General features: G+C 44.3%; 2 protein-coding genes and 1 long non-coding RNA gene across 6 annotated transcripts; 1 reads left to right on the plus strand and 2 right to left on the minus strand.

Moving 5' to 3' along the window:
• Positions 1 to 11770: 11770 nt before the first annotated feature.
• Positions 11771 to 24148, minus strand: LOC308582068. The gene is made up of 3 exons (XR_014005468.1): positions 24081 to 24148; positions 16615 to 16866; positions 11771 to 15637 (listed from the first exon to the last, which is right to left on the minus strand). It is a non-coding gene; the product is annotated as an uncharacterized lncRNA (long non-coding RNA).
• SLC39A10 (solute carrier family 39 member 10) lies at positions 19880 to 77655 on the plus strand. 4 transcript variants are annotated; one of them, XM_081213030.1, is made up of 11 exons: positions 19880 to 20015; positions 48529 to 49557; positions 51713 to 51920; positions 54740 to 54772; positions 60586 to 60755; positions 61673 to 61888; positions 66026 to 66146; positions 67678 to 68049; positions 70257 to 70337; positions 71801 to 71991; positions 73959 to 77655. In XM_081213030.1, the coding sequence occupies exons 2-11, from the start codon at positions 48538 to 48540 to the stop codon at positions 74115 to 74117; spliced, it is 2571 nt and encodes an 856-aa protein (XP_081069156.1). In that variant the 5' UTR covers positions 19880 to 20015; positions 48529 to 48537; the 3' UTR covers positions 74118 to 77655. The 4 variants fall into 4 exon arrangements, with proteins under 4 accessions (XP_081069156.1, XP_081069155.1, XP_081069158.1 ...); XM_081213029.1 differs by lacking the exon at positions 19880 to 20015 and adding an exon at positions 24071 to 24207; XM_081213031.1 differs by lacking the exon at positions 19880 to 20015 and adding an exon at positions 33973 to 34562.
• On the minus strand, positions 76960 to 237698 carry DNAH7 (dynein axonemal heavy chain 7). Its single transcript, XM_081189234.1, has 64 exons — positions 237560 to 237698; positions 231538 to 231603; positions 230484 to 230592; positions 228481 to 228631; positions 227535 to 227619; positions 225793 to 225973; positions 222219 to 222291; positions 218075 to 218200; positions 214012 to 214131; positions 212867 to 213050; positions 210562 to 210741; positions 209796 to 210071; positions 209095 to 209222; positions 207029 to 207107; positions 205840 to 206064; positions 203575 to 203721; positions 201521 to 202206; positions 198975 to 199161; positions 190439 to 190632; positions 186040 to 186238; positions 181362 to 181502; positions 178952 to 179164; positions 176352 to 176461; positions 172080 to 172248; positions 171712 to 171814; positions 171492 to 171619; positions 169813 to 170025; positions 168319 to 168417; positions 166099 to 166347; positions 164723 to 164872; positions 163504 to 163686; positions 161122 to 161298; positions 159649 to 159780; positions 156394 to 156618; positions 155272 to 155469; positions 151521 to 151676; positions 149070 to 149238; positions 148516 to 148642; positions 147357 to 147576; positions 145552 to 146424; positions 142116 to 142345; positions 140148 to 140478; positions 137025 to 137371; positions 135095 to 135275; positions 130545 to 130730; positions 126825 to 126988; positions 125373 to 125527; positions 123874 to 124064; positions 121413 to 121546; positions 118380 to 118715; positions 115509 to 115635; positions 112773 to 112967; positions 110911 to 111003; positions 101078 to 101254; positions 97212 to 97373; positions 96265 to 96465; positions 93004 to 93165; positions 89828 to 90013; positions 88586 to 88723; positions 86588 to 86818; positions 81294 to 81446; positions 79631 to 79808; positions 78573 to 78676; positions 76960 to 78049 (listed from the first exon to the last, which is right to left on the minus strand). The coding sequence occupies exons 1-64, from the start codon at positions 237572 to 237574 to the stop codon at positions 77843 to 77845; spliced, it is 12015 nt and encodes a 4004-aa protein (XP_081045360.1). The 5' UTR covers positions 237575 to 237698; the 3' UTR covers positions 76960 to 77842.
• Between the last annotated feature and the right edge of the window lie 29928 nt (positions 237699 to 267626).

The following is a 267626-nucleotide window of genomic DNA, read 5'->3' on the forward strand; positions in this document are numbered from 1 at the left end:
GGAGACTGGGGGCTTCCCAGGCACAAGGATGAGTGAATCCACCTCCTGGGAGAATACTACAAATGCTACAACTCTGAACCAGGGTCTTTTTACACTTTAAAAAGGTAAAGGTAAAGGACCTTTGTATGGAATGTATGGAAGTGAGAGCTGGACCATAAAGAAGGCTGATCGCTGAAGAATTGATGCTTTTGAATTATGGTGCTGGAGGAGACTCTTGAGAGTCCCATGGACTGCAAGAAGATCAAACCTATCCATTCTGAAGGAAATCAGCCCTGAGTGCTCACTGGAAGGACAGATCCTGAAGCTGAGACTCCAATACTTTGGCCACCTCATGAGAAGAGAAGACTCCCCGGAAAAGACCCTGATGTAGGGAAAGATGGAGGGCACAAGGAGAAGGGGATGACAGAGGACGAGATGGTTGGATAGTGTTCTCGAAGCTAGCAGCATGAGTTTGACCAAACTGCGGGAGGCAGTGGAAGACAGGAGTGCCTGGCGTGCTCTGGTCCATGGGGTCACGAAGAGTTAGACACGACTAAACAACAACAACAACAAAGTACCCCTGACAGTTGCAGATGACTCTGGGGTTGCGGCGCTGATCTCGCTTTACAGGCTGAGGAAGCTGGCATTTGTCCGCAGGCAGTTTTTCCGGGTTATGTGGCCAGCATGACTAAGCTGCTTCTGGCGCAACGTAACACCGAAACCAGAGCAGTGCATGGAAACGCTGTTTACCTTCCCGCTGGAGTGGTACCTGTTTATCTGCTTGCACTTTTTGGCGTGCTTTAGAACTGCTAGGTTGGCAGGAGCTGGGACAGAGCAACGGGAGCTCACCCCATTGCGGGGATTCGAACCGCCAACCTTCTGATCGGCAAGCCCAAGAGGCTCAGTGCTTTAGACCACAGCGCCACCCGCGTCCCCTTTTACACTTTAGGTGGAGGCAAGGTTGCATACACTCAACAGCCAAATGCACCTGTATTATCCCCAGCTGAAATTTCAGGGTATCTCCAGAAGTTATCTGGAGATGCAGAACGGAAACATGGTCCTTATTTTTCAGGAAGAACTGCAGCCGCTGCACCAATAAAAGGGACGCTTGGTTACAGCCACCACTTTGGTGAACAGATTGCATCGAGAGCATTCTCAGTCTGTGGTACCAACAGATAATTTGGGAGACAGGATGTGACCCTCAGCTGGGAGGCATACCCACCAACCCAAACATTATCCATCTTGCCCTGATATGAATGGTCTTTCATTCACCTTTAAAGCCCTTAACAACCTCAGCTCTGTGTACTAGAAGGAGCATCTCTACCCCCATCATTCAATTCAGACACTGAGGTCCAGGTCCGAGGGCCTTCTGGCAGTTCCCTCATTGCAAGAAGTGGAGGTCCAGGGAACCACGCAAAGGGCCTTCTCAGTAGTGGTGTCTACCCTGTCGAATGCCCCCCTCCCGTCAGATGACAAGGAAATAAACAACTATTTGACATTCAGAAGACATCTGAAGGCCAGCCCTGTATAAAAGGTAAAGGGACCCCTGACCATTAGGTCCAGTCGTGGCCGACTCTGGGGTTGCGACGCTCATCTCGCTTTATTGGCCGAGGGAGCCGGCGTACAGCTTCCGGGTCATGTGGCCAGCATGACTAAGCCGCTTCTGGCAAACCAGAGCAGCGCACGGAAATGCCATTTACCTTCCCGCCGGAGCGGTACCTATTTATCTACTTGCACTTTCACATGCTTTTGAACTGCTAGGTTGGCAGGAGCAGGGACTGAGCAACGGGAGCTCACCCCGTCACGGGGATTCGAACCACCGACCTTCTGATCGGCAAGTCCTAGGCTCTGTGGTTTAACCCACAGTGCCACCCGCGTCCCTCAGCCCTGTATAGGGAAGTCTTTAATGTTTGATGCTTTAATTGCATTTTTAATATTCTGTTGGGAGCCGCCCAAAGTGGCTGGGGCATTAAGATCATCATCATCATCATCATCATCATCATCATATCACTACATTCAGATATTTGGTTCAGGGAGCTTCACTGCCTCATCTAGATCCAGTGAAACAGAGAAGAAAGGGATAGATAAAATGAGCAATATGTTTTCCAATTGCCTCATTCAGATTTGCTAAAATCAGAATCGGCCACCCCATTGTGCCCTTCAAAACCGTGTTCACTCTGGAGGTGATGGTGCAACTAGTGTGCAACGGGGAGGGGACCTTTCAACTGCATGGCATGCCGTTATACAGTGGTACCTCGGGTTAAATACTTAATTCGTTCTGGAGGTCCGTTCTTAACCTGAAACTGTTCTTAACCTGAAGCACCACTTCAGCTAATGGGGCCTCCCGCTGCCGGAGCACGATTTCTGTTCTCATCCTGAAGCAAAGTTCTTAACCTGAAGCACTATTTCTGGGTTAGCAGAGTCTGTAACCTGAAGCGTATGTAACCTGAGGTACCACTGTACAGTGGTGCCTCGCAAGATGAAAAGAATCCATTCTGTGATTCTCTTCGTCTAGCGGTTTTTTCGTCTTGCGAAGCAAGCCCATTGACGGATTAGCGGATTAGCGCTATTAGCGCGATTAGCGGCTTTTAACAGTTTATCGGCTTATCGGATCAGCTGATAAGCGGCTTAGTGGCTTAGAAAAAGGGGGGAAGGGGGGAAAACCTGCAGGAACTCGCAAGACATTTTCGTCTTGCGAAGCAAGCCCATAGGAGATTCGTTTTGCGAAGCACCTCCAAAACGGAAAACTCTTTCGTCTAGCGAGTTTTCCGTCTTGCGAGGCATTCGTCTTGCGGGGCACCACTGTATGTCTTTTTTTAAGTGACTGGCAAGGAGGAATGTGAGCTCCGCTATGCCACCATCTTCACCCGCAGTGATGCATCACAAATAGATTCAAGAAAGGGGGGCTTTTCAGAACATTTTGAAAGGGTCAACATTTCCCTGGTATGTCCATCCCCTTATTTATTTTTGTGCGAGAACCCCATGGCTTATCATTAGTGTCTGGCTCAGTGTGTTTGTGCATATTTCATTTAAGTTACTTTCCCCAGATGTTGAGATCTGCCTCAGCCGCATTGGGAGCTGCGCAACCACATTCTCACAAGTTGCCTCACCATCTGGCCTCCCTCTAAGCCACATCTGTGTGCTGTGCTACTTTTGCCTGATAGGGCTGCCTATGTATAATGTATATATTATTTGCAGGAGCTATGAATGCCTTAATTCAGTACTTACTCAAGCAAAGGCTGGCTGGTGTGGGCCCACAACTGTACTTAAGGTAGCAGTTGGCCTAATGTTTACAATAATAATAAACATTAGTTTTTACACATTGCTCCAGAGCTTTCGGAGTACTTTGCATCCTTCGCTTTGGAAAGCCTTACCCCAGCCCTGTGCGATCAGTATTATTGTCCCCCACGTTGCAGTTTGACTGCTGGGGCTGAGAAATCATGGTTCCCATATGAAACCCAGGCCTATACCGGTTTTTTAAAAAAATGTTTATTAGATTTTGCAGAATGTATAAAACACACCGATGATAAAACAACAACAACACAACATACGTGTAAAGGACAAGACCATGAATCAATCAAAGAAACGCCAGTCAGAAATGAAAATAAAAATAAAAGAGATCATTGGGGGCGGGTTGGGGGGGGTTGGGAGAAAAATAAAGATTTATTAAAGCAGAAAACACCATGGTGACTTTCCGCATTAGAAGCAGTATCTTTGAAAAAAGTAAATATGAGGATAAATTGGTAGACATATAGAGAGCTGTTAACAGAAATTGACAACAAATTAAAATTCAAAGAATTTGAAGAAGTAAGAGAGATGGTAATAGACTGGTTACAAAATTTCCAACTAAATGAAACTTTAAAAAATTATAAAAAGAAAGGATTTCATTATAAAGTGTCAAGATTTCAGAGAGAAATAGTAGAAGGTGGTACAAAACTGCTGTCAAAAACGAAAAAAAGAGATCATTGTTTAGTCAGTTCTGTGCATCAGCATATTCAATATAGTTCTCCATAATTTTCCATTGATACCTACACGCATTTACAGGAGTAAAGTCTCTCTGATCTTCACTGCATTCAAAGCACATGACTTTCCCTCAAATAATTCTGGGAACTATATTTTTTTTTAAAAGATATTTATTGCAAATTTTAAACAAAAAAAAATCACCAAACATATAAAATACCATCACCACGATATAATAAACAAAAGAAAACAAAAAGAAACAAGAAAATAGACATAGAATAGAAAAAAATACAACGAAAACAACTGTCCATAAATCATATTTCCATAACCTTTGGACTTCCTCACATCTACCTTTCCTGCGTTCTCAATAATAAAATTATAAGCAGCAATTTATTACCTTATTTCAGTTCTTATTTTGTAATTCTCAAATATTATGTCCCAGACTTTAAGTATTTTTATCAGATACTGAACTGCTTAGTTTAAACATAATATTACTTCAAATTTCATCATTTTCTTGAACATCACTTATTCTCATATATCTTTCAACTAGGTTGCTGATGCCATGTTATTTTCTATCTTGCATTTTCTTAACATTCATACAGCTTATAATGTTTTTGTAAGTAGTCTTTAAACTTTTTCCAGTCCTCTTCCACTTATTCTGGGAACTCTAGTCTCCCCCCCCCCAAGTTGCAATTCACAGCACCTTTAAACTACAGTTCCCAGAATTATTTGAGGGAGAGTCATGTTTGCTTTAAATGTACTTTAAACATAGGCATAGGAGCCCACTCCTAGGGGCTGAGGGGACTTTGCCCCCCAATAAAATATTTGAGAGGGTTAGGGGCCCCAAAAGTTGATGGACGCATTGCCATTCAAATGGTATGTGTGCCCCATGCCACATGATCGATTATGCAGGGTGGGGCTTATCTGGGCCCCACCACTATTCTGTTCAAGTTGGCACCCCTGAACATAGGGTCTGTACGCAGCCCAAACAAATGAATTGATGGCTGAGATTAGAAGGGCGGGCTTTCTAACTCATATCCTTAGCTGCTGCAGAGGGTGTGTCAGGCAGCAAATGGGAATTTAGTTTACCCAAGGCGAGATCTAGACACATCAACAACAAAAAAGCAGTTCAGTTAAACGCGTTGTAAACTTCATGCAGGGAAATCCCGTTGGCGAAAGAAGGGACTCCACAGCGCCATCTGGTGTCACAGGGTTTTAACTCATATACAGTGGTGCCCTGCAAGACGAATGCCTCGCAAGACGGAAAACTCGCTAGACGAAAGAGTTTTCCGTTTTGGAGGTGCTTCGCAAAACGAATTTCCTATGGGCTTGCTTCCCAAGACGACAATGTCTTGCGAGTTCCTGCTGGGTTTTTTTCCTCCCCCCCCCCTTTTCTAAGCCACTAAGCCACTTATCAGCTGATACGATCAGCAGATAAGCCACTAAAAGCCGCTAATAGCGCTAATAGCGCTAATCCGCTAATCCGTCAATGGGCTTGCTTCACAAGACGAAAAAACCGCTAGACGAAGAGAATCACAGAACGGATTCTTTTCGTCTTGCGAGGCACCACTGTAAAGCGCTTTATCCTTGCAAATGTAGCTGATTCCCCTGTGGGAACTGCAGTGGAATCTTACAGTGGAGCGTTCCTGTTCCATCCAGCTGCCAACAATGTCTTCCAAATATCCTGTTCCTTTTCCCTTTCGACCTGGTTCTCCATTTCCTCTTCCACACAGTCACAAAGCACTCCATGGCCACTAGGCACACTCAGTCCCCGCTGGGGTTGTTTTGAGAGTTTCCTCCCTCCCCTTTAGTGCTGTCACCCCCCCCCCCGCCGCCGCCACCCGCAAAGATACCTCTCTCTTGAGTGTCAAGAGAGTGTGTTATTATGGTTGTGTTAGCAATCACATTCACACCTGAATGTTGGAAAGAGTGTGAAGGATTCCGTCTTGGCCAGTAGGTGGTTATTGATGAGACACGTTATGTCTCAGTCCTGTAAAACAGGAATACAATTCTTTCAATCAGGCTATGTACACATGATCGGGTTAAAACAGAACAAGGCTGTCTTCTCCCTGTCCACCCCTCTGCCACACTACGTTTCAATTCTCATTTAAACATTGTTGTGTGCGTCCAAGAGAGATATTCAGATATTCATTTAGGAAAACATCAGAAGGTTTTCTATTGGGAATAGTACCAGGAAGTCTAAAGGAAGAAGACAAGACATTATATTTATACGCAACAGTAGCCGCAAGGCTATTGATTGCGAAAAATTGGAAACCTTTCAAGTCTCATTTAAACATTGTTGTATGTGTCCAAGAGAGGGTGTGGAAGTCTTCATTTCATGTGCAGGTAAAAGGTAAAGGTAAAGGACCCCTGGACGGTTAAGTCCAGTCAAAGGCGACTATGGGGTTTTGGCGCTCATCTTGCTTTCAGGCCGAGGGAGCCAGCGTTTGTCCACAGACAGCTTTGCGGGTCATGTGGCCAGCATGACTAAACCACTTCTGGCGCAATAGGACACCATGACAGAAACCAGAGTGCACGGAAACGCCATTTACCTTCCCGCCGCAACAGTACCTATTTATCTACTTGCACTGGTGTGCTTTTGAACTGCTAGTTGGCAGGAGCTGGGACAGAGCAACGGGAGCTCACTCCGTCACGGGGATTTGAACCGCCCATCTTCTGATCGGTAAGCCCAAGAGGCTCAGTGGTTTAGACCACAGCACCACCCACGTCCTATTTCATGTGCATTACCTGTTTGGTTTCCCTGCTCCTAGACCACCACTAACAACACCTATTCACAAGGCTGTTGTCTGCACATGCACAACAGCTGGGTCATATGTTAGGATTGCCATATGTCTGGAACTTCCCAGACACAGCCGGTATTCAGCCCTCTAATTAATAATAATAATAATAGTTTATTATTTATGCCCCACCCATCTGGCTGGGTTTCCCTGGCCGATCTGGGAGGCACCCAACACAATAAAAGCACAATAAAACAGTGCTGTCTTCAGATGTCTTCTAAAAGTCAGATAGTTGTTTATTTCCTTGACATCTGATGGAAGGGCGTTCCACAGGGAGGGTGCCACTACCGAGAAGGCCCTCTGCCTGGTTCCCTCTACCCTCACTTCCCGCAGTGAGGGAACCACCAGAAGGCCCTCAGAGCTGGACCTCGGTGTCCAGGCTGAACGATGGGGTGGAGATGCTCCTTCAGGTATACTGGGCTGAGGCCATTTAGGGCTTTAAAGGTCAGCACCAACACTTTGAATTGTGCTCGGAAACGTACAGGGAGCCAATGTAGGTCTTTCAGGACCGGTGTTATATGGTCTCAGCGTTCACTCCCAGTCACAGTCTAGCTGCCGCATTCTGGATTAGTTGCAGCTTCTGGGTCGCCTTCTTAAACAGAGTCCAGGTGGAAATCGCTGAAATATCCAGGAAAATCTGGACGTATGGCTGCCCATGTTGTTAGTGTACTTTGGCACACACACAAAAAACCCTTTGCCCCATAAAGCTCAATATGTATATACAGTACCTCACAGCTCAATGGCAAAGTGAAGTTTTCCATTTGGATGGAAGCTGGTTTGAGAGGAAACGCATCAAACAGCAACAGTTCCCAAGAAACTCCAGGGCAGTCGTGGGCTGTGTGTATAAAAACAGCATAAAAAAAATATAATGTTGGGAGCGCATTGGATGCAGAGTAAATGGCGGTAAAAGCCTCAATGTCAGCAAAAAATAAATAAAAATGGGGGAGAGGGAGAGACGTACGCCTATATTCATTACTCCCCATTTAAAAGCCATCTCTGGAGAATTACAGAGCTGGAGTAGTTAAGGGTGGGAGGATAAAGGCTGGTTAAATACTGGCTGGCTGTTATTGTTTTTAATTCTATGTACAGAACAGGCTGCAAACATCCATTACCCATGTTTGGCCCTAAGGTAGCTTTTTGAAGTGACCTGTAATGTTGTATTGGAGGGATGGAGGGAGGGCAAGCAAATGCCAGTAAAACAACTGGTATTTAGCCCATAGATCCAAAGGGACCATCAAAATGAGGGCAAGAGGAGCAGAGTTGCTCCAAGAGTGAAGTCTCCCTCCCGTGCTACTGCCCTTCCTCCAATTGCTGGATATTCCTGACATGAGATAGAGGTTCTTTGTATTATTCCCTTTTGTTGTTGTTGTTGTTGTTTACTCATTTAGTCATGTCCGACTCTTCGTGACCCCATGGACCAGAGCATGCCAGGCACTCCTGTCTTCCACTGCCTCCTGCAGTTTGGTCAAACTCATGCTGATAGCTTCAAGAACACTGTCCCACCATCTTGTCCTCTGTCGTCCCCTTCTCCTTTCCCAACATCAGGGTTTTTTCCAGGGATTCTTCTCTTCCCATGAGGTGACCAAAGTATTAGAGTCTCAGCTTCAGGATCTGTCCTTCCAGTGAGCACTCAGGGCTGATTTCCTTAAGAATGGAGAGGTTTGATCTTCTTGCAGTTCCTCTCAAGAGTCTCCTCCAGCACCACAATTCAAAAGCATCAATTCTTTGGCAATCTTTATGGTCCAGCTCTCACTTCCATACATCACTACTGGGAAAACCATAGCTTTAACTATACAGACCTTTAGTTATGGTAAATGGGAGCAGGGTGAGGGGAGGACTCTGTCAGCACCGGGAAATTACAACTGAATCACAAATTGGAAATTAAAATAAGGCTGAAGTCCTAAGCGTGCTTACTTGAGAGTTAACTCCATCAAGACAAACAGGACAGAAGCATATTTAAGATGGGAGTGTTGATGTGAACTATAGTGGTACCTTGGTTCTCAAACGCCTTGGTTCCCAAACACCAAAAATCCAGAAGTAAGTGTTCCGGTCTTCGAACGCTTTTCGGAAGCCAAACGTCCGATGCGGTTGTCGGCTATTGTTTCCGGGGCGCCTGCACCAATCAGAAGCCGCGCCTTGGATTTCGAACATTTCGAAAGTCAAACGGACTTCCGGAACGGATTAAGTTTGGCGCTTTTGTTTTTGCTATTTATTTTTGCGATTTTTAAAAAAGATGTTTTTCGGTTAATTTGTTGTTGTGACTGTGTGGAACCCAGTTGAGCTACTGATTGATTGATTGATTGTGTGACTGTGGAAATGGATAAAAGCCCCCCCATCCAAGCAATGACTACCATCAGCGCAGAAAATTTTAATTTTTATCAACTACAATACTGTCTTATTTATTTTATAGTACATTACATTGATTATTGCTTTCATTTTATGGACCAGTGGCCTCGTTGATAGTAAAATCCATGTTAAATTGCTGTTTTAAGGGCTGTTTTCAAAAGTCTGGAACGGATTAATCCATTTTGCATTACTTCCTATGGGAAAGTACACCTTGGTTTTGGAACGCTTTGGTTTTGGAATGGACGTCCGGGAAAGGAATAAGTTTGAGAACCAAGGAACCACTGTATATTGTTCGTTTTTCTTTCAAATATCCAACACCAGGGAGCTCTCTGGGCAACCTCTTGGTTGGGGGGCATGGCAGTGGTGGCTGTGGCCAGACACAAGAGTGGGTGGAGCAATGAATGTAAATTTTAACTTTATTCAGTAGGGTAGTTTCTACACCCCTACCCTTCTCTACTCATTATTCAAACAAGCAAGAGGTGTTATCAGAGTTCAAGGAGGTGTTCCACCTAGATCAAAACACTCAAGGAGGGTAACCGGTAAAGGATGTGGCTTAGGGAGAGTCAAGGGCCAGATTTAGGTCAGATGAGGCCCTAAGCTACTGAAGGTAATGGGGCCCTTTATATGTTCAGCTGTCCTTTGTCAACAACGAATTGTCCCTGTTTTTTGTGTTGAATATATTCTATATGGTAATTTATGGATCTAAAAGGTATCTAAAGCCATTTGAACGTAACAAAATATGCAGAATGTAGGCACCCTATATATAGAAATGAGCAAACCAGTGATATTTTAGGGAGCAGGCTAGCAGGCCTTACATCATGGGAGCCTACACAACACAAAACACGGTTGCTGTGTGTAAGTTTTATTTTATTTGGTTTTTATCTTATATTTTGGAAATGTACATCCAGGTTTTTTTCCCTTTAATTTTTTGAGGGGTCCTCAAGAGAGCGGGGCCCTAAGCTATAGCTTGTTTAGCTTATACGTAAATCTGGGACGTGGGTGGCGCTGTAGGTTAAACCACAGAGCCTAGGACTTGCTGATCAGAAGCTTGGCGGTTCGAATCCCCACAACGGGGTGAGCTCCCATTGCTCGGTCCCAGCTCTTGCCCACCTAGCAGTTCAAAAGCACATCAAAGTGCAAGTAGATAAATAGGTCCTGCTCCAGAGGGAAGGTAAACAGCGTTTCTGTGTGCTGCTCTGGTTCACCAGAGGCGGCTTAGTCATGCTGGCCACAAGACCTGGAAGCTGTACGCCGGCTCCCTTGGCCAGTAAAGCGAGATGAGCGCCGTAACCCCAGAGTCGGCCACGACTGGACCTAATGGTCAGGGGTTCCTTTACCTTTACCTTTAAATCTGGCACTGGGAGAGTCCCAAGACTAGTTAGAGAGGACATCCCTGATGTAATATGTTTGGCCCACCTCCAGAAATGTGCTTCCCCCCCCTTCTGTCTCTTCCCCCCAAATATTTTTACTGGTGCCACCACTGCATTGATTTCCCCATGATCCTTTGCAACGCACTTTCTCAACAAGCAAAGATGACGTCTTCCTTTTTATCCCTTTCTCCGGGACGGCTCCTGTCTACTACCTGAGTGCAGGCAGGAATTTAGCAGCTGAAGAATTTCTGCCTCTCGCACATGCCTGTCAGAGGTACGGAAAGCCCAGCCTGGGAAAATAAAAGTGGCTAACCTACACATGAGTGAGGCAATTTCTGGCTCCAGGTCCTTTGTGAAAACCAGTTCTCGACACATCTATTGCTCAGGAGAAGGTAAATGATCTCATTAGAATGAAAAGACTGTAATCAAGCTAATTATTAAAAAGGTTGCAAGAACCAACGTGTAAGATTCCCAAGGTTACACCCAACCCATGTACGGTATCGATAATTTGAAGGCATGTTCTCAAAATGCAAAGGCGTCACTGCAGCCTCGTATTTGAGAAGAGGGAGTATGGAGATTAGATTCTTGTTTTAAAGAAAAACACTGTTGTTTTTTCAGTAGACTAGCCCAGCACTGAAATTGACCCTGGTTTGGTTTCAAGGCACAGTTTAACAGTATGCTAGGGGGGAAACCCTCATTACATCACAACCTTAGGAATAAGGTTTTCATATATTTGGGTTGTATCCAACTAAGCCATACTCTGAGTAGACCCATTAAAATAAAAGGGCATGACTAATTTGTCCACTGATTTCAATCTGTCTTATCTCAGTTGGATATGTAACCTAATAATTCATTATGGAGTTGGTGTAATTTTGTATCTGTTACTGCTTAGAGCTGAAATTCTAGTCCTAAAACATTTCAAAAATGTCTTCCGTTTTATTATTATATATTTCTATATATTATAGAAAGATGGAGCCAAATTCTTATTGTTTTGGAGTTCATACGAGGTTTTGTTTTACTTGAGTAGTGAAATGAGTGTGCCAATTTACATGTAAAGTGTATGCATTTGCACTAGAATATGCTAAGAGCTCTTGTCTTTTGTTTGGGATGAAAAATCATTCTATGCGATGTCAGTATCTGCAGGTAGGTCCCGGGATTATGTCTTATTCCAGAATATCACCATTGGGTGGCCCTTGTTTGGGATGGATGGTCCTAATTTTGGCTGCCAAATATTCTTCCTAATTTCACATGAGTTCCTTAATAACCTGGAGAACTTTGACCTTGAACCAGCTGCCATAAAATGAGCACATATTCTGCTGAAAATCCAGTCATATTTTTATTTTCATTTCTTGCCTCATTTTGGAAAAAAGGTATTCAGCAGTATTACTGACGAGAAAGCTGTCCAGGTGGAAAAGAGGGCGGGACTTCTGTACTGTACCTTTACTTTTTTTTGTCAAATGATCCTCAAGTACTGCTGCTAGACGATTAAAGGATATAGCGCTTGAAACTGATTCGGAAACTATTATATATTTGTGAACAGCAAAAACAGTAATTGCAAAATCATGGAAGAAAACCAAAGCATTATTCATTCTAGACTGGTTTTAAAAAAATGGAACATTGTGGTACTGTATTAGTGAAGCACACATAATATAAAAGAGAACAGAATCAGCAAGTTTACAGATTTATAGAGAGATGGTTTTTATCATAGCATGGAATGATAAATACCTAAAGAATAGATTTCCATATAATTTGTTTGCATTCTTATAAAATGACATAATAAGATGTTACTTTTGACATATAATTTTTTGTTTTCTCTCCTTTTCCCCCTCTTTCAAAATGCATTATGTTGCAAATGAGCGACTGATGAAAATAATCATTATTTTACAAAAACGGTGGCACAGAAAACAATTTCAGCGAGGTTAGTTTGGCGCAAGAATTTGCACCTGCTGAAATTCCCTCTCCCTCCTACAGTAAATCTTTATCGTTTTGAACCTGAGTCACAACAGAGAACAAAGAAATAAAATAGTAATAATTAAAGTAAAATGAAATGTTCACGATAACAATAAGATCTAGCTGTGCAGGTATTCCGTTGTCTTCCACCAACACCCATTTATATGTGTTTTATATCCTCTCTCCCAAGGATTGGCAGAAATGTGTAACTAAATATATGCACAGCCTAAGACTTGTCCCTTCTGGAGTATGATTAGCTGTAACCAAGGGAAATGGACCAGGTTCTTTTCCATATTTATTTTGTGCACTTGACCTGTAAAATCCCCTAAAGCCGGTAAGACTGTAGAAATAAAAGTCTATTGGTTTGCCGACAAAAGGGTATTGTTATTTCAATTCAAGCTGTGTTGTTGTGCTTTTTAAAATACACCTTTCCCCGAGATTCCAGCTGTCTTGGGTTGTTAAAAGTGTGTGTGTGTGTGTGTGTGTGTGTGTGTGTGTGTGTGTGTGTGTTTTAAAGAAACCTTTATGCTTTTGTATAAAGTACAAACTTGGGAAAGTTTTCTAGGTCACCCATTTGACTTCAGCCTGGACTACAAAAGACTTTGAAAAGAAGCATGTGACTCTCAGGGTGAACTTGAAGCTAAAATGCTCCTGGGGATGTGGGGTGTGTGTGATGCTGAAAGGAAGCTCTCCTCATGATTTGAAGCAATAGCTGTTTTAAAATAGAAAGGGCCACGCAAGAGGTGGCAGCGGTAGTAGCCAAGCTTGTAGAATCGTGTCTCTGCCTCCCTCGTAAATAAAGTGGAGCAAGGCTCAGATTTCAGCATCAAAAGTGTGGTGTGGGTCAAAGCCAGTAGAGGATTCCCACTGGGACTCTTGGGGTGGAAGGCAAGAAACCCCAAGGAAGGAAGCCAGTGACAGGGTTGTTCTTTAGTCATTTAGTCATGTCCGACTCTTCGTGACCCCATGGACCAGAGCACGCCAGGCACTCCTGTCTTCCACTGCCTCCCACAGTTTAGTCAAACTCATGCTGGTAGCTTCGAGAACACTGTCCAACCATCTCGTCCTCTGTCGTTCCCTTCTCCTTGTGCCCTCCAACTTTCCCAACATCAGGGTCTTTTCCATGGAGTCTTCTCTTCTCATGAGGTGGCCAAAGTATTGGAGCCTCAGCTTCAGGATCTGTCCTTCCAGTGAGCACTCAGGGCTGATTTCTTTCAGAATGGAGAGGTTTGATCTTCTTGCAGTCCATGGGACTCTCAAGAGTCTCCTCCAGCACCATAATTCAAAAGCATAAATTCTTTGGCGATCAGCCTTCTTTATGCTCTCACTTCCATACATCACTACTGGGAAAACCATAGCTTTTACTATACGGACCTTTGTTGGCAAGGTGAGGTCTCTGCTTTTTAAGATGCTGTCTAGGTTTGTCATTGCTTCTCTCCCAAGAAGCAGGCGTCTTTTAATTTCGTGGCTGCTGTCCCCTTCATGGATCACTGCCTTGCCGTGGCGAAGGGGCTTGAATAACTCAGAGAAGCTATGAACTATGTCGTGCAGGGCCACCCAAGATGGACAGATCATAGTGGAGAGTTTTGACCAAGCGTGATCCACCTGGAGGAGGAACCGGCAAGCCACTCCAGTATCCCTGCCAAGAAAACTCCATCGACAAAGACAACAGTGACAGGGAGAGCCATCTGATTCCAGTTTCGTCCCCATCCTTTCCCCCACTGAGTTCTACAAGGGCAAAACAGAGACTAAGTCGGAAGGAAGCTGAGAGGCAAAGCCCCACATGGACTGGTGGTAGCAAGCTCCATTTTCTCTCCCGTGGAGTAAACAAAGCTGGGAGGAAGATATCTAGGATGTTGAACGATGTGTGGGACAGTTCGGCCGCCCTCAATAGCACGCCTCTTGTTAAAATCCAACCCCCAGCTCTCTGCTTCATGCATGGATAGGAGAGGCCAGTGGGTCAACAAACATGGCTTCCTCAGCCATGCCTGGTTTGACCCAGAGGCAGCTCAGAATACCATTTGATCTCCCAGTGAGGGAATCCTTCTGACTTGCTGCAAGAAGCAACCCCGTAACGCAATGAGGTAAATTAGGCATAAGAGTCATGGCCGTGGTAAAGTCGACTTTGAGGACAACGTGGAAAGGACAGCGCTGCATACCTGGCTTTCCAACCCCACACATTATTGCCGGTTAAGGAGGGAGGGCGAGGCGGCAGACAGCTCAGCACAGTGCAAGAACAGCGGCGGAGCCAATTTGATGCTTCTGCAGTGCACGAGAACAGGGCCTTCTCTGCGGTGGCTCCCCGTTTGTGGAGTGCTCTCCCCAGGGAGGTACGCCTGGCACCTTCATTGTACAGAACTTGGCGCCCTGGTGCCCTGCGCCACTAGCCTCTATGGGTAAGACGCCCCTGCAAACTATGATCACACTTTTGAGGACATTGCTAACTGGGACACAGTTTTTGATGCCGCAAAGGAAGTGGGTGGAGGGAACCCGATGCTCCACACACCACTGTGCCCAGGTGCTGAAAATTATGTGTTGGATGTGAGCATGGTTTATACTTATCTTGCGCCTTTTGTGTACATCTAGAACAGAGAGCCCAGCTCCGATCCTGTTTGGCTCTGGATGGGTGTAACTTGCCTAACCCCTTAATCTGATCTTGGATACTAAATGGGAGAACTAATACTGCAGCCACAGCCCTCTGGAGGCTGAGGCCTATTGCAGGAGAAGGGTAGTGAGTAACCAACATGTACTGGACAGTTTGCAGGGTTGGTAGGTGTATATTGGTCAGGATACCCTCCCAGTGTGGAAAGCAAAAGCCGTTTGAAGTCCCTATGATGCGAAGCTTACATAAAGAGTGCCTTACCTCCATACATGCCACTTTGGGCTGCTTCGAAGTATAGAGCGTGAACTTACACAATGCCACATAACGTCTGTTCCGCCTTTATGAGTCAATCCTTTATTCTTTTATTTATATGATTCCTTACTCACACTTCAGCAGAAGGTCCTGAGGCACGTTTCAACAATATAATATCCAGTTATAAAAACAGATGAAAAAACGGTTACACTGGAACCTTGGTTGTCAAACACTTCGGAAGCTGAACACTTCGGAAGCTAAACATGAACGCCGACAACCCAGAAGCAAATGCTTCCGTTTTCAACCATGCCTCAGTTGTCGAACGTTTCAGAAGTTGGACGGTCTTCCGGAATGGATTGCGTTCAGCAACCGAAGTTCTCCTATGCAGTGATTTAAACACACACACGTAAAAATATTCCAAACAGAACACTATGAACCAGTGCTTTTTTTCTTTAAAAAATGTTTGGGGGTACTCTCATTTTGACTCAAGAAAACCATTTTATAGTTCAAATCGGAGAAAAGAAATACAGTATATGGACAAAAGTACAAAGATTCACAAAAGGTTTAGGGGTATGCGTACCCCTGCTCCCTCCCAGAAAAAAACACTGCTATAAATGCAGAAAAAGAGGTTGGGTCCCAGGAAACAAAATATTTTAACTTAAGGTTACCAGACGTCCCCTTTTCCCAGGGACAGTCCCCGGATTTACAAATCAGTCCCCATACAAAAGCCATTGAAACTGAAGTGTCCCCGGATTCATTGAAAACAATCTGGTAACCTCAACTGTCAAAGGCCACAGTAGGAAGGTTCCTCGGCACTATATGGCAGAAGCTGTAGAAGAATGACAATAGACGATAGGCCCCACCCTGGGGGTGGGGAGCATCCAATCAGTGGGCCAGATTTGGCTTGGCACAGGTCCCAATTTGGGCCACAAAGGCATTTCCCCTAAGCCACGACCAGCTACCCCACAACTAACATCACATTCCAGGTGCCTGGGAACCTCTGGACTTTTGACAGGTAGGTGGGTCAAACATCTGCCAATCATCTGTCACCGTGATGAAGTTGGTCAACAGTGTGGGGTTCAGGTAAGGATCTGTCCCAAGAGACCAAAAAGGTTCCACACCCCTGCCCTGTGCTAGATACACCTTTGTGAATAAGGAGTTCTCCAGTTTAGGACCTGCCACAAGGAAAGTCCTGGAACTACCGAGTGCTCTGCAATATTAGCTTCCAAGAAGGTTGTAGGAATGCTGATGGTCTTTCAGATATTTGGAGCCGCACCCTCACAATATCCTTTTAGACACCTGCTGGACACATTTGTTCAGGCACTTTCATTTATACCCAGAAATATGAATTACTTACCAATGTTTGTTTCAAAAGGTTTTATTTTATCTTTATGGTTTCAATGTATTTTGGTGTTTTCACAATTGATTTGCGACTTTTAGCTGCCATTTTATTTTTGGTTTTGTTCATACACCAGCCTGGAGAATTCTTTGATCAAGCGCTTTTAAAGTCTTCTAAGTAAATATATAACTGCAGGTGGCCAGAGCAGAGGGAGTCCAAGCGGTTCTTCAAAGCACCACGGATGGTTCTGAGAACCTGAGAAAAAGAAAGCTGGAGAAATAGAGAGTGTTGCTCAGCTGCCTCTTTCTATGCCCAATGGAAATTAGGCTTTCTCTCTCCACCCTCCTCACATGAGAATGTCCAGAGTTTGGCACCTACTCATTTTCAACATGATGAACGGGCCTTTTCTGCAGTGGCTCCCTGTCTGTGGAATGCTCTCATTATACACCTTTAGGCACCAGGCAAAAACGTTCCTGTCTGACTGACATCCAATGCCCTTTAAAAATGTATTGGGGGGTGTTATTGTGTTGCTTTTGTTTTTATTATGTATTTTGTGTTTTTATATTTTGATTTTGCGTTGACCTGTAGGCATAGGACTGTATACCAATTTAATAAATAACAACAACAACATTGCAACCTGTTTGTTCACCTGCCTCTCTCACTCTGGCCCGGAGGTGATGAAAAATCGTACAACATCGGAGCACAAGGAGGAGGTGAAAGACAAGAGCTGCCAGCACCTGCCATTGGCAGCAACCTACTCATAATCTTTAGGGACGCCTGTGGCGCTGTGGGTTAAACCACAGAGCCTAGGACTTGCCGATCATAAGGTCGGCGGTTCGAATCCCCGCAACAGGGTGAGCTCCCGTTGCTCAGTCCCTGCTCCTACCAACCTAGCAGTTCGAAAGCATGTCAAAGTGCAAGTAGATAAATTGGTACCACTCCAGCGGGAAGGTAAACGGCGTTTCCGTGTGCTGCTCTGGTAGGCCAGAAGCAGCTTAGTCATGCTGGCCACATGACCCGGAAGCTGTACGCCGGCTTCCTCGGCCAATAAAGCGAGATGAGCGCCGCAACCCCAAAGTTGGCCACGACTGGACCTAATGGTCAGGGGTCCCTTTACCTTTACTCATAATCTTAAGGTAAAAAAGGTAAAGGACCCCTGGACAGTTAAGTCCAGTCAAAGACAACTATGGGGTTGCAGCACTCATCTCGCTTTCAGACCAAGGGAGCCAGCGTTTGTCCACAGACAGCTTTTCCGGGTCATGTGGCCAGCATGACTAAACCACTTCTGGCGCAACGGGACACCGTGACGGAAACCGGAGCGTGCATGGAAACGCCGTTTACCTTCCCACCGCAACGGTACCTATTTGAAGCGGGTGGTGCTGTGGTCTAAACCACTTTGCCTCTTGGGCTTGCAGTCTTACCACACCGCTAGAAGAGTATACATAGACTCAGCAAGCCATCCATCTTGGCAGAACAGATCACTCCGAGAAGCCTTATCGGTGCAGCCCACCTCTGCACACAACCGCCAGCTGCTGCTCAAATCAGTCAGTGATCCTATATGATGCTTCTTCCAGATAGGAGCACCAACCATGCGGAAAAACAAAGTATATTAGTATCCTGCTTGAAAGACGTTTTGCCACCTGTTTTTTTTTTGTTGTTGTTGTTTAGTCGTTTAGTCGTGTCCGACTCTTCGTGACCCCATGGACCAGAGCACGCCAGGCACTCCTGTCTTCCACTGCCTCCCACAGTTTGGTCAAACTCATGCTGGTAGCTTCAAGAACACTATCCAACCATCTCGTCCTCTGTCGTCCCCTTCTCCTTGTGCCCTCCATCTTTCCCAACATCAGGGTCTTTTCCAGGTAGTCTTCTCTTCTCTTGAGGTGGCCAAAGTATTGGAGTCTCAGCTTCAGGATCTGTCCTTCCAGTGAGCACTCAGGGCTGATTTCCTTCAGAATGGATAGGTAGAGTGTTTTTCTCCTCTTTCTTATCTTTCATACGGCAGTTGCATGAGATTACTACCCGGCAAAGGCTTATTATTCAAAGAAAAGCCTATATAGCACCTGCCGTATACAGTTACCCCAACAGATAGTGGAGGGGGACAACGACGACCCATATCTTGCATGTTTTTAAACTATGTGTACTAAATCTAGCCATATAGGCAAGATACAACTGCTTACGCTCCTTTAGTCAGCGAGATCTAGTCGCATCCTCAAGGTCTCTTAGGCAAGGGTTTGCTAACACCAAGCACACTTTCATCGTTCCTTATCTTCACATTCCTGAAGATTAAGAAGTATTATTATCGCTACCGTTATATTGCTCTTTGCAGCAGCAAGGTTAAGAGCTGACTCGGAATGTGATCCCAGGGCATGGGTGGGAAAATACGGCTTGAATTAAAGGGAGCTGGAGGGGGCCTAGCTTTCTTAGCCGTTTGTGGCAGCCCCTCTAGCTACTATGTTTAGAAGCCTATAGAGTCGAGCTTGATTTGGGTTAAACTAGAAGGCAGGGCTTGTGGGTTTAATTAAGAGCCCCCTTACGTCTTGCCCTGTAACTCAAAACACTGGAGTGAGGGTGGAGAACAAGCTATGAAACTACAGTCGTATCTTGGATCCCAAACACTTTGCGAGTCAAACGTTTCGGCTTCCGAATGCCGCAACCCCGGAAGTGAGTGTTCCAGTTTGGGAACGTTCTCTGGAACCCGAACGTCCAATGTGCCTTCTGATTGGATGCAGGAGATTCCTGCAGCTGATTAGAAGCCACGCCTTGTTTTCCAAATGTTTTGGAAGTCGAATGGACTTCCGGAACAGATTCCATTTGACTTCTGAGGTACAACAGAACAACGCAGAAGAGATGTCTTTCTGAATAAACCCTATCGAAACATCTGTGATCATGGGAACCATTTAATGCGAGTAAAGGGATAAAAGTGCCATGCAAATGATGAACAGTAAAGTTTTTCCCTTCAACTGGTTAATAGTGTTTCAAAAATGAAAGTAATGAATAACGTGTGGTCAAAATCAAGCTCAGAGCATTTTAATAATATGCATAGCTGAGCCTGTTTTCCTTTTTTGACCTACTGGGAATGGAGCCTTTGTGACAGGAGACGGGTTTCTCCCCTGTTCTTATCTCTTGTTGTTGTTCTTGGTGGTTCTGAGTCATGTTATGGCCATCTTGGCTGTGAGTCCTGGAGGACCTGCTCCCTGCCTTGCATACCTTTTCCACCTGGCTTGGGAGGGAAGCGCCTTGACTGACTCCAACCCAAAACTGGAGGCTGCTGAGGAGGCCAGAGACCATCTTGGTTGTGAGTCCTGGATGACCCACTCCCTCTCCTACAGGTGTTCTTCACCTGACCTGGGAAAGCAGGGCCTGACTGACTCCAGCTACAAAAGCTGAGGCTGCTGAGGAAGCCAGAGGTCATCTTTGCTGTAAGTCCTGGGGGAACTATTCCCTGTCTTGCAGGCTTTCCCCAGCTAGCCCTGACTGACTCCAGCTACAAAAGCTGAGGCAGCTGAACAGACTGTTGGGTTGGGGTATTATTTAGAAGGTTCTGTTGCTGTTATTATTGCCCTGGTATGTTTTAAATTGTTTTTAACTGCTTTTAAATTTGTTTTTAAATTTGGGGGTTTCGTTGTTTTTTAAATTGAGGGATAAAAGATATGCCTGGGAAGAGGGGAAAGCAGGGCTGATCACAATTGCAGTGGCTCTGGACAATAGGAGGTATGGGGGTCGGACGGGTAAGGGGCATGCAGCACAGGCAGTTTGTGACTGCCATGTGCCAGCATCTCCTCCAACCTGGAAATTGCAGTTGTCCTATCAGCAACTGCTATTGCTGAATGCTAGGTTGGCTCCCAGTAAGACCTCCTTCATGCATGATCTGATTATGCATGAGAAGACCGATCTGGTATCACTGAGATGTGGGTGGTGAGCAGGGCGGAGTTGGTCTCACCCAGCTGTGACCACCTTTTCCTTCGGTGCAGCATCAGAGTAGACTTGAAGGTCAGGGAGATGAAGTTGCTATAGAGATTCCCTCTCTCTCTCTCTCTTAAGGCTCTCTGTCCAGTTAATGGGGGATCTAGAGTGTGTGTTCCTGGCATTGGGCAAATTAGAGATTCTGCTTGTTTACTGCCTGCCTTGCTGCCCAGCAGCTTCCCTGCCTGAGGTTGTCTCAGATTGCTGGTTCTGGGGGACTTCAACATCCATGCCAAGGGTACTGGCTCTGGGTGCTTCAGGACTTCATGGCTGCCATGGCGACCATGGGGCTATCCCAACATGTCACTGGCCCAATGGCTCAAACAAGAGTGGAGGAAACTCCAGTCAAATGCAATCAGATACTGGCCTGAAGGAGGTGGCAGAATGGACGGGAGCGCACTGTGATTTGTTTGCAAAGCATTTTGAGGATAAAATCGCTTACGCTCACTTGTAAATGAAAGACAAGACATGGAAAGATTGATTTGTTTTTAAGTGTTTTTATTTTTCTGTATTTTTCCTTTTCTTTTTTTCTTTTCTTATTTTTGTAACCTTTTTTGAAACTTTAATAAATATCATTTAAAAAAAAGAATCGCTTACGCTCAAACTCGGCCCTCCAGGTATTTTTGGCCTACAACTCCCATGATCCCTAGCTAGCAGGACCAGTGGTCAGGGATGATGGGAACTCTAGTCTCAAAACATCTGGAGGGCAGAGTTTGACGAAGCCTGATCTAGCTACTACACGTTGAGCAAAAAAAAAAAATCCTGCATTGCAAAGCCGATTGTCCTCGTGGTACAATTCTAATGCATTTCTGATTTTAGTGTGCTATACACACATGCATATGGCCAGTGCTTTTTTTCTTTAAAAATGTGCTTTCTAAAAAAACCACTGTGACAGGAATTGAGGCTGCCATTGGGGGTAGCAAAGGAACTGATGATTCACCGTGCTGGAGAAGAAACTAATTTTTTTAAAAATGATTCACAAAATGTTTGGGGGTATGCATACCCCTGTATACCCCCCATTTAAAAAGCACTGCATGTGGCAGAAGCCCACTAACTATGGGGAAATTACTTCTTTTCCCCAGGATGCACCCCCACAAACCACATGAAGCTATACAGGATAAGGAGAGTAGGAAACTCTTTTCAAAGCAGGAGGGGGAATAAGAAGGAAATATGCACGAAGGATTTTTGGATGAAAGAACATGGGCAGCTTCAGGAGTCGTTGCGGCCTACATAAAATGATATCGGGGGTCACACAGGGCCACCAGGCTGCAGGTTGCCCACCTGTGCTGTCAACTGTCAGAATAAGCATAATACCACCCTATATATATCTTATGCGTACTGTGCTTCTGTGTTTTTATAGTTCAGAGTATGAATAGTTTTTTCCAGTCAGACTGATTCATACATTTGTGAATGCTCAGTCCATGAATCAGTCTGACAGAGTATCTGGATATCCAGCCTTGCAAAATTGATCTTTTAAAAATTAATGCCAATAGCAACCTATAAGCAACATTTTAGGCCCACTAAAGACTCAGTGAACGTCTCGCTTCCTTGCCCGCTTTGAGCAGGAGAAAACCGGGTAGGGTGGGAGCAGACCCCCCAAAATTACAGGGATTGGGGCAGAAGTTGCTCAAGTCTTTCAGATAAAGTCAGGATTCTCACCCATTTTGCTAATTTTATTTCTCTTTATTTACATAATCGCACACAGAGAACTGCTGGAGGTAATATTACTCCACACATTAAACAGGAATATAAAAGGTAGTGCTCTTCTGAATGTGACATAAGAGTGTCAAAGAGCATTCCCACCCCTTAATAAACTTAAGGGCCCATCTCGACTTGCCCACAAAATCCGTATGTTATGTAACCAATTTGTCCCCTAGCAGTCCACACCTCAGCAGGTTATATTCAGATGTGATTCTAATCCGGAGTTACCATTCTCCTCATTTTGCACCATTTGCTTTTTTTGAACTCCACATCAACAACGAACCCACCACCACAGATAAAGCTGGTGGGAGCACTTTTAAAACACAGTGGATGTCGTTTTCAGATTCTACAAAGCTAGGGGGAACTCTGGATTTAGCAGGGAGAAAGTCTGGGACAGAGGCTGTTTCTGGGGACGAGGGTGGGGGACTAAAGGAAGCACAAGGGATGCATATTACAGTGGTACCTCGGGTTAAGTACTTAATTCGTTCCGGAAGTCCGTACTTAACCTGAAACTGTTCTTAACCTGAAGCACCACTTTAGCTAATGGGGCCTCCCGCTGCTGCTGCGCCGCCGGAGCCCGATTTCTGTTCTCATCCTGAAGCAAAGTTCTTAACCTGAAGCACTATTTCTAGGTTAGCGGAGTGTGTAACCTGAAGTGTATGTAACCTGAAGCATATGTAACCCGAGGTACCATTGTATTCCACATTAAGACGAGGTGTGGATGGGTCCCAAGAACTCTTAAATCTGGTTTCTGATTTGATCCCAGACGTCCCGCTTTTCCTTAAGACATTCGTATTTTCACCTGAGAAATGTTGGAGAAGATGGGCTTATGTGGCCCCCAAGCCAACTTTTAGAAGACATCTAAAGGCTGTATAAGGAAAGTTTTTTTTTTAACTTTTAATGTTTTATTGGTTTGTTTATGTTGGGAGCTACCCAGAGTGGCTGGGGCAGAGCAGTCAGATGGGCGGGGTATAAATAATAAAACGTTGTTGATGATGAAATGGGACGTTCCTCTTTTCCTTGGAGGGTTATGAAGGAAGCACAATGTTGCGCACGTTATTCCACATTAAACCGAAGTGTGAACCTTTTCAAATCTCTTCGCAGAGTGGCAGAGCTTGCATAGATAGTATATTTAATTTTTCTATGTGCTTAAGCGTCGATGGCTCTTTTTGGGGAGTGAAAGAAATGCGGGGACGGGGAGAAGGAAGAAATGGGAAGTGATTTAATTCCCAAGGGCAGGAACTCTGGATCTTGGCCGCAGGGTCTTCACTGGTCCGGGCCTTAATCTTTTCCCTCTCCCGCCCTGGGTAAGGACCAATTTCCCCACTCTTTTTTCCTGCTCCACCCTGCAATGGCTTAAACTTCCAAAAACCCGACGCCTTCTCCCCAGGGAGCCACAGGAGGGCCGGGCAACCTTCATTTGCACACCAAAAGCCCTGCAAAAAAAGCAGCGAGGAAAGACAGAAGCTACAACAAATATATATATATATATTTCCCCACCGCCCCACGCACGCCCACTTCCCCTCTGCCCAGGAAGCCGCTGGCCCCCACCACGCATGCGCCGCGGCAACCTTGCCTCCGCTACGCCGCTCGCGTAGGGCAAGCTGCGGCGCCGCATCGGGCGGCGAAAATTGCGTAGCGCGCGCAGGAGGAGGAGGAGGAGGAGGAGGAGGAGGAGAAAGCCGGTTTCGGCGCGGCGCGGGGAGGTCGGCGCCCGGCGTAAGAGGCTTTGGTGAATGGCCGTAAGAGCGCGCGAGGCCGCGGCGGCGGCGGCAGTAGTAGTAAAGTAGTAAAAGCTTGAAAGCCCAAGCCAAGCTCACCCGCAGGAGGAGCAGCAGCAGCAGCAGCACTGCGGAGTGGGAGGAGGAGGCGGCACCCCGCGCGCGCGCCGGCGGTTTTTGGTACCGAGCGGAGAGAGGGAGATGCACACGGCACACTCGAGCTGAGGTAGCTATAAAAACCCCGTCGGTTCGCGTTCCCTCCCCCATAAAGGCCGGCCGGCTCTGAGGCGGCGGCGGCGGCGACATGGCGAGAGGAGCGGGGTGGGTGGGGGGGTAGGTAGGTGGGATCCGCAGCGCGGCGGGGCAGGCCCCTCGCCAGCCTGTGGAGAAAAATGAGGTGGGGTTGGTTTGCCGTTTCCCGCCGCCGCCTCGCTGCCTCCCCACCCCCCAGCACTGTTGCTAAGGGGGCTTGGTGGGCGTCGGAAGGAAACGAGGATAACGTGTGAGGGGATTGTGTTGGCCGGGGGGGGGTCTTTTCCACACAGCCCGCCACCCCCTTCTCATCCTTTTCCCTCAGGTGAAGCGGGTGGGGGGGGTCGCAATGGCGGGGGGGGGGGAGACGAAGCGCCCGTTGGGCCTCTTTGTTGCTGCTGCTGCTGCTTCTTCTAAGCTGCCTCCTCAGGTGTGGCTGAGGAGAAGGCGAAGCAGACAAAAGGCTCTTGCTCCCAAGGCGGCGGCGGTTCTTCGGAAACCGGCATTGGAGGTTCGCCCTTCTCCTTCACCCTGTTTTCCTTTGGGGGGAGGAGGAGAGGGCGCCGCCAGCATCGGTGGGCCTCGTGGCCGCGCCGCCCGCCCCTCTTTTCTCCCTCACATGCTCCAGCTGCAGGGCTTAAGCGATCGGGCCTGGCCCACGTGTTGGTGGTGGGTGCACGGTGCAAGGCCCACGGGTGCTGCTGCTGCTGCTGCCCTCTTTTGTTCTCGGGGCTCATGGTAGGTAATCTCTTTGGCCCACCCCACTGAAAGGTTGGCAAAGCACTGGGGAAAAGAAAAAGAACAAAACAGCAACCCACTGTGGCTGCCCATGGTTTCTTTGCCCTGAAGGTCTTCTTCGTTGCTGTGTTTGGGTTCTCTGCAGCGCACGACTTGCACCTTAGTGTGTCAGTGTCTTTGGTGTTGGGATGCTCGCTGTGGGAACTTAAAAAAACAACAACCTTGTCAGCCCTTTGTTTCTCTTCTCCGAGGTGTGGAGGTTTGAACCCTTCTCAATAAACGATCAAGCTTCTGTTTTGCTTCTGGTTGGGGTCTCTTGCTTGACCTGACCAATCGGGAATTGGTAGACCCAACGAAGTTGGGAAACACAGCATACCCCCAAGAATTTGTTTTTACCAGATTTCAAGGGCAATGGCTTGCTTTCCCATCCCTGAAGTTGTTGCGGTATCTTGCACCCCAATTCTTTTTTAAAAACCACGTTGAAATAAATCGCCATAAGGATATTGCTAAACTGCAACAGCACTGATCGAGAAGAAAGAACTTGGTGGTAGAAAATGAGCCTCAGTAGTTATTATTATTATTATTATTATTATTATTATTATTATTATTATTAGAATTTATATACTGCCCTACACCTGGAGGTCTCAGGGCGGTTCACAGAACAAAATCAAAATATAAAACCACAAAATATGGTGCCCTAACCTGGATGTGATGAAAAGACTAGTGCTACAAAGGACAACTGGTTCCAGTCCTGCTCTAGTGTGTTTAATGTATGGTTAGTTGCAGAAAAATCCTGATTCAAATAGTGCAGTGCAAATAGGCTAACTTCATTTGAGTGCATGTTTGTTCCCAATCCCAGCAAGGGTAGCTCCTTCTCCTTGGGTGAATTGTGGCATCTGTGATCAAGTTGCTGCAGATGGAAAGTAGGCTGTGGCTTGTTTTGGTAGAGCAAAATATTGCAATGACATAACAGGACTGTGGTGTTCAGGGATGCAGCTGACATCTTTTTAATAAACTTAACAAAAGGGGCATACCAACGGTGGCACTTTTCTAAAAAGTGACAATACAATACCATTGATTGCGTATACCAACATGTGCTGTTAAAAACAAAACTCCCCTTGTCAGTATAGCAGCTGCTTGTATGTGTGTGATTTTGAACTATTAATATAGGGAAGAAATTTAAGTAGATCTTTAAAAAAGTATAAAGTGGGGTGTCTTTGTCAAGTCCTGTAATGCTGGCTTCGTTTGATGCTGCTAATATTGCACTTGGCAGCAAAAAAGGACAAAATATCCTCTATGATTTGTTAAATGTACCAGTCAGGGTCAGGAAGAGTTTTTAATAGGTTGCTTTCTGCCTTCTGTAGCTAGGCCTTTTTAGAAATTAGTCCAGCCTTGGTTTTCAGAATTGAGCTACAGATTACGTAGTCTAGATTGTAGGTGGATTGTAGCATAAATCTTACTAGACAAGTAATATTTGATGTACTAATGAATATTGATTTGGAGGGGGAGGGAATGTGAAGTGGGAGTTAAGGTGCTAGTACAAACTGTTCTAATCCCAAAGTATACACTGCCTGATCCTGTGAGTTCTTGGAAGTAAATCTTAATGTAAGTGTTCATTAGATTGTCGGCTAATTGGGCCTTTTCCCAGATAAGTGTAGGATTGCATCCTAAATCGCCCTGTCACTGAACACAGTGAGTTACTTCTAGGTAACCCTGAGTAGGAGCAGGCTGCATAACATTGTACTAAAGAGATTTCTGTAACAGCTTCAGCAAGCTGTTTGCTTAATAAAAGCACATTAACAAACAAATGTGATTTGTGGGCAGTGTTCTACCATCTGGGAATCTTCTGTTCCTTCTTTTTTCATAACTGTTTTTCCCAAATAAAAAGTTTAATTGTGCCTCTGTGTACTGAGTTTACTCTTGACATTTTATGATGTAGGTCTTTGGGCAGACAGTGTTACTACTCTGGACATGAAAGAATAGGTTGAACTGGCTCGGGAAATTTGCATACACCTCTGTACTGCATATTGATTTTTCATGGTTCAGGAGGGCACATACATCTCCCAAAGCAGCTTTGCACATTTTCTAGACTTTATTTTTAGGGAGTTTGGCAATAGTTGCCCTTTTCCTGCCCTTCTTGCCTAACCTTCTTGCCCTTCATTCCTACCATTGCCTTTCTCACTGCTATGGTGTTGAGCACTTGGCTTGTTCCCTCTGCCTCAGAGCACATTGTCCTGACTATTATGGCTAAAAGATGAGGACCCAGAACACATTCATGCAGTACTGATAATGAGTGTACTTAGACCAAGCTTCTAATTCTTAAAGGGTTCCTGGCTCTTTGCCGCTAGAAAAATGATCTAGAGAAATGCACACATAGTTCAGGTTCTTATTGCATAAGCTGTAGTACGGGTGTGGAACTGAACCAGTCAACCAGTTCCTAGATCCCGCTACCTGCCAGCCACAGTGGGCTATTTTGAATGGTGGATGGGGTGTGTCATCCTGCTGATTGCTATGTCATTAGGTGGCCAATTTTTCTTGGGCTTGAAGTTACCACCAGTCTGCTGAAAAGTGTTGCTTTGAAGCTCTGCTTTCTGCTGGGATAAGCTGTGCTGCAGTGTTCCTCCTGGGAAACTCACTCTGTCAATCACTTGACTGCCTGCTGTACCCAGGGCTCAGCTGGTGAATATATTTTGAGGCTCCCAATTATACACTGATGGCCACACTCCTACCTGCCTTTTATACCTAACAGTCACATAAGACATCAGGTGTGGACAGGTGGTCATGGTTTTGGGAAATGGCCTCATGGGTCAAATGGCCTCACTCCTGAGAATATAGGGAAAGCTTAGGTTCAGGTTGCTTGCTACTTTGGTACTGAACCCCAGACCATTATTACTCTTACTAGGTGAGAAGGTAAGTATTGAATCGCAGGCCAGGTTATAGAACAGCTATCGGAGGCACTTACAGGCTTACTATTTTCATCTGGGATTCAGTCCCATACCAGCAGGTTCTGGTTGTACAATAAAAGTTTAATTTGGAGCTCTTGAGCAACAAACCTAGTACTTAAAAAGTGGACTTGTTGTGATAAGGAAAGTGGTGGGGAAGTGTGCTGGAAGTGGGGAATAACATTTGACACAATGTCATGTAACCTCCCTGCAAAAAAAGTCAGAATAAGTGCTCAGTAAATAGCTGGTGTCTAATTTCTCTGCAGGGACGCGGGTGGCGCTGTGGGTAAAACCTCAGCGCCTAGGGCTTGCTGATCGCATGGTCGGCGGTTCGAATCCCCGCGGCGGGGTGAGCTCCCATCTTTCGGTCCCAGCTCCTGCCCACCTAGCAGTTCGAAAGCACCCCTAAGTGCAAGTAGATAAATAGGTACCGCTTTATAGCGGGAAGGTAAACGGTGTTTCCGTGTGCGGCACTGGTGCTGGCTCGCCAGTTGCAGCTTCGTCACGCTGGCCTCTTAAGTGAGATGGGCGCACAACCCTAGAGTCGGACACGACTGGCCCGTACGGGCAGGGGTACCTTTACCTTAATTTCTCTGCAAACTTTGTACAAAAGCAGTCAGGATGAGTGCACAATAAACTGTTCTCCTGGAAGATACCCAGTGTCTGCATATATCAGAAAAGTATATTAAAGATGGGGAAATGCTTCATGTAAAATGCTAACCCCAGTTCTAAGGATCCATACCGTTCTGTGTTTCAGATTTGATAATACTAAAACCAAGGTGGGCGAAATCAACCATTTATTATTTGTACTGTTCCTAATAGCAAGTTTCGTGGCTACTGATTTAGATAATCAGCAAGTCTTCATTTATAATGCAGAAACTTCTGCCTAGATGGCACAGGACCTCTTTGTTTATGGAGCTGTAAAACACCATGTACATTGATGATGTTCATAAAAAATAATGGTGCTCTTACGGCAACAAAGCAGTCATACGGTTTAAAAAGGGGTGGGCCTGAGATCCAAATACTATGGGTCTGGGTTATATCTGTATTCTGGAGAACCTAGGCCCCTTCTTCCACAGCACTTGCAATTCTCATAAAATCAAAGGACATCCTAAAACACTTTAAAATTAAACACAAGGACCTGCAATTATAATGAGAAATTCGGAGAACGTGGTACATGCATGAAAGCTGTTGGGCATATGCATAGAACTTTGGATTCCAGCCACTGTACATAAGTAAATGGCTGTGTCACGGGCCTACATTACAGCTATGTCTTAAGTCAGTTACAGTGGTACCTCGGGTTACAGACTCCACTAACCCAGAAATAGTACCTCGGATTAAGAACTTTGCTTCAGGATGAGAACAGAAATCGTGCTCCGGGGGCACGGCGGCAGCAGGAGGCCCCATTAGCTAAAGTGGTGCTTCAGGTTAAGAACAGCTTCAGGTTAAGAACGGACCTCCGGAATGAATTAAGTACTTATCCCGAGGTACCACTGTCTTTGGAACTGCTTGTTGATTTCTATGGAGTATGATTCCATAAAGAATGGAATATTGCAACTCAGTCTTCCCACAACATGTATTGAACAGAAAATTAACTTGATTTCCCCAATTTTGCCTGAAAGCAGGAATCGAATTACAGTGTTCATAGACAGTGTATTAAAGCAAATTTAAATATGTAAGGAAAAAAATCTGTCAAAGTCAAGCTGCTTCTACATGAAAATTTGAAAATACTGCACTCCAAGGTTCAAAGCCAATTCATACAGCTGTACAGATGAAAAAGTGTTCTGATCCTGCAGTTGCAAAAATAGACTAGGAAGGGGTGGGTGTGGGCGCACACACGCAAAGGTTGATTCTACCAAAAAATAATAATTTGTATACAGTTCTGATTTGTATACAGTTCCTGACCCCATCCCCACGTCTGGAGCACAAAATAAATGGAAAAGCATTGGTCTGTTAATACAGTGCAACTTCATTCAGCTTTTAAAAGTTAACAAGCTATTTCAGAGCATTTGGCCCAAAGCCCTTTGGAACTCTGATGATTTTTTGAAATTAATCCATGATGCATAAAATAACAACTTTTATAAACATGTTTGGAAAGAGAAAGTTTCTATTTGATATTCAACTAGACTATACTCCAAGTAGACCCATTTAAATCAATGGACTTCTGAGTACAACTTGGATTTCACCTTCTGTTTGTTTTAACATTGTAATGGATCATTAACAAAAAGAAAACGGAGCTGATGGGGATTATTGTTTTATTTATTAGGTTTTCATCCTGCCCTTCTTCCCAAAGGAGCCCAGGGATGACTTGATCCCATTTTATCTTATGTATCTTGTTTCCAAATTTATTTATAATAAAAAAGCTAGCAAAAAGAAAAAGCAAGACGTGGACATACACTCTCTGCGCCCCCACTCGTTTCACTCCTCCCACTAGCGCTGGGGGGTGGGGACAACTCTTATTGGCTTAGCATAGTGGTTTATTTCACTACCACCACTTTAAAAAAAAGCCACAATGAATTAAGCCAAAAGAACTTAACTACAGATCATGGCTTGTTTTGAGTGAAACAAATTATAATTCGCTCTGGTTCAAGCATAACACTTAAGTTGAGGATCATGGTTTGTTTTTCTCCAGTGCTAACAGGAAGGAAGCAGGAATGATCAGTTTAGGCATTGAAAACCTATTCATTATGATTTACCACAGGATACTCTAATGCAGCTAGTGTGAGAGGACAGAAACATGATGTCGATTTGGAAGTGATCAGACATCTAGATACAGGACATTCTATACAAGATCTCAAAGTAGCTGTTTTACTACAAAGGAATTTCAGAAATAGACTGGAAAGAGAAGCTGCTGAATTGCAACTCATTACCAAACTTAAAACCATGGAGAGACCTGGTCTGAACAAAGACATTGGATTCTTATCTCATTATACATGACTAAGCCATTTCTCACCTTCTCACCCCTTGCCTTTTCCTGTAAGACCTATTACAGTCATTAAGAGTCGTCAACAGGCTCATCTCAGCTATCTGCCAATCTCCCATTCCCACCACCCTTCTGAGTAATACCCCTCCCCACCTTCTCACTATATAGAAGGATCTGGCAACTTCTGTTTCAGTGTATCTGAAGAAGTGTGCATGCACACGAAAGCTCATACCAAGAACTAACTTAGTTGGTCTTTAAGGTGCTACATCTAGATGTATGTATGATGGATAATAGGCCTTGTGATGAGCAATGACTCGCTTGTATGAAACAGCCATTGTGCTTTAACATCTGCTTGCCTTAAGCACAGTGCTATTCAGTGGCAGGAGTACACATGCTCAGCTTGAATTGGAGTGATGTGCACACATGTTTCAGTCAGTCGTAATGCATCTTAAGCTAAGCAAGAATTTATGACAAGTGAATAATTAAATTAGTTAATAAGTTGTTTTGCCCCACCAAACTGGCTTACTGCAGTTCTTTAATGTCTACCTGTAAGGGAATACACACTGAGTTCAGTGGGACTCAACTCCCAGCTGAGTGCATAGGATTTCAGCCTTGGGTTGCTGATGTCAGTCTAATTTTAACACAGTTGTGTCTCTTTGTTATGCCTGCTGACATTCCTGCTACGTTATGTCTGTACCCATACTAAACGTGCAAGCAAAATGATATGCTACCTTCTGTCTTTATTTTTTTTAAAAATGGAATTGAGGCGGGCTCAGCTTTAGTTGCTATAAATGTGCAATTGAATTGGAAGAAACTGAAATGACGAGCCTTTAGAATGCATATTTAATGGTACAGTGGTACCTCGGGTTAAGAACTTAATTCGTTCTGGAGGTCTGTTCTTAACCTGAAACTGTTCTTAACATCAAGCACCACTTTAGCTAATGGGGCCTCCTGCTGCCGCTGCGCCACTGCTCCACAATTTCTGTTCTCATCCTGAAGCAAAGTTCTTAACCCGAGGTAATATTTCTGGGTTATTGGAGTCCGTAACCTGAAGCGTATGTAACCCGAGGTACCACTGTATTTGAGTGTCATCCCATTTCCTGAAAATTCGCATTGGTTTTTCGTCTTAGAAGCCGAGCCCTTCTATTGCAAATACTTTCATCTTTTAAAAACCTCGAGACTGATGATGCCCTTCAGCACTGAATATGGTGGTTGTGATCACATCTATTTAAGGAGTGCTTGGGAATCTCCGCTGTCCCAAGATTCCTAGTAGCCGATGCTTGTGGCACGCACAAATCAATGGCATGCTTTTATAAGGTTTTGTGTATGTGTGTTTTCCAAGTAGTTTGTTAGTTCAGACAAGCAAGCCCTGCTTAGAACAGGGCTGGCAAAGGCTATGGCAAAAATACCTTGGGCTTGCAGCTGACGTCTCTGAAATACAGATGCCTTGTCTGTTATTGAATATGCTCCTATAGAAACAAGTATATGTTGCTGTTATCTGCTACTACACTACATGTAAGTGCATGTGGCCATTGTTTTGAGATCCGGCGCTGGCTCCCATCAGCCCTGCCAGCGTGACCAATAGTCTGGGATGATGGGATTTGTAGTCCATCATAATCTGGTAGATACCAGGTTGCGGTAGGCTGTTTTAAAGACATATCTTTATAAACAGTAGCCATCTAGAAAACCTACCAAGTTTATTTTTAACATACTTGTATTCAGATTTTTAGTCAAGCTGCATTAAGCATACAAATTCGTTTATGAAAATTGAGTGTTTAAAAATTATTTTGAAAGATTATTGACTTGAAGAGGAAGGAAGGTGAGGATAAAGTAATGTTAGTAGGATGGTGAAAATTGGAGATTAGAAAGGAAGAGCAGGTGCCCAGTATATATTTTGTAATTGCAATCTTCCCCATAATTGCTAAATATTAACAAGCTTGGGCTCCCTAGAAAATTCAAATTCTGCATGAAGTTATTAAATTTCACATACTGAAAACCCCAGAGGATATCCAGAACTTGCAATGAAATCCTGGGTGGTATTAGCTCTGGAGATGGGGGAAATGAGCACTCAGCCATGAAGCTCATCTCGCTACTTCTAAGCATACAGATTTTGGGGGCGAAATATATCCACTTACGCTATCTTCAGGCAAAGACAAGCTATAAAACATAAAACATCCTCCCTGGATGCAATTATGGGGATGTAAGTGAACATTTATAATTTTCATCTCGTTTTCTGCTATGTCAAACATCTCATATTCAACTTTGTATTTTGGATCTTAGCGCGAAGAGGTGGAATGCAGCAAGCTAATGCATTCAGGACCATAATTGTCCTGTGTTAAGCAGTATTTTAGGTAATTACACATTCCAACGTCTTTTAAGGATTTGTGGGGTGCTATGCCAGTTTCTCATTGAAATGTGTAATTTAAATATATCTTATAAGGCGGTTGGCTTGAATCAAAGAAGGAAAAACTTGGCCCCAAAGTTATCCTGTCCTTTTTTCATTTAAGATAAATATTGGACTCCCATATATAGCATTATTAACTAGGAAATGTACTTGATCCTAACTTTGGATTTTTAAAATCTTGATTCTGCCATGGATATGATGCTTTGACTTCCTTAGTCTTGGAACAGGAATAGTGGCACAGGACACAACCTTATATAATGCCATTTTGGTTACATTTCAGTCAGTGTTAGAAACTGAGATATAAAAGCTATTTGCCATATGGCTCCTTAAACCTAGGTTTCAGACGCACTAACAGAATTTTTAGGCACTTTAAAAAAATTACAAAGCTGAAAATGAATTGTGTATATTGTCAGCTCTAAGTAAAATCTGACTTGCGCCATAGTAAGGCAGCAAATAAATAAATAAAACCAGATGGTGGAGATGCCAGGCCCCATCCTGGAGCCCAGGCATCTTCACTTGGCCAATAGCTAGGTGCAAAATGCACCTGGCATCAGGCTAATTTTGAACACTGATTTCAGTGTAACTGAGACATGGGACCTAGGGCTGGGCTGGACTGTGTAGATAGGAGAGGGCTTGATTCTCTCTCTTTTGTATACAATTAGTATTAAGGTTTCTGTTTTACAATTTAAGATACTCATTTTGCATCCTTAAGATATCTGTGACTTCCCTTCTCTTCTTTCCATGGTTCATTTTGCAATATATCGCCAGGTCAAAAATTATGAGACCGATATCACAGTATGGATTTCAAAGCAGTTTTGGATGATACATCAATATATCACCCAGCCCTAGCCTAGACATACCATTGTGGTGACCTAGGTAAGGTGCCATTTGGCGATTTGCTTATATATCAAGAGTTTCTAACCCTGATTGTGGAACATTAATGCCCATAACTTGCTGGGTGGAATACAGCATTATGCTGAGGTGATAGTTGACTTCCGCTAGGGCAGCAGTTTTGTTGAATCCGGCCAGTCGTATAAAATACATGTTCAATGAATTATACTCTTTAATCATAGAAGTGTGAAGTTACATGAGTTCATTGGTTTGTGTGTGGTGACTTCAGGCAAAAAACCCTTCTCCAAGCACATGATATGTTTGAATAATACCGAGAAGAATTTGTGAAGGGGTTCGCATTGTTAAGAATTAAAGTGGACCAATGCTCTTAGTGGGATGAGTTGAGGGAAAACGATAGATAAGTGCATTGATTTATTCAAACTGCTGCATATTCTGTGCAGAATTCAAGTTAGAACTTTTTGCGAAAAACCGTGAGTAAAACATTTCAAAATGTGACAAAACTAAACTGTATTTAGTTTACTTATGGACAAACGTAAACATGTTGCTTTTTCAGGAAGATAATATTGTGGTACATGTAATGCTAATACACAGAAATGTGGTATTTCTTATTTAAAAGTTGCAATAGTCTAATTAGGTAATGGATGTGATCAGAATGCGGTAAATACAGAATGTGTTAATAGAAATATCCTTTTAAATTATATTTTAAAAATTCAAATGGGAAGTGAAAACAGGTTTTGCTTTGTTTATTTCTGTTTTTGTTTATTTCTGTTTTACTACTTTGTCTGCTCACTACTACCAGTTTTAAAAGGAGTTTTAAAATGTAGACATAGAGATGGAGTAACACATAACAAAGTATAATTTATCTTTGATCTAATAAAATTTTTCAAATCCATACGCAAGAATGCAGATTTACAAAATGTATTGGGTTTCAAGAGACACTGCTGTTTATAAAAAAGGCCATCCTCTGTAATACAACAATTTTAAAATATATTTGTATAAGTTTAAGACAGGGTAGATAGAGTTAAGGTTATACGGATTACAATACTATATATGTCTACTAAGTCCCACTGAGTTCACTGGGGCTTACTCCCAGGTAAGTGGGTACAGGATTGCAGCCTTAAATCAGCAGGTGGGGATAGTGGGAATAACGTTTATAACGAGTTACCCGTAGTGTAGTCCATGCATTTCTTGAGCAAATGTGCATACTGGTCTGTTGCTATGACAATTAAAGCAAGTTGGTTTGCAACCAAATGCAGGCATTATACTATCTAGCAACACAATCGATATCTCTGGCTGTGCATCCCAAATGCCTTTTTTACTACACCATTGCATCCGCTTAGAGATGTTTTGTATCTGCCTATAATTTCATGCACTTGAAGGTCAGATACTGTTTTTTGTTTGCATGGAGAATTAGGCTTTCATTGAGTGGATTTGTGAGCTTATTTACATGACTGCCTTGCAGTTTTCAACCAGTGTGCCATGACACCCTGAGGTGCCTTGATTGATGGTCCGGGTGCTGCAGGCCTCTGTCCCTCTTTCCTTCCCTCCTCCTCTGATGCCCTCTCACGTCTCTGCCTCCCAAAGGCTTGCACAGCTGTTTGTTGTAGCAGCCCTGGCTACAAGCTCCCCAGGCGAATGGTGCCTCTGGGGCTGGCCAGGGGGGTGCCCCTGTGGGGCAGTGTCTCTTTGGCACCTCTCTTGGGGGCAGAGGGGCAGCTCAGAGACCAGGGACGGCAGCTGCGGCTGCCCAGTGGACTCCCAAGGAGAGGGGAGAAGAGGTTGAGGGAATACTCCACAAGGGGGAGAGTGTTTGAAAAGAGGTGAGGGGCTTCCTGCTTTGCAGGCAAGGGTTGGCATAACTAAGCTGAGTCCCACAGGGGTGCTTCAGAAAAAAGGTAGTTGGTCAAGGGAGCCGTGGACCCCAAAAAGGTTGAAAAACCTCTGCCTTACTTTCTTTTCTTTTTTTGCACTGTCAGAAAATGCCATTTCTGCACGCAAAGCGGCCTTGCTCTCCTGAACAGACAAATCTGTGTCCATCCCAGTGTGTTTGATTGAGATTCATGAGTTCAGTTTTATGAGAGAAGTGTAGAATTTAACATGTTTATACAAAATCAGGATTCGCACCATTGTTAAAAAGCAACATGTAATGGAACAGCTCTTTAAAACTCCCAATTTTAGCTTTTAAAAGTGCACCAGTTTTTATCTACTCTAGTTTGCAACATCCATACAGGTTTTTGTATGCATTATAAATCTTCAGAGCACTCTCATATTAATAGCAAAATACATCAAATCTTTTATTTTTGCTCTGGTCAAATCTTCTGAATTCATTATTATGGGCTCTTCTGTAATCTCTACCCATTATCTTTCGATTCCAGTCAAACCATCATTCTTTTAAATCTTAAAAGGTTGAAGCTAATTAGCAGCACTAACCAAACTAAGGTGTTGTTGTTTTTTTACTGTTTAAAATGTTGACTTGTTTAAAATATGCTCTTCCATTTCAACTGGCAGTTTGTATTGGGTTCATTATTTAGTTAATTATTATTCTTTGAGTAAAAGAATTTCTATACCGCCTTTCAAGAATAAAATTCCACCCAAGGCAGTTCACATAAAATAGAATAAAAAGGTAAAGGGACCCCTGACCATTAGGTCCAGTCGTGACCGACTCTGGGGTTGCAGCGCTCATCTCGCTTTATTGACCAAGGGAGCCGGTGTACAGCTTCCGGATCATGTGGCCAGCATGACTAAGCCGCTTCTGGTGAACCAGAGCAGCGCACGGAAACACCGTTTACCTTCCCGCCGGAGCGGTACCTATTTATCTACTTGCACTTTGACATGCTTTCGAACTGCTAAGTGGGCAGGAGCAGGGATCAAGCAACGGGTGCTCACCCTGTCGCGGGGATTCGAACTGCCGACCTTCTGATCAGCAAGCCCTAGGCTCTGTGGTTTAACCCACAGCGCCACCTGCGATCCTATAAAATAGAATAGAGAACACCATATTATTAAAATTAGCAATCCAACATCATTCCAGGGATAGTTCAGTCAGTAGACCATGGGTTCAAGTCCCACACTGGACAAAAGATTCCTGCATTGCAGGGGGTTGTACTAGATTACCCTCACGGTCCCTTCCACAAGTCTATGATTCTATGGAAAATACAGTGGTGCCCCGCAAGACGAATGCCTCGCAAGACGGAAAACTCGCTAGACGAAAGAGTTTTCCGTTTTGGAGGTGCTTCGCAAAACGAATCTCCTATGGGCTTGCTTCGCAACACAAAAATGTCTTGTGAGTTCCTGCGGGGTTTTTTTCCTTCCCCCCTTTTTTCTAAGCCGTTTATCCGTTAAGCCGCTAAAAGCCGCTAATAGCGCTAATACTCTAATCCGTCAATGGGCTTGCTTCGCAAGACGAAAAAACCGCTAGACGAAGAGACTCACAGAACGGATTCTTTTCGTCTTGCGAGGCACCACTGTACAGCCTAATACAGTCACCAAGACAAGGGTCGTATAGTCAGATCGGACCCCCAGGAACAGTTAGTTCCTGCAAGACAAAGTAAAAAAAGGTTATTTTATCCCAGCTGGTTATGACATAGCATTCCCTGTATAAATGAATGAATAAGACATGTTGAAGACACAAGATTTACCCACTCTGGAAGAATGGCAGATGAAGCTGATGGACTATATGGAACTGGCAGAAATGACTGGCAGAATCTGAGACCAGGGAGAAGAGTCGGTGGAAGATGATTGGAAGAAATTTAAAGACTATCTACAGAAATATTGTAAAATTAATGAATGTTATGCTTTAAGGGAATATGAAAAATGGGTTGTTAATAGGGAAAAATCTAATGTCACTATTTTAAGACCAAAGATTAGGATAAACAAAGAGGGTAAGGATTTGCTGAGCCAACAAATTGAACTGGAATACAAAAAAGGGAGGTATGAGGAGGTCCGGGAAACAAGCTAAGGAAAATAAGTAATAGAAAAATGGAGTGGTTAATAATCATTTTTATTTTGTATTTTTTTTTCCTTTTTCATTTTGTATTGTAATATTTTTTAAAAATCTTAATAAATATCTTGTAAAAAAAAAGAATAAGACATGTTGAATGTGTAAACAGAAACTTTAGTAATTGGATCTGATTCATTAATGGGACTTCTTCATCTTGAGAAGATAAATGACAAACGTCTTTGGAAATTCTCCAGCCACTTTGCCATGCAACATCTCCCCCCTCACACACACATATTTGATGCGGGGGAAGCTAGTCCTCTTAAGCTTATAGAATTAGCTCCAACAGTTCTTTGGGTCCTGACCTATATTCCTCCTGTGTAACAGCAACTGTAAGTCTTTCAGAGTTGATGACCCTCCTGTAAAAGGGAGAGAGAGAAGCAGCTCACAAAGAGCTCCTGATCTTGTGTTGTTTTCAGTGCAGCTTCAGCTTTCCATGTACTTCTTTAACCTGTAAACACAAAAGAGGTTGGCACGAGTTCAGGCTTTGCTGTTTTAGCGAAAGCGTATTGGAACAGAACCTTTCGTGTTATGAGGAATGCTGTTGCATTTACGCTCGCATCTCATGCAGAGGTCAACTTCCCAAGTTCCCTTTTCTCCTATCTCTGCCTTTACAGTAAGGAACTGACCAAGACACTTCTAAGTGCTGCTTCTGTTCAGCAAGGATATACCGTATTTTTTGCCCCATAGGACGCACCGGCCCATAAGGCGCACCTAGTTTTTTTTGGGGGGGGGAATAAAGGGGGGAAAATATTTTTCCCCCAGGCGCGGGGCTGGGGCGGGGGAAGCCCGAACTTCCCCCGACCCCAGCCCCCAGAACAGACAACTCTCCGCAAGCCGTGGGAGCCCAGCGCCGGGGCTCTCGCTCTCCAGGCTTCAGCGAAAGCCTGCATTCGCCCCATAGGACGCACATACATTTTCCCTTCATTTTTGGAGGGGAAAAAGTGCGTCCTATAGGGCAAAAAATATGGTAATCTGATTTGAGGTCAAGAAGGGCGGTTCTGGAATGTCATTGCCAACATCATCATTAAATTGGCCCCTTGTACCCGGGCTGGTTTTGTGATGGTGTTTTCATGGGTCTGACTCTGCTTCTTATAAGAGCCTTAATGTGCTTAAATGTGTGTTGAGAGACTTTTAGGAAGTGCAGTTGCTTTAGTAACCAGGTCTAGACATTGATAGAGTCAGAAAAGGCTCTGTTTTTAAAAGAAGAACAATGCACCCCCATCTTTCTTGGGAAGACGCCATTATCCAGTCTCTTCTCTGCCCTAATATGATTGATGATAACAGCTCATTTAGTAATACAGTGGCACCTTGGTTGTCAAACATAATCCGTTCCGGGAGTCTGTTCGACTCCCAGAACAGTTCGGAAATGAAGGTACCACTGTATATTGGTTTGTTCTTTTTTCAGTTTTGGAAACCACTTTAAACAATCAAGTACTGGGCTGTTTAACTGAATAGTTTCTTGGTCTGTTTCTTACAGGGAAATTAGAATGGAGGACCCCTTTAATAGGGCAGAATCAGATGTAGATGAACTGGGCAAAGGAATACAGTACTGTGGACTTTGAGATGGGGAGCATGTAAAAATAACAGTGCAGGGCATATTAGAAATGTCGGTGGTTGTGATTTATACCCACAGTTGGAAGACAGCATGCAATCTGTTCTTCTGAAGCAGGGGCTACATATAAAGAGAAGCTGCTCTGGTGGCTTGGATTCCTTAAATGTGCAGATCATGCCAGCTGTAGGGACTGGACCCCTTCAAATGAGAGTGGTGCTGTAAGAGCGATTTAATTTTGGTGAAACAGGTTTGCAGAGTCACTGTAATCACACTTCATGTTCTTTCCGCATGGAGGATATAATGTAGTTGTCGCTCAATCCTCTGTACTCCCATAATAATACGTTCTCTGCATAAGACTAAAGGTCTGTCTAGCCCAGGGGTCAGCAAACTTTTTCAGCAGGGGGCTGGTCCACTGTCCCTCAGACCTTGTGGGGGGCTGGACTATATTTTTTTTTTTTGGGGGGGACGACAAATTCCTATGCCCCACAAATAACCCAGAGATGCATTTTAAATAAAAGCACACTTTCTACTCATGTAAAAACACCAGGCAGGCCCCACAAATAACCCAGAGATGCATTTTAAATAAAAGGTCACATTCTACTCACGTAAAAACATGCTGATTCCCAGACCATCTGCAGGCCATATTTAGAAGGCGATTGGGCTGGATCCAGCCCCTGGGCCTTAGTTTGCCTACCCATGATCTAGCCTGTCACCCTGTTGGCAATAATGGCCAGCAAGATACCCTTGGGCAGTGTTAGAAACTGGGATAGGAGTGCTAGAGCCATATGGCTCCTGGGACCTAGGTCGTGGGTGCCAAAACAAAATATCTAGGCACCTTATTTTTAATTTTATTTTTGCTGCCCTGTTACCAGGCCAGGCAGCCCCACAGCAAAATAAATAAAATAAAACAAAATTGCTGCCAGGCAAATCAGGTGGTCTACAGGGTAGCGCAGCAGCAAAAGAAGCCCTTGGGATTCTTACAAGCATTGCCTGGTGGGGATGATTCTTTTGATGTCTCCAGCATTTGAGGTACAGAGCCTGTGAACATGAAGGTTCCACTTCTAGCTGTTAATGCATTCTTAATTCATAGCTCTATCTTCCATAAGAGAACTATTGCACTCATGTCCTGCTTATGAACTTGCCATAGGCATCTGGCTAGCCACCGTGAGAATGGAATACTGGACCAAATGATTCAGGAGGGCTGTTCTTAATCTTCTTAACTTCTGTCCTTATTTAAAAGCTACTTAAACTACTGTCTACCACATCTATTTTCTGCCAGTGAATTCAGCAAGTTACTCATTGAGTGCAGAAATACTTCCTTCTGTCTGTCACAACCATACCACCAATAAATTTCACTGCTTGACCTTGAGTTAATGGATTTGGCCTCATTTGGATGTAACTTCTCTCCGCTTATTAATCAGGACTTTCTTGTTGCACTGTAATGAAAGACTTTGTTGATTAATTAACCATGGTTTCCTGTTACAACAGGTTCGAAACAAATCAGGATTTCAAACCAAGCTCATAGTGCACTTCCAGATTCTAGTAACCACGGTTTGCCAGTTCAGAGGCAGTATCGCCCAAATATTTGTTAAAAAGAAAACTGATGAACTTGAATGTTACTTCAACGAAACCCACACATGCATGCACATCAAGAGCATTACATTGTATATATTCTTAGCATGATAACATCCCCCCAAAAAACCATTGTTCTGCACAAGGGTGCAACTACCAGAGACCCTTCTCCCTTCAGGATAGATCAGCGGAAAGAATTGCAGACTCATGTTGTGTCTGGCTTGCATTCATGAGAGTCATTTTAAGAATTATTATTCCATAAAAGCCATATGTTGTGTTAGAACTGGTTGTTCAGATTGTTTACAATATTACTCACTCCTGGCAAGTTCCCGTTAACTCTCCATGAAAACCTGCAGTGTCTCCATAATTCATCTTTATTACCTGACAAAACCTTACTTAGCAGACACAGTTTATATAACTTGCAACCTGAAGTCAGCAAAGCATCCCTGGTCTGATGCACAGAAAAGACCTGTTTCTAAAATACACAGGGCAATAACTGAGAGGAAGCAGCTGTCAAATGATAGCCAATGTGCAAACACTTCGTTGCACTTCCACCCTGATAGGCTGCTGCTTTTATGCTGCGCCAAACCATCCTTTCGTTTGCCAGAAACGTTGCTTTGGTTGCATAACAATTTCACTGAGGGCAAATGAGGTTTAGGGACTGTGGTCTAACTCTGAATAGTTTTGGTCGACTTCTGATGTTAGCACGAAACCAAATTTGATTGGCTGCACGATGTCTTCCACTTTTCTAGGGATGAAACTATACATGCTGCATTGAGTTCTGTGGTCTTTTTAGGGACGGCTTTGCTTTTATAGAACTGAGTTCCTGGAGGCTGCAAATTGAAGAGAGGGGAGCATTTACTTTATCCCCCCCCCCCCGCCGCTGCCATTTTCCCACTAAGAATATTCACCACCCAGGTTCTTTTATCTGCAGGGGGAAAGATGAGGATGCCTGTAAGTTTTCTACTGTGAGATAAAAGTAGCTGGGTGTGGGGGGAGGTTGCCAGATGTTTGCCAAATGCACTCCTTTGCAGGTCCGGTGTGCCATATTTTAAATGTTTATTACATGGTGTTTTATTTCTTCTGCCATGGATAAGTTTATGATTGCAGGTGAAACCAACTTTTAAGACTTTGGTGTTGAATGTGATCAAGCCATACCTCTTCCTGTGAGCATTGATTCTGGATGCTAGAAAACGCAGAAGGCAGTCGTAACGTTCTTAGGCCAAGTCACGATCACCACTAACCAGTGTTAGAAACTGAGATATAAAAGCTATTCGCCTATGGCCGCTTAAACCTAGGTTATGGACACAGCAACAGAATGTTCCCCCCCCCCGCTTTTTTTTTTTTACAAGATTAAAAAAGCTCAAAAAGATTTGTGTATAATGTCAGCACACAAAAAATAAAAAATCACAATGTGGTGGTTTCTTACTTTTTTTGCTGCTGTTTTGATTCCCTTGGGTTATTTAAGGTGTCTTTCTTCATGGCCTTTTGAAAAATGGGAGCCATTCCAAAATGAAGGTGTCAAAAATAAAAGGAACACCCCAAATCAATGTATTTTGAGCACATTATTCTGGAGTAACTACCATTTCCCGATTCTGTACTGGCAACTGAAAACAGTTGCACAAGAGAGCAATACCATTTTCTATAACATTTTAAGTAAGTCACTTTCTTGGATAAGTTTGGTGTACTGTAGAATCCTTCTGTCTCCTACCCCCACTGGTACTGCCATCACACCCTGAGTACAAAATAACTCCTGCTAAAATCTTACATTCGTTTTTCATATGGTCTGGTCCTCTGAAGATTGTAAAAAAAACAAACCCCAAAGCCAGGCTCGCCCTGTCTGCCCCCCAAATATTCTTATGTGGGTCCCTTCTCCAGTCTTCAGAGAGTGGCTGCCCTTTGGCCTTGCTGTTTCCAAGCATTTTAAAAATTCCAGATGGCATGACTTAAAAAAAAAAAACCTAAGGTGTACAGCAAACAAAAAAGTAATGTGTGAATATTCCCTATTGCAAGCTTAAAAAAGAAAGAAAGAAAACTGTGAGGAGAGTATCAGAAGCAGGTTTGCGCTATATAGGAATAGGAGAGGAGTGTATGTTTGAGCAGGGAAATCCAGATGTTACTTCTGTAAGACAGGTGTGGGGAACCTTTGGCCCTCCAGATGTTGCCGAACGACAGCTTGAACTGAACTACAACCTTTGCTGGGGCTGAAGGAAATTGTAAGTCAGTAACATCTGGAGAGACCAATGCTCTCCAAACCTGCCTTAAGATAGGCACTTCTGAATTGGTGCAGTTGGGGTTTTTTTGAAGAAGAAGAGAAGAGTTTGGATTTGATATCCCGCCTTTCACTCCCTTTAAGGAGTCTCAAAGTGGCTAGCATTCTCCTTTTCCTCCCTCCCCCACAACAAACACTCTGTGAGGTGAGTGGGGCTGAGAGACTTCAGAGAAGTGTGACTGGCCCAAGGTCACCCAGCAGCTGCATGTGGAGGAGCGGAGACGCGAACCCGGTTCCCCAGATTACGAGTCCACCGCTCTTTACCACTACACCACACTGGCTCTCAACTCAACTAGAAACAAATCAAGAAGAATCGGAAAGTTTGCTTGCATCTTGCTTCTGCATACCTAGAACGCAGCATCTCTTTCCCCCCCAGCAACAGAGACCTGAAAAACAGTGTATTGCTTTTTAGACAACGGGATTGTTGAAATGTTTGGTACCGGTTCTCAGAAATGGTGCTGAACGAGAGGTGAATTTGGTGCATCAAGTGGTAACCGGGACTTGCGTAACAAGCACGATGTCCCCCGAAGAAAAGGTACAATGTGAAATTAGGGATGCATGACTACATTTCCAAGCATGGTCTTAAGTTCGGCTGTATGTGATAGTCACATGAAAGCGATCATGAGCTAGCAGAAAGGATTAGGATCATACTTGAGTCAAGGGTACGATCTCAACAAGGGGAATTCTTGCTAATGTTTAAAGCAATTCAGATGAGGCAGGCACTTCATGTTTTCAGGCTTTGCTGAGGACTTATTGATGTGTGGGACGTGGGTAGCAGCTCTGGGTGAAGCAGACAAGCCTCTGGCACTATAACTGAATGGCTTTACTGGATCGTCTCTTCAGAGTGCTTGTACAGTTAGTGGAAATCTACCTGCCAGGCTCCTTAAGTTCCACTTGCTTAGATTTACTGCTTTGTATTTCAACAGAAGTCTTGCATATCTTGGCCGCTGTGCTGCCTACCTGTCAAAACAGTGAGTGCAGTATTTCTCAAACCTGGGTCCCCAGTAGGACTGGGTGATAACTCTTTTTCAACATAATGATATTTATCACCAGCTAAACATCTTGATAAGGGACGTGGGTGGCTCTGTGGTCTAAACCACAGAGCCTAGGGCTTGCCGATCAGAAGGTCAGCGGTTCAAATCCCCGCGACAGGGTAAGCTCCCGTTGCTCGGTCCCAGCTCCTGCCAACCTAGCAGTTGGAAAACACAACAAGTAGATAAATAGGTACCACTGTGGCGGGAAGGTAAACGGCGTTTCCGTACGCTGCTCTGGTTCACCAGAAGTGGCTTAGACATGCTGGCCACATGACCCGGAAGCTGTACGCCGGCTCCCTCGGCCAGTAAAGCGAGATGAGCACCGCAACCCCAGAGTCGGTCACGACTGGACCTAACAATCAGGGGGGTACCTTTACCTTTAAACATCTTGATGTCTGAAATAAGGATGGAGCTTTGTAGAGGCATGAGCTGGCTTCATGATTTTTCCCAGATTGTGATTTTTGCACACATATATTGCCAGGTCAAAAATCATGAAAGCAATATCATGGATATGGGCTTCAAACCAGTTTTGGACGATATATCGCCCAGCCCTAGTCCACAGCTGTGGTTGGACTATGACTCCCACCATCCCTAGCTAGCAGGACCAATTATTAGGGATGATGGGAGTTGTAGTCTGGCACTAGAGCTGGAGGCCCAAGATTGAGAAACACTGTCCTAATGTCACCATGATGTCAGTGTACCTAGCTTTAAAGCAGGGTGGATTTCATGTAAATCAAATTGATTTAAATCACTAGTCAGTAAGACTTGATTTTTTTTTCTTCAAAAAGGCTCATTCTTGCTGGTATAATCTTAACATTTACAACCAGATGAAGGTTTCATTTTTGGAAAAATAATTTTTCAGAGTGTTTTTTAGTTATATCAAAAATTACTGATTTATTTATACTATTAGAAACGCATAGACAGATAATTACGAAACTATTGTGAGGTTTAATAAGTTAACTTTATATTTGGACAACTTTTCTGCTGTACTTTATTGGAAGGAGAAAAATAATAATTTCCTTAATAACAATTTAAACAATTTATTTAACTAAAACAATAACATTATAGCATATGTATCCATGTTTGTTAACTGATGTGGTTAAACGTTTTGTTGTTTTTAAAAAAACTTAGACTGAGTTTTAGCACACATGAAAAACTTAAAAACAAACCCTTATTTCTTGATGAACAGCCTTTGGACTGTAATGTAACTTAAATAGAAAGCTACCTTTAGAAATATTTTTCCTCCAAAGGCATTTTATTTTAAAAATCCAATTAAAATTTTAAAAATCTGATTTTATTATTATTATTATTATTATTATTATTATTATTATTATTATTATTATTATTAAAAATCATTTATTTTTGTCCACCCTGCTTTAAAGGAAACAAATAAGACTGCACTCTTGATTGTCACCGTGCAGGTTCTTTTGGACCTGGAAGAAGGAGGAATGGGGATAGAACCTGCTTACGCATGCTCCACCGATGTGCATGGGGACTGGGAACGGAACCCCTGCACAAAATTGCCTGCACTTACTTTCTGCTGCAAGTGGTTCCAGCTGCAAACCCCGCTTTCAGCAGGAGTTGGCTGCTCTCAGGAGCTCCTGAACCAGGACTTGGCATTTGGTGGCAAATTTAAAAAGGTGCTGAACGCAAACCCCATTTACCAAAGAACAGTCGGGTGCACACTTCAAGGCTCTTGATTGGCCTTTGGCCTCCCCATACCTGCCATCATATAGTACATGATTTCAGGTGCTGGGCGCATGAGTGAGGCTTGGGGGGAAAGGCCTCGCAGGTCAAATTGGGACTCCTTCTGGGCTCAGGGGGTGGAGGACTCACATGCCATGGCGAATTCACCTTTTGTGTTCTCTGTTTCCACCCATTGACTCAATATCCTCTCCCTTTTCGTTTCATGCGTTACAGTGGATGGGGGACCCAGCTGAGAAGTACAGGCAGGGAAGGCAGCAGTGGCAAGAAAAGGAATACATGTTCCTCCTTCCCCTGCAGTGATCTTCTACTCCTTTGTCTCTGAGTGAAATGTGCTTCAGAAGGAGGATTTCCACCCAGCCCTGTTATCTGATCCTGTACACTCAAGGCAGGCCCAAGTCGTGATGCTAGTATGATATTTGTCTTATGCCATATTCAGAAATAGCCCATTCACATCATTCATGGAAGCTGGGTGGGGAGGTTAAACAGTTACCCAGTCCAGTCCTTACAAGGCAAGAGCTATTATGCATTAAAATGTCCCAGCAGAGCCTGACAAGCAAGTCTGAGGGCTTACGGGGACCTTCTATGGCAGGGAAACCTGGCGCACAAAGAGTTTTTGAGGCTCTCCCCCACCCTGCGTACATTTAATTTGTGCAATTGCTGCAGGCCGGCTGCAAGGCACATACAGTTGCGATGGCGCAAGTTAAACACGTGCAAGTTGCGAGTCGTAATAAATGCACCAGTTGCTTTATTTTCTATAAAAGCAAACAAAATCGACCAATACAATTTATAATGTCGCGTATGAGCATGTTGCACACTGGAGCTTAAAGCAGCCAGTTTGTCTGCAGAAGCTGGAGGTTGAAATCTCCACTGTATCACTTGCTGCTTTCCAGCTAATTCAACCTCGCAAGATTGTTGTGAAGATACCATATTTTTTGGAGCTTCTTAGATGAACAGTTGCATTTATAAATCAGTAGATGGGTGGCATTATGGCTGGCACCCTCCTCTGTTCCTCATGAGCTCCTTGGAATTTCCTTGTGGCTAAATTCCTAGGGTCGTCCAAAAGTTAATATATATTTTTGCATCCATTCTTCGATACGGATTTTTTTTTTTTTTTTTGTCTTCTTATGTCTAAGATAACAAAAGAGACGTAACTGGGGGGGAACCAAACAATTCGCTGTTTGTTCCTGGGGTCTGCCAGAATGGCATTATTTAACACCATGTACAAAACTTGAACCTTTGAACCTTTTCGTAAATGATGCTGTCTTCACTTGAACAAATTCCAGCTTTTACATATTGGCAGCATGGAAACCTCACTGAGGTTAGTGGAACGTCATTCTGAGCTTATAAAAATGGGAGCAGGTAAGTTGTCGATGTGCCTTTTGCTGTCTTGAGTTTTGAAGAAGAGGTCCTCTGAAAACATTCTGTTCAAAATGCTAATTGGGAAAGCCTGTTTTCTGTAGTAAGTATGTACACCTATGCAGTTTATGAGTGTTTCATTGTGAGTATGAGATAGATGGAGGGAGAGGGAGAAAGTATAATTTGCAAGGATCTTAGTTTTGGAGTATTGAAATAATAATGCCACTTCAGGGCTCAGAATTGTGCAGTGTTCTCATGAACGGGCATTTAGCAGAAAAGCTATGACTCACTCTCACTTTTGCTTTCTACTGTAGTCGAAACTGCTTTGATCCTTAGACCTTTTAATTAAATAAAAGGAGAGCTGTGATTTTCTCCTCCTGTAATGAGGGTTTTTATTTGAACCTCCGGTGTGTGTGACATCAAAGAAATGGATGGCTAGCCAATGTACTATAAAGAGACTTCAAATGTTGATTGCTTTACTATAGTTAAAGAGCTTTGATGGCTTAGAGTTTGAACGTACATTTCCAGTTCACTTTTTAGGAATGGCTGTAATAGTCTGTTTTGCCAAAGAAACAATTAAGAGTCCAGTGGCACCTTAAAATACTGAAAAACACACTCTTTTGTGATACCAGTTTTTATGGGTTAGATTCCAGATACCTTTGACAACATAGATGCTAGCCTAGAAAAGCTTATACCTTAACAACCTTACACCTTGTAAAAATCTTCTAAGAAACTCCAAACATAAAGTTAATTGCAAGGCTTTCTTGAGAAGTTTTGCCTACTGCAAATGAATAGGTGGTGGTTTAGAAAGGTAATTGCTGTTTGGTTTGGTTTTGAAGGTTTGTATGGGATCTTGCAGAAACCATGCAGCTCTGAAGTCATTTATTGTCAGAAATACTTCGGGGTCAGATTTAACAGCCAAGTGTTTTCTTTCCTTTTCTTTCAGGAAACAGAAATGAAGGTACACATGCACACACAATTTTGCCTCATTTGCTTGCTAACATTTGTCTTTCATCAATGCCACCATTGCCACGAAGATGGACACGACGAAAGTGCCGAGGTCACAACCGCAGCGTCACAGCCGCATAGCCACAACCACAATGACTATCAGATCTCAGAGAAGGCTGAAGAGAAACAGAAATACTACATTGAAAAACTCTTTGACCGCTACGGCGAAAACGGAACGCTCTCGTTTTTCGGCCTGGAGAAATTGCTGACGAGCCTGGGCCTGGGAGAAGTGAAAGTAGTGGAAATAAATCATGAGGACATTGGCCACAATCATGTTTCTCACTTAGATGCAATAGAAGTACAAGAAGGAAAGCATTCCCATTCCCACCACCACCACCCTCCTCATTCCCATACTCACTCAGAGAACCAGACCACGAACGAAAGGCCTGCCAAAAGAAAGCGGAAATGCGACCCCGAGAAAGAAGCGGCAGAGCCATCTTTAAAATCGGAGAGCAAACACACTCACGACCACAATGACCACAGGCACCACGAGCGCCGGCTCCATCACCTCGGCCGCAACGGTACTCGCCACTCCCATAACGATTCCACCAGCGCCAAGGACCACAGGGGGCCCAGCCACGAACCTTCGACGGAGACCAACATGACTCAAGAGCAGCCCGAGAAGTCGCACAAAGACAACAGGAGGACACGGAAGGAAAGGAAGAAGAGAAGCGGAGCTTCGGTGGAGGCGGCACAGGGCTTTACTCCCAGCCACGAATCCGCCAAGCAGCACGGACACAACCGAGTTCACAAAAACGGCCACGCGCAAGACACGGCCCTCTCGCACGCTCACGAGCGTGATCGTGAGCGTTCGCCGGCCCGCGGGCATCCAGACCCGAATCCCGCCAGTGGAGACGGGCATCGCCGTGGCAGGAAGCACGAGGGGCAGATTGGCATGAGGAAGCGTGCTGTCCTCTCAACACACCCTCACAAGGACCATAATGGAGATGAGCACCACCACGAAGAGGTCAGTGTTAAGCCTGAGAAGGCCTGGGATGCAAAGGAGCACTCAGGCAAAAGAACTAGTGTAGTAGCACCTCAGTTTACATAACCCTCTGGTTACGTAAACGTCACGTTACGAAAGTGGCAAACCCGGAAGTATCGGACCAGGTTTCGGCACGTGCGCAGAAGCGGTCTACTGCCCCGCGTGCATGCGCAGAACAGTGATCCTCGGGTTGCGGAAACCTCGGGATCCAGCCGGACCTCCGGAACAGATCCCGTTCGCAACTGGAGGTACCACTGTATGTCTATGGCTGAGTGTTAGAAGCTCAGATATACATAAACCAGGCGCCAACTAGCTCCTTAAACCAAGGTTACAGTCGCTGAAACGGAATGTCTGGTTACCGTTCTGGGGTGAGATGGCTCTAAAGCCGTGGTTCCCAATGTGGGGCACATGCCCCACAAGGAGGGCAATTAGATTTTTAAGGGGGGCAGTTTGGAAGCTTGTTTAGACCAAGTTAATGGTCTTTTTAGGTTTCTTCCTCATGAATAGGAGTTCACTTTAATAATAATAATAATAATAATAATAATAATAATAATAATAATAATAATAATAATAATATGTCACGGGGGGGGGACCAGAATTTTAGAGATGCTTAGGTGGGCCATGGCTAAAAAAAGGTTGGGAACCACTGCTCTAAAGCCTTGTTTTTCAAATGATGGACTGACCGATTGATTGTCAGTTAAAACATCTGGCTAGTTCAGATGACAACCTTGAGCTAGGTTAAGAGCTTTGAGAAGAAAAGTCACTTGATCCAGGGACAATCCACACATATATTGGCCTATTCCTGCCTTTTTCCCCTTAATGGTGACACGGACCATTCACAACGTAGGGGTGTTCTTCACAACCATGAGCAGGGCAGTGGGGTGGGGTAAGTGAAGACAAGCTGAAGCAATTGACTATAACATTGCTCACTGCTCCTACTTGGTCTGCACAGAAAAAACATTTTGGTTCCCGAAATTCATTCTGATGGTGCAGATATGATATAACCGATAGAATTCTACAGGATGTGTTGTTAGTGTGTGAACACAGTCCAGCTACAATGATCCACAGGTTTGAAAACCAGGTTTGTAAAGACATCATTATTGCCATTATCATTTGTTTATATTCTCCGTCTTTTCCCCAAACTGGGATGCAAAGTGGCTTACACTAATTAAAACAACCCAGATAAAATACAGAAGGCTAAAAACCCATGGCTTCAAATTCCCAGGTTGCAGAAACTTTTCTTCCACCATCGGACCAGGTTTTTCCTGTGTCTTTTTCCAGCTGTAATAATTAGTATTTCATCTTCGGTAGACCCAAACTATATTCCTGCTCCTCTGGGAGGATTTCAAGAAACGCTGTGTCCACATAATTTCCAGTTTAATCTTTAAAATTTTCAACAGATTAACTGAGAAACACCAGGCACAAGTAAATAAAGTAATGGGTACTCATTTAATTAATTGACACATTTACCCCACTCTCCAGCTCCCATATCTATGATAGTAATACAGTTTATGCCCTCGGTCTCAACAATTTAAGGTTGTGTGCACCCCACGCATTTAAAGTACATGGCTTCTCCCAAACAGTTATGGGAACTGTAGTTTTACCCCCTCTACAGAGTTGCAGTTCCCAGAACCCTTAGCAAACTACAGTTAACCCTGATTCTTCAGGAGAGCTAATGATGCTTAAATGTGCTTTGAGTGTATGGTGTGTGGTCAGCCTTTACACACATAATCCAAAAGGAAGAGGGATTGGGAGGAAGGAGAAGAAAGCAAACTGGGGATTTAGCTCTTAGGTACAGATCCAGCTAGAATGGAAAGAGTTTTTAAAAAGAGGAGGAACAAAAAGTTGCTTATTTGTCAGCTGAGCTGATGGGGAGGTCCCTCCGCTCTCTCTTTTCTCTCTGTCTGCTTTGCTCCTCTACTGTTAATGTTCTTCAATAAACTGTATGCCTTTCTTAATACGGCTTTCCCCCTTCTCGCTCCTACCATTGTGCCAAATTCTCCATTTTCTTTTGCACCTTTTTGGAGCGTGTTCTCCTTTAACTCTTTTGTGTTTTGTACAACCCCCTTGCTTCCAAATGGGAACTATCCTGACCAGTGTAAATAATTGCCTTCTTCCCGACTTTCCTTTTTTGCAGTGTTTAAACTTCACTCAGCTGCTAGCGCATTACGGCCTTCATCCCACCTCTCCCATTTCCCCCAGCTTGTTTACATACCTGTGCCCAGCATTGCTGTATCAGATTGACAGGAGACTTTGTATTAAACATTATGAAGATCTGGTGATTGAAGACTTGAATAAAGGAAGAAATGCATCGCTTGGGAACATGGAGAAAACCGGCGCATCGGGTGAGGAGATTCGTGATAAGATTCGTGTCAGAGAAATGGGGAGAACTTGCGTTTTTGCTTTACTATTTCAGCCTTGTTAATGATGTTTCGTGTTGTTAAGTAAAGATCTGATGCAGACCCTTTAGTTAGTAACACACATTGTGACAGCTTTGTTTCACCGTTCTTCTAAGGTCAAGTCAGGCCATTTAAAATACTAGAAGCCACCTCTTTCACACCTGTCTCTGAACAGGCATATGAGTTCCGTAGAATTACTGTTTCCTCCACTTCAGGGCTTCTGCTGAAGCCTCCATTTCTTGCATCCATTGAACTTCTCTGCTTTGAGTAGAGGAAAGACACACCTTTCCTGAGAGAAGGATAGCATCCTAGCCTATTGGGCCGCACAGGCTTCAGGTTTGCAGTACTTCGTGATAATAGATTCAGGCCGGAATCCTGTGCGCCCCAGGACTTCACAGTTTTTGTTGACATTTGTTCACACAGAGCATTCCCTGCTGCAGGCGACCAGCCCATGCGCCTTCAGCCATCTATTAGACAGTACAGTGGTACTTCAGATTGCATACGCTTCATGTTAAAGACTCTGCTAACCCAGAAATAGTGCTTTAGGTTAAGAACTTTGCTTCAGGATGAGAACAGAAATTGTGCTCCGGCGGCGCAGGAGGCCCCATTAGCTAAAGTGGTGCTTCATGTTAAGAACAGTTTCAGGTTAAGTACGGACCTCCGGAACAAATTAAGTACTTAACCTGAGGTACCACTGTATTGTTTTTTTTTAAATCCTTGGTCCGAGGACCATTGCACATGAAACTCTTCTATTTTAAAAGGGTCCCCTGATGCATCTGCTTCCAGACAGACGGCTGTTTGTTCCGCTGTGTCTTTGCCACGCAGATTGGAAGATTTCTTCCACGCCATCGCAAGGCAGTTTTGTTTTGTGCAGACAAAATCCTCTGATCTATTCGCCCGCCACGCTTGAATCACTTCCCACAGAGAGGCAGTTGCCACCTTTAAAATACAGATCCACAATGCATGTTTAAAGCACATTTGGCTCACATTTGAAACACATGATTTTCCCCGGGGAATCCTGCGAACTGTAGTTTGTTAAGGTGCTGGGAGCTGTAGCTCTCTGAGGGGGTGGCCAACTACAGTTCCCAGGATTCTTTGATGAATGTAATGGGCTTTAAACATGTTGGATGTGCTTCAAATTTATGGTGTGGGTCTGCCTGTGCTGCACATTACAGAGTAACAATTTTGTGGGTACCAGCTCTCGTAGAACACACACACACACACACATATATATATACAGTGGTGCCCCGCAAGACGAATGCCTCGCAAGACGGAAAACTCGCTAGACGAAAGAGTTTTCCGTTTTGGAGGTGCTTCACAAAATGAATCTCCTATGGGCTTGCTTCGCAAGACGAAAATGTCTTGCGAGTTCCTGCGGGGTTTTTTTCCTCCCCCCCTTTTTCTAAGCCGCTAAGCCGCTTATCAGCTGATCCGATAAGCTGATAAACCGCTAAAAGCCGCTAATAGCGCTAATCCATCAAGGGGCTTGCTTCGCAAGACGAAAAAACCGCTAGACAAAGAGAATCACAGAACGGATTATTTTCGTCTTGCGAGGCACCACTCTGTGTGTGTGTGTGTGTGTGTGTGTGTGTGTATATATATATATATATATATATATTCAATAGTTACAATACAACACATTTTCAATCAATATATCCCCTCCTCAGACATCTCTCTGATGATGGTGGCATTAAAATGTCCTGTTCTTCTTCAATAAGTGAAAAAGAGAGACCCTATCAGAACGCCTCACATACCATCAGCGACTAATCAAAGGCAACTCCCCCAAAAAGATACCTTGGGCACGATCTGACCTGGTGGGTACCAGCTCTCAGTTGTGGCAATTACTCAGGTTTATCTGAGTTGGCAGCTTTTGCTTCCCTCTACAGAACAAAGTGAGCTAACGGCCTTCAGAAAATAGCTCTTTGGACATAGTCACAGCTGTTTGCATTGACCTCTTCAGGGTGACAATTTTCTGCTCCAGCATAGACTGTAGCTGGGTAGCTACCTGTAGCTGGGTGATGATTCCATAAGTAGGACTTCCAGACGAGGAACCCATGCACAATAGCTGTGCTTAGGTGTTCACCTAAATCGGTGGTGCTTAAATGGGATGGGGGCAGGGGCTGTCCACGCAGCTCAGGCCCCTGTTGTCTTCATGGGCATCGGCTCTGACAGGGTGTTTTTTTGTTTGTTGATATTACCTTCAATGCAAATAGAATGCTCCACATGATGGGGGAACCCTGCTTTTTCAGGGTTACTTACTGTCTGAAGGTTTCTGCTGGCGTTGAAGTGAACACAAGTAAAAGCACCCTGCAGATCTAACTTGTTCAGCATGGGAAAGTCAGGTGGGCCCTAACACACTCAGGTGGTGTTACATTGCATGGATACTCCTGCCCCTATGCCAAAATTCAAACAGATGCCTGAACATGACTAACATTTTAAGAATAGAGCACCTAAAGTTGCCCAGAATTGGCATGTTTTGTTTTCCTACATGCATTTCGTATAGGCTCATAAGCTCAGGGTAGTACCCTATAATTGAGGTCTTCTTAGTGCTTTCTAAAACATTTTTTTTACCAAACCTGTCCATTGGACTAGAATACAAGCTTTTGCAGGCTTCTTTCAAGCAGTAACTTGGTGTTCTGAAATCAGGAAGTCTGCTGAATTAGAATAGGGTGGAGCCAGTTTGTGGAGAGAGAGGCCCGAATAGCTTGAAGGCAAAGACAGCACAGCAGCTTGCATACTTAACATCTCCTCTCCGTTCGCCCTAGCTTCTGAGCAAGAGGAAGTCTCAAGAGCGGCAGGTTAGTATCAGCTAATGTCCGAGTGGAGTAACTTGAACCTGTTTCCCTCTGCCCCCTGCCCCCCACCCCCTTACTCTTCTTGAGCAAAGTGTGTAGCGCATGTCTGGGGAAGATTCAGCCCTCTAAAAAAAAAAATTGGACTCCCAGCAGACCCAACAGCCAGCATGGCCACCTGTCAGGAACAATGGTAGTTGTAATCCTTCAAGATCTGGAAGGCATCAAGTTTCCCAGCTCTGGTGTAGCATGAAAACACAGTCTGGCCTGCAGACAAGGGAGTTGTCAAAGAGTCAGATCTCAAGTCCCAAATTGGGACGATTCATTAAGAGTAGCGATGGAGATATGAGAGAGAAAACAAATACGGAGCATAAACAAACACAGTGGTTTGCTCGCCAAGGATGTTAGCCTAGCCCCACTTACCTGGATTAAACCGCATTGAATTCAGGTAGAGATGGCTAGGGTTGCTCTGTGGGTAATCTGCTCTCCCTAAATAGAATCGTAGAGTTGGAAGGGACCGCAAGGATCTAGTCCAGAGTTTCCAGCTGTTGTTGGACTACAACTCCCATCATCCCTAGCTAGCAGGACCCAGTGGTCAGGAATGATGGGAACTGTAGTCTAAAAACAGCTGGAGACCCAAGTTTGGGAAACCCTGATCTAGTCCAACCCCCTGCAATGCACCCAACCTGAGGCTCGAACCCGTGGCCCTGAGATGAAGGGTCTCATGCTGTACCAACTGAGCTATCCCACAGTAATCTTAAACCTTGCAAAATCAAGGATAATGATGGGCAATAGCTGCCATTTTCACAGTGGAATCGTCCCCTGCTTTTTAACACTGGAATCGGGGGCGGGTTGACATGGATGGTGGATCCCTCCAGTCAAGTATGGCCGTGTCGACCAGGTATACCTCTAGGCAGAATTTTGGGGCTTGTCCGTGTACACAGGGACAAGACTGGCATTTTCCAGTGACTCGGAAAGGTGGAAGTAAAAGGTGTGAACAGGGAAAGATTTCCTGATAGAATCCCATCTCCATGCATGAAGAATGCTTGAAGGTTGGCAGGTAGACCACTGTGGCACATACTTTGAATTTTTTAAAGATACAAGCATTTTATTTTCATTTTTTAAAGATACAAGCATTTTATTTTCAAGCCTCTGTGCACCATTATACATAGCAGAACTGCCAACTACATTCTGTTTCTGGAGCCTAGTGCAATCGCTGTAATCTTAGAATCACTTGAAAGGAATTGCCCTTATTTTGAAAAGAATGCTCTTGCTAATGGTGGCTATTGATTAGGCATTTTGCACTTATTCGCTTAGAAATAAAGCACAAATTAAGTATGTTCTGATGTATGTTAATAATTGTCAGAAATAATGCACTGCCGGTAATTAATTTTAATGGCTGTGGCATCATTAAGAAAGGTTAACTTGTTGTGTATAACTCTCCTTTAGTGGCACAGCTACTATCTCATTAACTTTGTTCAAAGATTCGGCAAATACCGTATACGCTGGATATGGTAGCAAATCATTTGTTTCTCAGGGTAGACGTGTTTTAGCCAGAGTTGACCCTCGTTTAATTGCCCGGAGAGTTCCTGAAAAGACTGCTAAGCATTTTCTGCCAATTAAAATGTTGAAACTGTGTGTAAACCAATCTCCCCACCACCACCCCAGACACACCAAAAGAAACCCCTGTCATCGTGCATACGCCTTAGAACCCAGTTAATTAGAAAGTTTCCACAGATGAGTGCTTCATTTTAAAAGAGGGATTTTCTGCCTAGATAATGAGGGAGGGAACCGATGAATAAGTAATCTTGAAGACCGTCCATGCTTTAAGTGACCTAATTTTGCAAAATTAGCGGCAGACATTTTGGTGTTTTTTGTTTTGTTGAGAGCCCAAATAAAAATTACTCCAGTATGTTGCAGTCCTGAGGAGATGTCTGGAAGCGATCTATTTTGCCACTTGTGAGTTTCAAGCACAATCCTGCATTTGCAAAATGATCTGTCATACAGAATCATAGAATTGTAGAGTTGGGAGGGACCCCAAGGGTCATCTAGTCCAACCCCCTGCAATACAGGAATCTCAGTTAAAGCATCAATGACAGATGGCCATCTAACCCATCGTTCTGCCCAGATACTGAGGTCCAGCGCCGAGGGCCTCCTGGCGGTTCCCTCACTGTGAGAAGCCAAGTTACAGGGAACCAGGCAGAGGGCCTTCTTGGTAGTGGCGCCCGCCCTGTGGAATGCCCTTCCACCAGCTGTCAAAGAGAAAAATAACTACCAGACTTTTAGAAGACATCTGAAGGCAGCCCTGTTTAGGGAAGCTTTTATTTTATTTTATTTTTAAAAAAATATTTATTGAGATTATACAAAAAATTACACATAAAGAAAAAACAAACACAAGCTAACAAACACAAGCTAACAAGAAAGTTGACAAAAAGGCAACCTAGAAAGAAGGAAAAAAAGGAAATAGGAAAAAGAAGAAAAAAAAGATACTTTAAAAAAAGGTAAATCCATTTTTCAGCATCTTTGATCTCATTTGCTTATTTCCTTGACCTCCTCACACCTCCCCTTTTGTATTCCCGTTTTCCAAGTCTTTTCAGCAAATCCTTACCCTCTTTCATTTGACTTTGCTCTATACTTAACCTATTATAACTATACATTTTCATCCGTATAGCTATCTATATTTACCTATTCTTATTAACCTTATTACCAAAACCACTTCTTTTCAGTCCAACATCATTTTAACATTCATTAATTTTGCAGTATTTCTGCAGATAGTCTTTAAATTTCTTCCAATCTTCCTCCACCATTTCTTCTCCCTGGTCTCGGATTTTGCCAGTCATTTCTGCCAATTCCATATAGTCCATCACTGTTTAGGGAAGCTTTTAATGTTTAACAGACCACTGTATTTTAATACTTTGTTGGAAGCCGCCCAGAGTGGCTGGGTGGGCCCAGCCGGATGGGCGGGGTATAAATAATAAATTATTATTATTATTATTATTATTATTATTATTATTATTATTATTATTATTATTATTATTATTATTATCCTCTAATGAAGGAGAGCCCACAGCCTCCCCAAGGAGATGTTTCCACTGTCGAACAGCTCTTCCTGTCAGAAAGTTCTTCCTGATGTTTAGTTGGAATCTCCTTGTAACTTGAAGCCACTGGTTTGAGTCCTGCCCTCCTAAGCAGGGCGAAAACAAGCTTGCGCCATCTTCCGTGTGACAGCCCTTGAGATAATTGAAAGATGACCGTCATACCTCCATCGCAGTCTCCGGCTAAAAACGCTTAACTGTTCTTGAGTTGCTTTCTATTTATTTATTTTAATTGCTAACAAATGAAATAATTGCTGGCACTCGGCTAGTGGTGCATCTTTATTTATGAATACTTACCCTAGCAAGGTAACTCTGAATGTGGAAATGAAGCCAAGCCATTAAGATGGCTTGTAGCTATGGGCAGAAGGGTGAAGTCCTCCCAACACCCCTGTCTTGTTCTGGCCTAGCTTTGCTTGACACAGTGTTTTCTTTGATGCCAACTTCCTCCTTTGCCCCTCTTCCTCCCTTGTCTGCTCTTCCCTTGGTTCTCTTTGCTTCTTCGCTCTGCCACACACACCCCAGTGTTCCTCAGACTCCTGCCTCCTTCACCCTCTTCACACTTCTCCTACCCTTTTCTGTTGCCCACAGTGAATCGTGACCCATTTTCTCCCTTCCGTTGGCAGCTTCTGTCTCTTTCCCAGCCTGTGTGTTTGGCCTAACATCCCTCCTATAAGCTTTCTGGGCATAAGATGCTTCTATTCAAAGATGCTGTATGAAAGATATATTTAAATGCCCCTCTTAATGGCACCCTTATTGAACCAAACGCCCTTCTTAACAACTGCAGAACAGACCTCAGGGGATTCACTTAAGCTGAGGGCGCCAGCTATTCATTTGCCAATGTTTGGGGCCCGAATCCTGGATGCTCCAAGCCAGCCTTCAGCTTGGCTTTTCCCTCCCCATTGTTTCCTATATGAGGCTGAGGGTTCCTTCCCAAAAGTTATAAGCACTCTTATGCCTCTTTTCTCCCCCGCCTGTTCCGCTTTTATGATGTTGCCTCTCCTCCTTGCATCCAGGATGACCTCGCTCACAAACTTGGGTCTCCAATTGTTTTGGGACTGCAATTCCCATCATCCCTGACCTCAGGTCCTGCTAGTTAAGGATGATGGGGTCTGTAGTCCCAAAACAGCTGGAGACCCAAGTTTGGGAAACCCTGGCCTAGATGCATGGCTCTTGTTGATTCCATTACTTTTCTATCACTAGCTGATGTTGGAAAGTGTCGCATAATTCAACGTTGAGCTAGATGCTGTCAGGAGAAGCAGCGCTGCCATATCGGGTCTCTCCCCCCCCCCTTTCCCCTGCAACATGTAAAACTGAATATTCCATCAGGGTGTGCAATTCTCTGACATGCGGATAGCTTGTCACGAGGGATTTTGTGTTTGGTTGTAGGAGGGATTTACCTGCGCCCACTTCCAGCTTCCATTCCATTCTGCAGTGTGTTGGTTGTGTCCAAAGCTAAAGCTCAAACCATTCTCCTCCGCCCCCTGTACTGCCAAAAAAGACTCTTCAGAGGATTGGCAATACCGGGGGCAATACAGGGCCACAGTAGAATACAGTGGTACCTCGGGTTACATACGCTTCAGGTTACATACGCTTCAGGTTACAGACTCCGCTAACCCAGAAATAGTACCTTTGGTTAAGAACTTTGCTTCAGGATGAGAACAGAAATCGCGTGGTGGCAGCGGCAGGCCCCATTAGCTAAAGTGGTGCTTCAGGTTAAGAACAGTTTCAGGTTAAGAACGGACCTCCAGAACGAATTAAGTACTTAACCTGAGGTACCACTGTATGTGATTGCTTGAAATCAAGGGGACAGGGAACCTTGAAGTGCTACAAGCACAATATCCCACATATTTTCTCTCATCCACAGTAGCCATGTGAGACATCGAGTACACAATGATCTGTAGCAACCCCTGGTTTCTGGAGAGGTTGGTGTGAGAGGGTGCAAGGAGGGGAAGGGAAAGACCTTGCTTACACAAGGTTGGCTACCTCTGAAGGTCTGTTTTAAGCGTCATTTTTCAGTCAGCTTCATAAAATGCACATCACCGTTTTCAGGGTGAGTGGGAGTTCTGGGAAGCTAGCATGCAATAGGAGCTTTCAAATTAGTTCATGCCTTGTGATAATTACGGCTATAGATTTTAAATTCTAGAAGGGTTGCTTGTCCTCAAGGAAAGGCTCACATGCTGTTGTTGGGACAGAGAGGGTTTGTTGTGGTAAAATGAGAAAAATGCTGGGAGGAATTGTGACAGATGGAGGCAATGGATGCAGCCATTTGCTGCACCATAAGGCGTTCCCTATTCAAGGTGGCGTCAGTTCTGTGCCCAGAATTTTCAGTCTTCACTGGGTTTGAAGTAGGCGGCGAAACCTGGCGTTCTGTATCCCATTTACTCTAGGATTTACCCTAATGAAGCTTTTCGGGTAGAGTTAAATTTGCACTAAGTATTATAACAAGATTGCAGTTTGACCCCGGAGATTACTTCTACGGTGCGTGTATCCAAAATCATACGGATTAAAAAATAATAACGGCAACAACAAAATCCTGTCGTGCAGATGGTGAAAATGCATCGTGATGGTTTGCATTTCAGATCTCAGTTTATAGTAGGCACATTTTGCTTAAGAGAGAGTTTCCTTCCTTTGAACAGTAACCAATTACTTTTAATGTTCTTTTGATGTCTTTAAAAGCTTCCTGATTTTTTCCCCCTGTTTTTTCTCCCTTCTCCACTTCCACAGCCTGGATTTGTGGCATCATTTCTATCACAGTCATTAGCCTGCTGTCCTTGCTAGGTGTGATCTTGATTCCTATCATTAACCAAGGGTGCTTCAAATTTCTCCTCACCTTCCTGGTTGCTCTTGCTGTAGGAACAATGAGTGGAGACGCGCTGCTTCATCTGTTGCCACATGTGAGTTCTAACCCATCCCTTGCACTTCTTGTGTGTCTTCCCTTTCCATCAAAAGCTCCTTAAGCACTTGCAAAAGCATCCACACATTTAACTTGTGTTGCCTCCGCTAACTTGTCTGCTGATGGCGGCTTTCCAAAAAGAAATGAATAGTAGGTCAGCCTTTCCCACTGCCTGCTTGATGCCCCAGCCAGCATTGCCAGTGGTCAGGGATTCTGGGAAATGTAGTCCAACAGCTTCTGGTTGGGGGAGGCTGGAAACAGGGAAATAGGAACCTGCCTTAAAGGTAAAGGGACCCGACCATTAGGTCCAGTCGTAGCCAACTCTGGGGTTGCAGTGCTCATCTCGCTTTATTGGCCGAGGGAGCCGGCGTACAGCTTCCGGGTCATGTGGCCAGCATGACTAAGCCGCTTCTGGCAAACCAGAGCAGCGCACGGAAACGCCGTTTACCTTCCCGCCGGAGCGGTACCTATTCATCTCCTTGCACTTTGACGTGCTTTCGAACTGCTAGGTTGGCAGGAGCAGGGACCGAGCAACGGGAGCTCACCCCGTTGCGGGGATTCGAACCGCCGACCTTCTGATCGGCAAGTCCTAGGCTCTGTGGTTTAACCCACAGCGCCACCCAGGAACCTGCCTTATGCAGAGTCAAACCATTGGTCCATCTAGCTCAGTATTGACTACAGGCAGGGAAATCTTCCCTTACCCGACCTGGAGATTCCTGGGAATGGACCTGGGACCCTCTCCCGCTGACTGGTGGCCCTTCCTCAGGCTGATCTAGAGCAGAGCGCTCTGTGTGCGAGATGGAAAGAGAAGCCTGACGTTTCTTTTCTGCTTGCAAAGGGCAACACGGCGCATCTTGTAGACCTGGCTTTTTACTTTGGAGGGTGCTCACCGCATGTCTTTCTCTTCCCCGCCCTTAGTCTCAAGGGGCGCACAACCACAGCCACGAGAACCACGAGCACCAGCACGAGCACCAGCATCTCCATGGCCATTCCCACGGCAACGGAGGAGCGGTCCAGGGCTTCCTAGAAGAGTATGATGCTGTGCTGAAAGGGCTGGTGGCCCTGGGCGGAATTTACCTCCTGTTCATCATCGAGCACTGCATACGAATGTTCAAGCACTACAACAAACAAAGGGTATGTTTTGACATCTCTTCCGTGCTCGTGTGCAGTGAAGAATGTGGGGAGGAGTAGGTCTGAACTCTTAAAACCCATTAATGGAAAGTGTGCAAAATTGCCTGCTGACCTAGTCTGGCCAATAAAATTGAATTCTGGCAGGTATCCAGGTTTAAACAGCCAGCAGAACCCAAGAAAGATTTTGTTGCCACTGACCATACACTAGGTTCTAATGTTAGCAACCAAACAGACCGGTTGCTGTATGTGTGACACTGAATCACACCACTGACCCATCTAGTCCAGTTATCGTTGGACCTGACTGGTAACCGCTTTCTGAGTTATGAAATACAGACCCTCTGACCTGGGTTTCTTTAAAGTGGAGGCGCCAGAGGTTGAACGTGTGACTTTAGGCATAGAAATCCCGTGCTCTTCAACAGAACGGTTGTGGATCCAGCATTTTTAACATCCAAACTTGGCAATATGCAAAAAGCTCTTCTTGTGAAAGTTTGGAAACATTTGAAAATGACTTGAGTGATGAGTATCTGTTTTAAAGCTTTTTTTTTTTTTAATAAGACTAATGTGTCTTTCTGGAACAATGCCCAGTGAGACAAGCAAACAACAGTCTGTGCAGGAAGTACAGTGGTGCCTCGCAAGACGAAATTAATCCATTCCGCGAGTCTCTTCGTCTTGCGGTTTTTTCGTCTTGCGAAGCACGGCTATTAGCGGCTATTAACAGCTTAGCGGCTTTAAGAAAAAGGAAACAAACTCGCAAGAACTCGCAAGACGTTTCGTCTTGCGAAGCAAGCCCATAGGGAAATTCGTCTTGCAAGGCATTCGTCTTGCGGGGCACCACTGTATTATTTTTCCATCCTTTTTAAAAATAGAGCAAGCTTTCCAACCTCACTCAAGGACAGTTGTGCCTTGGAAGCCAAATGGACTCCATTCCAGAAGTCCGTTTGACTTCCAAAATGTTCAGAAACCAAAGCGCGGCTTCCGATTGGCTGCAGGAAGCTCCTGCAGCCAATCAGAAGCCCCGTCGGACGTTCGGGTTCCAAAGAATGTTCGCAAACCAGAACCTTCACTTTCGGGTTTGCGGCATTCGGGGGCCATAACATCTGAGTACCAAGGCATTTGGGGGCCAAGGTATGACTTAGCGTGGAGGGTATATTTCTCTTTTACTAAGCCCCCCCCCCATTACTGATTGAATCACTGACTTTGGTGTGGGGCAAGTCTAGGTTGTTGATTTCACTTGTTTTTCCAGCTTGACTGCCTCACACTCCTCAAGATGGGGTAGTCAATGCTGTGCCCTCCTGACTTAGCCAGGAGTCCCCAAACCCATCACCCACCAACCTACCACCAAGGCTACCCCTTGCTCTGTGAAACATCCCTGAGGAGTAAAGTTTCTGCTGCAAGGGAAGATGAACGCTCTGCTCCTTTCCTGTGTAAATCTCTTGTTTTGTATTGCTTTCAAGAGTCTCATTCATCTCTTTAAAAAAAAAAAAATATTAACTTTTCAGAGGGTATACAAAAAAAGCAAAAAACAAAAATACAAAAATAAAACACATATAATTTCATTCACTTATTTTCTTTTAACTTATTTCTCGGCCCTCCTCATACCTCCCCTTTTTGTATTCCAATTCAAAATATTCATTCAGCAAATCCTCACCCTTAATTTTCACTTAATTTTACACCTTTCTTTCTCTGCCCCCCCCCAATTATCTTAATCATTACAGCTGGTAACCACTTAACTTCTTTTTATCCAACATCATTCTAACATTCGCTAATCAAGAGTCTCATTCATCTCCACCACTAGCACTTCCTTACCAAAGAACCACCCTAGTGCTTAGCTATTTGTGGTTGCGCCATGTTCTCCCAGGCTCCCGGTCTAGTTTTTCGTTCTTGTCAGAGGCTCATTGTCTGGTCCCCTCACAGTTTTATCGCCCCTAGAAACTTATAGGACAAAGTCGATCTGTCCTAGGAATTTGCCAGCTTTAGAAGCAGCTGCAGCAGCAAGCAGTTGTGTGCAAGGGTGTTGTGAAAGCGTCAGCCCCGAGAAGTTGAACAGGTTTGATTTGCTCTCTCAGAGGGTAAAGGGATTGGGATTTAGACTGCCAGAAGCTCAGGCGGTCATAAGATGGCTTGCGAAAGAGGAGCAGCTTCCCCAGGCAGACTTGTTACTATAAACCCAAACTGCTGGGATCAGAGAGTGTGTTCAACATAGGAGGGAGCTGCCGAAGCTTATTTGTCTTTACATGTGTTTGGTCTTTTACAAGATGAAGGAGCTATTAAATAAAAGAGAGAGAAAAAGCTGCTGTGTTAAAATTCTCAGAAGAGGGGGGTGTGTGTGTGTGTGTGTGTGTTCGTTCAAATCAAACTAGCCTGATTTCTAAGTTACGAATATGTGTTACATTTTTGTCTTCCTTTGAACATTTGCCTTTTAATTAATTTTTATTTGACTAGAACTGGGGCAGATCCCAGGCACCTGGGCCTTTTGATCAAGGCGCAAAGAACTCGAAAAACTTTTCACTCAACCTTTCAGTGTTCTTCTTTTGACAATACAAGTACAGTCGTACCTCGGAAGTTGACGAATCGGTTCTAGAAGTCCATTCAACTTCCAAAACGTTCAGAAACCCAAAGCACGGCTTCTGATTGGCTGCAGGAACCTCCTGCAGCCAATCGGAAGCCCCATCGGATGTTCTGCTTCCAAAAGAAAGTTCGCAAACCGGAACACTCACAATTTTCCATCGTTCGGGAGCCTGAACGTTCGACTCCCAAGGTGTTCGGGAGCCGAGGTACAACTGTACAAGCTAAAAATACTTATTGCTGCCTTTCGGGTGGGCGGGGACGGGAATATGGTAGTTTTCAGTATCCCCAATTGAAAACTGGAGAAATGGCAGTGAGAGTTCTTCTATAATAGCCTTCCCTGAACCTGGTGTCCTTTTGACATCGTTGGGACTCCATCATCCCCAACCAGTCTGCCTAAGGGTCAGGGATGAAGTTGTTCAACACCAGGTTGCAGGAGACTGTCCTGTACAGTAGAAACACAACAGGAGAATAAACCCTTCGCAAGTCAGAAGGCACAACTCATCTTCTTGTCTCATGCTCACAATTCAAGATCCCTTTAAGCAGGGATGGGGAATCCATGGTCTACCCAGATGAACTCCCGTCATGCCAGACCATTGGCCAAGCTGGCTGGGACAAGATGGGAGCTGGAGTCCCAACAGCACCCGGAAGAGCACACAGGCTCACCACCCCTGTTACAGATCACCTCCCGAGTCCCTCTTCTCCCCTCCCCTGCAGCCAGAGGTGCTTCTGGGGCACTTGAAACACTGCACTTGGTCATTGCCCACAGGAGCACAATTAGCCTGTGTGCTGGGAACCCAGGGAATAAAAATCCATTGGCTATCATGGGTACCTGAATATGCAAGCCTCATGTTGTTATGAAAGGAGACTCCTGTTGTGGTTTGCCCAGTGCAGGAGCAGCAAATCCAGCGAGGAGGAGGGGAGGCTTCCCTAGAAAATCAGGAATTTCCTCCCACATGCACAGAGCTGCATAGGAGGGGAAGGACTGGGCTGATTTTTAAAAAAATGAAGCACCTTTATGCATGGGGAAGAAAATGTAGGCAAAGAATCTTTGCAAGGGATGTAGCTGCAAGATTTGTGTGAATCTGAGAAATGAGATGCATTGGACGAATCAGCGGCTGAGCCACTGTTTTTTAACGTCCTCAGTGGTGCAGGGGGGGTTACCGTATGTTTCGCTCTATAAGACGCACCAGACCACAAGACGCACCTAGTTTTTGGAGGAGGAAAACAAGAAAAAAAATATTCTGAATCTCAGAAGCCAGAACAGCAAGAGGGATCGCTACGCAGTGAAAGCAGCAATCCCTCTTGCTGTTCTGGCTTCCGGGATAGCTGGGCAGCCTGCATTCGCTCCATAAGACGCACACACATTTCCCCTTACTTTTTAGGAGGGAAAAAGTGAGTCTTATAGAGCAAAAAATACGGTATATTTTTAGGGGGCCGCAGCATTGGTTGGTCATTGTGTCTTGCAGCTCTTCACATGTTCTTTTTGCCTTTCTTCATCGCCATCCCTGTTGTTGCAGGTAAATCATTAACTGCCAGGTGTCTTCTTCTCCCCTTCCTTTCGCCTCTTTTCAGACTAAACAGAAGTGGTGTAAGAAGAAACAGAAGGTCGATGATTCGCCAATTGGAAGGAAACTTTCAGATCATAAGCTAAACAGGCCGGATGCTGACTGGCTTCAGCTCAAGCCTCTAGCAGGTATACCATTCATTATCAGCCTGTCTGTGCTCACGCAGCCTTTGCAAAGAGACAATTGTGTTGTACGACCATTAATCCGGCCTCGTAGCTTAGTCTCTCCCTCCTTCTCCGTCTCAACCTTAGTTAGTAAATCTCCTTTAATTGATGACTAGAGCTGTCACCTGATAAAGGAATACTAGCTGAGTAATCTTACAAGTTCCAGCCCATTAATTAAATCAATTAGATATGCATAGATTTGCATTCTTTCTTCATTTTAGGCAATGTACGTCACAGTAGGGGATGCGGGTGGCGCTGTGGGTTAAACCACAGAGCCTAGGGCTTGCCGATCAAAAGGTTGGCGGTTCGAATCCCCGTGACGGGTGCGCTCCAGTTGCTGGGTCCCTGCTCCTGCCAACCTAGCAGTTCGAAAGCACAAAAGTGCAAGTAGATAAATAGGTACCGCTCTGGCGGGAAGGTAAACGGCATTTCCGTGCGCTGCTCTGGTTCACCAGAAGCAGCTTACTCATGCTGGCCACATGACCCGGAAGCTGTACGCCGGCTCCCTCGGCCAGTAAAGCGAGATGAGCACCACAACCCCAGAGTCGGCCACGACTGGACCTAATGGTCAGGGGTCCCTTTACCTTTACGTCACAGTAGGGGTACCATTTTGGAAGAAGTGTTCTTTAACCTTTTTCTTCCCCCTTCAGAATTTTTTTTTTAAAAAAATTGCTGCCCATTCAACTGATTCACTGGTTCTCAACCAGTGTGCCATATCTAGGGATGATGGGAGTTGTAGTCAAACAACAGCTGGAGAGCCAAATTTGGAAAATGCTGCTGTAGCCCATCTAGCCTCTCACCTTGAGTGGTATGAATTGCTACCCACAGATATTCACAGCAGGAACCTCCCCAGCCCCCAGTTCATCAAAACAGCGGAGGAATGGGGTGGGAAAGAAAGAAAGAAAAAGAGGTTAGCAATGTGGCACAGCTGGTGTCTCTCCCAGTTCTGACAAAACCCGCAGCCCTCAAGGTTGCTCGAGAAGGACATGCAGATGGATTTGCTGGTCTTCCTCTCTATATCTCTTCTTCTCCCCAGCCAGAAGCAGCAGCATTCAGGGTCCTCCGTTCAGGGATGCGCCTGAGCTTCTTAATGAAAAGAAATGCAGAGGCAGGTGGCACTTTGTACATGGACACTTTAGCACTTTTACCATGAGTTTTACCATCTCATCCGTGCAGCTTTTCTCTTTTCATACATGTCCATGTGTGCATGCACAAACACACAAGAAACATTGCCAGCCACAGTTTCTTGGCTAAAATAAACCTGCCTGTAAGTTGCCATTTGTGGTTACCCTTGTTGTGCTGTCATATGTTGCTGTCAGGGCTGATCTTCAAAAAGTACACTGCCGAAAGGCTACAAGATAGGAACGGGACCTCTTTAGCACCTGATGTGCATGCTAAGTGCTGCGGGTAAGTTTTGGCAGTTTCTTTGTCTTAATCGATGCCCCATTGTCACCCCTAATTAAGACCCTGTGTTTCTCTGGCTCTTTCGACACAGGAGCAGATGATTCTGTCTTATCCGACGATCGACTTAATGAAACGGAACTAACTGACCTGGACGGCCAGCTTGACTCCCTGCCAAAGACCTTCCTGTCCACAGAGGAGGAAAACAGTATGCTCCACTCCCATAACAATGTATCCCATGGCGTCCAGGAGAAAGATCTTCCCGACGTGGAGTACGAAAGCAACCACCGAGAGGATAAAATCGTAGCTCGAAAGCACAACCACATCTGGTCCCACAAACACTCCCACCATTCTCATGGACACTGCCAGTCCGGCAAAGACCTGAAAGACACTGGAATAGCGAACATAGCCTGGATGGTAATAATGGGAGACGGGATCCACAATTTTAGCGACGGGCTGGCCATTGGTAAGTGCTTTGGGGTGTGTTCTTTGCCGCTAGCTATACTGCATGAAATACAGTAGCATGATAGTATTGATGACTAGTGCCTAAAATAGCTAGGCTATCTACAGAAAATTCGGAAATGAAACAGGCTTTGTCTTTGTGGAGGAGGAAGGGGGAAGAAGGGATCTGCTGGGAAGAGGGAAGTTTCTGCTTGGAAAAAGCAGATGTAGTTCAGGGATGCCCAAACTTGGGCCTCCAGCTGTTGTTGTTTTTTGACTACAACTCCCATCATGAGCTAGCAGGACAAGTGGTCAGGGATGATGGGAACTGTAGTCCAAAAACAGCTGGAGACCCACATTTGGGAAACCCTGCTGTAGATAGATCCACTCCATGTTATCTGCTCCTTTGTGTAGCAGGAACACAGTGGAATAAAACCTTGTTCACTTCTGATGGAAATGGCAGACCACCTCCCACCTTGTAGCTACCAGTTACCTACCAGACTTGGCAGGAAGGAGAGCTTCTCCGGCCTGTTGGACTAAGACTTCTCCTAGTTTATTGAGAGGGGCATGGGCTTGTTGGAAGAAACAGCACCACTGAGTTGGGTAGTGTTCATTTTTATCGGGGAGCAAGATGGAATCTTCCTGAGAATTGTTACCAATGGAGGCACCTCCCTTTGTGGAAGGTAAGGCTGATTCTTCCAGCCCCAGCAACTGACCACATAGCTGGGGCCTCCGTAAATTTCGTCAGATCTCGCATGGAACAGGCGCTTAGCCAGCCCAGCACAGGCCATTCCAAGGAAGTTAGCTGTGTGGTGTTGCTGGCCATATCAGTCCCTTGTGAGTCAAAGGGACAGGAGCCTTAAAGACTACTTGAAAACAAGCTTACAGAAGTAGCAGTGTGTTAGCAGCCCACCTACACGCACATGTGCTAATCATTTGATCTAAAAAGAAACAAAACAAACCCAGCCCAATTCTCTTTCAATTTGCAAACCCAGCCCTGTGATTCTTATCTGTGATAGGCAACCAAACCCACTGGCCATTTAGGTGGTCAGCCTTAGCCACCCCAATCTGATATCTCAGACAAGTTGAAAAACATGTTATATCATCTTAATCTTCCTTGCTATAGATCCAACATGGAGATGATTAAATTGTCAAGAGAGGCATTCTGCTTTCAGCTGACATTCCTAGCATTTTGAGTGCACTATTCGTTTTATTTTATAAAAATTATGTGCTGTTTGATTTTTTTTAAAAGTGATTTTATAAAGGGGGGGGGGACCAAAATGATTGGTAAAAAGAGATGAACACAACTATTCAAAACATTTTTTTAAAAACCCTTAAAATTAGCAACAAAGGATAAAGGTCTTAAAACACACACATCAACATTCTACATATCTGGGTAGGCTTTTCTAAACAAATTTTAGCAAGGTGCCCAAAATAGCACAGTGAGGTCAACCTGCCTGCTATCAGCAGCCAGGGAGCTGCAAAAGACTCAAAAGATCGATTTCTTATAAATACAGAACGAGTATTATATGGCATCTGTAGCAGTGCCGGTTCCGCAGATGGAAGCAGTCGAGTCAGCATATTGGGGTAAAGCAATCTCGCAGGTAAACTGTTGCCAGGTTGCTAAGGGTTTTATGTACTAAGAGGAGCACCTTGAACTTGGTTCCAGTAGCAGATCCGTAGCCAGTGCAGGTTTTGCAAGCTGACCAAGGTCTCGCTCCTGTCGTGTGTCTTTGTTTTTATCGTGTTTGATCCCCTCTTGGTCTGACACACGGAAGAGAACGTTGCTTTTGGTTGGTGCCACAGAGAAGTCACTAAGGCTGCAATCCTAGGCCCCGCTTACCTGGGAAGAAGACATCCACAACCGAGTGGGACTGAGTTTTGAGCAGACAACGCATGGGATTGCTTTGTAAGATAGGAGCTGGCTTTTAAGCCTGAATTTCAGATGCGGGAGGAAAAGGTCAAAGAGCCGACCGTTCCCTCCTGGGCGTTCTCATCTGTTCATATTTTCCCAGATTCCAAAGACAGCGCAGTTCCTTTCTTTAAACGTAGGACAGAACATTTAAGAACAGATATTCAGAACACAGCTCCTGCGGTTAACATTGCAAAATCTCGGGATAAAGAAAGCTCTCATTTATTGTCTCTGCTGATGGATTTGCTTGAAAATAATCAATCTGAAAATAACTGTTCCTTTGTTGCGCTTTGTTTTGTGTTTCCCTCTTGCCCCCTCAGGAGCAGCTTTCAGTGCTGGCTTGACCGGAGGAATTAGCACATCCATAGCAGTATTTTGTCATGAGCTTCCCCATGAATTGGGTAATCAGTTAATCTGATGTCAACTGTGCATGCTTCTGTGATTGAAGAAATTTTTTTCATATTAAAAGATTTGATTGTTTTCGTGGCCAAAAATGTGCAGGGCATATCTGGCGATGCAGCTATAGCTGACACAGCTGCATTTGTTTATGTAGTTCTGCCTGGGAGGGGAAGGGGGGTGCTGTGCGTTTCCCACCACCATTTGGGGCCACACAGGATCATCTAGGCCAACCCCCTGCAACATGGGAATACGCAGCTCTCTTACACGGGAATCGAACCTGCAAGTCTTGGTGTTATCAGCACCATGCTCAAACCAATGAGCTTTCCAGGCGCATATTATTTAAGGTTCCGCAACTTGTGTGTGTTCTAGAGAATTATCATAGAAAGGTCTGGAACAGAAAAGTAAAAATCACACATAGGCCCTATGAACCAACCATTGCATGCTCAGAGGTCTCCGGGTGACTAGTAGCAGCTGTCAGAAATCTGCAGGCAAGATCCACTTTTGCAGTCTTCTCAGAACTCCCATTCTCTTGCTCACTTCCCCTGGCTTCTTTTATTTGGTCCTGGGAGAAGCAAAGCACTGCTAGAGTGTGAGTGAGTGAGCAAGTTGTGCTAAGAGAGCTCATTGGAAAGAGGTCTTTTAGCAAGTACCTATGGGGTACTATCTTGCAGATAGATGCTGCTACAGGAACCTGGAGGCTTCTGAATTTTGGCAGTTCATAGGATGCCACGTGAACCAGGCCATGGATGGTTGCTTATGATGTGGAAACATGTCATTGATGTGGATGCAAGCACGTTCAGAGGCCTGTGGCCGACAGTCTGCTGAATTTGGGGGATTGATGATGCCCATTAAACGAAACTTGAGCATTTGTTTCATTACAGCTTAAAAGTGCTATGCAGTCATACCTTGGTTTTCAAACAGCCTACTTCTCAAACGTTTTGGCTCCCGAACGATTGAAACCCAGAAGTGACTGTTCTGGTTTTCGAACGTTCTTTTGGAAGCCAACCATCTGACGGGGCTTCCGTGGCTTCCGATTGGCTGCAGGAGCTTCTCTCTGGCTGCTTTTCTTCCCCACTGCCAGTGAGCACTTCCACCCTGACCGCTTTATTGAGGCTCTGCGCTCTATTCCATTCTCACTCCAAAGGGCTTATAGGATTGCAAGAGGGGGGATGAATTGATCATGTTGCAGACTTAAAAGTATGTCGGCCGGCTTTGCCCCTTTGAAATAAAACGGGATTTCAAAAAATAGAACGCCAGTAGCTCGGACCCGCTTGTTTTTCATTTTTCATTTTATTGTTGTTAGCCGCCCTGAGCCTGGCTTCGGCTGGGGAGGGCGGGATATAAATAAAAATTATTATTATTCAACTGTACAGGCATCAATATTACACTTTTGCATTTCTTTAAGCAAAGATTCCCTGAACTTTTTTTGTGATCACCTTGTCATTCCGTCTCTCTTTCTGTTTAGGGGACTTTGCTGTGCTTCTGAAAGCAGGCATGACTGTGAAACAGGCCATTGTTTACAACCTCCTCTCAGCCATGATGGCTTACGTCGGAATGCTAATAGGGACAGCTGTGGGACAGTATGCAAATAACATCACCCTGTGGATCTTCGCAGTCACCGCTGGCATGTTCCTCTACGTGGCCCTGGTGGATATGGTAAGACCCCAGGCTACTTCGCATTGTGTGCGGACATCACAGCTCTGCAATAGCTTAATGAAACTAAGTTATTTCAATGAGTTATTCAAGCCCCTTCACCACGGCAAGGCAGTGATCCATGAAGGGCTAGTCCATGGAGTTTTCTTGGCAGGGATACTGGAGTGGCTTGCCGGTTCCTCCTCCAGGTGGATCACGTTTGGTCTAAACTCTCCACTATGACCTGTCCATCTTGGGTGCCCTGCTCGGCATAGTTCATAGCTTCTCTGAGTTATATGAATGAAACTAAGCAATCTAGGAATAGTTGCTGCATAGTGTGGTAGAGGCAGGTGCCCTGCAGATACTGCTCTGTGTGACTGTTGGCCATGCTGGCTGGGGCGGAGGGGAGCTGGGGTCCAGCAACCTCTGGGAGGGTGACACAGGTTCCCCCACTCTCCCCTGGTCCCCTCCCTTTTGAATTAACTCCAACCACTGCCTAGGTCTCCTCCTTCTATTAGGTCTGCAGTAGGGGAGCCACTTCAGAGCTCTTTCCCGTGGAAGGTCCAAAACCTTAGGTTGCGTGGAGGAAACCGTGCTACTTCAGTGACTCCCAAGACAGAGGAGATTGGGTGCCGTGAGGGGTAGAGCTGGGCAACATATTGGCAAATGGCCTGAAACCGGTATGGCGTTCAGATCACAATGCCGGTTTCAGACATTTTGAGTTGGCAATACAGTCGTACCTTGGAAGTCGAACACAATCCGTTCTGGAAGTCCGTTCGACTGCCAAAACGTTCAAAAACCAAATCGCAGCTTCCGATTGGCTGCAGGAAGCTCCTGCAGCCAGTCGGAAGCCCCGTCGGACGTTTGGCTTCCAAAAATAGTTTGCAAACCGGAACCGTCACTTCTGGGTTTGCGACGTTCGGGAGCCAAAATGTTCGAGAACTAAGCTGTTAGGAAACCAAGGTGCGACTATATGCCCCACCAACTCGAGTTGCCTCCAAAGGTGCAGGCAGGTAGTCGGAGCCTGAGAAAGTTCCAGGGCAAGCGCTGGCTTGGGCTCCATCTGCCTGCCTGCCTGCGCCTTTGAAAAAGCCCGATCCTCCAGCACGTTTGAACTGCAGCAACATGGGGGTCGCTCAGCAGAGGGATGGGAGGCTTCACACCCTCTAGCTGAGCAGTTTAACAAAACCCTGACGTCCCTCTGGCTCATGCAAGCTGGAGAGGTATTGGGGCTTGCTCAGCTGGATGGCAGGAGGCTTCACACGCGCCCCCCCCCAGCTGATCAGTTTAATGAAGCCCCCGCCAGCTGGAGTGGTATGGGGCTTGGGCTGGGAGGAAGAAGAGTCGAGATACATTCCAGGCATCATGATATATCAAGCATATCACGGTATTTAGCTGCTGATACATTACAATGTTGAAAACCAGATATCTCCCCCAGCCCTAGTGAGGGGACGCTCTTGCAGGGCCCTGGGTGTTCACACATTATCCAAGGCGCAACAACTCCTGTACTGCCAGCACAATATGAGTAGGACCTTTTGGAGTTTTGCGTGTAAGTATGTTTCCCCCGATAGAACAACCTGAAGAGGTGCAGTAGAATTGACTGGTGCCTGTGTAAAACAGGCCATAGGATTGTACATGTGCCCCCCCCCAAAGCAAATTCCCTCTTACTCCCCCTTTACCTGTGGAGGAGGGGGAAGTCATTGCAGGGAGAATGCATGCATACTCCCATTATGTCTGCACCAGCCTAGTATGTGGCTCACATGCTTTGAGGTTCCCATAGCCATGATTCAGGAAGTCCCACTTCCTGCCTTAGAGAAGAATATACAAAACCATGGTTCCAGCTAATTGGGTCCTCCACTCTAAACAGTTTAAACAACCCTTAGCTCAGGGAGGAAGCAGGAGCACATAATTCTCTGACCACTTCCGTCTCTCTATCCGCAGAAAGTGGTGTGACTTTGACTTTAAAGAGCCATACTTTTTCTTCCTTTCAGCTTCCAGAAATGCTTCACGGGGACGGAGACGACGAAGAGCACGGCTACTGTCCCGTGGGGCAGTTCATCCTCCAGAATTTAGGTCTTCTCATGGGATTTGCCATTATGTTGGTGATTGCCCTTTACGAAGACAAAATAGTGTTGGACATCCAGTTTTGACCATTTCCAGTACTCCGCTGTGGTTAGCGACGACGTTACTGTATGGCTTCAAGTCTGCACTGTTGTACTGTATGCACATTCGTCCCCAGGCAAAGCAGTGGCACGAGCTGCTTCACAAGTAACAGTATTCTGGTGTCTGCATAAACAAGCTCCTGTTTTTTTAGCTCAAACAAACAGGCAAAAAACAAAAAATGATTAAATGCAGCTCAGCTTCCCAAAGGTAAGATGTAGACTTTTAATTGGGCAGTGTTGGAAGCAGGAAACATAAACGTCATGGCCAGGATGCTGTTAGCAAGTGCGTTGTTTTCCCAGTTTGCCACTGCAATGTGCAGCAGAAGTCGGATCCCTTGCTGACAAAAAGCCTTTCAGGTTATACTTGAGCAAATGTTGAATAGCCAGTCCAAGAGTTACATGTCATTGTCATCCTCTACAGCTGGCCCCTGGGCCTCGTCGCAACGTTTTGAGTTGGTTCCTCCCACCTCTCTCTCTCCCTCTCCCTCTCTCTCTCTCTCTCTCTCTCTCTCTCTCTCTCTCTCACACACACACACACACACACACACAGTCTGGCAATGCATGACTGGAGAGCATTCTAGGTGGGGTGCGTTTATTAAAAGCATCATTAAAAAAAGTTTCAAGCATGCTGTTCAGGGGTTACCTTAGGGCAGTATGAGCAATGCACTGTTCCATGACCCTTGCATTTGCTCCAGGCCTTGTTTCCCAGTAATGTCCGCTGTTTTGCACTGTGCTGAATGGTTGGTGACCAAAGTGAAACCGTGTATTCGTCTGGGTCAGGCACTTCTGTTTACTGGTCCTTGCCAATCCCCTAGTCGGTACGATGTCTCCAGAAGACGTTCTTGCTTGCAATCGCTGCCATGCACCCCCTTAGTCCAGCAGTGTTGTTTTGCAGCTCCTTTGGGAAAGAAGACTGCAAATCCACAAGTCTGTCCCCTTGTATGTCAGCCACACAACGCGGTACATTTGACCTTTCGAAACCCAAGGAAGCAAATCTCTGCATTGGGAGCCTTGGGGGCTCTGTTTCCACAATAGGGCTGAGTTGACAGGTGTTGGGTATTTGATGTTGGCTCATAGGTATTTGCTAGCAAAAATGCTGAATGGTTAATGCTGCTTGTGGACTCTTTCTCGACCTTTTGCTGCAGTAGCGTACAGAATGTGTAGCAGTGCTACTTGAAACCTGAACTACTGAGCGGTTTTCTGCTTTGAACGTCTCCCTTCCCTCCTCTTCATGATGCGCCTGCATTGGATTTTTTTCGGTCATGGCAGCCAAATTCTATCTCACACTATAACCTTCAAAAAAATAATAATGCGCGGAGCTGAGAAGTGCTGATTCGAGGATCACAGCAGTGGCCCTTTGAGGCAGTCTTGGTAACTGTTTACATAATTCCCCAGAACTCTTTTGAATGTATTCCTTTAATGCCTTGCCACCTGAGCTCAGGAGCACCTGCTGAAAGTTGGGCGTCTTGCTCGGTGTGGGCCAACGTTCGGCATATGCTGTGCTGGCATTGTTTAGATTTTTTGTTTGTTTTCGGCACCTTAGGTTAGGGGTGGGGCTACTTCTACGTTGCTGCTGCAACGTGGCTCTTTTCGTAAGGTGGGAACCCGAGAGGCCAGCCCCAATCGACTTCCCATCGCAGACACGCTACCGCCTTGAGAGCTGGAGGAAGGTGGTTGAATTTTGACCACTTCCACCACAGCTGCAGGAACCGCAGCGGGAGCCACTCTGCAGAAGTAACATAAGGAGATGCCCTTGTAGCAAAGCAGCTGTATTGTTGACTTGGTGCTGCGTGCGGACCGATTAGACAGGCTCAGCCAAAAAAAAAAAAGCCTTAACCTGCAGAAATCAGCTTTAATATTTGATTGTTTAGTGCCAAGCAGCATGTCTTGCCAGGTACAGATTGGTCCGTCTCCTCCGAGCTCTGATACTGGGCGCTTGGGAGATGTGGAAGTCCTTTTCCACTCTGATGTTACAATAATATAGTCTTAACGGCCGTAACGAAACACGGCAGTTGTTGGGTTTTCTTACAGCATGCTGCTCGGTCTTTGTTCATCTTGGTCTCTCTCTAGAAGCAAAGCTGGACACAGCCTGACTTTTGGAGAGTGGGGAGTTTTGTCCTTCTGCCCAAGTGGAGGAACTTGGTCGGCAAACTTTTAATGGCCTTCATTCCAAGTGAAAGTGCACCTTTACTTTCTGACCCTTCCACTTAATTTATCCAGTCATTCCTTTTCATGTGACCACCGTTAACTACTTGGCTTCATGTTGGGTGACTTTTGTCAAGCAGCTTTTCGTTTTTGTGTTAGCTGGGGCGATATCAAGTGTTGACTAGTTGGTGGTTCCAAACCAAAGACTTGGATCCCCGCGAGTCTGTGAGTGCAGAAAATACGTTTGGATCATTGGGTCTCTAGAACTTGCAAGGGCCACAGCGTTGGGGGGCATCTACACAGTGTTGTCCTCCTCCTCCTCCTCCCTGGAGATTTGTAGTTGAGAATGTCTGGCTGGGAGCCCAAGAGCGAGGCTGATCCTTCCATTGTAATCAATGGGATTTTACACTCTTTTTCTCTCTGGCTCGGAACTTGGATGTCATTTTAATTAAAACCTGCCAAGTTGAAATAAAGGGTCGTGGCATTGCTGAAGTGAGATTTTAGTCAGGAAAAATGGGATAAGGGAGGGTTTTTAAGGTTTATTTTTGTAATTATGAATAAAGCTTTCTCTACTTCAGGTACAGCCTTTTCTTGATTTTCGCTGGCATGTGCTGTAGCGTAATGTTGCCTACCTAGGGAAGCAAAAAAATAAATTAGTGCTCTGTAATAGTATTTTTGGGTTGGGTTTGCTTTTTTTTTCTGAAAGAGAAAACACGCAGGTCATGTGGAGAAGTGATAGGATTTGTATTTTCCTTCAGAATGGGGTGATCCTCTGCATTTGCTTACATGTGCATGTTACCACTTTGTGAAGAGCAGCCCAGCAGCCATGGCTTCTCCTGTTTTCCCCGAGTATTGAATTCCCAGGACATTTTTGGAACGCGAATGCTTTTAAAAGTCACAGTTGGGACAATCGGGATTCCGCTACATTTCTACCTGGCTTCTCCATTCCGTTCTGCTGGAGTCCAGTCTCATTTAAATGTGTACTTGTTGGAGGACATAAATGTTACGTGTCTCTTACGATGCTGTCACTGTGTGACATCCCCATGTTGATCGCACTGCAGTCAAACCAGCTGTGATTATTGCTTAGAAAAAAATGCTGTAGGTGTCCTAGGATGCAGTGTGACATTTTTTTATTTCCTTATAGTTGAAACAATGTGATTATGGTCCTGAAAAAAATACTGAGATATCAGCTACTCTTTTTTTTTTGGGGGGGGGGTTGTTTTTTGTTATAACAAAATCCATTTTTAAAAAAATAATAAATGCAAAGCTGGAAATGATGACATGCTGTTTTTGTTTATTGTCAACAGTGTTGTTGTGTTCATCTTATGTATGTTCCTTATTCATAAGGAGCGTAAGAAAATAAAATTATTGAACAAGCAAACATGGTGGGGTTGGTTTTTTCCAAGCTCTTTTTAAAAAAAACTTATTTATTTTTACAAACTCAAAAAAGGTACAAATTGGATTCAAAAGTTTCTGAAGATTTGGCTACCTTTTTTTTTTTTTTTTTAGAAGGTAGCCATTAGAATTATACAAAGAAGGGGAAGTGGTAGTCGGATCTGAAACCTGGGTTACGAGTTAAGCTGGCATAGAAGTGCCACCCCCCGTCCAATCCAGTGGGCCTCTGGCTCGTCCGACGGAAGAATCATTGCAATCACAAAATTGGTGGAGTGGCCTGTGGTGGACAGCGTTCCTCTTCTCTCGCTTGTCTTGTACACGGGAGCTATGTAACTGGGTCTTTCCGGTATATCTGATCTTTTACAAGGCTTTAGCCACATCTGTAGCAAAGAAAGAGTGAGTTCTAAGAATGTCTCTTTATCGAAACAGGGGAGAAAGCCCTAGTTCTTCTGGCTTCATACACAAACAGCTCCAGAAATTCACCTAGTGACTCAGGCCTGCTCATAATGAGTGCTAAGCTCTTTTCATGGGACGCAGGCATTCCTCTGGACTGCTCTGTTGTCCAAATATGAACCAGATGAAGGAGACAGTCGTGCTGCTATATCACAATTTCTAGAATTGCAGGTGGAGAGGTCACTATGTGCAAGTTCAACATTAAATTAGGTGTGCGTGTGTGTCAATTATTGTGGGTTTAATGCCACACATGCATTTTCTGACCTCTCTGAGACCATTTGTTTCAATGGCGTCAAGTTGCAAAACACAGTAGCATATTATTGGGTGTGTTAATAAGCCCCTCACAGCTTGATTCTATACAGAAGTAATATACAATGAGTATATAAGCGTGTGTGAGAACATAGCTTTAATAAAGCTACAAGGCTCTTAATTGATTATATAAATACTCACCACTGGCATAGTATCATACAGGATTTTGGGATGAGATTCCCCTAGCCTCTTTGTCTTCCTGTTCCAGCGAGCTCCATCCAGAAACAATCCGTGAATGAAGACTCCTTATTTTTTTAGAAAGAAACACGACAAAGCACATTGGTTATAGACATCATGTGCATGCAATGGCATAGGAAGGCGCATATTTTAAATAAACTGTAGGCTTGATAACAAGGTGTGAGCAGGAAATACTCTTCAAAGAACCCATGAATAGGTTCCTCGCCTTGTGTCGCTCCAACAATCAAAATAGTAAGAAACAATTTTGAGTAGTCTCTACACATGAATGGAAACAGAAACAAGCTGCAGCTTCCCGCTGGGTGTGCAGGTCTAATTACAAGCAGAAATTTACACATGCAAAAGGCTCGTTGTGAATTGGGATCTGCACATAGTGGCTTGAAAATTCTGTGGCTAAAACAAATGGCACATGAAATGGTCAGTAGAATTCTTGCACTGCAGACTAACTCTATAGTTGTACCTTGGATCCCAAACACCTTGCAAGTCAAATGTTTTGGCTCCTGAACACCACAAACCCAGAAGTGAGTGTTCTGGTTTGTGAACGTTCTTTGGAACCCGAACGTCCGATGCGGCTTCTGCGGCTTCTGATTGGCTGCAGGAGTTTCCTGCAGCCAATCGGAAGCCGTGCCTTGGTTTCCGAACGTTTTGGAAGTCGAAAAGACTTCTGGAATGGATACTATTCAACTTCCAAGGTACCACTATAGTTGTCATGCCATCAAAGAGTTGGCCTATTTTATCACTTCTTGCCACAGATGCAGTTTCTGAATATTATTTTCTTCAAACGCAAAGGGCAGGGAGACCTGTGTTCAAATTCCCTGCTCAGTCATCAAGCTCCCTAGGCAATGTAGGACGAGTAACAACACCGGTCTACTATTTCATAAAACATATTTCCCAAAAACAGCCCAGCCTCCTGCATTCAGCTACCATGATGAAGGGCAGGATACAAAGGTGATAAACCGCCCCCCAAATTCTAGCATGGTTAATGAATATACGGTTGCATTCACCGTCTTCAGGCGCGTGCTTGTACTCCTTGTCTTCCAAGACTTCATAGTCAAAGCCTAGCAGGTCTATTGGGATTGTGTATTTCCTGGCAAAATTCTGCTGGGCACCGGTTAAGAAGGCTTGCGTGAAGAAAAACCCAGAAAGCCAAAACATCGGAGGGGTTCCATTCTCGTACCACGTCTGCAGCAACAGCAGGAAGAGAGAGGATGGGAATGGAGCTTTATATTGCAGCATTAAGAACACACAGGGCAGGAACCTAGGGTGTTTTGAGTCCAATACTACTACTGCACAGAGGCTTTTATTACAAGTTGTACAACCCCCTGGCTCAATAGGGAATGTGATATGTGCATGAGGGAAATCGGCAGAAGTCGGCGGTGCAGGAGACCCGCTAGTTCCAGGCACAAACCTTAACAGATGTGTGATTCCAACCGACAAAACCCTGATAGTTGTAGGAGACCCTCCCCTTTTTATACCGGCACATTGGTCTGTAGAAAGTTACAGGCCCTTTCAGAACTTGCTGCAAACACAATCAGCATGACACAGAGGTTGCAGTTAATTGCCTTGCTTTCTTTAAAAAGGCTACATACATTTTAGATTTATTTCCTGCCATATATTCCATGCCAGGGAACTAGTTTGTGAAGGATGCTGGTAATTGTAGCTCTGAAAGGAATAAAATGAAGTTCCCATGATACTTGGAGGGGGTGTGTCTTTAAAATGTAAAGGTGTATATGCAGCCCTCGGACTCTTATTTAATGCCCTCTGTGGTCTTTGGCATTTTTCCTTTTGGGAAGGAAATGTGAATTAGAACCTGACAACCTAGCATATGCAGGTTGGTTGTCTGCACTTGTGGATTTTATACTGCAGCCATACACATAACAGAAAGTGCAGCTCATGCCCTGATCCACTTGCCTGAACACTTTCCTTCACTGCCATCGCCTCTCTCTCCCAGAACCAGCTAGCTAGCTACCGTATTTTTTCACCCTATAGGACGCACTTTTTCCCCTCCAAAAATGAAGGGGAAATGTGTGTGCGTCCTATGGGGCGAATGCAGGCTTTCGCTGAAGCCTGGAGAGTGAGGGGTCGGTACGCACCGACCCCTCTCGCTCTCCAGGCTTCAGGAGAGCCGCAGCGCCAGCCCCACAAGGTCGGGGGACAGAGGGAGGCGGAACGCCGCCATCCCGCTGTCTCCCGAAGTGGTTTGGAGGCTGACGGCGGGGAGACCCCGCTGCTAGCCCCGCAAGCTCCGGGGACAGTGGGGAGGCGCAGCACGTCTTCCCGCTGTCCCCAGACCTGATCTCAAGGCGGGCGGCGGGGAGAAGAGCGCTTCTCCCCGCTGCCGGCCCCACAAGCGCCTGGGGGGGAAATAATTTTTTCCCCCTTTATTTCCCCCCAAAAAAACTTGATGCGTCCTATGGGCCGGTGTGTCCTATGGGGCGAAAAATACGGTACCTTGTAAAACATTTAATATACAGCAACCAGCTTAATGTGCGGACCCAACAAAACAAAACTGCATTTCTTAGCATATGCACTGGTAACTAAACTGCAGTAAAACAACATGACTTCATTATTGAGGAGCAGAGGCCCACATAACCTGTGCAACTGTCATTTAGAATCAAGACAGAAAATTGACATCCCAACACATTGAGTTGCTTCTGACGGGCTCACCTGCAAGAACTTCAGTCTGGTAAGAAAATCATTCACATAGCTGCCGAGTGGTTTGAGGCTTGGGTAGGATTTACTCATCCACATGCCTGGGATTTTGCCCTTCAACATGCTATTTACCACCTCTTCCAGTTCTGCAGACATCACAACCAGACCCTGGTTGAGATAAGGGGACGGGGAAAAGACATATTAGTGGACCCCCCTTTGTGTCTTCAGTTATTTTTATCATGCAGTTTTTCAACTGTTATCAACAAGCTTCCTCCAGTCTCAGTGGGTTTAGCCCCTGTTTCAGCTGCAACTACTCACAGTGTTCTCAAGTTGGAAACCACGTGATCTGTCTCAGTTATAAGCTTTCACTCCTGTATTTGAGTCGGCAGGAATTCCAAATATGCATTAGTGAGTGGGTTTGCAGAGGAGAAGTGGCTCATCCTGCTTCATTCCTGTGCTAGCTTTGGAAGAAGGAAAATCAATCCCCTGTGACCAGCATGGAAACGCTGTGAGCTTGCAGAGATAGAAGCATCTACAGTGGTGCCTCGCAAGACGAAAAGAATCCGTTCCGCGAGTCTCTTCGTCTTGCGGTTTTTTCGTCTTGCGAAGCAAGCCCATTAGTGGATTAGCGCTATTAGCGGCTTAGCGGATCAACTGATAAGCGGTTTAGCGGCTTAGCAGATCAGCTGTTAAGCGGCTTAGCGGATCAGCTGATAAGTGGCTTAGCGGATCAGCTGATAAGCGGCTTAGCGGCTTAGGATCAGCTGATAAGCGGCTTAGCGGCTTAGGATCAGCTGATAAGCGGCTTAGCGGCTTGGGAAAAGGGGGGGAGGGGAAAAACCCGCAGGAACTCGCAAGACATTTTCGTCTTGTGAAGCAAGCCCATAGGAAATTCGTTTTGCGCAGCACCTCCAAAACGGAAAACCCTTTCGTCTAGCGGGTTTCCCGTCTTGCAAGGCATTCGTCTTGCGGGGCACCACTGTATCTGCCAGTCCACTTGGTCAAAGGCATTTTTTTACTAGCCTCCTAAGGGGCTACGGGCTTCCCCTGCTCTCTGGGCCAGCATGGAAACAGAGCAGTAGATCACAGCTATATCACACGTTTCAAGCTTATGACTTCCCCCAAAGAATTCTGAGAACTGTAGTTTAATGGTGCTGGGAGTTTTAACTCTGAGGGACAAAATGCCGTACCTAAGATTCTTTGGAGAAAGCCATGTGCATTAAATGTATATTATGGGTGTGACCCTTGTATATTAGCAGGCTAGTAGTTTTAGGTCCTTATTTACAAGGCCAGTTTGAATTTATGCGATCTGATCACAATATTGCACCGGTATGCGGGAATCCCTGGGCCTGTCAATGGGGTTGCGATTTTGGTTCTTAGCATTGCCCTTTTCTTAGGCTCTGTCTGCCCCCTCCCACTCCCTCAACAAGCAATGGGACAGTTTAGTCTATTTTCAGCCCGTCAGTTTTGCAAGTGTTCATAAGTCTGTTCTGTCTCCCCGCATATTCCACAATTTTTTTAAAAAAAGCCTGCATGAAAGCATTCATTTTTTAATGCTTTGTACCCTAAAATACACACACTGCACAGAAGCTAATTTAAGGGACAAGGGCAATGAGCTCCACTATCCTCACTTCCAGCCATCTTCACTCCCTTGACCCCAATTTTGGTATTTTCTTTCAGCCAAGAATAGTATTGCAAAAATCAGAAGTGCAAAAACTGAAGAATTAACTTTGTTCTTTTCTGTGTATTAGTGAAGAAGCCGAAATAAGACCAGTCTGCCTAACACTGCACCAAAAATTTACTTTTGCATGCATACTCTCAGCAATGCGCTGGTGCCAAGAGCTTGTCCAACTGCTGTTGTTTTCATTTTGTAGGTGGACCCCAGGTTTGGGATGCTGTCCTAAAAATACCAAGGACTGCGACTCTTCAAAAAGCAGGATCAGCTTTGCATTCTCTTTCTCATTTATAGATCGGCAGCAATACATTAGGCAGCACCCCACATAAGGAACAAAGTGTGGGATATTTAGAGTGCAGACAAACCAACAACGCATGTTTGCTAGACAGGCACATGATGGGAGCTGAAGCCCTCAGAGGTTTTTCCTGCATGTTTCCTAGGAAGAACTCAGAGACACTCCCGCTGTGCCCTGTCCGGGGGGGGGGGGGGAGGGAGCTAGGAACTTCCTCTTTGCTCTTTTGCCTCATTCCAGCACATAGCTGTCAACTTACAGATTTGAAAATAAGGGACCAGCAGCCTCGAAAATAAGGGATCAGCAGCCAAAATAAGGGATCTTAGTCAACCAGCTGAAATTTAACAGCGAAGTTAAAAGGGACCAGATAATTTTGGAGAGCAGCGCCGGTTTTTAGCCCTTCGTTTCCAGATGTTGCTGCTCAAGACACCAGCTGATGAAACACTGCAATTAAATAACTACAAGCAGCACCCACTTTTCGCGCAAAACGAAGTCCAAGCTACGAAGATGCTGCTGCAGTTCCGTATCTTTTCTCTTGTGCTCTATCTGCAGCTCTCAATTCCATCAGGTGGGGCGGGAGGAAGGGGGGGGAAATAGTGCCCGAAGTAAACCCACAGATCAGACCATCTATGCTAGTCTACCACTATAAATCCGTGGGAGAAGTGCTTGCGGTCCTTCCTCCGCTTTCCTCCTCTATGGTTAGCCCTTGGAACACCTGCCCGCGCCTCCGCCTCCACCTCCTCTCTCTGAACTGCTTTCTCTATGGTTGCCCTTGCTCTCCTCTCAAGGCTCCTCAGCAATTCATAGGCTGCGCCAGGCTGCCCATCTCATCCGGGTCCTTCGGCAGCACAGCTGCAGTATGGCCTAGCGGGAGCGGCGGCGGCGGGCAGAGGGGAGGCCCCAGGCAGAGACGCTCAGTTCGGCAGCCGCAAGGAGGATTGCGGCAGAAGGGCCCAAGGCTCCCGCCAGTCCTGGTGGAGAGGGGCTCCCGGGGGCCGAGGCTGGTGAGAGGAGGCCGGAGGGGGGGCAGGCAGCCAAGCAACACAGTTGGAGCCCCCCCTCTTCCCTGGCCGTCTGCTTCCTTTGAAACCCGGGGAATTTAAGGGACATCATCAATAAGGGACAGCAGTGGGACACGGCACTGGGATAAGGGAGTTTCCTGCCAAATAAGGGACAGTTGACAGCTATGTTCCAGCAATGTGGGAACATGTGCCAAGTCAGGGCCTCAGCCCAGACTCCATTTTAAACTGGACTAAAGTATGTCTTTGTAACTGGATTACCATTTTAAGCCTGCTGGAACAAAGCTGCTGTATCTTCAGCAAGTACAGTCGTACCTTGGTTCTCAAACGCTTTGGCTGGCACTCATATATTTTGGCTCCTGAACGCCGAAAATCTGGAAGTAAGTGTTACGGTTTTCAAACGTTTTTCGGAAGCTGAACGTCCGACGCGGCTTCTGCTTGAGTGCAGGAAGCTCCTGCAGCCCATCGGAAGCCGCGCCTTGGTTTTCGAATGGTTTCGGGAGTTGAACGGACTTCCAGAACGGATTACGTTCAAGAACCAAGATACTGCTGTATTCTGAATGAGTAAATGTCATCTTAGCCTTTTGCAAGACGGTGTGATTATTGTTAAAAGGGGGAAATACCAGGAGCCAGTGGCGTAGCGTGGGGGGTGCCAGGGGTGCCGGCCGCACCGGGCGCAACATTTGGGGGGGGCGCGAGTCCAGAGGGAAGGGACAAGCAATCGAGGCTTGTTTGGGGTGGGGGGTCGTCGTCTCCGTTTGGTCGGCCCCCCTCGAGGAAGCGGGAACCTCTCCAAGGCGCAGCGCGCCGTCGGTGGAGGGAAAAGAGCCGCGCAGCAGCAGCAGCAAAAGCAAAGCCGGGAGGAGGAGGAGGTGGAGGCGCCGCCTGCCGCAGGATCCGATCCGAGCCTGCTAATCGCTTGCTGGGAATTAAACGGCTCAAAGAGGCAAAGGAAGAGGTGGAGCCGCTGGCCCGGCCGGGAGGAAGTTGGAGAGAGCAGCGCGCCTGGGCGCGGCGAGGTTGGGTAGGTGCGCCCTGGCTGGCTACCCGCCTCCCGGGCTCAGTGCCTCCATGACCCCTCCAGCAGCGATGGGAGAGATGGGGGGGGTCTGGAGCAGCCCCGGCTGGCCTGCTCCTGCTTCTCTCCCGCCTCCTTCCCGTTGCTGGCGCCTTGATCTCATCCGGATCAGGGACGAAACACGCCCATCCTTCGCTACTCCTTGTCAGGTCACTGCTTCATTTCCCCAGGGAGAAAGAGAGCAGAGGAGAAGTCCCGGGGATTGCCAAGCGTGCGTGACTCAAAGGGCCTGCCCACGTGCAGGCTGAGCACCGCATGGCGGGGGCGGAGGGAGGCGCTCTGCACATGCTTAGGAGGCGCTCGCCAGTGGCGTAGCATGGGGGTGCAGGGGGGGCCGGCTGCACCGGGCGCAACATCTGGGGGTTAGGGGGCGCAAATCCACGGGTTAGGGGGCGCAAATTACTTGCCTTGCCCCGGGTGCTGACAACCCACGCTACGCCACTGCCAGGAGCATCCAAGTCTACCTTACAGCATCCTGGATTGCTAAAACTAGCCTAAGATTCCCCTTTTAAGCCGCAAAGGGATGCACTCTGCTGAACTCACAAACCTAAGGAAGGGAAGATAATAGCTAACAAATATATCCTATATACATATATATCCTAATATATATAACACCGGTCTTGAAAGACCTACATTGGCTCCCAGTACGTTTCTGAGCACAACTCACAGTGTTGGTTCTGACCTTTAAAAGCCTAAACAGCCTCAGCCCAGTGTACCTGAAGGAGCGTCTCCACCCCCATCATTCAGCCTGGACACTGAGGTCCAGCTCCGAGGGCCTTCTGGCGGTTCCCTCACTGCGAGAAGCGAAGTTACAGGGAACCAGGCAGAGGGCCTTCTCGATAGTGGTGCCCGCCCTGTGGAAGGCCCTCCCATCAGATGTCAAAGAAATAAACAACTATCTGACATTTAAAAGACATCTGAAGGCAGCCCTGTTTAGGGAAGTATTTAATGACTGATGTTTTAATGTATTTTTACTCTGTTGGAAACCGTCCAGAGTGGCTGGGGAAACCCAGCCAGATGGGCAGGGTATAAATAATAAATTATCATCATCATCATCCTCTCTGAGCATCTCTGAGCATCCCTACACAAATAACAGTTAAAGGCAAAGCTTGGGGATGGGGATAACGTCACCGCTGAAAAGAGCAATTTGGCAAGTTCCCAGCAGCGACGCTAATGGGGAGCTGACAGCCACTCTTGCCAGGGTGCTCCAAGTCAACAGGCCTCCTTCTCAAAAGGTCCCCTCACCTTGATTGCTTTCTGGATGTTGATGCAGGATTCTCGAATCATTTGCAGTAATTTGTTAAATCTCCCCATCTCTTGGACCAGCACGGTGTTCATGCTCTGCGTGTAGGTGGTCGGGTATCTCCTCATCGCGGCTTCGATGTGGAAGTCGGCGGGGAGTTTACTTTGGATGTCACTCGCCACATCGCGAACAACTTGATCAGATGATTTGGCGCCAGCCCCTGATGCGCGAGACTGTTTTTATTTGGGGGGGGAAAGGGTGGGGGTTGATTAAACATTGCTAAAACCCAAGCGACAGCGCAATTTGGCCCACAAAACTTCCGTTCATGGTGTATACTGGTCAGAACGTGGCCTTATTTTATTTCATTTTAAATATATTTTTATTAAAGATTTCTTAGTTTACAAAAATACGTGCATTGTCTCTTTTTCAAGCTGCATTTTCTACAGATCAGTTTCATTTGTTGTGAGACATTAGTGTTACAGTGTTAGGTTAGGAAGGAAAGGGAAAGAGGGGAATGGCGAGTGAGGTGGGATCAGGTAGCAATTATTCTATTCTACTTAGTGTATGTGTGGGGTTTTGTGTCAGCGTCACTTGTGTGGGCTCTCTTACGATTTGCTTGTTGTATTTTCATGGTGGTGAGAGAGGTTGGGGTTGGCTTAGGGTGTGGTTTGTTGTCTTTGGTTGGCTCTAGTGAGATTTGTTTTTGTGTGTGAGTGGGGTGTGTGTGTGTTTCTGGATAACCCAGTTTCCAATGGGTTCACCAGCTAATACATTTCTGTAGACATCAAAGTAATGCGGCCTCATTTTGATGCCTACAGAAATTAGCTGGTGGATCCATTAGAAACTGGGCCTGCAGCCATCTTTGGTGACTCTTCCTGGGGAGGCTAACTCTATTCCTGGGATGAGGAACAGGATCCAGCTGGCAGGAAAAATGTTCCGGACGTGGTAGGGAATGTGAAACCTGCGTGCGCGCGCGCGCGCACACACACACACACACACACACACACACACAAACATCTTCACCTATCTTTTCCTCTCTTGCACAGAAAATTAACTGACGACTAGATCTCAATTCATTGGACTGGATACAATTATGTTTCCTTTCCAACTCCTCAGGGCAAAGATCAGACTGAATAATAAATTTAGGTCTGAGAAACAATGGGCGGGGGTGATCTCCCCTTCCCCAGCACCATGGCCCCAATCCAGCACCCTATTAGATCCTGATTGTAGGTTTCCTGCATCTCATATAGTTATGCCCTAATACTTAGAATACTTGGGGACGCAGGTGGCGCTGTGGGTTAAACCGCAGAGCCTAGGACTTGCCTATCAGAAGGTCGGCAGTTCGAATCCCCACAACGGGGTGAGCTCCCGTTGCTCGGTCCCTGCTCCTGCCAACCTAGCAATTCGAAAGCACGTCAAAGTGCAAGTAGATAAATAGGTACCACTCTGGCGGGAAGGTAAATGGCATTTCAGTGCACTGCTCTGGTTCGCCAGAAGCGGCTTAGTCATGCTGGCCACATGACCCAGAAGCTATACACCGGCTCCCTCAGCCAATAAAGCGAGATGAGCACCACAACCTCAGAGTCGGTCATGACTGGACCTAATGGTCAGGGGTCCCTTTACCTTTACCTAATACTTAGAAGGGAAAAATACATACAAAAGCACACCTTTGCTAAATTATTATTTATGTCAAGCTAGTTTTCGAAAGCATCAGGGAACTTTATGCGCTCTCAACAGTTGCAACACTCAGAACATGGATTAGATGTTATGTTCTGGAATCAATATGGGTTGTTAGAAAACTTTAAAATATTCAGCCAGTAATATACTTGAATTCTTCTTGAGCCCCACCATTAAGTGACAGTGAATACATTAATATTACAGTGAGTAGTAATGTGAAGAAAGGAAGATCAGATTCTCTGTATTTAAAATGTTGTCCGAAAAATCCAATAAATAATAAGTAGGCAGTAACTTCAATGCTCCTAATATGAAAACGAACACACCTGCGTGAGAAGAATGTTATCAAACAACAACTGCGTTTCGGATTGATCCTTTGTGATATCGGCATTGGCGTTCATCCCAAAGATCTCTGGGGCAGGATTCAACGGAAGGGTCTTTGTGTATTCGATGTAGCTTACATACTGAAAAAAATATCAGGGGTCAGAAATGATCAATGGCTTAGAATCACAGAATCATAGAAGCATAGAGTTGGAAGAGACCACAAGGGCCATCGAGTCCAACCCCCTGCCAAGCAGGAAACACCATCAGAGCACTCCTGACATATGGTTGTCAAGACTCTGCTTAAAGACCTCCAAAGAAGGAGACTCCACCACACTCCTTGGCAGCAAATTCCACTGTCGAACAGCTCTTACTGTCAGGAAGTTCTTCCTAATGTTTAGGTGGAATCTTCTTTCTTGTAGTTTGGATCCATTGCTCTGTGTCCGCTTCTCTGGAGCAGCAGAAAACAAACTTTCTCCCTCCTCTATGTGGCATCCTTATATATATTTGAACATGGCTATCATATCACCCCTTAACCTCCTCTTCTCCAGGCTAAACATGCCCAGCTCCCTTAGCCGTTCCTCATAAGGCATCGTTTCCAGGCCTTTGACCATTTTGGTTGCCCTCCTCTGGACACGTTCCAGTTTGTCAGTGTCCTTCTTGAACTGTGGTGCCCAGAACTGGACACAGTACTCAGGGTGAGGTCTGACCAGAGCAGAATACAGTGGCTTGAACCTGGCCATTCTCTGTTGACATCTTTCCAATTTTCAATTCAGTTCTCCACAATTTGCAGAGAATAATAATAATAATAAACACATTTTTGCATGCAATTTAGACCAATACATATATTTATATTTTCCCTAATATAATGCTTTTTTTCCTTCTTTTTTGCTGGATCAGGCCAGGGCTCACGGAAAGCCCACAAGCAGGATCTGAGCGCAAGGATAAGTGGGATATTCATTTTTGTACGCACTGGTTGATTGGAGAACTGCATTGCAAAATTCGGAAAGGCAGCTGCATTTTGGTTTGTGACCAGGTCAAGATGTGTGAACTGTCTCTCCTTAAAACAGAAACAAATTTAATTCATCTCCCGTTCCTGCTCTGCACTGTAGAGCTCGCCCAGATTTCTTGCCACTGTCTCAGAAGAAGATAAGCATTTTGATTCCTCCTCTAAGCTCTGGCTCTTCTTTGAGCAGGGCTCAGGCAGGGGAACTTCCTGCTGAATCGCGCCCCACTGAGGTGCTTACCTCTCCTTCAGGAGGAGCATAATAAAGGCCGCTGGAATCAAACTTGTAATCAGGATTTGTAACAATGATCGGGTTGTAGAACTTGTTCAAAATACTACGCAGCGTCCGCCGGTCCCAGTCATCGGTGACCCGGCCTCCGTAATTGCATTCGCCCGTCATGTAGCGGATGGCGTCAAAGGGCAACTCCTGAAACGTACAAAGCAAAAGCTCATCTGTGACTCCTCCCTACTCTCCCAACATGCTAGCATGTTTGGTTAACAGAGGAAAAGTTCACAGCTCGACTCATTGTGTGTTTGTCTAAGCAAAAATGCTCCACAGGTATGTCCTATGCAATTGTGTTGCAAATATCAGCAGCTACACTATTTAGTGAGCACTGATCCTTAGCATGAATCTTACTTACATATTCTGTTGAAAAATATCAGGTATGTACTTTTAATATATTCTGTTTTGTATACAGTGGTACCTCGGGTTAAGTACTTAATTCGTTCCGGAGGTCCGTTCTTAACCTGAAACTGTTCTTAACCTGAAGCACCACTTTAGCTAATGGGGCCTCCTGCTGCCGCTGTGCCGCCAGACTACGATTTCTGTTCTCACCCTGAAGCAAAGTTCTTAACCTGAAGCACTATTTCTGGATTAGCGGAGTCTGTAACCTGAAGCGTATGTAACCTGAAAACATATGTAACCTGAGGTACCACTGTATTCTACTTTATTATACAATGTGTATGCAGGTAGCTCAGTTCTGTTATCATTCTTTGGTTGTATGCCTTGTATCTTATTACCAGCTGATGAAGACTATTAGTAAACAGTAATATCATTCTGGAGGCTCTGTCCTTTTGAGGCTTTTGAGAAGTCTTCCATCGAAACTTTTGAAAGACTATTGTGAGACTGTCCTTAGACATCTATTCTGAACACACAGCTTGACGGCCCTCGCTACCACTCTGTTATATTGTACATATGAACATTGATTGGCTTATTCCTACAATTTGAATGATATCATTATTCTTTTATATATTCTCTACTAACTACAGTGGTGCCTCGCAAGACGAAAGTAATTCGTTCCGCAAGTTTTTTCTTCTTGCGAGTTTTTCGTCTTGCGAAGCACCGTTTCCCATAGGAATGCATTGAAAATCAATTAACGCGTTCCTATGGAAACTGCTTGCCAGGCTGGCGGTGCGGAGAAGGGCTTTTCTCCCCACCGCAAGCCTTCAGGACAGGTATGGGAACAGAGGGGAAGGGGCGCAGCGCTTCTCCTCTGTTCCCGGGGCTTGCGGTGGGAGGAGGGTTTTTCCTCCCCACCGCCAACATTCAGAACAGCATTCTGAATGTTGGCGGTGGGAAGGAAAACCCTCCTCCCACGCAAGTCTTCAGGACAGCCATCCGAAGGCTGGCGCAGGGAGAAGGTCTCTCCGCCCCACCGCCAGCCTTCGGAGGAGCCTTCCGAAGGCTGGCGGTGGGGCGGAGAGACGTCCTCCCACCGCCAAGCTTCGGAGCAGCCTTACGAAGGCTGGCGGTGGGGCGGAGAGACCTCCTCCCGCCGCCAGGCTTCGGAGCAGGCTTCCGAAGGCTGGCGGTGGGGCGGAAAGACCTCCTCCCGCCGCCAGGCTTCGGAGCAGCCTTCCGAAGGCTGGCGGTGGGGCGGAGAGACCTCCTCCCGCCGCCAGGCTTCGGAGCAGCCTTCCGAAGGCTGGCGGTGGGGCGGAGAGCCCTCCTCCCGCCGCCAGCCTTCGGAGCATCCTTCCGAAGCCTGGCGGCGGGAGGAGGTCTCTCCGCCCCACCGCCAGGCTTCGGAGCAGCCTTCCGAAGGCTGGCGGCGGGAGGAGGTCTCCGCCCCACCACCAGGCTGCAGAGGAGGTCCGAGGACAGTGGGGAAGACGCGCTGCGCTTCCCCGCTGTCCCGGAGATTTCCCTATGGGCTTTCATCTTGCGATGGAAGCCCATAGGGAAATTCGTTTCGCAAAGCGCCTCCAAAACGGAAAACCCTTTCGTCTAGCGGGTTTTCCGTCTTGCGAGGCGTTCGTCTTGCAGGGCACCACTGTATTAGCCTACGTGTTGTGTTTATATTGTTGTGATTGGTTCTTATTGCAACACAGGGTTTTGTTTTTGGTCCACAGGTAAGAAAGACAGGGGTGCCATTTGGGCTATTTCTAGGGAATGGAGGAAAACACCAAGGATGGCACAATGCAAACGGTGCATTGTTGTCACTTTAACCACTGTTGACTGCTTTCTTGTTATAAAAATGTAAGGCCGGACCCTGGTCACGTGTTGACGAAGTTGGGAATAACTAAAAAAAAAGTCAGGAATGGAGCAGCTGCGGGTTATCGATACAACAACAACAACAACAACAACAACAATTTATTATTCATACCCCGCCCATCTGGCTGGGTTTCAATGACAGTGGCCACAATGACAGTGGCCACAGCCTGGGAACAGCTTCAACTGACCAGGTAAACCAGGTGAGGGGAACTGATGGCTTTCAAACCCTCAGTGTCTTAGGGACTTCTCTTTCAGGCAAAGACAGGTTCTGTCAGACTGAGTGGATGAGATGAATGGGGACTCCAACGGTCAGGAAGGCGGTTTTTGCATGGGCCCTGCTAAAAGCAAGGGTGATGTAAAGCTCAAGTACTAAATGAAGGGAAAGAAAAGCCAACCAGCTATCTGTGCGACATGTGGTTGCCAGCTGCAATATTGTAACCCCCAGAATGGTGTTTCAAAAATTCACAGAATTGTAGAGTTGGAAGGGACTACAAGGATAATCGGGTCCAGCCAGTGCAGGAACCTTTTGCCCAATGTGGGGCTTGATCTCACCGCCCTGAGATTAAGAGTCTCGTGCTCTAACAACTGAGCTAAGACAGGGTTGTAGGGACATTATGGGATTTAATCATGTCAGTCGGCAGCAATAAGTTCCCAGAGTAGTGCTGGTGAGTAATCTTCCCCATCCACTGAAATTCACACGCATGCAAAAAAAAATTCACACGTCTCTCCCATACACCCAGCAAAGAAATCAAGTGGGCTGTTCAAGGAGGGAAGCCCACTCCTCTGCTATGGTCAGCACAGGATCCGCAGCGCTTCAGAGCCCTCTTTTGCCTGCCCCCCAGCAGGCTAGTAAAGATTTTTGCAGGCTAGCAATATGGAGGCTTATTTATAAAGCTGGCAAACCCTTCTGATCTTTGCGGTACCTCATATTGATTGAGGAACATGTTCAGCTGCTGCACGCTGATCCGCAGGTCCGTCTCGTTGAACTCGTAAGGAATATTCCAACCCAGGGGTCCGAATTTTCGCCTCTCTTGGACCAACGCGTGAAAGAAGCAGAGGCCATACAAAAGCTTCTTGAACTCACTCTAAAATAGTAAGAAATAATGGGGGGGGGGGAAGCGGGGGGGGGGACACAACATCTGATTCATTGAGAACTTTCCTCTTTCTCACAATTCACAGCTGTATGACCGAAAGATCTCCCGTGATTATTTACTTTTATTACTCATGTCCTTATACCAGTCACTTTCTCCAAGGAGACGGAGGTAGAAGTTCAGATATGGTCCTTATTGGGTAGTCCCTCCCCACAAAGCACTACACAAAATTTGGGAAGTTTAGATGGCCATACCTACGTCAGATCTTCACCATGAATTTCAGCCCGTTCTCTGGGTTGTGTTCAACATTGTCTTTGCTTGAACAGAATGACTTCTGCTCTGCCCAGTGGGACTTCCCCTCTCTCTCTTCCCCCTGTATGCCCATTGCAGCCACCCTAAAAATAATCAGCTCTGGGGGTTTCTCCAACCCTCCAGAGGAAATCTGCGGAGGGAGGGAAGTTCTGTCGCACATGTGAGGTCATTCCATGTTGCTACATTTACATCCCAGCTTTTTAATGTTTTTAGATATGCTGTAAGCTGCCCAGAGTGGCTAGGGAAACCCAGCCAGATGGGCAGGGTATAAATAATAAAAATTATTATTATTATTATTATTATTATTATTATTATTATTATTATTATTATTAATTTAACCCTTTCCTCCCCCTGTAATCCTCAAACAACCCTGCGAGGTACATTAGGCTGGGAGACTGTGACTGGCCCAAGGTCTCCCAGGGAGCTTCATAAGCAAGTGGGCATTTGAACCATGGTCCCCCAGGTGCTCTAACCACTATACTACACTGGCTCTCAACTCACTGAGTAGTGGTGTCTAGCTGAGGAAAAGTACCATATTTTTCGCTCTATAACACGCACCCGACCATAACACGCACGTAGTTTTTAGAGGAGCAAAAGAAGAAAAAAAATATTCTAAATGAAACAGTGGATGTATGATTTTTGTGGTTCATGCTGTGGCCACAGACATGTGATCTGACGGTGAGTTTGGGGTAGCCCAATGCAAAAATCCTGAGGATCCATGTGGATCCATGCTTTGTAACCACGTTTTTGCACCACTGCGGCCCCAGACAACAGTGGGTGCGTGATTTTTTTGGTGCAAGCTGTAGCCATGGACATGCTATGTGATCTGATGGTGAATTTGGGGTGACCCAATGCAGAGATCCTGAGGATCCATGTGGATCCGTGCTTTGTAACCAGGCTCTCTGTCCCTCTCTTCTCCCCACTCAGTGGCTCTTCTCCCGCTTTGCTGTTTCAAAGCGACCCACGGAGGAGGGAAGGAAGGGGAACCATGGATCCTCTGCTCACGACTGCAGCAGATCCCCCCGCCATCCGTAGGCATTCCCTCCATAACACGCACAGACATTTCCCCTTACTTTCTAGGAGGAAAAAAGTGAGTGTTATGGAGCAAAAAATACGGTAATACCCGGAGGTAAGCCATGGGCGGGTGGAGGGAGGCTTCGCACACCTCTCTGGCATGCCTTTTCTAGCTGTAAAAACCAGTCCTACATAACTGAGGCTGGCCCATGTTGAAACAGACCCGTCTGCTGCCTTGGGTAGTCTGAGCATCTTTATGACGTCGTACAGAAATAAAGCAAATGCAAAATATATTAACCAGCAGTCTCAGTCATTTCACATGGCAAATAGGCAGCCCCAACATCCTAGTTTGTGCAGCAGTCAAACTGATCTACATCTTCAGTACCATTTCTCAAAGATAGTTTCCAACAGTGATGTGCTAGAGGGACCAGGCTAGTCCCCTAAATGTTTCCCTGGCACCAAAGCCCGGGAAGTTTCTGCCCTGTTTAGGGAGGGAGGCACAGTGCTCTGACGGGGTCCAAGAGCCCTCCCACCACCTTCTCAATGTCCATCCAGCTTTGGGAAGGACAAAGGAGGGCTCCAGCCTCCTGTCAGAGACCTGGTGCCTCCTTCCCAAAGCCTAGGAAGCTCCTGTTTGGTTTAGGGAAGGGGGCACAATGCTTGCACACACGACATCACATGCACAACATTGCTGCTGTCCGCCTGCCCCAATCGCCCTTGCCTCTGGACCTAACTGTTCCCCTACAAAAAAAAAAAAAAAAATCATTGCATGCCACTGGCTACCAAGAAAGGGTGCCTACAGCTGCCCCTAAAATCTGTCCAGAAGAAAGCAGAGCCACAGGACCATTTAAGCCAACCATTCAATCCAGATCTCCCAGGATACTTTGTGAATTGCAGCAGGCCATCGGATGGTATCAGAGGTGCTCAGAGAAAGACTGGGCTCAAATAAAAGCTTTGGGGCTTGGGAAAATGCCACACAATGTCTTCCTTTTTGACCAACTATGGCACAACAACGTTACCATGCTAGAACGCCATCTTGCTCCTCCTTTCCTACATCTTTTCCTGTTTAAAAGCAACGATCTGGGTGAGGTCCCCGCCCCCATCTAAAAAGTTTTAGGGATTTGTTTTTTTAATTGCCAGGAAAGCAGAAAAGGATCATAGCCTCGGTTTAAGCACAACCGTCTCCGGTTCTTAATTACGACACCTATCATGGAAATTATCTTGGGTCAAGCACATCCGCTCTCTGAAACCTAATTATGAAAACAGCAGGTGGCTCCCTAGTTTGAGCTGTTATTCTAAAGGAAGTGTTTATGAGAGCCATCCATCAACCCATACGGCCATTTTAGCTCCCCCGGTTCTATGGAGCCAGCATTTTAATGCCTGCGATTAAAGATTTGATTCTCAGCAGTGCACGGCTCAGCTATTCTTTTGCAACAGGAATTTCTCCCCTGCCTTGCAGATTTGTGTCACGAAAACTACTTCCTCCCGACTTTTTAAATGGGAAGCTATATTATTAATGGCACCACCGCCAAAGCTTGGCGGAGACGGAATGAAGCTTGGCGGTAAAATAAAAATAAAATTTTAATAAAACCCTCTATTACTGCATCCCGGGAGCTGGTAATCAACTGCCGACTTCAGTGCAGAAGAAGGAGGGCTATTTCGCTCGGCGGGTTTTAAACCAGCAAACACAAAATACAACCGCCAGGGTCTGTTTCAGCTGCTTTACGACGACGAGGAGGAAACCAGGCGAATAAGGAAGGTACTAACAGGCCTTTTGCAGCTGTTAAAAAACTCTGGGTCGGAGATGGGGTCCATCAGATAGGAACGGATCACATTCGCCCGCAAGCCTTTGGGGGCTTCATTGGTCATTTTCACTCCATTCTGAAGCACAGACACAGGGAAGTTGGGTGATGGGTAACTCGTGAGCCAAAGACGGAAATCGGGGTGCGTTGTGTCCGGATTTAGTTCCTAGAAGGGGAAAACATTCTGTGTAAGGACTCGGTGAGGATGGAAGCTGAGGTTTCAGGTGTGCCAAAACCTTTCTCGCAAAGGCCTCTGCATCTTTCAAACACACCTCGGCCTCCGCGTGAGTTTTACAAAGGGAAATTGCGAAACCTCTTGATCAATGGTTGTGCTAAGCTCGTTTTGATTTCAACACGTTTGGAATCTCTTCTTGGGTCAAACGGTTCTCTAAGCTGGGTCTCCCATTCCAGACACAGGCACTCTACTGTGGATGTGGAGCTCCCCAGCATAACATCGCTACCCAATTTGTCCCAAGAGAGGGGATGAACCAGCACTTAGGTTCATTTGCAGGCAAGAGTTTCCTACCTCTATTGAAGTGAACCAGCACATCCTTGCATACCCCAAAAGTGTGTGTGCATGTGTGCTTGTGTGTATTCACATGCACACCTCTATAAGTGAATATTTGGAATGGCAAATACCCCCTCCCCAAGCGAACCACAGACCCCAGATTCCCAGCTTTCGCCTGAAATCAAAAAGTAAGTTTCCAGTTTTTGTAGAATGTAAGATATGTGGCAAAACAGGCAAGCACCATTCTCGTTTATTTATTTTTCCATGTGACAAACCAGCCTGCTCCCTCCCTTGCCTGCCTGCCCCCAGGAGAAGTTCCTGCAGGAACCCAGGAGCCCTAGCATCCCATTGGTACTGAAAGGACAACATCAGGTGTCATAGTGACTACTGACAGCATTTGCTACCTCGCAGACTTTTTCCAGGGTCGGCATCCACGAGGTTGCCAGGTGGCAGTTCTGCAGGACTGCCCATGTTCCTTCCTTCACCGCCTTCTCGATCATGCGCATGGCGATAGGGCCTTGGCCTTGGCCCAGCGACAAAGAGGTCAACTTCGAAGCCCCGAAGCCCTGCACATACAAAAAGTTCAGTGAGTGAGGGGCAGCGAATAATAATGTCACCGTAACACAAGAACGGCTACAATTCCACAGCTGCTGAAGAGAGTATCTGAAATATACTCAGAATCGAGAGTGGATTTCATGCTCTTTATTCAGCTCATAGTGGTAAGAAGGAATGGAATTTCCCCCAAAGTATCTGCTTTATATACATTATTTACACAATGGGCTGCACGTGATTGGCTAATTCCGGAATTCTCCTGTAGGCCAATCAGGTTGTGGATTCACTTCCATCTGGAGCTGGATTGGGTGGCTCCTGCAGACCAATCATACTGCTGCATTGTTCTAGGACCAATCAGACTGCTGCATTCTGAATCCTATTGTTCTAGGACCAATCAGATTGCTGCATTTTGGATCCTATTGTTCTAGGACCAATCAGACTGCTGCATTTTGGATCCTATTCAACTCAGTACATAACAGTATCGCTGAACAAAGTGATGTCAGCCCGTCAAGGAGAAGGCTCCACATTAATCAAATACAGCCAACATCAGCAAACGTCATATGAAAGTCTCTCTGATTTCCTTTTGTTTATTGAGTTGTCGGGGTTTCTGATAAGATTCTCCAACTCCTTTCCACCCAACGTGAACCTTTCATATCAAAAGCCTCACCCTCAGCAGTAGTTTTCTTTCACCTGGGGGAGGCTTAGCTCTGCTGAAAGGAACGCACCCCTCAACACAAACAAGGCCAGTTCTGCTAATATGCCGTCCACAGAGGGACCATTTCTGTGAAATGCTCATGGCTAGAGCATTGTGAGGGGCAGAAGAGTGGCAGCTCCCATCCCATGAGCTGCTCGCACTCCCCTCCTCGCCATTCAAACAACAACAACACAATAAAACCTAATTTCTCCGTGTCAGTTAAGAAATGCATAGAAAAAAATAATAATAAATCCACAGGGAAAACAGTTATGTCCCTGTGGAGATGGCAGTATTGAGTCAGTGGCTCATGTGCTTCTGGCTTGCACTCTTTATAAAGATTTGAGGAGTGAGGTTATTATTACCCCTTTATTATTCTCCATACCAGGTCGCTCAACCATTGCTACTGCGTCCTTTCTTTTAGCAGATCAAGATGATCAGGCGACAGCAAAAACTGCAAGGTTTTTTAGCAGGGGCAATTAGAATAATATCTATTATTTGATTGTTGATGTAAACCAGGGGTAATTCTACTCACAGAATTAAAAACTGGCAATGATCTACTGGCAGCGATCTTTTTGGGGTTCAAGGCAAAGCTGTTGAGCTTTTTTTAAGGGGAAAAGGACCCCCGTTAGAGGTTCAGGGCAAAGTTCTGATTTTTTTAGGGAGGAGGACAGCACGTTTTTTGGGGGGGGAAACAAACAGCCTCAATGAGCATACAGTGGTACCTCTGGATACGAATGGGATCCATTCCGGAGCCCCGTTCGCATCCTGAAGTAAACGTAAGACGCATCTGCACGTGCGCAGGTTGCGTTTCGCCGCTACCGCGCATGCGCATGACGTCATTTTGAGTGTCCGCGCATGCACAAGCAGCAAAACCTGGAAGTAATGCGCTCCGTTACTTCCAGGTCACCCCGGAGTGCAACCCGAAAACATTCATCCTGAAGCTACTTCAACCCGAGGTATGACTGTACTCCATCTGCCGTTCTGCAGGGCAGGGCAAGGGGGAGGGGCTGGATTCTATTTTACCAACAATAAGGAAAGGGACCCTGCGATCGACTGCGATCTACCAAAACCTCCCAGGGATCTACCAGTAGATCGCAATCGACCTGTTGGACACCCCTGCTGAAACCCCCAAAAATTATTTTCTACAGTTAAGTTTTTACCCCTATCTTCAGTACATTCTATTTTATTGCTATAGCTAGTGGCTGATGCAAGTAAAGATTCTTCTGATTCCGATTCATTTATAAAATAACAAAGGTGGAACGGGGACAATTGTACATTTGATATGGAAAGCCGGTACGCGTGACGGGCTCCTGGTTTCTTCCCCAGGAAACAAAAATGGAAGCGAGATAAGGGAGGGCACCGAGGTGGCATGATATGAGGCCATCAAAAGTAGAGCACCGCCCTGCAGAGAGCGAGGTGTGCAAACCTGAAAAACAGTTCTGCCACGGTGATTATCAACACCCCCACAGCAGTACAAGGAGATGCCTATCTACTGCAGCGAGTGATGTAACACTCATTAGGACTCAATGCACATGCACCAAGTGCGTCTATTTGGGTGTCTATCTGGGTGAGCCCAAGTCTAGGGAGATTAACGATTACAGGCAAAACTACCCAGACATTTGGAGATAAGCAAGGGGCTGTGTCCTTGGCCTGAATACATATGAAAGAGAAGATCGATAACTCTGCAGACGTTTAAGCCCATAATGAGTCATTACGCCTACGTGTGAGATCCAGAGTAGCAAAGCCTTTCCCTTCCAGCAGTTGGTTTCATATTCAGGTGCTCCAACACACACATGGAGCTTCCATAATTCACTACAATGGGGAAGGAGGCCCATGAACAACGACTGAGAAAGGGTATGATGAACAGGTTAAATCGGTTATGATAAACTGGACTAAGGACTTGGGATATAATATACAAATGGCAGATTGGGAAAGTCTTTGGAAAATAGATTTAAAATTTACAGCATGTTGTACGCTGAAAGAAAATAACATGAAAATGATGTGTTGATGGTACTTCACTCCTGCTAAATTATCAAAAATGTATAGAACAAGTTCCAGAGAAGCGGACACGGAGCAATGGATCCAAACTACAAGAAAGAAGATTCCACCTAAACATTAGGAAGAACTTCCTGACAGTAAGAGCTGTTCGACAGTGGAATTTGCTGCCAAGGAGTGTGGTGGAGTCTCCTTCTTTGGAGGTCTTTAAGCAGAGGCTTGACAACCATATGTCAGGAGTGCTCTGAAGGTGTTTCCTGCTTGGCAGGGGGTTGGACTCGATGGCCCTTGTGGTCTATTCCAACTCTATGATTCTATGATTCTATGAAATATTTGTTGGAAATGTAAGGAAAAGGATGGTACCTTTTTCATATGTGGTGGACATGTAAGACAACAAAAGGATTTTGGGAAATGGTATGCAATGAATTTTCAAAAATGTTTAAAATAACTTTTACTAAAAAACCAGAAGCTTTTTTTATTAGGAATTACAGGTACCGAGATTCCAAAAGACCAGAAAAGACTTTTCATGTACACAACAACAGCTGCACGGATGCTACTAAAATGGAAAGAAGCAACACCACCGAGGGAAGAATGGCAATCCAAACTGCTAGACTATGCCAAAATGGCAAAACTAACTGGGAGACTCAGGAACCAAGAAGACAAGGACTTTAAATAGGAATGGGGGGAAATTTATAATTTTCCTAGGAGACCATTGTAAGCAAATCAAAACTGTAGCTGGACTATAAGAATCACGTGTAAAGTAACGAAGATTATGGACAATTTGGAAAAATGAAAATAGTGGAGAACGTATTGATATGTAGTTTTAATTATTGTAATAAGGACCTATGTAGAGGATGGGGGGGGGAGTCACGAGATTCAGAGAATCTCACAAAATGATCATACAACTTTTTTGACTGTAAATTTCTATTGATAGAATTAAATATTTTTTTTAAAAAAAAGAAGAGAAAGAGTAGACCCCGCTTTAAAACCTTGCACAAAGAGTGCCGTTGTAATGGTCCTCCAACGCACCTGATCATCTGCAAACTTGAGAAGAGCGGCCATGGGGTCTGCACCAGGAGACAACACAAAAATCAGCGGAGCACAGCAATGACTGTCACCAAATGCCTTGGACAAGTCGAAAGGAGGTGGTTCGATAAACATACGCCCCAGGTTTCCACTGATAAACTCCTGCACCATTGGAATAATCTGAAAAAATCAAGTAAGAGGGAAAGGAAACGAGGTCACCTTTAAATTCAAAGATACGGTTTTAAGCAACGATAAGTTTTAAGATGAGAGGCAAAATAAGCCCATGCATTCGTAACGAACTCTCCAGCGATGATCATTCAAAGCCAGCCGTTTAATACAAACATACGTCAGTCATGTGTAGAAATGGCAAGATGCCGATCTCTTTTCACCCTTTTAGGAACGTTAACAAATAAAGAAAAGAAGTTGATGTTGCACATTGGAAAAGGAATAAAATAGCAAGGCGGAAGACAGAGATGCACCATTCTGTAAACTTCCAAGGAGGCTTCTAGATCATGGGTAGGCAAACTAAGGCCGGGGGTCGGATCCGGCCCAATCGCCTTCTCAATCCGGCCCGCGGATGGTCTGGGAATCAGAGTGTTTTTACATGAGTAGAATGTGCCCTTTTATTTAAAATGCATCTCTGGGTTATTTGCAGGAACTGCCTGGTGTTTTTAAAGGAGTAGAAAGTGTGCTTTTATTTAAAATGCATCTCTGGGTTATTTGTGGGGCCTAGGAATTTTTTCATTTTTTTCCTTCAAAATATATCTGGCCCCCCACAAGGTCTGAGAGACAGTGGACCAGCCCGCTGCTGAAAGTTTGCTGACCCCTGCTCTAGACTGTCAGTATTTTGCAGGAGGTATTCAAGCACACGCTGAAAATTAAGTTTCCTCAGTTAAAGTGGATTAAAGCACTCTGTCATTCTAGCACAGTCCAAGTTCATCCACAAGGCCATCTCTGAAACCATGATTCATCAATCCTGCAAAAGCTGTGTGCAGGCCTAGTCCCCCCAGGAAACTGGTTTTGAGTAGGATTTAACCCCTACTTGTCAGCTGACGGGTGGGGGTTAAATCCTGCTCAGTTTGGCTTCTTGATTTCTGTGAAGCAGCTATTCAAGATGCCAGATACTGTGTCCTACAAAGAAATAAAAATATATCAGTGCCTAGCATTTATACAGCATGTGTTCAAGGAGCTTCACATAAATTCCCTCAGAACTCTCTACAACACCCCACGGTGGAAGAAGATTGGAAAAAGTTCAAAGATTATTTACAGAAACATTGTAAAATTAATGAATGTTAGAATGATGTTGGATAGAAGCTAAGTGGTCTTTTGCTGTAATGCTATAAGGGAATATGAGAAACTGGTTATTAATGGGGGGGGGGAATTAATGTTATAATATTTAAAAATTGAAGATTAAGATGAATGAAGAGGGGAGGGATTTGCTGAATTAACAATTGGAACTGGAATACAGAAAAGGAAGGCGTGAGGAGGTCCGGGAAATAAGCAAATGAAAAATATGTGATGGAAAGATTGAACTGTTTTTCAATTATTTTTATTTTGTATTTTTATTTTTTATTTTTTTTATTTTGTAATTTTTTGAAAATCTTAATAAATATCTTATATAAAAAAAAAAAACTCTCTACAACACCCCTTCGAAACACCAAATCAGGAAAAAGTTTGTCACTCTAGCATGGATGTGCTGAACCCAATTCCCAGACCTGTGCCTGAGGAAAGATGCTTATGCAGTTGCCGCTTGTCATGAAGGAATGAGAGAAATAATAATAATAATAATAATAATAATAATAATAATAATAATAATAATAATAATAATTTATACCCTGCCCATCTGGCTGAGTCTCCCCAGCCACTCTGGGCGGCTTCCAATCAAGTGTTAAAAACAATACAGCATTAAATATTAAAAACTTCCCTAAACAGGGCTGCCTTCAGATGTCTTTTAAAGATAGGATAACTGCTTATTTCCTTCACATCTGAAGGGAGGGCGTTCCACAGGGAGGGTGCCACTACCGAGAAGGCCCTCTGTCTGGTTCCCTGTAACCTCACTTCTCGCAATGAGGGAACTGCCAGAAGGCCCCCGGCGCTGGATCTCAGTGTCCGGGCTGAACGATGGGGGTGGAGACGCTCCTTCAGGTATACAGGAAGTATACCCGCTGAAGCCCTCTGGTATATAAGTCTTAAAGATAAAGGAGTCTACTTTGCATCTGCTCTCAGGTGCAGCACACACACACACACACACCTGCACAATGTACCCAGGGCTGGATTTAGGTTTGATGAGGCCCTAAGCTACTGAAGGTAATGGGGCCCTTCATATGTCCAGCTGTCCTTTGTCAACAACAAATTGCCCCTGTTTTTTGTGTTGAATATATGCTATATGGTAATTTGTGGACCTAATAGGTATCTAAAGCCATTTGCACTTGTAGAATGTAGGCACCCTATATACAGAAATGAGCAAACCAGTGATATTTTAGGGAGCAGGCTAGCAGGCGGGGCCCATTACTTACATCATAAGAGCCTAATCAACACAAAACACTGTTGCTGTAAGTAGGTTTTATTTTATTTGTTTTTTATCTTATATTTTGGAAATATACATCCAGGTTTCCCCCCCCCCTTTAAATATTTTGGGGGGTGGGGGCAAGCTACAGCTTGTTTAGCTTATATGTAAATCCAGCACTGAATGTACCAGAATAGATAGACTAGCATACCCCTTATAAAAACACAATGAAGCTGTAATCCTACACACATTTATCTGGAAAGTAAGTCCCATTGAACTCATTGGGGTGTACCTCTGAGTAGACATGTGTCGGTTGAATGGTAAGGTTTGAATGCCATGCACCAGGGCTTCCCAAACTTAGGTCTCCAGCTGTTTTTGGACTACAACTCCCATCATCCCTAGCTAGCAGCACCAGCGGTCAGGGATGATGGGAATTGTAGTTCAAAAACCAGTGGAGACCCAAGTTTAGGAAACTCTGCATTCCCAGGCTGAGAATAAGTGCCAATGAGCTCAAGAGTCAGCAGAACTTACTTCGGATTCACAAAGTGCATAAAATCAGGGTGCAAAGAGACCGTTAAAGTCACAGAACTGAATTCGCATGTAATATTTTGTCATTAAACGGTGCTAGGAAGGTAGCCAATAAAGGTGACGGACAGCACAATCCTATACGTGCTGACTCAGAAGTAAGTTGCGCTGATTTCCCAGACAAATGGGTTGAGGGTTGCAGACTAAATTACTCCCCAGTTTAGAAGATATCTGCATGCCCTGTTAACAGAAAGGGTGTGTGTGTGTGTGTGTGTGTGTGTGTGTGTGTGTGTCTGTCTGTCTGTCTGTCTGTCTGCAGTATCAAGCCTGCTTATCAGAAAGTGGGCCCTGCTGAAAGTCAATGAGACTTGGTTCTAGGTAAACTGTTTACAGTCCATCTCACCAATGCTTTAACAGTAAGCCTCACTGAACAGAGTAGAATTTAATTTGAGCTACACCCTATAGGCCACTTATATAGGGATTTTGCTAAGTGGACTCACACTGAGGTCAACTGGACAGCTGGATGGCCACCCAAAACTCAAGGGTCTTTTAAAACATAACCCACTATAAAACAACACAGTAGCGGCACTATGAATATAGTGTGGTGATGATGATGATGATGATGATTTATGATTTATACCCTGCCCATCAAACATTAAAAACTTCTCTAAACAGTGATGCCTTCAGGACCATGAATTATTTCACAATATAAAAATAATCAGCCAAAGAAAGAACAGTTGTAGTGAGCTTGCTTTCAGCCTTCCCACCAGAAATAAAACTTATGAAAACCTTGTAACTGAAAACTAGTGCCTGAGGGGTTTTCCCCCTTCTCCCAGCAAGCCATTTTCCTTTTGTGTTGTGTGTGTGTGTGCGCGTGTATGTTTTATTGTGGCACTGTGGTCTAAACCACAGAGCCTCTTGGGCTTGCCAATCCAAAGGTCAGCGATTTGAATTTCCACGACGGGGTGAGCTCCCATTGCTCTGTCCCAGCTCCTGCCAACCTAGGAATTCTAAAGCACACCAGTGCAAGTAGATAAATAGGTACCGCTGCGGCAGGAAGGTAAATGGCATTTCCATGCACTCTGGCACTCGTCATGGTCCTCCATGCACCAGTAGTGGTTTAGTCATGCTGGCCACATGACCCGGAAAGCTGTCTGTGGACAAACACTGACTCCCTCAGCCTGTAAAGTGAGGAGCACCGCAACCCCATAGTCACCTCTGACTGGAATTAACCGTCCAGGGGTCCTTTACCTTTACCTTTTTTACCTATTATTTATCATGCTAAGTCACTCTGAGCCTTTTCTTTGGGATGAAAAGCAGAGTGGAAATATTTAAAATAAAAGTATTTGAACAGAACAAACCAAACAGGGCTTGGCTATTGGGCTATCTTTCTTAATTTTTGGCCACAGTTTTCCTCTTTTGTCAAATGCATTTTGTTTTGGGTGCAATTCCCCCTCTCTCATTTACGTTGATGTTCACAGGTGAGACCAACCAAGTCAGCTTAATGCAGCTTAATGTCAAACCTTATGTATAAAGAGGTAAGTCATGCCAGAGGAACACTGCTAAGAAGTCACAGAATTGGTTTCTGAAATGGAGGCTGTCCTGAGCGAGATGAACTCAAACTCCAAGTGCCTGCTTGAATTTGGAGAGATGCACGAGTATGAGAATCGCTTGAGAACCTTTCCACGATCCTGGCCTTTTAAACAGAACTGCAAGCGTACTCCTGAAAACGTAAATCTACTGAATTAACAAATAAGAAAACCATCTTGTAGGTCAAATATGCATAACCACAGTAAGTGCTACTGAGTTTAGTAGGACTTACTCCACCTAAGTATGCATAAAACTATAACCTAAATAATGTTTTAAGCTTCTTCTTTTTTAAGTGAGCAAAAGTACTTAAATCCCCAAAGAGAAAATTCTCTTCTCATCTCAATAGCATTTTTGCTTGTCTCTTTTGACAGTATCCTTGCAGATTAAGGATGAAGAGGATTTAAGCTACGCTCTGTTGCTCGCCTGCCTGCCCCAAATCCTGCATCATACTGCGGTTTTATCTTGTAGCTATTACAAATCCTAGAGGTTTTTATTTTCTAGCTATTACGAACCCTATAGGTCAGGAGTGGACAGAAGATAAATGGGGATCTGCTGCTGGATCTTTGGGTGACTTGAAGTAGATTGGCAAGGTATTTGCCTCCTGGATGTCGAACCATAAAGACTGAAAAAGCTTCCCTCTTTCCCTAAAAACAGGATCCCGGGGGCAGGGAGGGGTATAGAGAAGAGACAAAGAGGGGGGTTTTTGTTAGGATATTTCCGTTCCACCTTAAAAGGGAGCAGGATGTTTGTGTCACAGCCTGCGTATTTCCTGTTCACAGGATGTTTATGTTTTGCTATTGCTTTCGTTTCTCAGTCTGTCGGAGACACTGACTCAGAAAGGTCATGTTTTTCCTTTGTTCTGATCAACGCTAAATAAAGTCTGTAAATATGCTCTCCTGCTGTGCATCTTCTGCTGTGTGCATTATCTGCTGATAAAGAGTGTGCACGAGCCCTGGAATGTGGCAAGGTATTTCCAGGAAACTCGTGTCACTAGAAGCTGCGTGACTACAGGGATCGATGGATCGTCCGACAGCCGGCTTGGGGCCATGATGGACTATATCTCCCTGGCAGTATCCCAACAGTTTTATGGAAAGGACTTGCGCTTGGCTTCCCCGCCAATGTCTTCAACATGCTGTCCTGCTCTCCTCATTCAGATGGCCAGGGCTGGCTTGCTCCATTGTCCAGGAGTACCGTATTTTTCGCTCTATAGGATACACTTTTCCCCCTCCAAAAATTAAGGGGAAATGTGTGTGCGTCCTATGGAGCGAATGCAGGCTCCTTGGCTTCAGCGATAGCAACGGGAAGCCTCCAAAGCGCAGAGGGAGCGCTTCCTCCGTGCTCCGGAGGCTTCGCGTTGCTTTCCCTGAAGCCTGGAGAGCGAGAGGTGTTGGTGCGCACCGACCCCTCTCGCTCTCCAGGCATCAGGGATCGCCCCCTGAAGCTTTCGGAGCACAGCGCGAGTTCCCACTGCGTTCTGGAGGCTTCAGGTTCCTTTCGCTGAAGCCAGGAGAGTCTTGCTCTCCCGGCTTCAGCAAAAGGAACCCGAAGCCTGAGAAGCGCAGCGGGAACTTGTGCTGCACTCGGAAGGCTTCAGGGATAGCCACATGCAGCCCCGCCAGCTATGGCTTCTTTAGCCCTGCGCAGCCTCTCCCTGCCGGAGGGGCTGCGTGCGGCTATGGCACAGGCCAAGCTGCTCTTTGGGGCTGGGGGGGGGGAATAAGATTTTTTTTCTTGATTTCTAAAAACTAGGTGTGCCCTATGGTCTGGTGCGTCCTATGGAGCGAAAAATACGGTAAATGAACCTGACCTGGCACAGTGTTTCTTCTGCTTAATAGCGTTGGAGGCTTGGGAGCCAGATCATGATCCCTGGTAAGAAAGACCCAAAGGGGTTCTCTGGCCTAGCAATTGCCCAAGGTGAAAGCTATTTGAAATCCCAAGCGGGTTACTGTCAAAAACGTACCATCTGCTCTTGGGGTGGGACACCAAAGAGGAACAGGTCAAACGTGTTATGATAAAAATGGGCAAAAGATGTGGGACATAATATATATCAATGACAGATTGGGAAAAGCTTTGGAAGTCAGATATGAAATTTACTGTATGTACTCTACTGAAAGAGAAGGATATGGAAATGATGTACCGGTGGTATCTAACCCTGGTTAAATTAGCAAAAAAATATAGAACAAGATATTATTATTATTATTATTATTATTATTATTATTATTATTATTATTATTATTATTATTTTATTTATACCCCGCCCTCCCCAGCCAAGGCCGGGCTCAGGGCGGCTAACAAGCAATAATAAAAACAAGCTGAATCAATACAACTTAAAAACAAGAATAAAATACAACATTAAAATATTGAAGCATTAAAATATTAAAATGCAGCCTCATCACAGGAGGAGAAAGGAAAAAGAGAAAAGAAAGAGGGGGAGGGAAATGTAAAGAAACAGAGGGTACGTTCAATCAAAAGTGGTGGAAATGTAAAAAAATTGGGAAATGATTTATATTGAAATGAAAAAAATGTTTAGAGTAACCTTTGTTTAAAAAGCCTTAAGTCTTTTTATTAGGTATTGTAGGAGAAAACGCCGCTTCTTAAGGCTGAGGCACGGCAAACAGCAATTCAAGTCTTCAGCAGATTGCCATTGGCTCTGATTCAGCGGTAAAGAGCTCTGACCCTAACTCAAGTAGGAAAGGGTTGGAGAAAATCTTGCCACTGGAACAACTGGGGAGAAGTAACAGGCAGCAACATTTTGCAGGGGAGTTCCTATCCTGGCCCCTGCAGGCATTGGTGGAATGTACATAAACCTGCCCCCTTCGAGGTCCAAAATGACCTGCGCATTGGCGGTCGCATGTTGATCACATGTGCACAAAATGTTTGCCGTCTGCACTTCATGCTTTTGATTCCCTGTACCACTTCTCTAGTGGTACCTATTTATCTACTTGCACTGGTGTGCTTTCCCTGTACCACTTCTCTAGTGCCCCTTATCACCCCCCCCCCCCAGAGGTGTGCAAGGTGCCCCTTTTGTAGCAGTTGTGTGCACATTGCTCTGGGCAGCGTGTCAGAAGTCCCCATTTTCAGATGCAACCACCCCACACAGAGGAACAGTGAGCATGTGGCATTGGCAGTTCCAGGCTCCTTGCCGTAACTCGCAGTATCTAAAGTAGCTGCTTGCGGTATTTAACTTCAAAAATGTCAACTCAATAAAATCTACCCCCTTGCTTCTCCAGAGCAAAACTGGGCAAAGTGTAATAAATGCCTATGAGAAAGAAGTGGCAGCAACCAGGCAGCGTCTCGTGGACCATTTTGTGGACAAATACCAGTATGCCCCAAAATCCGAGAAGCCGACCCAGGAGCAGTGTCCGGCTCCCGTTGCAACAGAGAACGATATGCCAACCACCAAACAGAAAGAAAATGGGCCACCACAAAGACAAAGGGAGGCTGCTGTATTGACAGCGATGCAAGGACTGTAGTGCATACCTGAGACAGGCTCTCGGGTGAACAATACAGTGGTACCTTGGGTTACATACGCTTCAGGTTACAGACTCCGCTAACCCAGAAATAGTGCTTCAGGTTAAGAACTTTGCTTCAGGTTGAGAACAGAAATCGTGCTCCGGCGGCGCGGCGGCAGCAGGAGGCACCCTTAGCTAAATTGGTGCTTCAGGTTAAGAGCAGTTTCAGGTTAAGTACGGACCTCCAGAACAAATTAAATACTTAACCTGAGGTACCACTGTATGGCTTGGGGATCTGTCAGTACTGCATCTTATGTAATGAAACCAGTAAGCGAAAAGCAGGGGTATTTTTTTTTACTTATGGAAGGCGTAAGGAGGGCATTGTTAAATACTTTTTCATAGAACTGTGCGTCTTTCCATTTTTCACAATGACACCTAAATTGACCACTTCTGCACACTGACATACTGCCCCAGTTGCAGTGCTAATAGCGCAATATGCAAGCCCATCTTCTTCTGGCATGGCTGTGCTATTCCTGTCATTTATGAGCTTGTATACCATCAGTGTGGGACACGGGTGGCGCTGTGGGTTAAACCACAGAGCCTAGGACTTGCCAATCAGAAGGTTGGTGGTTCAAATCCCCGCGACGGTGTGAGCTCCCGTTGCTCGGTTCCTGCTCCTGACAACCTAGCAGTTCAAAAGCACGTCAAGTGCAAGTAGATAAATAGGTACCACTCCAGCAGGAAGGTAAACAGCGTTTTCATGCGCTGCTCTGGTTCGCCAGAAGCGGCTTAGTCATGCTGGCCACATGACCTGGAAGCTCTACGCCGGCTCCCTCGGCCAATAAAGCGAAATGAGGTCCAGCGCTGAGGTCCAGCGCCGAGGGCCTTCTGTCGGTTCCCTCACTGCGAGAAGCCAAGTTACAGGGAACCAGGCAGAGGGCCTTCTCGGTAATGGCACCTGCCCTGTGGAACGCACTCCCACCAGATGTCAAAGAGAAAAATAACTACCAAACTTTTAGAAGACATCTAAAGGCAAGCCCTGTTTAGGGAAACTTTTAATGTTTAATAGGTTATTGTATTTTAGTGTTTTGTTGGAAGCCACCCAGAGTGGCTGGGGAAACCCAGCCAGATGGGCGGGGTATAAATATATTATTATTATTATTATTATTATTATTATTATTATTATTATTATTATTATTATTATTGAACATTTTTGCCTGGTACCTAAAAGTTTATAATGGAGGTGCCAGCCAAACAGACAAAAGATTGAAAAGGGAATGGATTTAACCCTGCCAGTTTGGTACTTTTTAAGTAAGAGGAACCTGGCAAACTTAGTGTTCATTACCCCTGCCCCCCCCCACCTTTTGTCTAAAAACTATGGCAGAACTCGCTATAGTGGACCACATTTTAGCGCAGGCTACAATAGAGGAGGCAACCAGACAATTGTGTGCATGTGTGTGCGCATCACAATATGGCAACCCATGTCTTAAGGTGGGGTTGCCATGCATCCGGATCTTCCCGGGATTCCAATGACGGAATTAGCGTCCGGGGGAGAATTTCGGGAAATCGGCAAAATGTCCAGATTTTTTTAAATTTCCCCCAAGAAAGCTCAACAACCTTTTGTGTCCGGATGTTTTCCTTCTTGAAATATGGAAGGCCTATCTGAAGGAAGATTAAACTAACACGATTGTGTCATACATGCAACAGGATCTTCGAAACTCTGCCTGCACCAGTGTCCTGGCACATGAGTTGACCGCTCTTACTTTGTCAGGTCTTAAGCAGCGAATGATGAGCATCCTTTGGAACTCCCCCATTTTGTCTTGCCACTCTTCAGGAAATGTCTCGTGATGAGGTTCCTGCAAGCGAAACAAAAACACTATGATTGGCTTCCCCTGTCCTTGAAAGCTCCAGTTAGTGCAGAATTCTGCTGTCAGGCTGCCTTCCCCCGTGGCAGTAGATAAGCAGAACAAAGGAAAAGGAGTCTTCTTACCAGTTAGAAACTTTAATAATCACAGAGAGAACAAAGAACCCCATCCCCTAGAAATGGTGGTGCTCCCAATTAAGGCTTACACCACCTTCCGTCCCTATTAATCCACAACACTCCTACATATTGTAATCTGAGTTTGTACCCTCTGTGCTTTCTGTTCTGCCACTTTCTCAGCTCTTCTTGACCTTGGGCTGAGAGGAGGAATGCTATCCAGAGACCATGAATCTGTTAACCCTCTCTCTCCCAGTGCTTCTTCTCCTAGCTGTTCCCCATCCAGTACTTCCCAGCTTCTACCTTCTGAACTATGTCCCTCTGCAAACCACTGTTCCAAATCTATACTGTCCTCCTGCTCCTGGGAAGATTCAGGATCCAAATCAGGAGGAGGGGGTGGCTCCCACCATCCTTCCTCAGTGCAGCCCTCCTCAGCACGGTCCCTGACAGCTGCAGCCCAGCTGCTGAAAGGAGAGAGACCCTGATAGCATATGGCACCTCTTCCTACAGATCTGCACTGGCTGACGATTTGCTACCTGACCAAGCTGAAGGTGTAACAGCTTGAGTCCAGTTTACTGCCGTACTCCAAGCTTACACCCCTTTAGCCACTTCCATCTGCGGAACTGGGACTGTTACCAGTGCCCGGTAATCCTTGTTCTGCACTTGTAAGAAACCAATCTTTTAGCACTGTAGCACCCACACACCAGGCAAAAAACCCCCACTGCACTGATGAAAGCGTTTTTGTAGAGGCAAGTTGGCCCAGCACATGTAGAAACTTCACGTGTTGCAGTCTTCACTGTTGACCTTAATTAACTTCTGAATTCTTTTCAACTGTCTGATACAGTGGTACCTCGGGTTAAGTACTTAATTCGTTCCGGAGGTCCATTCTCAACCTGAAACTGTTCTTAACCTGAAGCACCACTTTAGCTAATTGGGCCTCCTGCTGCCGCCGCGCCGCCGGAGCACAATTTCTGTTCTCATCCTGAAGCAAAGTTCTTAACCCAAGGTAATATTTCTGGGTTACCGGAGACTGTAACCTGAAGTGTATGTAACCCGAGGTACCACTGTATAGGGAATTTCAACGTTTTATTATTTCTGCAAACTGCACGCCATCAAGTGGTATGTACATTTTGATCAAGGCCACATTCAACTCTTCACCCCAGGCAATTCTTGGCCAAGAAACCGATTCACCCTACTTTTTTACATAGTTAAGCTCCCTTGTACCTGGGTGAAGACTTCAAGCCTACATTCTAATTCTAGGAATTAGGGGGTAGTGGAGAATCTGGTACTCAATATTTTTTGGAGAACCTGCCCCCTGCGCCCGCCCCCCCAGATTCATACCAATACAATTGAATGCAGAAAAAGAAAAATTTACTGGAATGTACATTTCTGAAGGAACGTTTTTTTAAAAGGAAACAATATTACTTGTAGTAATGTTTGTTTGCCTCCAACGTGTATCATCTAAACCCATCTGCTTCCGAAACTTTCAAACTGCTCATCCCCGCATTCCTGGTTATCTCAGAAGCTACATCTTCCTTTGACAGAATATACAACAACAACAACAACAAGAACAACACCACTGAGGGCGCAGTGAATATTTGTTCTGAGCAGCTGGAAAGAAGGGATGAGTGAAGGTGGGAAACAAACCAAACTGTCATAGACGTTTTTCCATCCGTCCTTCAAGCGCACGAATTCCTTCCGGATGCTTCTGAAGGCTGGCAAGTCGTCAAGGCGGCAGACTTCATCCCATGATTTCGTGGGGAGCCAAGGGCAAGGGTTGGAGTAGGGATTGTCCAGGCCGATGCCTCCCGTGAGCAAAAACTTCCACTCCGACTCATCAATCTGCAGCGAATTACGACAAAATGAACACACAGTGTTAAGGACTTGGGAACTTGAGCGAACAGGTCGGCATCAGGGACACCCAGGCCATGAGAGCCACATCACCAGTAAGGGGCCCTCTGTTGACCCTCAGAGCCCCCTGTAACTTCACTTTCCTGTTTGGATTGCTGCCTGTACTCTTGCCCTCTGCAAACCTGGAAGAAATGAGGCAGCTGTGGCGTTTGCCCTCCTAGGCGGGTCATAAGGAAAGGGTTAAATGAGTGTGAAATGATTGGCCAGTGGGAACCCAAGGGGAGGAGTTAGAGTTGAGAGTTGGGAGTTGGAGAAGGAATAGGGAGGATAAGTCTGTGGGCTGGTTTAGTTTTGATGTGTGAGAGTGAGTGAAACTGTTAGGAGGAGTCAGACAGAAAGTTGGGATAATCAGAAGTTATTAGGAAGGTATAGGCCGGTAAAGAAACTAAGATTAAGAAACTGTCAAGAAAAATGATCTGAAACCATAACCTTGTTCATGCTTATAAAATAAACTTGATTATTTGTTTTAATGTTAACAACTGTCTGGACTCGGTGTGTACCCGAGAGAAATGGGTTGGTGGCAGCGGGGAAGCGATCACAGTGGTGGCACGGGGATCAATAGACCGTCAAACGTCCGGGGACCCTGTGTGATCGCCACAGCGGCGTAGCAGCCTTTACTCCTTGACTTCCTCCTGGGCAATGTAGCCAATTGGGATCGGGAAGGGGAGACAGGAGGGCAAGGGATCAGACAATGGGAATGGCAGCAATGAAATGCGTGTTGCCACCCAAAGTTTGGAGCTGACATTTACCAAGTCACCCAGTGCTGTTTTTCTGGGGTGGGGTGGGGGCACACCATGAAGTTTGTTTGTTTGTTGTGGGCCCAGTCGCAGTGCCCCCACCCCAGGCAGTGGCTAAAGGTAAGATGTGATTAATAAACTCAAGCAAATGATCTGTATTAGAAACGCCCACAACTTTACTGATTGCAGATATAGGTGGGTTTTTGGCTCAGGCATTGGGTGTGTATCCATTCCAGCTCCACCAGACAAAAACAGAATTATTTTTTATTTTTTAAAAAGGTAAAGGAACTCAGTTTCCCCAAGTTCCTGCTAAAAAACAACAACAGCCTCCTGAACACGAATATTTCTGCCATGCTAACTTTGTGGATCAGCTCTGCAATGGCTTGAAAACCTGTATTATGTACTGAGTTGAATAGGATCCACAATGCAGCAGTCTGATTGGTCCTAGAACAATAGGATTCAGAATCCAGCAGTCTGATTGGTCCTAGAACCACAGGATCCAGAATGCAGCAGTCTGATTGGTCCACAGGAGCCACCCAATCCAGCTCCAGGTGGAAGTGAATCCGCAACCTGACTGGCCTACAGGTGAATCCTGGAATTAGCCAATCACATGGGGCCCATTGTGTAAATAATGTATATAAAGCAGACATTCTGGGGGAACTTCCATTCCTCCTCACCACTACGAGCTGAATAAAGAGCATGAAATCCACTCTCGACTCTGAGTATATTTCAACCTGCAATGGCAGGATGGCAGTCACTATCCCGTAAGGCCTCCCCTAGCGTAAGCTACTAGGTTACTGCTTGGCTCTCCCTCCAGCTGTCCCAGAGCCAACTGGGAAAAGCTGCCAAACCCTATACATGTAAACAGCAGGAAAAACGGATGCTATACCAGGAACCAACAAGTACATGACAACAGGGCTATGTACCATATCACAGCCAGAGAACAATTTTTAAAGGTATAAAGGAAGAAGGATTACACCCCAGGAGTCCCTGTCCACTTCCTGTTGTCCAGAGGACAAGCTGATCCTAATCCCACCAGCTTCAGGAAAGGCCATGCCCCTCAAACATGGGGCTGGCCGTGGTCTGAACAATCGCATTGAGCTGCCCAACCTCAGTTGTCCGCTTGGCGGCCCACTTGCCTCCAGGCCGCCAGATCTGACCACATGGTGATGTTGGTAGGATGTTCCCGCGAAGGAGAAGAGATGGAACAGAATGGGAGAGGCATCTGTGGACTCGCCAACAGATTAGCAGATTTATGGCAGAAATGACTGGCAGAATCCGAGACCAGGGAGAAGAGTTGGTGAAAGAAGACTGGAAGAAATTTAAAGACTATTTACAGAAATATTGTAAAATTAATGAATGTTAGAAGGATGTTGGATAGAAACTAAGGGGTTTCCAGCTGTAATGCTTTACGAGATACGAAAAAAAGGGTTTATAAATGGGTAAAAGCTTAATGGTAAGGATTTGCTGAACTAACAAATTGAAGTGGAATACAAAGAAGGGAGGTACGAGGAGGTCTGGGGAAATAAGCGTAAGGAAGATATGTTATGGAAAATTATTTGTTTTTTAACTGTTTTTATGTTGTATTTTGTATTTTGTTTCTTTTTATTTTTTATTTTTTCATTGTTATATTTTTTAAAACTTTAATAAATATCTTTTGGAAAAGAAAAAAAAAACAGATTAGCAGATTTATATGTGGGGCACCATACAGAGTCATTTGCCTAGCAGCACTAACCAATTTATCATGCTTCAAGAGGTTCACATTTAGGCAGAAGGAGAAGAGCAGCTTGTCCTTTTCAAAGAGAGAACGGCAGATGTTGACATAGAGGGAGTAAGTGAAATGGTCTTTGAGGATCCTCAGCCTGCAAGAGAGAGAGAAAAGGGAAGGTTGGGGAAACCCAAATGAATCTCACTTTACAACCAGCCACTGAATAAACTCAATTACAAACCGCTTAGATTTCAGTTACGGATGTGCTGCTCGTGGATTTTGTAGGCAGCCTGTTTTAGCCTTGCCTCCTGACTAACGCAAAACACAAAACCACTTGTCAGCCACTTGCAAAGGCTTCGCAGAGTGCATTAGGCATGAAATACAAGCAGCGTTTGGCCTCTTTCTGACACACAAGGAAATGCAGCATAGTAAAAGCTGTATTCTTTACACATCAGAAGGTCGCATGCATGCCCTTTTGTCTCACATCCCCTTTTCCCTACTTCACAACTGTAAGCTTCCTCTCTATCCAGCCTGCATAGGGCTACACACACCCAGCAAATTCTTGCTCCTGCGAGATCCACTGCTTGCGTTATGTTGCTAAGAGCCACAGAGCATTCTTTATGTAAGACATTTCACAAATAACCCCTGAATCATTGGTATGTGGAGGCAGAGTGAGCATAGTCAGCTAGTGTAATCATGTCCATGTCTGAAGGTTCAGGAAGACTTAAGGTCAGGACTGTAACCCAGAGAGGGCATCAAAGGAGGATTCCGGAACTGGAACTCGGTCTTTGAGCTATTCACAGAATGGTAGAGTTAGAAGGGACTTTGAGAGTCCTCCAGCCCAGTCCCCTGCAATGCGGGAATCTCAACTAAAGCATCTATGACAGATGGCCATCTAGGTAAAGGTAAAGGGACCCCTGACCATTAGGTCCAGTTGTGGCCGACTCTGAAGTTGCGGCGCTCATCTAGCTTTATTGGCCGAGGGAGCCGGCGTACAGCTTCCGGGTCATGTGGCCAGGATGACTGACCTCTGGCGAACCAGAGCAGCGCCTGGAAACGCTGTTTACCTTCCCGCCGGAGCGGTACCTCTTTATCTAATTGCACTTTAACGTGCTTTCAAACTGCTAGGTTGGCAGGAGCAGGGACCGAGCAACGGGAGCTCACCCCGTTACGGGGATTCGACCTTCTGATCAGCAAGTCCTAGGCTCTGTGGCTTAACCCACAGCGCCACCCGTGTCAGATGGCCATCTAACCTCTGCTTAAAGACCTCCAAGGAAGGAGAGTCCACCACCTCCTGAGGGAATCAGTAGCCAACCCAAGACGTGGCCATCAGAAGGGGCAAAGTCAGAAGGAGTGTGTTATGGCACACCTAGAAGAACAAGGGTCAATCCTATATCCTTGCCTGAACCCACCTAGCTGCCCACTTCAGTTGACTAAGGACCAAATTACCCCAAGGCATACATCTCCACCACCATCTCCTTCTCTTTCCATACAGCAGCGGAGCATATGCCCACGCTGCCCAGGGCGTGATTGCTCCTGAGGGGCGCGGGGCACAGAGGGTGCCTTCCCAGGCGCATGGAGTGGCGTGTGCACCCTGCAGCCAGGGATGGAGTGAGCTGCCCACGGGGCAGAGCGAGATGCCAATGGCGGACATTCGGTGTGCCGCCTGCCCACAATTCCCAAGCCTCCCCCAAGCTGGCCAAACGAAGGGGGAAGGAGGGAATGCTGCCGGCAAAGCGGCGCAGCTCCCCCTTCCCCTGACAGCTTGGGGTAGGCTTGGGAGTCACAGGCAGGCGGTGCACCAAATGTCACCCCCCCAGCGAAGACATCCCAGGCTGTCCACCCCCACTACCTCCACCTTTCCTCTGCCCCAGCCTCCATAGATGGGTATTTACTGCAATGAGCAGGAGAAGGATGCTATCTCGTATTCTGGAAATGACATGTAGAGCATCGCCAAAAGGGTTGGGCAACCTTCATCTGAAGACAGGTGTGTGCATTCTTCTCCTGTTACCGCATCCTTGGAAATCCCTCTGTGCCTTTGCAAAACAACCCATGCAGTGTCCCTGATTGTGACAACAGCACCCTTATCTCGCTGCCGTCACTAGCAGCACAGCTGGCCCGCCTCAAGTGTCAACAGAGCAAAATGTTAAATGATGGCGCTCCAAATGGCTGGCAAAACAGGGCATAAAACAAGCAAAGCACCCAGAAAGCACAACGTGGGGGAAGCTGCAAACTGAAACTTCTGAGCTCTCGTTTATTATTTATCGTTCTCAAGCTATAAATGAATATCACATAAAATCTGACACTGAACTCAATCTGCACAGCGCATTATTTTTTAAATGAGTTTCCCGTGAAGTCAACTTAAATGCAATGTCAAATTAACTGAAGGTACCAAAATTAGTCAAGCTTTGTTGTTTAAGGCCTGCTTTGACATTTATTCCATATATTGAATTTAATAAAGGGAGAAAACTGCGTGGGGCATTATTCTGTCTTAAAGATTACGAGTTTCCCAGTCACTTCCATAGACTTGTTACCTAGGAAGTACCAGGTAATGTTCTTGCATGGTTCTTAAAGGGGGAGCATCTTAGTTCTTTCAAAACACTGAATATTTTGTCCCCAGTACTTTGAATTCCCATGAATGTTAGGTTTGTCTACAACAGCTGTTTCCATCTACAATACAGCAATAAACAAACTTCTAAATCCCACTGTTTTCAGTGGAAAAGTTAAGCACATGCTCATTCCCCTGAAATCAATGGGCATGCTTAATTTTTGGATTGTATCCTGATTTTTTCAAGGTAAGATAAGACTTCATTGCCTGCAGCTAATAAGTAATAAGGTTGTGCCAGAGCCTGAATAAACGTGAAAGGTAAAATTAAAGCATGCAAGGATTCCGCATACCTGTCTTGTAAAATTTCTGACTTCACAGAATTATCTATGGACATGATGAAAAGGTTGATGAACCAGGTTAGGGAATACTGGTACATGGGTTCAATATTGGCAAGATCAGCAATTGAAAAAAACAGAATCGACGAATGAACTGCAATGGGGCGGTAGCCCATTCGAGTGGCATCTATCTTCTTTTCGGTTTCTTCCGCTATAGCTTGCTTCTCGGAAATTTCATTAGCCAAAGCCTTAGAAGAAGACAATATCTTGATAGCAGTTTCATCCTCTAAAATATTTCCTTCAGAAGATGAAAGAACTTCTAAAATTTTGTCCTCTATTTCTTTCAGCTGTCTGTAATAAAACCCCAAATTATTCTGTTACGAAAGTAACAAATGACCAAGTCCACGAGTAAAAAAAAAAAAAAAGGATTAGATGCAATTACGGAAGCAAATAGAGTCGTACCTTGGAAGTCGAACAGAATCTGTTATGGATGTTCATTTGACTTCCAAAATATTCGGAAACCAAAGTGTGGCTTCTGATTGGCTGCAGGAAGCTCCTGCAGCCAATCAGAAGCTGCAGAAGCCCCATTGGACTTTTGGGTTCCAAAGAACATTCGCAAACCGGAACAATCACTTCCGGGTTTGCGGCGTTCGGGAGCCAAAAGTTTTGACTTGCAAGGCGTTCGGGATCCAAGGTACGACTGTAAGTAAATTGATTAAAAAACCACAGTGGGATAAATTTATAAAATATATGAGGAGTTTTTATATTGTGAGGGTTTCTAATGAGCTTTCAATAGTCACTTAAAATGATCTCAAATGATTTTTGTCTCAGTCTAAGACAATGTTTCCCAAACTTGGGTCTCTAGCTGCTTTTGAACTACACATCCTATCATCCCTGATCTCTGGTACCGCTAGTTCCCCTCTAAAATATTTGAGGGGGCCAGGTTCCCCCCAAAGTTGATGGAAGGGCATTGCCATTCAAATGGTGTGCATGCAGCATGTCATGTGATTGATTATGCGGGGTGTGGCTTACTCCCCCCCCCCAAATATTTTATTCAAGTTGGCACCCCTGGCATGTAGAATTAGGCTTGTTAGAATTCCTGCTCCATGATTGCAGTCATGGGATAGTTGTCTATCATATGACGGTATACGTTTTTACTCCACAAAGTGGGAAGCGATGGAGATAGGATGTTTGTGTTACTGTGTTCCATGAAGTGGGACTATTGTCCTTTGTTCATTTTTCTCTTTGCTCTCTGATGCTAAAGAGAGAGGGAGCCATGTTGCAGTGCTCCGTGTGTGTTTATATGTAAATAAAGTAGATTAGCCAAAATGCTGAGCTGCTGCGGTCTGTTACACATCCCTAAGTGTGCCAATGTCTGTTGGCATCGGTCGCTGTGATGTTTGGGCAGAAGAAAGCTTTTGAAGCTCCCGAACAAAGACCAGGAGAGAGACAACATGCCAGGGTCCTACTCAAGTGCAGAACAAGCTTCTGACAAGGCTTCCCCCCCCCCTCACCATCCACACCTCCTCTAAACTTGTTTTGGGGGTTCCCTCAACTCTCCTGAGCTTGCAGCCGAGTGGGAGAAGTCTTGCTACATGAGTGGCCCTCATTCTAGACGTGCAACAACTTAGCTGAATCCTATCCAATGTTTGGCCCACAAATTGCTATAGCTAGCTGCATTTCATAATGAAACCAATTAAATCATATTTTTTTTAATGGAAGGCAACTAAAATAGCTTGTCCCAAAACTACCAATAGATAGATTAAAAGTTAGCTGTCACTGGGAGGAAGTGCAAACTTTGTGGTGGGAGGGGGACATCTCTCATGGGAACTAGAGCAACAAAGCAGCAAAAAAAAAAAAAGAAACTTTATATGAAAGCACCTCCAACTCACTTTCAAGTGCCTAACACAAGTCATCGTTAGTCTGCTGATAGGGGCAGACAAGTACTTAATCGTAGGTTTATTCTTTAATTATAGAGATTAATTTGTAAGAAGTGGCTTCGGATGCTGAGTGGATTGCATTTTCTTATTTCGGGAGAAATGTCTTCTGGACTATTATTCCACAACCCTCCCCCCCAAATCATCAGATAAATTGTCATTTAAAACTACTGTATTAAGAACAGGCTAAAACGAGCCCCAATAGACAAACCAGAATTCCATTTGCTCCAGGCAACATTTTTTCTTATTTTCTCCCAAAAATAAAAGGAAAAGGGATCCTGTTCCCTCCCCTCAGTTTTACCAGGGGGCATAAATAGATCCCCTTTTCTTTATTTTGCCCTGAGGGGAGGCAAAGGAAAATGGGGGATACTTTCCAAAACTCTCTTTGTTCACAGACAATTCTGTGTGTGTGTGTGTGTGTGTGTTTGTCTGTCAGACAGACAGACAATCTATCTATTATTATTACTATTATTATTATTATTATTATTATTATTATTATTAACCATTGGTTTTTTTAAAAAAAAACACATTTAGGGTTACTCTCATTTTGACTCAAGAAAATCACCATTTTATAGTTCAAATCGCAAAAAATAAATACAGTAAATGGACAAAAGTACAAAGATTCACAAAATGTTTAGGGGTATGCGTACCCATGCGTACCCCCAGAAAAAAGCAGTGGTTTAAACACACACACACACATACTCTCTCTCTCTCTCTCTCTCTCTCTATATATATATATATATATATATAATATTCTTAAGATCAACAGACTTTAAAAAACCAAGGAGACAGAATAAATCAAAATACAGATAAAATCAACACTGCAAAAAGAAGAAGTTCTAATCAATTTACATGTCTGGGTAGACTTGCCTAAACAAAACATTTTTTAAAAGCAGCGTCAATTTCATCGCAAGATAGTGGTGGCACACCCATTTCACAGCCATGAAAAAGGCCACGTGTCTGTAGTCTTTCTGCAAGAAAGCATAAGCCCTATTCTGCAAATAACTTTGGCAACAGCATTAACTAAGAGGATCCATATTCAACATTAGCCACTTCTCTCCTCTCCTCCCTTCTGCTCAAACAAGTTTTCTAACTAGGAAGATTTCGATACCTTTTGTTTTCAGCTCCTTGCAATATCAGGGCTTGCTTTTCTTCTTCAAGATCAGGTCTCTCCCTTGCAACAACAATCCCGAGAAGCTGATCTTGCATCCCCTCTGGCGTTATCATGAAGTTTAATAATGTTACCTGCGATTTTTAAAAAAAAGAATTAAAAACCAAATCGAAACAGGGCTAGGTAAACCATAACCCAATGCTAATCTAAAGCCCCTGAAATGTAGGCTGTGTGCAAACCATAAATTTAACACACATTTAAAGCACACACACCAAAATAATCCCAGAAACCAGAGTTCCCCCCTCACAGCACTATAATCACCCTTAGCAAACTACAGTTCCCAATATTCTTCCAGGGGTGTGTGCTTTAAATATATGGTGTATAAGCAGTGATAAAACCTTCTACGGGGAACATCTGCCAGTTTTCACTGAGTGAAAGGAGTAAAACACTGTTACAGTGGTGCCCCGCAAGACGAACGCCTCGCGAGACGAAAAACCCGCAAGACGAAAGGTTTTTTCGTTTTCGAGTTGCTTCGCAAGACGAATTTCCCTATGGGCTTGCTTCGCAAAACGAAGCTTGCCCCCGCACCCTGGACCTCTTTTGAAGCAAGGGGCGGCAACGGGGAGAAGCAATTCTCCCCGCTGCCCCTTCCCTTGCTTTAAAACAGGTCCGGGGACAGAGGGGAAGGCCCGCGGCGCTTCCCCTCTGTCCCCAGACGGTCTCCATAGGAACGCATTGATTGATTTTCAATGCATTCCTATGGGAAACCGTGCTTCGCAAGACGAAAAACTCGCAAGAAGAAAAAACTTGCGGAACGAATTAATTTCGTCTTGCGAGGCACCACTGTATTTTTGCCCCAAGGATTAAGACCAGCCTTTCACAACCTTGAGTACACAAATGATACACCTTCTACGGGGAACATCTGCCAGTTTTCACTGAGTGAAAGGAGTAAAACACTGTGATTTTTGCTCCAAGGATTAAGACCAGCCTCTCACAACCTTGAGTCCACAAATGTTCTTGAACTACAACTCCCATCATCCTTGACCACAGGCCATGCTGGCTAGCAATCAGGGCACCGACTTGGGCCCCGGGTTATGGGTGCCCAGGTTATGGGAGCCACCGGAAGTCAGGTTCCGAGGTCTCACAAGGCACCAGAAGTTGCGTCGGGGGCCCTGCAGTGTGGGTGCTGAATACCCACAACAATTATTTTGTGGGTGCTTGGGCCCGCAGGGTCCCCTATAGGTGGCACCCCTACTAGAAATGATGAGAGTTGTAGGCCGACAATATCTGAGGACCAAAGGTTGAGAAAGGCTGGATTAGACGGTGTGTGCTATTTTCATATATGTTTTTTATCTTCTTCTGTACTGGGTTAAAGTGAATACTAATAAGAAGAAGAATGCTATAAAAAATTAAAAGTAAAAGCAGCTGATCATACTAGCATATGCAACCGCAAGGGAGAGCATTGTGGAAAAGATTACAGTGGTACCTCTGGTTGCGAACAGGATCCGTTCCAGAGCCCCATACGCAACATGAACAGAATGCAACTCGCATCTGCGCGGGTCGTGATTCGCTGCTTCTGCGCATGTGCGTGACGTCATTTTGCACATCTGCGCATGCGCGAGCGGTGAAACCCAGAAGTAACCCTTTCTGGTACTTCCAGGTCACCGCGGGACGCAATCTGAAAATGTGCATACTGAAGCAAACGTAACAAGAGGTATGACTGTAATCCTGTAGCCTTATTGGAGTTCACCGATTGGGTCTGCGTTGCTCCGGGACAGGAGGAAGGAAGTCAAATGACACCGAGGTTGGTTCAAAGAAAGAGTTTATTCTGCTCTCCAGATAGCAGAAGGCACTTGCGTGGTCAGTCCACAGCAAGTCCAAAGAAATGAGAAGTTTCATGAAGTATATATATCCTCCAGGCACCCTCTCCCTCCTTCCCCAGGAATCCAACCACGTCAGCCTATGTACGCAGGTTGACATCACATATGTTCTTGCTCTGGTATTCTTAACCATAAAAGGGTATTCCTTCCTGTACTTCTGACCATAAAAGGATCTTCCTTTTCCTACTCTTATCTTGGAGCAAGAGGTCATCATCTCCGAGAACACACTCTGGCGCTGTTCCCAGATTGGGTCTGTGCGTCTTTTGTGGTCAGGACATAAGATAAGGCACAGATGTGTCTTCTCTGTTCTACTGGTACAGTACAGGGTCATCCCTTGCCATGACTGATAAAGGAGAGAACTGTTTATACAGCTGTGTCCTTGTTATGCATTTGCTCAACAGCTCAAGTTTTATGCATTTTAGAGTGCTCTCTTGGAGAAAAAAGAAAAAGGGGGGGTTGAGTCAGTTTTAAACTTACTGCACAGAAACCCATTCCTTCAATCCTATTATTGCAAACGATAGGAGCAATCTGATTATTAAAGCAAAAGCAAACAGCTCCATGTTCCTGTGCAAACCACTCACTTTGACAGATGTTTCCGGGAGGTAGTGGGGGTTTCTCAGCTTGGTTGTAATATAAAAGCGAAAGTCGGGAGCGTATTCAATGGTGGAATCGCCCAAACGGATACAGATGCTGCCGGCCTGCTTGAAGGTCTGCTTCAGCAGAAGTGGCTCAAGAATAGGGTCCAGTTCTTCAGCAACGTTTTCCAGCAGCACTTCGGTTACAACCAGAAAAAAAGATTTGGTTAAAAAACCATTAACTCCCTGACTTACAATTTGCTGGGAGCAACAACAAAAGGCGGAGGGGAAATAATGTTCTGGCTGAAGCCTGGGATAGCTCAGTCGGTAGAGCATGAGACTCGCAATCTCAGCTTTGCAGGTTCGAGACCCATGTTGGGCAAAAGATTCCTGCCTTGCAAGGGGTTGGGTTAGATGACCCTTGTGGTCCATTCCAATGCTAAAATCTTATGATTCGGAAGGAAGGAAGGAAGGCAATAATGCTATGGATGGATGGATGTGTATGCCTGTGGTTGGTGGTTAGGTGTGTTAGCTGTGGACCTATTTGCTACTGGCATGCTGCTCCCATAACGTGTTTGTAATTTCTTTGTTCTCTTGTTTGATTTTTCATGGTTATGGATTTATTTATTTTGCCCCACCCGCCATTGGAATGTGGCCTCCAGGAAGGCTGGCAGCATTCAAATCTGGCCCTTGGGGCTGAAAGTGGTTTCTGCATAAAGGTTATTTTTGTATGCTACTACTGTGGCCCGTGTTTTGTTAGCCCAAAAATGGAAGACGAGCAAGGTCCCAATCAAAGAAGAATGGCAACTTAAGTTGACAGAATATGCACAACTCGCAGAGTTAATCAATGGAATAAGAGAACAAGGAGAACATACGTTTAAAGAAGATTGGAAAACGTTTATTGAATATATGGGAAATAATTGTGTACAGCTGAAAACGCTGGCAGCATTAAGATAAATTCAACAATGTAAACAAGTTTTGATGGATGCAAGAATGGAATACTGAATGGTATCTTTTGTAAAATAGGCAGGGATTTATGATATGTAAAATGAACCATGGAAAGAGAAGAAGGGAAGTCACTGATATCTTAAGGATGTAAAATGAGTATTTAAAATTGTAAAGCAGAAAACTCAATAAAAATTGTATACAAAGAGAAAGAGAGAGTGGTTCCTCAGTCCTGAACTAGAAAAGACTAGGCAAAGCTTGTATTTTGAATACCAGGGCAGGGGCTAGCTAGTTAATCAGTAGCTCGATAGCATATATTTCTCGTCAAATCAGATCGAGACCAAAGCAGTATAAAGAGGACTGTCACATCCCCTGAATGAAACAAAAAACAAGGATTGTAAATTAATTTTCAAGTGCAATAAGAGTTCCACTGGTCTGGTGGTATTGCAACCAAATTTGGTCAACTATAAAAGCAACCCGCAGTTCTGCGTTTACAATTAATCATCCTGCACTCTCCAAGTTTGTTAGCAGTCTCTGCTTTTCAGGACCCGGTCGCTTACCAGGTGTGCCAAACTGGACGCAGTTTTCTAGCGTTCTCACAAATTCCGTGTCGCTGAGTTTGATGACGTGCAAGCTGTTTGCCTTTTCCATGTGCTTCACCCACTTGTTGGCTTGGCCCTGAGGATCGATCATGAGAGGCCATCTTCTCGCGTTTCTGGAGAGAAAGACATGGGAGTGCACAAAACCTTGCGAATGAGGTTTCGCCTTGTCTTCTGTGCAGTGCAACACTTATGCATGTTTACTGGGAAGTAAAAACGAATGAACCAACCAGAGGTGCCTTAGAGAAATGATCCTGTCGCCTTACCAAGTCAGTAGGCTTGTGTGCCCAACAGCAGCATAACTAGATTTGATGAGGCAAGGGTTAATTTTATTTATTTATTTATTTATTTATACATACATACATACATACATACCCTGCCCATCTGGCTGGGTTTCCCCAGCCACTCTGGGCGGCTTCCAATCAGTCATTAAAAACTTCCCTAAACAGGGCTGCCTTCAGGTGTCTTCTAAAAGTCAGGTAGTTGCTTATTTCCTTGACATCTGATGGGAAGGCCTTCCACAGGACAGGCACTGGGGTGAGTGGGTGGGTACCTTTTTAGGTCAAATGAATTCTTACTACTTTCTCAATAGGGATGGTAAGCTTGTCAAAAAGAAGAGCCCATAAATTAATTATGAGTGAATTAATAAATTTAAATTAAATCTGAAGGAACCAGCATTAGTTCCTTTTCATACTTTGTTCATGACCCTGTCTCAAAACCTGGCATACAGCCATCTGAGGCCCGGCCATGGGGCAATGTAACCCTCAAACCAAAAAACCCTCGGCACCTCTGGTTTAGAGTGCAGTGGTACCCTGGTTCTCAAACTTAATCCGTTCTGGAAGTCCATTTCAAAACCAAAGCATTCCAAACCCAAGTTGTGCTTTCCCATAGAAAGTAATGCAAAATGGATTGATCCGTTCCAGACTTTTAAAAACAACCCCTAAAACAGCAATTTAACATGGATTTTACTATCTAACGAGACCGTTGATCCATCAAATGAAAGCAATAAACAATGTACCGCAGTCACACAATCAATCAGTAGCTGATCTGGGTTCCACACAGTCACAAAAACAAAACAAAACAAACCCACGGAAACAAAAACACAAAATAAATAGCAAAAACAAACAGACCTCAGCGTAACATTCAAAACACAAGCGTGGCACTCAAATCGGAAGCGTAACACTCAAAAAGGAGCATGTTCGGCTTCCAAAAAAAGTTCACAAACCGGAACACACACTTCCGGGTTTGCGGTGTTTGGGTTCCAAGTTGTTTGAATACCAAGGCGTCTGAGAACTAAGGTACCACTGTATTGCTTCTAGCAGTGGCTGAGATTATATATATATATATATTTAAAAAGCTTTAAAAAAAAACTATTGAGATTAATGATGTCTATCTGAAACACCTGCTACTTACGAGATAATAATGCCATTGTCAATGGAAAATGTGTCAGAAGGCAGCCCGGCAATATTCCAAGCTCGGATTTTAACCGGGTCTCCCAAAGTTGTCGTTAGAGAAAAGTCATCTGAGCAAGGGATGCCTCTTGCCTTCAATGTCAATATCCAGTCCCGTGCTTGGTTCTGCAAGGGAAGAGCGCCAAGTGTTAGCCAAATTCACCTTCGGCCACTGCTAGATCTGTATGAGAAGCAATGCCAGTCTTATGGCAGTCCAAAGCATTACAGCTCACTGCCAAAGTCTACTCGCCCTTGGTGACTGCAAGAGCAAGTCTGTGTGTTCCTCCTTACAATTTTAAACAGTATGCTTGCCACCAGTTATTATGGGGACAATACAGAAATCCAAGAGCTACTTCAAAGTAGAGCTCTCGCGGATGAAGGTGATGGACTACATGGAATTGGCGGAAATCATAGAATCATAGAATCATAGAATCATAGAATCCTAGAGTTGGAAGAGACCACAAGGGCCATCGAGTCCAATCCCCTGCCAAGCAGGAAACACCATCAGAGCACTCCTGACATATGGTTGTCAAGCCTCTGCTTAAAGACCTCCAAAGTAGGAGACTCCACCACACTCCTTGGCAGCAAATTCCACTGTCGAACAGCTCTTACTGTCAGGAAGTTCTTCCTCATGTTTAGGTGGAATCTTCTTTCTTGTAGTTTGGATCCATTGCTCCGTGTCCGCTTCTCTGGAGCAGCAGAAAACAACCTTTCTCCCTCCTCTATGTGACATCCTTTTATATATTTGAACATGGCTATCATATCACCCCTTAACCTCCTCTTCTCCAGGCTAAACATGCCCAGCTCCCTTAGCCGTTCCTCATAAGGCATCGTTTCCAGGCCTTTGACCATTTTGGTTGCCCTCCTCTGGACACGTTCCAGTTTGTCAGTGTCCTTCTTGAACTGTGGTGCCCAGAACTGGACACAGTACTCCAGGTGAGGTCTGACCAGAGCAGAATACAGTGGCACTATTACTTCCCTTGATCTAGATGCTATACTCCTATTGATGCAGCCCAGAATTGCATTGGCTTTTTTAGCTGCTGCGTCACACTGTTGGCTCATGTCAAGTTTGTGGTCAACCAAGACTCCTAGATCCTTTTCACATGTACTGCTCTCAAGCCAGGTGTCACCCATCTTGTATTTGTGCCTCTCATTTTTTTTGCCCAAGTGCAATACTTTACATTTCTCCCTGTTAAAATTCATCTTGTTTGTTTTTGCCCAGTTCTCTAATCTGTCAAGGTCGTTTTGAAGTGTGATCCTGTCCTCTGGGGTGTTAGCCACCCCTCCCAGTTTGGTGTCATCTGCAAATTTGATCAGGATGCCCTTGAGTCCATCATCCAAGTCGTTGATAAAGATGTTGAATAAGACCGGGCCCAAGACAGAACCCTGTGGCACCCCACTAGTCACTCTTCTCCAGGATGAAGAGGAACCATTGATGAGCACTCTTTGGGTTCGGTCAGTCATCCGAACTGGCAGAATCCGAGACCAGGGAGAAGAGTCGGTGGAAGAAGATTGGAAGAAATTTAAAGATTATTTACAGAAATATTACAAAATTAATGAATGTTAGAATGATGTCAGAATTAAGTTAAGTGGTTTAAGCAGCAATGTTATAAAGGTGTATGTAAAAATGGATTATTAATAGGTGAGAATCCAAAGTTATAATATATTAAGTTAAAGGATTAAGATAAAAACAAAGAGGGAAAGAAATTGCCGAATTAACTAACTGAATTGGAATACAAAAAAGGGAGGTGTGAGGAGGTCAGGGAAGCAAGGAAATGAATGTAAGGTGGAAAGATTGATGTATTTTTTAAAGTGTTTTTTATCTTTTTTGTATTTTGTATTTTTCTTTTATTCTTATTTCTGTCTTTTTTTCTTTTCTTTTTATCTATGTAATTTTTTTCTTTGAAACCTTAATAAATATCATTTAAAAAAAAACAAAGTAGAGCTCTCACCCAGTTAAAAGAAATCTTAGTCAATTAATCATGGGCGTTTCAGGCAATCAATTGATTAATAAACAATCCATTAAATCTGCACATATCTGCATTTGCGCGTCAAGGTCCCCCAGGCCACCCCAATAACTCACACTTCACACATCAATTTTTGTTTAGGGTTTTTGGCATGAATTTGGCCACAACTTTATTTAAATACACACACGTGAGTGGTTGCTTAGGCATTGGTTACGACTATCTGTCCTTGCCCCAGGGACAGAACTGACTTCCGGATTCCAGCGGAAGCCAGTGAGGGAAACAATGTTGGGGAGAAATGAAGCTGGGCATCAGTCCCTCACTTCTCACCCTCATGCTCCTGGTGGCTTGCACGGCCCAAGTCCGATGCCAGGGACAAGGACAAAAAGAATGGCAAGCCCCTGGATTCCTTTAACGGAATTCCCTTTCTGCACCACCATTGGAGAGGTAGGCACTTACCCCTCCACCAACCAATCTGAACCAATGCCTAACGGCCAACCTTACAAGTTGTGACGATTTGCTACGCAGTAGGCAAAACCAAATGGCAACAGCCAATCAGCCAAATGGACGAAATTCCTACCAGGCCCCTGCCCCAAGGCAGACGACCCCATGACAGGCATAGCAAAGTCAGAGGACAACGAACACCCCCCCCCTTTTCAGGGAGGGTGGGCAGGTGATCCGGTGCACGCAGCCCAAGAGAAGGCCCCAGGCTGCGAGTCCTGTATTTAAGACCTCTGACCCCTCCCACACTTTAGCAACATAACATTCTCCCCAGCAACACTCCTTGCCCAATCACAGCATGTGGCCAATTTCCCCAACAACAGTGGGGTGGCCTTTTTGGCCCCCACCGCAATACGTGCTCTCTATTATGGAGAACACACTATACGGAATAAAACCTTAACTTTCAACTAGAAGTGAAAATGATCTCGCAAGGAAGCGTGGCCATTTAAACTGCTAGCATGAAGTCGGAGCCCCATCAAAGAAAAGGACAGAAGTATCTAGCCTCTGCTCATTTATTTCCCCCATTCTCTGACTTCATCTATTCTAACCTGTCGGAACCAAACCTGAAAGTCTCATTAGTGTCTTGTTCACTTGCGAGAGCAAAGAGGAGCCATAAATTTTGCTGATGATCCTGCTCTGGAAAAAGTCCCAGAGTTGTGTTCCCCTGTGTTCCTTCTCTTATCTAAAGAAGTCAGATTAGCCTCAACCAGAGCCAGGGCCTTTTCAACACTGGCTCCGGCCTGGTGGAACGCTCTGCCTCATGAGACCAGAGCCCTGCAGGATCTGATATCTTTCCGCAGGGCCTGTAAGACAGAGTTGTTCTGCCTGGCCTTTGGCTTGGAGCCAATTTGATTCCCTCCCCCTCTTTCTTTTTCCTTTTTCTTTTCTCCTCCTGTGATGAGGCTGCATTTTAATATTTTAATGTTTCAATATGTAAATTGTATTTTAATCTTGTTTTAAAGTTGTATTCATTCAACTTGTTTTTATTATTGCTTGTTAGCCGCCCTGAGCCCGGCCTTGGCTGGGGAGGGCGGGGTATAAATAAAAATTATTATTATTATTATTATTATTATTATTACAGCAAACACTATTTTAATCTCTTCACTTCTGTTCCAGACTAGGTTAAACGTCTGGCCAGTTGGCGGAAACCAGCTGCTTATTTGGTATAGAAACATTTCAATCACACAAAAAATGTAATTTATTCCTTCATTCCTTACCTGTCGGTAGCTGGATGTGAAGGCTCCCAGATAAGCCACAATGCCTGATGAGATGAGGATATCGCCTGTCAAATTGATATACTGCTTTCCGAGTTCCAAAGCTGTCTGGCTCCAGCGGGTTTTCTCACCTCCAAGGCCACCAAGTAATTTTTCTGCTCGGTCCAGTTTTTTGCTGCACAGGTCAACCTTAAAATCAAAACATAAACTTTAGGCAAAATACTTTGCAGCTATTGTTACCGCAGATTTTGCTTTTAATGCTTCTGAGAGCAAGCACAGATGCATCGATTTTGCCCGGCTATATTATTATTTCTCAATAAAATAAATGGCCTTTGGATTTGAAGCTGCAATGCCTTAAGGGGGAAAAGCGGGGAAGAAAACGTGTGTGACAGATTGTCATGGCTGAATTCAGCAAGGTCTATGGCATTTCCATTCTTCTTTCCCTCAAATAAATTATTGCCTTCCGCCTGAAATGTGAAATTGATAATGGATTTATATGCGATACAGAAAACAGTAGCATCTGAAAAAGCAATGCATAGCTCACGAAAGCATTGTGCTGACTTGCGAAGGTCACTTTCATATGAATGCGGGCCATGAGCTGAACGCAGACTGAATTTTCTATCGGCTTCTCAAATATGTCTGCCGATATTGGAGATTTTGGAAACGCCGCACAGGGCTGCAAATTCACACAGGGACCAACATTGTCTGCTGGCTGTGAATCTATGCTGCAAACATTCTTGCCTAATAAGAATGGGAGGAAGAAAAGGAATCTGGGAGCTAGCGACTCCTCCTTCTCCCTTGTTTCTTCTTTGAAAGTCCCCAGATTTGGTAGGAAAAATTCAGGCATACAGGCAGAAGCTGTACCTCTGCCAGACTAAAGTCCAACACACAAAGAAGTCGTAGTTGCATGCTACAAGAGAGACTCCCTTGGGTTCATTTTCTCTTCACCTTTATTCCATTTCCAAGCACAATTCAAAGTGTTGGTGCTGACCTTGAAAGCTGTAAATGGCCTTAACCCAGAAGGAGCATCTCCACAGCAATCGTTCAGCCTGGACACTGAGGTCCAGCTCCGAGGGCCTTCTGGCGGTTCCCTCCCTGCAAGAAGTGAGGTTACAGGGAACCAGGCAGAGGGCCTTCTCGGTAGTGCCCTGTGGAACGCCCTCCCATCAGATGTCAAGGAAATAAACAACTATCTGGCTTTTAGAAGGCAGGGAAGTTTTTAATGTTTGATGCTTTATCGTGTTTTTAATATTCTGTTGGAAGCTGCCCAGAGTGGTGGGGGAAACCCAGCTGGATAGGCAGGGTATAAATAATAAATTATTGTTGTTGTTGTTGTTGTTGTTGTTCTTGTTCTTGTTCTTGTTATTCAGATGCTTCCATGTTCCAACAAAAGGCATATCACTGCGTTGCAGGGGGTTCCAACCAAACAATTATTTGATTGTATTTTGGTTTCTATGGAAGCCGCCCAGAGTGGCTGGGGAAACCCAGCCAGATGGGCGGGGTACAAATAATAAATTATTATTATTATTATTATTATTATTATTATTATTATTATTATTATTCTGTGTTCCATACCAAAAACCTGCGTCTTCCTGCTTTGCTTTGTGTTCCTGGGTGACAAGAGCCTTACTAGACAGATCAGACCAAGGGTCAATCTAATCCAGACCATAAATTCAAAGCAATAGGATACTACTGCAACAATCATGGCTTCGCCTACAAAATCCTAGGAGCTGTAGTTTGTTAAGGATGCTGAGAGTTGTCAGGAGACCTCTATTCCTCTCCCAGAGCTAGATTTCCCTGCGAGGGCTGACAGTCAGACAGTCAGCCAGCACTATAGGAGGGAGGATGGAAAGGGATGGAGAACGAAGACCAACAGCAAGAGGAAAAAGGAGAGCGAAGTGTGGAAATGTGGAAGCCAGTGTGACTGTGGGAGAGGAGGAGGAGAATGCTGTTAAGGGAGAAAAGGAACCAGAAATTGGAGGAGAGAGAGAAGAAAGAGGGCAAATGGAGGAGGATCAGAAAGGGAGCAAAACACCTTACAAAGGGCCACTTTTAGGAAGCATGTCTAATGCTGGCAGGCTCTATGGATCCCTTCTCCTTGGGTATTCAGGGGGATCAGCTAGACCTGTGCAGAAGAGGAGCTATCCATTACACACAGACCCTCTCTGACAAAAGACCAAGTTCACATATGGCTTGGAACTGACATCACTGTTACCTAGCATGGCAGCAAATCCAGAGATCTAGGGAGCTCATTAAAGCCCATGGCCTAAATTTGTCTTCTCTGTAAAGGTAAAGGGACCCCTGACCGTTAGGTCCAGTCGCGGACGACTCTGGGGTTCATCTCGCTTAACTGGCTGAGGGAGTCGGCGTACAGCTTCCGGGTCATGTGGCCAGCATGACTAAGCCGCTTCTGGCAAACCAGAGCAGTGCACATAAACGCCATTTACCTTCCCGCCGGAACGATACCTATTTATCCACTTGCACTTTGACATGCTTTCATTTTTTATTTTTTTAAAGTAATATTTATTAAAATTTTACAAACAATAAAGAATTTCAAAGTTTAAACATAAAAAATAAGATCAAAGAATAACCCTAATAAAAGAAAAAAGAGCTACAAGTATACAAAAACAAAACACGTGAAAAATGCAAAATAGAAAACAGTTAAAAAGAAGAGAAAAAGAAAGAAAGAAATCAATATTTTCATATCTTATACTTCATTTACTAGTTTCCTGACCTCCTCACACACCCCTTTTTGTATTCCAATTCAGATATTTAGTTCAGCAAGTCCTTACCCTCTATCATTTATCCTTGCTCAACATCTTAACCTATTATAAATATATATTTTCCACCATTATCAATCCATATTTACATACTCTTGTTAATCTTTTTACCAATACCGCTTGTTTTCAATCCAACATCTCTTTAACATTCATTAATTTTACAGTATTTCTGCAAATAGTCTTTAAAATTTTTCCAATCTTCTTCCACCACCTCTTCTCCCTGATCTCGGATTCTGCCAGTCATTTCTGCCAATTCCATGTAGTCCATCACCTTCATCTGCCATTCTTCCAGAGTGGGTAGATCTTGTGTCCCACTTTGACATGCTTTCAAACTGCTAGGTTGGCAGGAGCTGGGACTGAGCGAAGGAAGCTCACCCCATTGCGGGGATGTGAACCGCCGACCTTCTGATCGGCAAGCACTAGGCTCTGTGGTTTAGACCACAGCGTAGCATTAACTAAAAGGCAATACTCACCGGCCAACAGGCATGGCATAAGACGGTTCAGAAACTTCAGCTAGTGCAGAATTCAGCGGCCAGGTCGCTCACCGGAGCAAGGTGGTTTGAGTATATTACACCGATCCTGGTCCAGCCGCACTGGCTACCAATTAGTTTCTGGGCCCAATTCAAAGTGCTGGTTTTGACCTTTAAAGCCTTAAACGGCTCAGGAGCACAATACCTCAAGGACCGCCTCTTCCTATATGAATCTACCCGGACCCTGAGATCACCTTCTGAGGCCCTCCTTCGTGTGTCTCCTCCTCGAGTCCAGAGGGTGGCAAAACAAGAACGGGGTCTTCTCTGCAGTGGCTCCCCGTCTGTGGAATGCTCTCCCCAGGGATGTTTGCCTGGCGCCTTCATTATACACCTTTGGGCACCAGGCAAAAACGTTCCTTTTTAACCAGGCCTTTGGTTGATCTTATTGACATCCAGCACCTTTTTCGAATGTGGCTTTTGGGGGCGGGGTGAGTTATTGGGCTACTGCTTTTGCTTTGATTTTATATGTTGTGGTCTTGTTGTGAACCGCCCTGAAACCTCTGGGTATAGGGCGGTGTATAAGTTGGATGGATAAATAAATAAATAATCCCAGCACAGAGTCTTCCATAAACCAGGCATCTCCAAACTCGGCCCTCCAGCTATTTTTGGGACTACAATTCCCATCACCCCTGACCACTGGTTATGTTAGCAAGGGATGATGGGAGTTGTAGTCCCAAAACAGCTGGAGGGCCGAGTTTGGGGATGCCTGCATAAAGTGTCTCTTGATGCAACTGACTCTGGAGGCTGCCAGGAAGAAGATGGGAAAAGGAAAACCGTCTTCCGCCAGAGCATCTCAGGATCAAAGTCTTTGAATTTTTAAATGGTGCATCTGATTGGCAGCTGCCTGACAGCCCTGATGACAGAGACACCCTAAATCCGGGGTCTGCAACCCGCGGCTCCGGAGCCGCATGTGGCTCTTTTACACCTTTGCCGCGGCTCCGGGGCGGATACTAGCGAGGGGAGGAGGCACATTGTGTGCCCACTGTGGCGGGCGCTGTACTGGCTGTAACGTCACATGGGGGCGGTGCGTGCGTTAGTCACGCACCGTCCCGACGTCACCTTCCCGCCCGCTGTCAGATCGGAGGGCAGCGGCGCGCATGCTTTAAATGTCGCAATGGTTTTGCAGCTCCCAGGTTTTTTTTCCTTTGGAAACGGGTCCAAGTGGCTCTTTTTGTCTTAAAGGTTGCAGACCCCTGCCCTAAATAAATAACACGAACCTATGAGCCGACTCCATGTTACTTACCTGGTTCTCTAGGTCTGCTTTCTCCTGCTTCTTTTGTTCCAGTGTCTTTTGAAGTTTCGCGAGCTTGTCCTGAACTTCCTTCAGGGCTGCTTGTTTCTTTCTCAAACCATCCATAGCAATCTTCAGTTCCCCTTCCGCTGCGCTCAGCTTTATCTTCTTAGGGGCAACGACTTTAGCCACTCTGATGAAATGGTAACATGTCACAGAGACCGTTTTTACGCATCCACATGCAAACAAAAGACAATTTATGCCCCACTTCTGCACCAATACTCCCTCCCCGCCAAACACAGAGCCACACGCATGGCAATTTTTGAGGTATTAGTTTTTGTACTTCCTTCTCCCTAAAACACATGTTTTTGTATGCACTCAAACTTTAAAATACTATTTAATGCATTTTAAATCACAAAATATGGAGAAGTACAAAAACAGAAAAGAAACTGTGTTGTGATCTACGTATTAGCCTGGCAAGCGTATATCAGGTTGGCTTACTAAAAGATGCTGATGGAACAAAATCCTTCAGCCTCACAACTAATTTCTGAGGCTGTCTGTTCCACTGTCCAACAGCTATATTATTATTAATTAATTAAATTTGTGTACCACCTTATACCCGCAGGTCTCAGGGAGGTTCACAACATAAAACCACAATAAAAGGTAAAGGGACCCCTGACCATTAAGTCCAGTCTTCTCTTTGTTTTCTTTTTAAAGGTGAAGGGACCCCTGACCGTTAATTCCAGTCATGACTGACTCTGGGGTTGCAGCACTCATCTCGCTTTATTGGCCAAGGGAGCCAGCGTACAGCTTCCGGGTCATGTGGCCAGCATGACTAAGCCTCGCTGAAGCGCCCGGAGCCTCCGCCTCTTCCCTGCCACCCTCCACCCTTTGCACCACGGCAGCGGATATACTTAAGACGGCCCTGATTATTATTAATAATAACAAATAATAATAATAATAATATAGTCATACCTCGGGATAAATACACTTCCGGTTGAGCGCTTTCGGGCTGCGCTCCGCGGCGACCCGGAAGTAATGGAGCACGTTACTTCTGGGTTTTGCCGCTCGCGCATGTGCAGACGGTCAAAATGACATCACGCGCATGTGCGAAAGCAGCAAAATGCGACCCGCGCACGCGCAGATGCGCTATTGCATCTTACGTTCTGTTCGGGATACGAATGGGGCTCCTGAACAGATCCCGTTCGCATCCCGAGGTACCACTGTAATAATACAGTCATACCCTGGAAGTTGAACGGAATCTGTTCCAGAAGTCCGTTTGACTCCCAAAACGTTCGGAAACCAAAGCACGGCTTCCGACTGGCTTCAGGAAGCCAATCAGAAGCCCCGTTGGACATTCTGCTTACAAAAATAGTTTGCAAACTGGAACACTCACTTCCGGGTTTGCGGCATTCAGGAGACAAAACGTTCGAGAACTAAGCTGTTAGAAAACCAAGGTACGACTGTAATAATAATAATAATAATAATAATAATAATAATAATAATAGGGTGGCAGTTTGCTCCTGAAACTTTCTATGCCTTGGTGAAGAAGGAGCAAGAAAAAGAAATATCTAGCAAGACAAAATCCTTCATTCATATCTAAACAGGCCATGCAAAGCTCTCTTACAATGATGACTTTAATATGGGCCCTGAAGTTCTTCCAAACTGCCTTTAACTGATATTTTAGTGCTGCGTATCTTAACGTTTTATGCCGTGCTTTGATATCCTCTCAAGACCACCACAAAACACATTGCTTTAACTGCTGCCGTTGTAATATTTGTAGATGCTTCCGTGTTTTATAGATTGTGGTTTTATGGGTTTGCGACACGTTATTGGGTTTTATGTTATTAAATATGCTGTGAGGAAGGCGCCTTGGGAGGGGTAAGGCGAAAGGCGACCTCTCAAAGCTGAAATGAATGACTGCTCTTAAACAAGGACTTACTTATCGTAGGAATCCATGGCAATGACCCATTTGCATAGGCCTTCTGCGGCCGTGGAAGCGTTCCGAATCTTTTCCGGCACAAACTCAGGATTGGTGATATACTGTTTTCTAATGATGCTCATGTACGCTGGAGGGATGTTGTCCTTGTCGTACTCATGAAGCGACTGCAAAAACCTCATGTCCCCCAGGAGTTTCTTAGCAGGACCCCAGAAATCTTCTATCTTTTTCCCTGTACCTGTGGGATCTGGAATTTTATCTGCCTTGATGCCTTTCAAGATGCAAATTGTTTCCATGACAAGCTTCACGCCAGCAGGAGGGCTCTTCATCGACTTCACAACAGTGATATCCTTAAAATAAATAATAGTTCTTCCGTCTCTAGAGTTCAAGCATTCTACTAGATTTCATCTCAATATATCCACATCAATGTGTTAGCATCAGAAATCTTGCAGCAAATGCACCATCAGTTTCCCACCTCACATTCCAGCCTCCCCAGCTTTTATTCTCATTCCTACCTTACCTCACCACCATCTACATCAGGGGTCAGCAACCCTTTTCAACCATGGTGGGCCAGACTATATTTTTGGGGAGGAAATGAACGAATTCCTATGCCCCACAAATAACCCAGAGATGCATTTTAAATAAAAGCAAACATTCTACTCATGTAAAAACACCAGGCAGGCCCCACAAATAATGCAGAGATGCATTTTAAATAAAAGGACGCATTTTACTCTTGTAAAAACACACTGATTCCCGGACCGTCCGCGGGCTGGATTTAGAAGGCAATTGGGCCACATCCGACCCCCGGGCCTTCGGTTGCCTACCCCTGATCTACATGTTGCACAAATGTTAAGTTTAGGGAAGCTTTTTCTAATATACACCAAAAACCTATCTGAGCCATTTTGTCTGAGGCAAAATGGCTATTGCAAAACAACGGAATACTACAAGTACCTACAGTACAATCACAAATTGTTCCCCATGGCTTCTTCCGACAGCATCTGGTATCGTTCTGTCTGCATCAAGATAGATTCCAAAATGTGGAACTGTCACAGTTAGACTGACAAATCAACAACATACCTTTCCTTCCTTTAAATATCATTTCTTTTCAAAGCTGATATTGCAGCCGTAGCAGCCAACTCCTAGGGGCCGAAATCCCTTTGGGTCAATTAGGCGGGGCGGGGCTTACCTCCCCCCCCCCCAATATTTTATTCAAGTTGGCACCCCTGACTGTATCTTATTATTTTCAAAATACATTACAGTATTGCTTTCTAAAACTCCTAGCTATATGATTCAGCAATCTGAAAACAAATCCTAAAACGCCGTTGCATATATGTTGCATATATTCAGAACGTTGTATATATTCAGAACACACAACCAAGAAGTCAGTTTCTCTCTCTCTCTCTCTCTCTCTCTCTCTCTCTCTCTCTCTCTCTCTCTCTCTGGGTTGCCAGATGCCCTCTTTTTCCAGGACATGTCCTCTTTTTCATGGGTATGTAAAATGAGCATCGTCATAGCAATCCATAGTTAAAAGTAGAAGTTGGTGGCGTTTAAGGAGATAACAGAAATCACTGGGTTAAAGCTGATCAAAAGTCCAGCGGTAGCATTATCATCAATTTCCAGTGGGGTTGAAGGTTCGCAGGCTAGGAAGGACTTGCTCACAAATTTATTGGCAGCTGAACAAATTATTATAGCTAGGAAATGGAAGGGGCAAGCAGAATATAAATTGGAAGAATGGTATAAACAGGTATGGGATATAGCTATTGATGACAAATTAACATGAGCTATTAAGGTAAGACGGGGAATACGCAGGAGAAATGATTTTGAGGAGATATGGAGGGTGTTTGTAGAATATGTACTGTTAAAACGGAAAGGGGTCAAACCATCACAAGAGGTGTTGAAATTTTGGGAGGTTGGATAGTTACAATGGAATGGTCTCGGGGTGCACATTTTATTCTTATTTATTTATTATTATTACTTCGTAAAAAATAAATTTAAAAAGGAATGTATAAAATGTAAATGTATAAAATATAAATAATAGAATGATTTTTTTAAAAGTAGAAATTGGCAAATGTGTCCCCCTTTTTGCTCTTCAAAATATGGCAACCCTATGTCTCTCTCTCTGTATACACACACAGACACAGACACAGACACACACACAGTGGTACTTTGGTTTATGAGCTTAATCCATTCTGGAAGTCCATTCTTAAACCAAAACTGTTCTTAAACTGAGGCGCGTTTTCGCTAATGAGGCCTCCCACCACTGGTGCCCTTCCACCGTTCGGCTTCCGTTTGTAGACAGAGGTAAAGTTTGCTAACCGGAACACTACTTCCAGTTTTATGGAGTTCGTAAAGTGAATCATTCGTAAACAGGACTGTTCTTAAACTGAGGTATCACTGTGTGTACCCCCCCACATACATATATATACACATATACATACATACACACACACACACACACACACACACACACATATACACACACACACACACATATATATATACACATATACATACATATATATATATATATATATATATATATTACATGTATATACACATACACACACACACACATATGTGTGTGTGTGTGTATGTGTGTGTGTGTATGTGTGTGTGTGTGTACAGTGGTGCCTCGCAAGACGAAATTAATTCGTTCCGCGAGTTTTGTCGTCTTGCGATTTTTTTCGTCTTGCGAAGCACGGTGTTGGGAAAGTTTTGGAAAAGCTTCAAAAATCACCAAAGTCTTTAAAAACATCAAAAAAGGCTACCACACCGCGTTCTATGAGTTGCTCCTCGAAGTCAAGTCGCAACTGTATTAACGGTGTTAAGAAAAAGGAAACAAACTTGCAAGACGTTTCCGTCTTGCGAAGCAAGCCCATAGGGAAAATCGTCTTGCGAAGCAACTCAAAAAACCAAAAACCCTTTCGTCTTGCAAGTTTTTTGTCTTGCGAGGCATTCGTCTTGTGAGGTTCCAGTGTATATTATATACATATATATATACACATACACACACACATATATGTGTGTGTGTGTATATATATATATATATATTATACACACACACACACACACACACACACACACACACACACACAGACACACCTTTATATATCCTGAAGGCCATACCTGTGCAGTCAAAGTGTCAAGAGCAGCCAGGGCGCTTTCCAGGATTGGCAAGGCTTCGGCCAAATCAGCATCGCACTCATCTTTGATCGCTTTGGCAGCCATGGCTTGCTCGTTAGCCACGATTTCATCGGCTTTCACTATTTTCTCCGTTTTGGCAACTTCCAGGGACTCCTTCTCAATCACGAGCATCATCTCGTCCACCTGCTTGCTGGCTACCCTGAGCTGGGGCTGCAGGGCTTCCAACTCCACCTGCATCGTGGCCACCTGGGCTGCCGCCGAGTCCAGTTTCTGCAAGCCAACTTCGTACCTTTTCTTCATTTTCATCACCTGCCTGGAAGCAATTCAGGAGATGTTCACACCGGCAACAAGTGTTGTCAAGTTAATCCGAAAGCAGCCCCTTTTGCTGAATGCACATCTGATTCCATTTCCCCTTTCCAGTAACCAACTATCAATCTTCTTGGGTTTTTAAAGCCTGACTCAATTTCATAACCTTATTAACTCAAAGATCTATTTATTTCACATATTTTAAGATTACATTCCAAGGTAGCCAGCAACCTACTTTTAGATAACTATTACTTTACCCTTTTTTAAAACTCACTTTCCCCTGACAAGGCCACAAATCCTGGACCAATTTGAGGTGCTGGTGTTTACCTATAAAACCATTCCTAGCCTAGGATTAAGGTACGGTAATTCAAAGACAGACTCTCCCTGTTTCAACCTTTGCGTTGCCTACATTTTGGCCAATTGGGCCCTGGGCTCTGTGTATCTACACTTTTTCAAGTCCTAGAGAACCTCCCCAGGAGTCAGGAAATGTAAGTCTTTCAAATGCAGATGGGGCACAGCATGTCATCTCAGCTGCTGATTTTGGCAGGCTTTGTAAGCTGCTTTGAGCACTGGGAAAGCCAGTGCAAGCTAAATAAATGAATGGGTGGTTAAGCGCACAAATAAATACAAACACCTTACAACAAACTCAATTATATAAAAAAAATTAAAAGTGGAAAAAAAGTTTCTAACAGTTCAGAAAAGCAGACGCTATCTTGCAAAGAGACGAAAGTCACCAGCTACAATATTTTTATTAGCCTGCTATCAATACAGGTCTATGCACGTCATTTGGGAAGCATCAACACCTTAAGACAGGCATAGGCAAATTCGGCCCTCCAGATGTTTTGAGACTACAATTCCCATCATCCCTGACCACTGGTCCTGTTAGAGATGATGGGAGTTGTAGTCCCAAAACATCTGGAGGCCTGAGTTTGCCTATGCCTGTCTTAAGAGAAGAAAGAAAAGGGTCAAAACTCTTAGGTTTGTTTGTTTGTTTGTTTGTTTATTAATTACAAAAGCTTCTTTGCCTGGTCATCTACAGGAAATCCTTACTCATGAAGGGTGACCAAGTGAGAAAAATTGCACACCTGGTCTAACACCCTACATACCAATAATAATAATAATAATAATAATAATAATAATAATAATAATAATAATAATAATAATAATAATTTTATTATTTATACCCGCCCATCTGGCTGTGTTTCCCCAGCCACTCTGGGCGGCTCCCAACAGAATTTTTAAAAACAAGATAAAACATCAAACATTTAAAACTTCCCTAAACAGGGCTGCCTTCAGATGTCTTCTAAAAGTCAGATAGTTGTTTATTTCCTTGACATCTGATGGGAGGCGTTCCACAGGGCAGGTGCCACTACCGAGAAGGCCCTCTGCCTGGTTCCCTGTAACTTCGCTTCTCGCAGTGAGGGAACCACCAGAAGGCCCTCAGCGCTGGACCTCAGTGCCTGGGCTGAACAATGGGAGTAGAGACGCTATACGTTATATGTCCAAGTGGGGAATAATGAGAACAACTTGCCTTTTGTGCATGCTATACTCAATCTGTTATATGGGGCTGGAAGCGCAGGCAGGGGCTGGGAGCGGGGAATGCAAGGCTATTTCTCATATCAAAATTTTATATTAATAACTTACGCCCTATTCTTTTCCAACAGAGATTTGAATGTAGAAATCAACTCTAGGTATGAAGTAGGTGTTACATAGTTGTGTCTCTGGAGTTCGTTAAAGAATGATTCAGACAAATTAATGGTAGTAGTATGAAATTTTTGACACATATCGATGCAGCCGTCTCGGGTTTCCTCTGACATTTCGATATCTTCTAGGGAGCGAGTAGCAACAGCCTGCAACGCATCTGAAGGCCACGACTAAATTTAAGGAAGAGGAGCAAATAATTTATTCTTATCATGGAAACAAGATATTGCATAAAGAATGCTTCCGCTGCGGTGTTTTGTTAGCCCCTAAATGGAAAATGAGCAAGGTCCCAACTAAGGAAGAACAGCGTTAGATAGTTACAATAGAATGGTCTCAGGGGTCTGGGGTGCACATTTTTAATGTTTATTTATTTATTATTATTAATTTGTCAAAAACAAAAAATAAAATGAATTGGGAGGAAGAGTGTATTGACAATGCAATTAACAAAAATTCTGTACATTGTGGAATTAATAATGTGAATCTTGTAGGTCATGGAATTTAGCTATAGCAGACAGTGGGAAGAATAATGCAGTTAAAGAAACAAACCCATTCTTAATTGTTTCTAAACAAATACAACAACCATTAGACATTTACCCAGCAGTACATCTAATGGTTTCTGTTTTATCCCATTTCTTTAGACATACATTTACACATTCAACATTCAAACATAGTGCTTAATATAACCCTTCCACTGAGATGGAATATGCGCAACTTGCGGACTTAACATATAGAATAAGAAAACAAGAAGAATGTACGTTTAAAGAAGATTGGAAAATGTTTATTGAATATACGGGGGGAAATTGTGTAAACCTGAAAACGCTGGCAGCACTAAGATAAATTCAACAGGCTAAACAAGTTTTGATGGATGTATTAATGGTTTAGTTTATGTAAAATGTGCCGGGATTTATGATATGCAAAATGAACCATGGAAAGAGAAGAAGGGAAGTCATTGATATCTTAAGGATGTAAAATGAGTATTTAAAATTGTAAAACAGAAAACTCAATAAAAATTATATACAAAAGAGAGAGAGAAAGTGGTTCCTCAGTCCCGCACTAGACAAGACTAGGCAAAGCCTGGTATTTTGAATACGAGGGCAGGGACTAGCAATTTAATCAGTAGCTTGATAGCATATATATATATATATATATATATATATATATATATATATATATATGCGTGCTTCCTGGTCTTATCTACTAAACTGGGAGGAAACATGGCACGCTAAGTTCCTATGACAGTATTGACAATATGCCTTCAAGTAGTCACAGCTGAAAGTATTCTACAGGGATTCTGTTACATACACCGGAAGGACAGTCCAACACAACATTATGCACACTTAAACCTATAGAAATTAATAAGTTTAAGGATCAAGGTAATCATAATGTCAGTGTTGTGTCTCTGGAGCCCCAAGCCCCTTTTTCTTGCTCAGAAACAACTGCGGAGAGGCCTGAATTGGTTGGGGACATGACACAGAGGGAGGGGTTTCTAGCCCTCAGCTTTTGCACCATGGCCCTAATCCAAATCACACACACATAATACACACCCCAAAAACTATTAGCCACAAGCTAAAGTCAGAATAAATGTTTTCCCTTCTGAAAAGGGGAAGATTGGCGGATGTCCCATACCAAGATAGGCTGCGCCCATGCTCGCAGGATATTGAATGTATGGAACACAGTTTATTGCATTGCAATCTGCAAGAAGAAGAGGAGGAGGAGGAGGAGGATGAGTTTGGACTTGATATCCCACCTTTCACTTCCCTTAAGGAGTCTCAAAGCAGCTAACAATCTCCTTTTCCTTCCTCCCCCACAACAAACACTCTGTGAGGTGTGTGGGGCTGAGAGACTTCAAAGAAGTGTGACTAGCCCAAGGTCACCCAGCAGCTGCATGTGGAGGAGCAGGGAAGTGAACCCGGTTCACCAGATTACGAGTCTACCGCTCTTTTTTTTCCCCAAGTGATTTTTTATTGTTTTCCTTACATATTCTTTTCCAACAAATTGTAATAGCACCATACATTTCCTTTGACTCTGCCGAGTCGTGACCCCCCTCCCTCCCCACAACTGGTATATTTATCCTCTTTCCATCACACACATCATTCTCAAATTACAAGTCCACCGCTCTTAACCACTACACCACGCTGGCTCTAAACAGCTTAGACAGCATCTGATCAATCCAGTACTAACAGAACAACCTGGAATTGTCGATTTTTTTCATGTCAAGGTTCTCCTTGAGGGTAAGTTGTAGCAAAATTTCTCTCAGGGGCAGTATAAGTCAGAAATCAGTATGTACAGACTAAAGCTCCTCTGTTGGCTAGCAAGGCTGATTCTACACCTTAATAACTGTTGATTATTATTTATTGTTGTTGTACTGTGTATTTTGGGTCTATAGACCACAATAAAGCTGTGTGTGTATTGGCCACAAGCAAGGAAGCCTACAGGCTTAAGGGGTTAAGAATCACATGGTACTACAGAAATAAGAAGGCACCATCTTCCATTTGCCACATGCAGCACTGTTTCAATTCTGCTGCAGTTCATCTTCTACTAAAAACTATTCTCAGTGGAAGGGTTATATTAAGCAATATGTTTGAATGTTGAATGTGTAAATGTATGTCTAGAGAAATTGGATAAAACAGAAACCATTAGATGTACTGCTGGGTAATTAAGAATGGTTTTGTTTTTTAAACTGCATTATTCTTCCCACTGTCTGCTATAGCTAAATTCCATGACCTACAAAATTCACATTATTAATTCCACAATGTACAGAATTTCTGTTAATTGCATTGCCAATACACTCTTCCACCCAATTCATTTTGTTTTTTGACAAATTAATAATAATAAATAAACATAAAAAATGTGCACCCCACACCCCTGAGACCATTCTGTTGTAACTATCCAACCTCCCAAAATTTCAACACCTCTTGCAATGGTTTGACCCCTTTTAACAGTACAAATTCTACAAATACAAATTCATTTCAATGTAGTGAGAATGCAGTGTAAATGGGTGGTCTGTGTGTGTGTTGAGGACAGCTATGTATTGTTTGCAGGCCGAAAGCAATGGCAACAGTGAATTCTGATCATAGTTGTTGGAAAGATGCCCATTCCATATATGGGGGAGAATAAGCAAACATCCAGATTTCCGTTCCCATTTCTGTTTTCATAGGAAATCTCCAACATCCCTACGTTCCGAATGCATCCAGGGGACTACAGGTTTGCCTATTCCTCCATCTAAAAATTATTGCACATAGCAAACTATCACATCAAGTGGAATCCCAGGCTCTAATATTGTCAAGTTAAAAAGAAACCTTAAAGAGATGCTGCTTCTCACAATGTACTCATGATGAAGCTTGCATCACAGAATGTGCATATTCCAAAAGGCCCCTACCTGAAACCAATCAATAGTGCAGCAGTTAACAAGCGCCGGAAACTTTCTAAGACGATTACGGAATGCATCTCCAATGGGACTCATGGCTAAGACAACGTGCAACTGGTCTCGGCAGCGGTCAATGAACATGTTAAAAAGGGCAATGGGGCTCCCGTCCGTCTGCTTCGTTCTATCACGCTGGCGGTCTATCTGACGCATCTTTTCACAAATTTCCTGCTTCTCGTCGACCGCAAAGAGGTTTGGTACCTCTCCGGCATTCAGCAAGTTGTTGATGTCTTCCAAGAACGACTCCCTTTTTATCTGGCTATCGGTGAACAGGAAAACCCCTTGCATCTCTCCTTCAGTAGATCTCCTTAGGATGACTTTTAGGTCCTCATGCCATTCATTGGTCCCGTAACTCTTGGATATTTCAACCTGGAAAGGCGTGTAGTCTGACATATATGCAGCCAAACGGGTAAGGGACTGGCGCCCACTTCCTCCGACACCAACCAGAAGCGCGTGGCTACGAGGCTGCTTTAGAATACGGGAAATTCTGCAAACGTGTTCTATGGCAAATCGGAATAAGACCAGCTGCATGGGTTTCTTGCTCATTTGGTTGTATTCGTCCAAATGGCCCTCTACAACCACCCTCAAATGGTCCACGTCCAAGACCTCTCTGTAGTTTGTATCATCCCTTTTAGGATCATGGAAATCGCAGAACATCAGGCTCCGCAAATCATCTTCACCCACCAAACCATCGCCATCAAAGTCCAGTCTCTCGAAAAGATCGTCAAACTCTTCTTCGAATTGGCTTTTCATTACTTCTTGGATGCAACCAATGAGCCAGGATCGATCCGCTTTATCTACTAAGCGATCGTAATACACCCGAAGTACCTGCACGACAAATGGCAATATGGTTGTTCTAATGGAGGCAATTCCAGTCACAAAAATGAAAATGGAATGGGAATTCCCTCAGGTACAATATGTAAATAGAATTAATATTGTAAAGGAGTGTAGGAAGAACTTGGGCTTAAGTGAATACTATGTTTCATGTGGTGAAAAAAAATAAAATCATTTTTCTATCAACAAAACATTTACTGGTTAGTAGGATGGGGACAATAATTAAGATCTACACATTAAAAGTTCCACAGGGGAAATGCAAGTTCCGTTAACTTCAAACCAGTAAATAAACTCTTCATTTATACTTTATGCACTTGTCGTTTATTTAGCAAAAGCCAGAAATTAATCTTTGTATCGCATTCAAAGGTGGAATAGAGCAATACTGAAATATGGATACACAAGTTTTATCAAATACCAAAGAAAGGTTTATCTACTGAGATTTTCACCCCATCCATCCTAAAGGGCTGAGGTGGGTAACTATTTAAAGAAATGCCACCCACTTGAAAATACAGTTAGATGCCCCCACCTCTCTGCTGACTTGCTTGAAAGCTAATCCAAAAAAAGAAATCTTCCGAAAACTGCTCAGGCTTGACTCCATTATGCCTTTTGTGTATCTTGTAGAGAGCAGCAATGTATGGATTTAACAAAATTTCTAATACTAAGTAACTGAAAGAACAGCCAGGTTCTAAATCAGGCTTCTTCAACCTCGGCCCTCCAGATGTTTTGAGACTACAATTCCCAGCATCCCTGACCACTGGTCCTGCTAGCTAGGGATCATGGGAGTTGTAGGCTGAAAACATCTGGAGGGCCAAGGTTGAGGTAGCCTGTTCTAAATCAAATAATTTAACTGCCTCACAAGAAAATACTTTTTCATCATATCAAGACAAAAGCCTTCAGTTATTGACTAATGACAACAAAAAGTTTACCTCATGAACCCAAAGGCGTTTTATTGTCCCTGTAGATGCTGTCGTTTCGGGTCTCGACAGGCAAACACCTTGGATGACCCGAGAGAAATCACGCAAGTTGAACAAATAGTGTGATTTGGTTGGAGTCGGGAGCAGATTCTCCATAGCCTCTTTATATACTGTCATGGTGCCGTTTACAATCTGTGCTGTCAGCTCAACGTATTCTGGAGGGAAGCTATAACTGTTGGTTTAAATGTAAAACGAAAGACATAAAATGACTTGTACAATGCTACCGAGCAAAACATAAACTTTAATGCACTTTCCTGCACTTGCTAAACTCCTTGGGCTGCCAATCAAGGATGGCTATAACAGCCATAAATATACGTCGGAGGTTTCTAAAGATTTAAGTGGTAGTGAAGCTGTTGCCAGTGGGAACCACTAGGAGCCATTAAGGAATTATTAAGAAGGGAGAGCAAGTCCTGCTCCTACCACTAATTGTCAGGAGATAATGGTGGAGGGAAGCGGGTGGCGCTGTGGTCTAAACCACCGAGCCTAGGGCTTGCTGATCAAAAGGTCGGTGGTTCGAATCCCCGCGACGGAGTGAGCTCCCGTTGCTCGGTCCCAGCTCCTGCCAACCTAGCAGTTCAAAAGCACGCCAAAAAGTGCAAGTAGATTAATAGGTACTTCTGTGGTAGGAAGGTGGTGTTTCCGTGCGCTGCTCTGGTTTCGCCAGAAGTGGCTTAGTCATGCTGGCCACATCATCCGGAAAAACTATCTGCGGAGTGGACAAACACCAGCTCCCTCGGCGAAATGAGCGCCGCAATCCCAGAGTCGTTCGCGGCTGGACTTAACTGTCAGGGGTCCCTTTACCTTTTAATGGTGGAGGCAAAGGAGTGCTTTTCCCCCCTTCTTCTTTTTTTGAGATAAGTCAAATAATAAATTAAATAAATACGTAAACATTGAACATATTTTAAAACATGTGTATGAGAATCCAAAATGGTTTCATTGTTCCATGGGCTTTACCTTACTAAAGGAACACTTACTAAATGAGCAAAAGACAAAAATGGTTAAATATATATGAGAAATAAGGTTATACAAGGATGTTCTTAGCAGACCATCAATATCCATATTTACATTATACTGTATGCTTCGTAATCCACAATATTTCAACTTCACTTACCATATACTGAGGTGCCAATCAACTATTCTGGAGAAAATTGTATACATTGACGCATCATCAAACTCATTGATGGTAACTGTATTAAAATGTCGCAAATACCGAGGAGTAATTGGGTTTCGACCTCCACCTGCAAATAGAAAGCACAATCATAATAATAAAAAAGGAACTACAATGAACTGCAAATTCAACAATGGAAATGCTTTCAGTAGCCAATTTGGATCAGCTTCTGCTAACCATTACAGTAATGGTTTGAAAAACAGGTTTGAAAAACAGGTTTTCAAAACCTGCAATTTTATAAGGGTATATATTTACAGTAGATAATTAAATGAGGAAGTCAAATGAATTTAGATACGCAGAAGATATTAAAAAATAAACTTAAGGAACCACAGAAAGAGGGGGAAGGAAGTCAAATTTCAATTTTTGAAATGTTAAATTGTTTGCAAATCTTATGAAATGTGTAAATTTGAAAAGTATAAATAAAAAACAATTAAAAAAAAACTGTGTTCCAAAAGCACCAAAAGAAAAGCTTTCAAAATAAATTCAAAAGGTCATACCTGGTGGCCCCATTGCACACATGATCTGAATATCCACCAGTTTAATTACAGAGCAGTCCTTCAGGTCATACCAGTTCCAGTGATCTAACCACTGACGAAGTAACTCTACAGGAGGCTGAGCCCCATAAACTTCTCTTGCGGGCATATTGACATCATCCACAAATACAACCTGTAAATAAAAAAACTATTTTTCATTTTGTACATTGCACATATGCCTATGCACACAGAGAGTGAACTTCTTACTTTTATTATTATTATTATTAAAAATGTGCTTCTGAGCTAGGTAAAGGTAAAGGGACCCCTGACCATTAGATCCAGTCGTGGCCAACTGGGGTTGCGGCGCTCATCTCGCTTTATTGGCCAAGGGAGCCAGCATACAGCTTCCGGGTCATGTGGCCAGCATGACTAAGCCGCTTCTGGCGAACCAGAGCAGCACACGGAAATGCCGTTTACCTTCCCGCCAGAGCGGTACCTATTTATCTACTTGTACTTTGATGTGCTTTCAAACTGCTAGGTTGGCAGGAGCAGGGACCGAGCAACAGGAGCTCACCCCGTCGCGGGGATTCGAACCACCAACCTTCTGATCGGCAAGTCCTGGGCTCTGTGGTTTAACCCACAGCGCTTCTGAGCTAGAGATGGGCTAATCTGTCAATTTCAGATTCTCATATTTACGATTTTGCATTCAGTTCTCCATAGTTCCACACCAGTCTGCAGCTAAAAAAATCAGTGCTCATGAAAATTCAAAAGCATTCTAATGCAAATTTCTATATACACATATTGCTTACTATGCACATTTCTGCAAAGCAATTTCCCCTAATACAATACATTTTGTTTATTTTATTTTCAATAACATATGCATTTTATGCACATTCTAACCCAGTGTGTGCATTTGGCCACACATTGCTTGGCTGGAGAACTGCAGTGCAAAATTCAAAGAAGTCGGATTTTTGAATCATGGCTGTGTTTCAGGTCACATATTGTTTTGGGAAGTGTGAATTAGGAACATCCGTCCTTAAATGCAAACTGGAATTTCTCCCCATCGCTATTCACAGCATATCCTGGGTGAGGTTTCTTACCCCTAAGTAATCCCAACCAACCCCCTCCTCTCTTTCTCATCTCTTAAGAAAAGAGGGAAGAGGCTTCAGATCAAATAGATTTCTACCTGCCAGCTCTGTCTAAATGATCAATTAACAGCTGAATTTCAAGTCTGATCCCCCCCCTCCTTTCCTCCACTTTGAAAAATGATATCTTGATTGTGCCATTTTCATTTTCATTGTACTTTGTTAAGCAACATTATTGTCAAGGCAGCTTTTCCAGGAGCTGTTTTCAGCTTGCAAGACATACTCATGGGATGGGGTAGGGAGGTATGAGTTTGAGTTCCCTGCACTGTTGTTTCTTTGCATGCTAATGGCAGGAAGTTTGCTAAGTTTAAACTAATTGACACTGCTTAGGGAAATTTTTAATATTTGATGTTTTATTATGTTTTTAATATTCTACTGGAAGCTGCCCTGAGTGGCTGAGGAAACCCAGGCAGAGAGGCAGGGTATAAATAAATTATTATTATTATTATTATTATTATTATTATTATTACTGTTATTATTACCGTTATTATTACTGTTATTATTATTGTTATTATTATTTCAAGGTCCTTGGCCATCAGATGCTGCCAGAGGTGGTGTCAACCCCACCACTTTTGTTTCATGGGTCTTTCCCCAGGTAATTGGGCATAATAGGATTGCAGCTTTAAACTCTAAATTATTAAAGGATTGGCAAAGATTTGTTGGTTGGTTTAATTTGTATGCTGCCCTTCATCCCCAGATCTCAGGGTGGTTCACAACATATTTTGAATTAGCTGCTCTCCATTCAGTGGCGTAGCGTGGGTTGTCAGCACCCGGGGCAAGGCAAGTAATTTGCGCCCCCTAACCCGTGGATTTGCGCCCCCTAACCCGTGGATTTGCGCCCCCTAACCCGTGGATTTGCGCCCCCTAACCCTAACCCCCAGATGTTGCGCCCGGTGCAGCCCCCCCTGCACCCCCCACGCTACGCCACTGGAGCTCTTTGGAGGGAAAGTGAGATATAAATGTCATGACTGTTGTTGCTGCCAGGGGTGCCCAAACTTTTTTCAAAGAGGGCCAGATTTGATGAAGTGAACATGTGTGAGGGCCAACCAAAGTTGTTGAGAGCTTTTAAAGAATTTAACCGCAAAGTTGTTGATTTTACCCCAGGACATATACTGCCACGGGGGCCAGATTAAATTGTCCGGCAGGCCGGATTAGGCCCCCGAAACGGACTTTGGACATGCCTGTCCATGCCTGCTGTATACAAAGACTTCTGCCCTCCCTGACCGATACATTATGTACTCATTTTTGTCCTCAGGTATCTGTAGCTGGGTGCAAAAAAATATGACATGAGCGTTGTGACAAGTCTTGTTTTGCTTTTTTAAAAAGTTACCATTCTTTTTCCAAGAGGGGGACCAAAAACGCCTTTTCTCCTTTTATCCAGCTTTGACATAATGATGTTCTGAGTCTGAGCTGCTGTAGTCTGCGCTGAGAAGTTAATGAGCAATGGTTTGTAGATATCCTTATGTAAGCGGTTTAAGAGAAAATCCTATAAAAATAGTTGAAATGGAGGGGGGGAGAGAGAATGGGTCACATGAGCATATACATCCGACAGCTTATACAGCCTACTAGCAAAAAGGCACACACACACCCCCTTGTATTTATTGCCAGTCTTCTAAATGCAGTAAGCTTTTCCACATCCCGCTCATGAGCCATTCTGCTTATAAAATGATGAGGCAATAATGAATCCACGGCCGTTAACATTCACAGCGCCTTAATGAGGTTCCTGCAGAAATAAACCAGGGTGATTCAAATTTTTAGGACCCATGGTTTTAAAGAATACGAGGTGATACATCACTGATACTCCCTGTACCGAAATGAATGGGGAAGTTAAACTACCAAATGCCTGAGCTAACCAAGGCCCATTCTATCCCCAGCAAACTTCTTAAGATAGGGCAGGGGAAATAACTTTGCATTTTGCCTGTACCATAAATTCCACTTTTTAAAATGTTGTTATGCCATTTCAAGAGCAGCGGAGAAGATTTTCTGTTTCTCAAAAAAGAAGTACCTTCCTAGGTGTACAAACCAAACCATCACTGAAGGAGTCTATGAGACCTCAGGGATAGAGTGGCAAGTTATGCATCGCCAGAAAAGAGAACGTTATTTTATTGCCTCTTGGCAGATGACAAGGATAAACACACTGTCTACTTTAAGAGATGCTGGTACATCATGAACATATCTGCTATGGTACAGTTCTTCTGGTCTTAAAACTAAACTTTATAAAAAACCACATTTGCAGAGAGATCCACGAGCACTTTACCATGCTTGGCTCACCATGCTATACCATATAGTAGGGACGCAGGTGGCGCTGTGGTCTAAACTCAAAACATAATATTTGAAAAGTACAAAGGAATGCATGAAACAAGGTAATAATTTGCTGATATTTTTATTGTAAAGAATGCAGGGTGAGGGAGATGTGGGGAAGTCCGGTTGGTTATGAAAAAATGTTTTGGAATGTTGGATTTCTTCTTTCTTTTTTCTGTTACTTCTTTCTTATATCTGACTTTATATTTGTATCTGAAAAATGTAATAAAAAAATATTTTGAAAAAAAAATAAACCACTGAGCCTCTTGGGCTTGCCGATCAGAAGGTCGGCAGTTCGAATCCCTGCGACAGGGTGAGCTCCCATTGCTTTGTCCCAGCTCCTGCCAACCTAGCAGTTTGAAAGCACGCCAGCACAAGTAGATAAATAGGCACCACTGCAGTGGGAAGCTAAATGGCGTTTCCGTGTGCTCTGGCACTCATCACGGTGTCCTGTTGCGCCAGAAGCGGTTTAGTCATGCTGGCCACATGGCCCAGATAACTGTCTGCGGACAAACGTCAGCTCCCTTGGCCTGAAAGTGGAGATGAGTGCCACACCCTATAGTCGAATTCAACTGGACTTAACCGTCCAGGACTCCTTTAACTTATACGATGTAACATCCACCAGGATGATAAAACCTCGCAACTGTCAAATACCAATTCCAGCCTTGGCTTTATACCTGCCAGTGCATGTACACACATTTCTTAGAGAAAGGGAGGGTGGCTAAGTCATGCTTCAGGCCCTTTGGCCAAACTTGGACTGTTTCTAACTACCCAGTGCAGCTGGTCTGCTAACCCTGAACAGAATCCAGACATAAGAGGTGGGCTTCTCAAGACCTGGCTTAAGCATTTAGTACACTTTCATCCATTTTTCTAAATCACACACACACACAAACACAAACACACACACACACACACACAGAGAGAGAGAGAGAGAGAGAGAGAGAGAGAGAGAGAGAGATATCATTCTCCAGCTAAACACATCAGCATTGCTTTGTTGCCTTCCCTTAACTTTGGGTCGCATGTTACTAATATTTTATCAGTGCAATAAATCAAAGTCGTGTTAAAGAGTAATTAAATAAAAGCCAATTACAGCCCTTTATTGCAAAAATAATTTTCCAGTTTAGTTACTCCGTGTTAACCAGAAAAAAATTCTAAGTATCAGAATCAGCAAAATGACTGTGGGAGGCCACTTGCTACTTTTCGCCGAAGAGCAAATCTAATTATGCATAACATTAATGCAAGAATTAATTGCATTAATAAAAATTCATTTACAGGGAAGGCAGGCACACAAAGAGAAATAACTTACAGGAAGACAAACACTGAGGGTTTTTTATAGGCTTTTTGACGGAGATTATATCAATTGTTCTTCTAAATAAGGAGTTCATAATTTTGGTCACTTATGTGGGTAATGGAGGGGAACTCAAAGTGGCTTTATAGAATGCCAAAACAACCATTTAACAGATGTGCTAATATTTATATTTCTCAAGATAACTCATAATACTGTGAAGAGACCTCTTTTGACATTCAGGCAAAGGAATTTTGATCCAAAGTAAAGAGCAAACCGAACATGCATTTTGATAGCTCCAAGTTAAACCTAAGGTTATTCCCAATCTTCACAACAACCCAAGTCTCCTTTCCCTGGCAGCTTCTTATCACCACCATTCCTTGTCCACCAGACTCCTCCTTAAGGCACATCTTTTCACCCCAGTTTTTCCTTCTTTTATTTCCTCATCTTTCCTCCCTAATCTGTCTTGCCTCTGATTAGACTGCAAGTCTTTGGGCCATTTTATTTTTCATAGGGACACAGATGTCAAGGACTGAGCACAGGGGAAGAGTCAGACTCAGAAATTGAGACAAGTGAGAGAGAGGCCGACTCTGCAGACGAAAGCTGGCTGACAGAGCCAGGAAGGGGGAGCTCGACCCTCCTTCACAAAGAAGTCACAGACACGATAGCTCTTAAGAAGGGGGAGAGTTAGGAGGCAGTCAGAGGGTTGCTAGGCAACCAGCAGAGAGGCAGAAGACAGCGTGTCTAGTGGAAGTGGGGAGGGGACAGTCCAACTTCTCAGCCCCCATTCTCAGAGACAGGACAAGGTCAGAGTGCAGCAGAAGGGCAAGAGGGGAAGGGTGGGAATCTGGCGTCCTTCCTGCTGTGAGAGGGGTGGAGATTCAGGCTGACCAACTCCTTCAATGAGTGCAGGCTAGAAGTTGCGCTCTGGATGTGTTTTGTAAATAAAAGGACCATAAAACTGCTGGAGAGTCATTAATTCTTATTGAGGCTTGCTTGCTTACCTGCCTGAGATCATTACAACAGGAAGCTGCTGTGCACAGAGTCAGACCATTGGGGCATCTTTCTCAGTATTGTTTACATTGACCAGCAGTGGTTCTCCATGGATATCAGACACTGTTATCTCCCAGTCCTACTTGGAGATGCCAGGGAATGCCCATGGGATCTGCTGTGGACAAGGCAGATCCCCTACGACGGGCTCCCCTTCATTTTTGTGCACCCAGAATTTTTGAGCTCCATGTAAAGGAATAAGCATGAAAGCTGAGGAATGGAACAGTTAGGATGCCTGCTCAAAACGTCTTCTGCAGCTACCGCTGACATTGTCTCCTTACTCTGCTAAGGTTAGAGGGAATGAGAGAAAGCCACGCCCAATCTTGAGAACGAGGATAAAGTTTGGTGGTAGGAAGCACAGGGTCCAGTTTTCATTAATTCCCAAACAGTGGGGATTCTCCTTGCAGAGACAAAAAGTGCAACGTACGTTTCAAGGCATACTTACTATAATATATACGCTCTTGCCAGTTCCTGTTGGCCCAACAAATATGAACGGCTTTTGATGTGTTGTCAGCATTTCCATTAACGAAAAGTATCGGATGGTGTCCAGAGTGGGGACAATTATTTCGTTGAACAGCATGTCTTTCGGTATAGGCGGAGCCGTCTCGAGTGCCTCCACCCAAGGCTCCCACCTTCCTGCGCCCTGTTTCAAAACATAACACAATCAGAAAGAACAGGAGAAAGATCTCATGGACACATTTCACCCTGCGCTAGTAAGGTCGTGCCACATCCCTTGTGTATCAGGAACTGCTTTCTGCTGAACTGTGTGCTTCTGCATCTCTGAATCAATAACTCAGGACCACCCATCAGCCACGTGGGGAGCCACACCTGAATTTCTGCCACTCTTTCTTTGAGTGGCTGGGGCAGGAGGAGAAAGATTCGGGCCCTCTTCCCTCCCAAACAGGCAGCTAGCTTCAGTGGACGTATGTACATCTCGAGATTGGATTACAGATCAATTTATCGTGGAAAGCTAAACCACGCCCATCATTAAAGGTCCATACGTTGTTCTGAATATAAATATGAAACTGGGCATTTACTCAGCTTTTCGTCATATTGGGATGGACTGAAAAATGCCAGCTATCATTAACTACTTTCTGAAAGGTAAAGTAAAGGGACCCCTGACCATTAGGTCCAGTCGTGACTGACTCTGGGGTTGTGGTCTCATCTCGCTCTATGGGCCGAGGGAGCCGGCATACAGCTTCCGGGTCATGTGGCCAGCATGACTAAGCCGCTTCTGGCAAACCAGAGCAGCACACGGAAACGCTGTTTACCTTCCCACCGGAACGGTACCTATTTATCTACTTGCACGTTGACGTGCTTTCAAACTGCTAGGTTGGCAGAAGCAGGGACTGAGCAACAGGAGCTCACCCCGTCGCATGGATTCGAACCGCCAACCTTCCGATCGGCAAGTCCTAGGCTCTGTGGTTTAACCCACAGCGCCACCCGCATCTGAAAGGAGTGTTCCATAATTCAACCAAGAATACTGATCTAACGTAGAGGTGATACTGGAAATGAATTTACCAATTAAACTCCAGGAAAAACCTCTATTGAAAACAAACACACTCACTTCTTTGACAAAGCGGTACTCATAAATTGTTCCATCTTCTGGGTAGGGGACAGTCAGTATTTTTGCGCGCATGTGCTCAAGACCACTCAGCAATTTATATTTTTCTCTTGTTTCGTCGCTCATTGGCCCTTCAAGCAATTCACGCACGATCTTGTCAAATTTCAGCCGGTCGCTCTCCTTACAGCTGGCTCCGACAGACCAGGTGAGAGAAAACACAAAAATGCTCTAGTGCAAAAGGAAGGGGGGAAGGTGTATTAATTAATTAACAATGAAACCCTATGCATGTTTACTCAGAAGTAAGGCCCACTGTGTCCAATGGGGCCTACTCCATGGCTCCAATGGGGCTTATTACAATAAACAAGAGAGCAAAGAAGCACAGCCTAAAATGATAATTTTTTTTACTAAAATGCAGGATTGAAAATGGCCTCAGCCCAGTATACCTGAAGGAGCATCTCCACCCCCATCGTTCAGACACTGAGATCCTCCTCCGAGGGTCTTCTGTTGGTTCCCTCAGTGCGGGAAGTGAGGCTACAGGGAACCAGGCAGAGGGCCTTCTCGGTAGTGGCGCCCACCCTGTGGAACGCCCTCCCTTCAGATGTCAAGGAGATAAAGAACTACATAACTTTTAGAAGACATCCGAAGGCAGCCCTGTATCAGGAAGTTTTTTAATGTTTTATATTTTATTATGTTTTATATATGCTGTAAGCCCCAAAGTGACTGGGGAAATCCAGCCAGATGGGTGGGTTATAAGTAATGAAATTGTTGTTGTTGTTGTTGTTGTTATAAAACCTCTTAATGAGGGTGAAAGAGAGCGCAAAATATGGTCTGAAGCTCAACATCAAAAAAACTAAGATCATGGCCACTGGGCCCATCACCTCCTGGCAAATAGAAGGGGAAGAAATGAAGGCAGTGAGAAATTTTACTTTCTTGGGTTCCATGATCACTGCAGATGGTGACAGCAGTCACAAAATTAAAAGACGCCTGCTTCTTGGGAGGAAAGCAATGACAAACCTAGACAGCATCTTAAAAAGCAGAGACATCACCTTGCCAACAAAGGTCAGTATAGTAAAAGTTATGGTTTTCCCAGTAGTGATGTATGAACATGAGAGCCGGACCATAAAGAAGGCTGATCATCGAAGAATTGATGCTTTTGAATTATGGTGCTGGAGGAGATTCTTGAGAGTCCCATGGACTGCAAGATCAAACCTATCCATTCTTAAGGAAATCAGCCCTGAGTGCTCACTGGAAGGACAGATCCTGAAGCTGAGGCTCCAATACTTTGGCCACCTCATGAGAAGAGAAGACTCCCTGGATAAGACCCTGATGTTAGGAAAGATGGAGGGCACAAGGAGAAGGGGACAACAGAGGATGAGATGGTTGGACAGTGTTCTCGAAGCTACCAGCATGAGTTTGACCAAACTGCGGGAGGCAGCGGAAGACAGGAGTGCCTGGTGTGCTCTGGTCCATGGGGTCATGAAGAGTCGGACACGACTAAATGACTAAACAACAAAAACAAAAACCTGATACTACACAACGCTTTCTGGATTGCTCTGTTTGGAGAGATTAAAGCTCACAGCAATAAGAGCATCTCTACACACTATAATTGATGCAGGAAGCAAGCATAAAAGGTGAGAAATCAGGAACATGTGACCTGGATTGGGCCAGAGTTCCCTGACACATTCAGTATCATGGAAGAGGCAAGGAGTAATATATTATTATTATTATTATTATTATTATTATTATTATTATTATTATTATTATTCCCACCCATCTGGCTGGATTTCCCCAGCCATTCTGGGCAGCTTCCAACAAAATATTTAAAATGCAATAAAACATCAGACATTAAAAACTTCCCTAAACAAGGCTGCCTTCAGATGTCTTCTAAAAGTCAGGTAGTTTTTTATTTCCTAGGAGAAAAAGCCCTATGGTGTATGAATCCTGCCCCCGATGGACACAGATAGGTAAATGTATGACAGATGCAACTTTATGCATGTATGACACTGATAGTTTATAAGTTGGCTGAGGAAAACATCACTGGAGCAGTAAGCATACTGTACGGAAATGCCTGAAATGCAATTGGATCCAGCCAGGAACTGTTAGCTCAAATCATTCCAGTATCTAAGCTGCCAGACAAAGGTTCTTTTTATCATGTGTGGTGGTCTTATAGTAAGGTTAAAGCTTACTGGGAAATGATATACAGTGGTGCCTCGCAAGACGAAATTAATCCGTTCCGCGAGTCTCTTCGTCTAGCGGTTTTTTCGTCTTGCGAAGCAACCCTATTAGCAGCTTAGCGGATTAGCGCTATTAGCGGTTTAGCGGCTATTAAAGGCTTAGCAGCTTAGCGGCTTAGAAAAGGGGGGGGGAGCGAAAAAAATCGCAAGACTCGCAAGACTTTACGTTTTGCGAAGCAAGCCCATAGGGAAATTCGTCTTGCAAAGCGCATCGAAAAACGGAAAAGCCTTTCGTCTAGCGGGTTTTTGAAAAAGATGTTCAAAATAACTTTTATTTTAAAAAAAACACCAGAAGCTTTTCTTGTGGGAATTATAGGGACAGAACTACCTAAGTTGTATAGGTGGAGATTCAATATTTCTCCAAGTCATCCCACTGATGGCAAGGGGAAAGAAGACTATAAAAAGGACTCTTTGTATGCCCTCAGTGTGGCAAAACTAGCGCTACAGCTCAACACCAACAGCTCTTGCGTGAGGCATGATCAACCTACGTGAAGGGCCTTGTGAGTATGGATGAAGGTGTGAGTGTTTGAACCTCCTGGTCCCAATGTATTAATGTATACTTGTCTATATGATATAAATGTTACATGAGAGGTGTGGTCTCCGACGTGTCTTATTGAAAGTCCTATAGCATACAGGATATCACTTGTCTCTCCGGATTTCAAAAGAACCAAGTTACCACGGTTTGGTGACACTTCCCAAAGCGGGGAGGGCTTTGGGAAGCTGGTGAGAGGGTTCTTGGACCAGTCAGAGAATCGCAACTCTTGTCCTAAGTCGGGCAGAAGCTTCCTGGGCTTTGGGGAAGGAGGTGCCAGGAGAACTTTTAGGGGACTAACCTAGCCCCCTTGTCCATTGACTACAAGCCACTGTAATGCACCCCTAAGTGATCTAAGTATGTTAATGGAATAGACCAAGTCCATCAATTGTAATGCGTCAGGTTTGCACCAACACTCTAATTTGATAAAGATCCATGGAGGTTAACTCAAACCAAATCTCTGATTCAATGCATTAACAAGATCCTGCCCACCTCAAGCCAAGAAAATATTTCACGGTCCGTAACAGTCTTAAGTTTCGCTTCGTTTTGAAACTCATCCATGAGGCAGTCCATTAGATTCATCAACGATCGAACCAAGTTGGTATCTGACGTAGGAGACAGTTCCTAGGAGGAGCAAAGGCATGTTCTCCATAGTACATGAACTTAATTTAAAATGAGCCCCTTTCCATCAGCCTTACCATCAAAAATTAAACAACCCCTAACTCTAAGCATTATGGGAACAAGAGATCAAAAAACAAAGCACTGTGCTATCCTTAAGACAAAATAAAAAAATAACCTCAAAGCAAAAATAAAATAAAGAAATGCAAGCAATTTGTTATCCTCAGTCCCATTTCTTTAAATTTTTCTCTTATTGCATAGGGTAAGAAATAGGACTGCTAATAATAATAACTGCGATGCCAGCAACCAAATTGACTGAATTAAAGACCAATCTAATTCCACTGAAATGTTGACTGTGAATGCCGACATAAGAATATGGACTACAACTTTATACATACCTACTCAGGAGTAAGAACAATTGATTAAGATGGGACCAAAGCTGAAAACTTTCCCCAGAATGCATGCTTTTATCGTAAAGTGCACATTTATGTATGCATCCTTTAAACAAAATACTTATTTTTGTGCACTGTATCGTGAAATCCTACACAATGTACAATCTGACTGGGAGTTGTGTTCCCTTATAATATTTTTATTAATTTTAACATATAAATTATAAAATGTACCACAAAACTTATCACTTATACAATCTTTTTGGACTTCCATCAGCACCTCTGATGATCCACTGTTTTAACCACTTCTTATGCATTTCTTAACTTTATATTGCCTTTACACCTCTTAACAAATCATCCTCCCCCTTGTCCATTTTTACAATACTTCTAATAATACTCTTCACAAAACTTCTTGCAACCCTACAAACGTCATCTGTTCTTCACAATTACTGTTCAAATAGTGCGTAAATTTACTCCAGTCTTCCGTGAATTTCTGGTCTCACCGGTTTCGAATCCTTCCTGTGAGTTTATCTAATTCTGTTAGGACTGGGAGTTGTGTTCCAGTCTACAAAGCAAGTTCAGGAACACAGGATTGAGAGCTTACCCACCCTTCCTCTTGTTCCGTTGCTTTCCCCCAGGGAAAACTGCTCTTTAATGGTCAGACAGAGCAAAGGGCAATTCATGTTTTCTCCAGATTGATGTTTGCTCTGATTTAGCACCAAAGAGCAGGATTTTCCTGGGAAAAGAGAGTGGCAAGGAGGAAACCACAGGACGAGCCCTGTCTCGGCCCACTGCAAAGAATGCACCAATTTCCTCCCTCCCTTGGTTCCACACCTAAATATCCACATTTTGTGGGGGGAGGAGGAGCTCTTGTGACCATGATTAAAGCATTCATGCTCCTGTACTGACACACTCCAGAAAGGCAATTTCCATTTCATTAAATCCATGCTTAGCTCACCTTTGTACACTTTCTAATAAACTCAACAGAAAGCGGAACTATCCTGTCAAACAAGCCTGTTATAAACTCTTTATGTAGAGGTGTGACGGTGGGAGGCATCAGATGTAGCCAGGATAGCATCACGGGTCTCCAACCTAGCATTTGTGGCTCCATGTAGACCATGCCACATCTGGAAACCTGCAAAAGGAGGATACCTTTACATATCTTAAGGCTATAGATAACCTAACCTAACAGAATGCTTACATTTTCATTAAACTTGTGAAAGCTGGCTCGGATAATCTAGGTCTAACAGAACAAAATGATTGTTGACAATTATATAAATCACAAGTTGACGTATTACATGCCAACAATTTCAGATCTAACCAGTAGCAGTGACGCAAGTTCTAGTTTGTGTGTGTGTGTGTGTGTGTGTGTGTGTGTGTGTAAATCATAGCTTTCATTTTTTAAACTTCCTTTATTAAAGAAAGGAAGAGAGGGAGAGGGAACCGATTCCTAAAAACAAAAATAATTTTCTATTAAAAAACTGCAATTAAGAAAAGGCTTCATTCGTTGTTCACTAATCCATTATACAAAATCATGGTTGTAGATACCAAATTAAAAACAAAACAAAAACGACAGTTTATAGGAAGACCGGCATTGCAACAAACAAAAATATATCTTTCCAAAAGTGGCAATCAAAATGGACAGGGGACTGGGGTAGAAACTACTTAAAAGAATGAAATCTAACAAGAACTTGGCATGCCGATTCCAAACACATTCGCTCACAAACGTCCCATTGATTTCAAGGGCATTAACTTCCACAAAAAAGCATTTAGGAATTGTTTTTTTAAAAACCAATACACTGAGAAAGTTTGCTATTGGCAGACTAATTGGATAATGATTGTGTTAGTTATCAAAGACCTGCACAAGCTGCCAGTTTGCTACCAGGCCAAGTTCAACATGTTCCTATTGATATATGCAGCCCTTAACAACTTGGGACCGGTTTACTTACCCCATAGGTTCCTCTTTAAGCTGAGAAACTTGCACTTACGGGTCCCACACAGTATTCCTTATGCATTTGTGAGGAGTTATTATTTTAGCACGGCAGCAGCACCTGTGTTTTGGAGCTCCCTGCTTAATGACATTATTTTACACACCTGCTGAAAACCTTTCTGTTTCAGCAGGCTTTTCCAAATACAGTGGTACCTTGGTTCTCAAACAACTTGGAACCCAAACACTGCAAATCCGGAAGTAAGTGTTCTAGTTTGCGAACCTTTTTCAGAAGCCAGACATGCTCTGTTTTGAGTGTTATACTTCCGATTTAAGGTCTGTCTGTTTTTGCTATTTATTTTGCGTTTTTGTTTTTGCAGCTCTTTTTTGTTTTGTTTTTGTGACTGTGTGGAACCCAGATCAGCTACTGATTGGTTGATTGTGTGACTGCGGTACACTGATTATTGCTTTCATTTTATGGATCAATGGTCTTGTTAGATAGGAAAATCCATGTTAAACTGCTGTTTTAGGGATTGCTTTCAAAAGTCTGGAATGGATTAATCCATTTTGCATTACTTCCTATGGGAAAGTGCACCTTGGTTTTGGAACGCTTTGGTTTTGAAATAGACTTCCGGAATGGATTAAATTGGAGAACTAAGGTACCACTGTACAAGATTTGGTTACATCTCTTTTTCCATTTGTTATTGTGTTTCGTTGTGGTTTATTTATTTCTAACGTTTTTAGATCTAATTGTTATTAAATTGTCCTGTGAAAAGGCAAAGGGGTTTTGGGAAATGATACATAATGAATTGAAAAGGATGTGTAAACTGATAATTCCTTTTTTAAAAAAAACCCTGAAGCCTTTTTTGCTAGGAATAAGGGGGACAGGTGTCTTGAAAAAGCTGGCGAATTTATTTATGCGACAACAGTAGCTAGAACTTTATATGCACATAAATTGAAAGAAGAAGAAATTCCAACAAAGGAGGAATGGCCTATGAAACTGATGGATTATGCTGAAATGGTGAAATAAACTGCCAAACTAATAGGACATAATGACAAAGTGTTTAAGGAGGAATGGAGACCACTGGTGGATTATCTATCAATTTATCACCAATATATGAAGTCGCAGGCAAGATGTGAAATATAAGCAGTGGGTTACTGAAAGAAGGGGTGGGAAGTCAAGAATTGTATGTGCCGATAAATGTTCTGGAATATTTTTGGAGATTGAATAAAAATGATATAAAAATAATAATTGTCCTTAAATGTTTCAGTATGCTTTTATTTTATTTTTTAGTATTTTACTGTTTTTATTGCAGGTGAGTTTGCCAGTGTAGATCAGGAAGTAAAGAAATGAGAAAGTTATTTTTTTTTCACAACTGTGGGCTTGTCACAATGTCACTGATGTGAACTTACAGTAGCAGGAGAAGCAACTTCCAGGTCCATTGGTTCAAAAATAAGGCTCATCTGTTGCGACATCTGAATGATCTCACCGCTCATCAGACACAGTTTCTTGTTATCATCCAGCACGGTATTCATATTCTCAATCCACACGGCATCCACTGGTCCATCAAAAATAAGCCACTTCCTATCAGGTGTCTGGGGGGAGGCAACAAAGGTTTAGTACAAATAATTGGTAAGATTAGCAAAAAGACCTTCTTAGAAGAGGTCTTCTTCTGTTTCCCTCACACAGGAGAAAATGTGCTGCAGCACATATCAGCATCTAAAAACAAAGAACTATTTTATTTAAATGCAGACAAGTGTAACCAATAATAATAATAATAATACAGTGGACGCTCGGATTGTGAACGTGATCCATGCGGGAAGCACGTTGACAACCCACAGTGTCCACAACCCGCAGCCCTGTGTCTGCGCACGCACGGGTCGCGCTTCTGTGCATGCGCAAAGTGCGATTTAGTGCTTCTGCACAAGCGCCAAAACACGGAAGTAACCCATTCTAGTACTTCTGGGTTCAGGACGGTGTGCAACCCGAAATCGCACAACCCGAAGCATCTGTAACCCAAGGTATGACTGTAAAATTAATAATTATTAATAATTTATTACTTATACCCTGCCCATCTGGCCGGGCCTCCCCAGCCACTCTGGACGGCTCCCAACAGAATATTAAAAACACGATAAAACATCAGTCAATAAAAACGTCCCTAAACAGGGCTGCCTTCAGATGTCATCTAAAAGTCAGAAAGTTGTTTATTTCCTTGACATCTGGTGGGAGGGCGTTCCACAGGGTGGGCGCCACTACTGAGAAGGCCCTCTGCCTGGTTCCCTGCAACCTCACTTCTCGCAGTGAGGGAACCGCCAGAAGGCCCTTGGTGCTGACTTTGTCGATTATGACGCCTTCAGTTGGTGACAATTCTAACCCTTCCCTACCATATGACCACTGAAGCGGCACAAACCCCACAGAGGACCAGGGTCTTTTATGCCTTCAGGGCACAGTTTGGCTCCTCCTTTTATTTTAGACATTGTTTACATAGAATAGAAAGGGACCCAAGGGTCATCTAGTCCAACCCCCCGCAATGCAGAAATCTCAGCTAAAGCATCCATGACAGATGGCCATCTAACCTATGCTTTAAAACTATGTATATGCTGAAATATTTTAATCTTGTTGAATACTTACAGGTGAAGAGGCAAAGGCCCTAAAGCTCACAGCCAGAATGCCATCTGACCACTCATGGGAGACGGGATCAAATTGTCCGTACAGTTGCCCCATAGTTATAGCTTTGGGGTTGATAACAGTGATTTGAACTTTATTTTCCTCCATCAGCCCCTGAGTACACATAGGGAATTGCATTTGATAAATCAGTGGTGCGTTTAATTCATCAATATACATACACATCTCTCTAATCCATACCTACATTTATATCTACTGTATGTGAATCTACACGTTATCTGTCAATATATCCAGATAGACGCACCTGCACACACATATATTTGCCCTATACAGATGGATGATTTGGCCATTCATGGCAACATAGGAAATGGAGGGGATTACGATCCTGCCTCCAACATGCATGTGATGTTCTTCTTGGCCAGAAAACAATACCTCAGTTTTTTAACGTCTCCGTTGACGAACGTTTCGGTTTTCGAATGCCAAAACCCTGGAAGTAAATGCTTCGGTTTTCGAACACGCCTCAGAAGTCGAATGGCTTCCACTGAGGGTGTATCTTATTTTTCTAAATTCTCTGTATTAAATTTGCAGGCCGCCCTTTGCACCTCGGTTTTCAAACGTTTTGGAACTCGAACGGTCTTCCGGAACAGATTACATTCAAAAACCGAGGCACCGCTGTACTTCATCAAGAAGTGTCAAGTCCTCCTACAGTGCCATCCCCTCCATAGCCTCCCCTTTCTCCTGCCAGAAATGGGAGCAGTGGGAGGAGGACTTGCTGGGAGGGGAGAAAATATCAAGTGCTCAAGGTATAGGCCTTCTTGCATGGAATGAACGAGAGGTGCTTGCTGTTATGAGCATCTCTTTTCATTCCTTGCAGCATCCTATCATTCTAGCTGCTTAGCGAATGCCATTAGCAGCAGAGTATGGACAGACAAAGGGACGCGGGTGGCGCTGTGGGGTAAACCACAGAGCCTAGGACTTGCTGATCAGAAGGTCGGCGGTTCGAATCCCTGCGACGGGGTGAGCTCCCGTTGTTCGGTCCCTGCTCCTGCCCACCTAGCAGTTCGAAAGCACGTCAAAGTGCAAGTAGATAAATAGATATTGCTCCGGTGGGAAGGTAAACGGCGTTTCCGTGCACTGCTCTGGTTCGCCAGAAGCTGTACGCTGGCTCCCTCGGCCAATAAAGCGAGATGAGCGCTGCAACCCCGGAGTCGGTCACGACTGGACCTAATGGTCAGGGGTCCCCTTTACCTTATGGACAGACAAGACATATTTTCGGAGGGAAATGAAAGATCAGGCCGGATGTGAGAAAAAGTTGACAAGGTGACACAACATGTCACTTTGCCGTTTTTAGGACACAATGCCTTCTGGAAACATTTGTTTACTTTTTCACACAGGTCCCCCAAAGCAGCTGCCAAAACCCGATACGCAGATGTCTTTCCACCAAAGGGCTCTCCGACGATCATGAAACCATGCCGCACAATCATCATTTCAAAGATCTGCAAAATTTTCTCGGAAAAGAACGGCGTCATCTGTAAATTCATTTCTTCGCAGTTTATCTTGATGGCTTCCAGGATGTCATTGTAATCTGGTTTCGGCAACTTCACACCAGGAAACAAATCTGAAGTGATGCCCTGTCAAAAATGAATTACAAGGTATTTTAACCATGACTATAGCAAGCAGTCTCTGGGTCTTCTCTGAATTATCTCCTCTTCCCCCAAAAAGACCTTTTAAACTAGCAATGCGATCACTTTTCTATAAAACACAGTGTCTATGTTTGATGTTCTATAAAACAGTGTCTCCGAAAAATTTTACACATCACCTGGGAAGACAGGTGAACTAATGCCAGTGTACTGGAAGAAGCAAAGATCACCAGTGTCAAAGTGATGATTCTTCAACATTAACTTAGTTGGACTGGTCATGTTGTGTAGATGCCTGATTTTCATCTCCCCAAAGCAACTAATCTATTCAAAACTTAAAAATGGAAAGCATAATGCCAGTGTTCAACATAAGAGGTTCAAAGACTCTCTCAAGGCAAATCTAACAAAATGTAGTATAAACACTGACAACTGGGAAACACTGGCCTGCGACCGCTCCAATTGGAGAACAGCCTTTACCAAAGGTGTCATGGGTTTTGAAGATGCTCAAACTCAGGACGAAAGGGAGAAACGCACTAAGAGGAAGGCACACTTGGCAAACCCTCGCCGTGATCAACTCCTGCCCGGAAACCTATGTCCCCACTGTGGAAGGACGTATGGATCCAGAATTGGCCTCCACAGTCACTTATGGACTCACTGTTAAGACCGTGTTCATGGGAGACAATCCTACTCAGCTACGAGTGATCGACAAAGAAGATAAAACATAGCTGTCAGTCAAGAGTCCCAGTAAAGTGTTATTTACTCCATGCAATGAGAACTAGGTGGCGGCCACACCTCTGCCAGGCCTGCCCACATGATGTCCACACACTGGGGAAATGTTTGCCATGATTAAGCCTGCCAAACATGTCTAGGCTTGACCCTCACCCTGCACACACACAACCAGTTCACAGGAAGTGAGTAAATGTGTTTGGCAAGCCCTACGGCAGCAGTCGTGCCAACCCATGGATATCGTGGGAGGCAGAGGCAGACTGGCGATGGGAGCAGGGTCAATGAACATGGCCTTGCAGTCTTCTTCTCCATCAACCTAGCAGTTTGAAAGCATGTCAAAGTGCAAGTAGATAAATAGGTACCGCTCTGGTGGGAAGGTAAATGGCGTTTCCGTGCGCTGCTCTGGTTCTCCAGAAGCGGCTTAGTCATGCTGGCCACATGACCCAGAAGCTGTACGCCGGCTCCCTCGGCCAATAAAGTGTAATGAGCGCCACAACCCCAGAGTCGGCCACGACTGGACCTAATGGTCAGGGGTCACTTTACCTTTACCTTACCATTCATGAATGTTTGGGCTCATGGCTTTTGTGGTCAACACCCACATTTTCCCCACTGTAGCAAAATTGTTTACTTCAGAGCTGCATCCTGGGCTTTTGCACGCAGGTGGAACAGAATCGTGATGCCTGCAAACAGCTGATGACACTTGCATGTGTGATGTTCCCATTCCCAAAGCTGGAGTTATACCAGCTATCTTGTCAGCTTTTGGGGATTTATTTTATATTATTATTATTATTATTATTATTATTATTATTATTATTATTATTATTATTGGAATAACTGTATTGTTCTTTGCAGCTACTGAAATCTATAGTGCTTGTAGATTTGGAGGAAAGAGGTAGAGCATAAATTCTGCATGTAGATGGTCCAATCCCCAAAATCTCCAGCTAGGACTGGGAGACCTGTCTCAATTTCTACACTGCTTAGAAATTCTGAATGTTAAGCGGCATATAAATACCTAAAAATCAATAAGCATAATAAAACCTGGAGATCCGCTGTCAGTCATTGTAGACAATCGTGTGCTGGATGGATCAATAATCTGACTTGCTTATAAGGTGTTTTCCTATGTTTCTAGATTTGTCTATAGCTTCAGGTTGCAATACGCTCATAAATCTCATCCGTGTATAGGTTTTGGTAGTTATCGCTTATCTCTTGAACTTGAATAATGTAATCAAAGACCCTTACGTCAAAAAGTGGTAGATCATGGGATAAAAACTTAGGCAAATTTACATCTATAATGGATCTAAGCAGCAAAATTTCTTCATTTTCATCTGGATACTTCAGCTGCAAAAAAGGACACAGTTAATTTGAGTTAAAATTTTCGTTTCAAATTTACCAGTAACATAAAATAAAATATATGTCAATATTTTACACGTTATCACTGTTTCCTCTACCTGTGCCTGACTTGCAGTTTTTAGGGGAACTGACACGTTCCAGACAGATGTGAACAATCTAAACTTTCAGAGCATCTTTATAACACAAAACTCTGATCTTACTATGCTGCCAGACAAAGTTCATATCTAAAGGTCTAATGGGAAATGTTACTATGAGTTTTGGATTAAAACTCCTGCTGATTTCTTGCATGGTAGGATATGGGCAAACTGGATCAAAAATAAACATGCTTTCATTGAGAAAAACAAGTGAATGTGCAAAGATCTTAGCAGCAATCTGTTGCAGACCCATATTGTTCTAATAAATGTACATCAGTAGTCACTGGCCAGGTTTAGATAAACTTTGGTCCAAGATTTAGTCACCTCCAGGATCTGTTCCTGGGTCATTATTCTGGCTCCTTAGCTTATCTTGCACTAGACTTCCGTGATTAAGATATGACAGAGAACTCTGGTTTAATTGTGCAGTGCTTAGATTATTGTACACTACTCAGAGAGCTGTTTGCATAAGTGGTTTATAAACCTCCCAAATAAATACAGTGGTACCTTGGTTCTTGAATGGCTTAATTGTCGAACAAAACGCCGCAAACCCAGAAGTAAGTGTTCCGGTTTGTGAACTTTTTTTTTTAAGCTGAATGTCTGACGCGGCTTCCGCTTGAGTGCAGGAAGCTCCTGCAACCAATCGTAAGCCATGCCTTGGTTTTCAAACAGTTTCGGGAGTCGAAGGGACTCCTGGAATGGATTAAGTTCAAGAACCAAGATACCACTTGTTGAATTGTGGGTGAACACAGCAATTCTTCAAACAGCTCTTGTTTATTCACAGGCCAGAACAGAACTGAACTGAAGGGTTCAGCCAGCCTGCTTATATAGAGCTCCACTAGAACGCAACAGTAACCATTTTCTGTAACTATCCAATCACTGAACGTCACTTTTGATCCCTTATTTGCATATGTGGACCTGAACTATCTACAGTATCCCCCTGCTGGCCCAGGGTGACAACTTCAGTACATAACACCACTGTAAATGCAAATCAGAAATGAAGCACCAAATAAGGATGTCTTCTCCAACCTAACTTCCGGTACAAAACTAGAAGTTGTATCAGAGCCCCACTTTGTGGGAGCTGAGCCCCCCACACACACACAAAACTGTGGGGCCCCAGGGCAACAGTGGCAGCACATACACACAGAAGGCCCTATACTCAATTCAGCTCAAGTAAGAAGCACAGATTTTGCTTCTAGCGAAACACCAGATTCTAAATCAAGACCGTGAAAATGGGGCACAGATTCCCTACCTTCAGATTTCCAGCTGCCGTGAGCACCGACTTCACGGCTCTCATTCCGTAATCATAGTGGTGCTGGGAAGACAACTGCTCCGAACACAGGCGATAGGTAGCTACAATTTTCACCGACAGAGGCCGAGCGGTAACAAACCCACAGGAGTACAGGACAATTTCAGCAATCATGGCGTAATCAGGTACCATCATTGCCACAGTTCGAAACAGGGCCTATTAAGCAAGCATTGACGGGCAGGTTAACTGCAGAGCTCTATCGCAGTATCTCGACAGGTGGTCAGCTTCAGACTGGGATGGAAGGCTAAATTTCATTATCAGTATGCAAACCGTTCCCCAGATTGGTAAAGACAGTTACTGTCAAAACAGTCCCCCAAAATAAGGGATACTAAATAAAACTGGGGGGGGGGTGTCCTGAAAGCTTTCAAATACCTGCAGGGCACCACACTGGCATATATCTTATGATTATCATTTTTTGGGATATATGATGGGTTTACAGGAGTATATGAATCATTTTCTGTCATTTGTACTGTCATTTGCCTTGATTTCCTATTCATTCCCCCCCAAAAAAAACCCCAAACAGGCAGCCAGGGCCAGATTTAGGTTTGATGAGGCCCTAAGCTACTGAAAGTAATGGGGCCCTTTATATGCCCAGCTGTCCTTTGTCAACAACAAATTGTCACTGTTTTTTGTGTTGAATATATGCTATATGGTAATTTATGGACCTGAAAAGGTAATGGACCCCTGACAGTTAAGTCCAGTCGCAGATGACTCTGGGGTTGTGGTGCTGATCTCATTTTACAGGTTGAGAGAGCCGATGTTTGTCCACAGACAGTTTTTCCGGGGTATGTGGCCAGAATGACTAAGCCATTCTGGCACAATGGAACACCAAAACCAGAGCAGTGCACAGAAACGCTGTTTACCTTCCCGCCGGAGCGGTACCTAATTATCTACTTGCACTGGTGTGCTTTCGAACTGCTAGTTTGGCAGGAGCTGGGACAGAGCAACAGGAGCTCACCCCGTCGCGGGGATGTGAACCGCTGACCTTCTGATCGGCAAGCCTAAGAGGCTCAGTGGTTTAGACCACAGTGCCACCCGCTGCCCCTTTATTGATCTAATAGGTATCTAAAGCCTTCTGGCGAACCAGAGCAGTGCATGGAAACGCTGTTTACCTTCCCGCCAGAGCGGTACCTATTTATCTACTTGCACTTTGACATGCTTTCGAACTGCTCGGTTGGCAGGAGCAGGGACCGAGCAACGGGAGCTCACCCTGTCGCGGGGATTCAAACCACCAACCTTCTAATCGGCAAGTCCTAGGCTCTGTGCTTTAACCCACAGCGCCACCCAATCCAGACATACTAAACACATAAAAGCCACAATAGCCACCATTAAGTAAAATTAAGTAGTTTTAAATTTGACTTTAAAGATCTCGGATAAATATCCTGAGACCATCTCAGTAGTTTCGGGAATACCATTCCTCAGCAGATATCGGATTATAATTCTTTGCAAGTAGATAATTTAAGGTTCAGAGGAGTTGCCAGTGGGTCTCTCTGAAGAGTATCAAAGAGAGGGCAGTCCAAAATTATGTGATATATGTTGCACCTGATTCATTCATACCATAAGTCTATTTTGGAAGGGTGTTTTCTTGGAACCTAGTTAGCTCGGCTACTGCTACTGGGTACCTTAAGGTTGTCCGGAAGTTCTGATCTCCCAGCATAGCCGGGATTCATGGTTATGAAGACAGCACATGTGGGGTTAAGTCTCAGCTCAGTGCCTTCAAACACCAGCAAGTCACAGCCAGAGTTGATGCCTATGGACAGAGAGAAATAGGCATCATTTTAATTGCGTCTGGAATGGGTTTTATCTTAACGCGGCAGAGATAACGAAACAAAAAAAGAGCACCTCTCTGGATAGTAAGAATTTGCTGAGCCACAACAGAAAGTACTTCCAAGTCAATTCTGTTAAATTCATCGAAGCAGGCCCAGGCACCGCAGGAAAGCAAACCCTAGAGAGAGACAAAAAATAAATTTTAAAAAATTCACGGTTCAGGTCCAGTACGTATCTATTTTCAGTTTTAAAGTAATGAGGAACTCCCTTGGGAAGAAAGCAGTAGGTGTTTCATTCATTCTCGTCCGATTCTTTAGAACTTGTTCAAACACTAATACATGTCTTTGTACAAAAAACCCATGCTTCCTACGAGAGCATGTCTGCCGTTGCCGTTAAAGTGCTTTGGTTCTTAATGCTAAATGTTTGCCGATATTCATTTGCACCTTAAAGAATTTCCCCAGAGCGAGGTAATCCAGTCCGTCAGAGCAATTGAAAACCACACATTGCTTGGCGACAGCCTTTGCCAAGTCCTTTGTCGTCTCGGTTTTGCCAGTTCCTGCAGGGCCTTCAGGGGCACCGCCAAGGTGAAGGTGGAGGGCACCAAACAGAGTTCTGAAATTAGAGGGAGGAGGATTTAAAAAGAAAAAGGCACAAGTTACAGAAATGTCTGCCACATTATTTCCGGTTTTTTGTTTTTGTGTGTGTGTATAATTTGTATTAGGCTTTCTATCTTACTATTAGAATTTGTATTAGAATTTGTAGAATTAGTATCTGACATTAAACAACCTTAAAATGTCAAGGACTTCCCTTCTTCTCGTTCCATGGTTCAGTTTGCATATCATAAATCCCTTCATATTTTACATAACCTAAACCATTAAGTATTCTATTATTACATCCATCAAAACTTGTTTACACTGTTGGATTTATCTTAATGCTGCCAACGTTTTCAAGTGTACACAGTTTCCCCTCATATATTCAATAAACATTTTCCAATCTTCTTTAAATGTTCTTTCCGTTCTCTTATTTTATATTCAGGTAGGTAGCCGTGTTGATCTGATGCAGTAAAAAAAAAACCCTTGTCCAGTAGTACCTTAGAGACCAACTAAGGTGCTACTGGACAATTTTCTTATTTTATATGTTAGATTGGCAAGCTGCACATATTCAATCAGTTTTAAGTTGCCGTTCTTCTTTAATTGGGACCTCGCTCATTTTCCATTTTGGGTCTAACAAAACACAGGCCGCAGTAGTGGCATACATTAATGGCCTTTTTTGACATAGCGTGTTCTCCTTCATGGAGAGCACGTGTTGCGGTGGGGGCCGCCAGGACACTCCAAAGTTGGGGGCGGGCTAACTGATCGTTGGCCACTGATGTGATTGGGTCTTCCCTTTTTTTGGGGAAGAAATTAATGTTGCCATTTATTGATTGACAGCCAGAAATGCTAAAACTCCTTGCCCGAGGCTAGGGCTTCCTCTTTTCGCCCGTGCAGCGGATTGCCCGTCCCTCCCTCCCTAAAATAGGGTTGTTCGCTTTGACCTTGCTATGCCTGTCATGGGGTCGTCTGCTTTGGAGCGGGGGCCTGGTAGGAATTTTGTCCATCTGGCTGATTGGCTGGGGCCATTTGGTTTTTGCCTACTGTGTAGCAAATCGTCACAACTTGTAAGGTTGCGGTTAGGCATTGGTTTATGGTTTGGTTGGTTGAGGGGCTGTGCCTGCCCCTCTAATGCTGCTGCTGCAAGGGATTCCGTTAAAGGAATTGGGGGCTAACTATTGCTTGTCCACTCTGTCAAGGGGGCTCGGGCCATAGCAATGAGCTCCTGGTTGCATTTGGGGTGAGGGCAGATTCCCTGCTCCGCATAACCCCCAAGTGTATTCCCCCATTCTGACTTTCGCATCGTGCGGAATGTCAGTCTGTCCCCCATGGTGGGGACAGATAGTCGCAACCAATGCCTAAGCAACCACTCACAAATTTGTATTTTAATAAAGTTGTGGCCAAAATTATGCCAAAAACCTTAAACAAAAATTCTGTGTGATGTGTGAGTTATTGGGGTGGACCTGGGGACCTCGACACACAACTGAATTATCCCCAACAAAAAGGACTCTGGTCTTTTCCTTCAAAGAATAACATGCTGTAAACTTCAGATTGTTCTTCCAAAGTTTCCCCCAAAGATTGAAATCTATGTTATAACCTATATCTATTGCCCAATGTGTCATAAGAGGCTTTGTCAAGCTCATCTTTTGTTTCCTAATCTAATAACAGATTGTGCATTTTAGATAAAAGTTTTTGTTTTGTAGAAGTTCTTTTTCAAATTGTGAGCTTTGGTCCGAAAAACCACACATTACTTCTGGTTTTTATATCAGCTCCTAAACATTTATGCCAGAATATATGTCTATTTTGCCAAAATATACCCTGGGCCAGTGCAGAGAAAGCTTTGCCATGTTGATCTGTGCTCTGGTAAACTTTCTGTTTGAATTACTCTAAGGCATTCTGAGTGGGGCCACCCTGGACTCACTGTTGAGCAGCACAGCCAGTTGGCATCATATAACACCAGTCCGGAAGAAGCTGGACTGGTTGTGTTAAGTTGTGGGTGAACATATCAGACGACACAGCGATTCTTCAAACAGCTCTTGTTTATTCACAGGCCAGAACAGAACTGAACTGAAGGGTTCAGTCAGCCTGTTTATGTAGAGGTCCAGTACAACGTAACTGTAACAATTTTCTAAAACTATCCAATCACTGAACGGCACTTTTGATCCCTTATTTGCATAACTATCTACAATATCCCCCTGCTGGCCCAGGGTGGGAACTTCAGTACATAACAGGTTGCCTATACACTTCCATTCTCAATTCAAGCTTGGGTGTAGAAGGCTACACTGACATATAAAACCCTGAAAGACTTGGGGACAGAACTACCAAAAACTGTATAGAAACTTATCCATGTACACTACTACAGCGGCAAGAATATTACTCGCCCAAAAATGGAAAGAAGCAAAAGTCCCAGCAAAGGAATAATGGACACAAAAACTTACGGAATACGCAGAAATGGCGAAACTTACGGGAAGAGTAAGAAATTAAGATAACAAACTTTTTTTTTAATGAAAGAACTGAAATGGTTTATTGAATATTTACAGATAAATTGTAAACAGATAAAAAAAATATTGCAATAACCTGCAGTTTGATAAGAGTATATATTTAAAGTAGATGCATAATTGAGCAAATTAAGTTAATTTGGATATGCAGAAGATATTAAAAATTAATTTAAGGAACCGCAGAAAGAGGGGGAAGGAAGTCATGATAGGAAATGTTAAAATGATGGTAAAATTAGTGAAATGTTTAAACCTGAAATGCATAAATAAAATGAAAATGAAAGACTTGGGGTCTAGATGCCTGCAGGAACACTTTTCTCCCTAAAACCTGCCATTGTTTTATGGTTTACAGGGGTGGTCTCTTTGGGGGGGGGGGGCGGTTACCATCAGAGGAAGCACATATCGCAGTGCTACAAGAAAGGGCCTTCTCTGTGGTGGCACAACAACACCTCTGAAATACCTTCCTCTCAAAGGTGCACCTGGTGTGAATTTTACTTAATAAGTTCAAATGCTTGATGATGATTTTATTATATACCCCCCCCATCTGCTGTTTGTCCAGCACATACAGGTGAAACTTGGAAAATTAGAATATTGTGGAAAAGTTCATTAATTTCAGTAATTCAACTTAAAAGGTGAAACTAATATATGAAATAGACTCATGACATGCAAAGCGAGATATCTCAAGCCTTTATTTGTTATAATTGTGATGATCATGGCGCACAGCTGATGAAAACCCCAAATTAAGAATCTCAGAAAATTAGAATAATAAATGAAATCAGCAAAACGAGGACTGCAAATAGAGCAATATTGGAGCTATGAGAAGTAGAAACATGCATATGTGCTCAGTACTTGGTTTGGGCCCCTTTTGCATCAATTACTGCCTCAATGCGGCATGGCATGGATGCTGTCAGCCTGTGGCACTGCTGAGGTGTTATGGAAGACCAGGATGCTTCAATAGCAGCCTTCAGCTCTTCTGCATTGCTCGGTCTCATGTCTCTCATCTTTCTCTTGGCAATGCCCCATAGATTCTCTATGGGGTTCAGGTCAGGCAAGTTTGCCGGCCAATCAAGCACAGTAATCCCATGGGCATTGAACCAGGTTTTGGTACTTTTGGCAGTGTGGGTAGGTGCCAAAGTCCTGCTGGAAAATGAAATCAGCATCCCCATAAAGCTCATCTGGAGGAAGCATCAAGTGTTCCAAAATCTCCTGGTAGATGGCTGCGTTGACCCTGGACTTAATGAAGCACAGTGGACCAACACCAGCTGATGACATGGCTCCCCAATACTCTTTTCTGATGAGAGCAGCTTTTGCATCTCATTTGGAAACCAAGTACCCAGAGTCTGGAGGAAGAATGGGGAGGCACACAATGCCAGATGCTTGAAGTCCAATGTGAAGTTTCCATAGTCTGTGTTGATTTGGGAAGCCATGTCATGAGTCTATCTCATATATTAGTTTCACCTTTTAAGTTGAATTACTGAAATAAATGAACTTTTCCACGACATTCTAATTTTCCGAGTTTCACCTGTATGTTGGTATTTTTGTTCTCAACTGCCCAGGGATCAGGGCCGAAAAACGGCAGATTAATAAACGTAAGTGAATAAATAAATGTTACCCAAACTGTTTTTTTTACCTGTAGCATCTATCGGTAAGTGGGGTAATAACCAGCCTAGGGGTATTGCCGAGATATTCGTATCCATACCGCAAACCGGCATTGATCATCTTTGTTTGTAGATGCCCTTCCTATGCGGAAAACAACAACCATGAAATGCATGGAATAAACGGGGAGGGTGGAGAAATCACATACAGACCACAGTTTCTTTCTAGTTCATCGGCTCCAATGTAGCTCACGAGGGGGGAGATTGGGGGAATCGCTCGATCTAGCAGGTTGTACAGAGGGAAAGCGGGACATTGCATTCCACCCAATGTGATTGATTACTATAGTAAGATAATCGCAGTTATAGGGCACCATGTGCTAATAAATGGGATATCTTATATACATGTCCTGCTAGCTTTTAGCCAGTTCAAATCTGCTTGGCTCTTGGCTGAGGAAATGAATGCAGGCTCAAAACTCTACGATTCTGACAAAATCAGATTAAGGCCACTCAGTTCAAAAGTATATACGCTACTCCTTTTTCTTCCCCTTTCAAAAATAGTAATATAAAACTTCCGGGTTGGCGCCATCGCCGAATGGCGGACTCCCTCCGAGCTCCGGAGGGAGTCTGCTCGGCAGGGGTTGGGTCCTACCGCGCCGGCGACGCGGGGACCCTCAAAAACCACGGGCACGGAGCCCGTGGACATGGGGACTTGGCTGGTACCGTCAGCGCCCTCCCGACTCGTGAAGGAGCCTTTTTAAAGGCTACGGATCGGGTGCCGGGGAGCGGCGTGGTACTGTGAGTCTATCGCTTCCCCTGCCGAGCGCAGCCGCATGCCATTCGTCGGAGAGCGCTGGCTTCTTCCATTGGAAATTCGGACATTTAACAACAACCCGTGAGTAATTGGGTAACCGGGTATAAAAGGAGAAAAAAAGGAATTTTTTTCGGATTCGGCACAAGCGGGGGGGATCTAAAAAGGAAGTCAGTCCCCTACCTGATTGTAAACATGCTAAAACAAGGACTGAGAAACCAAGATCGATTCAGAAGTTTATTGCTGACAAAAAATATCAATTCCACGATGGGATATTACAAGAATTGTGCTGGAGGAGAAAAGTCGAGGGTGAGAGGGAAAAGGCAACCCCCCCTGGGAACCGGGGCGATTCGGAGAACCTGGCGGAGAGAGATGGAGAGTTTGACAGCTGTCAAAGTAGCTGTCAAATCTTGAGAATACAAAGAGGACTTTGTTACAAGTATCTTGCTGGTTAAATTTGTTACAATTGGACATAAATATGGATACAAAATGTCGGGGGGGGGGGAAGACAACAACTTGACTTTTGGATTAGAGGACACAAAGTTACTGCAACCCCCCTAGAGGGGCTTTGGGACATTACAAGTGGCGTATGTGGAAAACTACTCCGGGATGTGTACTGGTCTTAGCTCCTGGGAAAGTAGCAAAACTGAAATATTGTTTTGTCTACAGAGGTGACAACACAATAGAATCTTTCTATTGAAGTAAGGTAGGAACTGGACGTAAGTTTTTGTTCCTGAATAACAAACCTCTGTAGAGATACTAGATTTCAGAATAAGAATGGTTTTGCAGCTGAACAAGACAGAAACCTGAGAAAGTAAGAAACAAAAGAGCAAAGGACCAACTATGCCACGGAAAGAACAATGGGAGGAGCAACAATGACCAAGGGAATTTAAAGGCCTCTATTAGACTGGATTTTTGAAGTTAAACATTATCAAAACAAGCAAATTCAAAGAAAACCGGCAAGATGGATTGAGGAAAATTTGGTTGTGGACTTGAGACCTCCAGGCCGACAACATACAGACTGATGGACATGGGGAATCCAAACCGGGGAAGGGAGGGGGAATTCTAGAATCCAAAGGCTATGTAACCAACTTTTGGAATCTTCTTCTATCTTCTATCTTTTATCTTTCTATATAACTTTGGTATTTTGATTTAACATGTTTTGGGGGGAAAAGGGGGAATTCGTGGAAGGAAACGGGGCAGATCTTGGGGGAAAAATCTTTGTTCTATTTTGTTAAAGATGAGGAGTGATGTTAAGATTGTAATTTAAATTGGCTAATAGGTACAACATATTAGGTTTAAATTGGGAATGAGAACTTGTGGAACCAACGTAGGGATAGGGGAATACAGTCGGGAGGGGAAGGAGGGAGTCCCAGAAAGAAGGTTATGAAAATAAGGGTTTAAAATTGGTCTTTCTTTTTCTTTCTTTTCTTTATCTTTTCTATTTTTTCTATTCTGTTATTATTGGAAATTTTAATAAATATGATTATAAAAAAAACAAAAAAACAAAACAAAAATAGTAATATAAAATCTGGACTTCTAAAACAAAGTGGCCTTTGATTGAACAAGTTTTATAAGTGCACCTACTGCAAATTCACCACATGTGCAAGGTGATTGGGGAAAATAATTTTAATTACAAACCATATATGTATACATATTAGACATCTTAACTCTCAGTCTATAGGATGACAGGCGAGAGATATCTTTTATCGCCAGCAAAAAAATTCTCGTATTCATGCATTAATCACTCTGCGTCAGCATGTTAGCCCAAACTGGGAAACTGCAAACAGAAATCATCTCCTAACATGATTTAAGGGCTTCACTTACCTCCCAGTAGTACCTAAGCTGGCTCAGCCATTCGAAGTCGGTCTCGTCATTGACATGTTTGCTTACTAGAGTTGCCAGAACATCCCGAGCATGAACATCGAGCACGACGAGTGCGCCGAGAGTTACTCGATTCTGCTTTGATAACGTTCCTCGCACCAGTGTGACAATGCCATCAATCTGCCCGTTGCACTGTTCCAGGTACTTTTCAAGTGCCTGGGAGAAGTTTGGGGAGGGGGAAGGGATCAGACGCAAACAAATTACCGTATTTTTCTGTGTATAAGACTATGTTTCCCCCCAATTTTTTAAAGTTTAAAATTGGGGGTCGTCTTATACGGAATGTTTAAAATGTTTAGTTCTTAATTTGGGGCTCCAAAAAATAGGGGTTGTCTTATACATGGGGGTGTCATATAGACGGGAAAATACGGTACATGTTTAAACATTATCACATCAGCCAAAATTTACAGAGTTTCCCCACTCCCAATACGGCTTCTTTTAAAACTGGCTTCTGGGTTTTCACAAGTTCATGTCTGGAAAACCTGCAGACTGTCTCGCCAGAGTGGTGCATGCTCTAGTTATCTCCCTCCTGAACTACTACAATGCGCTCTATGTGGGGCTACCTTTGAAGGTGACCCAGAAACTTCAATTAATCCAGGATGCGGCATCTAGACTGGTGACTGGGAGTGTACGCTGGGGCTATATAACACCGGTCCTGAAAGACCTGCATTGGTTCTCAGTACATTTCCGAGCACAATTCAAAGTGTTGCTGCTGACCTTTAAAGCCCTAAACAACCTCAGTCTGGTATACCGGAAGGAGCATCTCCAACCCCATTGTTCAGCTCCAAGGGCCTTCTGGCGGTTCCCTTCCTGTGCGAAGTGAGGTTACAGGGAACCAGGCAGAAGGCCTTCTCAGTAGTGGCACCCACCCTGTGGAATGCCCTCCCATCAGATGTCAAGGAAATAAACATATGACTTTCCAGGCAGCCCTGTTTAGGGAAGTTTTTAATGTCTGATGTTTTATCGTGTTTTTAATATTCTGTTGGGAGCCGCCCAGAGTGGCTGGGGAGGCCTGGCCAGATGGGTGCGATATAAGTAATAAAGTAGTAGTAGTAGTAGTAGTAGTAGTAGTAGTAGTAGTTATTTGCATGGTGTGTAAGGGAGAAAATCACACACTCTCTTCTGTTTTGCAGGTGCCAGGAGTGCCCCCTTTGCATTAAGAGAACTCCATTCAAGGGCCCTGAGATTCAACCCCTTGTGCTTGAAGTATAAAACAACTTCAAAACATCCTAGGAAGCTGGACTAGATCATCCTTGTGGTCCCTTCCAACTCTACAATTCTATTATCCCTCAGGTTCAAACATCTTCCTTGTGGTGGTGAGGGGGGGGGGGAGGATAATGCCAGAGCTTTGTATCCATAACGCAATCTCAGGGTGATGCAGTTTTAAAAATGAAGTACTGCATATTTGCATGCTACTGTAAAAACAGTTTGGGAATGAGAGAGCCAGCTTTGTTGGTACTGAAATAGACAAATCGATCACTGCAGATTTCTCTTGGTTTTTCTTTTTTTAAACCACATTTTGGCATTATTACCGTATTTTTTGCACCATAACACTCACTTTTTTCCTCCTAGAAAGTAAGGGGAAATGTCTGTGCGTGTTATGGAGCGAATGCCTGCGGGTGGCGGGGGGGATCTGCTGCAGTCGTGAGCAGAGGATCCATGGTTCCCCTTCCTTTCCTCCTCCGTGGTTACAAAGCATGGATCCACATGGATCCTCAGGATTTTTGCATTGGGCTACTCCAAACTCACCGTCAGATCACATGTCTGTGGCCACAGCATGAACCACAAAAATCATATATCCACTATTTCGTTTAGAATATTTTTTTTCTTGTTTTCCTCCTCTAAAAACTACGTGCGTGTTATGGTCTGGTGCGTGTTATAGAGCGAAAAATACGGTATTTTTGTTTGAAAGAGGGGGGGAAGCATTGCACAAAAAATCATCGGAATTTTAATCACGTTTCTCCTAATATAAATTTTATAGGTGAAATTTTGACTAATGATATACACATCTTTGCAAGCAATTTCCCATAACATAATGCATTTTGTATGTTATCTGCTGAATTATTATGAACGCGTCCCCCTAATTTACACATTTCTGTAAGCATTATTTGGTAGAAGAGTTGCATTCTAACATTCAGAGAAGTGCGGATTTGGGGGGAGGGCTGCTTTTCAGTTCTTGTATTGTCCTAGGTAGTGTGAATTAGGTAGGCTTGCATTAAAATACGAGTCAAAGCGAATTTCTCCTGCACCCCTATTTCCCATAAGGCAGTGGAGTTTTCCTTCTCCTAGACAAGCTACCTTCCCAGACTGGTGAGCCCCATTTTCCCAGATGATGTGGTTAAAAATATCTGCTTACCTGCTGGCCATTTTTAATAGCTGTTTGGACCTCCAAGGTCCAGAAAGTCTGAGATACACACAGAACTGTTTGTCCAGGCCAATCCCTTACCCAGTTTATACGGAGAGATTTTGGGTAGGCTTCTATCGCAAAACCAATCACCTGGAGGTAAGGAAACGTGTCAGAGAAAAACCAAGTGGATATGAAAGGAAAGCCCAGATTTACAACTACAGGGAAGAAAGCAGTGCTAAAATTCTCGCAGCATAATCTCTGCCACACAGGGTTATTACCTTGGCACTCCATAATGCCTGTAAGGTGTATGAGTTACTCGTGCGTAAATTGCCGCCTTTCTAGGCTTTATTGCCTTGGTTAAACCGTTCTGACTGCACAGCCCATCTCCGCGTGGCTGCCTCAGTCACTAGCAGAATCTGTCTGTGGGCGTTTCTTAAACCTTTTCCAGCATAGAAGCTGTCTGACTCCCAGTCGCCTCCTCCTCTCACTGCGCGGGAGTCTTCTGCGCAGGGAGGGCGTGGGTAGTGGAGGACCTGTGCTCTCCTCACTGATGTCCAGAGAAGAATCCCGGAGCTCTCCCTCCGCTTCCCCCATTTGCCCCCCTTTATCCCTGGTGTTGCGCTGATTTCCTTCCTCCTCTACCGAGCTGCTTCTCCCCCTGGTGCTGGGTCCTTCGCCTGCAGAATCTGGGAGCCTCCCCTTCGCCTCTCGCTCTGATGTCAGTTCCCTGACAATGCCTAAATTGCATCATTCCTCCCTTCAGCTCAAGCAAGCATCTGAGCCAGATCAACGTCGTACAAAATGCAAACATGGCGTCCCTTTGCAGCTTGCCCATGGTTCTGAGCACCTGAATTTAAGAAGATTGCTCTCCCTTCACTCTGAGAGGAACAAATCAACTTCCACCTCTAAGTACACTGGAAGGATTGTTTGGAAGCCTGTTCTAGCCTTGATTGTACACAAAAGGAGTGCAATCACATGTTTAAAGATTAGCACGTTCAAGGGCACTTTTCAGTCTAAGCATTGAGCCACGAGAATTGGAGTAAAGTGCCTTATAAAAAATTACAATAGGAAAGGAAGGCACGAAAGATGCCGAAAACAGACCAAGAGAGCAAATGAAGTGAGCTTCATCAAAAACGGATTCAGAAAAGAAAGCTGCCAATTGACCATTTTTAATCAGGCTGTATTCATCCTGTGGCACGCTGTCAGCAAACCCCACAGAAATTGTCTTTCATTTGCTATTCTTGCTGCGGCTCCAATAAAACTTCGTTAGCACTGTAGTTTTTGTTTTGTTTTTTCCTTCACTGTTAACCAATTCATGGGAAATACTACTGGGCTGTAAATTTGTCAGGGGGAGCCACAGCACTTGTACTCTGATTATCACATACTAGCAGGATGCATTGATTCAGACTGAACAACTTCCCCTTCTCCTTTAATGGATACAGCAAATTTTGCACTGTGTATTTCTTCCAAGAGGCCTCCTGAAGTCTCTGTTTATGGATCCCTGATTGCCCACAGAGGCCTTGAGCCAGCATAACATAGGGGCTCCTTGAGTCCTCTGCTACACCACACCAACAGCCTCCAGTGCGGATCAGGCCCTCTCTGAGTGCAGCAGTCCAATTCACATGCATGTACACATTTTCAAAAACTTAAAACAGCTGCTGCTATTGGGCCAGATCATTAGCAGACATAGGCACCAACTCTATGGGGCTGCGGACATCTCAGCCCCCCGAAGTAGGTAGAGATGGGGCTGAGCACGCCACCCCCCCCCATCTTGAGGGGTCCTGCCAGGTCTCCCTGCGGTAGCAGCAGGGTACACAGACTCCTCCCGACGTGTGTGGCGTCACACAAGTGACGTCACACACACACAACGAGCCCTCTCCCCCAATATCAGGCAGAACTCAGCCCCTCTGCTAGCAGACAGGGTTCACCATTACCAGTCTGTAATATTTGTGATCTAAGATTCCAGAAAAACATTTGGGCAAAAGGGAGTTGGACTGAATGACCCTCGTGGTCCCTTCCAACTCTACAGTTCTATGACTCTATGACAAGCAAAAGACATACAATGGTACCTTGGTTCTCAAACTTAATCTGTTCCCGGAAGTCCATTCGACTTCCAAAACGTTCGGAAACCAAAGCTCCAGCAGCCAATCGGAAGCCGCGGAAGCCCCGTCGGACGTTCGGCTTCCAAAAGAACGTTCAGAAACCAGAACGCTCACTTCCGAGTTTCGATCGTTTGGGAGCCAAAATATTCGAGAACTAGGCTGTTCGAAAACTAAGGTGCGACTGTATCAGTATATCACAGTGTTCAGCTGGTGATATACAGTGGTACCTCAGGTTACATACGCTTCAGGTTACAGACTCCGCTAACCCAGAAATATTACCTCGGGTTAAGAACTTTGCTTCAGGATGAGAACAAAAATCGTGCTCCGGCAGCAGCAGGAGGCCCCATTAGTTAAAGTGGTGCTTCAGGTTAAGAACAGTTTCAGGTTAAGAACAGACCTCCAGAACGAATTAAGTTCTTAACCCAAGGTATCACTGTATCACGATATTGAAAACTAGATATCGCATGGCCCTACTTGTGGGGAGCGTGTCAGGACCAGAAAAAGGGCAGAAACACCAGCCATGGTTTAGTTCTACTTTCTTTCCCTTCTGTGTTTGTTTGCTTTTGCTCCGTTGCTACTATAAAAATGAGGGATGTTTCTGCTGTATGTGTTTGTGGGCAAAGATTCACACCCCTCAGGATGAGAGCCCAGAGGGATTGGGGAGTTGGTGAAAGATTTCAAGATGCTCCACAGCCACAGAGTAGAGGCCTCTTTTGTGTGAGAGACAGAGAGGGAATGAGTGAGCTGCTATAGATGAAAGAGACTGACCGAACCCAAAGGGTGCTCATCAATGGTTCCTCTTCATCCTGGAGAAGAGTGACTAGTGGGGTGCCACAGGGTTCTGTCTTGGGCCCGGTCTTATTCAACATCTTTATCAACGACTTGGATGATGGACTCAAGGGCATCCTGGTCAAATTTGCAGATGACACCAAACTGGGAGGGGTGGCTAACACCCCAGAGGATAGGATCACACTTCAAAACAACCTTGACAGATTAGAGAACTGGGCCAAAACAAACAAGATGAACTTTAACAGGGAGAAATGTAAAGTATTGCACTTGGGCAAAAAAAATGAGAGGCACAAATACAAGATGGGGGACACCTGGCTTGAGAGCAGTACATGTGAAAAGGATCTAGGAGTCTTGGTTGACGAAAAACTTGACATGAGCCAACAGTGTGACGCGGCAGCTAAAAAAGCCAATGCAATTCTGGGCTGCATCAATAGGAGTATAGCATCTAGATCAAGGGAAGTAATAGTGCCACTGTATTCTGCTCTGGTGAGACCTCACCTGGAGTACTGTGTCCAGTTCTGGGTACCACAGTTCAAGAAGGACACTGACAAACTGGAACATGTCCAGAGGAGGGCAACCAAAATGGTCAAAGGCCTGGAAACGATGCCTTATGAGGAACGGCTAAGGGAGCTGGGCATGTTTAGCCTGGAGAAGAGGAGGTTAAGGGGTGATATGATAGCCATGTTCAAATATATAAAAGGATGTCACATAGAGGAGGGAGAAATGTTGTTTTCTGCTGCTCCAGAGAAGCGGACACGGAGCAATGGATCCAAACTACAAGAAAGAAGATTCCACCTAAACATTAGGAAGAACTTCGTGACAGTAAGAGCTGTTCGACAGTAGAATTTGCTGCCAAGGAGTGTGGTGGAGTCTCCTTCTTTGGAGGTCTTTAAGCAGAGGCTTGACAACCATATGTCAGGAGTGCTCTGATGGTGTTTCCTGCTTGGCAGGGGGTTGGACTTGATGGCCCTTGTGGTCTCTTCCAACTCTATGATTCTATGATTCTATGAGATGAACCCCTGGTTAAGATCATGGGTTATTCAGTCTGTTGAATGTGTTTTTTTACAAAGTAATAAACATAAACAAATAAAAATAAAAATGTGCACCCCACCACCGAGACCATTCCATTGTAACTATCCAACCTCCCAAAATTTCAACACCTCTTGCGATGGTTTGACCCCTTTCCATTTTAACAGTACAAATTCTACAAACACCCTCCATATCTCCTCAAAGTCATTTCTCCTGCATATTCCCCGTCTTACCTTAATGGCACATGTTGATTTATCATTAATAGCTATATCCCACACCTCTTTATACCGTTCTTCCATTTTGCATTCTGCTTGCCTCTTCCACTTCCTAGCTATAATAATTCGTGCAGCTGTCAATAAATTTGTGAGCAAGTCCTTCCTAGTCTGCAAACCTTCCACCCCCACCGTAAATTGATAACAATGCTACCTCTAGACTTTCAGTCAGTTTTAACCCTGTGATTTCTGTTATCTCTTTAAACACCCTTTGCCCCCAAAATTGTACATATTTACACCCCCACCACATGTGGACATAATTCCCTGTTTCCTGGCATCCCCTCAAACATAACACCAAATATTTCTTGTTTATTTGATTTAATCTGACTGGTGTATTTAAGGCGAGTTAACACTCCATTTTTGCTTTTATTGTTTTTATTTATTAAATTTGTACATCTCCCTTCACTTGGTTAAATCGGAATGTTAATCCCTGCCCTTACTGTAGTTTAGCTTTATCTATTTGTTTGGCGTTTACCCAAATGGGATATATGTTACCTTGTGGATGGAGTTGACCATCGCTGTTTCCAGTTCAACTAGCCATTTTTCCACTTGACCTCTAGCTTTAGCTGTTGATATTGTGTTAATGAGGGCTATGACTTCTCCTTCGCTGCTTTTCATGTGCGTGATATCCAAGACTTCGGTAAACTCCACACTAGCAATTCCTTCAAAGCACTTTTTCAAGTGAGGCTTCACCCTGCAGAAATAAGAGAGAAGGGAATTAAGAAACAAACGGTGCGTTAGGCAACAAGTTATGACGCCTTCAAAGAACAAGTTGTTTGTGTGTTGTATATTTAGATTAATAGCCTCACACTATCTCAATGAGTCAGAGCAGTTTCTTCTATCCACAGAGAGCATTTTTCATTCCCATTTATCAGTCTCACAAACAATACACTCTGCATATTAAATACTGTACCATTTGCTGTAAATTCTCTCCGAAACATGTTGAACACGGAAATAAGCATCTACTGGAACAGTCCTAGAAAATTTCCAGCAAATAGCTAGACTGTACCAGGAATAGTACGTAACTTCAAAAAATCTACCTTGCTGCCTAACACATAAAATTATTTTGTGCATTTTTCATTTCAGATTTTTTGGGGTGTGTGTGTGTGTGTGTGTAGAGAGAGGTGTTGTGCTTAAGTGTTCTGTAAGTGCTTCTGGAACAGTTTCCAGCAAGCATTAAGACAGCCACCCAGTGTTATTTTACCACTGCGATCAATAACTATCCTTCTGACCTGTTTGTCAGACAGCTATTCGTGCCGAGGGCCTGACTGCTTCACACCATCAGTCTTGTACAGACTTTCAACCTGTACAAGGATCAAGAGTCTTCTGTTAGCGCTGCCCATTTCCTATAAGCAGGGGCAGAGAAACTTTTTCAGCACATTCCTTTTGTGGACAACCTTCCAATAGCCATGTGCAAGAGGTGGCCGTGGCCAGCAGAAAAAGAGAGAGGAACTATATTCCAACCACAAAAATTGCCATCTATACAATGGTATAGGGATGCGGGTGGCGCTGTGGGTTAAACCACAGAGCCTAGGACTTGCTGATCAGAAGGTCAGTGGTTCGAATCCCCGTGACGGGGTGAGCTCCCGTTGTTCGGTCCCTGCTCCTGCCAACCTAGCAGTTTGAAAGCATGTCAAAGTGCAAGTAGATCAATAGATACCACTCCGGCGGGAAGGTAAACGGCGTTTCCGTGCGCTGCTCTGGTTTGCCAGAAGCGGCTTAGTCATGCTGGCCACATGACCCGGAAGCTGTACGCCGGCTCCCTCGGCCAATAAAGCGAGATGAGCCCCGCAACCCCAGAGTCGGCCACGACTAGACCTAATGGAAAATTCCAAGTTTCATTTTGTTATTGACTCTGCTGCTAATCGCAATTTCAGGGTTCCCTTTACCTCTATACAGTGGTACCTCAGATTACAGACACTTCAGGTTACAGATGCTTCAGGTTATAGACTCCGCTAACCCAGAAATAGTACCTCGGGTTAAGAACTTTGCTTCAGGATGACAACAGAAATCGTGCGGCAGCAGCGGGAGGCCCCATTAGCTAAAGTGGTACCTCAGGTTAGGAACAGTTTCAGGTTAAGAACAGACCTCCAGAACGAATTAAGTACTTAATCCAAGGTACCACTGTATACACACCTCTAACCACGTAGTATCAGAATTATAGGACACATGGCTGCATTCAAGGATAGTGCAGAAAAGAGCTGGTGAGGCATATGAGCTGAAGAATGGGCAAAGCCAATGGGCAGTGGCTCAGGGTGCCTTCCATCAGCTTCGGATGCCCCTATCTGGTCAGGGATAGCCTAACTACTGTTGTCTATGTTCTGGTAACCTCAAGGTTAGATTACTGCAACGCATTATACATAGAGTTGCCTCTGAAGATTCAGAAACTCCAGCTGGTGCAGAATTCAGTGGCCAGGTTGCTCACCAGAGCAAGACGGTTTGAGCATATTACCCCAATCCTGGTCCGACTGCATTGGCTACCAGTTAGTTTCCGGGCCCAATACAAGGTGCTGGTTTTGACCTATAAAGGGCTCAAGGCCGCAATACCTCAAGGATCACCTCTTCCCATATGAACCCATCTGGACCCTGAGATCACTTTCTGAGGCCCCTCTTCAAGTGCCTCCTCCTCAAGAGTTTCGGAGGGTGGCAACACGAGAACGGGCCTTCTCTGCAGTGCCTCCCCATCTGTGGAATACTCTCCCCAGGGACGTTCGCCTGGCGCCTTCATTATACACCTTTAAGCGCCAGACAAAAACGTTCCTTTTTAACCACGCCTTTGGTTGATTTGATTTACATCCTATGCCCTTTTAAAATGTGTTTTTTTTTTGGGGGGGGGACAGGCAATTGGGTTGTTGTTTTTATTTTTACAGTGGTACCTCGGATTACATACGCTTCAGGTTACATACGCTTCAGGTTACAGACTCCGCTAACCCAGAAATAGTACCTCGGGTTAAGAACTTTGCTTCAGGATGAGAACAGAAATTGTGCTCTGGCGGCGCAGCAGCAGCAGGAGGTCCCATTATCTAAAGTGGTGCTTCAGGTTAAGAACAGTTTCAGGTTAAGAACGGACCTCCAGAACGAATTAAGTTCTTAACCTGAGGTACTACTGTATTATGTATTTTGTGGTTTTATGTCTTGATTTTATTCTGTGAACCGCCCTGAGACCCCCAGATACAAGACGGTATATAAATTCAATAAAAACAAACAAACAAACAAAGATCTGGAGAGATTCTTCTGCGCCCCACTGGGGGGGGCTAAGTTGCCCCCCATCCATCCTGCAGCATACTTGCTCCCCCTCATGGTTGCATGTTTGACTTCACATTTACAATAGAACCACCACACACAGAGTCCAAGTTCTAAATCCATGGAATCTCATCTGCAAAATCTAGGGTGCAGAGCATCTATATATACTTTATTTTTTGCTCTATAAGACTCACTTTTTCCCTCCTAAAAAGTAAGGGGAAATGTGTGTGCATCTTATGGAGTGAATGCAGGCTGCGCAGCTATCCCAGAAGCCAGCTATCCCAGAAGCCAGGAGGAAAACAAGAAAAAAAAAATTCTGAATCTCAGAAGCCAGAACAGCAAGAGGGATTGCTGGGCAGTGAAAGCAGCAATCCCTCTTGCTGTTCTGGCTTCTGAGATTCAGAATATTTTTTTTCTTGTTTTCCTCCTCCAAAAACTAAGTGTGTCTTGTGGTCTGGTGCATCTTATACAGCGAAACATATGGTATTTGTGCCTAGGACAGTGCATGATCATGCACACAATCCCAATTGTAAACTGGGATTGGACCCATTCCAACCCACTCTGGATCCGAATCCAGATCATGATCCAAAGTGTAGAAATCTACAGAAATCCCATGGACTTGCTCCACTCGTCAACCCGCGCACCCTGCCTCAGTTTGCCTCCCCCCAAGGGATCACGTATCTTGTTTCCCTGGATGGATGATAGAGAAGGATGTGAGAGTTTATGGAGAAAGTAGCCTATTGTACAAAGCTGAAATTTACATTTGTTGCTCTTTCCACTTTTGCCTGACTCATCAGTGGCATGTGGACCCCAGAAGCTTGCCCCAGGAGCAAATGTGGCCCTCACTTGGAAAAAGGTTTCCTACCCCTGCTGTGAAGGGGACACAGGAAACAAAGTACCGTATTTTCCGGCGTATAAGATGGCTGGGTGTATAAGATGACCCCCAACTTTTCCAGTTTGGGATATACTCACCGGATAAGACTACCCCTCTTCCAACACACACCAAATAAAAATTTAAAAAACCAGTCTCCAGTCCGGCTCAGAAATCCGCTCCACTTCCCAGTGGCTGGGGGGGCGTGGCCGGGTCCGTTTAAACAGAGGAGCGAGCCGGAGGGCTTCCTCTTTGGTTCGCTTCCTCAGTAGCTAGGACGTCGCTGAACTTCGCTCAGTTATTGCTTTTGTCGGACCTGCTGAAGCATTTTGGGGGGATTTTTCACTGCTTTTGTTGGAATTTGCTAGTGGTCTACTACCGGGAGCAGTTAGGGTCGTTCAGTTGCTGGTGATTGGGGGGGGGGGCTTCTGGGGCCAATTTTCAAGCATATTTCTGCTTCATCTAGAGAGCTTGGTGTCCTCTGATTTAATTTGCTGTCGTTTTGTCCTTTGGTGGGGAGTTGCTGCAGGAGCTGCTGCTGTGGGTGGTGTATAAGACGACCCCCGACTTTTGAGAAGATTTTCCTGGTTTAGAAAGTAGTCTTATACGCCAGAAAATACAGCAGTGAAAAATAAAGTCAGGGCTACAACAGGAGGGATGGCAACGTTTTCAATATATAAGGAACAGGTGTCTATGTGTCTATGTGTTCATTGTTGCCTCATAGCATGTGAAAACTTCGTTAAGGTGAATTACGGCTGCGTATCAACCAATACTATATACCGTGTCGGATCTTTGGTCTCTGAGAGAATCTCCAGCAATTCATCATTGGATAAGAAGAAGAATCTGGGAAAGAAGAGGCGTTTCTTTTCTAAATACTCATTCAGCCCCTTCAGAATCATTTCTAGGAACTCGTTGCATTTCTTCAGTTTTTCCAGCATCTTGTCTATCATCACTACCGTCAGAACATGCTTGTCCTGAAGAAAGGAAGAAAGGATTATGAAAATCAGCACCATCTCAATCTACAGGCCAGTTGTTGTTGTGTTAGGGACTCAGTTGCTGAAGAAGAAGAAGAAGAAGAAGAAGAAGAAGAAGAAGAAGAAGAAGAAGAGGAGGAGGAGGAGGAGGAGGAGGAGGAGGAGGAGGAGGAGGAGGAGGAGTTTGGATTTGATATCCCGCTTTATCACTACCCGAAGGAGTCTCAAAGCGGCTAACATTATCCTTTCCCTTCCTCCCCCACAACAAACACTCTGTGAGGTGAGTGGGGCTGAGAGACTACAGAGAAGTGTGACTAGCCCAAGGTCACCCAGCAGCTGCATGTGGAGGAGCGGGGAAGCGAACCCAGTTCACCAGATTACAAGACTACCGCTCTTAACCACTACACCACACTGGCTCTCAAAGGAGGAGCAACGAAGCTGTAACCATCTAAGTGTTGCTGGACTCCAACTCCCATCAGCCCCGGGTAGTGCGGCCAATTGAATGGGACTCTGGGAGCAGTAGTCCAACAAGATATGGAGGGTCACTGTTTTTACATCTCTGCTCTAGAAGGTGAAAGGCCCAGAGGTGAGAGGAATTGGCTCCATTTTCCTCTGTATATTTTTGATAATGAATCATCTTTGAAAGTTCCCTTGATCCTTCTGTGGCACTGACATGTCATTTCATTTCACTTTTCACTTTTAGTTTATATACCGCCTTTCTGTATTACTACTACTGGATCTCAAACACATTGGCTCCCGAACAAATCCAGAATGAACAAAACCCAGAAGTGAGTGTTCCGGTTTTCGAACGTTCTTTTGGAAGCTGAACATCCGATGGGGCTTCTTCAGCTTCCAATTGGCTGCCGGAGCTCCCTGCAGCCAATCAGAAGCCACGCTTTGGTTTTCGAACGTTTTTAAAGTCAAACAGACTTCCGGAACAGATTCCGTTCAATTTCCAAGGTACGATTGTATACACAATGCGGAAGAAACACCTAATTACAAAAAAGCAATAAAAGCATAACTTTAAAATAACCAACTTATATCAAATAAAGCAGCATTCAATAATCCTTTAGAATATAAAAGTAAGCAGTAAAATTAAATGTCAGCAAAAAATAATTAAACAATTTACAATTAACAATTACAATAAAGAATTATTAAAGTATAATCAATAAAAATAATGGCATGTCACAATGCATAATATACCACAAAACATATAAAACCATGTAAATGGATCAAACTGAGAAGCAAGGACACACAAATTTAAAAATAATTATAAAAAAAATTCCCTGAACTCTCTCTTCTCAACGGCTTCTGAATTTCATCACCTCCTGAATTTTTCCCTTGGCCAACACATTCTGCCTATTCTACTTTTCAGTTGTGGCTTTGCTGATATTCTTGCTGTTAGCTTTTTCATTTATTTTTTAAATTTTTAAAATATCCTGTACTTGTTTGCCACTTTGACTCGTTCAGTCTCGAGCTGGGACGGTGGGATATAAATGTTCTCAATAAATAAACAAAGGAAAAACCAGATGTGTGAATATTCACTGAGCCTTCTCAACATAGCTTTTATTTCAACACTGCACAGTATCTGACAGCTGGCATGTATATAGCCAACATTTGAGAGCATCTGACAGGTTACCAGCCAGAATCTTGACAGCTGACTTATAACTCGCTCTGGCATGCAGTAACATTAGAGAAAGGCATGCAACCTGATGGAAAACCACGGCAAATACAACAGGAAATGGGAACGGAAGTGATGGAATTGGGTGCAAATTAAGGAATGCATAATAAGAAAAGAACCGTGGAATATTATTTTAATATATAGAGAGAGACTCTTGTGTGAACACAGATTGTAAGATTTACTGTTGTTTAATATGGAGGAATGGTTTTTGAGGTTATTGGAGATAACGTTGATATGTTTGATTAGAGAAAAACTATTGCTCATCTTTCTCAGTAACAGTAATTAGAGAATCCCTTTTGGACTTCTTGTGTGAAAAGGAAAACGAATTAATCTGGCACATTTGGGTTGGAGGATTGGGAAAATATTGCCTAACAGAAAGTAGATCAGTCAGATGTCATTCTAGAGTGAATATTTTGAGTAATTTCTTTTACATATGTAACTGACAGACGGATAATCAGAAGTCCTATTGTTTTTCCTCTTTTTCCTCTCTTTTTCCTCCTATTTTTTTGCTTTCCTTTGGTATTTTCTTTTCTCTCTCTCACTCTATTTTTGTTTTTGTTTAGATTAGTTTCTTTTATCTTATTGTATTATGAAAAAGCTTTAACAAAATCTTATTTTTTAAAAAAAGAAACAGGCATGCGACCTTTAATGAATGAATTTACTAATGAATCGCTTTTAAAAAAAAATTCATTTACTAAATTAAGCAACACTTTTTTTAAAAAAAGAAAGTGAATTGTTTTTAACATATCTTAACAAACATCATATGAGAGGAAGCATTTAAAATGAGCCACCCATGCTTCAATTTTACAGAGGAGAGAAGGCATCTGCAGATTTAGTTATTAATTACTCAGTTTATTTATTAAAACTCATTTGAGTAAGGGTTAGTATATGACAAGCTCCAATAACTGAAGCAATCAGTATCTGACAGCTACTAACAGCTGGCATTCGCCAGCAATTAATATTGGACAGTATCTGTTCCACTATTTTCAACAGAATTTAGTAAATGTGGGTTTTAACTGTTTACCTTTCCTCTAGAACGGAGATAATGAAATTTGAGGTCAAGTGTTCAGTTGGTCCCCTTCATGGATCACTGCCTTGCCATGGCGAAGGGGCTTGAATAACTCAGAGAAGCTATGAGCTATGCCGTGCAGGGCCACCCAAGATGGACAGGTCATAGTGGAGAGTTTTGACCAAACGTGATCCACCTGGAGCAGGAACCGGCAAGCCACTCCAGTATCACTGCCAAGAAAACTCCATGGACAAAGTGGTCCGTATAGTTAAAGCCATGGTTTTCCCAGTAGTGATGTATGGAAGTGAGAGCTGGACCATAAAGAAGGCTGATCGCCGAAGAATTGATGCTTTTGAATTATGGTGCTGGAGAAGACTCTTGAGAGTCCCATGGACTGCAAGAAGATCAAACCTATCCATTCTGAAGGAAATCAGCCCTGAGTGCTCACTGGAAGGACAGATCGTGAAGCTGAGGCTCCAATACTTTGGCCACCTCATGAGAAGAGAAGACTCCCTGCAAAAGACCCTGATGTTGGGAAAGATGGAGGGCACAAGGAGAAGGGGACGACAGAGGACGAGATGGTTGGATAGTGTTCTCGAAGCTACAAACATGAGTCTGACCAAACTGCGGGAGGCAGTGGAAGACAGGAGTGCCTGGTGTGCTCTGGTCCATGGGGTCACCAAGAGTTGGACAAGACTAAACGACTAAACAACAACAAGCTCAGTTGGTAGAGCATGAGACTCTTAATCTGAGAAACACGGGTGTGTACCCCACATTGAACAAAAGATCTATGCACAGCAGGAGGTTAGACTAGATGAGATTTTGATCCCTTCCAATTCTAAAATTCCATGTTTCTATGATATACTGCCATCAAGTTTTAAAAATTTGAAATCTGGGCGGATTTTGAAATGTTGCAGAATTCCCTTTTGCTTTTTGCTGACTGCTCTACTACATTGGAGATCAATAGGCATACAAAGATATGTGTATGTTCTATTAGGGCTGGTTTTCAACACCATGATACCATCACCAGCTAACCATCACGATATACTGATATATCACAATGTCTGAAATAAGGATGGAGCTATGTAGAGGCCTTGGCTGGCTTCACAGTTTTTCCCCACGCTGTGAATTTTGGATAGCCCACACACATCATGATTCACGATATATTGCCAGGTCAAAGGTTATGAAACCGATATCATTATATGGACTTGGATACGGTTTTGGGTGATATATTGCCCAGCCTTAGTTCTAGTATGGCAAAATTTGTATACAGTGGAACCCTCGGGTTGCGACTGGTGCAAACCCGGAAGAATCGGAATGGATTACTTCTGGGATCACGCTGTTCGTGTATGCGCAGAAGCCCTAAATCGCACCACACATGCGCAGAAGTGATGATTTGGGTTGTGGCATTTTCAGGTGGCGGCAGGGCCTCTGGAACGGATCCCCATCGTAAACCGAGAACCAGTGTGGTATAGTGGTTAAGAGAAGTGGACTCGTTATCTGGTGAACTGGGTTCGATTCCCCGCTCCTCCACATGCAGCTGCTGGGTGACCTTGGGCTAGTCACACTTCTTTGAAGTCTCTCAGTTCACTCACCTCACAGGGTGTTTGTTGTGGGGGAGGAAGGGAAAGGAGATTGTTAGCCACTTTGAGACTCTTTAAGGGGAGTGAAAGGCGGGGTATCAAATCCAAACTCCCTTCCCTTCCCGAGGTTCCACTGTATATAATTTTCCATTTTAATGGAATGGGGCAGGAAATTGCTGCAGTTACCTGTTTCCCTTAAGGGTCTTCGGGATGAAAATATTTAATACTCAGTTATGGACCCGTACGTCATCAATTAGAATAAGACGACAACTAGAATAAGAAGATTTAACATGCAGAGATAGTGTTGTGTTTGGTTTCCTCCAGCCAGTGTCAGCTTCTTCCAACCATTGACCCTCTCTCACTTCTCCCTCTCTGCATGATATGGATCCTGCAGTCAGAAATCCTGTCTGGTCTAGACAGCTGCTTCCCTTTGGCAACTTGAACTTAAAGATGCTTAAACGCTTATTTTGTGTCCATAATTAAGACAGTGATCCCAAACCCAATGACCCGAGTATGGCAATAAGCTACATGAATGGGGGAACAGATTTAAATGTTACCATGCAGACACTCCTCGCTCACATCTCATTCCTTTACTCTTAAGTAGAAATGTTTTCAAATAATCTTGTTACACTGGAGTGAGTGAACTTGGAATCAGCATGCTTCCTTGACTATGTACACCATGAGTAGGCAAACTAAGGCCCGGGGCTGGATCTGGCCCAATCGCCTTCTAAATCCGGCCCACGGACGGTCCAGGAATCAGCATGTTTTTACATGAGTAGAATGTATCCTTTTATTTAAAATGACTCTCTGGGTTATTTGTGGGGCCCGCCTGGTGTTTTTACATGAACAGAATGTGTGCTTTTATTTAAAATGCATTTGTGGGGCATAGGAATTCGTTCATTTTTTTTCCAAAATATAGTCTGGCCCCCCACATAGTCTGAGGGACAGTGGACTGCCCCCCTGCTGAAAAAGTTTTCTGACCCCTGATGTACACCATACCTACAAAACACATTTTCCTTCTCAAAGTATCCTTGGCACTGCTATTTCTTGACATCCAATGGTCTTTTAAAATGTGTTGGGGGGTATTTTTGTTTTTTACTTTTATTATGTACAGTGGTAGCTCTGGTTGCGAACGGGATCCATTCTGGAGCCCCGTTTGCAACATGAGCAGAACGCAACCCGCGTCTGCGCATGTCACGATTTGCCGCTTCTGCACATGCGCGTGACGTCATTTTGAGCGTCTGCGCATGTACGAGCGGTGAAATTCGGAAGTAACCCTTTCCGGTACTTCTGGGTCGCTGCAGGACGCAACCTGAAAATGCTCAACCTGAAGCAAACGCGACACGAGGTATGACTGTATTTTGGGTTTTTAAATTGTGGTTTTATGTTGCATCCGCCCTGAGACCTGCGGGTATAAGGCAGTATACAAATATAATAAGTGAAAATAATAAGATAAGCTTTAGGTAATCTTTCCTTTCCTCTCCTGTCCCCCAGATGCTTTCTATGCCCTTTCACCCTCAGCCATGAGAAAAATGCTGATTGACGCCACATGAGCACCCTCAAGCGGTAGCTGCAATAAAGGTACGTTTTAGCACAGGCTACAGCCACCCATTTTCACGATTTCCTCTGGCTATATTTCACAGCTACAACTGTGATGGAACATCAGGAATAAACAAAGCAGTCATGGATCAAGATTTCACAGAGAACTGATGCTATTTGCGGATATCTTACGGCGGGGAGGGGGGGAATTAAAACTATATTGCAGCTAAGCCAGGGCATGGAAAAAGAATCTCTGGTCTGTTATTATGCCAAATTCCATATCCTAAGATATTTTAACTTCCATTTCTCTTCCCACGTTGATAAAGATCACGCCTTTATTCGACTCGTTTAATCAAAAGCCAGGACGAAATCAAAAGAGCAATTTTGTCCTCATTGCTCTGAGCCACACAGATAAAGCCTATTCAAATCTGGGGTAAAACACAGGGCAATGGGGATTTTTACAGTTTCTCGCAGCAATTATAAAACACAACAGCAAGTCAGACAATCAACGCACAGGCTTAAATTTAGTTTACAATGATAGGGGATTTTAATTCACAACTATAAAACCCAGTTGCTATTCCTAGACACACACTGCCACCTTCTGGGGAAAGGATCCTGAGAGTTAATGTGCATGGAAATGGAATGGCAGAATGAGCTACCAGACTGTTCGTCATAAGAACCGAGCTCTATTTTCAGTCGTCAAATAATTTTTATGGAGTTTTTATAATTACATTGCAACAAAGCTAAAGAAAAACAGGGAAATGAAATGAAAATATCACAGAGAGCAGAGGATCTATGTTGTCCCTCAATTCTATGATTCTGTGGCTCTATCTACAAACTCTGTCTCTCTCTCTCTCTATCACACACACACACATATACACACACATTCTTCAAGATCAGCATGATGATGTCTTGTAATAAGGCAGGAATACCAAGACTTGCACCCAGAACTTTTACATTCGACCTACTAAGGAGCAGATGACATTTTGAACACCAGCTTTTTATGACATGCAAATCCAAACCTTTGCATGGTTAGGCTCCACTTGCCTAGTGCCAATTAAGTGTGCACAGGGCTGCAACCTAAGGCCTGATCCCACTGAGTTCACTGTGGTTTATCCTCTAATAAGGACAGAATAGGCATTATACGGGTCATTGGGCTACTGTGACTGCTTTGCTCTGTTCCTTATAATATCTAGTTTACCAAACACATTACATGACTTTGCATTGCCTATGCTCCACCCCCACCCCACACTCAATGGCTGCTGACAGCTGGAACGACACTATTTCACATATCGGGTTGAAGTAGACATTACTGGGAAGAGGGGGTGAAAGAGACATGGCGACATGGAGCAGGGGCAGCTCAGTGTCTCCCACAATGCCTAGTGTGCACAGGATTGCAGCCTAATAATAATAATAATAATAATAATAATAATAATAATAATAATAATTTATTTATACCCCCTACATCTGGCTGGGTTTCCCCAGCCACTCTGGGCGGCTCCCAAAAGAATATTAAAAACACGATAAAACATCAAACATTTAAAAAGTCCCTAAATAGGGCTGCCTTCAGATGTCTTCTAAAAGTCAGATAGTTGTTTATTTCCTTGACATCTAGTGGGAGGGCATTCCACAAGGCGGGTGCCACTACTGAGAAGGCCCTCTGCCTGGTTCCCTGTAACCTCACTTCTTGCAGTGAGGGAACCGCCAGAAGGCCCTCGGAGCTGGACTTCAGTGTCTGGGCTGAACGATGGGGGTGAAGAGGCTCCTTACTTGCATGCTTATTCAGAAGTAAGTTCCACTAAGTCCACTGTGCTTCCCAGCGGCGTATTCCAGAACTGCAATTTAAGTCCTGCTGAAGTTATTGGGACTTACTTCTGAGCAAGCATACTGAGGACCAAATATACAGTTGCAGCCTGAAACACATGTACAGTGGTACCTCGGGTTAAGTACTTAATTCATTCCGGAGGTCCGTTCTTAACCAGAAACTGTTCTTAACCTGAAGCACCCCTTTAGCTAATGGGGCCTCCCGCTGCTGCTGCTGCGCCGCCGCCGCCATGCAATTTCTGTTCCCAGCCTGAAGCAAAGTTCTTAACCTGAAACACTATTTCTGGGTTAGCGGAGTCTGTAACCTGAAGCGTATATAACCTGAGGTACCACTGTAATTGAAAGTAACCCCGCTTGAAATTGATGCTACTTAATAAACATCAGGGTAAGTTCAAGACACTTGAGTTGCCTTTCACAATTATAATGTCTTTCATTCCTACAATTACATGCATTGTGTTAGAATCTTCCTAATATCCCTTTAAGTTAACAATGGTTAGTTTTCAACAGGATAGTTTTCAGCATGTGCAATTTAGTTTAGGACAGACTTTATTTCTGAATTGATTTATAGCAGTGTTTTTGAGCTTAATAAGACAAACCACAATTCCCTTTTTGTTACCATCAGTAGTTCTTTTCTGATTTCTAGATCATATGGATGGATCATAGACCATGTTATGTATGCTGTTTCAAAAACAGAACAAATGTTTACCTGGATGGCACATTTCATGATGTCCTTCCATGTTTTGTCCACAGAGGTGAATCGCCTCCCTTCTTCAGGCATCTGAGCCATAATGTCAGGAGAACTGAAAATTGGCTCCAGATACAACCAAGTGGCCTGAACTTTGAGCCATTCATCCAAGATCTCCTGCACCAGCAAAAGTTTTGCTTCCCATTCCCTGCAAAACAGAACACACAGAGTTTTAGATCCTTGCTTACAGAAGCAACATTTCTCTTGGGATGAACGCCCAACAAGGCGCATAGTAAGTAAAAAAATTCCATACACCTGTAGAACTGGGAGTAAGGAAAAAATGCTAGCTCCGATGTAGTTCTCTCTCATGGTTTCACAAAGGAAAGCAGTTCCAGAGCCTGTGCTTACCCAACAACACAATGGTTCATGCCCTTTTCCCTTTCCCATCCTAGTCTCTGTTGGTTGGGGAGTCCATACTATGCAGTGAAATGCAAATTCTGTACCAAAAAGTCTCAGGCTATTAATGTTGAGCATAAAAGGTGTAACTAATTTTCAATAATAATAGTTGTTGTTGTTGTTGTTGTTGTTGTTGTTGTTGTTGTTGTTATTATTATTATTATTATTATTATTATTATTATTATTATTATTATTATTACCCCGCCCATCTAGCTGGGTTTCCCTAGCCACTCTGGGCTGCTCCCAACAGAATATTAAAAACACAACAAAATATCAGACAATAAAAACTTCCCTAAACAGGGCTGCCTTCAGATGTCTTCTAAAAGTCAGATGGTTGTGTATTTCCTTGACCTGTGCCTCCATGGACAGCTGTGAGTCCAAAATGACTCCCAGGCTGCGCACCTGGTCCTTCAGGGGTACAGTCACCCCATTCAGGACCAGGGAGTCCACCACACCCGCCGCCTCCTGTCCCCCCAAAACAGTACTTCTGTCTTGTCAGGATTCAACCTCAATCTGTTCACCACCATCCATCCGCCAACCACTTCCAGACATTCACACAGGACCTTCACCGCCTTCACTGGTTTTGATTTAAAAGAGAGGTAGAGCTGAGTATCATCCGCGTACTGATGAACACCCAGCCCAAACCCACATGGGAGAGATGATGATGATGATGATGATGATGATGATGATGATGATGATTGCATACACAGACAGGGGTTGTTGCTTTTTTTGTTGTTTTTTGTATCTCAGTTCCTACTGCATTAAGGTTTTTTTTAAAAAAAACCAATTCTACTTTTTCTCTAGATTGATCAGTTTAATGCAGAGGAGGAGGCGTATGGGGGAGAGGACGGAACCCTGAGGCACCCCACAAGTGAGAGCCCAGGGGTCTGAACACTCACCCCCCAACACCACTTTCTGGACATGGCCCGGGAGGAAGGAGCGGAACCACTGTATGACAGTGCCCCCACCTTCCAGCCCCTCAAGACGGTCCAGAAGGATCTTATGGTTGATGGTATCAAACGCCGCTGAGAGATCCAGCAGAACTAGGAAACAGCTCTCACCTTTGTCCCTAGCCCGCCGGAGATCATCAACCAGTGCGACCAAGGCAGTTTCAGTCCCATGATGAGGCCTGAAACCCGACTGGAAGGGATCCAAATGGTCCGCTTCTTCCAGGCGTGCCTGGAGTTGTTCAGCAACCACTCACTCAATCACCTTGCCCAAGAATGGAAGATTTGAGACTGGGCGATAGTTGGCCATCGTGGCCGCATCTAAAGATGGTTTTCAAAGAAGCGGTTTAATAACTGCCTCTTTCAGCGGGTCTGGGAAGGCTCCCTCACGGAGGGAAGCATTCACCACCCTATGAAGCCCATCGCCCAGCCCTTCCCGGCTCGCTTTTATCAGCCAGGATGGGCAAGGATCAAGGAGACAGGTGGTTGGTTTCACTCGTCCAAACCATTGTATAACAGTGCCCCCAGCTCCCAGCTCCTCTAGATGGCCCAGAAGGATTTCATGGTCGATGGTATCAAATCCATAGACCTGTCCAATTTGCCTGCTTATTTAGTACCCACTCTTTGGGTTTTTGTAAAGGCAGGAGAGTGACACAGGAGAAGCAGGAGTACATCTGTACAGAAACATAAAACCAATACGTATTATGTTTTCACTCAGCATTTTACTTCACAGGGTTCCTGTGAGATTGCATGATGTAAGAATGGTAGGTCCCAAGTAGGGACTGGTGGGAAATTAAGCAGAGGGTGGGCTCTGGGAGCCAAACTCTCCCTCCACCATAATGCTTTCCCTCCAAAAAATGTCCTAACTACTTTCCCTCCCAGAGGAGGCTACTTCCAGTTTCAAAAGGGGGGGGGGGAGAGAAAAACCACAGGAATTAAGGGGGATTGAGAATTTACCTCTCTTCTCCAGCCTGCCCTATACTTTAAACTACCTTCCTCCCATGTTGACTTCATATGAAATCAGCGATTTGCTTTTTTCACAATGGTCTGCCACTCTCGCATGTCCTTTGAGCCCTAAATAGCTTTGAATGATTTACACCACAAATCAAACAAGGCCACTTGTGCGCTATGTTATTGACGTCGCCCCCTTAGGAAATATTTTACCTCATCTTCTTTTCATAAGGTTTAATGAAAGGAGATCCTCTCATGGTCTGCGTTTTAACAATGTGGTCATCCAGCAACATCTGAATATCATCCACAGACGATAAAATGTGAGTCCCAGTTTCCCTGTAAGGAAGAAGAACAAATTCCATGGCATCCCATTCTGAAATCATTTTCACCATGGCCTTCTCAAGTGAATGTTCTTTGCTGGCTGTTTCACTGATGCCTTCGAATTTTTCCAAAAACGGCTCTAGGTGCATATCAATATAGGAAGAGACAGTAGAATCTTCGGAGGGCTTCAGAGGGAACCCGGCGATTTCTGACATGGCCTCCCAATGCCGGTCTTGCAAGCCGGGGTTGCAAATCACTTGGATCAACGGAATGTGCTCCTTAAATTCCTCCACTTTTGTCCTGACCCTCGTTGTTAGAAATAAGGCATTTGGGGAATCGTGAAAGGTTTTTTCCAGTTTGTACAATGCGCGCCAGTAGTTCCCTGTATCCAGCTCAACTGTATCCGGGTTCACCTTGGTGAATATTCCATCCATCCAGTTTCTGTATTTGGTGTTAAACTCTACTGCCATATCATAAAGCCGAAGATACGGATTTAGGGTATCTTGGATTTTTTTACGTTGAGGATACTGAGATGTTAACCACCCGTACGCCTCCTCCTCTGCATTAAACTGATCAATCTAGAGAAAAAGCAGATTTTTTAAAAAAAAAAAGTAGCATAATGTAGGTCACATGTTTAATCATATCTACACTACAACTTTTAGAAGGTGGAAGTCATGCATATGATATAAAAATCTACACAATGCAGTAGGTACTGAGATACCAAAAAAACCCTGTCTGTGTATGCCATTATTATTATTATTATTATTATTATTATTATTATTATTATTATTATTATTACTATTAATAATAATAATAACCCACCCGTCTAGCTGGGTTTCCCCAGCCACTCTGGGCGGCTCCCAACAGAACATTAAAAACACAATAAAAGATCAAACATTAAAAACTTCCCTAAAGAGGGCTGCTTTAAAATGTCTTCTAAAAGTCAGTTGTATATTTCCTTGACATCTGATGGTTTCTGCCCCGAGATGGAAAGAAGATGTAGTACAAAGCAAGGAAGAGTGGCTAATTAAATTAATGGATTATGCCAAAATGGCAAGATAAACGGATGTAATAAGAAACCAAGAAGAAGAGGGTTTTTTATTAAAGATTGGGGAAAATTTGTGGAATTATTTGAAAAACTCACGTATGCAAATAAGCTCATTAGCAGGATTAACGTAAAACAAGCTGTTGAACATATCATTAAGAGAAGGTAAAGAATAAACTAAAGATGGGGTAATGTGGAAAATGCAGTATGAAAATTAAAATGAAAAAGAAACCACAAAAGGGGAGGGGAGGAAATCAAATACCGTATTTTTTGCACCATAACACTCACTTTTTTCCTCCTAGAAAGTAAGGGGAAATGTCTGTGCGTGTTATGGAGGGAATGCCTACGGGTGGCATGCCTACGGATTTTCCTCCTCTAAAAACTATGTGCGTGTTGTGGTCGGGTGCGTGTTATAGAGCGAAAAATACGGTATATGTATATTAGAAATGTTTGTGATTTGTGTTTTTGTCTGTAAATATTTGAAAAACAAAAATGTATATATACAGTTGTACCTTGGTTGTCAAACGCTTTGGCACTTGTACGTTTTGGCTCCCGAATGCCGCAAACCCGGAAGTGAGTGTTCTGGTTTGCGAACGTTTTTTGGAAGCTGAACATCCAACACGGCTTCCGATTGAGTGCAGGAAGCTCCTGCAGCCAATCGGAAACCGCACCTTGGTTTCCGAACATTTTTGGAAGTTTTCACTACTCTGACTTCAACAAACCTGACATCGACGTTGTCAGGTATATTGCAGGTAGCCGTGGATTCCCAAAAACGACCTCGCAGACAAAATGAGGAGGCCTGGCAGCCCGCATTTGCCAGAATTGAATCTGAGACCTTCTGTATGGTCTGCCATTGAGCTAAAAGCTACCATCCTCTATGAAGACAAACCCAAAGCCTTACCTTATCAGCAGCTGCATCTAGCTTTGTATTCAACGCCTGGGCTTTTTTCAGGTACCGGTTGATTTCCTGAAGGTCCCCGTAAGAATAAAATTCTTCAACTTGCTTAGCATAACTCTCCAGCTCCTCGACAAATCTTTCGCAGCGCATCTAATAAAAAGTTGCAGATATGAGACAGAGACAGAGGTGTGCATGCACATCATATAGTATTAGAATACGAGGGCAGAAGTTTATTTGTACATATTTAGTATGCCTTTTTGTCACTGGGTTTGCACTGGGTTTCCTTGTTTAGGGAAGCTTTTCATGTTTGATGTATTACAGTATTTTAATATTTTTTTGGAAGCCACCCAGAGTGGCTGGGGAAGCCCAGCCAGATGGGCGGGGTATAAATTATTATTATTATTATTATTATTATTATTATTATTATTACTACTACTACTACTACTACTACTACTACTACTACTACAAGAAATAAAAAGTAGAGAAGATCAGTACTGTAATGCAAGTGAGAGCCAAGGTTTTAAACAGCCTAGCCATAAAGCCTATTAAGCAGGCATCCCCAAACTCGGCCCTCCAGGTGTTTTGGGACTACAACTCCCATCATCCTTGACCACTGATCCTGTTAGCTAGGGATGGTGGGAGTTGTAGTCCCAAAACATCTGGAGGGCCAAGTTTGAGGGTGCCTGCCACAAAGCAATCAATGTAACTATTTCCCATGGAACTATTACACATAAAACCTTTAGGATTATGACTTATATTTTAAAAGGTACCATATTTTTCGCCCCATAGGACGCACCGCCCCATAGGACGCACCTAATTTTTTTTTGGGGGGGGGGATAAAGAAAAAAAAAATTTCCCCTCCCCAGGCACGGGGCAGGCGCGGGGGAAGCCCGAGCTTCCCCCGACCCCAGCCCCCAGAACAGCCTGCTATCTGCAAGCCTAGGGAGCTGCGCCGGTCTCCCCAGGCTTGCAGAGAGGTGCGCGAAGCCCGGGGGCGCTCTTCAGCGCGCACCAGGCTTCGGAATGCAGGCAGCTCTGTGCTACCCTCCGGAGCCCCGCTTGGCTTCGCGCCAGGATCCAGAGGGTGGCGCAGAGCTGCAAGAAGCCCTGGAGCGCAGGCAGCTCCGCGCCACCCTCCAGAGCCCCGCGCGGCTTTGCGCCGGGATCGGGAGGGTGGCGCAGAGCTGCAGGAAGCCCTGGAGCTCAGGCAGCTCCGCGCCACTCTCCTGAGCCCCGCGTGGCTTCGCGCCGGGATCGGGAGGGTGGCGCAGAGCAGCAGGAAGCCCGGGAAAGCCTGCATTCGCCCCATAGGACGCACACACATTTCCCCTTCATTTTTGGAGGGGAAAAAGTGCGTCCTATAGGGCGAAAAATACGGTAGGTCGGGATGCTTTGTGAGCTAACAGGTTAAGGCCCCAGCCCAGCTGTAGAAGCACAGAACCACAGAAATGTGGAGTTGGAAGGGACCCCAAGTGTCATCTAGTCCAACCCCCTGCAATGCAAGAATCTCAATGAAATCATCCGTGGCAGATGGCCATCCAACCTCTGCTTAAAAACCTCCAAGGAAGGGCAAATGTTTCTGTATACCATCCCCATTTGCTGGATAGATCAGGGCGGAAATACTTTACTGCTGGGATTTCGGTAGGTCAGATATGTTAAGTTGTGGGTGAACATATCAGGCAACACAGTGATTCTTCAAACAGCTCTTCTTTATTCAGAGGCCACAACAGAACTGAACTGAAGGGCTCGGTCAGCCTGCTTATATAGAGCTCCAGTACAATGTTACTGTAGCAACTTTCTAAAACTATCCAATCACTGAACGTCACTTTTGATCCTTCATTTGCATAACTATCTACAGTATCCCCCTGCTGACCCAGGGTGAGAACATAACAAGATCACACTATTAAAAGGAGTAAAGCCCAAATTGGCACTTGCCTTGAGCAAGTTAACTGATATCCACTTGCTTTAAAATAAGCACTATCAACACAGCAATCCACAGTATTATCCCAGTAAACCAAGTACAGTGGTACCTCAGGTTACAGACACTTCAGGTTACAGACACTTCAGGTTACAGAGTCCGCTACCCCAGAAGTAGTACCTCGGGTTAAGAACTTTACCTCAGGATGAGAACAGAAATCACGCGGCGGAGGCAGCGGGAGGCCCCATTAGTGGTACCTCAGGTTAAGAACAGTTTTAGAATTAAGAACGAATTAAGTTCTTAACCCGAGGTACCACTGTACCTTTAAAAAAGAAGAACTGAACGCTTACTTTAAGCCCTTCTTGAAATTGTTCTGTTTTCTCCTTAATGATCTTTCTGTGTTCTTCAAAAATCTCCCCCATTCGCCCATACCACTGAAAGACACTGTTGTTCAGTCGAATATCTACAGGCGAAAGATTTGTACACTCTATCAGGAACGCAAGGCAGTTTTTAGAGTCAATTAATCTCTGCTCCATCTCCAGCATGTCAACTGTTTCCACTTTCTCGATATAGGCCTAGTGGGGGAAGAAACAACAACCGATTCATGATCTTGGTGGCAAACATGTTTTAGCACTCTTTCAACCTGAAAAAAAATCATTTACAGTGGTACCTCAGGTTACAGATGCTTCAGGTTACAGACTCTGCTAACCCAGAAATAGTACCTTGGGTTAAGTACTTTGCTTCAGGATGAGAACAGAAATCGTGTGGCGGCATCGGGAGGCCCCATTAGCTAAAGTGGTACCTCAGGTTAAGAACAGTTTCAGGTTAAGAACAGACCTCCTGAACGAATTAAGTTCTTAACCTGAGGTACCACTGTATTGCATTTTAATGGACCACTAGTATTTATTCAGGGACCCAGGTGGCGCTGTGGGTTAAACCACAGAGCCTAGGACTTGCCAATCAGAAGGTCGGCGGTTCGAATCCCCGCAACGGGGTGAGCTCCCATTGCTCGGTCCCAGCTCCTGCCAACCTAGCAGTTCAAAAGCACATCAAAGTGCAAGGAGATAAATAGGTACCGCTCCGGCGGGAATGTAAACGGTGTTTCCACGCATTGCTCTGGTTCACCAGAAGTGGCGTAGTCATGCTGGCCACATGACCCGGAAGCTGTACGCCGGCTCCCTCGGCCAGTAAAGCGAGATGAACGTCGCAACCCCAGAGTCGGCCACAACTGGACCTAATGGTCAGCGGTCCCTTTACCTTTAGTATTTATTAATTTATTTATTTTTAAACATAAAGTACAGCCACACTCCAAGACAGAATTAGGTTTGCTTAGATATGGCGAAAGGAATTCCAAATAGAGTCATTAAAGTGTGCTTTATAAAAATTTGTTAAGCCAAAAAGGAAGGAAACATGGAGGGGGGGGTCACTTGTCCTGGGTGGTACTTTTGTGTAGCCTGTGTGGGTTCTTAGAATTGAGATAACCTTTTGTTTTCAGTTTTTTTAAAGTAAATTTATTTCCTTGTAAAGAGAAATGCATACCTTAAATTCCATTAGTTCGTGTGTATTTGATGGAGTGGAAAGGGCCTTCTCTGCTATCTTTTCAAACTCTTCACACAGCCTGGAGTTGGAAAAGCAAATTAGATAGATGGGTAGATAGACAGAAACATACATGCAACAGATTTGAGAAAGCAATCCTTTTCACACTCCAGTGACGCAGTGCCTTTCGGTCTCAGCGATGAGCAGACTTCAGGCTTCCTAGAACTCCGAGATCCACCACCCAGAATCCTCCGGAAAAATAATCTCTCAAAGGACCTGTTGATGGCATTTTGCCATTGTACTGTGGAGAGTGTATTAACTTATGGTCTGTGTGTGTGGTTTGAGAGCTGCACGGTCAGAGAAAAAACAATGCTGTCCAAGGTTGTAAAGACTGCGGAGAGAATAATTGGGTGCACTCATCCCACCTTGGATCAAATCTATGCTTCCAGGTGCCATAAGAAAGCTGCAGAGATAGTGCAGGATAGTGCGCACCCCGGAAATGATCTCTTTCAGCTTCTGCCTTCTGGAAGAAGGTACAGGGTTATAAAGACTAGGACTAGCCGCCTGAGAAACAGTTTCTATTCAAATGCTATCTTGGTTTTAAACGCAGTGTAAGGTAATCTCTATGTGAGTATATTGTATTCAATTATGGGGTATCAGAGTTTTTAGAGGCTAACCAGGCTGGGATAGTTGGGATAGCAGGCTTGTTGGTTTCTGAATGTCTGGTGTAGATTTTTTTCAATTTCGTTGTTCTGTATGGGACAATGACAATAAAGATTATCGTATCATATAGAAGAATTTGGAGCCCTGGGTTCATTCTGCCCCCAGGGCTTTTGCACAAAAATCCACTCCAGGTTAGCTCCCCCCTCCAACCAGCTTTCTTCGTCTCAGCAGTAAAATGTGGACGAGTAATTTTGTTGTCTTCATTCTAAAGCAATCAGAAGCCAGTAATTATCACCTATCTAATTCAAATCTACCAAGAGATCCAAGTCTACCTTCCATCTTGACTTAAGCATCCTTCTACAACAGAGGAGAAGGGAAGACCTACGCCCTCCCCATTCTGAATGTCTTTTATAAAACAATTCCACAATCAGGCAGCGTCAGAGAGAGGGCAGGCAGAGTTGTGCTGCGGAAGAGAAAACTGTCGCTTTACTGGGAACAGGGACCATACGATAAGGCCCAATCCTTTGCTCAGAACTGCCAAACCTATCAAGAAACAACGCCCGCTCAATTATAATTGAGTGATAACTTGAGTGAGGTGCGTAGTGGCATGAGAACATGTAGGGCAGCGAGAACAGAGCATCTTTTAAAAAGAACATGTCCTGATCCAAGAAGGGGAGATTCACACATGTAAACAGCCTTCCAGTGGCGTAGCGTGGGGGGGGTGCAGGGGGGGGGGTCGGCCGCACCGGGCGCAACATCTGGGGGTTAGGGGGCGCAAATCCACGGGTTAGGGGACGCAAATCCATGGGTTAGGGGGCGCAAATTACTTGCCTTGCCCCGGGTGCTGACAACCCACGCTACGCCACTGCAGCCTTCCAAGTGCACAACCAAGGCTGATGAAGACGTGCTTTTGGACACAGGCATTCCCATCCACATGGCATTCTCAAACAGGCCCAATTGAATCGACTGCATCAGAACTGAGGAGCCTCAGGCTCACGGCTAAATGTGACCATTCCATCTTCTCCTGCAGGGTCCCTTCCAACTCTCTACAACTCTATGTTTTTTGCCTGGCTGGGATGCATCCTTGAACTCTGATGATGCCACTTTGCTGAGGAGCAAAAACCTCAGATTTTTGCATGGGTGCCGTGTAGCTAATTGCACAAAGGAAAGAGTTACGTCCATTGACCCACCCACCTTACCCTCTGGCCACATCCACCACTGGCCCACAGACCTGGAAGGCTGGAAAAAAGTTGCCCAAACTTATACTGGGTACACCTTTTCACGTGGTTACAGATCCAGATCCTAAACTGCAGCCATCAGCTGTTACAAATTAGGTGCCCCCTATTAGACTTGGATCAGGGCCACCGTTGATTGTACTTTTTTTAAAAAAAAGATATTACTCTTACTTCGTATTTAGATCCTGATGGTCTTTGAACATTTTGGCAATGATTTTGGAACAAATAGCATCAGCTCGTTTTGTCAGCGTTCTAATCAGTTCATCACAGTGCAACTCAAACATTCCCAGACGAATAACCTGCAGCACAAATATGGGTGAGAAATTTGTTAATCACAGAAAGCAATAATCCCCCCCCAAAAAAAAAAAATTACAGAGAACCACAGCTAATCCTGCTGACCATTTGCATTTTTTCTTTCTAAACATCCTGGAGAGGCTAAAAAGGTAAAAGGTAAAGGACCCCTGGACGGTTAAGTCCAGTTAAAGGCGGCTATGGGGTTGCGGCGCTCATCTCGCTTTCAGGCCAAGGGAGCCGGCGTTTGTCCACAGACAGCTTTCCAGATCATGTGGCCAAAATGACTAGACCGCTTCCGGTGCAATGGAACACCGTGACAGAAACTGGAGTGCACGGAAATGCCGTTTATCTTCCCACCGCAGTGGTACCTATTTATCTACTTGCACTGGTGTGCTTTCGAACTGCTAGGTTGGCAGGAGCTGGGACCGAGCAACGGGAGCTCACCCTGTCACGAGGATTCGAACTTCCAACCTTCTGATCTACAAGCCCAAGAGGCTCAGTGATTTAGACCACAGCGCCACCCATGTCCTGGAGAACACTAAATGAAACTGCCCAGCCCACTTCCATTCATGCATTACCTTTCTAGAATTGTACTGAATTTCATCCCGGAGGTTTTGATACTGGGCAATCGCTCCTGTTATTTCGTCATACGTGTGCTCCTCCGAAAGGAACTGATCGATGTCCCGATCTGCTTGTTTGTTTATCAAATCGTGGTATTTGTCGTAGAGTTTGAGGTGCTCGATAGGCGCCACACTCTGCTTGGCAATCTCATCTCTCACCTTCTTCTTATGCGCTTCCAAAATTTCATCCAGGATTACGGGTCTCAAGTTCAAGGATCTGGTCTTGCTTTCAGGCTTTCAAAACAAGATATATGCATAGTTTCTCTTACTTTTAGCATTTTGCTTTGCTTTTTTATTAATAGAAAAATTGAGCGTGCAATATTTTATCAAGTTATACAGGAGCAATCCTATACTGAAGATGTACCAGCTGAATAGATTTGTGACCTAGCAGAAGATGTGCTATGTCAGCAGGTCAGATATTATTATTATTATTATTATTATTATTATTATTATTATTATTATTATTATTATTATTTATTTATACCCTGCCCTGGGTGGCTCCCAACAACATATTAAAAACACAATAAAACATCAAACATTTAAAATTTCCCTAAACAGGGCTGCCTTTAGGAGAATGTTACTGAGAAATCATCCCCTCCGATGTCAACAGAGCTTACTTCCAGGGAAGTAACAGTTCAGATCTATAGCTCACAAGGTATAGTTCAGTTTTTTAGCTCAAGGCTGGCAGAAAAGCAACAAACTATGTTATTAGAGAATTGCTTACCCACTTTGAATAAAGCTTGGTCTCCACTCTGGGCAGCAGGTTAACAGCTTTCACCATAACTGAATAAATATTCAGAAATATGACTTCATAGTCAGAAAATGTAGGCTCAAACTTAACATTCTCATTTTCAAGGATCAGCCTTATTATAAATCCCGAGTGTTCATAGGCTCGATGAGATTTCTGCCGAAAAGGAACTAAATGCATTAGCTAGCATACAGAAGAGAAAGCAATCAGGCTCAATGTATTATGACTCCAACCCTGCGCTTGTCATCTGAGGCCCTTGTCTCTGCCCCCTGTCCCAGAGAGGTTCAGAGGGTGGCAACAAGAGAATAGGCCTTTTTCTGTGGTGGTTCCCCGACTGTGGAATGCTCTCTCCAGAGAGACTTGCCTAGTGCCATCATTGCATGTCTTTAGGTGCTAGGCAAAAACATTCCCCTTTACCCAGGCCTAGGGCTATACAATAATCTACAGCCTGTGAAAGTGTGGAGGAGAGGACTGTTATTATGATGACTAATTTTCTTTTTAATTAAGCTGTCAATGTGCTTCTTATCAGGGACGCGGGTGGCGCTGTGGGTTAAACCACAGAGCCCAGGACTTGCCAATCAGAAGGTCAGTGGTTCGAATCCCCGCAACGGGGTGAGCTCCCGTTGCTCGGTCCCTGCTCCTGCCAACCCAGCAGTTTGAAAGCACGTCAAAGTGCAAGTAGATAAATAGGTACCACTCCGGCAGGAAGGTAAATGGCGTTTCCGTGCACTGCTCTGGTTTTTTCAGAAGCAGCTTAGTCATGCCATGCTGGCCACATGACCCAGAAAAACTGTCTGTGGACAAACATCGGCTCCCTCGGCCAGTAAAGCGAGATGAGCGCCGCAACCCCAGAGTCGTTCGCGACTGGACTTAACTGTCAGGGGTCTTTTACCTTTACCTTTATGCTTCCTATTATGTTTTTATAATGTTTCTATTGTTGATGTTCTGTAATGTGTTTTTAATGTTGTTCACCGCCCTGGGATCTTTTGATAAAAAATTGGATAAATTTTGATAAAATAAATTGAATTATTATTATTGCTTTTTTCAGCTGGAACTCGCAAGAACTCAGTTCCAGAACATCTCAGGTGGATGCCATTGCCATTTTAAGAGAACAAGGGAGATTTTCATGGTGAGTTCCGGCACCTCTTTTCCCAGAAAAATAGCACTTTATTATTATTATTATTATTATTATTATTATTATTATTATTATTATTATTATTTATTATTATTATTATTATTATTATTATTATTTGGGGATGGGTTGTGGCATTCTTGGACTCTTCAGACACTTGTCCCTTCTTAAAGAAACGTCAAGTTTTCAGGGCTGAAACAATGGCTTCTGTTTCGTTTTGCAATGACTTAGGTACAGATGTCTCTTATCTGTTCACAAGAAACATAAAAGTCCCTGAGTCATGATCAAGATATGAAGGAATGAGGCCACCTTACACTGAGCCAGGCCATTGGTCCATCCAATTTAGTATTCTCCAAGGCTTACTGAGGCTCACTGCATAATGCTAAAACTACGACATGCCGTTACATGCAAAGCAGGCCAATGAGAGGCAATATTGAGTTGACTCATCATGTTGATAACTATTGACACCTGTTCCACCCTGACTTTCAAATTTCAAAGATAATTGCAATCAGTACATTAATCACAATCTTCGCAATCATGGTATCTCCCCTGCTAGGCAAAGTATCAGTGCATTAATAATAATTTCACGTGTCTGAATTCACCCTTTCCCCTTGAATATTCAAGACTCGCAATCACTAGCTGAGCATAAGTCACGTTAGCCAAGCTACAGCGGTGTTCCTTTGTGTATCAAAAGCCCAAAAAAATGCCTGATTTTCACAGCCTTTTGCAGATAGAGTGGTACCTCAGGTTATAGATGCTTTAGGTTACAGACGCTTCAGGTTACAGACTCTGCTAACCCAGAAATAGTACCTCGGGTTAAGAACTTTGCTTCAGGATGAGAACAGAAATTGTGCTCTGGCGGCGCGGCAGAGGCAGCGGGAGGCCCCATTAGCTAAAGTGGTGTTTCAGGTTCAGAACGGACTTCCGGAACAAATTAAGTACTTAACCCGAGGTACCACTGTATCCCTATATCTATATCTATATCTATATCTATATCTATATCTATATCTATATCTATATCTATATCTATATCTATATCTATATCTATATCTATATCTATCTTCCTAGAAAATATATTCGTAAAGAAGCACACTGAAACATGGGGCATGTATAGACAAGTTCATAGTCCAGCCGGGGAATCTTACTTACTGGAGGGGCTACAATTAAATCTGTAAAATCCTGCATTGAAACCAAAGCTAAACTTTGAAGTTGCTGGGTCATTAAAGTAGCAGCACAGTTGAAGAAGGCCTCTAATTTAGCACTGCTGGCATTTGTAGGCACTTGCTTTCGCTTATTGCCTTGGTAATAGATATTCTGCACTTCTGGAAACCACCTGAAAGGAAAAGGAAATGTTTAAAGTGAATCTCACCTGAACACACCTTTTAACACTATTTTTGGTTTTGTTGACTAAATTGTTTCTGTCAGTATGACCTTTTTTTCCCCACTAAAAGAAAAACAAGAACTTCCCATCTTATCTGCGGCACCGCAGGCCACGCAGAAGCATTCTCTTTTATAACGTCCCCTCAACAGGTTTCCCATGTTCTCCTAAGGGTTCAAACGTCCTGTCTTGCACAACCAGACAATACAGTATGAAGCATCAAATAGATGTGAGCTGCTTGACATCAGTGATGTCATGGGCACTAGCCAATAGGATCCCAATACCTTGGGAGTCGAACAGAATCCGTTCCGGAAGCCAAAATGTTCCAAAATCAAATTGGAGCTTCTGATTGGCTGCAGGAAGCTCCTGCAGCCAATCGGAAGCTGCAGAAGCCCCGTCAGACGATCAGCTTCCAAAAGAATGTTCAAAAACCAGAACACTCACTTCTGGGTTTCGATCATACGGGAGCCAAAATGTTCAAGAACTAGGCTGTTCGACTTGCAAGGTACGACTGTACAGTCATACAGCCACATTCCGCACAGCACTCCTAATGACAATAAACACGCTGGCTAAGAGAATAATCTTTCCCAACAAACGAAATATGGTGGGCTCTTCCATGGAAAAAACCACTGCAAGCCCACCCACCCTCCCCCACAAAATAATATCATTGCAGATTAACAGGAAATTAAAATTAAAACAAAGAGCAGAATTAATTCCATTTGAATACACAAGAGTAGTGACAGGCTGATGTACACGTACAGTATACATACCTCTAGGCAGTTCTATAGTATTCATATCAAAAACAGCATTTCAAGTATGACAGCAAACTCCATCCCTGAACAAGCAATCGAAAAAGGAGTTGCGGCCAGCCCTTAAACCTGAGGCACATTATTCACAGAATACGCTTTGGTCTTACTTTTTAAAAAGAGCGTCTTTGGTAGCTTCCATATGCCTCACAACTATGTTCTGGAAGAATGAGAGCTCCATCGATTCCGAACGATTATGAAATGCTTCTTTATCAAATAAGCGCAAATCTCTGTAGGAGTCATGAAAACAATCTGGTAAACACCTTTTCCCAAGTCACTTGCCTCTGGTGTTTATAGCTTTAAACTTCAGTATAAACAACTTCAGTGTATATAGTATAAAGTAGTTCATAGTATAAAGGCAGTTACTGTGTAATCCTATGGGTCCCCAGGGGCTGTAGGAGAAGTATACTGCCTTTATACTATGGACTGCGATTGCTTTTTCTGTTTACATTTTCAAGTAATTAAATATGAAAACAGATTACAATTTATGTACAATCCAGATTGTAGCACGCGTCTTCTGACTTGAAACAGTATGTCTCTCGATTTGAATCTAGACGGCTTCAAAATTCTTATGAATTCTTTTAAAGGCATCTGGATTCAAATAAAAGTAATCACATATCTTCAATAAAAGTTGATAACACACATGGTAATTAACATAATAAGAAAATATAAGACTCAAAGGGAAGACAACAGAAAATTTACTTCACCATTTGCCTCCTATTTGGTGCATGGGATAGGAAAAACACTAAAAACTCAAATTTCATTGGCTCTCCTGGGTAAAGTTTTTAATAAATCAAGAATGAGCCACTCCCTGGGCTGCTTATACCAAGTGCAAAAGAAGACAACATGGTCCAAACACATTTTTTCTCTTATTCCACAGGAACAAATATGTTCTTTAAGTAGAATCTACTTAAATCAGCCAAGTAGAAGGGGAAACTTGTAATTGGACAACATGAATGGTCTCCTATATTTGTAAATCATTATTGTCTCGGGCAATTCTGTACATAAAACATAAAAATATGTGTGATTTCAGAAAGGAAGGAAGGAAGGAAGGAAGGAATCACAGGTATTTTGCTCAGGGAATATAATTCATTTACAGGGGTGTCGAGTTGTCCCCCATATTGAGGGGGCAGAATACTGGGGGGGCTCAGCCCCCTACCCACAAATATTGAGGGGGTTGAAGCCCCTTCCGCCCCCTATAGTTGGCTCTGCTGATCTTTTATTAATGAGGGAAATGAAACAAAGAATGTCAGGACCACAAAGTAGTAATTCTCAACTTTTCAATTACATTTGGCGGAGAACAAACCCACTGGATCCTGAAGAATAATTCCCAGAGCAACAATTTTGCCTGTGCAAAACGAAATTAATCAGATTCCATATCTTTAAAAGAAAATTAGCTGCCTATTATTATCTTTATAGATAATTATATTATATATCTGCAGATTATCTTTTTTGACTAGCTGACATGTCAAATTAAAATTTATTAAACTATCTGATGAGCTGTCAGGTACTTCTCTGCCGCCTGAAAACATAGCAAGAACGAACAACTCAATTAAAACTTCCCCGATAAAGGTAACTATCTGGTGACTTAAGAGAACAAAGGTAAAGGTAACAATCTGGTGACTTAAGAGAACAAAACTAAGCATGACAAAGCAACAGTTTAAAGGAATTTTTTTCTTGTCTTTTCTTTTACCACAATATATATTTATTAATGAAATAATCTGAGCTTCAGGGATGAAAATATTCCATCTGGGAATTGGCTCAACAGCTGATTTAAATGAAAAATGGTAACGTTTGTGACCTTGCTCTGTCAGGACAGAAACCTTATTCTAATTAGGCACAACTCTAGAAATGTTTTAAAGATAATGTGCTCTGACAACAATTAGTTCCTCCAGGGCTCTTGCTGTCAGAATGAGGCCCTGCCACAAGAGAACAATCAAATTTCGTCTTATTTCCCTTCATACCGACAGCCCAGGGTGAAGATTCTCAGCTATTAGTTTAGCTTTAGTTCTTTTTGAATTTATTATTTTTATTACTTGCCGATGTTCAAAATTAAGCAGCTGCACCTCTGATTACTAAACACCATGGGATGAGACTGGTCATTTGTGCGATCATCATGTTTTGCAGTTTGAGGCAATGAGTAAACAATATTCAACAGAATAAAGTATGGTATAAGAAAAATAACAGGGGATTTAAAAAAAAAAATAGACAGTGAACGAAGCGGAAACTTTTAGGCATCTTGCTTGTTTAAACTTGTTGTCTACCTTCCTTACAACAGCCACAAGTGAAGTATTTCAAATTAAGAGGAGATCCAAGGGGCAAATACTTAATGCAGAAATGTGCATAACTAAGTACTAAATGTTTGTCTTTTTAAAGCAGATTTGGAGCACTGTAATTTTGAGTGATGGGTGGAAGAGCGCTTAGCCATTTCGCTGCCAGCCATATTTCTGCTCACTATCCTCCCAGCAAGCTATTTTTCAAGCTGTGGAGTTCCAGAAGCACAATTACTCAACTATGATATTTGCTTATAGTAGCCTTGGGCTGCTTTTCAGAGACTTGGAATTGTAGAACTGTAACGTGGAAAAGCCGAAACTAGCTCCTGGATGCATGATCAATACTGCTGCAATAGATTTTGATGTGACAGTTGCACATGCCTGTTGACTTGCGACCGGGACTAGGGGCCTCTGTTGTACACAGAGAAGACAAATGTCCATTTGCGGGTACAGTTTGCAAACATGACTTCAGCAGTGTGCTGCTGGCACCAACAACACACCTCCAAAGGACCTCGCTCTCAGTGATGATCAGGTGAGTGGTGCATAGACCAAGCGCCTTGGAGGTTGTCTCCTGGTGTCATAAGTAGGTGGGACCTAGGATTGCACCCTTAGGATTTTGTTTTGAGGGTGAAGCCTAAGGGGTTAGTCCAAAAGCTTTACACAAAGGGTGGCTTTGGGGGAGAGCCCCAAAAGAGAGAAAAGTGGAGACATGCAAGGGGTCTGTGAAGAAATAATAATAATAATAATAATAATAATAATAATAATAATAATAATAATAATAATAATAGAAGAAGAAGAGTTTGGATTTGGTATCCCGCTTTATCACTACCTGAAGGAGTCTCAAAGCGGTTAACATTCTCCTTTCCCTTCCTCCCCCACAACAAACACTCTGTGAGGTGAGTGGGGCTGAGAGACTTCAAAGAAGTGTGACTAGTCCAAGGTCACCCAGCAGCTGCATGTGGAGGAGCGGAGACGCGAACCCGGTTCCCCAGATTACGAGACTACCGCTCTTAACCACTACACCACACTGGCTCTCTAATCATCATCATCATCATCATCATCATCATCATCATCATCATCATCTATTTATACCCTGTCCATCTGGCTGGGTTTCCCCAGCCACTCTGGGCAGCTCCCAACACAAAATTAAAAACACAAGAAAACATCAAACATTACAAGCTTCCCTAAACAGGGCTGCCTTCAGGTGTCTTCTAAAAGTCAGATAGTTCTTTATTTCCTTGACATCTGATTGGAGGGCGTTCCACAGGGCAGGTGCCACTACCAAGAAGGCCCTCTACCTGGTTCCCTGTAACCTCATTTTTCGCAGTGAGGGAACCACCAGAAGGCCCTCAGACCTGGACCTTAGGCTGAACAAGGGGAGTGGAGACGCTCCTGCGGGTATACTGGGCCGAGGCCTTGGGTACAAGGAGTAGAAAAGCAACAGAGGCACAGCATCTTTTTCTGCTTCTCCGACTTTGGGAAACTTTTACTTACACATCTGTAAACACATTTTACACATTTGAATTCTGCCTGATCTTTTATTTTCTTCTCTTCCCTCCCCCTCCCCTTTTATGAAGATCACCCACTCTGAGACCCCAAAGCTAATTCTCCCCTGACCGCCTCGCTGGCCCAAGTAGGACCAATTCAGCCAGCTAGCCCTGGGGATCTAATTGATTTTTGATTTTTGAATTTTATTGTTATTCATATTTCTATACTGTATTTTATGCTGCTTTTATAATTAAGTGTTTTACAGTGTTTTAAATTTGTTGTTAGCCGCCCTGAGCACGGTTTTTGAACCGGGAAGGGCGGAGTATAAATAAAAAATTATTAATATTGTTATTTATTATGACATTTACATTGACCGAAGTGCAACATCTGTGCATTCAAAACACCTGCTTACTTAAAAGATGTCTGCCAGAGATCCAGAACAGCCAACATGGTGGGATTCATCGCGTACAAATGCTCATTTATATAGGCACGAGCTGCCAGGTAGGACTTGTTCCAAGGTTTGGGCACTATCTCCATCCTATAAACAAAAAGGGAAAAAACCCTGACAAATTAGTAACACTGAGATCCCAAGAGATACATGGAGTACAGATAGACCTGTGCCGCATTATTGAATTTTTAAAAAGTAAAAGACAAACCCAATTTTACCAGCTTGTCAGAAATTAAAAACACACCTTTGGGGAAATATATCAAAATTAAATAGGGTGGTGGTGAAGATTTTCTTCTGAGTTTGGAAATTCTTTTACTAAGCCAAAATCCCTTGTGAATGCCTAGGCCTTATCAAATTAATTAGCCGTATGCATACAATTTAAGTAGTTAATTAACCAATTAGAAGTACACTTAGAACTACTAAGTGTATACACAGGCAAGGAAGTGAGTTTGTCAGAGGCACAAAATCTGCCAGCGAACATGACGCTTTCTCCCAAATGCCTATAGACTCTATAGGATCCCTATTGAACACAATGGAACTTCTGCTGCGGGTCTTTGGCTGGATGTGCACAGCGTTGGTTTCATTGCAAGGCACCCAGCCGTTACTTAGTTACAATAATTCAGTGTTTGTTTATATATGTTTTTCCCCTATAAGGTGGAGCAGGCCCAAAGTGATTCGCAATAAATAATAATAATAATAATAATAATAATAATAATAATAATAATAATAATAATAATTTATTTATACCCCACCCATCTGGCTGGCTTTCCCCAGCCACTCTGGGCGGCTTCCAACAGAACACTAAAATACAATAACCTATTAAACATTAAAAGCTTCCCTAAACAGGGCTGCCTTCAGATGTCTTCTAAAAGTTTGGTAGTTGTTTTTCTCTTTGACATCTGGTGGGAGGGCGTTCCACAGGGCGGGCGCCACTACCGAGAAGGCCCTCTGCCTAAACATTCAACCAATATCAATACGCAGCATCACATTTTGACACAATTAGAAAGCGTGTCAACAAGCTATCATAAAATAGAACCATCAGTTCAATAAACCTATGGGAACCTAAAATCAATATTATAGTAAGATGGAGACCACTAACCCATTCTTATTTAATGCACACAAAGCAAGATCAACATTAACAGAGTAAAAATTGCAGGGAGAGTGGAAGGAAGGAAGGAAGGAAGGAAGGAAGGAAGGAAGGAAGGAAGGAAGGAAGGAAGGAAGGAAGGAAGGAAGGAAGCTAGTTAAGCCTAACCCTTGCACCTTGTGGTATTGCTGTCCTCCAAGGAACCACAGCCACCTGGTTTACCTACACCAGGTAGGCCAAAATTGTGGAAACCTTTTGGGGGGAAATGTATTTCTGAAGTTTGGTGGCTCATAACACTGCTTTATTTTGGAGCAATGCCATAACATTATATATCAATGGAAAGATAATTTAATGAAGAATGTAATGCAGCAAAGTTTGTTCAATTATCTATATCCCATCAAAAGTTATAGGCAAATAACCAGAAAAAGGAAGCACAACTTTCAGGATATGCCGTAGCTTTCCTTCATTTGAATGTAGCCAATGAGCTGGAGCATTTAGAGAGACAATCAGGTGTTATCAAACCTTTTCCAAAAGGTTTCCACAATTTTGGCCACTAGTGTAGTTAGGAGTCTTGGGGATAGGTTATTATTATTATTTTTTTCAGTAGTCTAGCTGTTCGCATCACAACCCTCAACTTCATCCAAGGAGTCCCTGGCAAAGGAGCATGCTGGGCAGAATTAGCAAAAGCATGTCCTCTTCCCCAGCTGTTCCAGATGTCCTGGCCACTAATGCTGGTCCTACTACACTCCAAAGGGCAGATGCCCACCTGTTCCTCCTGATGGAGCATCTATTAGGTCTGTTCCACATGTCTAGGCTACCTGTGAGAGAGCTGATTTGGCAAGGACAGTAGAGGTATTGGACGCCATTGGGCCCTGAAAGCATCACTTCCTGGGTGTGCCTATGTTTGTACCTTCTTCGCAAGAAATCCTGGTGCTGTTTACACAGCCAGACCATCCACTTCACACACGAAGCATAATGAAAGTGCCGTTGTACTTTTTCTTATGCATTAACCTGACAGCTTGCAGCACCCATGCTTTAGCTTGCAAAATGTGTTTCTCATAAGTCTGTCTTATTTTGTGGCAGCAACTCTTATTCAGTACTTAGCACTAAATAAGGGGGGGTTGTTTTTTGTGGTCAATGGCTTTAGGGCTTCTCTTGTAATAATAGCACAATGCTTCATTTGCAGGCATTTGTAAGCCAACATCAATCGTGTCGCATAATCATTTCAATAGAAAGTTGTATAATAAGAGCTATATTATTGTTTTCTACAGGTTTACATAACAGTAAAACAGTGACTTTGTGTTTGGTGTCCAATAAGGCTGTAGGTAGCCGCCCAGAGTGGCTGGGGAAACCCAGCCAGATGGGCAGGGTATAAATAATATATTATTATTATTATTATTATTATTATTATTATTATTATTATTATTATTATTATTATTATTATTGGTTTTTTGCCATGTTCTGCTCTGACGTTTAGTGACACTGCAACAGCATTTACATTTTTAAAAAAAATACAGTTTTGTGTCCCCAGATCTGAAAAACATTAAAACTTAATGTGCAGCATGCTCAGTGCAGGGCAGAAAGAGGAGAACACCACAATATTTTATTTTGTTTAAAAGGCACATAAAGTTCTTCATTGCTTACAAATGTATGAACTAGGGTGATCATGAGATCCATAAAGTTGATGGCAAAGAAGGAGCAATGTGTCGCAGAAAAGTCAGTAGAAAGGTCAACTACAAATTAACCCATGGACTAAACAAAATCTGCGACAGGAGCAGGGGTCAATATGTAACTCAGCTAGGAATCGCAACAGCTCCACTACAGAAATCCACATGCTCAACTGGACTCTTGTTGCACATTCTAAGACCTACTCAGAGTGTGGAATCCATTGGCGTAGCCAGGGGGGGCAGGAGGTCAGCTGTCCTCCTAAATCAATACAAATCTGAGATTCTGCCCCCCTAACAAAAGCTTGCCAAAACAAAAATCCTGACTACGCCCGTGGTGGAATCCTGCATTTCATTCATTACAAAGGTTTGCACTTCAGGCACTGCTACTGTTAGACAAACATCTGGTCTAACCCCATCTTTTGCATCATTCTTTTACGTTTACCTTTTTACGGGCTGAAGCTCTACCTAAACGCATTGCACAACAGCTAGAAACCAGGAAGCAGAGCATTCTGCATTTCCATATAGGGTAGGGGGGAGCCCTCTGTTCATTGGGGTGTTAGAGCACATCTTTTGCCCAACCCCTGGTACATAGCTGTCAACCGTCCCTTATTTGGCGGGAAACTCCCTTATCCCAGTGCCGTGTCCCGCTGCTGTCCCTTATTGATGCTATCCTTTAAATTTCCTGGGTTTCAAAGGAAGCAGCCCGTCTCACTCCCTCCCTGCCGGCCAGGGAGGCTCCAACTGTGTTGCTTGGCTGCATTGCTCACCCAATAAGGAGTCTAAGAACGACTGGGCGGTGGAGCTTGCATGCCTTGTGCCGATCAAATCGGCCGCGTTGCCTGGGGACTCGCCTTTGCACAGCGCTTCCCAACGGAAAAATGACGGTGGTTTTCCTTGCTGCATCCCCTTTGCCGGGTTGCTGCGCTGTGGGAACCACCGCTTGAGGCTTTGTTTGGCTGCTGGCTGGGCTTTCTGCCTTTGGCTTAGAGGGGCTCAGAAGCTGAACATACCTGTGCCCGGAAAATCCCTGCTGATCCCTTATTTTCGAGGCTGCTGGCCCCTTATTTTCAAATCTGTAAGTTGACAGCTATGCCCTGGTATCTCCAGCTAGAAGGTAGGAATGACCTGTCTGAAACCTTGGAGAGTTCTTGCCAAGAAGGATAGATATAATCACTGCACCAATGGGGTCTGACTCATTTAAAGAGCACAACCCCATGCATAGAAGTAGAACCATTGTGGGGAAATGTGAATTACTCCCAGGTTAAGATTGCACAGGAACTGCATTCTAAGGCAGCTTCAGACATTTTGCCTGTTACAGTTTCTAGGCAAAAGTTTTGAAGTAGCGTTTCCTTACTCTTCACGATGAGGTGGAAGAACTTGCTTCTTGTCTTCCTCCTTTTCTCTGGGGTCTCTCAAAACAAAGTCAACTAAAAGGAGACATGAAAAACAGAGCAGAACACAAATAATCTCAGCAAAACAGGGGAAGGACTGTGACAAAGAAGCCAAACCAATTATTTCTAAAAGACTTCAAGGGTGTTATGCAGGAGTAACCGAAGGCAACGTGGATCAAAGTCATTTGATTTAAGAATGCTTTGCAAAACAAAACAAAATAAGTGTACATAAAAAGGCTGAACCAGCAGAAAATTAAAAGCAGCTGGGAAATAAAAACCCTCACAGTGCATTCTTATGCATGTTTACTTAGAAATAAGTCTCATAGTGTTTAGTGAGGCTTACATCGTAATAAGTGTGTTTAGGACTACGGCCAAAGAAGAACTATGGAGACCAGGCTTCTATGCCCAGAATGGATGGAAAGCTTTTCCAAGAGGAATCCTGTTTGTTTAAACCTTTCGGACAGAATTTATGTGTGCTTTCCAGAACAATTTATCCAGCAACAATGCATTGGGAATGAACAGTGGCACACGCTATTCTGCTTACGGCAGAGATGGAGAACCTGCGGACTTTCAGATGTTGGTGGATTCCATCAGCCCCAGAAAGCATAGCCAATGGTCAGGGGTGATGATGGGAGCTACAGCCCAGCAACACCTAAAGGGCCAGAGTTTCCAAGCATCACTCATTTACAGATAGCATTCTGCAACAGAAGTGGCTCCCCTACGGTGGAACGCTCACTCCAGGGAGACGAACCCAGCAACATCATTATCGACTTTTAGGCACCAGGCAAAGACTTTTACCCAAGCATTTGGCTCTTAATTTGAGTCCTATTATGGGATGGTGGTACCCTAGTCTGCATTGGTGTTCATCTTTTAGTAGGGTGGAATAAGACTTGTCCTTTTCTACGATACTGGGATGAGCCCTTTTAATAATAATAATAATAATAATAATAATAATAATAATAATAATAATAATAATTTTTATTTATACCCCGCCCTTCCCACCAAGGCCGGGCTCAGAGCGGCTAACAACCAATAATAAAAACAAGTTGAATGAATACAACTTAAACACAAGATTAAAATACAACATTAAAATATTGAAACATTAAAGTATTAAAATGCAGCCTCATCACAGGAGAAAGGAAAAAGAAAAAAGAAAGAGGGGGAGGGAATCAAGTTGGCTCCAAGCCAAAGGCCAGGCGGAAGAACTCTGTCTTACAGGCCCTGCGGAAAGAAATCAGATCCTGCAGGGCCCTGGTCTCATGAGGCAGAGCGTTCCACCAGGTCGGAGCCAGTGTTGAAAAGGCCCTGGCTCTGGTTGAAGCTAATCTAACTTCCTTAGGGCCTGGGACCACTAGGGTGTTGCTATTTATGGACCTTGAGGCTCTCCGTGGGGCATACCGGGAGAGGCGGTCCCATAGGTACGAGGGTCCTAGGGCCGTGAAGGGCTTTGAAGGTCAAAACCAGCCAATAATGTTTTTTATATTTTTCCAATAGCGTTTAAAAAATTTAAATCGTGTACGCTTTTACAACAGCGAGTTGCTTTGAGTCATTTTACGGCGTAAGTGACAAATAAAGGCAGCAAACAGTAACAACACGGAGGCTTTCAAACTTTCTCTGTGCTGCTGATGGGGTTGTGTTGGGGCTCAACAGGCCTGGCAACCTCCCCCTGTAAACAGAGGGCAGTGTTCGCCTAACAAACCCCATCAGCAGAAGCCCTTTTCTCCTTCCCCCAATGCCGGCCCAAATTGGCTCTGGGGGATGACCGGGAGACCCTCAAAAACATGGCAAGGGGCAGGATCTTTCCATCTTGCACAGGCAGAACGACTGGAAGAGTACAAAACAGAATCCTACCCAGTGAAGGAGTGAAGGCCAGGGGCCTACCTCGGAATATTGTGAGAGCCAGGCTAAAGCCATTCTATAGAGCAAGCTAAAGGTCATTTTATAGAGCTAAAACCTAAAAGCTAAAAACTAAGTCTCTTTCTACTGCCGTTAGGATATTCTGCAGATGCAACAAGTTTGCAAGTTTGTGGTTAGGGTATTTTGCTAGTGTTGAGCGATTTCTGAGAAACAACCCCTGAAGAAAGCAAACAACAGGATATGTGCCAACCACAAGACTCCAGTTGCGAGTCCGAATTAGAAACTGTTAAACCACAGACTCGCTTCGGTACATTTCCAAGAAGCAGGTGTGGGTCAGGAGGTTGTTTATCGGAATTAGTAAATAGGTCAGGTAGTTTCTTTCAATAATAAGCCATCAGCACCATCTAGTGGATAAGGCAGCTTGGAACCGAACAAGGCCACCACCAATTCTCATTGGTAGAGCTTTAATGAATATGCATTATAAACCATAGGAAGCTGTTAGTCATTGGCTAAGGGGAATGCCAAGGGGCTGAACTGTTGCTTTGCCTGAGAGTATAAAAACTGTCTGCATCTGGGGTTCAGGGGGCATTTTCATTTCTTCCTAAATGCACCCATTTGCTTTTTGTCTGACAAAAACCAAATTGAATATAAAAACTTTTTCTTAAAAATATTGCTGCCTGGTCTTTTCATTTCTGGTTTGTATTCCGAAGTCCCCTACACCAGGATGTGCTCCTTAGAACAAAGAGCACTTAGAACACCGTGGGCAGGGTGCAACTGAGCCACATCACTTGCAAAATGGGGTTTTGCACCCTCTCCCCCCTCCCACCATGTGTACCCAAAATTGGCTCCGGGAGGTTTAGGAGAATCCCAGAACAGTGCACAGCAGGAGGAGGTGGGGACTGTTCCACCCAGCAAGCCAAAATGCTTGCATTACAGTGGTACCCCTGGTTACGTACTTAATTCGTTCCGGAGGTCCGTTCTTAACCTGAAACTGTTCTTAACCTGAAGCACCACTTTAGCTAATGGGGCCTCCCACTGCCAACACGCCACTGGAGCATGATTTCTGTTCTCATCCTGAAGCAAAGTTCTTAACCCGAGGTACTATTTCTGGGTTAGCGGAGTCTCTAACCTGAAGTGTCTGTAACCTGAAGCGTATGTAACTTGAGGTACCAGTGTACTGTAATGGTGTGATGCTGAGTTCCTCCCCATGTTCCCAGAATCCTCTGCTGTCTGCAGGGTTACCTCCTCAAAGATGTTGCTCTAGAAACAGTTTCTCCTTGACCACAGCCAGGCCTGTAGGGCCTCACCATTAGGATCTAATAGCATAAGCTGCCCAGAATGGCTGGGGAAACGCAGCCAGGTGTGTGGGGTAGAAATAATAATAATAATAATAATAATAATAATAATAATAATAATAATAATAATAATAATAATAATAATAATATAATATCATCATCTCACTGTCTTCTGCATTTTGGACAGGAAGTGGTGGCAAACTGCTTCAGGGACATTTGTCCATCATTGGTAATCTTTTCATTAAGAAAGTTCTGGTATATTTCCCAGTAAACCTCTAGGCTCCTCCTAGAGCACAGTATGGACAACATATGGGCTAAAAATGCACCTATGCTGAAACAGTACTCAAGACTGACCTTCTCCAGCAAATATCACATTTGACATTACCTATCGCTTTCTTCACACTGAGAAGATAGTCCTCTCTCATTTCATCGGAGAGGGCATAGATACTTTCGCTGAGCACTTTCAAATGTTGTGGCACGAGTGCCAAGACATGCTCCAGCCAGGAGTCCTCCATTGGGGCCACATGTTCCGTATCTATCCCGTGGCGAATGTAATAGTAGTATTTCTGCAAAATCAGAACATCACAGGAGATTCAGACCAGAACATGCTATGAAAAAGCAAAGCTATTTCTGGCATTGATGGATGCACGAGTTCCCTCCCAAAATCCCACACACACATTTTAAACATATGTGAAACATATGTGAATGTGCTAACTACAATTAACTTGTGTGCACACGACTGCTTGGTATTTATTTGCACTAGGCTTTCCACTTCCCCTTGCTTTCTGTTTCAAACTTATAACCTCTAACACAGAGCCTGTGGAAGGGACTCCAACTCTCTAGCTCAGGCTTCCTCAATCTCAGCCTTCCAGATGTTTTGCAACTACAATTGCCATCATCCCTGACCCCCTGGTCCTGCTAGCTAGGGATCATGGGAGTTGTAGGCCAAAAACATCTGGAGGGCCGAGGTTGAGGAAGCCTGCTCTAGCTGCTGGAGATGTGACAGGGATAATGCTCCCCTAAAATATATGTTTGTACAACATCCTACACTGAATATTTTTGAGGAGAAGGAAAGAGAGACGATCTACAAGACTGTATGGAACAATCTTAAATTTGCATTAATTTAATTATACATCCAACACATGGAATCTAACAAAGGGACAATATGAATGGACTCTCTGGACTACAGCAAAAAGACTGGTATTGATTAACTGGAAGAATAACAACTCCCTTTAATGATTGGATTGACAATACGTACAAACTCACTGCACATGAACAAGTTGTGCACAAATGTAGACTTGCCATGGACAAATTTAACAACATTTGAAATTAATTTTTATACATACCATATTAGGTTAAGGTTTGGTTAACTACAATAAAATTTTCCCCCCTTTTGTGTAAAGTACACAATATCTTTTTGTTGTTGTTGTTCTGTTTAGTTTTCTACACGGGCACCATTTCTTCTTCCTTCTTTTTGAGTCCTATCCCACTCTTTTTGTGTCTTCCCGCTGTGGTGGGACGGTAAACGGCATTTCCGTGCACTCTGGCACTTGTCACAGTGTCCCGTTGCACCAATAGTGGTTTAGTCATTCTGGCCACATGACCCGGAAAGCTGTTTGTGGACAAACGCCGGCTCCCTCATCCTGAAAGCGAGATGAGCGCCGCAACCCTACAGTCCGCTTTGACTGGACTTTACGGTCCAGGGTTCCTCTACCTTTACCTTTTACCTTACTCTGTGCACTTGTAATTTTGTGTATTCAATAAAGAATATAAAAAAAACAAAAAAAACACCAGCAGCCCCAGCCAGCATGGCTGAAAGTTTGGAACAGTGGGAGTTTTCCCATCCACAAGCCAACATGGAGGGGCCACAGGCTCCTTATTTCCCTTCTGAAGTCACTGAAACCCCCCAAGGAGGATCATCAGCAGTGTATGAGTGGACGCCGTTCACATGAGCCTATTACCACCTTGCCCTGCCCCATCCCTGCCACAGCTGGGAGCAGCAACATTGATGAGAGAGCACCACTGCCTCTCTGGCCCCCAGCATCACTGCTGCTGTCCTAATGTCCTCAATCCTGCTTCTCCTCCCCTTGATAAACACTCAAATCAAAGAGTCATTGTCTTGTTTACCAAAATGTCTTTTTCTATGCCCTCTGTTGCCCCAGGTTTTGCTTCTTCTATGGAAAGCTGCTGCTCCTCAGTAAGGTCCGGCTGCCTAACGAAAACAAACACGACAATTCGATCACAATGGTTTTCAAACTCCGGTTGGCAAATTACCGTATTTTTTGCTCCATAACACTCACTTTTTTCCTCCTAGAAAGTAAGGGGAAATGTCTGTGCGTGTTATGGAGGGAATGCCTACGGGTGGCGGGGGGGGATCTGCTGCAGTCGTGAGCAGAGGATCCATGGTTCCCCTTCCTTCCCTCCTCCGTGGCTCGCTTTGAAACAGCAAAGCGGGAGAAGAGCCACTGAGTGGGGAGAAGAGAGGGACAGAGAGCCTGGTTACAAAGCACGGATCCACATAGATCCTCAGGATTTTTGCACTGGGTCACCCCAAATTCACCATCAGATCACATAGCATGTCCATGGCTACAGCTTGCACCCAAAAAATCACGCACCCACTGTTGCCTGGGGCCGCAGTGGTGCAAAAACGTGGTTACAAAGCATGGATCCACATGGATCCTCAGGATTTTTGCATTGGGCTACCCCAAACTCACTGTCAGATCACATGTCTGTGGCCACAGCATGAACCACAAAAATCATACATCCACTGTTTCGTTTAGAATATCTTTTTTCTTCTTTTCCTCCTCTAAAAACTACGTGCGTGTTATGGTCAGGTGCGTGTTATAGAGCGAAAAATACGGTAGTCCTGATCTCAGTTAAGTCAGAAGCAAGGGGATTTGCTTAGCCTGCTGCTGCTGGGCAGGAAGGTCTGTTTTTTCTGACTTTCTCCAAACTGACCGTTTTTCTTTTGGTGGTCATCCTTTTTAAAAAAATAAATAAATAAATGTACATTTGCACATTCGAAAAGAGGAAAGAACTTTTCTAAAAAAAAAAAGATTACACAGAAGCTCACATGATGATGTTAACAAGAGCACTTCTGAAATTTTCCCGGTCCTTTTTGCCACCAGGTTTAGCTTTAGAAGTCGACGGTCCGGCACCCAAATCACTGGCTGGGGGAGGTTCCTGTGCTTTTCGCTTCTGCGCCCTCTGAGCCAGATATTCTCCTAGGGGAGGAAAGGAAGATATTGTGTGGTACCAGCTCAAATCCACATAGAATTGTGGAGTTGGAAGGGATAGCTCAGTCTGTAGGGAATGAGACTCTTAATCTCAGGGCTGTGGGTTCAAGTCCTGTGTTGGGCAAAAGATTCCTGCATTGCGGAACTAGATGGCCCTCGTGGTCCCTTCCAACTATATGATCCTATGATACAAGAAGCACCTCCCTTTCTTAGCTAGGAAGGGATCATCTGATCCAACCCCCTGCAATATGCAGCTGTCCCAAGCAGGGATCGAACCTGCAACCTTGGCGTTATCAGCACCACGCTCTAACCAACTGAGCTACCCAGCGTGTGACACCAAAGCTCTGCAGAATCAGCTCCTGCCTCTCCCAAAAGAGAGTTAAGAGCCTCTTGCCGATCAGAAGGTCGGTGGTTCGAATCCCCATGACGGGGGGGAAGCTCCCGTTGCTCGGTCCCTGCTCCTGCCAACCTAGCAGTTCGAAAGCATGTCAAGTGCAAGTAGATAAATAGGTACCACTCCAGTGGGTAGGTAAACAGTGTTTCCGTGCGCTGCTTTGGTTCACCAGAAGCGGCTTAGTCATGCTGGCCACATGACCCGGAAGCTGTACGCCGGCTCCCTCGGCCAATAAAGCGAGATGAGCACTGCAACCCCAGAGTCGTCCGCAACTGGACCTAATGCCAGGGGTCCCTTCACATTTTACCTTTATATTAAGGCTGGTTCACACATGTATTTTCATTCCCTGGTGGCTGTAGCTCCGAGTAACCACCGAAATGCAGGATTGGGCCATCACAAACCTATCACCACAGACAACCCTTTCTAATCACCTCGTTGTACTTCAAATACAATACCTTTATACTAGGTCGGTTGATATGCCACAGCCAGTCACAAGGGATGGATGCATCTGAGGAAAGAAGCCCTTACCTGTGCAGTGTGTTTTAATTCATTAATTGAGCTACCTTTTGCTGGAAAAGATATCAACTTATGTTGAGATAGTGTCAGGGACCGTGCTGAGGAGGGCTGCACTGAGGAAGAATGGTGGGAGCCACCCCCTCCCCCTGATCCTGATCCTGAATCTTCCCAGGAGCAGGAGGACAGTATAGATTTGGAACAGTGGTTTGCAGAGGGATATAGTTCAGAAGGCAGAAGCTGGGAAATACCGGATGGGGAACAGCTGGGAGAAGAAACACTGGGAGAGAGAGAGTTAACAGATTCACAATCTCTGGACAGCATTCCTCTGCTCTCCCCAAGGTCAAGAAGAGCTCAGAAAGTGTCAGAACAGAAAGCACAGAGGGGACAAGCTCAGATTACAAGACGTAGGGGGGACGTGGATTAATAGGGATGGAAGAGGGTGTAATCCTTAACTGAGAGCACCGCCATTTCTGGGAGATGTGTTCTTTGTTCCCTCACTGTGATTATTAAAGTTTCTAACAGGCGTGCCTGGCGTGCTCTGGTGCATGGGGTCACGAAGAGTCGGACACGACTAAACAGCTAAACAACAACAACAACTAGTAAGAAGACTCTTTTTCCTTTGTTCTGCTTATCTACTGCCAGGTGGGGAGGAAGTCAATTCCCTGAAGCCTGACAGCTGGTTCATATATCGTGTGCATATATCAAGTGTGCCCTACATGCAGTCATTTCACAAGCTAGCAGGGTTTACACTGAGGTTGATTCAGTCTTCATTTTGGCCATAAACTAAAAGAGAAATGCAAAAATACAATCCAGTAAATGATCGATAGAACACCCACATATCTTCCAGGTTATTACAATGGGCAGAAAACAATGCATGCCTAGTGATATAACCATTTTCATCTGTACACAAGCATCCAGCTTTAGGCTTACCAGGTGTCACCTCGTTTCTTATCATAAACTCCTCTGGAACATGCGCCTCTTCCTCTCCCCGCAGGTGGAACGAAGGGGGATTCTGATGCCATATCGGCTTACAGTTTATCTGAAACATTTAATTTCTCATTTGTAGAAAGATGCCAGCAACTATATCCTGACCGTCCTTAATGCCATTTGTAAGCCATTTCAAAGAAATTAATTCAACGATAAGCAGGCAAATGAAAAATAAAAATTTGCAAATCAGATTTGCAAACATGCAACTAATTCAATTGTCTGGATGACCACTGCATTTTGGACAGGGGTGTGCTTTCAGATATGCACTTGCCTTGTCAAACAATACAGGAAAGGATGCACAGATCTCTCTTGCTGGATGTGTGGATCTCTTTCCCGATCTAGGAATCAGTTTATGGTTACAGTAAGGGATCTGTACTCCTGAAATTGCTGTCCAGCAACTACGACCCTGTATTTGATGTTGCTGCCCAGGGAAGGGACAATTCCAGCAGATGCAAATATCTGCCTTGTGTAGACAAAGGCAGCACTCGGTGCCACTACTCACAGATCTACTACGTGAGTGGTGATCCATGCACAGACAGCCATACGCACAGAAGCAAGGCAGTTGCAGCCCCTGAACTTCCTTTCTAATAGATGTGAATGGTACCTTGCTATCTTTCAATGGAAATGAAAGCTGAAACCATTATGAGTGGTTATGCCATGTATTTCACTACGGGGACGCATGAGTTTTGCTGCTCATGGCTGTATCTGGATCAAAGGCACTGCCACAACCTTCAGCAGAATCAGGGCATTCATAAAGCTCACTGGGAGAATTTGGGCCTGCCAGCATCTTTCTCAGACTAGCCTACCTCACAGGGATGCTGTAAAGATAAAAGGGAAGGGGGCTATGTATACTGCCTTGAGCTCCTTGGGAGAAGGGGAGGGTATAAATGCAATAAACGGAGAAACTATTCAAGATATATGCTTGTACGCATTTGCTATTCACCAGAATTTTCTCTCCAAAGGCATGCTTAAAAATGTTTAGCAAAGCAAAAATTACCTTATCCACCAGTGGTAAGAATTTTGCTATAGGCTTCTCCAATTTCCCTTTGTTGGGTGGCTTGGGCTGCAAGGTAGTGAAAACAGTAGGCAAAATAAGACATGTATACTTTTAATATGAAACTTTAAAAACGTTTTTACAGCTGCAGTCCTAATCGCATTTACAAGGAGCAAGCCCTGTACAGGACTGCAGGGCTTGATCCCGAATAAACACGCCTAAGCTTAGGCTCTTGCTCGTTTATTGCAGTACACTGTCATCTTTTTTTCTCAGCATTCAACAGCTACACGCACACCAGTATATATTTCTCCCATTAACGTTAGCAGAGCATTTGAAAGAAACACATTCAAATGAAGGATGGAAGTGCTGCTGCTGCATCAGTTTCACTAAAACGAATGAGCTTGCACAAGAACTGCGGCTGCATCCATTTCGCTCCACTGAAAATGCCCCACAGTCTAAGAGGCAACGGCTCACTCCTGAGTACTCCCAGGACCCAGGTGGCACTGTGTCTAAACTACTGACCCACTCTGGGGTTGCGGCGCTCATCTCGCTTTATTGGCCGAGGGAGCCGGCGTACAGCTTCCGGGTCATGTGGCCAGCATGACTAAGCCGCTTCTGGTGAACCAGGGCAGTGCATGGAAACGCCGTTTACCTTCCCGCCTATTTATCTACTTACACTTTGACATGCTTTCGAACTGCTAGGTTGGCAGGAGCAGGGACAGAGCAACGGGAGCTCACCCCGTCACGGGGATTCGAACCACCGACCTTCTGATTGGCAAGTCCTAGGCTCTGTGGTTTAACACACAGCGCCACCCGTGTCCCTTGAGACTCCTTAGGGTAGTGATAAAGCGGGATATCAAATCCAAACCTCCTCCTCCTCCTTCTTCTTTGCCCCAGCTCCTGCCAACCTAGCAGTTCAAAAGCACGCCAGTGCAAGTAGATAAATAGGTACCACTGCAGCGGGAAGGTAAACGGCGTTCCCATGCGCTATGGCACTCATCATGGTGTTTTGTTGCACCAGAAGCGGTTTAGTCATGCTGGCCACATGACCCAGAAACCTGTCTGTGGACAAACGCCGGCTCCCTCATCCTGAAAGCAAGATGAGCGCCGCAACCCCATAGTCGCCTTTGACTGGACCAGGGATCCTTTATTCCCTGATTGTTAGGAGCTACAAATTCACCTTTCTCTGGATTTTGAGCTAACCAACTGAAAGACGACCCAGTCACCAAATCAAACCATTATCTCTCAAACTGTTTCACAGACACATCTCCTGGGATCAAAGAGGAACATTTCCAAAATGGTGTAATGGGTGCATTTCAAAAACAATGCAACACATACCCAAAGCTGCCACCACCACAATGCACAGGGATGCATGCCTGATGTGAACTGGTTTTCCCATTCAGTTCAGTGGAACAGAATTCCATTGCACTGTGCAGCCTTGCACTGGCAGAATACTTTAGCTGGATACCACCCACAGAAATTAAGCCTCTGAAATTTTCACATCATTTAATCTCCATAGCTATATATATATATAAAGCTTTACCTGCTAAATATTTACACCGTGGGGTGATGTTTGCAGGCACCAGAGCAGCATCACTGGACTGGAGCAGAAAATTGTTATAGAAATACCAAATGCATTATTGGAAAGAGCATCCAGCTTCCAACAGCTTTGTTCCCTCAAGGTATAACCTATTCTATACAGTGGTACCTTGGTTCTCAAACGCCTTGGTTCCCAAATGCCGAAAACCCAGAAGTAAGTGTTCTGCCAACAAAGGTCCGTATAGTTAAAGCCATGGTTTTCCCAGTAGTGATGTATGGAAGTGAGAGCTGGACCATAAAGAAGGCTGATCGCCGAAGAATTGATGCTTTTGAGTTGTGGTGCTGGAGGAGACACTTGAGAGTCCCATGGACTGCAAGAAGATCAAACCGATCCATTCTGAAGGAAATCAGCCCTGAGTGCTCACTGGAAGGACAGATCGTGAAGCTGAGGCTCCAATACTTTGGCCACCTCATGAGAAGAGAAGACTCCCTGGAAAAGACCCTGATGTTGGGAAAGATGGAGGGCACAAGGAGAAGGGGACGACAGAGGACGAGATGGTGGGACAGTGTTCTCGAAGCTACCAGCATGAGTTTGACCAAACTGCGGGAGGCAGTGGAAGACAGGAGTGCCTGGCGTGCTCTGGTCCATGGGGTCACGAAGAGTCGGACACGACTAAACGACTAAACAACAAAAGTGTTCTGGTTTCCAAACCTTTTCTGGAAGCCAAACATCCGATGCGGCTTTTGGCTATTCTTTCTGGAGCGACTGCACCAATGAGAAGCCACGCCTTGGTTTTCGAACATTTTGGAAGTCAAAGGGACTTCTGGAATGGATTAAGTTTGGCGCATTTGTTTTTGCTGTTTATTTTGCGTTTTTGTTTTTGAGGCTTTTCCGGTTAATTTGTTGTTGTGACTTTGTGGAACCCAGTTCAGCTACTGACTGACTGTGTCACTGTGGAATTGGATAAAAGCCCCCCATCCAAACAATGACTATCATCAGTTATGTAAGAAAAAACAATAATTTTATTTTTTATCATCTACAATACTGTCTTATTTATTTTATAGTACAGTACATTGATTATTGCTTTCATTTTGTGGATCAATGGTCTCATTGGATAGTAAAATTCATGGTAAATTAGGGGTTATTTTTAAAAGTCTGTTTTGCATTACTTTCTGTGGGAAAGCGTGCCTTGGTTTTGGAACGCTTTGGTTTTGGAATGGACATCCAGAACGGATTAAGTTTGAGAACCAAGGTACCACTGTATTCTATATTTGCATTACTTTCTGTGGGAAAGCGTGCCTTGGTTTTGGAACGCTTTGGTTTTGGAATGGACATCCAGAACGGATTAAGTTTGAGAACCAAGGTACCACTGTATTCTATATTTATGCAATCCATGATTTTGGAAGAAATTGTGAGCCGAAGTTTCCTAACTCTGCCCTACCTATTTATTTATTTATTTTTGCAAAAGAATCTGCTTCCTCTCTTATTGGAAATGCTTCTAGGGAAAAAAGCGCTGCCACTTTAAGATGTTGTGAGAACACCACCACCACCCCCCAAAAAATACAAACTGTCTGCTTAAGTTTATTTTTCAAAAACTAATTTAAAGATTATATGAACAGCTGCAAGGAGGATTACATCCCTTTTAAATGCCTGACTTTGAAGAGCTTGGGCTGCATTTTTGTTTTCCTAGAGGATGTCATCCTGCAATCAACTTTCCGCTAATGAGATGAATATATTAAAGTCTCCTTCAACAAATATGGCTACACCACCTGCTCCTTCCTCAAACGGCACGGATGTTTAAGTAAATGTCAGGAAGGGAGGGCGGGGGAAGGCATTTCAAAAAAAGGAAAGCTTATGCCGTCTATTTGCTTTATACTAAATAGCAAAAAAAAGAGAGAGAGATCCATCAACTTCAGGGGGAAAAACACACAACCTCCTATTCTAGAGTAACAGTAAGTGGCAAGCCTTACTTGTTTAAATAAATTTCTGTAACCAAGCTAGTGAAAGAACGCCCCCTACTGATGAAAACAATGATGCGCAGATATTTTTGTCCACTGGTCCACCACACTGACAGGTCTTGTGCAAAATCATTTCTCTTATCATCTCTCCTTATTTGATTTCTGCGTACATCAGGTGTTAATTCCTGACCAACTAATCTCTCTGCCTTACCTTGAGAAACATGTACGGTATACACGGTGCATGGTTATTATCTCAGTAGGTCTACAATTTACTTCAAGGTGACATGATCTGGCATAGTCCCAAGATGTTTCAATTTGTTACCTGTCATTCATCCGCACATTAACAACAACTGAAACAGATTACAGCCACAGGACTATTGACCAGGAATTATAAATAGTCTGGAATCTCCAGTTTAATAAATCTGTGGCTAAGACTGAGTTCTACAACTGACTTTTTAAAACAACTCTTTAAAAATCTGCTTTTGCTTTTTTATATAAAGGAGCCTGATTGGGGTACGTGTTAATATTAGTGCAGCCTCTTTGCACTTTTGTAGACCAAAACGCCTCATGTTCTGAAGAGTTTAAATTTTTGCCTGACCATTTCACCACCCATTGCTAATGACTCTCTCTTCACCTCCAAGCAAGAGTTTCTTGGTAGCTCTGTCACCCTCAGAAATTAGAGGAATGGCAGCTTAAGAGGGCCTTCTCTGTAGCAGCCCCTAAATTCTCCTGCAACGTCCGTCATGTGTCAAAAACGCACCTCTTTACCCCTGGCCTTTTGACGGTTAAGGTACTGGGACTCACCCCTTCTGTTTTGGTTACTCTACACTGTGCTGCTTTTGCTTGGAATTCTTTTCCTTGTTTTTCCTGGTATATTTAAACTTATTCACTCCTTTTGGATTGCATGATTTGATTGCGTGTAACCTGTCCTGGGACTTAACAGTGAAGGATGAGTAAGAAATCACTTGAATGAATGAATAAATAAGACCCCGCACCAAGCCAAGCATAGCCCACCCCACCCCTTCTACATATTGTGGTCTGCCTGCTGTACACTGCCCTTCATCCATAGATCTCAGGGTGGTTCACAGCATAAAAATACAAGATAAAAACACATATAAGAATACTAAATAATAATAATATCAGTGACTTGCAAACCACAGAGCCTAGGGCTTCCTGATCAGAAGGTTGGCGGTTCAATTAATGAATGTTAGAATGATGTCAGAATGAAGTTAAGTGGTTTAAGCAGCAATGTTATAAAGGTGTATGTAAAAATGGATTATTAACAGGTGAGAATCCAAAGTTATAATATATTAAGTTAAAGGATTAAGATAAAAACAAAGAGGGAAAGAAATTGCTGAATTAACTAACTGAATTGGAATACAAAAAAGGGAGGTGCGAGGAGGTCAGGGAAGCAAGGAAATGAATGTAAGGTGGAAAGATTGATGTGTGTGGTTTTTTTAAGTGTTTTTTATATTTCTTTTTTTCTGTATTTTGTATTTTTCTTTTATTCCTATTTCTGTCCTTTTTTCTTTTTTTAATTTATGTATTTTTTTCCTTTGAAACTTTAATAAATATCATTTTTTTAAAAAAAGGAAGGTTGGCGGTTCGAATCCCCGCAACAGGGTGAGCTCTCATTGTTCGGTCCCTGCTCCTGCCCACCTAGCAGTTCGGAAGCACACCAGTGCAAGTAGATAAATAGGTACCGCTCCAGCGGGAAGGTAAGCAGTGCTTCCGTGTGCTGCTCTGGTTTGCCAGAAGCGGATTACTCATTCTGGCCACATGAACTGGAAAAACTGTCTGCAGAAAACGTTGACTCCCTCGGCCAGTAAAGCGAGATGAGTGCCGCAACCCCAGAGTCGTTCATGACTGGACTTAACTGTCAGGGGTCCTTTACCTTTAATATAGACCCTCCAAGTGTCCCTATTTTCCAGTCCCGGATTCATTTATTTAATTTATTTATTGAGCTTATATACCGCCCTATACCCAGAAGTTCTCAGAACAAAATCAAAATACAAAACCACAAAATAAACAATCAAAATTTAGAAAAAACAAGAACAGCCAAATAACACACACACACACACACACACACACACACACACACACATTTACAGAAGCCGTCCCAATTTCTGATTTGATCCTGGAATGTCCTGCTTTGCCTTATGTCCCTATTTTCATCGGAGTAATGCCGGGTGCTTTGCTCAGAGCGGAAGGGAATGAATTTGGCTGGGGGGAGTGAGCAGGGCACGGGGAGAAAAGCTAGTTGCGAAGTTCAAGTGAAACACCGAAAAGCAGCCAAGTTTTACAAAACTTTTAAATGACAAGCGGTGCCTCCTTTTTTGTGCCTCTCGGAGATCACGCGCGAGCAGTGATCCTGCTAGCCAGGATCGACATTGGAAGCACTTCGAAGAGGGGGTTTCCATGTGATTTTGGGGGGGAGGCGAAGCAGCACTGGGGGAAAAGAGGGAAAGCTGAATTGTAATAAAAAACACACAAACAATCACACAAAAATTACTTTTCCATCCCTCACCTGCTCGCTACTCATGGCTGGGTAGCCAGCTGCTTGCCCCTACGCTGAATACAACGGGAGTGGGTGTTTTTGGGGGGGGCTGCGGGGGCGCCTCCCGCTCATCCGCGCGTCTCCTTGCTCTCGATTCCCCTGCGGGGATGTTGTGCTGAGCAGGGAAACCCCGTCGCCTAGCAACGCCTCCGACTCAAACCGCGCTTTCCCCCCTTTCTTTCCTTCGCGAGCGAATGAGAGAGCGGAATCTCAACATTCCAGTCGCCGAAGCAGCGAACCCGAAGTTCCCATTGGCTCAGAGGGAGAGAGAGGCGTGTCCCCCCAGTGAAAGTTCTGCGAAGACAAAGAGCTGCCCCGCGTTTGCTTTTGTAAAAACAACCACCGCGAGTTGGACTCCAACTTCCATTAGCGCTCTGGGTCAGACTGGGTGATGGGAGTTGTTGGGCTGGTCATCTTGGGCGGACGCTGGATTGTTGTCTTCCAAAGCAAGGACTCTGTTCCGAACTTAAAAATTGGAAAATAAAAGAGGTTCTCTCAAGGAAAATACAGTAGTACCTCGGGTTAAGTACTTAATTCGTTCCGGAGGTCCGTTCTTAACCTGAAACTGTTCTTAACCTGAAGCACCACTTTAGCTAATGGGGCCTCCCGCTGCCGCCGTGCCGACGGAGCACGATTTCTGTTCTCATCCTGAAGCAAAGTTTTTAACCTGAGGTAATATTTCTGCGTTAGCGGAGTCTGTAACCTGAAGCCTATGTAACTCGAGGTAAAGGTAACGGGACCCCTGATCATTAGGTCCAGTTGTGACCGACTCTGGGGTCGCGGCGCTCATCTCGCTTTAGTGACCGAGGGAGCCGGCGTACCGCTTACGGGTCATGTGGCCAGCATGATTAAGCCTCTTCTGGCGAACCAGAGCAGCGCACGGAAACGCCGTTTACCTTCCCGCCAGAGCGGTACCTATTTATCTACTTGCACTTTGACGTGCTTTCGAACTGCTAGGTTGGCAGGAGCAGGGACTAAGCAACGGGAGCTCACCCCGTTGCGGGGATTCGAACCACTGACCTTCTGATCAGCAAGTCCTAGGCTCTGTGGTTTAACCCACAGCGCCACCCGCATCCCTTGGTGGGTACCCAAGGTACCACTGTATAAAAAAATGTAGTATAAACACCAACAACTGGGAAACACTGGCCTCTGATCACTCCAGTTGGAGAACAGCCTTTACCAAAGGCCTTTGAAATCACTCGAACTCAGGACAAAAGGCAGAAACGTGCTAAGAGGAAGGCACACTTGGCAAACCCCCCCCCCATGATCAACTGCCACTCAGAAACCTTTGTCCCCACTGTGGAAGGATGTGTGGGTCCAGAACTGGCCTCCACAGTCACTTACAAACTCACTGTTAAAACCGTGTTTATGGAAGACAATCTTACTTGGCTACAAGAAGTCCCCACAACCTGCCAGGAAAAACAAAAACACAGTTAATATTTCGCCTGGCATAGAGACTGCTCACGTGCTAGAAGAGAGTGCAGCAAACACACCCCTAAGCTAAACAACTAGAATTCTATTGGGGGGGTGTCTGTAAGCTGCAACAAAACGTTGCAGTTTCCCACCACTAAGGAAATACAACAAGCGAATACATAGAGAACCCACACAAGCGACGCTGACACAAAACCCCACACGTACACTAAGCAGAAGAAGAGAAGCATTGCCACCCCTGACCCCACCCCACTTGCCATTCCCCCTTCCCCCTCTTTCCCCCTTTTCTTCCTAATCTGGATGCATGAGTTCCCTCCAAAAATCCCCCCCCACACACACACACTTTAAACATATGTGAAACATATGTGAATGTGCTAACTACAATTAACCTGTGTGCGCGCGACTGCTTGGTATTTATTTGCACTAGGCTTTCCACTTCCCCTTGCTTTCTGTTTCAAACTTATAACCTCTAACACAGAGCCTGTGGAAGGGACTCCAACTCTCTAGCTCAGGCTCCCTCAACCTCGGCCTTCCAGATGTTTTGCGACTACAATTGCCATCATCCCTGACCCCCTGGTCCTGCTAGCTAGGGATCATGGGAGTTGTAGGCCAAAAACATCTGGAGGGTCAATTATGTAATAGGCTTATGTTACAAAACAAATATGGATTTTGAATTTGATGTTTGTAATTCTTTTTCGGTTTTGGAATAAAGTTTTAAAAAAAACATCTGGAGGGCAGAAGTTGAGGAAGCCTGCACTAATGCCTCACAACAAATGAAGCTGATCTGTTGAAAACGCAACTTTAAAAAAGAGACAATTTTTGTAAACTAAGAAATCTTTAATACAGTGGTGCCTCGCAAGACGAAAAGAATCCGTTCTGTGATTCTCTTCGTCTAGCGGTTTTTTCGTCTTGCGAAGCAAGCCCATTGACGGATTAGTGGATTAGCGCTATTAGCGCTATTAGCGCTATTAGCGGCTTTTAGCGGCTTTTAGCGGCTTATCGGCTGATCGGATCAGCTGATAAGCGGCTTAGCGGCTTAGAAAAAGGGGGGAGGGGGAAAAACCCGCAGGAACTCGCAAGACATTGTCGCCTTGCGAAGCAAGCCCATAGGAAATTTGTCTAGCGAAGCACCTCCGAAACGGAAAACTCTTTCGTCTAGCGAGTTTTCCGTCTTGCAAGGCATTCGTCTTGTGGGGCACCACTGTAACTATATATATATATATATATAATGTTCAGTGTGTCAGCCAGCCATGGCTCCGCCCCACCCCCACAACCCATCTCTTGCACTGGGGATTCAAATAGGCGTTGACTCATCAAAGTATATAGGCATATTCATTACAGTGCAAGCAAAATCAGAAAGTTTTGCTAATAGGAAAGAATTGGAACTCCTCTTATAATTAAGTGTAATAATCTTATTTAACCACTAAGGGGCATGTGTTCCCTTTCAAACCAACTTCTACACCAGGAAATGCTCTGCATTACAGGAATGTTTGTATACAGGGTTTTCCCTTAGAATATTAATCTCCATGAAGTTGCTCAAAATATTACCACGGTCTTCCATTAATGTTTTGCACATTGCCTTGGGACTTATGTGGAAAGCAATTAATAAATAACAATCAGTACTTCTTTTGTTTAAAAAAATTAGGGGCTGGTATGTGGGTGGCGCTGTGGGTTAAACCAGTGTTTCCCAACCACTGTTCCGCGGCACACTAGTGTGCCGCGAGATGTTGCCTGGTGTGCCGCGGGAAAAATTAAAAAATTTGAAAGATTTTTTTTTTTTAAGTCAAATTTTCGATTGGGGCGCCGTCACTAGATGACCCCTGGGGTTCCCTCCCTCCCTCCCGCTCTGCGCCTCCCTCCTCCTCCTCCTCCTCCGGGGAGGCCCTTCCTGGCTCTCGGCCAAGGCTTGGCGGCTGCCACTCACTCACTCGCTCGCCCACCCGTCCCTCCATCCCTGCACCCGGCCTCTCCCCCTCCGTCCCCGGCGCGGGGGCTGCCGGGATCCGTAGTCCCCTCGCCCTTGGGCTCCGCACCCGTGCGGGGTGTGCGAACTACGTTTCCCAGCGTGGCCTGGCGGGCCGGGCGCTTTGTTTGAAGCGCTCTTCTCCCGGCCATGGAATGAGCGCAGCGACGGCGGCCGGGCGGGCAGGGGCTCTTCCGCGCAGACCCCGCGCAGCCTGCCTGCGCCCCCGCGGAGATCGGGCGGCAGGATGGAGCCCGGGGATCCCCGCGGAGGCGGAGCGGCGGAGGCGGAGGCTGCCCCCCAGGTAGGGCTGCGTCGGGGGGGGGGTTATTTTTGCAATGCTGCATCCGCGCTGGAGGGGACGCATCGGACCGCGGAGAGATCCCTTGGCGGGCGTGCAAGGCAATGCATGCGTGCAGGCGTTGCATGGAGTGCAGTGCAATGCAATGGCAACGCGGCGCCCTGCATGCATGCATGCAACTTCCACCGGCGCTCCGGACTTGGCAGGTGAGGGGGGTCCCCAGTGGGCGGCAGAGAGAGCCGGGAGGGCGAAGGGGAGCCGGGGGGGAGCAGCATTGCTCCCCGAGCCGAGCCCGGGGGGAAACTTCGGCATCGTTGCGCCGGGTGTTGGAAGCGGAGGCTGGCGGGGGCCCCTCACCTGCAAAACCTGGTCGCCTCTCATATATTTCGTGCATTGCATTCATCGCCCGCTTTCTCCTCCAAGGAGCTCCCGGGGGCGCGCGTGGTTCTCCCCATGTTATCCTCGCAACAACAGCCCTGCGAGGTAGGTCAGGCGAGTGGCCCAAGGGAGCACCCAGGGATTGTCCTGGCCAGGTGGGGTGATTTGAACCCTGCTCTCTGCCCGGTCTTCGTCCTCATTTAGCCCCCACATGTGCATGACTGTGCATGACTGAGGTTTTCCCCCCTCGTCTTGGCTATGGTGTGAGTCTGTCCTGTTAATTAATGGGGTTCTGCCTTCGGAGAAGATGAGCCAGCCCTCAAGGAGGTGATTATGTAATTTGCTAGCAATTCATGTCCCTCCCGGCGTGACGCTGCGCGCTGACGTCACGGGGCTGTAATGGTGGTGTGCCTCGAGATTTTTTTTCATGAAACAAGTGTGCCTTTGCCCAAAAAAGGTTGGGAAACACTGGGTTAAACCACAGAGCCTAGGGCTTGCCATTCAGAAGGTTGGCGGTTCAAATCTCTGCAACAGGGTGAGCTCCCGTTGTTCGCACATCAGAGTACAAGTAGATAAATAGGTACCACTCTGGTGGGAAGGTAAACAGCGTTTCTGTGCGCTGCTCTGGTTCACCAGAAGTGGCTTAGTCATGCAGGCCACATGACCTGGAAGCTGTACACCGGCTCACTCGGCCAATAATAATAATAATAATAATAATAATAATAATAATAATAATTTATTATTTATACCCCGCCCATCTGGCTGGGTTTCCCCAGCCACTCTGGGCAGCTTCCAAAAGAATATTAAAATACTGTGATACATCAAACATTAAAAGCTTCCCTAAACAGGGCTGCCTTCAGATGTCTTCTAAAAGTCTGGTAGTTGTTGTTCTCTTTGACATCTGGTGGGAGGGCGTTCCACAGGGAGGGCGCCACTACCGAGAAGGCCCTCTGCCTGGTTCCCTGTAACTTGGCTTCTCGCAGTGAGGGAACCGCCAGAAGGCCCTCGGTGCTGGACCTCAGTGTCCAGGTAGAACGATGGGGGTGGAGACGCTCCTTCAGATATAATGGACCAAGGCCGTTTAGGGCTGTAAAGGTCAGCACCAACACTTTGAATTGTGCTCGGAAACGTACTGGGAGCCAAAGTAGGTCTTTCAAGACCGGTGTTATATGGTCTCGGCGGCCGCTCCCAGTCACCAGTCTGGCTGCCGCATTCTGGATTAGTTGTAGTTTCCGGGTCACCTTCAAAGGTAGCCCCACGTAGAGCGCATTGCAGTAGTCCAAGCGGGAGATAACCAGAGCATGCACCACTCTGGCGAGACAGTCCGCGGGCAGATAGGGTCTAAGCCTACGTACCAGATCGAGCTGGTACACAGCTGCCCTAGACACGGATTTAACCTGTGCCTCCATGGACAGCTGTGAGTCCAAAATGACTCCCAGGCTGCGCACCTGGTCCTTCAGGGGCACAGTTACCCCATTCAGGACCAGGGAATCCTCCACACCTGCCCGCCTCCTGTCCCCCAGAAACAGTACTTCTGTCTTGTCAGGATTCAATCTCAATCTGTTTGCCGCCATCCATCCTCCAACCGCCTCCAGACACTCACACAGGACCATCACCGCCTTCACTGGTTCTGATTTGAAAGAGAGAGAGCTGGGTATCATCCGCATACTGATGAACACCCAGCCCAAACCCCCTGATGATCTCTCCCAGCGGCTGCATGTAGATGTTGAAAAGCATGGGGGAGAGGACAGAACCCTGAGGCACCCCACAAGTGAGAGCCCAGGGGTCTGAACACTAATCCCCCACCACCACTTTCTGAACACGGCCCAGAAGGAAGGAGCGGAACCACTGTATGACAGTACCCCCAGCTCCCAGCCCCTCAAGACGGTCCAGAAGGATGTTATGGTCGATGGTATCAAACGCCGCTGAGAGATCCAGCAGAACTAGGAAACAGCTCTCACCTTTGTCCCTAGCCCGCCAGAGATCATCAACCAGTGAGACCAAGGCAGTTTCAGTCCCGTGATGAGGCCTGAATCCTGACTGGAAGGGATCCAAATGGTCCGCTTCTTCCAGGCGTGCCTGGAGTTGTTCAGCAACCACTCGCTCAATCACCTTGCCCAAGAATGGAAGATTTGAGACTGGGCGATAGTTGGCCATCGTGGCCACATCTAAAGATGGTTTTTTAAGAAGCGGTTTAATAACCGCCTCTTTCAACAGGTCTGGGAAGGCTCCCTCACGGAGGGAAGCATTCACCACCCCACGAAGCCCATCACCCAGCCCTTCCCGGCTAGCTTTTATAAGCTAGGATGGGCAAGGATCAAGGAGACAGGTGGTTGGTTTCACTCGTCCAAGCAGCCTGTCCACATCCTCGGAGGTAACAGATTGTAATTGATCCCACGCAATTTGACTAGACAGGACTCTAGCACTCTCCCACCCCGGCCCTGCTCCCATGGTGGCGTCTACCTCTTCCCGAATCTGAGCGACTTTATCTGCAAAATCATTGCAGGAGATCATGTGGCCCGTACTGGGCCCCGATGTAGCAGGTGGTTCCGCTAAATTGCGGACCACCTGAAAAAGTCTCCTGCTGCTGTTTTCTGCAGATGCAATAGAGGCGGTGAAGAAAGCCTTCTTCGCCGTCGCTACCACCACTTGGTAGGCTTGACAATGAGCTCTAACCTGTGTCCGGTCAGCTTCAGAATGGGTCATCCGCCACCGGCGCTCTAGCCGTCTCAACGATTGTTTCATTGCCCTCAGATCCGTGGAAAACCATGGGGCTGTCTGGGCTCCATGCAATCGGAGAGGGCGCTTCGGAGCCAAACAGTCAATAGCCCTGGTTAACTGGTAAAGCAAGATGAGCGCCGCAACCCCAGAGTCGTCCGCGACTGGGCCTAATGTTCATGGGTCCCTTTACCTTTACTTTTACCCTTATCTTGAAAGTAGTGTTATGGCTGCCAGAACAATGGGGCAGTAAAAAAAGAAAAAGAAAAAAGAGGCACCAGTACTCCATGCCAGTAAGTACTGGCAGAATTACTTATAACAATAATAACTGCAATATACGATTAAGACGTGTGTCTGGTCTGCTATATGTGGCTTGACGTACACTGGAAGAAGCAAAGATCACCAGTGTCGAAGCAATGATTCTTCAACATCAACTTCATTGGACTCGTCATGTTGTGCAGATGCCTGATGATCGTCTTCCAAAGCAACTACTCTATTCCAAACTTAAAATGGAAAGTGTAATGCTGGTGGTCAACAAAAGAGGTTTAAAGACTCTCTCAAGGCAAATCTTTAAAAATGTAGTATAAGCATTGACAGCTAGGAAACACTGGCCTGTGAGCACTCCAGTTGGAGAACAGCCTTTACCAAAGGTGTCATGGGCTTTGAAGACGCTCAAACTCAGGACGAAAGTGAGAAATGTGCTAAGAGGAAGACACACTTGGCAAACCCTCAACATGAGGGAAGAAGGCGCAGCAGAGACTGTATTTTTTGAGAATACTAAGGAAAAACCATCTTCCGCAGAAACTGCTGCTTGCCTTCTATCACTGTGCCATTGAGAGCGTGCTCACTTATGGCTTATGTGTGTGGTACGGAAGTTGTACTACCCAGGACAGGATGGGGTTGTGCAGGGTTGTTAAGGCAGCAGAGAGCATTGTTGGCTGCCCACTCTCCACCTTAGAGCAGATTTATGCCACAAGGTGCCATAGGAAGGCACTGGACATAGTAAAAGTTCCATCGCATCCTGGTCACTGTCTCTTCGAGCTCTTGCCATCGGGATGGAGATACAGGACGATGAAGACAAGAACGAGCCATCTTAAGAACAGCTTCTTCTCCAGAGCGATCTCGGCCCTGAATGGGAAGCCCGGACTTTGAAAGTCATCTAATCTCCCTTGCTGTATTATACTGTATTGTTTAATTAGTGTTTTTATGGAGCAGTCAAGTAATTTTGTTGTTCCCGAAGGGGGCAATGACAATAAAGATATTATTATTATTATTATTATTATTATTATTATTATTATTATTATCAATTCCCACCCGGAAGCCTATCTCCACACTGTGGAAGGACGTGTGGATCCAGAATTGGTCTTCACAGTCACTTACGGACTCACTGTTAAAATCGTGTTTATGGAAGACAATCTTGGCTACAAGCGATCGCCGAAGAAGAAGTAGCTTTACATCAAACAATTTGTTGATTATGTTAAAGGGTTTGCACCAGTGCTTCTTTTTTTAAAAGAAAAAATAGGTGCTGGACCTCACCACGAACACCTCCCCATTTCTCTTCTAATGGCAATGGCGCCCACCTGAGAAGTTACGGCTGGGAGGGGGGGAGCCCTGATTTGCACTTTTTACTTTGCATGTGCCCTAATCTTGGAGGGATGGAGCCCTGACAGATTCAGAATGAGTCTGTCAAAAGCATCTGAGTTGATGTTTCTACCAAATGCCATATATGAGGCTGTCGTCGTGGAAGTTCACTTCCCCCATCTTCTCATCAGAAAAAAATATGCCTTGCTTGGCTCCTCTGTGACATGAAGAGCAGAGATGGGGAAGCTCTGGGCCTCCAATTGTCGCTGGACTACAACTCCCATCATCCTTCACTACTGGTGACGCTGCCTGAGGGCAACAGGTTCCCCATCCCTACTAAAGGCACGAGTGCACTAGGCCTCAGTGCCAGGAGCAAGTGGTTGGTCATTGAGAGAACAGACTATTGGACTAGTTGTGCCTTTGTCCTGATTCAACTGGACTTTTTTGTGTACTAATGTGGGGTGGGGGGATTTTAATTTGCCTTAGGCAGCAAAAGCAAAGCATAATACCCTCCAACATTTCTCCAATGCACATAGGGACACCCTATTATTTCATCATCATCATCATCATCATCATCATCATCATCATTTTATTATTTATACCTCAACCATCCGATTGAGTTGCCCCAGGCACTCTGGGCGGCTTTCAACATATAAAAAAAGGCAATTAAACAGTTAAAACCTTCCCTATACAGGGCTGCCTTCATGTCCTCTAAAGGTTGCATAGTTACCCATCTCCAAGACTCAGGGGTCGCACAATTCCATACCCTCCAACATTTCTTTAATGAAAATAGGTACATCCTAAGGGAAAGCAGGACATTCTAGGACTGTTCCTGGAAAATAGGGACACTTGGAGGGTCTGAAACGCCTGACAGTTCTGTATTTCTTTTAGTTTTGATATGTAACAATCATTGATGATTTTGTGGGGTATGGGTTTCATTTACCGCATCTTGCTGCACTGATGAGTTACTGTTCTCATTACCGTCCATTTGCACAATTTCTCATTTCCTTGCCCTTTATTGCCAGCTGCCTGAACTTTACACCTAATCTATTATGTCATGTGTCAGTTCCTTCCTCACCTGCTGCCACCAGTATTTATAAGATAAGCTAGTGGCTGTCACAGCTAGGTTCATATTCCATGTCCCCCCCCCCTTCATTTTATTTAGTGCAATAAAATACCTTATCACATTCTTTTCGTCCTTGACCTCACTGCTATGGAATTGCGTTTACATAATTGCCTGTGACAACAACCAACAAGAAATTTCCTGCCACTTCTGTCAAGCGGGATGTCGTAACAGATCGCCAAGCAAATGACTGCAAGTGGCAAAAACAGAATTTCATATGCTGAGAAGGAATTTGACAGCAACATCTTTCCAATGTCTGCAAGTGATTAAAAAAAGAATGTGGTTTTGGAAGGGAAAAAACATTATGTGAGGAAGACACACACTAACCAAGTCACTTGTGCAAAGATAACATTTTCTTCACTGAAATATACTTGGAGTCGAGAGTGAATTTCATGCTCTTTATTCAGCTCATAGTGGTGAGGAGGAATGGAAGTTCCCCCAGAATGTCTGCTTTATATACATTAGTTACACAATGGGCTGCACGCGATTGGCTAATTCCGGGGTTCTCCTGTAGGCCAATCAGGTTGTGGATTCACTTCCACCTGGAACTGGATTGGGTGGCTCCTGCGGACCAATCATACTGCTGCATTGTTCTAGGACCAATCATACTGCTGCATTTTGGATCCTATTCAACTCAGTACATAACACCAGTAACCCAGCAAAGGCACTTTTTGACAGCACAGTACCTCTACATGTTTAAAACTCTCTCTCTCTCTCTCTCTCTCTCTCTCTCTCTCTCTCTCTCTCTCTCTCTCACACACACACACACACACACACACACAGAGCACTCTCAATACTTGGGCATGTTACAGGCATATTAGAAATTCAGACATTATTATAAATTCACATAAGATTGTGACTTTGCAAAACATTATATGGATTTTATTAAACCTACTTGGTATGCTTTTGTTCAATGTTCTTCAGCCTTGAGTTCCCAGATGTTGTTGGACTACAACTCCCATCATCCCTGACCATTGACTAAGTTGTCTGGGGATGACGAGAGTTACAGTCCGTCATATTGGGAGTTGCTGCTCTTCCATCTGGGATCCAGTAGGCATCTTCTATTTTGACGTTTCCCGGCTTATGCAGACAATTTAAGGAAACGTCTTTTGTAATACTAGTTAGCTGATGGGCTAAATTTTTACGTGCATTTTTTGTAACCTTCCTATATAACGAAATTGTAAGGCTGTCGTCATGCTGCAGTTCACACGGATGCCTATAGGCAGCAATGGGAACTGCAGTGCGACAACAGAACAGTAGCTGGGCAGGCATGCAGGCTAGCGACTAAATGAGCAGGCAGCCCAGGCAACCTGCAGAGCAACAGCTAGGACAGGCTGGAGCAATTCCCCAGTAACCATACTGCTGAGCTGTTGCTGCACACCTCACACCAACTATGACGTTTTGGCCTCAGCAATGTAGGAGTCTGAGGAGGAAGGGAGCAGAAGCAGTCTTGACCTGGCTGTCTTCTGTGGCTCACCTGGGCCGTGGTTTGGCTGAACTGTAAGGAGTGTGGTTTGGATCCACCAGAAGGAGTGAAGTGAGGACAGGAAGACAGGGTGGAACAGATCAGCACAGATTGGGCTGTGGAAGCTCTCCTGCGCTCCCCCTGTCCCACAGCCTTTGGCAGTAGGGAGTGGTGTTAAGTTGTGAGTGAACATATCAGACGACACAGCAATTCTTCAAACAGCTCTTGTTTATTCCCAGGCCCAGAACAGAACTGAACTGAACTGAAGGGTTCAGCCAACCTGCTTATATAGAGCTCCACTACAACGCAACAGTAACCACCTTCTGTAACTATCCAATCACTGAACGTCACTTTCAATTCCTTATTTGCATATGTGGACCTGAGTGAAAACTATCTACAGTATCCCCCTGCTGGCCCAGGGTGAGAACCTCAGTACATAACAAGTGGGAAAGGGGGGGGAAGTCTCTCCCCCATCATTGTCCCCATGCTGCCGCCACATCTGAGGCTGCTGCTGTGGCAAGGAAAGAGAGAAAACCCCGCATTGCAAAATTAAGGCTTCCTTCTCTTCAGGCACTGACAGCGGCAGCGGCGGCAACAGGAGGAAACAAAATGGGAAAATAAACTTTTTTATCTCCTTCGTAATCAGCAGCAGCGAGATGAAAAGGGAGGGAGGTTTGGTGAGGTGTAAGCAAAGGGGTGGTTTGAGAGACTTGTGAGGGGAACAGGTTTTGGGGTGAGCTGTGAGGGAAAGGGGGGGTTGGTGGGAGTGGAGGGTTTGTGGGCAAACTGTAAAGGGAAGAGGTTCTTCAGGTGTAAAGTGAGGGGGTTGATAAGCGGGGGTAGATGAGGATAGTTAGGTGGTTTTTAATGCTTGATATTATATTATGTTTTTATGTGTGTTGGAAGCCACCCGGAGTGACGGGCAACCCAGCCAGACGGGTGAGGTATAACTAATAAAGTTGTTATTATTATTATTATTATTATTATTATTATTATTATTATTATTATCAACAAGAGCAGCGGCACAACCCCCAGTATATACCTAATTGCTGTACACTGCTTTGATATTTTAAACAAAATTGCAGTATACAAGTTTTTTAAAAAATAAATAAATATCGCCTTTGCTTCTGTGACAGAAGAAAGGCGGGATATAAATGAGTAAATAGAATGCATTCGGGGGGGGGGGGAAATATGGAAAACAGAGACTAAAGGATTATCTAGCAGGCCCACACACTTTGACCCATTGTTGGCCAGTGGAATATAGGCAGCTATGTCCCCAGTCCTGTTATCACCCTGATCCATTTATTTAAGTAAAAAATTTCAATTAAAAGGAATGGCTCCTTTTCAACGATCCAAAAATATAATGTAATATGGAACGATGTTACTGGGTTGCTTTCCCCACAGCAGAAAAAACCCCAACAAATTAATAAAACAAACGGTATTTATTACATTTCTGTTCCATGGATTCCCAGGGTAGCATGCAAGCCATTCCCCCATCCAGGCCCGGCCTGATCCAGACCTGCTTAGCTTCAGCAAGGTTGCTACATCATGTGCCTTCTTCCCATCAATCCATCTTTGCTGGGCAAAGTTTACGAAAAGTCATAAAAGTTCACATGCATGTTTAAAGACAACAACAGGATAAACTATGCCCTTGCCAACTAAGGTTCACAGAGCACGTCGGCTGTGTGTCAAAGGGCTTTTACAGCCTATCAAATAAGTGCTAGTCAAAGAAATAGGACTTTACACATCATAACAGGTATGGAGTAGTTTGGTGGAGAGGCAATAAATACCAGAACATTTTTATTATATGCCTGAAAAAAGTAATAATTAAGGGGTCCTTTCTGTATTACACCAGGAAAACATTTCAAAGTGAGATGGAGACAGTCTGGCTCAAGCTGTCTGGGATAACTCAGTTGGCAGAACATGAGGCTCTTAATCTCAGAGTCAAGGGTTCAAGCCCAACGTTGGGGTCCCTTACAACTCTTCAATTCTACATATTGTTGAATACTGAAAAACAGGAAGCATCATAATGTAAAGCTATTTCTCTCTAGTTCACTGGCATATCTGTTATCTAACAATGTTTTGATGTGACACGGTGGTAGAATCCCAGACTGTATCGCCTCAGGTGGAAAATAGATTTTTGGACTAAACTGCTTTGAGTGGCAGGATGGTCGTATCAAAAAGATGTTGTAAAATTAGCATCAGGGAGGGGGCTACACTAATACTTTTCTCTCAGATGTGCTCATTACCATGAGTAAAGATAAAGGTACCCCTGACTGTTAGGTCCAGTTGCGGACAACTCTGGGGTTGCGGCGCTCATCTCATTTTATTGGCCAAGGGAGCCAGCGTACAGCTTCCGGGTCATGTGCCCAGCATGACTAAGCCACTTCTGGAGAAACCAGAGCAGCGCACGGAAACACCATTTACCTCCCGCCAGAGTGGTTCCTATTTATCTACTTGTACTTTGACATGCTTTTGAACTGCTAGGTTGGCAGGAGCAGGGACCGAGCAACGGGAGCTCACCCCGTTGCGGGGATTCGAACCCCGCGACCTTCTGATCAGCAAGCCCGAGGCTCAGTGGTTTAGACCACAGCACCACCCGCATCCCTTCATTACCATGCGTAAAAGTATAGGAACCCCTGACCATTAGGTCCAGTCGTGCACAACTCTGGGGTTGCGGCGCTCATCTCGCTTTATGGGCCAAGGGAGCCGACGTAAAGCTTCTGGGTCATGTGGCCAGCGTGACTAAGCCGCTTCTGGCGAACCAGAGCAGCGCACAGAAACACCATTTACCTTCCCGCTGGAGCAGTACCTATTTATCTACTTGCACTTTGACGTGCTTTCGAACTGCTAGGTGGGCAGGAGCTGGGACCGAGCAACGGGAGCTCACCCCGTCGTGGGCATTCAAACCACCAACCTTCTGATCAGCAAGCACTAGGCTCTGTGGTTTAACCCGCAGCGCCACCCACTTCCCTTCATTACTATGAGTAGCTACCGGTACCTGCAAATCAGGTTGCAGGTAGTCCAGGAGGAAAGGAAAGCTTGAAAGCACCGCAACCACCAAAAAGGGGAGGTAAAGTGTTTCCTAAATCTATTTTGAACTTGGACCACCTGCTAAGCCCACTCGGCCTTCTACTTCCTGCCCAGCAATAACCACCTGGTCTGCAGGTGAAGGTGTGAAATCCCCTTTGTCCCTCATTCACACGTGTGTTAATGCACTACCACCTACAATAATCTGTGGGCTGGGGCATTAATCTAAAACTGGGATAAGAAGGAGGCTTGTTTCACTGCTCCCCCTGCCCTTAAAAACCCAAAGAAAACACATCAGCAAGGGAACATACAGTATTAGGACAATTAGGAAAGGTGAATCTTCACCTCCTCGCCAGCATCTCATGCCAAGACTGTACAATGCCTCACATCTTGACTCAAGCTTGGAGACAGCACCTCAGCTGGTATGACATCTCCACCTGTTTCTTTTTAAAAAATATTTTTTATTTTTTACCAACATCCAAAACACAAACAGTGACACCCCCCAGGGACTCTGATACATTGGTTATACTTAATCAGTAATAACATATTCAATTCAACCATATGTACAATTCTATATACATTAACACTCCTCACTCCACATGGTAATTTAACCTTTAACATTTTAATTGCCCCAAATTGTTCAAACCTATCCAAATAATTCAATATCTTCTTAATCCAATCCTCCTCTTTCTCACTGACCTTAAACCCCTTCATTCTGTGTATCTTCACAGTTAGATATTCTAAAATTATAATACAGTGGTGCCTCGCAAGACGAAAAGAATCCGTTCCGCGAGTCTCTTTGTCTTGCGGTTTTTTCGTCTTGCGAAGCAAGCCCATTAGCGGCTTAGCGGATCAGCTGATAAGTGGTTTAGCGGCTTAGCGATCAGCTGATAAGCAGCTTAGCGGCTTAGGATCAGCTGATAAGCGGCTTAGCGGCTTGGGAAAAAGGGGGGGGACCCGCAGGAACTCGCAAGACATTTTCATCTTGAGAAGCAAGCCCATAGGAAATTCGTTTTGCGAAGCAGCTCCAAAACGGAAAACCCTTTCGTCTAGCGGGTTTTCCGTCTTGCGAGGCATTCGTCTTGTGAGGCACCACTGTATTATTCACACCCATTGGTTCACCCCTCCATCTGTTTCAAGGATCCTCTCCTTACCTCAAAGTCATGCACACAGTTCCGTGTGTCACTAAGGACGGGGGGGACGACCACACAATCATATTGTAGAGTTGGAAGGGACCTTTGAGGGTCACCTAGCCCAACCCCCTGCAGTGATGCAGGAATCTCATCCATGACAGACAACCATCCAATCTCTGCTTAAAGACCTCCAAGGAATCTACTTTCTTGCAACTTAAAATTCGTTCTGTTCCCATCTGAAGGCAAGCCTACCTGATTCGGATGATACACAAATTAAAACGCAACCATCCTTTGAAATAAATAATAATAATAATAATAATAATAATAATAATAATAATAATAATTTATTATTTATACCCCGCCCATCTGGCTGGGTTTCCCAGCCACTCTGGGCGGCTTCCAAAAGAATATTAAAATACTGTGATACATCAAACATTAAAAGCTTCCCTAAACAGGGCTGCCTTCAGATGTCTTCTAAAAGTCTGGTAGTTGTTGTTCTCTTTGACATCTGGTGGGAGGGCGTTCCACAGGGAGGGCGCCACTACCGAGAAGGCCCTCTGCCTGGTTCCCTGTAACTTGGCTTCTCGCAGTGGGGGAACCGCCAGAAGGCCCTCGGCGCTGGACCTCAGTGTCCGGGCAGAACGATGGAGGTGGAGACGCTCCTTCAGGTATACTGGACCGAGGTCGTTTAGGGCTTTAAAGGTCAGCACCAACACTTTGAATTGTGCTCGGAAACGTACTGGGAGCCAATGTAGGTCTTTCAAGACCGGTGTTATATGGTCTCGGCGGCCGCTCCCAGTCACCAGTCTGGCTGCTGCATTCTGGATTAGTTGTAGTTTCCGGGTCACCTTCAAAAGTAGCCCCACATAGAGCGCATTGCAGTAGTCCAAACGGGAGATAACCAGAGCATGCACCACTCTGGAGAGGCAGTCCGCGGACAGATAGGGTCTCAGCCTACGTACCAGATGGAGCTGGTACACAGCTGCCCTGGACACGGATTTGACCTGTGCCTCCATGGACAGCTGTGAGTCCAAAATGACTCCCAGGCTGCGCACCTGGTACTTCAGGGGCACAGTTACCCCATTCAGGACCAGGGAATCCTCCACACCTGCCCGCCTCCTGTCCCCCAGAAACAGTACTTCTGTCTTGTCAGGATTCAATCTCAATCTGTTTGCTGCCATCCACTTGGGCACTTCGCTGAATTTTGAACCACACTAATTGGGTATATTAAAGGAAACGTATATAATAGTGGAAATGACACACAACATGCATTATATCAGGGGAAACAGCTTCCAAAAAGGTTTGCATACAAAGATTAGGCGCTAGGAGAAATTCGCACTAAATTTGAAGAGGACTTCAATAAAAAAATAAATCACAAACTGATGTGGAAACGCAAATGAGGATTAGAAACCGAGAGAAAGCAAAATTAAGAGATTTGTTCATACCTGTGTGTTACACAGTATCAAAGTGTTGGTGCTGACCTTTAAAGCCCTAAACGGCCTTGGCCCGGTATACCTGAAGGAGCGTCTCCACCCCCATCATTCAGCCCGGACACTGAGATCCAGCTCCAAGGGCTTTTTGGTGGTTCCCTCACTGCGAGAAGTGAAGTTACAAGGAACCAGGCCAAGGGTCTTCTCAGTAGTGGCACCCTACCTGTGGAACACCCTCCCATCAGATGTCAAGGAAATAAACAACTATCTGAAGACAACTGAAGGCAACCCTGTTTAGGGAAGTTTTTAATGTTTTATCGTGTTTTTAATATTCTGTTGGGAGCCACCCAGAGTAAGGTTACCAGACGTCCCTGTTGGCCGGGGACAGTCCCCAGATTTACAAATCAGTCCCCATACAAAATCCATTGAAGTTGAAAAGTGTCCCAGGATTCATTGGGAAAAATCTGGTAAACTTAAGGTCCCAGAGTGGCTGGGGAAACCCAGCCAGATGAGCGGGGTATAAGTAATAATTTTTTTATTACTATTATTATTATTATTACATTATTATTATGAACTGGCAGGACAACTGGGAGGGGGAAGAGGATCCTGGCGAAGGGTGTAGCCGTGATCGGGACACACCAGGGCAAGCTGGGGGTGGGGAAAGGAGAGGTTGGTGCAGGAAGTACTCACAGAGGATGGCAAAGGGCTGGAATTCAGTGCCCAGGAGCCTCTGAGAGGAGGTCAGGTCTCCACAAACACAGTGGGCTCTGAAACGTAGGGAGCAGAGGGAGAGATGTTCCAGGAGGCTGAGGCAGGCAAGGGCAGGTGGGGCTCGCTAGCTCTGGGAGGAGCTGTGGGCAGGTGAAGGTCACAGGCCTCATCAAACCCAGGTGCTGCAATCAGCAGTCATAGTAGAAAAGACATCAGAAGTGAGGTGCTTTGTTTGCTCAGCTGCCTATGTTGGGTAACCTTGGTTTGGCTTCTTCTGGATCTCTAAAGGACTGTGCTTTGGGGTTGATTCTGGACTGTATCTTGACTGCTGGACTTTGGGTGTGGCTCCTTGGATTGACCCTGAAGCTTGTTTCCTGAGCTTTGGACTTCGCTTGCGTGGATTGACCCTCGGACTTTGGACTTGGCACACTGACTTGCTGCCAGGTAGGCCAAGGGTTCTGGGCACACAGACACATTCCTGGGCACACAGACACATTCCTGGCAGTTTGTAGACCCAGGGCTTGATGGAGAGAATCAACCATTTTTGCTTTCCTTGAATGCTCAGGCCGAAACCACCACCATCTCAGAAATGATGCAATAGAAGCAGAATAGGCACAAAGAAGACCAATGCAAATTAGAAAATGTCCACCATACTGGGATAGCCAAGGTGGTACCCTCCAAATGCTGTTGGACTACAACTCCCATCACCCCTCTCCACTGACCATGCTGGCTGGGGCTGATCGGGCTAGGAGTCCAATATCATCAGGAGGGGGGCACAGATACATTAGCTACCCCTGTGCAGTACATTTACTACGAGGAGAATCTAAGCTGAAAACCTGTAGCTTATAGGAAGCAAGTCATATGTTTTAGAAGCAACATGACTGAAGTATGTAAATTCTTGAATGGATAAAGGAAAGTGAACGGGAAAATTGATTTGCCAAATTGTTAGCAGTGGAAATGTCTGCTGTCTGCTAGTGGGTTGTATCAAAACAAGTTCTCCCCTGGCCCAGTTAAATTAATGGAACTGTGCTAAGTATGCCCATTCATTTCAATTGGGCTGCTCTGAGTTCAGGGCCAGCCCACCCATGAGGCAAGATGAAGTGATCGCCTCAGGCAATTTAAAAATATATGTGTTATTATGTATATTCTGCCCATCTCTGACGGGGATACCCCAGCCACTCTGGGCAGTTTCCAACAAATTAAAATACAGTAAGACATGAAACATTAAGAACTACCCTATACAGGGCTGCCTTCAGATGTCTTCTAAAAGTCAGATAGTTGTTTATTTCCTTGACATCTGATGGGAGGGCATTCCACAGGGTGGACGCCACTACTGAGAAGACCCTCTGCCTGATTCCACGGGAGCAGCAGATCCCAATGTCGATCTTTCTTACCCTCCTTGTTTCTGAGGTAGGTCATCCTTCACCCCTTTTTCCCTGGTGGGGTGGGGGTGCCATTTTGGGGTCTGCCTTAGATGCTCAAATGTCTTGGACTGGCCTTGTAAGCAAGAGGAATAAATTTGTGACCGGCAAAGGGAGGGGGGCATTTTGCGTTGCCAGCTGTTACCCACCCACAGAAATTGAATTATTGCTGCACTTTCCCAAAATAGGCTGCAAGCAACTACATGTTTATTACACGAGCCAGCCACCTGTGCCGTACAACGTTGCTGCGAGAAAGGAACCGGTTTCCTCAGAGCCTACTTTTGTCTTCTGTGTGCATGGAATGCACTTGCTGGTAGAGCCTTACGTGCCATAAATATAAAGCGTTCAAGCTCTTCTGAGAAACCTGAAGGCTGCTGTAATGCCAAAGCAAATACATGGGAACATTGTTCCTTCTACTGAAGACACAAGAATTCAGTCATGCATTGCTCCCCCACGCCCTAGCAAGGTCAAACTTCCACTGATGTCAACAGACGTTTTGTCTGTTGAGGGTTTGCTGCAGCAGGACATCGGCAGCAGTGAACTTTTACTCACAAATGTTGTCGCTGGCTATGCCAAGTTGTCTGCTATGCCAAGGAACCAACCTTCCCTTTTTTATTAGTCTAAAATGTAAGATTATGTTTACATCATCCCCCATTCACCTATTATTAATGGAATACGAAGGCATTTTAATCTTTTGTTGGAAGCCGCCCAGAGTGGCTGGGGAAACCCAGCCAGATGGACGGGGCATAAATAATATATTATTATTATTATTATTATTATTATTATTATTATTATTATTATTATTATCAAGTTGTTTTCCTTTCCCCGTATTAATTACACCACATCTAGCTCCATGGCATCTCCTTCGCTAATTATTTATCTTCTGTTTTGCACACACACTAAAACAGTGTGCCATTTCTAATCACGTACACACACCCCAATTCCTGTGTGCACTAGCTAGTCTATATACCTTTCCAGTGAGAAACTGCAGAAATAGTGAACATACAACAAGACTTTTTTTGTTAAATGAGTTTTGACCAGGTAACCACCAGTGATTGCTTAAAAACAACAACAAAGAACAGTTATTTCTCCCTGTTGTAGCTGTCTTTCTTCACTTTATTTCATTATTTTTATGAGTTGCTCTATACGCGTTCGCCAAGCGACAGATACACAGCAGCTTAACAAAACCATAGGATACCAATCAACCCTACAAACCAATAACCAAGGCAATAAAACCATTACCTGACTCCTTTTATTGCACTGCAATATTTTATTGTATTGCTAACCTTAAATAAAGAGCACTGTGATTACAGTGGAAGGGCGGAATAAATAGTTCCTTAAATTAGGGGTAGTTTGGAACACGTTGCTGGATTCCAACACTCATCAGCCCCAGCCAGCATGACTAATCGGGAATGATGGGCGTTGTAGTCTAGCAACACCTGGAGCGCAACAGGTTCCCGCATCCCTGCCATAAATAACTGCGCAAACAAATACCATTTGCACAACTATCCAGGTAAAGAAAAGAAGTTACTCTGTAGCTGAATCCACTCTATCTGATGTATCTTGTGTTGTGATTTTATGTCGTTACCACCCACCTGCTGGTATAGAGCGGTATAGAAATTTAATAAATAATAATAAATCAGGGTGCCAATGATCAAGGGTAATGGAATTGATAGATGCCATGGGCTTTGAAGATGCTCAAACTCGGGACGAAACAGCGAAACGTGCTAGGAGGAAGGCACATTTGGCAAACCCTCACTTGATCAACTCCCGCCTGGAAACCTATGTCCCCACTGTGGAAGGACGTGTGGATCCAGAATTGGCCTCCACAGTCACTTACGGACTCGCTTTTAAAACCATGTTTATGGAAGACAATCTTACTCGGCTACGAGTTATTGCCAAAGAAGAGATTCATAGAATTGTAAAGTTGGAAGGGACCATGAGATGCAGGAATTTTTTTTGCCCAACATGGACCTCAAACCCATGACTCTGAGGTTAAGAGTCTTACGCTCTACCAACTGAGCTATCCTTGCACATGTGCCTGATTGAGCATAGCTCACCCGCTTCTGGGGGGACACCAGTGTCCCATCCCTGATAGAGAACTTTTCATTGCTAGATCATAAAAAAAATTCTCAGCCTAACCACCAGCAAGGAGCACTCGTAACAGTAGCTACAGCAATAAATGCACTCCCTCTGTTTGTTACCTAAGTTAATAAAGCTTTTTATTTAACTGTGAGCCAACAGGGAAGTATGTTGGTGCCTTGCACTACATTCCTCAAAGCCACAAGGGTGGTCTCTTTTGAAATGTCAGAGGCAGGTCAGCTTTTTTCAGAACAACATCGACGGTTCTGAGTGCAAACCATGATGTTTGTTATGCAGAAGCCAATGTCTTTGCCAATATCTAGCAAACTTCAGCAGATCAGAAATGAGTCTTTATTCAAACCAGGAAAGTGTTCAGAAACGCATTTACTGCAGCTTCAAAACGTTTTAGTCCTGTTCAGAAGGAAATATCCTTGGAAATGTATTCTTTAGAAGGGAACTGAAAATTAATAACGGGGAAGACAAATGCGTCTCACTGGGGAGCGTACTCCACAGAGAACGACCGCTTAGGAAGTCCATCATGGGCCAACTGGTAGCCCTCAGTGGCAGCAGAACCAACAGGGCAAAAAATTGTAAAGGACCCCTGGACGGTTAAGTCCAGCCCAAGGTGACTATGGGATGCAGCGTTCATCTCACTTTCAGGCCGAGGGAGCCGTTGTTTGTCCACAGACAGCTTTCCGGGTCATGTGGCCAGCATGACTACACCGCTTCTGGCACAATGGAACATCATGACGGAATCCAGAGCACACGGAAATGCCGTTTACCTTCCCTCTGCAATGGTACCTATTTATCTACTTGCACTGGTGTGCTTTCGAACTTCTAGGTTGGCAGGAGCTGGGACAGAGCAACGCGAGCTCACCCCATCGCGGGAATTTGAACCGCTGACCTTCTGATCGGCAAGCCCAAGAGGCTCAGTGGTTTAGACCACAGCGCCACCCGTGTCCCCTGTTGATCGTAGGGTCCAAGATGGTTGATATTGAAGAAGGTGCTTGGGTACTTGGGTCTCAAGCTATTTAGGGTTTTGTATGCTGACACCTTGAATTGGGCATGATAGCTCCCTGGCAGCCTGCACAGCACTTTCAAGGCCAGTGGTCCCATCAGGCTACCAAGCAAGCAGCCGCATTCTGCCCTAGCAGCACCTCTGGATTGTCTTCAAGGGAACCCCCATGGAGAGTGTGTTGCGATTGTCGAAGCAGGTCACCAAGCATGGACAACTGAGGCCAAGCTATCCCCATCCAAGAACATTGACAGGGGCCGAACCAGCCTCACCTGGCCATACACAATCCTAGCCACAGAGGCCACGAGGCTCCAGTGAGAGGCTGGAATCCAAGCCTGTTCCTTCAGAGGAAGTGCAACTTCTCCCAGAACATGCTGTCCACCTAATTCCCAGGCATGGGAACAGTCCAGCCACAACACTGCTCTCTTACCAGGATTCAGCTTTGGTTTATTGACCTTCCATCCTCCAGCCCAACACTGAACCAGCACCAATTCAGATGGCGAGAGCAGTGTGTCATGAACATACTGATGACGCCATGCTCCAAATCCCAATGACAAATCCCCACAGCTCAAAAGCCTGTTGCCTCCTGCAGCTACTCAAGAGATACCCACCCGCTCATAAGGGACTAGGTAGGAAAAGGAGTCCATTTTATTTTTTCCCCACCCCAAAAAATCCCCTGGACCTATTGATCTGCAAAATGGCAGGCTTAATCCACTTTGGAGGGGACGCTTATGACTTAACATTGACTACTGTCCTTTATTATTTAAAAGATGGAAAGTTACCATAATTCTTAGAATCACCTCAGGTGCCCCCCGAAGAACTCCAGTGGGTTAAATGTGGTAAAAAAACAAAAACAAAACTGGGATCTTGCCAGTTAAAATGGAAACTTATTTTCAACTACTGGTTTAAGATCATCCAGCTGGTGAGGAGAGGCTGCCAAAACTCCTTCAGGATCAGAGTTCAATTACTGTTATGAAACCAATTATGGCTCCAGAACATCACAGCTTTTGTATTCATTTGGATTTTTCCGGGCTCTCTTTGGTATGAAAGTGTTGCTTTGGCCAAAGCAGCACTAAGAACAACACACTAAACTACATTCTGGTGCAGTTAATTTGTCAATGGTCAAAGAACACGGGTTCTTTGGTACATGCTGAGATTTTAGTATACAAGAGCTTTAACAGAGATCACGAAGTTTCATCAAGAAAATGTTGGTGTTTTAAAGGAGGGTGTAAGAGAATCTGCCCCACTTTATGAGGGGAGATTTACATACTTAGTGCACCAGATATCAAATACTAGTCACTCGTCAGCTCAACAAAAAACAAACATTTAATCATCTTACATAGAATCATAGATTCTATGATACTATGTAAGCTGATTAAATATTTTTCTGTTGAGTTGCTAATATCTAGACAAGTGGAAAGATGGTTTCTTTTGTGGCTACCTCTTTTCAGTAGAAATATTTCTTAAACAGAAATAATGGGCTGGTTAAAAGCGTATGAATGTGTACCTGTTTTCGCTACCTTGAAGCCTGTCCTTCTGTTGTGACCTTTAGTCAAAACAAATAAGTTTATTGCATATACAGTGGTGCCCCGCAAGACGACTGCCTCGCAAGACGGAAAACTCGCTAGACGAAAGGGTTTTCCGTTTTTGAGCTGCTTCGCAAGACGAATTTCCCTATGGGCTTGCTTCGCAAGACGAAAACGTCTTGCAAGTTTGTTTCCTTTTTCTTAACACCGTTAATACAGTTGCGACTTGACTTCAAGGAGCAACTCATAGAACGCAGTGTACATAGTAGCCTTTTTTGAGGTTTTTAAAGACTTTGGTGATTTTTGAAGCTTTTCCAAAACTTCTTTTGCAGCCATTTGGTAAGTTAAGCTTTTAAAACTTTTTTTTGGGGGGGTTGGATTTTGGGTTGGGGTGTTTCGAATTCAAGGACTTGGTGTTGGGAAGGGGTTTGCAAGAATCTGGAAGCTTGTGTGTTTTTCCCCTGCATTTTTATGATTCTCTGTGACCATTGGGCCACTCTGCTGTTTTTTTAAAAAAATTCTGGGTTTGAATTTTGAAATGCTCTTTACAGTATGTGTGACTTTAAAGAGCACTTAATAAACTCTTGTTGTACCAAATTTGGCTTTGTTTGGACTTTTTTTGACCATAGGAACGCATTAATTGATTTTCAATGCATTCCTATGGGAAACCGTGCTTCGCAAGACGAAAAATTCGCTAGACGAAAAAATTCGCGGAACGAATTAATTTCGTCTTGCGAGGCACCACTGTATCCACTCCACAGCAACGTACATTTAGATGAAAGCAACTTCTATTGAGTTTGACTAGCTGTGCATTGTAACATGGGTATAATTTGGCCAACACATTGGGCGCTCTAGACCTCAATGTCCATGTCCGAATTGGGGGCAGGACTGGAGATTGCAACTGTGTCTAGACTAGAGGATACTGTGGCGCTTATTTGCTGGATGTTGCTGCTTGTTTTATTCCAAACTGGGGTAGGCTAAGTGCTGCTCTGCACAGCTTCCATCTCAACCGTTTTTGCATCCATAAATGCATCCATCTTATTTATTATTACAGTGGTGCCCCGCAAGACGAATGCCTTGCAAGACGGAAAACTCGCTAGACGAAAGAGTTTTCCGTTTTGGAGGTGCTTCGCAAAACGAATTTCCTATGGGCTTGCTTCGCAAGTCGACAATGTCTTGCGAGTTCCTGCTGGTTTTTCCCCTCCCCCCTTTTTCTAAGCCGCTAAGCCGCTTATCAGCTGATCCAATCAGCAGATAAGCCGCTAAAAGCCGCTAATAGTGCTAATCCGCCAATGGGCTTGCTTCGCAAGACGAAAAAACCGCTAGACGAAGAGAATCACAGAACGGATTCTTTTCGTCTTGCGAGGCACCACTGTATTGATTGATTGGATTTAAACACCACCCTATACCCGGAGGTCTCAGGGCGGTTCACAAATAAAATCGTAATACATAAAACCAAATTAAAAACAATAACCCAATAAAAAACCCTAAAATGGTATCTTCCCTCCAAGGAGCTTGTGATGGACAGCAGAGCCAGACCAGTCTGGTGATGAAGTCCATCAGTAATTCCACCAGAGCCTCTCTCTGATTGGCTACCAAGTTGGGGGGGTGGAGTCAGCACAATGGGGCTGACTTGCGGCTGCTTTGTGTTCCCTCCAGGCAGCTGCACGCACAAACTTATGTCACAGGCTTTGTATCTGCAGAGTTCACGAAACCTGCAGTTCAGTGATTTGGTGTTTACAATTTTTCTTCATGTGAATAAAATTCTGCATAAAATACATCTTTGGGGGTTTTATGCAGACATTCTCACTGCATTTTATTATGGGAAAGCTTAAGCAGTGAATGCTGGAATCAATGATACAAATTTTCAGAAATTGGAAGCTCTTTAGTCAGAACTTGTTCCTCAATACATTTGGGCTTGGACAACTGGAAAGGTTATCAGGTGAACAAGTATTTAATGACCGCTCCCCACATCAAATGGGGGCGCTTTTTGTGTGGTCGCGCGCAGCCCCCCAGATCCCAGTCCAGTGCGACTCCTGGTAGTTTGGGTTGGCTTCATTCTCCCCAGACTGGATACCTGGAGGTCTCCACCTACCTCAGCCAATTGCCCAATCCTGCCTGGGGAGGCGTTGCCAGGGGATTGGCCAGGTAAGGGGAGGGACCGTCCTGCCTACACAACAGGTGAATCTTACCTGTAAAGTGGCAGTCGGCTCCAGAGCTTCTCCCACCCTCCCCTCCCTCAGTTAAGTCGTCTTTTTGCAAGTTAACCTCTTCTCCACAGGTACGCGGGTGCTGCTACGTCAGGGTCGCTGTTGAAGGGCCACAAAGGAATTTTCCTGCATTGGCAGGTTTTGTCTTTCCCATAGCAAAATGTCACAACTTTGGCGGTTTCAGGCCTTGGGCAGAATCCTTTAGTTTATCTTCCTAAATGGGGGGGGCGTGAGGCAGTGACCCACACCCCCCTTGCGGCAGTGATACCAGGGCTCCCCGTTAAAGGGGTCTTGAGGGGAGGCATTGGCCATACGCCGAGAAGTTGTCATTGCTCTCCTCTGCGAAGGCGGTGAAACGGGGGTGGGCTCTCTGCTTGAACATATGTCCTCCAGAGCCAGCCCAAACCCCACACATTCTGGATAACCCTGAAGTCTCCTAGCTCCCTGGCTGGGGACTGGGAAGGATAAATGCCTAATGCCTGAGCCAAGGTCTCCCTACATCTGAAACTTAATATAGGTTGTGGCCAATTTTAATCCCATAGCACGTTGTCTTGAGTCATTATTCCGCTCGGGGGTCGCCTGGGGTTGGGGGGACTCCGCCTGTCCATGCAAATGCTCTTCCCTTTTTAAACTTCAAAGAGCTTCTCCAATGGCATTCTCTGTGAGGAACATTAATGGGGTGGTGGTGTTGTCAGTTTATCTGGACGCCACTGAAATAGAGTCCCATGGGATCAGGAGAAGTTGAGAATTTGATCCACCCAATTTTAAATTATTTACATGGTAGACCAAAGGGTGTTATGTTAAAAGTCCGTTTGAAAGGAAGATGATGAGTATATTATTATAAGGGTGGCCCCATTTTAAAGTTTGGCAATCAAGGACTTAATATGATCTCAGTGAGTTTAGGATGGAGAGTTTTGTATGTTTCATTTGTATTATACTTCATGCTATATGTAACATTCCATGTTGTTTATGGTCTATTATCCCCCCTCTGTTTTATACTAACAGTCTATGGCCTTATATATAAACCTCACCTGATATAGCCACTTTTATCCACTTACCAAGACCCACACATTCTGAACACAAAACAGAGAACGCAGAGAATGCTTATAATTTGAATAAAATTATATACAAACTTATGGCATAAACAAGTAAGAAAACTTACAAAATTAGAGATAGTCAAACAAATCTTAGCATTGTCAGAATCAAGTGATATCCTGAATTTACATACATATATACAAGTGCTTATAAAATCCAAAAACCTCTTGACTAGAGACAAAAAACTGACTTCTTCAAAAAAATTAAAAGTGGTAAAGACTAAAAGAAAGGAGTAAGAAATGTAAACATTTGTTGAAAATACCACAATGGAAACACTTATTTTTACTATATTCTGTTTTATAAAGTGCTGGCATAACTTACTGTGGCATGTTTGTTTCACTTTTTTCCACATTAAAAGTGTATTTATGCAAGATGATCTTCTATTTTAAACCATCTAAAATTAACACTTTTAGGGAGGAAAAAAGGGAAGCAATATTAATATCCAATATGACATCCACCAGGGGGGAAAACAGAAGAACGAAAGGTATCCTTAGATACCCAGAGTACAGTTGATTTGATACAGCAGATGATGAATGAGCAGATGGAAATTCTTAAAACAGAAATAAATGAATTCAAAGATGAATCTTAAAAAGACACAGCCATTTTTCAAATACAAAATGTCAATGACTGGAGGAGACAATAAATAAAATACCAACATCTTATGCACAAATGTCTGGAGAAATGAAGCAAGTAAAGGACAGAGTGGAAGTGTTGGAAAGTGGAAGTGGCAGAGAGATGGAAAGATATTGGAGGACATAGCATTATTGGAATTGAGAGAAAAAGAGCTCTACTTATGACTCAGAGCTATTCCAGGAGGTGATGATGAAGAAGATACTAGGTATAAAATCAGTATAAAGAGTTATGGTAATGGTTTAAAAAGAAACTTACAAACTAAGAGTACCTGCAAACAATTTGATGTTAACTTAAGAAAACCCATTGCAGAGAATAGGAATTATTATGGATAAATTAAATGATTTTGGTATGTTGGCGGGCTTTAAGATTAATTGCCAGAAAACAAATTTTAACAAAAATCTGGCAACAGAAAACCAGAAGGTTCTGATGGAGAAAAAAGGGTTACAATTTTTTAAAAAGTTAAATACTTCGGTATTACTATGACAAATATGAACTGTACATTGTTGCAAAATAATTGTGCTAAAACATCGGCTGAAGTTAAAAAAGATATGTCAAGATGAGAGAAGTTAAAACTCTCGCTGTTGGGTAGAATTTCAGTGATAAAGATTAATGTTCTGCCTAGAATGGTGTTTTTATTCCAAACAATACCTATTGTGACCTTTTAAAGGCAAAAAGATTTATCTAAGTTCTTATGGCAAGGGGGGGGAAACACAAGTCAAAATGAAAGTATTGCAAGATGCAAAGGAAAGGAAAGGGGAGGTTTGGGTCTGCCTGATTTGAATCGGTACGTTGTATCCTGTTTAGTGTGGATGAAAGAGTGTCTCTGAGAAATGAGAGACTTTGGGAATTAAGTCATGACTAAAGATTTGGATGGCATCATATTTGTGTTATGATAAGGTCAAAGTCAATGTGGACTTTAAAAAACATTTTACCAGACATACTATATTGAGAAACTGGAAGAGATCTAAACCTTGGTTATACCTGAAGATACCCTTATGGATCTCAACGCTAGAAGCATTTCATAGAAAAGATGTGATAGGCAGGAAAAGGGTTAACATACCAAGAATTATAAGGGTGGAACCAAGAAGACTAAAGTTAAAACAAGGGAAGGTCAGTCTCTCCAATGGTTTTCCTACTTACAACACAGAGAGATTTAAGTCAGATAAAGAGGATTTTCGGTATAGAAAAAAGGCAGACTTTGAAATACAGTTGTGTACAGATGATGAACATGTCATTGCGAAAATGTACAAATTACTGTTGAAATTTGAAATGCAAGAACAAGTAGTAGTAGTAGTAATAATAATTTTATTATTTGTACCCTGCCCATCTGACATGGTAAAAGAATGTATGATTAAATGGGCAAAAGACTGGGCATAATATACAGATGGAACAATGGGAACATACGTGGATTAAAGGGTTAAAATACACATTGTGTTAAGATTTTTATAAAATGATGTACCATGGTATTTAACCCCTGAGACGTTATTTAGGATGTATAAAAATATTCCAAATACTTGCTGGAAGTATAAAGAACATGAAGGGCCATTCTATCTTGCTTGGTGGACACGTCAAAAAGCTAAAAAATATTGGACACAAATTCATACAATAGAGATCTTGAATGTTAACTTCCATCTGAAACCAGCACTCTTTCTGCTTGGACAAACAACGAGAAACGGATTGTGGAACTTCCAATACATGACTATAGCAGCAAGACTTTTATATGCACAAAGATGGAAAGACTCATATTTACTAACAATAGAACGGTTGTTAAAACTATTGGATGTAGCCAAGATGGCGGAATTGACATGTTCAGAGAAAAGACACTTAACATTTACTAAACATTGGAAACCCCTTATAGCCTTTTTGCATGAAAAAGAAAATGAACTAATGGCATTTGGGTTTGAAGACTGAAGATAATGTTGGTTTATAGAAAATGGCTTTATTAGGTGTAATACTGGAGTGGAGGAGTTGAATAATGTTTACAAATTGCTGATAGATGAGGAATTGGAAGTTATTTATTTTCTTTTTTTCTCCCATTATTATTTTTATCTCCACTTTTATCTATTTTCCTTTCATTTCTGTTTGTGCTTTTATCTATATTATTTTACTTTTGACAAAAAAGATCTGAGTTTCTGTATACCTTTTTCTAAATTCCAATAAAATCTGTTTTAAAATAAAGTCAACACTTTAAAAACGCATATTAGGCAACTGTATTTTGTATCCCACCCTTCCCATAGGGATTTTTAACTGATAGTCTTAAGAAAATATGGCTTTCAAATACTGACATTCTGTACTGAGTTTCTGAATGTGGGCTTGTGCACCACCTTGATTCTAAAAGTATACCTCAGTCCAGCTACTTGCAGTGCCAACCTGTCACTGCTTGTGCAATTCAACACATGGGTTTAGGCTTCATTCCCGTGTACTCTTACCTGAGAGTAAGCACCATTGAACATAGTGGGGCTTACTTCTGAGTAAAGAGGAATAGATTACACCATTACATATTAGTGGTATCATATATTTGCTGGGATACCATCAATGGATTCAACTGATGAATGGGAAGGTAGAAGAGAGTTGTAATTTAGGAGAATAATTTGATGAAGTCAACTTCATCTATAAAAGATAAATTATGACAAAACCTAACATTGCACACTTTTGTGGAAGTTCTCATTCAATAAAATTTAGTCTTGTTGGCCTTCCGGCTTAATACCTCACAAAATTTAGTGTGCCCTTAAGTAGTATATAGCATTGCAGATTTTCCTGCCAGAAAGGTATACCACATTGACACAAGTTT

The sequence above is a fragment of the Podarcis bocagei genome (assembly GCF_964188305.1).
Source record: "Podarcis bocagei genome assembly, chromosome: 1".
NCBI lineage: Eukaryota > Metazoa > Chordata > Lepidosauria > Squamata > Lacertidae > Podarcis > Podarcis bocagei.

Coding starts and splice junctions, on each gene's coding strand:
- SLC39A10 (XM_081213030.1), top strand. CDS start 48,538: ATGAAGGTACACATGCACACACAATTTTGCCTCATTTGCTTGCTAACA. Junction 66,147..67,677: donor TCAGCTCAAGCCTCTAGCAG/GTATACCATTCA, acceptor CTTTCGACACAG/GAGCAGATGATTCTGTCTTA. Junction 70,338..71,800: donor TGAGCTTCCCCATGAATTGG/GTAATCAGTTAA, acceptor CTTTCTGTTTAG/GGGACTTTGCTGTGCTTCTG.
- DNAH7 (XM_081189234.1), bottom strand. Junction 207,108..209,094: donor CATCAGGATCTAAATACGAA/GTAAGAGTAATA, acceptor TTCCAACTCCAG/GCTGTGTGAAGAGTTTGAAA. Junction 90,014..93,003: donor TGTTCCTCAATCAATATGAG/GTACCGCAAAGA, acceptor TGTACGTTTCAG/GAGTTGCCCTTTGACGCCAT.